This window comes from Anolis sagrei, chromosome 1, assembly GCF_037176765.1.
Source record: "Anolis sagrei isolate rAnoSag1 chromosome 1, rAnoSag1.mat, whole genome shotgun sequence".
In the NCBI taxonomy this organism is placed as follows: domain Eukaryota; kingdom Metazoa; phylum Chordata; class Lepidosauria; order Squamata; family Dactyloidae; genus Anolis; species Anolis sagrei.
Window position 1 is genome coordinate 238,088,332 of NC_090021.1, and position 269,861 is coordinate 238,358,192.

At 41.1% G+C, this 269,861-nt stretch overlaps 1 protein-coding gene across 1 annotated transcript; it reads left to right on the top strand.

Annotated features, from left to right (window-relative positions):
- The first annotated feature begins 10,537 nt into the window (after positions 1-10,537).
- B4GALNT4 (beta-1,4-N-acetyl-galactosaminyltransferase 4) lies at positions 10,538-227,432 on the top strand. The gene is made up of 20 exons (XM_060770120.2): positions 10,538-10,758; positions 123,908-124,023; positions 153,871-153,981; positions 161,436-161,531; positions 162,460-162,550; positions 164,725-164,825; positions 167,998-168,065; positions 182,325-182,403; positions 186,521-186,587; positions 201,721-201,864; positions 203,487-203,596; positions 204,178-204,278; positions 205,504-205,586; positions 207,212-208,490; positions 209,990-210,303; positions 211,125-211,278; positions 215,540-215,612; positions 215,719-215,872; positions 222,353-222,479; positions 225,564-227,432. The coding sequence occupies exons 1-20, from the start codon at positions 10,608-10,610 to the stop codon at positions 225,676-225,678; spliced, it is 3,534 nt and encodes a 1,177-aa protein (XP_060626103.2). The 5' UTR covers positions 10,538-10,607; the 3' UTR covers positions 225,679-227,432.
- The last annotated feature ends 42,429 nt before the right edge of the window (positions 227,433-269,861 follow it).

Sequence of the window (269,861 nt, forward strand, 5' to 3'; positions counted from 1 at the left end):
TCACTACTGTGGCTTTATGTATTCGTGGAAGACCTAAAGGTAATGTGAAGTTATAAGTGGGGAAAGAGTGTGGAGAAGCACCCCTGTTACATACCCTATTATATTACTCACACATCTACATCAGTGTCATAACTTCACATGAACCATCTCCCAGATATATTAAAAATGTCCCTCCCACCGACTTGAATGAAAGGGGAACTACAAAACACAGTTCTCCCTGCAGGCTGCCTGTAATTAACTCCAGATGTGGCTTTTGAGAGGATGTAAAAGGATTAATTCTACTATTAATGCAATAGGGATAGTGGTTGAAAATGTTACCATTTTCTTAACAGTTTAGCTAAAGGAATGTGTTAGTCAAACTCTTGGAAACCAGAACCAAGAGTCTTTGATATGACCTTGTTCATTTTCTGTTTTCAACTTGCCAATATGATGTCACAAACCAAATTGTAAAAACAAAGTATTTTTGATGTCAGGAAAAAATCCTAATAAGTATGATGTGAAGAAATCAGTGAAGCAGTTTTTCTCTTTGACACATTTTGATGGCATGGTATTTAATGTCCTTGTGACACTGTTAACAATAAAAGGCTTGTATACTGTTCTCTGGGAATCTAATGTAGTAGCCTGAATTTGAATTCTCGCCTAGTCATGGAAACCCACTGGGTCAGCCTTGGGCAAGTCACATTATCTCATCCTCAGAGGAAGCAAATGGCAAACTTGCTCTGAACTAATCTTCCCAAGAAAACCCTTTCATAAGGGTCTTCATATTTCAGAAACTACTTGAAAGCACACCACCACCATCACAATGGTACTTGTCTGATGGGGGTAGCAATGCTTCCTTAAGCAACTGTAGTGAGCATTCTGTGCAGAAAAAGCTGAACTAGAAGTTTTTTGTTTTGTTGTTGTTGTTTTTTAGTTAAATCCAGCATAAAGAAGAAAACACACAAATACACCCCCAATCTCAGTTCCAGTGGGAGATATCACGAAGAAGGGGTAACTGTGAAAGTCACTGTTGCAGCTTTCCGTCTAGCCTGCAGGAGTCAGAGGCTGGCACTTCTCACACCTACATTGCTAATTTTAAGACAAATATGGAAGTTATCAAAGATCAACAGATAAAGAAAAACAGAACAGGAACAATATGTTTCCTTTGAGGCATAACTGTAGAAATATCTAAGTTGGTTACAAAACGCCATAACAGCTTAGTAAGGGAAACATTCCTTCTTTCCAAAGGTGTTATATCCTACTTTGAATATGTAGCCCTAGCAGAAGAAAGCGTACTGTATTCATCACACCTTTACAGCTGAATAAACTATATGTATTTATTTGGTGTGCTATCTTTCTCCTGGAGTGGAACCCATAAGAAAAGATGAGAAATCTAGATTGGTTCCAGAACTGCACAATAATTATATAGCCATCCCTAAGATGCAATTGGGACAGAGCTTTACTGCTTCCTGGCAATGTTCTCTTATTCTGTTGAGAAGAATTGGGAAATTCTCAACAATCCTCAGATGAGATTTCCAGCTCTTGTTCTCTTATGTTCATCTAAGGATGGAGCCCCAGAGCTGTAGCATTATAACTTCCACACCCTGCACTGTAATACTTAGCTTTCGAAGGTTTGTACTTTTCCCAGAAGACATGGCAGGTTGTTGTCAATAGGAGCTTTACTCTATTGACCAAATAAATCTCCTACATCCAGACTTCCAGCTGCCATTGTGGAAAAATGTCTTTCATTTTGTGTGTGTGTGTTTGTGTGTGTGTGTGTATTCCCCTTCTCTTTGGGGACAATGCACTCAGTCTCTCGCATCTCTGACCATTAAAGGAATCAATAAATGCTATCTCACTCTGCATCAAAACTGGAACCATATAAAACAGATACGTCATAATTTACTAACATCAGGCATATGAAGTGGAACCAGGATTGGAGCTGAACTAGATGAGTTACTCACACAATTAGCATTTTTGTGAAATACTTTTCAAAAGTAGATTACAGGTCAAAAATAGAAAGTCCTAACTTCCCTCCCTACTGGGTAAGCACTGATAGGATATGCAGTCCAACAATATCTGAGGTTCATATGATTCTCACACAGGTTAGAATCATCAAGCATTGTGCCTCGCTTAGTCCAAGAGCTTTAAGATTAATTGTACAACTCAGCCAACACTTGAGTGCTTAGAATAGAGAACAATGTCAGTGTCATTAAGCTAAATAAAATTGGATCCATAAAGTATTCACACCTCACCCAACATCTTCACAAGCCACTAGATACCCAAGTTACAATTATGGTGAGTTTCCCCAAGTGCTACCTAAAAAAATGGGATAGTCTTGTGGTACGTTAAAGATTAACCATTTTTATTTGGCACAAGCTCTTATGGATACACCAGTCCATTTCATTTGATGCCATGCACTGGACTCCATGAAAGCTTATGTCCCATAAACATGCAAATCTTTAAGGGGCTACAAGACCATTCCTTAGAATAATAGAGTTGGAAGAGACCACAAGGGCCGTCCAGTTCAACCCAATGCCACGAAGAAATACACAATCAAAACACTCCTGACAGGTAGCCATCCAGTCTCTGTTTAAGAACCTCCAGAGAAGGAAACTCCACAATGTCCTGAGGCAGCATATTCTACTGTTGAATAATTCTTATGAAGAATCTCTTTTCTTGTACTTTGAAACCATGGCTTCATATCCTATTCTCTGGGATAGCAGAGAGCAACAGTGCTACACTCCCCACTTTTTAAAAATGTAACTAAAATCCAGTTCTGCAGTCTTCAGTACCCCTATATTAAAGATTAAGACACAATCACTGACAGCTAACCAGTAATAGATGACTTAGTAGAATCCTACATCATCCTTTTTGTGAGATAGAGATGATGGTTGGTTGGGAAGAGAGAGACTTTTCATACCAAGTTCTGATAGGAACCTTGCCTGAATATAACAGAGATAATTCCATCACAGAGTGAAGGGAAAGGGTGCCTTACTCCGAGTGTGCATACAATGTAATCTTGAATAAGCTAAACGGCACTTTAGAACTTTCTTTAAAATAACCTATCAGTCATGACTCAGTCAGATGAAAAGCCCAGATAAAACAGACGGTGTGCTATATCTGGAACACAGTGCTATTGTTAACATAGACTGCTTTCTTCTTCGTCTTCACATTGGCTTATTATGGTGTCATAAAGAGGTGAGGAGTCTTTCTAAACCCCATGGCTGGCTGATTTACACATAGCTTTCCCATGGGTTTTTTGTTCCAGACTGAAAGACAAGTGTCAAATTTCAGTAGACCTCCTGAATTATTGCAGCAAGAAACAATGTCAACAAAGTCCCTTTTCCTTGAGAAAAATCACGTAAGAAGGATTTGACAAATTTTTACACTTTCCCCAAATGTAACAAACAAAAGACAACCAGGAAGAAAATGCCACCTAGTATTATTGTGCATCAGTTAAGCAGTTCTCCTTCTATCCAGCATTTAATGATGTATCCAAATGGATTTCAGTTGGGCAGGGCTCTGGTGATTCAGTTGGAATTTGAATAAAGTTGGGTTGTTGTGTGTTTTCCAGGCTGTATGGCCATGTTCCAAAAGCATTCTCTCCTGACATTTCGCATGCGTCTATGGCAGGCATCCTCAGAGGTTGTGAGACCTCACAATTGTGTGAGTAACTCATCTAGTTCAGCTCCAATCCTGGTTCCACTTCATATGCCTGATGTTAGTAAATTATGACGTCTTATGAGGATGCCTGCCATAGATGCAAGTGAAACACCAGGAGAGAATGCTTCTGGAACATGGTCATACAGCCTAGAAAACATACAACAACCCAGTAATTTTGGCCATGAAAGCCTTTGACAATACAATGAATAAAGTAACTTATGCTAACATAAATCCCGATATCACTGCAAAATTTGGCCAGCCAGATCCCATTGAGATAAATTGAGCTTCCTACCTGATCAATAGCTGTAAGATTTCAGATTTAAGTAAGAGGGTGAGGGAAGATATTTTATGTAGTCAAAAATAAGGAGACTGATATAGGTTGTATCTATATTGCAGAATCATAGCAACTTGACACCATATTTATTTATTTAGTCAAAAGCAAATGGAGGGTACAGTTAAATGTATTTAAAAATACAAATAATGTTTAGAAAAAGAACTTGGCATTATGCGAAATATCCTTTGACCAGAAGCTGGTCACTTGTAGTGCTTCTGTCATTGCTCTGAGAAGGTCCATTGTGCATGTGGCAGGGATCAGGTTGCATTGTAGTGGGTAGTCTGTGGTTTGCTCTTCTCCACACTCACATGTCATGGACTCCACTTTGTAGCCCCATTTCTAGAGGTTAACTGTGTACCTTGTGGTACCAGAGCACAGTTTGTTCAGCGCCTTCCAGGTCGTCCACTCTTCTGTGTGCCCAGGACACCATATTGAATACAATACTATGGAATTCTGGGATTTGTAGTTCTGCCATCTATTGACCCTTTTCTGTCAGAGAGCCCTGGTGCCACAACAAATTGCACGTCCCAGAATTCTATAGGATGGGGTGATGGTGATTTTGTCCAACTGCTTTGATTCTGTAGTGTAGATGGTATTTCAGTTACTCGACAGAGAAGTGGAAGATTTTAAGTGTGAAGGAACAAAAATCATTCCTAGATCTTCAATACAGAAGCATGTCACACAAAGAGAGCATATTTTTTCTTACAGATCAATAAACTATAGATAAAAGAATATAAGCAGAGAAATAGCTAAACCATAGTTTAATGAGTAGAAGAAAAAGACCTCTGAAGACACAAAAATCAATGAGATCTACATTCTCCAAATGAGACCCTCTGATGGTATATGACATACTAAGTCAGGGTTCTGACAAAGAGCAGCCCTGCTTGTGCTGTTAGACTACATCCCACAGCATTTCCCATCATTAAGTAAGCCGGGCACAGCTGGTGAGAGCTGCAGTCCATCAACACACTGAAGGCTGCATAATTTCCATCCATTCTTTGAAGCAACTAAATCCTTATGCATCAGACAATGCCCTCCTCCTTGTTGGCTCACCGCAAAGTTAAAATACTGCACTCTTGCAAGAGATACAGGTTTTTGAAAAGGATTGTCTGTTTATGGGTAAAGCATTTGCTCAGACAATGTCTAATAAGCACTGAAGCTTAATGATGTCTCAGCCTTAGGACAGCATGAACATATTTGGACTAATTTCACTACTAACTATGGATATAGCCAGGGCTCCACAGCTCTCACATTCAAGGGGAGACACAAAATATTTCATACTTTATTACCTCTGGATTGCATCTATTGCCTAACTGAGGTGCTACTGAATGGTTGTTCCGCTAAGTATCCACTTGGATTTCAAAACCACAAAAATGACCTTTACAAAACCACAAAAATGACCTGCATGACTTCAAGTGCCACTTTTACTGAGATTTCTGTTGTAGTATCCTGGTTGTCTGGCATTTGAGAGGAAGAGGTAATGAACAGTCTAATTAGATAATTTAGGACTGTCTCTTGAGCAGTGAACCACCATACTTAACTCCTGAGAGAGTACACAGATTGGCCTTCTCCAGCTTGATGCCTTCCAGATGTTTTGGAATTCAGATTCCATCGGTCACTGGCAGGATGGATGATGTTCAAGTATGCTGGCAGTTGTGATCCAAAACATCTTGAAAGCATCAGATCAGGAAAAGATGACTGATCTGTTCTTGTTGTGTATGGTTATCAAACTGGATAACATCAGGAGAGAATGCTTCTGAAACATGGCCATACAGCAACCCAAACTGCCTTTCATTTATGGCAATTTTATAATGCCCTGTTATAACACTGATCTCTTGCAAGCTTAGTGTTGTGACCTCCTTGATTGAGATCTACTCCTGTTTTCCTACTGCTTTCAACTTTGCCAAACATTATTATATTTTTAATGAATCCTATCATCTTGTGATATGCCCGAAGTATGACTGTATCCATTTAGTTATTTTGGCTTCTGTGGAGAGTTCAGTCTTCATTTGTTTGCAGCACCTTTCGTTCCTTCATGACTGCCTTTTCTAGTCCTCGTTGTCCCATCTCTTGAATCAAACTGAGATGTTTTGAGTTATGACTGAACCAAGGCACAGGGACATTTTATTATCTTAATGTCCTTACCATTCACTTTAAAGTTATGCAAATCATCTGTGGTCATGATTTTTGTTTTGCTAATCTTCAGCTCTAACCTATCTGTGTACTTTGTTCCTTAACTTTCCGCAGTACTTATTCCCAGGTATTTGCACTTTCCTGCTGGCAATATGCCATTATACAGTGCAAGGGATCATCTACATATCTCAAATTGCTGGTGTTCCTCCCCTGAGTTTTCACATGTTCTCTCCTCCCAGTTTTATACTTCTTTCCATATGATATGTTTTGCTGCCCTGAAGACTAGGACACAGAACAATGGCTTCAAACTACAGAAAAGGAGATTCCACCTGAACATTAGGAAGAACTTCCTCACTGTGAGAGCTGTTCAGCAGTGGAACTCTCTGCCCAGGAGTGTGGGCAGCCTCCTTTTTCGGAGGCATTTAAATACAGGCTGGATGGCCATCTGTTGGGGGTGTTTGATTGCAATTTTCCTGCTTCTTGGCAGGGGGTTGGACTGGTTGGCCCATAAGGTCTCTTCCAACTCTAGGATTCTATGAAATGCAGTCTTGCTGGGTTCCCTTGGCCAGTGAAAACCATTCTCTTTCTTGGTGTCTTGGTTTTTAGGCCTGTTTCTAGGGTTATTTGGGGTACTGCTGACACAGAAAATCACACATCAGCTCTAATTTCTTAACTATGGTTATCATGTTTTCATCTGGATGAGGCGGCAAATGGTGAATGGTGTATGGCATCCATTCTGTATCTCAAAAACTATAGCTGACAGGGGAAAACAGGTGCCAGTTTTGGAATCAGCAGGTCAAATAAACTCGGAAACAGAGGCACCAAAGTGGAGGTTGGCTAATGTGATACATCAGGACCATCAAATGCCCCAGTGCATCTATTCCTTTTCTTGTGATCCATAGTTTCTAATAGTTATACCAGGCATGGACAAACTTGGGTCCTTCAGGTGTTTTGGACTCCAGCTCCCACCATTCCTAACAGCCACAGTCCCCTTCCTTTCCCCTTTCCCGCTTAAGCAGCTGTTAGGAATGGTGGCAGCTGGAGTCCAAAACACCTGGAGGGCCCAAGTTTGTCCATGCCTGAGACTGTGGAGCGGTAGTGTGGCAAGCTGGCACTTGATATATCGTATACTTGGTTGCTGAAGAAAGTTCTAGCAAAGCAATTTCCTCTTTTATATACAGTACAGCAGTGGTTCTTAACCTGTGGGTCCCCAGGTGTTTTGGCCTACAACTCCCAGAAATCCCAGCCATTTTACCAGCTGTTAGGATTTCTGGGAGTTGAAGGCCAAAACATCTGGGGACCCACAGGTTGAGAACCACTGCAGTACAGTCTTGCTTATCCAACCTTCGCTCATCCAACGCTCTGTATTATCCAATGCAGTCTGCCTCCCACCTGGATCCACAGCTTTTGTTTTTTTTAAATAATAATAATTTTATTAGGGTTTTTTTCTTACAGAAATGTGTAAAAAAAAAAAGAGAAGGTGGGAAGGTAAAACCAGGAACTTTAGGGAAGGAATTAGGGATAGGGTTGCGGGGGTAGGTTTGGATAGGAAAAAAGTAGGGCTGGGCGGTTTCGTTTCGTTAATTCGTAATTCGTTAAAAATTCGTTATTTTTTTATAACGAAGCGATAACGAACCATTCTGGAGCAACTTAAAAATGAAACGAATTTTTAAATTCGTTTCGTAAATGCTTCGGATTTGTTATGTATTCGTTTCGTTATGGGTTTGAGGTCGTTTCGTTATTATTTCCGCATGTCTGGGGCAAGTTTTATAGTTGTTTTTTGTTTAATTAGTGAAAAAAAATTATAATATCACACCAACAGTCAACAACAGAGGGAGAGGGAAGCTTCAGAAGTTCCCCCTGTCCCATTTGGAGGATTTTTAGCGTATTGCGTGGTCGCGTCCGCCATTAACGAATAGATTCGTTATTGTTTCGTATTTGTTTCGTTAATGTTTCGTAATTTTTTTTACATTTACGAAATTTCGTAAATATTGAACTTTTTAAAAGAAAAATTTCGGAATTCTTTTAAATATCAAAACGCAAAAAACCCCAAAAAACGAATCGATTTTAGAAACAAATTTTTCCATTGTTACCCAGGCCTAGAAAAAAGGGGTTTAGGAAAGGGGGTCAAGAATTCGGCTTCCAATCGTCTCCACATAAGTATGTCTTCTGAGTCCTCAATTCATGATCAGCTGCCTCTCTTGCACCTTTTTCCTTAAGAGCTTTTTACTCCATTTTTCATCTTGTATTGATCATCCATTTCAAATTTTCTTGAGTTTTCCTTTAGTTCTTTAGCAACATCCAATCTGTTTTTTTGTGTCTTCCTTTTTGAATCAGCACTCATCAATTGTGTTAGTCTGTCCATATTCATAATACCTATAATCTTCATTAGCCATTGATCCTGAGTAGGGATCTCCTTTGTTCTCCAACATCTTGCATAGTTTATTCTAGCTGCTGTTACTAAATAATTAAAGAGTTTGTCCTTATTTTTTTCTATATCTATTATACCCAACAGAAAATATTCTGGTTTCAGTTCTATTTTAGTTCTAATGTCTTCTCTATTTTTCCAATAAGATTTGGCCACTTTACAAGTCCACCACATGTGGAAGAAAGCCAGTTAGTTCTTCACATTTCCACTATCTGTCATTTACTTTTGGATAACATTTTGCTAATGGGGGGGGGGGGGGGTGGTGGTGGTGGTGGTGGTGTACCACCTATATATCATTTTCTGCCAATTTTCTTTCCAATCAAATACATGTGTATATTTCATTTTCTTGTTCCTAATTCTTTCCCAGTCTTCTGGTCTAATTGTATGTCCTGGATCCACAACTTTTTCAATACATTGCAATGTTTTAGTGTTAAATTTGTAAATATAGTAATTACTACATAACGTTACAGTGTATTGAAGTGCTTTTTCTGTCGATTTGTTGTAAAACATGTTTCAGTGCTTCATTTGTAAAATCATAACGTAATTTGAAGTTTAACAAATACTCCTTCCTGATTATCCAACATTTTCGCTTATCCAAAGTTGATGTTGGATAAGCGAGACTCTACTGTATATTTGGAAGCACTTTGCACATTCAGGAGCAGATCCTGTTGCATTTCCTCAAGCGTTTCCCAGTTCGTGTTCTGCTCACCATGGATCTCAAGAAAGTTTGGCCCGAGAGTGGAGCCACCGTGGGTTGAGAAGCCTCGCAAGGCAAGGTGAAGCCACAGCCACTCTTTGGGCACACCCAGAGCGAGCCATTTGCGCGCCAGGAGTCGCGCGCCCAACCTGTGGCCAATTCCGTGGCATCCCATCGTGGAGCATCTTTGCTGCCTTCCCAGCAGACGAGGATCCGCTTGCATCTGTTGGGAAGGTACCATCTGCAAGGAAGGGAGGGGAGTCCAGGACCAGGGCAACACGACTTCTCCAAGAGGAAGCCTCCGTGTGTAGACCAAAGGGAGGCCCCTGCCCTGCAGCGCCGCAAGGCGGATCCATATGCAGGGGGAGGCCCTCCGAGGCGCCGCCGCGCGTGGGATCCCGGGGCGCGCCCCTTCCCGCGCCCCCTCCGCGGAGGAATGCGCCGGCTCGGCTCCCCAGGTGGATGTTTGTACGTTGGCGTGGAGATGAGCGCGGCTCGCAGCCCAGCCTGCCTTCGGTCTCCGCCCCCAAAGCCGCGGATTGGAGGGGAGGAGGAATCCGCGGCTCGGATTGGACCCGGCGAGGCTGTCGCTCCGGCCTGCCCCGTCCAAGCTGGGTTGCGCCGCAGCGAGGAGATGCTGCGAGGCGGAGCGGCGGCGATGGTGCTGCTGCGGGCAGAGCATCGGGACGGGCAGAGGCAGCAGAGGCAGCAGCGGGGGCCGGGGCTTGGCAGCCTCCGCCTGGCAGCGCTGAGGAAGTGGAGGAGGAGGAGCGGGGCCATGTAAAGCGCAGCAGCAGCAGCCGCCTCTCCGCCCCTCCATTCATTGCCTCGCCTCTCCTCTCCTCTCTTGGCTCCGGCGGGAAAGGGGCTGCAGAAGGGGCCAAGGGGGAGGCAGAGGATTGCCCGAACCGCCTCCGCTCGCGGCCCGCGGGGAGTCTCCCCGATGCCGCCTCCGCGCCGCCGCCGCCGCCGCTGCTTCTGTTGCCCGGGTGCCTTTGTTGTCCCTTCCCGCCGGGGGCTGGTGGCGGGAGGCGGCGGCCGGGCTCCTCCTCCTCCTCCTCCTCTGCTTCTCCGGGAGCAGCGCCCTTAGGGGCCCCCCTCAAGGCGCGGGAGAGCTCCCCTGCCTCTCCCCCCTCCCCTCCTCGTCCTCTGTCCTCGCCTCCGAAGTTTGCACGCCAGGCGGAGACGCCAAAGTTGCGGCAGGTGAGGGGCGGGCGAGCGGGCCCCATGAGCCCCAGGGGCCCGGGGTAGGCGCTCCTTCGCTTGCCCCCCTCCTCCTCCCCCCCCCAGATCTGCCTCCTTGCCCCCTTCTCCCGCTCGTCTCTCACCCCCCGGGGGCAAGGCGACCCCCCGGGAATGCAGCCTGGAGGATGCTGTGGTTCCCGGTGAAGAAGATCCGGAAGCAGTTCAAGCTGCTGCTCCTCCTGGTGCTGCTCACCTTCGCCGTCTGGTTCACCTACCTGCACATCAGCCTGGTGCGCCAAGGCAAGGCGCTGCGCCTCCACTTCGCCTCCGGACGCGGTAAGGAGAGCCCCCCCCCTCGCCCCTCACCCACCCACCCCGGGACCCGGCCTGCCCCTCCCCTCCGCTCCCCTTTGGGCTCTGAAGGCAAGCCCCGGGACACACCAAGTTGGCTCCGGAGTGATTGCAAGACGCCCCTTACTCAGATAGAATCCTAGAGTTGGAAGAGACCTCGTGGGCCATCCAGCCCAAGCCCTTGCCAAGAAGCAGGAAAATTGCATTCAAAGCACCCCCAACAGATAGCCATCCAGCCTCTGTTTAAAAGCTCCCACTACACTTTTTAAAGACAGGTCCTGGCTATGGGACCAGGTTGCAATACAACAGAGTGCTTGACCTGTATGTTTAGGGAAACAAAACAAACTTGCATGTCTCCATATTTACTCCATAGAATCCTAACGGTCAAAGAGATCCCCAGGGACACCCAGTCGACCTCTCTTCCATGCACAATCAAAGCACTCTTGACAGATGGCCATCCAGCCTCTGTTTAAAAACCTCCCAAGAAAGAGACTCCATGCTCCCAAGGTGAGGTGGCATATCCCATCTAGAGCTGCTCTTGCCATTAGGAGGTTCTTTCTAATGTTTAGGTGTGCACATTATTATACTTTTCATAGCAACAGAAAGTGCACTCCTCCCAAGCAGTTTCCAGAGATGTTTCCCGCCATTTAGGATATTTGGAGCAGTGGGGTGAGTTTTCTGGGCTGTATGGCCATGTTCCAGACTGACTCTTTGGAGTTGTATTTTTGCAATGTCTCCAAAGAGTTAATGTCAAAAACTCATGGCCAGAATCACTGTGTTGTTGTAAACTTTCCAGGCTGTATGGCCATGTTCCAGAAGCATTCTCTCCTGACATTTCACCCACATTCATGGTGGGCATTCTCAGAGGTTGTGAGGTCTGTTGGAAGCTAGGCAAGAGGGGTTTATATATCTGTGGAATGCCCAGGGTGGGAGAAAGAACTCTTGTGTGTTTGAGGCAAGTGTGAATGTTGCAGTTGGTGAATGGAGCAGCCTTCAGAGTACAGAGTCACCTTCTTAAGATTGGCAGCTCAAAATATAAATTCCTGAGAGCTCATACTTCGGTGTCAACCTCATCTAGAGAGTGGAATTTCCTTCTCCAAAAACATACAGGGAAGATGGTGACTCACCTTTCCAAAGTTTAGAATAAAAGTATTTTTCTCTCTTACCACTTGGTTTACGACAGAGGAGTGTTGTGGTCCTTTTGGCAGTCCCTGGTTTTAAAAGTTGGCATTGTAATAATTGAAGACAAAGTAGGAAAAGATGAGGAAAAAGAGGGGAGGATATTCTCACATGCTTGAAAGGGGCCTTTTGTGGATTCAAAGGTGGAGCCTTTGAGCTTTGTGGAAACTATGATCTATTTAGATGCTTCCTTTTGCTCTGTCTTCATGCTTTTGAGATTCTCTGCTGTAACATACAAAGGTGTGTTTGTGCAAAACACACACAGTTACTTGCAAACATGATTTGCAGTTACTTGAATGGATCCCGTTCAAGGATGACTGCCAAATGCTCTAGCCCGTTGCCAAGCCCTTGATCTCTTAAGGGGCTCACAGTTTTCCACTTGCTCTAAATCAAACCCCATTCTCTTTAGCCAAAGAGTTCCAGTTGGTCGCTGTGTAGCCTGCCCCAGTGGAAGTTCACACTGAACTAGGCACCACTGTGTTCAGTAGGATTTACTCCCAAGTAAAGTCACCTCAAGGCAGCTTGGCAAAGCTGTGGGTCCACAGAGCCATACCCACAGAAGAGTCTCTGTGCTGTTAGCTGGCTTCCAGAGCTCAGGTCAGGCACTTGGCTGTAATTGCCAACAAACTGTCCAAACCTTCCAGGTCTTTAGTCTTCGTAGTGGAGTGTTTGTAGCAGCAGCTCAATATTTCTTTAGAGCAGGGCTGTGTAATTATTTCTGCATCTGAGTGCACAGAGCCCCCACTGTAGATGTCGGAGAAAGAATTTCAAAGCACACAGAAAACCCAGCACTTCGAGCCTGGGCAGTTGCTGAGTTATTCACAGGCTTGTTAAAAGCATCCTTCTTGCTAACACAGCAACAACTTGTTCGCTCTTTATTTCACTGGAATCTTGTGAGTGGCTCTTGTATAGATCGAGGAGGCAGGAGGGTAGAGCACTTCCTTTATGTGCTGGTTGCTGTGTAACGGTTTATATGGAGCAACGTGGAAGGAACAGCAGAAGACCAAAAAATTAAAATTATGGAATGGATAGGAGAACACATCATAAATACTTTTAAAGCATAGCATTTACATTTTGAGGAAAAGAGGCAAGCACCTGATAATTAGGTATGCACAATAAATGTGAATATAGATTTTTTCTAACAAGGATCCCTGGGGGGGGGGGTCATGAGGGGGTTTCTGAGGGGTCACCAAAGATCATCAGAAAGCATATATTTCTGATGGTCTTAGGAACCCCTTTGGCAGAGAAGGCTGAAGATCTTTCCACCTGTCCTTCTCTTCCTTTTTGGAAACAGACGACAAATCCTCCCACCAAAAGCCCTCCTCCGCTATCAGCCAAGGGGAGGGCTGTTTCTGAGACTCCAAGAGTGTAGGAGAAATCAGGTGTGCTTGGTGCATGGCGGCATGGTGCACATGTGCAGGTGAGGGAGAGCGTGCAATGCTGGAGGGAGGCTCATGCCAGTGATTCCCTTCAAGACATAGGGGAAGTTTGGTCTAATTCTAACATTGCTGGGGTTCAGAATGCTCTTTGATTGTAGGTGAACTATAAATCCCAGCAATATGGGATTCAGTATGGGGGTTCTGTGTGGGAAGTTTGCCCCAATTCTGTTGTTGGTGGGGTTCAGAATGTTATTTCATTGTAGGTGAACTATAAATCCCAGTAACTACAACTCTCAAATGTCAATGTCCCCCAAATTCAATCTGTGTCCATATTTGGGCTTATGGAACATTAGTGCCAAGTTTGGTCCAGATCCATCATTGTTTGAGTCCACAGTGCTCTCTGGATGTAAGTGAACAACAACTCCAAAACTCAAGGTCAATTCCCACCAAACCTTTCCAGTTTTTTTTCTGTTGGTCATGGGAGTTCTGTGTGCCAAGATTGGTTCAATTCCATCATTGGTAGAGTTCAGAATGCTCTTTGATTGAAGGTGAACTATAAATCTCAGCAACTACAACTTCCAAATGATGAAATCAACCCCCCCTCCCCCAACCCCACCAGTATTCAAATTTGGGCATATCAGGTATTTGTGCTGAATTTGGTCCAGTGAATAAAAATACATCCTGCATATCATACATTTACATTACAATTCATAACAGTAGCAGAATTACAGTTCGGGAGTAGCAATGAAAATAATTTTATGTTTGTGGATCCCCACAACACGAAGTACTTGTATTAAGGGGTTGTGACATTAGGAATGTTGAGAACCTTTGATTTAGAGCCACAGACAAGTGGTAAATTGGTACTGTTTTAAGTCTTATTCTGAGATTGTTGTTTTGACTGAGCTAGCCTTTTAGAGTAGGGCTTTGCATGGTTAGATATATAGAATCATCCCTTTGAAAACAAAATCTTCTGAAACAGTAGTTTCATGCTTGGATGAGAAACCAAGAGAACAAGAAACATGTTTTAATGCTGAAGAAAGAACATCCAGGTTTAAAGTGGCCTCATGGCATAAATAAAGCAAGGACAAGTGAAAGGTGGCCTAGGTTCAGGCTGTGGGAGAGGGTATAGATATTGCGATCAGGGTCTGTCCAATACAGAAATGGTTACAAATACTTCAAGCAATGACTGTGACTTGGTAACATTTAATTTGGTTTTTCTTTTCCTTCTGCTGGTGAAACGTCCAAACAATGTTTACATCACTGTGATTCAGAGGTAAATCAAGTCTATCAGATTCTGAGCTTCTGAGAATTTGGTATAAGATATTGAACTCTTTGATAATAACATCTTATCACCATCGTTTAAACATACAAATACTTGTGTAACGTAGTCAAAAGAAAAGTGAGTGTCTAAAACGGTTACTGCTAATTAGTACTCAGCTTAAGTGAGAATGTGTGAGTATATAAAAAACTGCTTTTTCTCCTAGGAGGCTTGAGTCTAAGAAGATTTTAGAAGTAGAAGGTAGTAGGTTTTAAACACTGAACCTATTCTAGAGATGAAACTGTTCTTGGGAATGGACCAAAATTCTCTACAAAATGTTTATTGAGCATGCTAGTGAATTAATGTTTGTTTGACCTTGGATTCAAGTTATAAATGTGTGGACCATTTAAAATATGTTTGGACAATTTTTAAAAAGAGCCTTTTTGAACTACTATTGCTAGATGCTTGGAAGCCCTTCTCTTTTGGGTTTGTATGGATGGCTGAAGTAGCTACAGAATTATTCTGTGTCACAGATATGAGAGCAACTCAGTTTAGTTATGGTGTTTCCTAACCCAACTAGAATGGCTCAATATTGTTAAGGTGTTGTATAGCGTTGTGTCTTCAAAAATGGTTCACTGATGGAAAGGATGCCTAATCTGGCAATAGACCTGCTCTTGGATCCTGGGTTCCTCATAGAAAAAGTGTTTTGGTACCCTTGTAGATTAATTACATTGGGAACTGGATAGAATGAGGGTGACCCAATTGGTCTTAGTAGTTTATTTTTTTCTGAATGAGCTTCCCCACATCTTAACTCTTCTAGATAACTCCTTCTCCTAGGGCCCTTCCATACAGCCATATAACCCAGAATATCAAGGCAGAAAATCCCACAATATCCACTTTTAACTGGGATATCTGAATCCACACTGCCCTAAATTCCAGTTCAAAGCAGATAATGTGGGATTTTATTCAGCTGTGTGGAAGGGGCCTTAGTCTTGTCAATATCTAATGGTATCAATCATGACTGGACCCAGTATGTTTATGGACTGAATCAAAAGTCCTGGCCTTACTTTTTTAGGGATGGACAACTTATAGGAGCAGACATGCATTAGCCCTCCTGAGTTCATGGAATTCCTGTTACTACCAAGCAAATTCATTTTGGTGAGTTGGTAACGACACCTCCTGAGTTCAGTTCTATCCCTTCAGCAATTTATATTTAACATTAGATACATGGATAATGTGTGGCTTCTTTTCAAGGTGAATTTTAATTCCAGGGACCTTCTGGGAATGCAAATCATCTTCAAATCAAGGTGTATGCTAAAAATAAATTACAATTTATTTATTTATTTATTTATTTATTGCATTTTTATTCTGCCTTTTTCAGCCCGAAGGTGACTCAGGGTGGCATACAGACTGGCAACAATTAAATGGCACAGCATACATACATACATATCAGTTAAAAAACAGTTAAAATCACATAATAAAATCCATATAAAATAACTTAAAACTATAATAATCAATGTCTTTTGCTGCATATCCAGACAATATTTTACTGTGTACCCAGACATTTCAAGGAATGGTAGAAAATTGAGGGAAGCAAAAACTTGGAATAAGGGCAGTGCTGGCCACATATCACTTACATTCTTCCAAGTTGACTTGGGACCTCATTTCTTGAAGGGCTGTCTTTACATTCCTATTGTTAAGATCTGTTTTGAAGAGCTCTATTTATTATCTTACATTGAGACCAAGGGGAATGATTTGCACTGGAAAGGGGTTTTCTTCACGGGTAGCCCCAAAGCTTTGGAATTCTCTTCCAGTTGACCTACACCGTAATGTTTCAGCTGCTGCATTTAGATTGGTCAGCATGAGCACATGTCATTTATGCCTTGATTCTCCCAGGTTCTGAAACTCTCATTTGGAGGACATAGCCATGAAAAGTGGCTTAAAATAATTGTAAGTAAAGAAACAAATCAGTGATGCCACAAAACCTGTCTGAGTTGAAGCATCAATGCATCATCTTAAGTAAACAGCAACGTGACAGCAATGCCATGAGTTACACTGGCATTTGTGCTCCTGCACATAATTTTGTAATGTTGTGAGCCACATGAAGGATTGAGTCATTAGACTACTATGTTAAGTGCTTGAGGTGGAAAAAAGTATGTCTTTCATGTATTGTTACAAGTGCAGAGAGATAAAATGAGATCTATTTAAAGAAAAATACACATTACTCCATGGAAGCATCTTAAATGTCCACTTCTTTCGTTCTTTATCAAAAGTATACAGGTTCAGGAGTTTGTCTTCAGATAGTAGGTGTGCTCACACTTGTAAGCTTGTGGAATTATGGTTGCAGTAGTGAAGAGGAAGAGGAGGTCGAACAGGATGGGGCTGGCCTTGTGTCTGCTCACTTGCAGCTGGGCTATAGGTATTTGTCAGGTGCCTAACTATTGATATGAATGATTTCTGCCTGAAGTTACCATTAAGTCACTCTGGAGGACTAGAAAATTGGTGCTGTCAGCTTTGGTGCTGTCACTGCCACTGGTTTTTCAATTGCCAGGAAGAAGTGTTTCATTCTGTTTTTCCAGCTATAGATATAAAGCAAACGAACCTGTCTTGGTGTGGTATGGGTATTGTGAGAAGGAAATAGGAACTCTTTGCATATATTATGTGCGCAAGAGCACAATGTTCTACTTTTCTAATGAACTATCATCTCAGTTTCTAGATGAAGTGTAAATTACAGACCAGAATAGCATGCAACCCAACCTAAAGTCAAAGTTATCAGCTTGATCATTTTGATGATCTTGTTACAGTTCCTTGCTGGGTCTACAAACTTTGTAACCTTCAAATCCACACAGTAAAGACATGGGTGAAAATAATCCTTTTCGGAATATGCAGAGGAGATGACCAATTGCTTGGGCACATTCAAACCTTCCCTTTCTTATCACTCATAAGAATGTTTTCATGGATTTTTTAAAATAATTTGTGACATAAAGTCTTGAACCACCTATGTTTCAGCCAAGATATGGAAGTTCATCTCCTCATACCTTCTCCCACTCTTTTTGCACATACTGGTACTGCTAGAGCTACTAAGATCTAGTTCTAATTGTGGATCATTAAATTGAAGGACCTATGTGTCTGGACAGTATGACATCAGGCTTCAGCTAAAGGTGTAGGAGACTGAATTTTTTTTTTCATACAAACAATTCCCTTTGCATAGAAATAGGAAGCATCAAGGAGATACGTGAGCCCCTGGTGGTGCAATGGGTTAAACCCTTGTGCCGTCAGGACTGCTGATCAACAGGTTAGTGGTTTGAATCCAGGGAGAGTGGGTTGAGCTCCTTCTGTCAGCTCCAGCTCCCCATGAGAGAAGCCTCCTACAAGGATGGTAAAACATCAGACATCTGGGTGTCCCCTGAGCAATGTCCTTGCAGACAGCCAATTATCTCACACTGGAAGCAACTTGCAGTTTCTCAAGTTGCTCCTAACATGAAAAAAGGAGATACGTGGAGCTGCTAAAGACTCCACATATTTCTGCATACTTCGACACAAAAACGAGCTTGTGGTTGAAGAAGTTTGATTACATTAGTTGCATTCTGGCTATGTTTTTTATTTTATGTTTTTAATGTGCTTTTGCTGCATTTGTTTTTATATTATGTTTTAAAGATTTTTTAAAACATAGCATGCTTTTTAATTAAGCTTAACAAGTTATTTTATTATTGGTAGGTTTCCTATGCATGCTGTTTAGCAAAATGGTAGGTTAAAATAGTAAAATAAATTGAGGGATGGAGGGAGAAGAGACATTCAGTCACATGAGCTCCCATTTGCCATTAGAAGTCATACAGCACTGGCACTTTGGCAGTCCTTCAGTGACAACCAAGTACAAGTCAAAAATCTAATTTACAGTCCTTTTGCTCATGGTGGGCCTTTAAATGCGAGGCAGTGTAGTCAGCATTCTCTTCCTCCTTTCCACTGAGCTAGAGGTGAGTAAGCACCATCCGCTGAACCTATTAGTCACGTCTTCATCTTGACTGATAGAGCAGACAGTGACATCTGTTTTGAAACAGCTTACTTGGTGGCGGTCAGCAAAGACTTGCCTTTTGAATCTTACTGTCAGCTCTGTGTTAGCTCTCAGACATGTCTGTAGTACCCATATGGGACCTTCTCTGTGTAGCATTTGGCTTGTTTGTTGAAAAACATTCTGCAGTGGTCTGCATCATTGATACCAGTGGGTTCAGTGGGTGTTGTGGCTTGTGCTGTGCTGATACTGAAAGTAGGATGTGGATAATGAAATGTCTGTGCGTGCAGGCAGTCCCATCACATCCTGCTCTCACGCATGCAAAAATTCAGAAGAAAGCCGCTGAGAAAAGCTTGCCATGAGAGACATGCTTAGTAAGATCTGAGGCCTGTCTTCCTAATCTGGCAGCTGATATACATTATAAAAAACCCAAAGGCAGTCCCTTTAGGGGAAAGAAAACACCAGAGTCTGATTCAGCTTCATGATAACTGCAGCTGCATGAACCACGGTTACACAGCTGCAGGTTGCTAGTGTGGGGAGCTTCCCCTTTCACATAAAAGCACTTTGGTGGTGGAGTGAAGTGACTTCATCTTATTATTTCTGTATTTGTCATTTTTATTGTGGCACTAATTATGCCTCTGACAAAAAATAATAATAAAATGGAAAGCACCATCTTTAAAATAAAAGGAAGGCACCTCTGTGTGTGTGTTTGCATAATGCCTAGCCGTTTTGAGTCTCCTGCAGGAGAGATAAAGTGGGATATTAATATTATTATTATTATTATTAATAATAATAATTAATACTCCTTACTTCACAATCATGTTAAAAAACAAAGTATGGATTGTTGATGTTGCAATCCCAGGTGATAGCAGGATTGAAGAGAAACAACTGGAAAAGTTGACACGATACGAGAACTTAAAGAGTGAACTGCAAAGACTCTGGCACAAGCCAGTAAAGGTGGTTCTAGCGGTGATCGGCACACTGGGTGCAATGCCTAAAGACCTTGGCCTGCACTTAAACACAATCGGCGCTGACAAAATTACCATCTGCCAGCTGCAAAAGGCCACTTTACTGGGATCTGCACGTATTATTCGCTGATACATCACACAGTCCTAGACACTTGGAAAGTGTCCGACGTGTGATCCAACAGCCAGCAGAGTGATCTTGTTTGCTGTGGACTCATCTTGTTGTATTTCAAATAATAATAACATGAAAGTAGGTATATAAGGAATTATGATAACAACAACAATAATAATACAATTATGTGAAAACAGTTACAGTATTGTCAGCCATATCCACTGGGGATGCATTCCTGAACTTACTGTGGAAACTGAAGACCTATTGATATGAATGATTTCTGCTTGAAGTTACCATTAAGTCAGCCCAGAGGACTAGAAAATTCCCAGAGAGTTATCCTTTTAGGAATTTGCTAGTTCCTCCAAATTGACTCTATGGTAACTTCTGGTTGATGCATACCATAGAATTACTTGGAGGACTTAGAAAATGTATAGAGAGGACATATTGTGGTGAGATGAAACTGAATACCGGTCTCACAGGTCCAGGAGTTATACTGTGTATGAAAAGACAACATTCCAACATAACATATAGTTAAAATTCTGAACTCAAAACTGGATGTTACTTTGAGCTACCACATGCAGATATATAAACAGAAAAATCTTTACATTCACTCATACTGCAATATTATTGGTGCATGTCTTGTATTGGGGGTGGGCAGGCTACTTCAGTAGTAGTGCAGGGCTCTGTGTCCAGGTGAAAACTGTGTGTATTCAAGATTATTAACCCTGGATTGCGTGACCTAAACATGGCCTGTTGCACTTGTGAGAGGTGGGGGTGATGGAATAAAGGCCTTCATACTTATGCATCTCTACCTCTACTCTGTTTGAAAATGGTGATGTAGTAGGTGGTTTCCTAATATGAAAAAGTTTTTTTTATCATGTCAGAAGCGACTTGAGAAATTGCAAGTCACTTCTGGTGTGAGAGAATCGGCTGTCTGCAAGGACGTTGCCCAGGGGATGACCGGATGTTTTACCATTCTTGTGGGAATCTTCTCTCATGTCTCCACAAGGGAACCTGGAGCTGACAGATGGGAGATCACCCCGTCTTGTGTGTTTGAACCGCCAACCTTCAGGTCAGCAATTCAGCTGGCACAAGGGCTTAACCCATTGCATCACTGTGGCTCCTTATATGAAAAGGGGGCGAGTATGGGAGGCTGATGTGTATGGGTGACATATTCCTTATAACTTCAGTGGCTGAAAATGAAATGAGGATGTTGTTCAGTTTTCTTTATCTGTTTTCAGATACTAGGATCTGAGAAGATTAAGACTACACAATATCTGTTTCTTCTTGATTTCTGTCTATAGATACTGCTTATATAGGGAAGTGATTGAGCAAATAATAGAAAAATATGGGGATCATAGTTGTGGTTATTATCTAAATATTGACTATTTTGATATATTGGCAGATGTGCCTTGGAGATCTCAGAGATTGTATTTGTGAACAGTTAGGACAATATATTTACTATGTAAAGGTCAGCATATGTGGTGAAAGTCCAAAGTAACTAATACACACACAAAGGTCACAATTCTAAGAATCTGTTTATCACCATATAAGAAAATGGAATAATTTTGTTTTCTTCACATATATGCCTTAACACTTCTAGGCCATGAAAAACACTTGCCTTTTTCTAAGATTAAGGGCTTGGAAGATGATACGGGAAAAACTTTTGCTCAGAAATGAGAAGTTAGTAGTATTTTACATAGCTTTCCAAAAGCTGTAAAAGTTGCTGCCTGTGTAGCTTTGATTCTTCAGTCTCCTAATAGAAATGTAAGGAGAAATGTCTTTCTTTCTCAGAGAGAGAGGTTTAGATGAACTCCATTACGGTGGAAGGAAAATGAGTATTAAATCTTGACAAAGACAGATTTGTCAACTGGAGTGCCCCTCTGGGAATCTGATTTATGCAAGTATAAATATCTTTGTTACAATGATGGCTGTCATGTGGATTCTTCAAGCAGGTCGGAATGGCATCTGTTGTTGCTCCCCAGGGGTGCTGGCACTGAAATAGTTTGTGCTTTCTGTTCCATCCAAATGACTGCAGGAGCTGTAGTGTACAGGCCTATTCTGGAATGGTTGACCCAAGAAGAATGAACTGTTGACATTGACAAGTGGAATGAAATGCTGTCTTCTACTATAACTGATTGAATGTTGTTTATTTTCATTTTTGTTGATTTAGACTAATTTCTGTTGTATATTCTATGTGTTTTGTTCTGCACTGCTGTTGTCTTGTAAGCCGTCCCGAGTCCCTCCAGGGAGATGGGGCAGGATATAAATAAAGTTATTCATCATCATCGTCACCATCACCACCTTTGTCATGCAGATGTGGCCCTCAGAGCCAAAGCTGTTGGCTGTAGAAATAAATTGCTGGGGTTTTTTTGAGACAATGGTCCCATAATCTTTAAAGCCAGATGTTATAACACTTAGACTTATAGTGGCAGTGTCATTTGCATTGATGAGTACAGGGGGAAACATGCTGTAAAATTGTGGATAACATGTTATTCTCCCTCTAAGAGCAGAGCAGCTAGCTACCATAGTGCTATGCTGGAGTTGTCCTGATGAAGAACATAGAGCTTGACATTTTGTGGCTTTCCATGTGTTTGTGTGCTCTTGCTCTTTCTGTTTTTCTATCTCTCTTTTACTAAAAGGAGGTTGGAGATAAAAAGCTGGTAGTTCATCCTTTCAACGACAGTGCATTATGGTGGTTTCTACCTGAAAAGAAAGAGAGAGCCGCAGCAAGAAGCAGTAGTGAGTGGTCAGGAAGAGGTTGCTGGTATGTTGGATATGATATTGTCTAGTGAGGAGTTGGATCAAGAGATATGAAGCCATTTCCTAAATAACAAAGTCAATGAATCTGTAGTCATCAAGCAGTGGTTGGATTACAAGGCCCTTATACTATAGTCAGCATGGTGGGTAATAAGGGATGATAGATGTTGTAGTTCAACAACAGATTTCCAAGTCATCCACTCCATCTACAATACCAGCAAGACTTTAAATATGACATTTGTTATGTATTTCCTCAAGTGTGGATTTCCTCCTCAGGCAACCTAGAGCCTGGTGCCCTTTAGAGTGCTGTGTGCTCAGGTGGGGAGTGCAGTTCCTGGGCTGCAGCTCTTTTTGTTTGTTGTGCATCTAACCTTGTTGTACCAGGGCCACTTGATGAAAGGCTAACCTTCCTGTGACCTCCAGTACTAGAGGAAGATGCTGAGGACCATCTGGTGCACCAACTGGGTAGCTTAGTTGTACAGTTTTGTGCCTGGCAGAGAGATCAGTTGTCAGCTGACTGGTGCAGCAGAGGAAAGATATTTAGATCTGACATCCATTTAATTTAGTGCTAATAGACTAGAAGAAGGGGTCGGCATCCACAGTGGGGGAAAATGGGATGAAGACATTTTGAAATTGAATTCAATTACAGGTTGCAACTTCCTTTCATCAGACTTCATAGTATTGCAGCATAATGACCAGTAGTTTAGAGTCTTGGATGTTTCCTAACTTGTCTCCCATAAACACTCCCCATCTCTCTCTCTCTCTCTCTCTGTGTGTGTGTGTGTGTGTGTGTGAGAGAGAGATTAATCATGCATATTGCTAATCCTTAAAAAAAACTATACTGTCTGAAATAACTTAGGCAGAACAGTGGCTTAAAGCAGGCTTCTGAATAGCCAATCACCTAAGGGGAAGACAGCTTTCGAGCTGCCAGACACCTAGGATTTTTCTTAGTGCTTAAATGCAAAACATGGAATCAGAAAGGAATACAGAAACAAGACTCTTATTTTATCTTTCTTTGAAGAAACTGTGCAATATTGTAATAGGGAATGTCTGGTGAATGGGTTAAGGAGCAGAATATGACAGGGATGAAGAAACTGGGAATAGAAAATATAATGCTGCATTTGTGTACACACACTATTCAGAAGACATAAACAGTTCATGTTGTCTTTTATTTTAAAATATTAAAAAAATAATATATCCAGAAGAGTTACTCCCAATTTCCACTAGCTCACCTGATTCACAAAAAGCATTAGTATTTTGTGCCTGCAACACAATTCTGCATATATTCTTCAAAACAGCCTTTCTCATGCAGCTGAGTAACTGGTTACAAACTTATTTTAACCCTAAGATATTTCTAGAATGTGAAATAATTTTCTTTTTTAAAAATCAATTCATCAAGACCTTTTCCCACACTCATGAGAGGTATTGATCTTTTTTAAAAAAAAGATTTTAAAATACTCAGGTGATGGACTTCACAGGGCAGTTGTTAAGCATTTCATTTTCAATATGTGTACATCAATACCATTTTTGCTTACTGTATAAGCCTTGAGACTGGATGATATACAGCAGACCGTTCACATCCATAAGTTTTGCATCCATGAATTCAACCACTCTTGGCTTGAAAATATTGGGAGCTGAGGACACCTAAAAGCAGGCCTTGATTTTGTTGCATGCTGAAGAGTATGCTGATGTGTAGTATATCCTTCTGTAGCCTCCTGCCATTTCACAGGTCCTCAAACACTCTTTGGCACTTGTTTGAGTATTAACCATTTTATAGATGGGTCATTATTTTACCATGCCATTATATATAATGGAACTTGAGGAAGATGGATTTCGATGTCTGTGGGAATCCTGGAAACAAACCTCTACATATACTAGGGACTTAGTGTATTGTTATTTCTCTAGTATAAGAAGATGCTTTCAATTAATTGAACTCCATATTGCCAGAAAAGTTGGAAGGGTGTGGGAAGAAATAGAAGTTATCCCAGTTTAAGGACTTGATAGATTCATGAGTCTAATGCCCCAAAGAAGGATTGCTTTTCAGAGAATGTTCCAAGTTCTTTCAAACTCCACTCTGATGCAAAGTGCAAGAGCTTTGTGTTAGTTTGACTTTGAGACCCAGCCAAAATGTATTCTTGCCACAACACATTCATCTTCCCATAGACAAAGAAGTCAAGGTCTTGTTTCACATTATACCATGGTCAGCTCAAGACCTATGGCACAGAGTGTCATCCTTCTTTTCTTCCCTTTTTCTTTCTTAACTCTGAGCAGGAAACAGAGGAGTCAACCCAGTTGGACTGAATCTCAGAAAGCAATAGTAAAATTTCCAGTTCTTAGCAAATGCACTATTATGCAGAATTTCCACCCTTCTTTGGACTCGGGAGAACTATGGCATTGGCACTCAGAAGGTTAAGTGGGGCACTTACCAATAGTGAGCTATTAAGTGCATTTATAGATCTTTGGCAGTAGTTTGAGTCCAGTCCCCTACAAAGATATCAGGTTTTGCAAAGAGCTTGGGTGAATGGCTGGTTGATTTGTGTCTTTTAAGTGCAAGTCTGGGAGAGCCTGAATGTATAACTGATTAAAGCAGCATCGAGTGCAGAGAGCACTTGGGATACATTTTCTCAGAGAGCAAGGAAGATCAAGGCATTTCAGGAGCTGCCCTTGGTCTGCTTTTTACCAGAAAGTGTATGAAGAGTAATGGATATATCCATGCAGGGTATAGATCACTGGCAAAACACATATTTTATATGAAAATAAGACTTGGGTTCATTGCTTGAGAGGATGTGTTTTTTAAGGCAAGAGTTGGGGAACTGTGAAGGTCCCCTGCCTGAGACCTTGGAGACCTGCTATTAGTTAAGAAGAGGTAGATAGTATCGGATATGACCCAGCACTAGCTTAAACTTATCTCCATGCTTCCGGAGTTCAGTCCTAGCTGTCTCCCTTGTGAATGCATGAATGGGCAGGAAACAAGAAACATTTTAACTGACCAGTCCTCTTTGGACCAGAAGAGAAAAAGAAGTAATGCTGGATTGTGATAATCATTCACTACACTGGTACATTTGGTTGCTGGGAAGGTGCTGACTCCGGTGACCATCTTCCCCAAATGCCCCTGTCATAGATAGGCACATAAGCATTGTGGTGGGAATGATAAGAAACAGCAGTGAGTCAGTGTTGTTGTTGGCCAGCTTAGTACTTTTCCTTTCAGGACTGGCTTCTTTGAAATGGATAAAATGGTTTTAAAAATGGAAGTAGTGGTGTTAGATGCAGTTGTGACTTATTCTCCATCCAGCAGGTGCCCCAGGAATCAGGTGGTAAGATTGTAAGAGCTCTCAAGGACATGTTAGTTAAAGGATAGTCAGCAGGATGAAAGAAGAAGCAAGAGGGTGACTGTCGTCCAGTCCAGAAGTTGTTTAGTAGTCAGTAGTCCAGATAAACAAATCAGCAAGATGCTAAACAATCCTAATTATTCAAGGTCAGGAAAACAAAAATTGAAGAGTACTACTAGCCACCAAGAGGAAGGATTGAAAGTAACCAGGCAGTGATTGTGAGATTGAGAGCCATATGACCCCAGATGCCAAGTGCCTAATTTGATCAGGGTCTCCTACTTAAGCATTGATAATGGCACAGTTTCTCCATGTCTCTTTGTAACTTGATAAATGGTCGTAATGGGTCTCTAGCATCTGCAGCCTTCTGCTGAGGTGTAGGTTCTTCCTATATCTCAACTCCAGCTCTTTAGATTCAGAAAGGTCACCATCACCAGGAATTTAGCAATCAGCTTTCCATCAGAATAATCCACCTCTGGAAGATGGGTTATAACAAATAGGTTCTGTGGGACCTTAAGCCCTGGCATTTGTCCAGATGCCACGTGATGCCGCTCCCAGTACTTTTCAACATCATAAAAATAACATTATTTTGAATGTATTCGAATTAGGCAACATGACCTGATTTCTGGACTCCAAGGAAGATTGCATGGGAATGAACTCTATGCAGGTGGTGATTCCTCCAGCTGTAATTCCTGTCCTTTGCAAACACTGAATGTTATTTTGATAGACATGGAATATAGAAAAAATCCTTCTGAGTTAATTTAGAGGTTAGAGGTAGGGACAACTGTGAGTTTCCTTTTTTTCAAGTATACTGTCAACTCCCTTAACAAAAACAAAGTTTGGCATTGTATTTAGGTTATTGTGTGCCCCTAAAATTAGTAATGATCTTCAATTGCAGTGAGGTACACTTTAATTTCTTCCCTGGTTATGGCTCATTTTGCTGATCTTGGATCAGACACAAGGAGGGTGTGAAGAAAGGTTAATTACTTGTTAAATTAGCCAGTTCTAAGCAGATGCATTGTATATAGGCTGAGGGATTGGGCATGTGTTTTATTTCCTGCTGTCATCTGAATTGTTTGGGAAAAACCATCTTGCAAAGGTTATGACAATTGGCAAATAAGATTTTATTTTAAGGGCTGGGCTGAGCAGGGCAGGGTAAAGGTTTTATAGAGTTCTTGAACTTTTTAAAAAGGTTAAGCTTCTAGCTTATGTTCTTGGTAGGAATGCTTGAGCATCAAGGTGGCTACTAGGGTCGTGTGTTTCACTACACTCAAGGGAAATGCCTGGCTCCTGTGTTCAGGATTGTACAATTTGGAGAGCTGGATCCAGACCAGAATAGCATTATGTTCCTGATAAAATAAACCTCTTTCTTATCTCCTACAAGTAGATAATTACCCTTCTCTGCCTAATTTAACAGAGATTCCTCAGTTGAAATAATGAGGCCATTACGGTACTCTTCAGGCTGCAAAGCACACCGAGTCAATGGCGTGGAAACTGTAGCACAGGCCAGGTTAAAAAAAAAATACAATTAAAAAAATAAGATGAATCTTAATGGGGGATGCTAGCACTTTGCAAGCTGGAGATTTCCCTGGCAGGCGCCTTGCTGAAGGGAGTGATTTAGTACTTTAGGTTATTGCAGGAGTCAAACAGGAGACGGGTTTTATTTGTGAGGAGCTGTAAACAGCAGCTCTAATAGGTTCACTTGCAGAATACTGATGTCCTGGCTGTCAGTAGTGAGGTGAAGGGGCATGGATTTAGGGAGGGGAGATCTGCCAAGACATGAATGAGAGGATTTTGAGAGGTACTTGTTGGAATGTAGGAGAAACAGAATGAGCTAAGAGTCTGTACATTAATAGGCGGAGCCGCCGTCTTTCTGTGATGTATTGGGCAGAGGTGGCATACTGAGAGCCAGCTCTCTTTCTTGCTACTTGGAGTTTCTGTTCACATAGGGAAGGGACTTGATCTACACAGAGTCCCATGAACCCCTGGCTTTCTCCCTATTATTTTTTCTTCTTCTACATTATGAACATATGAAGCTTCATCAGACAGAAACAAGACCATCTGCACTGTTGGTGCCTACTTTAGAAATTCTCAGGCAGAAGACTGTTAGAAAGCTGCCGTCTCACATCTTATAGCAGTTTAAGATGACAGGGAGTGAGCCTGGGACTGTGGGTGAAGAAATTACCCACAGGGTGAGGTATTATGGCTTTTCCCACTTGAACATATACGCTTCTTCCAAAGAGGAATACAATGATGTATATGTATGCTCACATTGCTGGTCAGTGACCGTAATAAAGTTTTGTACTTGTACTTGTATGCTCGCACACATCATGTTACCTCCTAGGTATTGCCCCACTAACTAGTTTAATTGTTTAACAGAGAAGGAACTTGAGAGATCTAGGTTCAAATTTGTAACTTTGTGAATTCTCATAGCCTGTCCTACCTCATAGGATTGTTATAAAATGAGAATCATGTGTGCATCCTTGAAATTATTAGAGCAAAAGTGTGGCATGTATTTAGCACATATTTAAACTTACTTTATTCCTATTATTGTTGTGTTATCATCAGCATTGTGGACATGCCTTTCCCTATAGAACAGCTGGTGAACTGGTTGGGATTTCTGGGAGTTGTAGGCCAAAACATCTGGGGACCCACAGGTTGAGAACCACTGCTGTAGAGGTTTTTGATATCACTCGTCTTCAGCTGGTCTTCCAAGGCCCCATATACACTCCCTTATCCGGATTGTCTGCTTTGAACTGGATTATAGTGCAGTGTAGTCTCATATAATCCAGCCAGAGTGGATAATCTGGATTTTATATAGCAGTGTAGATGAGGTCTAAGTTTCATATTTGATCTTCCTCCTTAATGCAATAGTTCGGATCTCAGGACAACTATTGTACAATATTGGTGAATTGCTGTGATGCAGGAATTCAGTATTTTGCATTTCATTTTTTCTCATAGGAATTATTGGCCAAAATTGAACAATAAAACAAATGTGTAATTGCCCAGAATACTATAAGGGGCCTCCATTCAGAGTCCACAGATGATGGAAGCACTTGTACACAGTGAGAGTAAGACCTCCCTGGGGCCCTTTTCTCTGTGTGTTTACTTCATAACTGCCAACAGTGCCTGCTTCCAGTAATGTTGGATGCCTTCTTCAGTAGGAAATTGGCATTATGTTTGACAGTTTCCCCCTGCCCACTGGGCACTGAACAGCAGCTGAGTGCTGATTGTCAATCTCATTAATGTGCCTCTACTCATGTTGGGTGAAAATATGAGTTGTGTCCATGGCTGAGATGGTCTGCTTTGTTGCTGAACTGAAGCAGAGGTTGCTACAGGGGTCTCTGCTGAGCAGGTGTCTTGTTATGGAAAGAGGGTAGCAATGAGTTGTCTGTAAGCCCCATATTTAAAAAACAAACAAATCAGTGTTCATAACACACTCTCCAAATCTATAGGGGTGTGTATGTAAGGAAAAGGAGGAGGAGGTGGTTGATGAGATTGATTGGTGATCCTTTCCTTAAAACTTTAGCAAACGAGCGTGGTCAGCTTGCTGATGATTAGCAGATCTATTGGTCCCTAGAAAGAAGACTCTTCCATTAGCGATCTTAAGATATGATTTTCTGTGGATAAAATTGTGATTAGGGCTAATGATGTATAGGATATGCCAAGGCTGTACTCTGGTGACTGATAATTTGTCCAATGACTAAGCCTTCTTTTCCCAGAAGGAAACCCTCCTCGTTGCCACTGTATGTCTCCAGATGATAAAGTGCTTCTTCTTTTGGACCAGCTCTTTGCCTGTTCAGGATTTTGCATAATTCAGAATCCATTGTGGCTTGTTAAGAGCAGACTGACATATTTGTCTCTCTGTGTGTCTGCTTGGGAAGGGGAGAATGCATAGCAGTAACTATCTCATCTCCTACTTTCTTTCACAGAGAAGACTTGTTTTCGAAATCTGTTGATGAACTTTTCAACATCAATCCCACTCCATTCCCAGGAATAATCTGGTGGTTTGTTTGTTTTTTTAAAAAAAACTGGCAATTTAGCTGTACACACGAGTATCAAAGGATTAAGGTTAAGATGATATAGTAGCCCTTTTCTCTTCAAGCTACAATGCTGGAAAAAACAGCAATGCTAGTTTTCCCTTAAAAAATTGCAACATTGCACCTTATGAAAATATCTGGTAGGCTTCTTTTGGACTTTTTGTAACTTGGTTCAGGAGCTAGGTGCCCCCTTATGTGTTGTTGAACTCTGACTCTCATTATCCTCAGCCATGTTGAAGGATTTTCATCCACTATTGTTCAAAGGCGCCAGAAATTGAATTTCTAATCACAAGTAAATTCTGCTCTTTTTGTGTGTATTAGTTGTTTTTTTTTTAAGTATTTGTTTACAGTATTTCTATCCCTCCTTTCTCAGCCTGAAGGTGACTCAAGGCAGCTTACAATTGCCAGCAATTTGATGCCACAACATTAAAAAATACCATTAAAAACATTTAACAGAACATAATAAAAATACATATAAAATCATTAAAACTATAATCATCAATGTCTTCCGGTTAAACTCATTTTCCATTAGCATTGTATAAGCTGTTCTGAGTTCACTCTTTCATAGTATTGTGTTTATCTATTACACTGTATTTCCAAAAGCTTGTTTTGTATTTTAACATATTTCCACCATCCAGAGAACCTTGGTAAGTGGGTGGTTTGAAAGTGGACTAAAAGAAATAAATGTGTGGATGTTTCCAAATGCCTCATTCTTTGTCTATCTCTAATTAAATATCTATCTTGACATCTCTCCATATTATTTGCATATTATTCTCAACCTCATGCAAACAAATCAAAACCTAGAAATGTTAGTGCTCTTGATTATGTGAGAGGCCACTCTGGACATCTTATCTACTAACGGCACCTCCAATACCTTGAGTAGTAGAGTGGTAGTGGCATGGAAGCAAAGTGAGTTATCCCAGTAGTTTGGAAGGTAGTTTCTTTCATATTCTTCCAGGTTCCATTTTATTTCTTGCACTTTAAAACTGTATCTTTCCCACTCCCTTCCCCTCTCTGCCTGCTTGCATTTTAATTCAGTCTGACTTAAATATCTTCTTCCTCTCTCCTGCTGTGACCCACTTAGTTCCTGGCTTTTGGACTAGTTGCCCCCTCCCCCAAATACTGCTAGATTTATGTAGCTCAGGGTTTTCAGATGATGTGCACCCCTAACTTGGCCTCTTCTAACAAAACTTTGACCAGGGTGTGGTGTGGTGTGGTCCTCCAGTTCTTATGTGTACACAACTCCCCACATTCCTGGGTATGCTGGTCAGAATGCTGGGAGTTGTAGTTCAGCAACATTTGGAATATCTTATTTTCACTAGCTTTGTGTTGTAGATAAATATAGAAGAGGCAAGGAGACAAGACTGTCCCTGTTTGAAGAATATACAGTGTGAGAACAGTTCTGGCCTATGTCATGGTACCTTCTGAGAGGAGAGAAGAAAAATGGGTTCCCCTAACACTGTGGGGACCAAAATCCACTGATTGTGGTAATATGAAAATAACTAAATTAACTAAACGTATATATTACACATACACATATCAAAAAATAGGACTGCCACATTCACATTAAGTAGAAACAACTGGTCTTCTCTTGAAATTTAAAACACAGTCTTCGTGTGAGTAAATGTCCTGTTCTTTATTCCATATGAGTAGACTCCAGCAGTCACATGAATTGACTCCAACCTACGGCCAGTTTCGACTCCCAAGAGCCTTCGTCAGGTGGTTGGGTTCAAATTATCACAAAAAGCTCAACTTTTGAGGTGAGCAGTTCACCAAGTGTCTTCTGGAGGGTCTTTGTTGAGCAATACACCCTGCAATGAGTTTTATTCTGTGGCGAATATAGGATCAAAATAACTCAACCCATTACTGATATAGCAAGTCCATTGGTCAGGTGATAGTGACATTGTTAACAGTTGCTCAACAAAGACTAGCTGTGAGTATTATATTATTTTTGTTTCATAGATATTGTATTTCTCTATAGATTATAATTCATGTTGCAATGTAATATTACCTTTAGCCACTATCTATGTCCCATTAGGACCCACCCCTCCAGAAGACACTTGGTGAATTGCTCACCTCAAAAGTTGAGCTTTTTGTGATAATTTGAGTAAGTAGAGTGTCTGTATATATTCTTACAAACTTGATATAAAAATTGTTCAATTGTATGTGTGTATTCATTATATGCGTTGTTTGTAGACCCAACCACCTGACGAAGGCTCTTGCGAGTCGAAACCGGTCGTAGGTTGGAGTCAATTCATGTGACTTCTGGAGTCTACCCATATGGAATAAAGAACAGGACATTTACTCACACGAAGACTGTGTTTTATATTTCAAGAGAAGACCAGTTGTTTCTACTTAATGTGAATGTGGCAGTCCTATTTTTTTGATATGTGTATGTGTAATATATACATTTAGTTAATTTAGTTACCTTCTGAGAGGACTCAGGTGATCTGGGGACATGGGAAGGACAGATAAAGAAGTACCTTCTTCCTGTTCCAATACACCTTTAGAGGTAGCTTTTTCAGTAATAGTGATGGAGCTACAATGAAATGGGTTTTTAATATTTTTAAGTGTGTTTAACAGGATTTTGGTATTTTTTGATGCATTTACCTGTTGTTATTTTGTTTGTTAAGTTAAATTAGGTTGTATTATATTGTCGAATATGTTTATTTTGATGTAATTGTCTATATGGTTTTCTTTCCGACAGTTGAATGTTACTTATATGTTGGAAGCCACCCTGAATCCCTTTGGAGAGTTAGGGCTGCATACAAATAAAGTACTATTATGATTATTATGATTATTGTTATTAATAGTGTAGTAAATTTCCATTATCCTTTCCTTCTTCCACATGAATAAGTCCCATTAGCTTTTTGAGAAGCACTACTTTTCCCAAAGCAATCCACAGGACAGAAAAGATCAACCAGAGCTTCAGTTTACTGAAGATTACTATCACACACAACTAAACTGATTATCAGGTTGTTTTTGTTGAGTTTTAGCAGGATATTTTTTAAAACTTAAGTGCATTACCAGGGGATCCAACTTCAGTTGGTAAAAGAAGTTAGTCCATTGACTTAGCCACTCCATCCCAAATGTTTAGGATCAGGACAGTATTGCCACAGGTGCAGAAATTCAGTGGCATGATCTTTGTAACTATGGGTTTTATCCATCTGGTACCCTTTTACTGAGCTTTTCAATTAAGCAGAGTCTTTAATTAAGCAGTAAAAGGAATAAGAAAGTAGTTTCCTACTGTTTGTTTATTTATTTATTTATTTATTTCGAGCATTTATATCCCGTCCGAAGAGGGATTTAGGGCAGCTTACAACAGGCAACCATTAGATGCCAAACAATACATTAAAACACACAGTTGCAATTAAAACAGCAGTTAAAAACAATTATATAAATTCAATTTAAAACAGTCAGAGAAAACAGTTTCTCTGACCCTTGCACTCCCATCATGCCCCCCCCCCCCCCAAAATCTGCTTCAGGGGGTTGGGTAGCCCTTTAAAGCAATGTTTAAAGTGCTTGCAGCAGTAGGAAACTGCTCGAATTTCCTTATCCCTTCCATTGAGAGAAATCTCCAGTGGACCAAAGTGCTTTCTATCAGCAGAGAGACACTAATTGGAAACAACCTACCGGAACTACATCATTTTATAAATCCTGTTCAGTCGCTGATGTGAAGTACAATGTACACATAACTTTGTACTATATTTCTCTCAAACATAAAGATGAGAAAAATGACTGAATAGATTCATGTTTCAAGTTCCAATTCTCTTCTATTGTTGGAGCATCTAAATCTAGAACCCATTTATTTTTATACCTGTCTTCCTTTAAGGTAACACTCTGAAGCTGCTTATAAATCTTAGAGAACAACCCTCTACTTAAAATGTGTCTTTAAATAATCTGGTCCATTTATGTAGTGGAGCAACTTTACTAGGCAGGAGTTTGTCAACTGCCTATAAGAGAGGCTGTGGATTCTATTTCAACCAACTCTTTAGAATTATAAATCGGAATATTACTGCACAAAGTTGGCATCTTGTGGTATTCATGCAACTAGTGATCATGGGTACTTACTGGACTGACCACCTTCCTTACTACAAGCCTGCATGATTGAGCAAATATGCCGGTTTGCCATTTTACACGTGGAATTTCTATTGGGGAGGAAACTCTGTCCTCCAACAGTTCCATCGTAAATTAGGCGTTTACATTCCCACCAAAGAACTTCATGGTTTCTTAAAGCTTAGGAGGGGGAAATGATTTTTTTTAAAAAAAAACATTTACTTTGAGTGGGAAAATGAGATAATCCCACCTACTGATGTCACTTCTGTGCTGGCATGCCAGACTTCATCACAGCAGGTATGTCCCAGGACTACGGAGCAATCAGGGACTGTTGGTGGGTTTTACTTGTTAATATTCAGGGGTGACTTCATAGTGGACCACAAGGTCATGCAAAATGGACTGTCACCAAAGGTGATGCTCCAGCTTCTGAGCCAGTTTCCACCCTAATGTCCTAAATCCACCCTAATGTTTAATGTTGTTGTGATATTGCTTATGTTGTAAATTGTACCTGTTTTTACATGTTGTACACCGCCGTGAGTCGCCCTAGGGCTGAGAACGGCAGTCTACAAGTGCAGTAAATAAATAAATAATAAATAAATAAATAAATAAAAGGTTCTTTAATTATATGCAATGTATATGTTTGTGTAGCTTCTTCCTCCTCTGTAAAATGAGTCATGTTCACATGTCTCACATTCACCTCTGGTGAACAGATTTTACAGGGTGTTGACTTTATGGAGAAAAAAATCTACAAATTCTGTCTTTCTGTGAAAACACTTCAACTTTCTTAAAAGCCATTTTCTTTCTCCGGGCTTTGGAATAATTCAGTCATTTGCTGTGCAATAGATTAGGAAACTACTGTTTTTTGTTTTGCCTTCAAGTTATTTCTTACCTATGGCAATCCTAAGACCACCTTATCATGAGGTTTTCCTGCCAAAATTGTTCAAAGGGGGGTTTCCATTTCCTTTTTCTAAGGTGGAGACAGTGTGACTTGGGTCTCCATGTCTGAGTGGGCATTATGGCCCTGGTGTCCCAGTGTTTTGTCCAACATGCCAACCACCTCACCACACTGAGTCTAATGCTGAAAATAGCTGCCTAACATTCCAGTTTCGAGGGAAAGGTCCAGTAAAAATATATTGGTATTTCAGACTACTAGTTGTTTGCAATGGTTGTTTTGATATTGTGTTATGCTCTTGTTTGTTTGTTTTTGTTTTATTTTGCTTTATGTTGTTTTTTAAAAAAATAATGTGTTATTTTAACTATGTTGATTGGGCTTGTCCCCATGTAAGCCTTCGGAGAGATGGAGGCGGAGTACAAAAATAAAGTTTTTGTTGTTGTTGTTGGTGGTGGTGGTGGTGGTAATAGTAAGCTTTTTAGTTACCTGGATGCTGACAAATAATTTTACCCATCTCTAGAGCAATGATCATAACATTTGCCCATTGCACAGGAATCATAGGCTATGAGTCAAATTATGTGTCCTCTACTAAGAATGCTATATGGCAACTTCTTACATCTAAAGTGAGCTTTAGGCCACAAAATCTGGTGCCATAATACATGTTTTTAGTCTCAAATGTGCCACAAGACTCCTTGAAATTTCTTTTGGAGAATGTGCCTTGGGCCCACATCCCATCACAGTGTCTTTCCGCCTTGGCTTTGTTTCCTCATGATGAGGAGCTGCATTCTATGGCAAGAGAAAGGGGAGAACATTGTCCTATCAGCAACCACCATATTGTTGGCTTAATCAGTGCTGGCCAACACCAACCTTTCTCTTATTATGCACATGATCAACCTTGAATCTGTGTCTGCAGGAAGAAGCTGGAGCACCACTCATATGCTGATTATATTATGTGGGCATTAGTATCGGCATGGTTCCTTGTCTTCATAAGCTTCCATCTCATGAACATATGGTAAGAGATAAGCCTCAGCAGTCTGGCCAACAGCTTTACTTGCAGACAGCACCTAGCTGTTCTCAGACCCAGTCATCCAGGTTCTTGGAGTGTGGCAAAGTCTGGAGACACTGTTATGAATATCCTAGACTGATTTTATGGTTCAACTAAATTTCCTTGCTTGGCATGAGCCCACCTTCATACCTTTTCTTCCATTTTGTCCTCTTAGGATTGCTTGCACTGTGAACTCTAGAGCTTAATTCAGCTTGTAGTGATTTGGTAATGACCATGGGATTGTTTGTCATAGTGAAGTGCTGGTACAATCTAATTTAGAGCAAGCTTGTTGAGTGGGGAAGGAAGGGCCTCCTTGAACATTCAGTAAATATACTGGATCCTATAGGTTCTATTCACAAAGACTGCTTTCCGAATAGAACCTATGGGATCTAGTGTCTGAAAAGCCCACTTAGGTGTTTTCAAGCAAATGAAAGATAGATTGAACAATATGTGGTTTACATTTGAAATTCTGTTTTTCAAATAGAGGAGTGACACCTTGTTCATATTTTTTCACATCCTACTCTCATAAAATGATAATATTAGTAATAATAGTGACCTTTGAGTTTTCTCTAGTGATGAAGGAAAATGCTTAATCTTAGTCCCTGGCCAGCTTTAAGATAAAATTCATCTTTCCCCCCAGAAGTCACTTCTGCAGACTTGTGACTTGGCTGGTGATGCACCTTTGTTGAGGTGGCACATCTTTGATGTGCTGGGAAAATTATGCTGCCCATGGACAGCGCTAATGATTTTGGGGACTCGATAAATAGATTTTGAATGTGAAGTAAGATCCAAAGTTGCCCTGGAGATTAGTTCTTGTGTCTACCTGAGAAGCATGAGAGTTACATTGTTAGTCTGTTTTTGGAGAATCTATGTGAGCTGGCTCTTCACTTTTTGTGTGTGTGTCAGGAGCAACTTGAGAAACTGCAATTCGCTTCTGGTGTGAGAGAATTGGCCGTCTGCAAGGACGTTGCCCAGGGGACACCTGGATGATTTGATGTTTTTATCATCCTTCTGGGAGGCTTCTCTCATGTCTCCGAATGAGGAGCTGGAGCTGATAGAGGGAGCTCATCCGCCTCTCCCCAGATTCGAACCTGCGACCTGTTGGTCTTCAGTCCTGCCGGCACAGGGATTTAACCCACTGTACCACCGGGGGCTCGGGCTCTTCACTATAACAGCATTACCTTCACACCAGGCATATAGCCGGGGGGGGGGGGGGGGGCTTGAGGGTTCAAGCATGGGGGTATTGGGATAACGATACAAAAATTTGCTAGGGTAGATCCTGGCCCCCCCTCCCAAATCAAACTCAGCCCCCCCCCCCCCGAATCAAAATCCTGGCTACGGGCCTGCTTCACACGCTTTCTTCTAGCAATGGGTTCAAATGACAGGAAAGGAGATTCCACCTGAACATTAGGAAGAACTGCTCTGCCTCAGAGTGTGGTGAAACCCCCTACCTTGGTGGCTTTTAAACAGAAGCTGGGTGGCCATCTGTCTTGGGTGCTTTGATTGTGCTTTTCCTGCATGGAAGGGGGTTGGACCGCATGACCTGTGTGGTCTCTTCCACCTTTGTGATTCTAGTACATACCTTCCTCACAACTGGGTACTCTCCAGGTATGTTGGGTCAGAATTCTCCATCTGAATTCCCCATCCTCACTTGTCATGTGTTGCTTTATAGTCCGACAGTTAGGTTGAACACACAGTAACACTGTGTAGCAGTGGAAAAAGAAACCAAGCAGCAGCGGCCCCTTCCCACTTGGAAAACTGCCAATTAATCTGTTGCCACTTTCCGCACAGCACACATCCTGTTGCATTCTATCCCACTGCCATTTGCATCATGAGGATAATATAAATGTATTTCTCAACTTTGGCAAAAAATATATATGCCAAAGAGCAATTTGTTATCAAGTCTGGTCAGTGCTTTATTTGATCTACATATCAACTGGCAGCTGCTCTTGCACCCAGCATACCGGCATCCTTGTTGTGGATCAGGCTTTTCATGTTGCCTCCACTGGAATGCTGGTCCTGTTAAGTTGTGTTCTGTGTCTCATGAGTTCCATATTACGTAGCGTCTCTCCCTGTGGCTTCTCATCATTCTGTCCAAGTGGGGTGGCTTTTCAGCAGCACAAGTAAAGACATTTTTCTATAATCCAAAGAAATTGTTGTGTGCTGCACTGATAGCATGCTGTGTAACAATGATAGCAATTTCAAAAATAGCAGATACAATAGCAGAAGAAAAATCTTTTTGTTAAGTTGTTTCCTTGTCCTTGCCTTTCCTGTTCCAATGCAATTAAGATTAAAAATCGCATTTAGGAAGTGTTGTCCTGCAGCTTTACTCCAGAGCTATTTTCATCCTGTAATATCAAATCTATAGTTGTGTTTGCAGGATGCTGATATGACGTGCCCCATTGCAAGTGAAGCCCATTTCACCGAAATCTCAGCACAGAGAGAAGGCTCATTCTCTTTTGGGGACTATGTAATTGCTGTTAATTTGTTTTTCTTTTTATATCAATATAGGAAAGCTGAAGTGCAAAATGAATATAATAAAATTCATTCTTTGGCTTCTGTAAACTCTGTTTTCCAGTTCTTCTGTATATGTAGTTTTATATTGAGAAAGAACAAAAATGCCGCTGATACATAGAATTAATATTATATATTATATATATTACTAGCTGTACCCACCACACATTGCTGTGGCCAACCTTCCTCTTTCTCTCCTTTCTGTCTCTTGTTCCTTCCCTCTCTCCTTCCCTCTCTCCTTCCTTCCTTCCTTCCTTCCTTCCTTCCATTTTTTCTTCTCTCCTTCCTTTCTTACTTCTCTTCCTCTTCCCGTCCTCCCCCCTCTTTTCTTTCCCTTCCCCTTTCTCCCCTTTCTTCCTTCTCTTCCTATTCTTGGACTGCAACTCCCAGCAGTCCTCCTGATCAAACTATTGATCTATCTCTATCTAATCTATCTATCTGGATGGTTGCTGGGAGTTGCAGTCCAGGAATAGGAAATTGGAAATATGCAGGGATTGGGATGTTCTCAAAGAAATCCAAGGAGAAGAAAGCTTGCGTCTTGGAAGCAGTGCATTTGGATCATCCTCCTCTCCTAAAAAACCTGGTCTTGGGGATGCTGGGAGCTGTAGTCCAAAAGAGAGTGTGGATATGCTATTGTGTGTTTTGTTTGCTGGGGGTGTGTGTCATTTTTGCACTTGCGCTGTAGCATCTTTTGCTGTTTTGGCTTTTTAAGTCCCTTCCGCTTTGTTTTGCAGTGTTTTATGAGTGATGGTCACTAGTTTCCCTGATAGGTGTATTGTGTCCTAATTTGGTGTCATTTCGTCCAGTGGTTTTTGAGTTATGTTAATCCCACAAATAAACATTACGTTTTTATTTATATAGATACATGATATTATATATATATTATATTATTACTAAACTACTGAGTTTTCTGTGTGCATGAGTAGGCAAATGATGTTTTGTGCCTTACTCTTTGGGGCAATATCCTAATATCTGCAAGGTGTTCTAAACACCTCTATGTGACTTTTAGAACATTTTTACTTACTGTTCCACATCTGAACTAGCCGCTCTTTTTTTCCATATTTGGAGATCATCATTCATTTGTCAAGTCCCTGGGTTATATGGCAGTTCCCTGTCTGAGTGAGAAAGAAAGATGTGGTTTCCCAATGTAAAAATCATGCACCCAAAATTCCAACCTTGTGAGAAATCACAAAAACAAGAAAATCCGTTGCAAGCATAGCCTTTGGTTCTGTTTGGAGCAGTCATTCTGTGGATAAACTCCCTGGATAATCTGTATGAGCAGCTTTGTAGGGATCTGTCTTGGAGAAGCTTGTCAATCTCTTTATGTCAGTTGCTGTACTTGAGGATTCTGGGTAGACCTGGAGAGTGACGTCCTGTGTGCCAATTCTGCAGCCTCTGAACTGCCATAGCTCTCTAACTCACACTCAGCATTGGTAGCAAGGACTAGGAGGCCAGATCCAAAATTTAAAGAATGAGAGATTTGAATGACAAAGGATTTTGCTTGAAACATGAATAGTATATATTATTTTTTTGGGGTTTTTTTTAAAGATGCAGCACATTCACTTTTGACTTCATCTCATCCAAATGGTGCCTATGGCAAAGAAGGCTGTGGGAACAGCTGGAGTGTGTGCATATGTATGCGAGAGAAACAATCAACAGATGCACTCTCTGTGCTTGTAGATTAGATTGAGAGACGCTGCCAAATTGTAGAAGAGGAGCCAGCAGGCATGTTAATCGTTACTGTGGTCTTTTGTAAGCAACAGCCTCCTTCATCAGGGTCCTTAAGGTTCCTTAAAATAAGACCGCTAAGTGATGTTGGACTACCATTTCTCAGTAGCCTCAACCCAGCCTGGGACCAGCAGAGAGGAATGAGTTGAACAATATCTGGAGGGACACAGCTTTTCCACCCGTAATTTGCATGCTCCATTAAGAGGGGCAGATGTTAAAGCAGGTACATTGGGACTGAAAGAATTATTACTAATTGAAGATAAATAATACAGGTTTTTAAAATGTACTGTATCTGTCCTCTTTTTAAAAAGACTTGGGGTTAATATAGTCACTCGTCACCAACATTCGGTGTGTATCTCTTGAGTAAGGGGATGTATTTTAAGAAAATTCACCAGACAACACATAGTCTCTTTGTAAATATATCAGTGGAGAGATACCGCTATCTTAATTACATATCCTCAAAATAGCACTTGCATTAAGTGAAAGTAATATTTATTTTAAGGCTAGACACCTTCAAGTGGGTTTAACTATTGAAAAGCTAATTGTGTGACTCAGTATACTATCACATTACTGCCATTTAATGCAAGATTGATAGAATAGATCAAGGCTCCCAAAAGTATAGAGCTCCACGGTGACTAACAGTCACATTTTTCAAGTTTATTGCTTTATTGAGGTCGAAATGGCAAAAATAATGTTCATGAAAAAATAAAATTGTGATTCAAGTTCCAGATTTTTAATGTGACCAAAGAACATTGTTTTAAATTTAAAACCATCAATTAATGGCTATTTTCCTCTTTTGATGTAATTGGCAGTGTTTGTCGCTTGAGCGTTATTTCCTACATGAGAGGGACACCATTGTGGAAATTCTGTCCAGTCGAGAATATACTCATGTGTTTTCACTCTAGCCTTTTTGAGGAGCACCCGGTGGCACAGTGGATTAAAGCACTGAGCTGCTGAACTAGTTGACCCAAAGGTCGTGGGTTCGAATCCAGGGAGTGGCATGAGCTCCCGCTGTCAGCCCCAGTTTCTGCCAACCTAGCAGTTCAAAAACATGCAATTGTGAATAGATCAATAGGTACCACTCTGGCAGGAAGGTAACGGCGCTCCATGCAGTCATGCTGGCCACATGACCTTGGAGGTGTCTAGCCTTAGAAATGGAGATGAGCACCAACCCCCAGAGTCGGACACGACTGGACTTAATATCAGGGGAAAACCTTTACCTTTACCTTTTTAATTGTACAGTGGCACCAGCCTCTCAGGGAAAGCAGTACTGGTATCAAATTAGAAGAAAGATAAACTAAGAACTGGTTCATACTAACCCTTGTGATACACATCACACCATAGGAATAAGAAGCAACACCAGCTGGTCCTTAACTTCATGCTATCTCTCCTCCCTTTTATGTCTTGGCTGAGATGAGGAATAGGTGGCAATATAGCAACCTAGGTGTATGAATGTGTGGGAGGCAGCAATATAGCAACCTAGGTGTATGAATGTGTGTATGCTCTGCTTCTTTCTTGCAGAACTCTGAAACAAAAGGACTCAGACCCCTTCCACACAGTTGTATAAAATCATAGAATCATAGAATCCCACATTATCTTCTTTGAACTGGATTATATGGCAGTGTGGACTCAGACAACCCAGTTCAAAGCAGATATTATGGATTATCTGCCTTGATGGATGGATGGATGGTATCCTTCAAGTGACTGGCTTGACTTTGAAGGAGCTGGGGGTGGCCATGGCTGACGGAGCTCTGGAGTAGGCTGGCCCATGAGGTCACAAAGAGTCGGAAGCAACTCAGTGAGATTTGGAAATAAGGCAATTACTCCAAAACGATATTTGAAGAAAAAAAGGAACCAGAGTATAAGGATATTGCTGATAGGTGAATTGTTGCAGAAAACGAAATACCTATGTATGCTGTCTATGCAGTTAGGTCTGCACAATTTGCTTTCTGCTTAATTATTTTTCCTACTTTGTTATTTCTACAATCAATTAATATCTCTTTATCCCAGTACATGACCAAAAGTGGCTTACAACAAATTAAAACAAAGTGCAGCTAAAATCTTATTATCCAAAAGTTAAAAAGATAAATATATTAAAAAAATAAAGTTAAAACAATTTCAAATGCATTTAAAAGATAAAACATAGCATACCATACTAACATACCATACCAAACATAGCATACTACATGGGGCTGCCCTTGAAGACGGCCCGGAAGCTCCAGCTAGTCCAGCGCGCGGCAGCCATGTTGTTAACCGGAGCGGGACGCAGGGAGCGTACAACGCCCTTGCTGTCCCAGCTCCACTGGCTGCCGATCAGCTACCGGGCCCAATTTAAGGTGCTGGTGCTAACCTACAAAGCCCTAAACGGTTCCGGCCCAAAATACCTTGAGTACCGCATCTCAGCCTACGAGCCCACGAGGACCTTAAGATCATCCGGGGAGGCCCTTCTCTCGGTCCCGCCTGCCTCACAGGCACGCCTGGCGGGGACGAGGGAGCGGGCCTTCTCGGTGGTGGCCCCCCGGCTGTGGAACTCCCTCCCTGCTGAAATCAGACAGGCGCCTTCCCTCATGGCCTTCCGCAAGGGCCTGAAAACCTGGCTCTTTGAAAAGGCCTTCAACTAGGGATATGTTTTTGGAATGACCACCGGAATGGACTATGACTATGAGACTGGCTATGACCCAAACTAGACGAAGCGGATTTTTATATGTTGTGTTACGGTCTTATGCTACTGTAAATTGTTGTCTTTTTTGTGTTATGTACACCGCCACGAGTCGCCTCCGGGCTGAGAGTGGCGGTTAACAAGTGCAAATAATAAATAATAAATAATAATAATAATACCACATTAGTATACTCATCAGCTCTATGGTTTAAGACCAAAGGCATGCTTAAAGACCTGCTTACATAAAAAGGTTCTGCCTATTGGCAGAAAGTGAAAATAGTAGAACCAACTACACTTCATGTCAGAAGCAGCCTTCTCATATCATTTTCTCAGAAGTCGGACCAAGAGAAAGCCCCCTCCTTAAAATCGTAAAACTCTGGCTGGCTCACATATAGAGAAATTGTGTTTTGGATCAATTGAATTCAACCCAAGATTATAGCCAGCACTTTGAACTCCACTTGGATCAGTAGCTGGTAAAGCTCATTCAGCATGGGCATTATATACACCCTCTAATTATCTGTGATGTAGATCAACCTTTTTATTCCAATTAAGTCATGAATGGTAATAGTGCTATTATGGACTGACCTGGCATTTGGCAACAGCATCACTGAACCAGAGAGGAGGCTGGTAGGGCCACCTAGATCTTGAAGGATAGGGAGAGAACTGAAACATAGGACAGGTTTCAAGCATCTATCCCATATTCCCCTTACCTGTCACATCCAGTCTCCAGTGCTATACTGGCTAAGATTATAGAGCTGGGACACCCCATTTTTCTTCCTCTCCCTGAATTCACCAAAGCTACTATACAAACAACACAACCACACAATATATATAAAACAGAAACACTGTCAATGCAGTAGATCACATTTATATATTAATTTATTATTTACTGTACTTATACCTCGCCCTTCTCATCCCTAGAGGGGGACTCAGGGTGGCTTACAAACTATGGCAATAATTCAATGCCAGATTCAGACAATAACAGTAAAACACAACATTATAAAACTGTAAATATATATATATATATATACATATCAATTAAAATAGTCTTTCAAATGATTAAAACATATCAAGCATATCAAAAGTCTAGCACCAACTAAGCTTTGTAAACATTAAACCAATAGCGTTCACCATTCTTCTACAGATTCTGTCATATTTATAGGTCATATTAATCCCCAAAGGCTTGCTTAAATAGCCAGGTATTAAGATTTTTCCTGAAGTTTAGAAGTGACGGAGCTGTCCTGATGACACTGGGGAGGGAGTTCCACAGCCATGGAGCCACCACCAAGTAGGCCCTGTCTCTTGTCCCCACCAACCGTGCCTGTGCCGAGGGCAGGATCGAGAGCAGGGCCTCCCCAGAAGATCTTAACAATTGCACCAGATCATAAAGGGAGATATATTCAGACAGGTAAGTTGGACTGAAACTATTTAGGGATTTATAGACTAAGGCCAGCACTTTGAATTGTGCGCAGAAGCAAATTGACAGCCAGTGGAGCTGACCTAACAGGGGTGTTGTATGTTCCCTGAATGATGCCCTCGTTAACAATCTGGCTGCCGCCTATTGGACTCCTTGAAGCTTCCGAACAACCTTCAGAGGCAACCCCATATAGAGTGTGTTGCAGTTGTCTATGTGAGATGTAACCAGAGCAGATAAGAGATGTTATTTATATGTACAGCATTTGACACAGACACATACCCAAACACACAGTACCTCTTACTTGAGCAATTATTTTTAATTCCTGTCTTTAACTCAAGGAGACTGCAGGTGATGCTTGCAGAACAGGTCCATGCTACTACTATAAGGAGTACTGTTCATTAGCCTTGTCCTTTCTAAGTCTTCTCTCTAGGCCTGTGGTTCTCAAGCTGTAAGCTGCAGCATAGCAGTGGCCTGCGAGAATGAAAATCCAGTCTGCAAAACTCCTTTCACTTTATTTCATTTCATTTCATTTCATTTCCACTCCTTTCCACATAGCGAACCAGCCCCGCCCCTTTTGGTACAAATATGGAGAGTAGTCCCTGGTCAAAGTGGTCCCTGGTCAAGTGGACCCTGGCCAAAGAGAGCCCTGGTCAAAGTGGGTCCTGGCTAAGTGAGCCCTGGCCAAAGTGGGCCCTGGTCAAATGGTCCTAGGGCAAAAAAAGGTTGGGAACCACTGCTGCAGGCATTATTTAACTTAATCAACCAAGAGGGGGAAGTGCCCTTGCACCTAGTTCTCCCCAAAGTGAGCTCAAGCCCAGCAAAGAGAGTTTAATTCTGTAAGAATATGGCCAACAGACCACTATGGCAAAATGCTAAAATTCTTCAACCATTCAGTGGAATGCTGAAGAGATATGATTTAAGTTATCAGGATGTCCTCTTGCAAAGTGATGGCATACCATCTAGCATGATTTCCTGGGCTGGGTAAGAAGTGCAGGAAGGGAGCTTTACCAGCCAAGGATGTACTCTTTCACATGTTTGCCAGAGAACGTTGTGATACCCCTAATAGCCACAGGGTTTTTGTTTACATGTCTGAGCAGATGAGATACCAGCTCTTGATCCCCCCCCCCCACACACACACCCCCTTTTGTCTTGATTGCACAGCAGTTTGTTCTGGCACACTGGTGAAATTTCTCCTGTCTATCGCTTACATTTTATGACCTCTTGGTACATTAATATTCTTGTCTTGTTTCTCTGTTGGATAGTTCAGTTTGCAGTCTCTCTCTCTATCACAGAGCAATGGATTACCAGCTTCCTCACCAGGTACTCCTCAGGGGAGTGGAATCTCTAAGCCTCTCTCCCTGTCTTTCATCTTAATATGGTATTTTGGCATCTACTGGGGAAAACAGTATGGCTATCCTCTTGCCTCTGCCTAGTGCTTTCCTTTGCATTTCCCCCTTAAATCTCCTGTTGGAGTAGATTTGCCCATCAACCAGATGGACTTTGAGTTCATAGTAGCAATTAAAGCACAAATTGATATTCCATGCTAGACACCTTGCAGCACACTTGCTCTCTCTGCTGAATCATTGAGTCATGTGCCAGAGCAGAAGACCTTTTCATTCACTCTGCTCACTCAGCCCAGCACTCCTCCTGTCCCATATCCCTCAGTCCCTTATCTTGCCTCCTCCACCCCTTCCGTGCTGACTGAGAGTATTCTTTCTCAGTAATAACCCTGGGAATGCTCCCTTGCAGTCTGGAGAAGCATTTTCAGCCCCTTATTTGAAGGGCTACATTTGGAGTAATGTATAGCTCTTGTCATCCTTTTAACTTGTCTTTTATTTTATGGCTTATTTGTTCTCACTTGCCGCAGCAGGGAGCCAAGATAGCCCTCATTTGTTGCCTCTGTTGGTTTCCAAAATGCTTGCAGCCAGACAAGTGAAATCAGTTAGCACGTGAGGTTTAAAGAGTGGTGTTTCTTGGGGCGGGTAAAGGGGAGCTGAGCTATCAGTGAAATGAGAAGCTAGTCCAAGTTTGACTTATGGCAGGTAAATGGGGGGGGGGGGGGGTAAAAAAAAGCCAGCAGGAGTAATCTGTAGGAGATGATCATGATCATGATGGCAATGATGAATTTACTAAGCCATCAGTGTGGTGATGTATCCCAAGGGGCCTATAATTTAAAATTCAATACAGGAGGAGGCAATGAAATGGCTATAACCTTTCTGAGGCACCCATTGATGTCTCACAGCACTTCACATAGAAACGTGTAGCAAGGGAAATTTCTTTTAAGACAGTGCCCTGAATCAGTTCTCAAGATTAGATCAAAAGTAAATCCATCTAGGCTATTGTTTCCTAAACCGTTGTTCTCCAGATGCTTTAGGACTGCAACCCAAACTGCTCCTTGTAGCCTGGTGATGATAGCTGTGGTCCAAGACACAGGGCACTTGAGGAAGGATTATGTAAATTAATCCCACCTCCACCTACAGTGGCCAACAAGAGGGCCTTGAGAACCATACATGCAAAGGCTGAAATTGTCCCTTTGTTGGTAGATGTGTTGACCTTGATATATTTTTGTATTGTAACTCATCAGCCATAGTCAGTATATCTAGTATGGCAGGGTCATGAAAGTTGCAATCTGCAAAATTTGGAGGGCTACTTAGTCTCCATAGGTGCTCTGGTGCTTATTCCTACCAGGAGTACTGGAAAAGCGATTGCTGGAAGGCTTAATTTAGTGGTTAAAAGCCACTAGTAAGAATTTTGCTGTAGCTATATTTCAGAGGAAGAAACTTGCAAAATCACCTTTGAGTATTCCTTGTCTATAGAAACCCTATGAAATTCATGAAGTCACCATAAGTTGACAGGAGAGTTGAAGGCACACACACACACACACACACACACACACACAATAATTTGGCCCTGGAACTTTTTTTCCTGTGTCAGGAGTGACTTGAGAAACTGCAAGTCGCTTCTGGTGTGAGAGAATTGGCTGTCTGCAAGGATGTTGCTCAGGGGACGCCGGGATGTTTTTGATGTTTTACCATCCTTTTTGGGAGGCTTCTCTCATGTCTCTGCATGGGGAGCTGGAGCTGACAGCTCACCCACACTCTCTCCAGATTTGAACCTGCAACATGTCAGTCTTCAGTCCTGCCAGCACAGGGGTTTAATCCACTGAGCCACCGGGGCTCCACGGCCCTGGAACTTAAGATTGATAGTAAATGTCATTCTCTGGTAGCCAGAGAACAAGGTCCTGGTAAACTGTGCACGTTTGGAGTTTTTGTTGTTGTAATCTGTTATTGGCCCTTTCCACACAGCTGAATAAAAAAAAAATCTGCTTTGAACTGGAATATATGGCAGTGTGGACTTTGATAATGCAGTTCAAAGTCATTATAGTGGGATTTTCCGCTTTGATATTCTGGGTTATATGGCTGTGTGAAAGGGCCCATAGCCACTTTGGGGTTAATTTGAGGGAATCATAGAAAAATAGAGTTGGAAGAGACCACATGGCCCATCTAGTCCAACCCCCTGCCATGCAGGCAAAGCACAATCAAAGTATCCCTGACAGATGGACATCCAACATCTGTTTAAAAGCTTCCAAGGAAGGAGCTTCCACCACACTCCGAGGCAGAGTTCCACTGTTGAAGAGCTCATACGGTCTGGAAGTTCTTCCTTATGTTCAGATGAAATCTCCTGTAATTTGAACCCATTGCTCCTATTCCTAGTTTCAAGGACAGCAGAAAACAAGTCTGCTCCCTCTTCCTTATGACACCCTTTCACATACGTATTTATACATGGCTATCATGTCTCCTCTCAACCTTCTTTTCTGCAGGCTAAGCATACCCAGTTCTTTAAGATACTAACAGGGCATGGTCTTCAGACGTTTGGTCATTTTAGTTGCCCTCCTCTTGACACCTTCCAGCTTGTCAATATCTCTTTTGAATATGATGCCCAGTATTGGACACAGTATTCCAGGTGAGATCTAACCAAAGGAGAATACAAAGGCACCATGACTTCCCTTGATCTGGACACTATATTCCTTTTGATGCAGCCCAAATTGCCATTGACTTTTTAAGCTGCTGCATCACACTGTTGGTTCATGCTCAACTTGTTATCCACGAAGACTCCAAGATCTTTCTCACATGGACTGTTGTCAAGCCAGGCATCACCCATCCTGTATCTCTGTGCCTTTCATTTTTTTCTGCCTAAGTGTTCACAACATAAGGAATGTTTGCAAGATTTTTCAAAATAAATAACCCTGTCACTGTTTATTGTGGAAATGTATTCCAAATGTTAAATGAATTATAGGGATCAATTGTCACCAGGGGTGAAAATGAACTGAATATATACATTTAATTCTGATGAAAATCCAGCAAAAACACTCAACTCTTCTTTTGATGCCCTGGCTCAAAGTTATCCAAGTGTCATAGAGAATTCAGAAGGAAATTAATTCTCAGGTCCTGCTTAATATGAAGTAGCTGTTACTGTCATGCTCAGGTTCCTCTAAAATACACGGAAGTAGTTCATGCACATGCAGTTGCAATCTAAATAGGCCAATAAGAACTGAGCATGTTCTTCAAGGAGTGTGGTTTATATTGCTGACTGATGTAAATCAGCAAGACTGTTAATTTACATCTGGGTAGTCTGTGTTCAGTGAGATAGCCATGTTTCACTCTAACCCAGTGGTTCTCAACCTGTAGGTCCCCAGATGTTTGGCCTTCAACTCCCAGAAATCCTAACTGGTGGTAAACTGTCTGGGAGGCCAAAACATCTGGGGACCCACAGGTTGAGACCCAACCACTGCTCTAACCCAACATGATGGCCCTTATGATGCATGGAGCCTGGTTTGCCTGTGCCCTGTACCTCCTTCCCATGTGTTACTAGATCTTCCGTCCTTCTGCTTTTTATTCCATTCACCTTCCACTGTCTCGGTATCACTCTTTTTCTTCTCTGGAGTAGAATCTCTTCAAGAACTTTTTCTTATAATTAAGTACGACTAAGAATTTTCTTTCTCCCTGCCTTTGTTCCATGTGCTACATAGTATCTTCTTCCATAATGTTTCCCTCTTCCTTTATAGCCAGGAAATGCTGCTAATTGCAGCTCTGAAGTTGCCCTGTGTGACATTTGAGTAACATATGCTGTTTAATGTTACACACAGGGGAGGAGGAATCATAAGGAGGTGAACTCTATAGCAGCAGCCAACCTGTGGTCTGACCTCTTCTACAATGAAAGAAACATGGGAATTCATGTTGAGACAATGGTTGGCTGTGATCTTTGAGAATGTGAAATAGATATTAATTGAAATGTACTTCTAAGTAAATTTTTTCCACTGAACTTATTAATTGCCTGGAATTTATTTCCAAATGCTTTTAATTACAACTTCGCTTGTGAGTTTGAGAAGTGTTGTCAGATTTCTGTGGATGGAGAAGTGAAATAGTGATCAGTTATTTGGCTAAGGATCTTTAACTTTGGTGATACAAGCAGCCTGATTAAAAGCATCTGTGTTTTCACCGGATTTTGCACTGGCATTGCTTTGGGTACAACTCTTTGGAAGTGTCTCCTGGTTTAGCAAGGCTTTAGATTGGGATATATATCAGACTCAATCAGAAGGGTGGAATTCATCTGAGTTGGGAAGAGAGGGGTAAATCAAGGGGAGAGGAGGGATTTGGAAGGCGCCATTCCTTAGCCAAGGTGGAGGGAAGTCTGCATCTCCAGCCCCTCCCTTTTTGGCCATGTGATGTAACAGAAGAAGGGGGTAGAGTCAGGCATAAACTGGGGAGATGGAATGTTGTTTTGATTAGTTTAATGTTACACTTCTAAGAAGGCATACAGGCCCCATACATCTGGAAGTGCTTGGAGGGAGGGAGGGAGGGGGTGATTTCCAGAACTGCGCTCTACATTCCAGAATTCTAGGAGTCTTTGCATTAAAGCTCAGAGTTGGGTGATGGGAGAATGGGAAATCCCCCAGTGATTGAATCTGATGCTTATCTACAAGGATGATACTGTACTTTCAGATATCGATTTATTTGATTCACAAAGCTTCAGTGAAAGCAATGGGACTTAACATTAGTTGTGGTCAGTCATGGCAGATTTTAGATTGTCTGAGGGCTCAAATATTTAATGCTCAAACATTGTCTAGTTCCATTCTCACTTAAGTGCTTATTTTTGAGTTTATACTGAGATTGGAAAAGTAGTTTGAACTCATTTTTAATTCAATTCAAGAAATAAAGATTGAGTAGTTTGCACTTCCTATCCTTGAAGCACAGTGTTAAACCTGATTCCTAACCCTCCTAGCCATAACCCATTCTCGACTGCTGCACTTCACTATTGTCCCTGCCCCGGAGTTGTACTGTATTAATCTGACTTGGCCCTTTCAACCTTAATTTATCACGTACCTCTCATACTTGACCATCACCTTGTTCGGGCAGTCGTATTGCACAAACCTTCCCTCACCCCTCAAATCTGGGAATGTCCATTATGCTTGGCTACTGGTTGTTGCATGATAAATTATGTTTCTAATTATGTGTAATGATGTTTGCATGTGTATTTTACTTTGTATATTTTAACTCTGTTTGATTGGGCTTTGACCCCATGTAAGCCGCCCCAAGTCCCTTTGGGGAGATGGTGGTGGGATACAAAAATAAAGTAGTAGTAGTAGTAGTAGTAGTTATTCAGCTTCCTTAGTTTTCCATTTTTTTACTTTCAAGCTTGTGGAAGTTGTGCAACCTGGTGACAGCCCTCATGACTTGATAGAAATCAAGCAAATATCTTCCTGTTTGCTCTTCAGATGCTTCGTTCTGAACACTCCATTACTTTTGAAATGGAAATTAGAAAACTGGTAACTAAGTAGTGAACAGTAGAACCAAAGGAAAAGCTTAATTTTAGAGGATTTGCCTCTAAAATACCTTAAGTAGTATTTATGCCAGATGTTCCTTTCATGGGCTTGCTGAATAGAAAATGAATTAGTCGCTCTTCAAAATATTTGTGTTTAATGGCACTTGCTTCTAGGTAAATGTAGTTAGCATTGGCATACTGATTACATGCCGTTTCTTCTGTATAAAAAGAAAAATGCCAGAAAAGGTTAAGAGTTGTTTGAGATGGTTCAGAACTCAGGAATATTGGGTTTGGCTATGGTAGAATGAGCTTGAAATCCTCACTCAGCCATGAAATTCATTGACTCGCCCTGGGCAAGTCATGACCTCTTAGTCTAACCTGTTTCCATAGAGTTATGAGGACAAATAACTCAGGAGTTTAAAACCCTGTAATATATTGAATTGTTTTTGTTTTTGTGGCCTTTTTTGTATCAAAACTAGAGGCATGATTTGTATTAGCGGGAAGTTTGAGGTCAAACACTTCCTTCTTGTGTTGCCTACCAACTAGCATAGAACTGCAAACCAAATTGTGGGTTCGTAGCACTGCTTGGTAGGCAACACTTAAAACACAGCTTCGTAATTCATGTGCCATGAGAAAAAAATCTATTGTTCATCAACCCAGGATTTCTGCTTTCAAGCTGTCCACATCTGAGGAACTGGGAAGAAGAGATCTTAAGCTCATGAATTCCTTCTCCAACCGCAAGAGGAGGGAACAACAACGTTATTTCTAAACTAGATCTTTTGAGTCAGTTGTCCTCTCTTGCTGCTACTGTTTTTGTTGTTGTTCTTCCTATCTATCTGATAACTGTTATTAACATGTTTAGAAACAGATAAAGAGGTTATTTGCCATATATACAAGGCTCCTGGCAATCACCTAGCCATCAGATCTGTTCTGTCTTAATCCTCTTTGGTTATTCATTCTTCAATACCATGTGTGTATGCACATCTGCCTTCAAGTTGTCTGTTGTCTTAGAATGACCTTGTGAATTTCGTAAGGTTTTCTTGGGCAATGAATACTCAGGCACTTCCAGACAGCACTAAATCGTGGATTTTAAACAGGGGCAAAAAATCCTGATATTTTAGAAGAGGTTAACATACAGACCTGTTGGTGCCGGGATTTCTGCCTCCGTTGTTCAGACTTGATGCTTTATTGTGAGATTTAGAGACTTCCAAGATGGCTGCCATGGGAGTCCCATCAGGAACTTCGGCTTAAATTAAAAAAAAAACTCAAGATGTGGATATGCGGAGAATCACTGCAGCGAATCACTGCAAAAGTTCTGTTCTTTGTCCTGGCCAGAGTTCTGCCCTACAGACGTTTCATAAAGTTTCTGGCACACAAATAAAGTTTTCGTGTTCTACTCAATGGTCACCTTCTTTTTAGAAACTGACCAATCAGGAACAAACATCTAAAACCTGGGAATAAACCTAGATAAAAAAAATTTCCAGTTGCAGGGACATACAGATATGTGAAGATGCAGATATTTGGCTTGAAACGGCAGTATTCCCGCATCTTGAAATCTCACAATTTTTGCCTTTTGTAGTGATAGCTTCTGTGTTTACAGGGAATGACATCTGGCCACCCTCCTGTTTGCTGTGGAAACTCCTGGGATAAAGGTGCTGTCTGGACAGGCCCTCAGTAGTGCTCCCCACATCCATTATTTCTAATTGGCGGGGAAACAAACTCTTCCCCTTTTTTGCTGAAAGCTAATATCAAGGAGAAGACAACAAAGGCTTGCTCTTAAGGTTCTGTAAGTGCAGCAGAATTCTCTCTGAATGCTTCAAAGGCTGTGTTACAACAGCGAACATAGCTATTTACTATTAATTTAGGATGAGGGTGTAGGTGTGTCTCCCACATTTTGACTTGGCATTCAGCTGAGAAGCAAGAAGAGCCTGACTGGCTTTCTCTGCTTTCTGCCAATTCAAAGTACAGCCACACTGTAGGTTTTATATTGGGAGTCATGGTTCTGCAGACATCCATCTGGAGACAATCAGAGGTATCCTTGCTCATGTTGAAACTGTTGCAGTGGATGGCTGACAGATCAGCCCCTCCTATTGTTTAACTTAACATATTTGTGTGTGCGCTTTCCACTTTGCACCATCTTTCCTTTTATGTTTGTTTAGCTTATTTTATTGGAAGGGTTCTATGAAGCCTGTCACTAGTTATCTGCCATGCTCAGCTGTCACCCTGAGACAGTGGGAATACGATCGACTGGAAACACCTCGTTGACATGTTTAGGCGAGAGACTCTTGTCACAGAATGAATTGCTCCAGAAAGAGCCTCCCAGCAAGTCCCAGATGGGCCCGCCACATCTACTTCAGGGAGAAAGCCTTACAGTTTTGAGCAGGCCCTGGATTTCTTGACGTTTGGAAGCTGTTTGACTGTCAATCTATTCTTGTTGCTGCTTGCTCATTAGAGAGAATTCAAAATACACATTCCTCTGGGCCACAGAAGGCAGGAGCCCCTGGGTATTTGAGGAATGACTGACTGGGAGCTTCTTACACTGTTTTATTTTCCTCTGTATTTTGGATAGCCCAGAGAGTTACTGCTGTCTGTTCTGAAAACCAGAGCAGGTGGACTCTGTTTCTAGCTGTGACTTGCCATATGCCAGAAAGTTCTCTTAGCGTGTTCCACCTTAATGCCAATATTTAGTTTACACTTGAAGTTATAGAATCATAGAGTTGGAAGAGACCACAGAAGCCATTCAGTTCAAGCACTGCCATGCAGGGATGCTCAATCAAAGCATGCCCAAAAGATGGCCATCCATCAAATTGTTGCCTATTATAAGGCTTCTCTGAGTCCCCTCAAGGGTGAGAAGAGCGGGGTATAAATGTAGTAAACAAATAAGTAAAGAAATCCACCCTCTGTTTAAAAATCTCCAAGTAAGGAGACTCCACCTCACCACAAGGCAGCATAGTCCACTGTCAAACATCTCTTGATGCCAAGAAGTTCTTCCTAATGTTTAGGTGGAACCTCTTTTTCTGTAGTTGAATCTGTTGCTTTTGGTCTTTGGAGCAACAGAAAGCTCTTTCCCTCTTCAGTATAATATCTTTTCAAATATTTAAACATAGCTGCCATGTCTATCTCTTCTCCTGGGATCAAAAAGACAAATCAGTCTCATGATGAAGGAGAAATTGTGAGCAATGGGGGACTCTGTTGCTAAGCCAAAAAGGAACCCCCTCTAGACTTAGTGACCTGACTCTGGGAAGCCAGGCCACTAAGTCTAGTGCCACTAAAAATCTTGAAGGCCACCAGGGTGGCAGATAGTGGTTGGTTATGCACACAGTCCCTCTTCCCTTCCCCATTGAAGTATGGCATACGAATGGGGGGGGGGGGGGATCTGTTTGTGTGCCAGAAAGTATGTAGTGGCAATATCAGGGATCATGCTGACTCACCAGGAATGTAGCCACTACAGCAGCTCTGTCCACCAATGTTCCACTAGCAAAAATTTGGAGGGTGGTTATAGGGGAGTTACCCTCCATATGTATTAGTCTTTATGAACTTCACAGCTTTGTCTTAGTTAAAGCTGCTTTTTGGAAAGGTCTTACATCAGGTAGTAAACATCTAAGACACTGGGACACCAGCACCACCCATCCTAATTAGGGAAGTTCTGGTAGGTCTGCAAAACTAAAGGATATTCCTCACCTATCTGCTGGGCAAAGGAACATTGGTCTTACTGTGATACACTCTTTTTCAGCAAATAAGGCAGAAAGATCTGCTGTTGGGTCCTGACATGAAAATGTGCTAAAATATACACGTTCTCCTTGATTGGGAGCAGGTGATACCACACACTGTTATTTGACTTCCTTTATATCTTATTCTGTAGGTCTTTAATACATTATTTAAGGTGTTCCTTTTTCTAGAACTTTTGTCTCTTTGGCCATCTTAGTGACTGATTTTCTAGGGGTTTCTCCCTCATATGTGGATACTGGGCTATTGTAGCAAGTGGGAGGAGCAACTTGAAACTACTGGATACTTCTCCCTTATCTGCTGAAAATGAATGTATTACAATAAGACCAATGTTCTTTCTTCATCCACACAATACAACGTGGAAGAGAAATCCACAGAAATATCTCCATATCACAGAATATGTCTTCCCAAACCCCAAAAAGGTGAAGCATGGAAAAATGACCAAAATAGTGAATGTAATGAGTCCAGAAGGGCAACAGATTGCAATATACCAGGGTTAATACACTGCAGGCTGTTTATGTACTTAATCGGCTACGATAGTTTCAGAACTGCTGCCAGACTAAATCAATGCTTACAACAGTGGGAAGTTTCATTCAAGCTGTAAAGGGCATGGTGGTTGCAGAAATGCTGGTCCACCATTCCTTCTGTGACTGATGTCATCCCTGATGGAAATAATGTGAATGAATACAGACCCCATGGAAAACACACACATGCACACATACACAAATTCTGGAAGCCTTTTAATATAATTTGAACTTGATCTTGCACCACTTATTTCTGCCTGAAATCATATCTATAGAAATGCTCAAAGAGAAAATGTAATATTATTAAAGTTGTTCATACTACTGCTTCTGGTCTTCACTGATTGATTTCTTCAGCTTGTTATGAGAAGTCCCATGAATGAGACTGTAATGAGAGGGATTCCCTTTTAATGCTAAACTCTAGATTGGACCATGGAAACTGGAGTGGCTTCTCCACGATACCCCCCCCCCCCCTCAGACGTGGTAGTTTGCTTACTACCTACGAACATCTAGATCTTCCATCTCTCTCACTCCATGCACCTCTGATCTAGTGACAGGGAAGTGTATTTTGCCTACACCTTCCTGGAACCATGACTTCTATCTGATTTGTTCCCCAACAGATTGCCTTGAAAGAGAAGCTGAGAAATGGGGTGAAAGAGAAATGGAGAAGGCCAATGAGTTGCTTACGTTTGTGTGGGAAAGTTCATCCCTAAAGCAAAGCAAACAAACAGTGATTAGCATAAACCCTGGTGCAGTGTGATATAATAATAATAATAATAATAATAATAATAATAATAATAATTCAAAAATAATAATTCAGAAATACATCATACAGTCCTAGACGCTTGGGAAGTGTTCAGCTTGTGATTTTGTGATACGAAATTCAGCATATATATCTTGTTTGCTGTGACAAACTGTGTTTTTGTGTCAGTAAACCAATAATAATAATAACTTTATTTGTATCCCAGCCCATCTCCCCTAGAGGACTCAGGGTGGCTTGTAGGCATATATTGTGCTGGTCAAAGAGCTCTTCCATTTCATCTTACTCATCTTTTTAGCTATGTACAACCAAACTGTGATCCTGATTGTTACCTAGATAGTAAGCCCTCTACTTTTGCAGAGGTTAGGAGTGCAGGAAGCTCATGAAAGTGAAAAAACTAAAATAAAAAACCACTACTTTTTCAACCTTAGTGAATGTTTCTTTTGTTGTTGTTCATTCATTCAGTCTTTTCTGACTTCATGACCTCATGGACCGTCACCACCCCCAGCTCCTTCAAGGTCAATCCAGTCACTTCAAGGATGCCATCCATCCATCTTGCCCTTGGTCAGCCCCTTTTCCTTTTTCCTTCCATTCTCCCCAGCATAATTGTCTTCTCTAAGCTTTCCTTTATTCTCATGATGTGGCCAAAGAACTTCATCTTGGCCTCTACTATCCTTCCCTCCAATTAGTAGTCAGGCTTTATTTCCTGAAGTATGGACTGGTTGGATCTTCTGGCGGTCCAAGGTACTCTCAGAACTTTCCTCCAGCACCACAGTTCAAAAGCATCTATCGTCCTTCGCTCAGCCTTCCCTATGGTCCAGCTCTCACATCCGTAGGTGACTGTGGGGAATACCATTGCTTTAACTATGCGGATCTTTGTTGCCAGTGTGATGTCTCTGCTCTTTATTATTTTATCGAGACTGGACATTGCTCTCCTCCCAAGAAGTAAGTGTCTCCTAATTTCCTGGCTACAGTCTGCGTCTGCAGTAATCTTTGCACCTAGAAATACAAAGTCTGTCACTGCCTCCACGTTTTCTCCCTCTATTTCCCAGTTGTCAATTATTCTTGTTGCCATAATCTTGGTTTTTTAAAAATGTTTAGCTACAACCCAGCTTTTGCGCTTTCTTCTTTCACCTTGATTAGAAGGCTCCTCAGCTCCTCCTCTCTTTCAGCTATCAAAGTGGTGTCATCTGCATATCTAAGGTTGTTAATGTTTCTTCCAGCAATTTTCACCCCAGCCTTGCGTTTGTCAAGCCCTGCACATCGCATGATATGTTCTTCATACAAGTTGAATAGGTTGGGTGAGATTATACAACCCTGCCGTATGCCTTTCCCAATCTTGAACCAGTCTGTTGTTCCATGGTCTGTTCTTACTCTTGCTATTTGGTCCTTATACAGATTTCTCAGGAGAGAAACAAGGTGGCTTGGTATGCCCATACCACCAAGAACTTGCCACAATTTATTATGATCTACACAGTCAAAGGCTTTAGAATAGTCAATAAAACAGAAATAGATGTTTTGCTGAAACTCCTTGCCTTTCTCCATTATCCAGCTGATACTGGCAATTTGGTCTCTCGTTCCTCTGCCTTTTCTAAACGCAGCTAGTACATCTGGCAACTCTCACTCCATGTATTGCTGGAGTCTTCCTTGCAGGATCTTGAGCATTACCTTACTGGCATGAGAAATAAGGGCCACTGTATGAAAGTTTGAGCAGTCTTTAGCATTTCCCTTTTTTGGTATGGTGATATAAGTTGATTTTTTTCCAGGCTGATGGCTATTCTTGTGTTTTCCAAATTTTCTGGCATATGGCATGCATCACCTTGACAGCATCATCTTTCAAGATTTTGAACAGTTCAGCTGGGATCCCGTCATGTCCTGCTGCCTTGTTGTTAGCAATGCTTCTTAAGGCCCATTCAACCTCACTCCTCAGGATATCTGGTTCTAATTCCCTCACCACTCCATCAAAACTATCCTCAATATTATTATCCTTCCTATACAGATCTTTTGTGTTAGTCTCACCACCTTCTCTTGATCTCTTCAGCTTCTGTTAGGTCCCTGCCATCTTTGTTTCTTATCATGCCGATTTTTGCCTGAAATTTATCTCCAATGTTTCTAATTTTCTGGAAGAGGTCTCTTGTCCTTCCTATTCTGTTGTCTTCTTCCACTTCCATGCATTGCTTGTTTAAAAATGGTTCCTTATCTCTTCTGGCTAACCACTGGAATTGCGCATTTAATTAGGCATATCTCCCCCTATTACTGTTTCCTTTTGCTTCCTCCTTTCTTGGGATACTTTCTTTATGTTTCTTTAGATATTTATTTATTTATTTATTTCACAGTTTTGTATACCGAGCTTCTCAACCTCGTCGAGGGACTCAGCCCGGTTTACAGCCATAAAAACATATACATTCATTAAAATATCATATATCACAAATTACAAAACAACTTTAAAAACACTAAATATAAAACTACAGTGGTCAGTCGTCCTAATAAGATGGATCTATATCCACTTCCACCCAGAGTCCTATGGTGTTGTCTCATTCCTTGAAGGCCTGACTCCACAGCCACGTCTTCACCCGTTTCCTAAATGTTAGGATGGATGGGGCGGTTCTGGCCTCCAGAGGGAGAGAGTTCCAGAGTCATGGGGCCACCACCGAGAAGGCCCTGTCCCTCGTCCCCACCAGCTGCGCTTGCGAGGCTGGTGGGACCGAGAGCAGGGCCTCTCCAGATGATCTTAGTAATCTTGATGGTTCGTAGGGGAGAATATGTTCGGAGAGGTAAACAGGGCCGGAGTCGTTTAGGGCTTTATAGGTCAACACCAGCACTTTGAATTGTGCTCGGAAGCTAAGTGGCAGCCAGTGGAGCTGGAATTGTTACATCCCGCTTAGATTACTGCAACGCTCTCTGCGTGGGGTTGCCTTTGAAGACTGCCCGGAAGCTGCAGCAAGTCCAACGCGCGGCAGCCAGATTACTAACGGGGGCTGGGTACAGGGAGTGGTGTGCTCCCTGTACCCAGCCCCCATTAGTAATCTGGCTGCCGCGCGTTGGACTTGCTGCAGCTTCCGGGCAGTCTTCAAAGGCAACCCCACGCAGAGAGCGTTGCAGTAATCTAAGCGGGATGTAACCAAAGCGTGTACTACCATGGCCAAGTCAGCCCTCCCAAGGTACGGACGCAGCTGGCGCACAAGTTTTAATTGTGCGAAAGCTCCCCTGACCACCGCTGAGACCTGGGGTTCCAGGCTCAGCGATGAATCCAGGAGAACTCCCAGACTGCGTACCTGAGCTTTTAGGGGGAGTGTGACCCCGTCCAGCACAGGCTGTAACCCTGTACCCTGTTCGGTCTTACAACTGACCAGGAGTACCTCTGTCTTGTCTGGATTTAGTTTCAATCTGTTGTCCCTCATCCAGTCCGAGACAGCGGCCAAGCATCGGTTCATGACCTGAACAGCCTCCTTAGTGGTAGGTGGAAAAGAGTGATAGAGTTGGACATCATCTGCGTACAGATGACATCGCACCCCAAAACTCCGGATGATCTCTCCCAGTGGCTTCATGTAAATGTTAAACAACATAGGGGACAGTATTGAGCCCTGCGGGACTCAGTGCAATGGCCGAGGAGTCGAGCAGGAGTCCCCTAGTGACACCTTCTGGGAGCGACCCTCGAGAAAGGACTAGAGCCACTGCAAGGCAGTACCCCCGAGACCCATTCCCGTGAGGCATCCCAGAAGGATACCGTGGTCGACGGTATCAAAGGCCGAAGAGAGGTCCAGTAGAACCAACAGGGACACACTCCCCCTGTCCAGTTCCCGGCGCAGATCATCAACTAAGGCGACCAAGGCTGTCTCAGTACCATGTCCCGGCCTAAAGCCCGACTGTGCCGGATCTAGATAGTCCGTGTCCACCAGGAATTCCCGGAGTTGCGAGGCCACCACACGTTCCAAGACTTTGCCCAAGTAGGGGAGATTGGAAACTGGCTGAAAGTTGACGAATTGAGTGGGGTCTAATGATGGTTTTTACAACAGCGGTTTAATTACAGCTTGTTTTAGGCTGGCTGGAATCTTGCCTTCCCGAAGGGAGGCATTAACCACCACCTTTACCCACTCTGCCAAACCCCCTCTGGCTTCTTTTACCAGCCAGGAAGGGCAGGGGTCTAGGATGCATGTGGTAGGTCTCGCCTCTCCCAGAACCCTGATGACCTCGTCGAGTTGAACAGATTGAAACGAATCCAACAAAACTGGACAAGCAGATGCTTGAGTTACATCCTCAGAGATCGCAGTTAATGTGGTGTCAAAGCCCGTGTGGATCAAAGCGACTTTGTCCGCAAAGCACTGAGCAAATGCTTCACAGCGCACTGGCGAGTCGTCAGGGGACCCACTCGAGGTGGGATTCAACAACCCTCTGACTACTCAAAACAGTTCTGCCAGACGGTTCCTTGCAGACGCAATATCGGCCGAATAGAAAGCTTTTTGCGCGGCCTCTATTGCCGCGCCATACGCCCTTAGATAAAGGCGTAGACGTGTTCGGTTTGGCTCGCTGGGCTCTTTCCTCCACACGCTCTCTAGCCATCTCTTTGTTCGCTTTAGCTCCACCAGCTCCTCGTTGAACCAAGGGGCAGGTTTCGCTCGGCGACTTAAGAGAGGGCGCTCTGGAGCAATCATGTCTATTGCCCTAGTCAGCTCCCTATTCCAGTGAGCGACCAGGGCATCGACAGAATCACCATCCAAGGCAGCGGAAACATCCCCAAGAGCCATCAGGAATCCTTCTGGATCCATAAGCCTCCTGGGGCGGACCATCTTAATGGGTCCACCACCCCTGCGGAGGTTAGATGTTGCAACGAGTCTAAACCTGATCAGATGGTGGTCGGTCCATGGCAAAGGAGAGATTGACAACTCCTCCACACCGCCACCTTCTTCCCAGCCCTGACAGAAGACCAGGTCAAGTGTGTGTCCAGCACAGTGGGTAGGGCCAGATACTAGTTGGGACAGCCCCATAGTTGCCATGGTGGCCATGAAGTCCTGAGCCGCTCCTGAAAGAGTGGACTCCGCATGTACATTGAAGTCCCCCAGCACAACAAGCCGCTGGGACTCCAATGCCAGGCCTGAGACCAACTCTGCAAGCTCAGGTAGGGCTGTTGAGGTGCAGCGGGGTGGTCGGTACACCAACAACAGCCCTATTCTGTCCCGGTCTCCTAGCCTCAGGTGGACACATTCAAACAAGGTCGACTGTAAGGCTGGGCCTCTGATCAAGGAGATGGAATCTTTATAGACTATTGCAACTCCGCCTCCCTGCCCCCCGGATCTCGGTTGGTGCTGCATAGCATAACCTGGTGGGCAAAGCTGGGTGAGATTCACCCCTCCAGCCTCGTCCAACCAGGTCTCCGTGATGCACGCCAGATCTGCCTTTTCCTCCAGTATCAAATCCTGGATGATTGATGTTTTCCCATTGACAGATCTGGCGTTCAACAGCACCACCTTCAATCCCAGAGGACCGTCTACCTTGGAACCCACGTTTACCAAGTCAGGAGCACATTTTGGAATTTTCCTCAGCATTTGTTCACGAATTGGCCGAATTATTTTTTTTATCTCTCCCTTTCCCGTATCTCCCCCACCCCATCATAACTTCTATGGCCCCCCCCCGAGAACTGGAACTCTCCCCCTCCCTACCTCCCCCTTTCTCTACATCATGACACTCTAGAATTGCACTGTTATATAGCATATCATTAACCCGGCCCGATGGCAAACTATCAATTTCATTGTTCCTATAGTTCCACTCCTCTGATTCATAGAACCATCTCCAATTTTCCCCGGTCATTTTACCATAACTGGAGAAAATTATAAAGTGCGTGATGTAAAGTGTAAATGCAAGCTTAACACGACGGTCCACATATAACATTGCAATTAGATATCTCTAAATCTTGGAAGGTAATCATGGAATCACAGTGGACAACCTAGAGATTCCTTGAGAATCTTCTCTCTAGGAACCTCTAGGTCCTTGTAACACTACTCTATGGTCAATTTCTGCAAAACGTTGATTGTAGAGTTGCCCTGGAAGCCTTAGAGATCTTTAGAGAGAATGTACGTTGTTAAAAATCCACAAATAATCAGATTTACAAAAGTTGAGTCCACACATGTGGAGTACCTTGTGCTATCTCACAAAAGAGCAAAAGACCCAATTTTTATTAACCAATAGGTAGTGACACTATAGGTCTGAATGATATTTTAAAGGAACAGTGTATCAAATGAACCATGTGTAGCAGGAAGCAAGTCAGAATTGTAGGTGAGAAATCAGTCCTATTGATTCTTTCCTTTAAGGGACTTTCTTACAAGAAGAGAAGACTTAAAACAGCAACCTGGCTTAGAAACTGGTGCCACTGGAGTCAGAAGGAGCTCTTTGAATAAGTATGCTCAACATCACACTTTTACAGGAGTTGTTATTGACTGGAGTGCTTCAGTGATACAGCTGGCAGTCTATACAACTGGAGCTGCAAAATTTCCCTATGATGTAGGTGGCATTAATTTGAAAACCATAAATACTCCCAGGCTCATGGGATTCACTACACCTCTCGGTAGCAGGTATCTTTCATTTCAACTCTTTTAACATGAGCACAAAAAGTGTGGGGTTTTGTTTGTTTTTTGCCTTTGAGGCAGCAGGACCCTATCAAAACGCTAGTGATGCTCATGTTGAATACCCACATGAAATCATACTTTATATTTAATTTTATGCAAGAAAAGATTTTTTTTTTTTGAATTAATCAGTGGAGCTGGATCATACATACACAAATGGGTTAGCCAGTCAGAGTAAAAGCATCTTCAGGGTTGAACTGTATCCGAGAGCTTTTCTCTCAAAGATCCTCTTGATATTCAAGTGTGATGTTGTCTTTGGCTGGGAGGACAAAATGAGGTAAGGCATTATTGTAATCTGTCCTTGATATGGTCTGTGAAAGAAATCAGTCCTTCCCCCACCCAAACACCCTGTGAAATGAAGTTATTCCCAGATGTGCAAACCTACAAAGAGGGAATTTTTGCAAATGTGACGGGTTTTGGAGTTCTTCAGTGACTAAGCCGGAGATCATAACTGCTGCCTGCTGTTATATTTGCATAATATGTGGAAACACAAAGGCGAGAACTGTAATGAACAGTGGCGCAACTGAAGGCAGTGAGTCTTGGAGACACATGTGCAATTAAGCAGACGTGCTTTCTGTTGTCAGCTCTGCACTTAGAGTACTGTGACCTTCTGCTTGCATTTAAATGATGCCTGTGCCTTTAATTATGCCCTGCATTCTAATCTTCTTTCTGCCTCTCCCTGATTATGACTGAGGCAGCTGCCAGGTGTCCAAATCTGTGATATATCTGCCAAACCCAGAACCTGCATCTTCTAAGGGTCGCATAGTGGACCTTTTCATCAAGTATGCTTTTAGCACCACAGCATTTTCTCTTCTATGAAGCTCTTAAATATATCAGACTAAAATGGTCAAATTCTGAAATCAGATCCTACTACCCTCACGTGCAGGAGGCGGAGGAAGAGCAACACACATTCATTATCTATGTGTGTGCACCTTCAAGTTGCCTGTTGACTTACAGTTGACCCCATGGATTTCATAGGGTTTTTCTAGGCAAGGAATACTCAAGAGATAATTTTGCCAGTAGCTTCTGCTGAAGTATAGCCTGTAGTCCCTGGTATTCCATGGTGGTCTTCCATGCAAGTACTAACCATGTTATTCTGCTTATCTTCTAAAATCAGATGGGATCTGATGCCCTCAGAGTATTTAGGTGCCTCATTAGCTACATGTCAATTGTAAAAGTGATTAGGGTGGTATAATCTACCATCCAATACCAGTGAGCCATATTGAGCTGGATGGCCAGATTTGCTTAATATGCTTAATACAAATATGACTGTCTGTAGTATAGAGTCTGTAGAAACTTCCATTCGTTGGAAGTGACGAGCTGTAAACATGTTCTGTTGGATGTATTTTTATTTTTTACTTTTTAGCAAGCTGCTCTAGGAATGTTAATTAGACCCCAATGGGCAAGGTATAAATTTCAGAAATAAAATAAAATATACATGAGTGTAATAAGGAACACGTTGTACAAAGGTAATGTGAGACTGAACCATAGCAGTTGAAATTCTGCAGCCCTATGATCAGCCATTTTAAACATCTTAAAAGTAAGCACAATGTGCAAATTGGGTTCTTTCTAATCGACTTAATGAGAAGTGGCAAGAAAGAATGTATATACTCAAAATAAATCAATAAGCGATCTCTTGTAGTATTTGGTGTCTGCAGGATGAATAAATAACAGAAATACTGCATAGATTGGAAAGAATGACCTAATTTAAAGCTGTAAAAGTACAGTTGTTAAAGGGTGAAAGGGTGTCATAAGGAAGAAGGGGCAGGTTTGTTTTCTGGAGATTGGGACTCAGAGTAATGGGTTCAAATTACAGGAGAGGAGATTACACCTGAAAATTAGGAAGGATTTCCTGACTAGAAGAGCTGTTCAGCACTGGAACTCTCTGCTTCGGAGTGTGGTGGAAACTCCTTCCTTGGAAGCTTTTAAACAGAGGCTAGATGGCCATCTGTTTGGATGCATTTTGTGCTTTTCCTGCATGACAGGGCATTGCACTACATGACCTATGTGATCTCTTCCAACTCTGTGATTCTATAATTCTGTTTTGTGAGATATGTGAATTGAAAGAGGAAGGGGGATCCGATTTAGATTCATAATTTCAAGAATTGTAACTTCATTTGAACTGTGGACAAAGTTATGTTTTTGGACTATAGCTCCTAGAATCTCTCAGATAAAATGCCCACTGGTCATAGTGGCGGAGAGATACTGGAAGCTGTAGTCCAACACTTTTTCAAAATTTATGGTGACATAACAGAGCCAAGGAAAAGCATTTCAGCAAGCAGTTGAGAGCCTCTGACTGGACTCCTGTATTACCTTGCTGGCATGGGAACTGCAGCAGAACAAGGTAAAAAGGATGATGAGAGGTACATGTGAGGAACCCATCCTGCTTTTGCTTCTCATGCCAACACAGGAATGGCTGTTCTCAGGCTTCTCACATTTCGCTTGACAGCCTGGGAAGGCAAGGTGCTATTTCTGCCATAGCAATGCGTATGATGGTGAAGTAATGTATGAACCTGGCCCTAGAAGCATCTTTATTAGTCTTGTTATGCTGAGAGAAATGAGTTCTCCTTTTTCAGGGGTGGGGGAGAGGCGAGTACTGTGCCCCCAGTACACAAGTGTCTGGTTCTGACACTCACTTCATCAAGCCTTAGTGGATGAAGCTGCCGAGGGTCTGGGGCCAGTAAGGACTCAGATTAATTGGCGGCTCTGCTAAATGTCTAGAGCATTATTTGATGTCTGCCAGCGAGCCAGCACGATGCGGGGTAATTATCCTTCCAACCCCCATGGCCTGCGTTAGCCATACATCACTTCACTGTCATAACACTCCAAGTAGTGTTTTTCATACTCTGAAAGTGTGATCCAAGAGGACAAAAGCATATTCTTGGTCCCCCCCCCCCTTTCCCCAGAAACAAAATTGGGAGAGGGGAGGAGATCTCAAATTCTTAATATATATGGATATTTATTCTTGCCAGCTGCTCAAATCTATTTTTTTTGGCTGGGGATTTGGAAAATGTGAAAGGCTTTCTTTGTATAAGTAACCTGCCAGTACACATGCATATGCCAATCTGCACAGCCATTCCTAGAATTATCATCATTTAATAAAAAGAACAGATGAAATCCTGGACTTGGATGTGGTTTCAGGTGACAACCTAGCCTTGAACATGCTGAGTGCTTTGGGGGAGGTCATGCCCTCCCATTTGGTTTTAGTTGGCAAGTAAAGGGTTAAATTGTGCAGATGGATCAGAAGAAATGTTAATCAATTCTTAGGGCAGAATTTTGATGATGTAGTCTATTTAATATGTATATTTGCCATCAGGTGATGCCCATGTATACGTTTTGGTTGCTGAAAGAATGAGTTTGCAATGTTCAAACTATTGTCTTTGCAAAATTCAGTCACTGATTCTCCTACTTCATTTCTTGATCCTAGACCTAACTTGGACTGGACGAACATTTAATTTGATTTCCATGTCAATTTAGGGATAGGGCTTTTGGAATGTTATATTGTTTAGAATCTCTGCTTTGTAGTAATATTTTAAATCGTTTTAATTCTGTTATTTAACACTGTTTTAATCTTAATTTTGTATTTTAATGACACATGCATTTACTGTATATTTTGCTTTTTTGTAAACCACCTTGAAGTTTATTTCTGAATAAAGGTGGAATATAAATAGATGGATCAAGAAGTACCACTCCAACGGGAAGGTAACGACGTTCCATGCAGTCATGCTGGCCACATGACCTTGGAGGTGTCTACAGACAATGCCAGTTCTTCGGTTTATAAATGTAGATGAGCACCAACCCCCAGAGTCAGACACAACTGGACTTAATGTCAGGGGAAAACCTCTACCTTTACTTAAATTTGATGACATACTACAGCTTTATGCTGGAGTGACTCATTTATTTATCTATCTCCTTAGAAGCTCCCACCCCATTGAATCAGGCAGGGACTATAAAAGGTGACGGGTTGATCACATCTTGGGCAGTTTTTTTCTGATCTGAATCCTCTTCACCTGTTTGTCTCATCAGAGAAAACATATCTGCCTTGAGTGTTTCTGCATGGCAAAGGGTGGGACTGGATGACCCAGGTAGTCTTTTCCTACTCTGTGACTCTAAGAAGAATTCCACCTCTGTTCCCATGAAGTCCTGATTGCATTGTTTCCCTTACTGACACAATAAAGAAATAAACAGCTCTATGCAAAGGTCATGATCAGGGACTCCGTAACAGAAAAGATGGTGTGCTCTATTCTCTGAGCTATATGGGTTTCTTCTGGTTTTCTTCTTGCTTAGCAAAGTGCTTGCTTTCTTTTTATCTGGCATTCCTTGCTTCAGAGCCTAAGCTATTGCCATATTTTTGCAGCTTTCACTTTAAGTGAATAAACATACATACATACATACATACATACACACACACACATATATTTGTTTATATATTTTAATACCTGGAGAGAGGCCTTGCATTTACAAACCAAAAAGCAGCATGAACGAACAACAATTGCTGATTTTTCCCCCCTCTTCACTGGGTGTCATCCTGCCTGCGGCTTCCTCATTGGGGTGCATGAATATTCAGCTGATCTGTGCAGACCTGTTTTTCTCATCAGAAATACCATGAGCCTCGCAGTGCAGGGAAGAAAAGGGCTGTTGGCCTTGAGACCTGGTTATTTGCTTCTCCTTCAACCCTAGATAAATGCTGCTTCTTGGTCTCGGCAAGTAGGACAAGGCGAGCATGCATAAAATACAGTTTATGTGGTGTGAAAATACTTTTTTAAGCCTGTTCTTTTGACTTCCATCACCACCAGTGCACTGTATCAAGTGAGTTTGCTAGGCATATTAACCTTCATTTATTTACTTTTCCCCAGTGGTAGATCAGCGAGGCTGTTCACTGGTCCAGAAGTAATTGGCCAAAGTTATGTGTGAGAAGAAAAGGAAGAAAGTTGTCTCCTTTTGGGCCCTAGAGCACAGTTAGCCAAGTGCCGATCATTACCTTCTGCCAGAGGGCATTGGGTTTGTTTCAGAGCAGGAGAAAGAGAGGGGCATGTGATATCTTCTGACTTTTCTTTTCCATTACTGTTACTTACATACTTTCGACTCAAAGAGGAGGTTGTGGAACAGAACAGTAAGCTTGGCAAAAGGAAGGACCTACAGTCACTAGTTTCTAAAAACAGATATGGAGGCCGCTGTCCATTTCAAATTATTTAGTTCTATCTGGGAATGGCTATAGCTGCTGTTCCTTTTGAACTAGGCACAGTTTCAGGTGAGGCCTTTATCATCCTGTCTCATTCACTTAATGTGGCTCGGGGACGGCTTAAGACAACTGCATTCTCCCCTCATCTCTGCCCCTTTGTCCTTTCAGCCACTCCTGTCTATTTTGTTTTGCTGCAGAAAACCCATTAAGCAGAACAAGACAGAATTGCTGCACCGTGCTTTCTAATTGTTAGCTTGAGGAGCTCTCTGCCTGGAAATGTCCTAGGAGAGACCTTTCTAAAACTAGATTTTCAGGCTGTGTGTGCATAAGAAAACGCACACATTCATATGCAAGCACACCAGCAAGCAGCACAACCTGCAAAGTGTTCTTGTCCTTGAGAAGTTGAGATACACCATGGATAGCATTCTGGTTTAAAACTCCTGAGAGTGTTTTGGTGGCAATGGAGCAGCATTGGTAATAATCCAAAGCAGTCTTCATGTGGGATTACTGGAACATGCTTGCTAACCAGAATTGGCCCAGCTCTGCTATTAATTACTGCCATGCGCAGAGACAGCTAGCTTATTTTTAAGTTGTCTAGAACCTTTGGGAGAGGCTGCATTTTCCTCTTCAGCTGTTATGCTTGGATCCTTCTTCATCCTATACTCTCCAATTACAACTATATAATGATTTTGCCCTTTCTGGAAATAGTTTTGCCCTTTCTCTGCATATTGTGTCCTTTCTAACACTGCCACATTTCAAGCAATTCCTCATTACTTAACATCTTTCAGATTTGGCTATAAAGGGAAAATGAACTTGGATTTTTCTTTCTCTTCCTTGTAGCCTACCATGAGTGAAATTACCTTTTCTCATTATTCATGTTGTTTGAGACTAGCCTAGGTCATGAGGTGAAATTTGGCAAAGTCTTTTTTGTCTTTTTTCCCAGAACCATGTTCTCTTGCTTCTTCTTGCTTCTGTACATACTTTTCAAGTATGAATTTCATCTTTATCTGCTTGTGCATTTTAGGTACATAGGAACAATAAGAATTGAGTATTTTTGGTAGGTTTTAGAAATTTGTGAAGGCTTCCTATCCTACACATTAGAACAGTGGTTCTCAACCTTCCTAATGCCACTACCCCTTAAAACAGTTCCTCATGTTGTAGTGACCCTCCAACTACTTCACAACTGTAATTTTGCTACTCTTATGAACTGTAGTGTAAATATCTGATATGTAGAATGTATTGTCATTCACTGGACCAAATTTGCCACAAACACCTGAAGTCACAGGTCCACAGTCTGGGTGTCCTCCTGGATTCATCACGTACGTTTGAAGCCCAGGCGTCGGCGGTGGCCGGGAGGGCTTTCGCACAACTAAGACTTGTGCACCAGCTGCGACTGTACCTCTTGAAGTCAGATCTGGCCAGGGTGGTCCATGCCTTAGTCACCTCCAGATTGGATTACTGTAATGCACTCTACGTGGGGCTGCCCTTGAAAACGGCCCGGAAATTTCAATTGGTACAACGGGCGGCAGCCAGGTTACTAACTGGTGTTTCTTACAGAGAGTGGTCAACCCTCCTGTTTAAGGAGCTCCACTGGCTGCCGTTCATTTTCCAGTCCCAGTTCAAGGTGCAGGTTCTGACCTACAAATCCCTGAACGGTTTGGGACCCACCTATCTGCGTGACCGCTTTTCTGTGTATGAACCCACACAATCTCTTCGATCATCTGGAGAGGCCCTGCTCATGCTCCCACCTCCTTCGCAGGCGCGATTGTTGGGGACAAGGGAGAAGGCCTTCTCGGTGGTGGCCCCCGACTCTGGAACTCACTTCCCAGGGACATCAGACATGCCCCAACTCTGGCAGTCTTTAAGAGGAGCCTGAAAACATGGCTGTTCCAGTGTGCTTTCCCAGAATGAGGAAAACTCTCAGCAATATGTCCTCAAAATGCACTTTACCATTGAGTTAGGACTGACTGCATTCCCTCGCTTCTCTCTGAAAATGTTTACGTCACGTCAGCATTATTTTTATTTTAATCTATTACATTTGGCCCAGCCATTGTTTTTTAAATGCTTGTATATCACTATTGATTCTTTATTGCTTATTTTTGTTTATGTGATTTATATTATTTGTATTGTATTGATTGTTTTATTTGATGTTTTGTTTATTGATGTATTGTGGGCTTGACCTCATGTAAGCCGCACCGAGTCCCTTGGGAGATGGTAGCGGGGTACAAATAAAGATTATTATTATTATTATTATTATTATTATTATTATTATTACTGGTGGGGTTGGGGGGGGGGTTGATATTATCATTTGGAAGTTGTAGTTGCTGGGATTTATAGTTCACCTACAATCAAATAGCATTTTGAACTCCACCAACAATGGAATTAAACTTGGCACACAGAACTCCCATGACCAACAGAAAATAGTGGAAGGGTTTGATGGGCATTGACTTTGAGTTTTGGAGTTGTAGTTCACTTACCTCCAGAGAGCACTGTGGACTCAAACAATGATGGATCTGGACCAAACTTGGCACGAATACTCAATATGCCCAAATACCAATACTGGTGGAGTTTGGGGAAAATAGATCTTGACATTTGGGAGTTGTAGTTGCAGGGATTTATAGCTTGCCTACAATCAAAGTGTATTCTGAACCCCACCAATCATAGAATTGGGCCAAACTTCCCACACAGAACTCCTATGACCAACAGAAAATACTGTGTTTTCTGATGGTCTTTAGCAACCTCTCTGACACCCCCTCAGGACCACCCCAGGGGTTCCAACACCCAGGTTCAAAACCACTGCATTAGAATAATGTTGTGGTGGGTAAACTTGTACAGTTTTTAGGAGGAATGCCTTGCCTTCAAGTAAGCTCTGCTGCCACCTCAAGTTGTTGCGTGTCTGCTTGCTACAGTCTGGCTGTAGTCCTAGGATAGCATGGCATCTTACACAATACTACATCATATCACTATGCAGCTCTTTCTCAAGGACATTTGCAGATGAGGGAGACCTTATTCTTCCAGATAAATTATAACCCGTGTGATAACTGGAGCAAAGCCTCTAACACCAGCTTTAATGTTTTAACTAAGCTGATTTTAGTCTCCCCTATCCACCACTAATTTGTACTATGAGGGATGTGGTTGCTGTTTGTGTTTTATGCTCACTGACTACTTCCTGATTCCATGTCAGATTTCCCCATTTCCTCCTCAGTGTGATGCATCAAAATTATCCATGTGCATACAGTAGGAGCGATCAAAGTGTAACCTTTCAGATGTTGCTGAACAGCAACTCCTAGCAGCCATAGTCAGCATAACCAATGGAGAGGGATGCAGGTATATGCAGTTCAACTGGAGAGATGCACCTTCCCTGTTGAACTGTATGTCCCAGTATCCCTCACCATGCTTGCTATGCAAGCATACTGGAGGTCTTCAACGAAAAGCTAGACAGGAGTCAGCTACAAATGCTTTAGCTTTGTGCTTCTTGAATTGAGGTGCAAATTGGACGAGATGTCCTGCAAGGTCCTATCTGACTCCGACTCATGACTGTATAATAGCACTAAACAGTCCACCAATCTAACATAGTCCTTCCACCATCAGGGAATCCAGAGGTGATTCTGTTATCTGCCTACAAAAAGGAGCATGGGAGAGTTGTTGGTCAAGCACTGTGCAGACTGGTCAAACTAAATTAATTTAGTGGTCTTTCACATACCTTACAGACTGACCCAGAAGCAAAAAGAAAAATTCAGTAATCCAACCTGACCATTCTGAGAGGTGATTTTATGTTTGTATGGGGAATACAACTAAAGAAGTACTGAGATAATGAAAGGAAAGGAACTACTTCAAGAGACTCAACTGCATACAGACAAATATGTCCTTAGGCTTTTAGCTGCTGTGTAGCTTATACCACTGCTGTAGAACTACAGCCCCAGGCTTGCTTTGAAACAAAGCTTCCATAACTCTTCATTGACTCCCCTTTGTGCCTGAAGATGGTTTCTGGTGAGTTATGCTTTTAGCCATGTCTGAGGATGCTCCGAAATAAATTTCTTGGGGACTCTTTGCAGATTTAGAGGTAATGATCAAACATGACATGGAGACCACCAGGGTATCCCATTGCTATCTTGTACTAGTGTTTCTTGTGCTGAGACTGGCTGGTTGTTGTGATTTTAATGAGGTTGCTTGGTCCATTGGCTACAAGCTTTCCTGGAAATTCTGCACAGACCAACAGCTGATGGCTTATAGATGAGTACAGTTCCACAGACAACCTCCCCTTCCCAATAGTAGTGAGAGGTGCAGTCTGGGGTAACCAGCTCTGGATTTCTGGGCCCCAGTGTCATCTCCCCACCATGTGGAGATCCTAGATTGGTGTCAGAAGACACAATTTACTGATAAAGGCTAAGAAAAGATATTTGTACAGAAGTGTTTATTATAAAGTGTTTATTATAATGTGTTAATATCTGTATTTGTGTTTTACATTGGTTGCCTATGGCCTAGCTGTGAGAGATAGGTTGCCATGGAGACAAGGCAGAAGAGGAGGTGGGAGGAGCTTAGAGAGAAAAAGGTTTTGAAAGTGCCAGTTAGTTTCAGTCAGGAGGAAGAGACCCTGAGAGAGTGCAGAGTCAGTTAGGGACTCTGAGAAAGTAGCAGAGTCAGATAGGGACTCTGAGAAGTGAAGCAGTGTAAAGTCAGTTAGGTTTTTAGTGTTCGTGAATATTTCTTCAGCTAGGAAGCTGAAGGGAAAACCTCGTTAGTTTACTTTGAGTAAAAAGAAGCTAACAGAGGCGTTTTAGGATCGCCAGTAGTGGAAGACTGGAGATCAGTGGTTTGATCCAGTATAGGTCAAACAGTGAGAATATTCACAACAGGGAACACTGAAATAATAAAGCGCTTCACTACAGAAAGATTTTATAAGTTGTAACATCAAAAGCCTGAATTGTATCTCAACCAAGCCATATTGTAACCATCAAGCATATGCCAAGCTCAACATCTTCATATTGCAACAATACGCTTTGTTTAACAATAAACTTGTTCTCTTTGTTATTTTAAAACTGCCTCATCTCCATTGATTTTACGTTCGGTGCAGTCCACTCTACCAAAATTACCTCACAACGCAAATAGGGACAAACAGAGACTATAATACCAGCGTCTCTATACTTTTGGTGGCAGGTTTAATTTAGCATTCTAGGAACTTCCTTACAGTTTTTGGTGGCATTCGGTGGCATTAATACTTCTTTACAATATTATTGAACCTTTTACAGGATCTTAAATGGGACGGATTTGCTCTGTTTTGATATTGTGTGTCTTCAGGTTGTTTCTGACTTTTGGCAATCTTAAAGGAAATATATCATGGGTTTTCCTGGTAAGATTCATTTAGAGAGGACTTGCCATACAATTCCTCTAAACTGTTTGACTTGAACAAAGTCACCAAATGGGTTTTCTTGGCTGAGTGGGGATTCAAACACTCAGACCACTATGTCACACGGACCAATTTGCCTATATACTGAAAGAAATGTGTTGATTCCCTTATGACAGCCTCCCCCAAGCTGATGCTTACCTTACTTTGGGAGGACAGGTTCTATCACCCTCAGCATAGCCAACTGTGTCCAGTGCATCTGGAGGGCACCATCTGAGAATGCCATCAGGTTTTGAAAAGTAATTGCCTCTTTAGTAAATAGTTGGTCATTGTTTTGATATTATTGGAAAAGCTGGGGCCTTCCCACCCCTGGCCAGTCCCCGGACTGCCTTGGGAATAGAGATGGGGTGAGAGTCACTCCTCTTAGTATGGCCTGATTTTTCTTTATGTTAGTTTTGAGCTTGCCGTTTGCTACTTTCTCAAGCAAAGAATCCCATAATAGAGCCACTCCGAGATCACTAATGAGTTTAATTTTATGGCCGTTCGTTGGCCTGTTGCTCACTGTTTGATTACCCTGTTTTATTGCTCTAATTATATTGTTAATCGAGTTTATTACTTGTTTCTCTCTCACTCTCCCTCCTCTTTTTGGATTAAATGCAGATTTATGTCCCCTTGTCATCCACCCTACGGTGTTTCTTTCACTCTTCTCATTGTGCTGGTTCTGAAACCAGGACTCTGTAGGTTACCAGATTAATGTTTCAAAAATAAGAGTATATTCAAAATGAGAGACATCTCACCAAACTTTGAGGGATTGGTAGAAAGGAGAATCAGAACGTTCCAAATAAATTGGAGGGAGGATTTATTGTCTGCATATTTCGAAGGACATACATACACAACAAAATCCTTTGTCTGTAGGTTCCTAAAGGTAACTTAGACTAGGAAAAATAACTGCAGTGCATCCAGGAGCCGCTCAGAACCATCCAGGAGCTACTACCCCCCCCCCCCCCACACACACACAAAACCTCTCCCCCATCACAAAAAGAATGGGTTTGAAAAACTAGATTTTAAAACTATCCTAAACAGTGGTGGCTCTCCACTCTTTTTAAATGGTGACTTGGTCCTTCTGGAAATTTCTGGGAGCAACATTCACCCCCCCCCCCTTTTTGGTGTAGAACAGTCTGGGGAGTCTGGACGTATCAAAATTACAGACTGAAACAGATTTATTGAAGCAAAACAAAGATTATAAGAGGTGTGAAAGACAATAATCTATCCAAAAAGGATGGTGAAGCTGGACATGTCCAGCTTGGTAAAGAGAAGACCTCAACTGAACTATTTGATAGAACATTAGAGGCAACGTTTTGACTGTGAGAGTGGTTCAGTAATGGAACCAATTGCCAAAAGAGGAATTGGAGTGTCTCCTTCTCTGGATTTTTTCAAAAAAAGGCTTGACAGCTACATTGTAAAGATGGTCGAAGTCAGGGGTCCTCAAACTTTTTAAGCAGAGGGCCAGGTCACAGTCCCTCAAACTGTTGGAGGGCCAGATTATAATTTGAAAAAAACACTGCACATGTCTTATTTGTAGTGCAAAAAACACTTAAAAGCAATATAATAATTAAAATGAAGAACAATTTTAACAAATATAAACTTAGTAGTGTTTCAATGGGAAGTGTGGGCCTGCTTTTGGCTGATGAGATAGTGTTGTTGTTGTGTACTTTCAAGTTGTTTCAGACTTAGGTTGACGCTGAGCAAGGGCCAGGTAAATGACCTTGGAGGGCCGTATCCGGCCCCTGAGCCTTAATTTGAGGACCCCTGGTCTAAGTGAAGATCCAGCATTGAGTGTTCAGAATTCAAAAGTTGTTAGCACTCAGTTAACTCCACAGCAAGCAGAGAAGAGGAATCTCGCCTTTCCATGTGGATAAAAGCAAACTGCTGCTGTCACTGGCAGTTTGTGTTGGGTTTCATCCCTGGACTACACAAGTTTCTTGTGTCATCAAGTCCCCAGTCCTCAATTAGTGGCTAGACTAGAGGTAGGATTAGAATGAGATATTCCCTCCCCCCCCCCCCCCCCGGCCACATTCCTATGCATGTTTATACCAGAAGGGGCCTTTGTCTTTACTCTTCTTGCCTGCCACTATCTCCTCCCTCTTTGAAGATATAGCAATGTAATCTCTGTGAGGCATGAGGTAATTTCCTTTTGAAAGGTATTTTTATTGCCCTGGCTTTGGCCATGTGGTCATCCTCCATTATTGGCTCTCTCTCTGCCTTTTCTTCCTTCTAGTGGGGCTGCATTTTGCCTCTTTCCGGGCAAAATGTAACTGCATAAATATTTTTTGACTTTTTAACCTTTTACCTTTCTTAGAATATGAGTTTTAGTAAGCTAGTTAGCTCCAAGACCTTTTTTAAAAAATCTAGAATGGGTTTCTTTTAACTTCAGTAAATATTTTAAACCTAAAGTTGTGACTCTGCAACCCTGTGACATCCTGTTGAACGGAAACTTATCCTGACTCACCCACATGCAAGTTTCTGCTGTTTATGAAGTTTGCTTCTAGCACTGCCATATTTATGGTGGAATCACCCCAACTGAGGGCTATTTTTGAGCCTAACAGCTCAGATTCTCAATAGTTTGTATGTTCCTCCTCATTAATACTTTTGCCATGTTGCTTACATTGTGATGTTGCTTGACAACGTGTGTCTTGGTTTTAATCTGTGAAGTGTTGGGGGAAGGTGTGGGACTACATTTGGCTCCAGTGCCATAATTTGCCCATATACTAAGAAGCTTCCTGTTATACTGTGTCAGCTTTCAAGTAGCCTGGCCCTGTTTTTTTCTGTGTTCATACTCGAGAACCATTTGGTAGGCAGGACTTCTGCATTAAGACTAGTGGTAGGTTTTCTTGAATTAATAATGGAAATTTGAGTTTTGGGTGTAGAAAATACCAATTTTTGAGGGCTTCAGATGAAGGAAAAGATATTCAACATTATTTCATCTATGGATAGTTATACTCTCAATTTATAGTTCTAGATAGTGATAAATAAGCAAAGAATCTGTTTCCTTTTCCTTTAATTTCTCTTTTTTCAACATTAGGTTAAATACTGTTTGGAAAAAAATTAATTCACTGTGAAAATTTACATATATTGTTATGTATATATTTCTAAAGGCACACATTTTTCCTAAATACTTCATATATATATTTCTATATATATACTTCTAGAGTTTTCTAAAACATGACTTGAGGTTTTTATGCATACTTTATGTCTTGTAATACTTTTATATTTTTGGCATACATTTTCATTTGTGAACTGCATTGCATAGTTTGGAGAAGTGTAAATATTTTCATATCACTGTATTCAAGTTGATGTATGGAATCAAAACCTGCTAACTTTGCCTGCTGCAGCTTGCCACATTCCAGCAATAAGTTCAGGCTCGAGGTTTTCTGAATGATTATGATGTCTAGCATGGTGTGGTTTCTCACTATACAATAAATTTACCACAATAGATTTTTTTCTGGTAGGGAATAATAATATATTTCCGATAAAATGTCTTAACAGTGAGAGGACAGTAACCAGGGGACCAAGTCCTCTTATATTTAAAACTGGGAGTCGACATCCAAAGATTAGAAAGAAAATGGAGATTTAACTCATTCATTACTCTAAGAGATTATGATGGACTAAGGGAAGAAATTAACCATTACTTTAGATTAAACAGAACACCGAAATTAAAGGAAAACTTAATCTGGGATGCCTTTAAAACAGTCATCAGAGGGAAATGGAAAGTGGGGTTAAGAAAAAGAAAGAAAGGTAAATTGGAGATATTAACAAAGGAGGGGGGAAATATTCCAGGAATTCCAAAATAATCAAATGGAAAAAATAAAGAAAGATGGAGAGAGATTAAAAAGCAAATAGAAGATTTGGAGAAAATTGACATTACAAATATATGTATATATGTTTGTCAAGAGTAATCTCTATATGAATTGTATTAATAATTCTAAGAAATTGGGAAGAAACCTTAAAAAAAGAAAGGGAGTAATAGAATAGTAAAACTAAAATATGAAAACATCAATTAAGATTCAAGAAGGAGGAGTTAAAAGAAATTATGGCAAGATATTATGAAAGGTTATATGCAGATAAGGATATATAGTAAGAGATGAGGGAATTATAACAAAATTTCTAGATCTTTAACCACAACTACCATTCGAGGAAAAATAACTACAGAGGAAATAAATATAGTAATCAAGAGTCTTAAACCAAATTCATCCCTGAGATCAGATGGACTCGTCACAAATTTCCATAAAACATTTAACACCAAAATTGTTCCAGATGTATTAATCCTTTTCAATGGTTTGTCTTCAGCCTCACTCTCCTCCTCCTTTGTCTCATGCAAACCTGCAGCGGCAGCGACACCAGAAGGAGGGGGCAAGAAAGGAGAGAAAGGCGTGCATCTCTCGTCCTGTGTGCACCTTCCTTGGCAGTGGCAGGAAAGGAGTGTGTTGGCCAAGGGAAAGATGCACGGCTGTCCCTTCTCCTCCCTCACTCCTTTCCTCGGTGGTGGTGGAGGTGGAGGTGGAATAGGGAGCCACCGTGGCAGGGTTTGTCTATGGCCTCACTTCCCTCTGGGCTCAGAGGAGGGAAAGGCACCTGGGGGGGGGGGGTGAAGGAGGAAGAGAGGTGAGGGTCCTGGCAGGAAGGTGTGGGAAAGGGCTCTTCTTTCAGCCCCATGCCTTCCTGCCAGGACCCTCACCTGAGTATAAGCCAAGGAGAGGTTTTTCAGCCTGAAAAAAAGGTTGAAAAACTCGGCTTATAGTCAGGTATATACGGTAATTAGAAATGAAAAAATGTGCCTATGGCATATTTAACAAACTTAGAGGTTCCCATTCATCGAAGGGCTTTCACCCTGGCTCGATGCCACGCTCTCCCATCAGCTGTACTCGAAGGCCGATACCGGAAGATCCCTTTCCCAGAGAGACTCTGCCCCTGTGACTCGGGTCATGTAGAAACAATAGAACATGTGCTCCTTCAGTGCCCGTTCTACAGGGATATCCGTGCCAGGCTTATCTTACCTCTGTTATACAAGCACCCAGGCCATTCAGGACAATTTTATACCTCCATGCTACTTGCAGATATTAATTCAGCTACAACCTACAATGTTGCAAAGTTCTGTGCAGCAGCATACAAAATCCGTCAGGGAAACACTACTCCCAAAAGTTAACTGTGTGTCCAGTAATCTTCTTCTCTGAATCTACAATTTGGTGATGGATCTGGGCATTGTATGTTTTTACCCTGTTTCCCCTTTCCTTCTGCTCCCTCACCCATATTGTGCTTCAGTTGCTATATATATATATATATATATATATATATATGTATGTATGTATGTATGTATATGTATGTACCAAACATACCAAGTTTGTATGAAAATGTGACTATTTTCTGTGCTCGTCAATGACCAAAATAAATGATTTGATTTGATGTGCAGAACAAAATAAACGGTTATGATGTCTAAGCATGGTGGTTTCTCACTATATATAGCTTCCATTTATATCTGAGGGTTTTCCTGTTGTGTTTGAAAACACATCCTTCCACTCTCCCTTTCTCAGATATGTATGCAGAGTTTGCCATTCATGATGTGTAGTCTGTCCTCCACATTCGCTAATTTGATACTTGTTCATTTGACTATTTGCAAGTTAGCTGCTCCCCTGAGTTTGCAGGTTAGTCTGCTTTGTGGGGTGGTTGGCAAGCCCCTTTCTGCATTTGCTGCTTACATTTCTTCGGGGTTATATTTCCAAGGCTGGATCTTGCAAAATGACTTCTGAGTATTCCTTGTTTAAGAAAACTATTACATTTATTTAAGTCTAGGGGCAACTTGCATCTGGCATTCATGCAATTCTAGAATTCTATTTTATATTTGGTGTGCAAAATTATACAGCAGATCCACCTGGTCAGTGTTGGAGATAAGTGTAATGGCTGATTTTTTTTTTTAAAAAAAGTTTGCTGAAAGGAATGATTTGTTAACCATTGTATGAAAATAAGCATTTGTTCAATTGCAGTAGAGTCTTGCTTGTCCAACATAAATGGGCCCATAGAACATTGGATGAGTGAAAATGTTAATAGAGAGGGATTAAGGAAAAGCCTATTAAACATCAAATTACGTTATGATTTTACAAATTAAGCACCAAACATCATGTTTTACAACAAATTGACAGAAAAAGCAGTTCAGTACATGTTATGTAGTAATTACTGTATTTACAAATTTAGCACCAAACATCACAATGTATTGGAACAGCTGTGGATCTGGGCAGGAGGCAGACTGCGTTGGATAATACAGAATGTTGGATGAGCAAAGGTTGGATAAGCCAGACTCTACTGTAGCTTCTTTTGACTGTTGCAGCAATAAAGAGGATAAGTTGCAAGGACTGAAATGTCCCGTCCCGTGTCCCCCCCCCCCCCGTTTATTTCTATTAATCTGTTGACGAAATAGAAATTGCTTAACCAACTGTTAAAGATACAGTGTTGTCCCATTTGTAGCACTTTTAATAAGAGCTGAAAAGTCTAAGGAACAGATTTTTTTAAAGGTGTGTTATAATGTATGGATGAAGATTTAAAAGGAGTAGCATCAAAAGAACATATTTCAACCTTCCTTTTCTGCACAGATTTGACCTGTATCAACTTGCATTACAGGTTGCAGTAATATAACAAGATCTTGAGAAACCTTTTTGGACTATAGCTCCTAGGAATCCAGCCAACATGACTTCTCTTGTAGTCTGGAAAGATAGCATTTTGTAGCCCAGCAATACCACCAAATGTGGTTTTAGACAAGCCTTTTGCCTCCTGAGTTACTGCTTCAATTATGGCTTTCTAGCCGCCTCCTGCATCTGTGTCTATCTGAAAGAAGGGGGAAATCAAGAGAGAGAGAGAGAGAGAGAGAGAGGAGGGAGAAAGAGAGGGGATCTTTGGCTTTCTGATGAATCAAAATCTCTGTCTGAATTTTTATTTGTGCAGAGCTCAGCTTGCAGTGACTTCCTTTCCCACTTGCAGAGAGATGACATTTGCCAATTCTGTCAAACAACCGTAATGTTTTGCTCCCTCTGTCTTTACGGACAGAGGAGGACTTGGGCTTTTTCTCCTCTCCTTCCCGAGAGCAAGGGACTGGCACAGCACAGGACAAAGGAGAGCCTTCTTTCTCAGGGGGATGAACGAGATGCCAGTATTCTTCCAAAGGTCAATTCCTGCTCCTTCCCTTTGCCTCTTTACACATCTCCCTCTTTCTCTCACGTCTGTATGCATTGCGCCAGCTGGCTCCTTGCCTCAGCTTCATTCTCCCTGGCTATTCATGACTTAAATTAACACCAAGCTTCAAAGATTTCCCTTCCTTGGGGTCAGCAGTGACTTAGGTTGAGGGCATTGCTGCCTTTAGGTAGGCCACTTCTTTTTATTCCAACAATGGAAATCATGATTTTTGGTTTGGGGAGCGGGGACACAAACCTAGGCATCACTTATTTCCCCTTTTCCAAAAGAGTTTACAGACTATTTCCTAGAGTGGGAGAAACAAGCATTTTAAAAGTCTTTTATAAGGAGATAATTCTTTTTTGAGAGAGAGAGAGAGACAGCCAGACCAGCAGGTCAGTGACTCCCAGCCATTCTCATGCTAGAGATTATGGTTAGATTTGGAAAAATGCCTCTCTGGCCATTTTCTGTAGGGTTTATATAAAAAAATACACCTTAGTAAAGTAAAGATAAAGGTTTTCCCCCGACATTAAGTCCAGACGTGTCTGATTCTGAGGGTTTGTGCTCATCTCTATTTCTAAGGTGAAGAGCCGGCGTTGTCCGTAGACACCTCCAAGGTCATTTGGCCAGCATGACTATATGGAGTGCCATTACCTTTCTGCCAAGTTGGTACCTATTGACCTCCTCACATTTGCATGTTTTTGAACTGCTAGGTTGGCAGAAGCTGGGCCTAGAAGAAGAAGAAGAACTTTATTTTTCTACCCCGCCTCCATCTCCCGAAGGGACTCGGGGCGGCTTACGTGGGACCCAAGCCCAGGCAGACTACAGTTAAAATAAAACAATAACAATTAAAACAACATAAAAACAGCATAAAACAACATAATAAAAATAGCTAGGAACAACAATAACAGCAGACTAATTTTGGAGGGGGGAGGAAAACCACTATGTGAACTAGTTAAAGGATAAAGTGATTTAGTAAGGTAGATGACAATTTATTAAGGCATAGGAAAAATCATGGAAACAGAGCAAATTAACAGGATCAGTTAATATAATATAGGACATCAGATTGAATGACAATTCAAGTCATAATACAGGACATTTGTCATAGGAGTCGTCAGTCGAAAGCACAATGAAACATCCACGTCTTTAATTCCTTACAGAATGTGGCTAGGGAGGGTGCCAGCCTAATCTCCCTGGGGAGGGAGTTCCAGAGATGGGGGGCCACCACCGAGAATGCCCTCTCTCTCGTCCCCACCAACCATGCCTGAGACGGGGACGGGAGTGAGAAAAGGGCATCCCCGGAAGATCTTAAGGATTGCGTGGGCTCATAAGGGAGGAGGCGGTCACGCAGAGAGGCAGGTCCTGAACCGTTTATTTTAGAGGTCTATTTAGCTTGGTTTCTAAAAGTTTCATACCATATACCGATCACCCCTTATCTGGAATTCCAAAATTCAGAATACTCCAAAATTGTCCACATAATTGGATCAGAGAATGACATTTTTTGCTTTCTAATTCTTCAATGTATGCATTTTTTCATGCACAAAATTATTAAAAATATGGTGCATACAATTATCAAAAGGTGATATGTATAAGTCTAAACACATACATGAATATATGACTTGGGTCCCATTCCCAGATACCTCATTGTGTACTTGCCCCCAGTGGCGCAATGGGTTAAACCCTTGTGCTGGCAGGACTGAAGATTGACAGGTTGGAGGTTCAAATGAAGGGAGAGTGAGGGTGAGCTCCCTCTGTTAGCTCCCCATGTGGGACGTGAGATAAGCCTCCCACAAGGATGGTAAAACATCGAAACATCCGGGTGTCTCTGGGCAACATCCTTGCAGACAGTCAATTCTCTCACACCAGAAGCAACTTGCAGTTTATTTATTTATTTACTACATTTATATACCGTCTTTCTCAGCGATGCAACTCAGGTGGCTCACAGTCGGCAGTCAGTGACTCGATGCCATAACAGTTTCTCAAGTCACTCCTGATACCGGGGGGGGGGGGGGGGGGGGGGGTGGGGGGGGGGGGGGGGGGGGGGGGGGGGGGGGGGGGGGAGGGGGGATATGACTTGTGAACTACTGCAGGTATTCCAATTTTTTTTAAAAAAACCCTCTGAAATACAAAATGCTTCTGCTCCAAAGCATATTGAATAAGGGATACTCAATCTGTATTATCGAGCCTAAAAATATTTTTTTAAAAACCCAAATATGCAAAAAGCATCAGAAAAGTAGGAAATAACATTACAAAAGCAACACACTGCAGCAATACCCTGCAACCTTAAGGAGTTGCTTTTTAGGGATATGCAGTAGGTTATGTAATGAATCATTTTGAAAAAGCAATTTTCCAAGATTAATATCTTGGAAAAGTATATATAATATCTTGGAAAAGAGAGTGATGCTCTCTCCCACCTAGTTCTGTTGTTGCCCTAATAACTCTATAGTATATTATCAATGTTGAGAATTGCATGCTTAGTGGCAGAGTTGTAGTCTGATCTCAGGGACTGAGGAAGAAGCAGCAGCAGCAGCCAGTGTGCTGTGTCTGATAAGCCACTCCAAGGGTGAAGTGCTCAAGCAGGCTGTGAGAAGGTGGTAATCATTTAGGCAATATATATTTCTTTCCAGGAGAAGGAGGAAGAAGCAAAGCCTCATGTCTGACCTGCGAAAGACTATAAGCTTTAATTTCCTGATGGAAAATAAGGGGAGCATTACAAAGGGATATGATAGATGTAACATACCCACAGTGCTGGGGCTGGTTTGTGGCCCTGGCAACATATCCTCTGGATGAGTATCTTTGTTACACTGGATGCAGAAGAGAAGATCAGTTTTGCAAGCTTTTTTTAGCAGAAGCATTTGATATTACATGCAATTATGATTCTGAAAAGTTACTTCTCCTCAGCCCCATGGGATGTCTGTGTTTCTTTACATTTTTAAAAGCAAAAAAGCACAGGATAACAGTCATTAGTGGAAGCATAGGGGTGTGTGAGTGGACAGTTTCCCCCAGGCATTTATGTTAGTTATAAGGCAATGAAAAATGTTTACAAAGAAAATTGAACAATATCACAAACATTAAATGCAAAATTCTCCTGAATAGTAAAAGTGTGAAATTTCCTATTTTTCTCATGATTTCAATCTCACATTTTGGCTTTAGCTTCAATCAAAGTTTAGATTTTCCACAATCAATTAACTAGTCAATGCTTTGCTCGTTGTTTCGATTTAAGACTCATTTTGAAATTGCTGCCTATACATAAAAAATAGGATATGCACTTTTATGCACTCAGTCATCTCTTGATCTCTGTTTTGATCACGCATTTATGTGTGTATATAAGTGATCATCCTATATTTATAGGAGCTCCTGGTGGCACAATGGGTTAAACCCTCCAAATCCAGGGAGAGCAGGTTGAGCTCCCTCTATCAACTCAAGCTTCCCATGTGGAGTCATGAGCAAAACCTCCCACAAGGATGTTAAAAAATCAAACATCTGGGTGTCCCCTGGGCAACATCCTTGCAGATAGCTAATTCTCTCACACCAGAAGTGAGTTGCTCCTGACACAAAAATAAATCCTGTATTTATGCAACATATTGTCAGTTTTCTCTCTTTTTTTTAAAGAAAGCAAAATACTAGCTATTTTGGGCATTAGTTTGGGCACTGTGTGGATCGCATGAGCAGATCCAATGGGGAGCATTTTAACGATCCACATGGGGTGCTTCTGCTGTCTCCTTTTTACCATACACCACCACAGGGAAAAGGGGGCTGATTTGGCCCATGTCACCACCGTTATAGTTGCCCCATCCCTCGTCCTGGTCACATGAGTACCTCTGCTGATGTCAGCATGGGAGCCTGCAACAGCCAGAAGCTTTCCTGGAGCTCTGTGGCTATCTGGCAACAAGAACAGTGATGATAAGGTAACAGTCCAGAAGGGCTGGAATGATTTTGGCCTGGCTGGACCATGTAGATTCTGCTCCACGGCCAGCTGAAAATGGACTTTGAAAATGGAGCATTATTACTCTGAACTGGCCACAGATTAAACTGGCCAGTGTAGATAAATCCACAAACAATTGAAAGTCAAAAATGTGCATATTTTATGTTTATGTAAAATTATCATATGCTCAGAAATCAAGACAAAAAGTAATGCTCTCCTTGACAGTTCTTGGTAGGAGATATACCTATTGCTAGGCTATATCTAACTTTTGGAGTCTGAGTTTTGCAGAGGCAGAATTATTTATCAGAGATGCACTGTTGACTAGATGGATAATCTTCCAAAACTGGACTTCTGAAAACACCACTCTAGTGTTAGTGCTTCGATTCAAGGCCTTATAACATTAGTTTCACATCAAACTACTGTACACGCAGCTGCAATACAAGATCAGATTTCAAACAATTTGACATGGTTTTCTTAAATGATGAGTGGAATAAAGATGTGGGTTTATAGCTATTCAAATATGCAGCAGTATCCAAAATACAATAATTTTTCTCTTTTCTTCTTCTTCCCCCTCAGTGGGGCATAACAAATACAATTGATCAATTAATGCTTTATAATTGCAAATGAGAAATTGAGACAACGTATTGTATGAGGGTGAATGGCAGTCAATTTATTTATTTTATTTTACAGCATTTTAATCCCGCTCGAAGGTGACTTAGGGCGGCGTACAGATTGGCAACAATTAGATACTTCAACATACATACAGATCAATCAAAAACATTTAATATCACATAATAAAATCCATATAAAACCACTTAAAACTATAATAATCAATGTCTTCCCGTTCAACTTCTTATCAATTTACATCGTCTAAGTTGTTCCGTGTTTGTTATTTCATCATACTGTGTTTGTCCAATTACGCCGTGTTCCCAAAGGCTTGCTCAAAGAGCCAGGTTTTTACTCTTTCCCGAAAGGTCAGGAGAGAGGGGGCCAATCTAATATCCCTGGAAAGGAATTTCCACAGCCGAGGGGCCACCACTGAGAATAATTGCATTCTGAAAACAAAATATTTTAAAAGCAATTTTGAAAGGTACACATGAATTTTAATAATGTATCACATTGTAATACCAGTATTGAAATACCTCCGAATGAAAAATAATGTTTAAAAGTAAAATAGTATAGTCCTCACTCCTTCCCCAGGTAGAAGTAGAAGAGGAAGAGAAGAAGCCTATATTCTGATGAAATAATAACAACAATAACAACAAATTTTATTTGCTACCTGTCTCTGACCACTCAAGTTGGGATACAACACAGGTAAAATACCCAGATAGAATACAATACCCTGTGTGTGTGTGTGTGTATGTCTCTGTGTGTGTATGTATAATATAATGTTCATTTGTGGGATTAACAGAACTCAAAAATCACTAGGTGAATTGACACCAAATTTGGACACAAGACACCAACCAAAGCAATCTATGTCATTTACTAAAAAAAACAAAAAAAATTAACCAGAAAGAACTTAAACCCCCCACAAAGCTAAATGACTATACAGAGCATGCGTTAAAACAACACTTTGAATACTGGACTTTCCCCTCACTCCTGCATGAGGGGAAAAAAAAAATCCAACAGCTGAGAGAGAGGCTGCTTGAGAGAGGGAGGGAAAGGTGGCTGGTATATCCCTCTTGCTACTCCCTGCCTCTCTTTTCCCAAAGGATTCAGAGAGAGGGAAGGAGGGGGAGAGAGAGGGAGGGAGGGAGGGAGAGAGAGAGGACACCCTCCTTCAGATCCACCCCTTCCTTTCCTTTCCTTTTTGGCTATCAGCAGCATGGAGGTGGCTCCGCTGGGCTGCTGGGAGCTCACACAGGAGGGATTCTGTGTGTGTGTGTGTGTGTGTGTGCGCACACACACACACCCCTATATGCACACACACATATCTCTACGTACTTCAACTCCCAGAAAGCTCACCCATACTGAGTTATGGGAAGGAATTATGTGAAATGAAGTCCAGTATTCAAAGAAAGGACTAAAACAGGAAATGCACGCTCTGTGAGTTAGGAAAGGCTGTCCAGAAAGCCACAATCAAAACAGTCCCAAAAGATGGCCATCCATTTCTACTTTATAGCAACCCTGGGCTATAATATCTACAATAATAATAATATCTATATATCTATCATAATAATATCTATAAGTCTAAAATAATAATAATATATGTCTATGATATCTATATGTCTATAACAATAATATCTATAGGTCTAAAATAATATCCATATGCCTATAATAATAATAATATCTGTCTGCCAATAATATCTATACATGTATTATAATAATACCTATATGTCTATCATATCTATGTCTATAATAACAATAATATCTATATATGTATAATATGTATACATCTCTAATAATAATAGCTATATAATATCTATAATAATAACAATAATATCTATATGCCTATAATAATATCTATAGGTCTGTAATAATATCCATACATCTGTTGCCTGTTTTTGCTTGAAAGATATTTAGCCCTGTACTCCTTCTATTTTTATCATTTTTATACTAATTTATGCAATAATTTTGATACGAAATAAATAAATAGCATCTATAATAATAATACCTACAGGCCTTTAATAATAATATTTGTGTCTATAATAATATTTATATGCCTATAATAATATCTATACATCTATAATAATAATAACAATAATAATACCTATATAATATCTTTGAACTGGGTTGTATGGCAGTGTGGACTCGCGTAACCCAGGGCCCTTCCACACATCCATATAACCCTTTGTCCTTGAGGAGACTGAAATGGGCCTGTATTAGGTTGACACTTTGCCACTTCAGTTGTGTATTGATAGCTTAGAACCCTGCTCTTCCTCTTTTCTTTCTTTCCCATTTCTCCACAATTAGCCACAGCAACACGTGGCTGGGTACAGCTAGTACACACACAACACAAAGATTTAAATACAATGCTAATAGAATGTCAATTTAAAATTCACAGTTCAAAATTGACTGGATAAGCTTGCCAGAGTTCGGGAACAGCTAAAACCTTCAAAGATGCCAGGGAATTAACCTTGTATTTTTTGCATACAGATGATATGTCTGCAATGAACAATGGATTTGGGGAATCTTTTCAGAATTAAAAATGCAGTTGGCAGTTGTATTGTGGAGAATGCATTTGTGAACTAAAAATAATATCTTTGAGAGAGATACAGCGGGCAAGCTTCCAGCAGGAATTGACAACAGATTCACTCTGGAAGGCCTAGAAAATCCTAGAGAAATGTTCTCTGTGTTAAAAAAAAAAGCATTTTTAAAATTCAGGTTTGCACTTTGATGGGCCTTCTGTGCTCTTCGCCCCAGCAAATGTGAAGGGCTGATTGCATCTCTCTCTGTGTGTATAGCAAGATCAGGAGACAAATTATTCACTTAATTAATTAATAAGAATGATTGACGCATGTTAATTTGATTTTGATCCGTTTTAGTGCTCTTTTGAAAATGCCACCGTGCTACATGCAATATAATTCAGATATCACTTCTTATTTTCCTTGAAATCTGGTTCCTCATGTAATTATTGTGTCCTTTGTCTAGTCATTTGAGAATGTTCAAACATAAGTTTCCCGTATCTAACTGTGAATAGGGAGTGCTTTATAGATCTCCATAACCAGATACATTATTTTTGTATCCTTTGCAGATGTGAGAATTTTACTGAAATGACCAGTGTGGAAATTGTTGAGGAAGCTTTGGTGGAACATCTAATTAATATGTGTGCACCAATGCATCATAAATCCTAATCTTGCTGCTCGCACTTCTCTAATCGTGCTTGGACCTAACCACAGCTGATTCTCAGTTATTACATCTCTAATTTCTGTGTCTCTTTTTGAGTCACTTCAAAAATGACTCACAAATTTTCGTATGAGTCATCATTATCTTAATCTGTACTGAGGTTGTTCCATTCATTGCTCGTGTAAAATGTCTGCTAATGTTATAAAGCAATGCTTCTGAAAGTGGTGGTTCCTGGCCTGGCGCCAGTCCTCGAGCCATTGACTGCCATGCACTGGCAAGTTTCCAAGAAAAAGTTTTCGCCAATAATCACAAATATGGTGCCTGTCCCTGGCATGTCAAAGAAAAAGCAACTGCTGGCTCCCTACATTACATAGTTTGAGAAGCATGAATAAATAATATCTTGTGTGATTTGGGCACTATCCAGTTGGGGAACTGGAGGGAGATGAAGTGGTGGCAATTGTTTGTTGGTGGAAAGCTAGAAAAGGGAAGATCCAAATATTGCAATGACCCAGCACTGTTTACGGACAACATCTATGACTGTGTGATATGTGATATTATTTTATGTGATGTGTGTGATAATGTTTAGTGTTTTATCAGGGGAGGGTCAATTTTGATGTTTATACTGTTTCTGTCAATGGCCTTGAATTGTTGTCAACACCGTGAACCACCCTGAGTCCCCTTTGGGGTTGAGAAAGGCAGTATATAAATACCGCAAATAAATAAATAATAAATAATATTTTGGAGTAGAAGTTATTTTCTTCTATTGTTATGAATGAAAGAAAAATCTGGATTTTGTTAAGGTCAGTAAAACTTAGCAATAAGCATGGTATCAATCATATTAACATCTATTTTTGGAATAACTGTGTTGATTTGTATTCTGGAAATATTCATAATAATGACAAAAGAAACATGAAAAATGTCTTCCTCATTGGTAGTAGTGGTGGAAACTTTGGATGCCTATACAGTGCCTCTTGCATTTCAATACACAGTTGTAAAACAAGATTTATAGGTACAAATAAATACATACAGTCGTCAGCAATAGCACTTGCTTCCACTGCATAAATACATTTTCCAGGAAAATAGAGATTTGCATGAATGAGAGTTACAGATCTGAATTCTGCCCCAGATTTTGCATAAAAAGGTCATTAGATCTTTATTATAGAATTATAGAATCATAGAGTTCGAAGAGACCTTGTGGGCTATCCAGTCCAAGAAGCAGCCAAGAAGCAGGAAACAAAGATAAAATAGATGTGCCTTGTGATCATGGTCCATAGAATGATGTGAATAGCTGGAAAGTGCCAGGATGCAGAAGGCTGTTGTGTTGGCATTTACCTCTATTGCCTGGTTTCAAATTTGAACAGGGCATGTGGTAAGAAAGCAGTCCTGTATTGGGAATGAGAGCAGAGCTTGGATAAATTACTTTTTTAACTACCATTTTCAAAATCGCCCTGCTGAAGGTCATTGCTAATCATGATGACTAGCAGATTCTGGGAGTGCTGGTCTAAAAACATAACATTTCCAAGCTTTGGGTGAGACCAGCACATTGACTCATTGCTTTGTGTAGATATCTTCAGTGTGAATGGAGCTATTTTCTCTTTAGACATATATCCAAAATAATTTGCCCAAAGAGGTTTAGCAACTATACAATTTTAGAACATATGAACAGACTTCCTCCACTGGGAATTCATCGAGGAACCTCTGGCTTATAAGCTCTAAAAAAAGCTCTGGGTTCGCTGGAACATACTGAAAACTATTACAGTAAAAGGAAAGCAATACCTGTGCATTAGAGAGCCAGTTTAGATGTAATGTTCCTCATTAATGAGTCATGGTTTATTAATTTGAAAACAAGCATTGAGGCAGAACACTGTCCCTCAATCTTCACATTTCATAGTGTTTTCAGCATGTTAATATGCCCTCCTTAACTCACAGTTGCAAATTGAAAGGAAAGGAAGACCTCATTTGTATCGCTCAGAATCTTAAACCGAGATCAAACTATGGTTTGTAAAAGGGAACGGTCGCTTCGGTTTCTTAACTGTGCTAGTATGATTGCTGGAATGGAGATATCTGGTGAAGGCAGCTTCAAACTCATCTATAAAATATTATGGATAATGAGGTTAGTGAGGGTGTTCAAATCGGATTGTTCCTTCAGCGTCTTTGTAGATCCTGGATCTAAATGTCATTTGGTGTTGTCCCAAAAGATAGAAGTTAACAAGAGACGCAGACAGATTTGTCACCTCTTTTGTAAATCTCTAAAAGAGTCCAGTGAAAGGGCAGCTATTCTGTCAGACAAAGAGTTCTTCATTCTGCCCCTTTCTTCTTCTTATGCCAGGAGTTGACAGCTTAATGGCTTGCTTCCTGAGGCCCATCCTGGTTGAGCTTGGATAATTACGGTCTAATGACAGCACCGATTGCGACTGTGAAGGGAAACAGTCTTTAAATACACCATAGGTATTCTGCCCTCTCCAATTGATTGTTTAGGGGTGGATTTCAGGTTATCAATTGATATGACATCCAGCAGCAACAAAGCATATGGCAACTGGGATCCTGAAGTTCATGTCCCATTTCCTGGTTGTCCTGACATCTTGCAGTCAGAGTAGGACTAAATCACACACACACACACTTGTGTTTGTTAGACTTCCCAGACTAGTTGTGGTTACATGAGGGTGGGGAGAGTATAGATGGTGACCAATTCACCATGATCAACAAATTCTGTCTGAAAAATGTATCATTTGTCCAGTGACAATCTGGGTCTAAAAATAATAGTTGGCAGGAGATTAAGAGGGCCCACCCACAACTATAAGCCTATCATTTAATTTATTTAAGAAATACATGACATTAAAAAAAAACATATGTGAACAATGATACATGCAGTTCTTAGGTTACGAACAAGATATATTTGTATGTAAGTTGGAACAGGAACATTTTTAAGTGTTACCCCATCCAAAAATATTTTTAAAGTTTTGGATAGCATGGGGAAGGGCTAACACTGTAATATTTGTTTTGCTGTCTGTGCCCCTATTCAGAAGATTGCCCCCTCACTTTCTGTGACAATTGGATTTTGAAAATTTTGAGTGGTTATGGAAATTTGGGTAAGTAATAAAGCTTCAAAGTGACTGGCTTTGTAATAAAGCTTTGTAAATAATAAAGCTTTGAAGTGACTGGCTTTAAGAAGCCTTGGTTGGGGACTGGCCGACAGGGAGCTCTGGTGTGGACTGGTCCGTGAGGTCACAAAGAGTCGAAAGAGACTGAACAAATAAATAATAACAACAGTAAAGCTTTAGCAGAGACACCTTTTCCCTATGATAACTCTTCCCGGACTGAATTCCCCTTCCTAGGGGTAGATTTTCTCCCACTTCCTGTTGTCTCACCTCATTTGTTACTAGGAAATATATGTAAGTCAGATGTTTCTAACTTGGAGACTGCCCATACAATTAAAATTATTATTAAAATAGTAATACAAGATACGTTTTAGTAGTGTACAGCAATAATATTGGAACTTCAGTTGTATTTTCAAGCTACAAAAAGATTATTAGCATTTTAAATATATTGTCTAATATTTCAGTGGGAGCAGGGCACTTGCCATTAGGCAAGCTGACACCCTAGCCAGTCTGCAGTTTGTCCATAGTTTGGGTAATACAAGGTCAAATAAGCCGTGTTTGACTCAAGCTGTGGCTCAAGTGTGCATTTGTCAAATGGAATATCTGGAGGCAAAATGCCCATTTATTTTTCCCATTTCAACAAGCATTTATTTGGGCAGCATTACTGTCTTATGTCCTGAATGATAGTGATGGTACTAGAAACAATGTAAATATTGCCTGGTTTCTCATTGAATTGAATATTAAAACTCATCTGACTGTAGGGACTACAAAACCAGTGGTTCTCAACCCGGGGTCCCCAGATGTTTTTGGCCTTCAACTCCCAGAAATCCTAAGAGCTGGTAAACTGGCTGGGATTTCTGGGAGTTGTAGGCCAAAAACATCTGATTTAAACAGTGCTCTGCATGGGAAAAAGAAGCATGATCTGAGCATTCAGTACTATCTGCCATTCTCATGATGTCTTAGTCTTCCCCCCCCCCCCTCTTTTATTTTAGACTGATTTGATGCTTTCTTCTGAAGAGCTTAGCTTGTTCTGTTGTTCTAATCACCCTAAAACAAACCTTCAATTTAGGTTGCTTGACATTTTTTTTCAGAAGAAGAATAGGCTTGAAGTACATATGTGCGACCCTAAAAGCATCAGATCTCAGAAGCTAATCAAGGTCAGACTTGGTTAGTACTACTAGGATGGGAGACCACCAACAAACACTAGGTGCTGTAGACTATATTTCAGAGGAAGGAACAAGCAAAACCAACTTTGAGTATTCCTTTACTCAGAAAGGTAAAAGGTAAAGGTTTCCCCTTGACATTAAGTCTAGTTGTGTCCGGCTCTGAGGCTGGTACTCATCTCCATTTCTGAGCTGCCATTGTCCGTAGATTCCTCCAAGGTCATGTGGCCAGCATGACTGCATGGATTGCTGTTGCCTTCCCACTGAAGCGGTACCTATTGATCTTACATTGGAATGTTTTCAAACTGCTAGGTCAGCAGAAGCTGGGGCTAACAGCAGGAACTCACTCCGCTCCACGGATTTGAACCACCAACCTTTCAGTCATCAGGTTCAGCAGCTCAGTGGTTTAACCTGCTGTGATTCATGGGATCGCCATAGGTTGACAGGTGACTTGAAAGCAGATATACACATTTGCAGCCAGAATGTATTTGAATGTTAAAATTCTCTTTGCGATCAAGAGCTGATTTGATGTCTGATATTGTGTCTTTCAAATGCAAATCCCTTGTACTGGCTATTTCCGGAAGCTTATCTTCTAGATATCAATAGGCCAACTGCTGACAGATTTTATCTAGATCTTTGTTGCTAATTGTGGTTTCTTGTCTGTAATATTTTCATATTAACATTGATATTTGCTCAGGTGTCTCTTTAGTTAAATACGTTAAGGGAGTCAGGAAGGCTGGTTTAGATCCCTACTGTGCAACAAATCTCATATCCATTCACTCACACCCCACACACATTCCCTGCCTTCAGAGAGAGTTAGCTCATTGCTATTTGTCACAGGCTGGCTTGACAAAAAGCTTTGACGTGAATAAAAGTATTGGTTGGTGAAGTAGGGATGGGAGCCCTTGCTCTCCCACTGAAAGTGTGGGTGAGGAGAAGCCACAGCTTTTAGAATGATATTGTGGATTTGCATTCCCTCTGGATTAAAGTGCTGCCTCCTTAATGCAAAGGACACTATTTGTTTTGATGCTTTCTTTGATTTTTGGTGATTTAAATATTTCTGCCTGGCAATGGTTCTTTTTAAGAGCTGCTGTTACCCAAAGGCATGGGAGCTGTGTACATACACATATACCTGCATATAGTGAAGGAGTTTTAAGCCCCTCAGAGGTCATGTATGAGACAAAACATAATATTGTTTGTATGTTTAGGTGTGTTCTTACAGCATTTCAGCGAATGATTCAATTCACCAAGTGTTTTGGCTGAGATTCCTTGGAAGGCACAAAAAGAATTCCAGGTTGTGAGACATGGCAGTCCATTTTGTAAAACAAAAACAAAAACTGGGAATTGTGCATGAGTGGAAGTCTTAGAAATGTGGATCTCTTCTACTTTGTAAAACTTAAGTCAGTTATTTACTTCTCTCTGGTCTTTGTGAAAATTTAAGTACTACTTTTCTAGTCCATGACCTCTCCTGCACTTTGGGGAGCTGTGGGAAGCTTTCATGCCACACTGAATGCAGACTTAATGTGATCAGTGTCACTGCCTTGGCATTACTTAATCATCTCTGCTGGTGTGTCTTAATTGGGATGCAAAATTGTGCAATTAACGCTCCCCTAGCGGATCTGCTGAATCTTCCTAGCTATGGTAAGGGCGAGGGGGGGGGGAGATGTTAGGGCACAGCAGATGTCCCACAACTCACATGGTCAGAGGGGTGACCAATTGTTGAAACTCCTGGTAGGTTAGGCCCTTGGATGAGAAGTGACATTAGTGTGCCTGTCTGTCAGTGCTAATCTTCCCTGCCCCTTCCTCCAACTCTTTAGCTAAAAGGCTCTCCTTCAGCACATTTTGTGACCTGCTTCAGCAGTGCCAGTTCAGTAGCTTGACGGCTGTCCTGCTGGGTTAACAACAAGTTTCATTAGTGCCCTGCCAGTCTGTAGAATGACTTGGCCTTGTGCCCTCCCAAATTGTTCCCTTCTTTGCCTGTCCCCCTCCATTAGGTCAGTCTTGCAAATAACCATTCAGGATATGATGGCCTACCTCATGTTTCAGTCATCCATACCACTTGCCTTCTTGCCTGCTGGATGTTGCTTGAAGCAACAATCTCTTTCTCTAGCCATGGGGAAGCTGTTACAGTTCCTGATGGAACTGCACACCACCCTAGATTAATTTAGTAATGAGACAGTGTTGTGTGAAGCTCCATCCTTAGCCCCTTCTTTTTCCACCATTGTTTATGGACAAACACCTTTAAAGGGAGGACTTAAAAGGCCATGCATGCAGCCACCATAAAGCAGCCCTTTTGCCTAGACCAGGCCTGCACAGTGTGCTGCCCTCCAGGTGTTTGGGACTCCCAACTTCCAGAAGCCCTAGCCAACTTATCCGATGGGCAGGAATTCTAGGAGCTGAAGTCCAAACCATCTGGAGGGCCACAGATTGTGAAGGCCTGTCATGAAGCCAAGCCATTTCCAAACAGGAGGTTTGTCAAAGCAGCAAGCAGGCCAAGTTCAAACTGAAAACTCCAGCTGAAGTGACACAAATTGAAGGGAATAACATAAAGTGAACTGATAATCCATTCCAATATCCAAAAGTGGATTTCTGCAGATAATAAACTCCAAGTCCAATCCAAAATCACAATGCCAAAGTTCCAAAGATAGGTCGAAGTTCATAAATTCCAAGATCAACAACAGTCCGAGGCCACAGCTCCAAACACCAATGCTGCCAGCAATAAGTGAAACTCCCAACAACCTTTTATGCTAGGTTCTCAGGTGTTGCCTCTTGATAGTTCATTTTTCACTTAATCAGGTGGATCTGTGAACGCCAGCCTTTTCCATCACAAGTCTAAAAGAGTCAGAACACTGACTCTTCCTCTGCCTGCCCAGGTGTACTTACTTGTTTTTGCTCTGCAGGCTGAGAAGTGTTAAGCTTTCTCCAAAGGATCTTTTTGGCTGAGGAAGCTGCTGGGCACTGCTGGACTCCAACTCGCATGCTGGCTCTTCCAACAATTCCTTCTCACCCTTGCTATCAGAGCTGGCTACAACAAGGTCTAGACCACTCACCACTTTTGGTAGCATTCCACTGTTTTCAGAATGTGGATAGACTTGCAATAACTACACAGTAGAGCCAAAATACCAAAGGCATCATATCCTGTCCAATTTAGGAAGCTAAGTAGGGTCTGCTCAGGTTAGTACTTGGATGGAAGATCACTAAGGAATACATATGTTATATTTCAAGGGAAGGAACTGGAAAAACAGGTTCTGAGAATTACTTGCATAAGAAAACCTTATAAAATGTATGGGATCACCATAAGCTGACAAGTGACTTATGCACACAGTTAAACAGTGCAACTCCGTAGTCCTGATTTTGTCTTTTTTGGCTTCCATGTCAGTGGAACAATGAAATTTCTCTAGATTTTAGTCTGAATTTAACTAGAGAAAGAGTCAAGTCGTACCCTTCTTCAATTAGCTTCAGCACTTTGGATAGTTCCTTTCATACCCAACAGATTTACCCACTGACATCAGAGACACCAGCCCTTCCTTCTAGCCTTAAAGATTCAATACTCTTGTCCAGATGTGTGGTGTGGAAGGGAATTTGAGAAAAATACACATTTAGTTGTCTTAGAACAACATGTATTAACATCAGGCAACATAATAGTGACAACCAATGTGGCTTTACAATCCATGGTGGGTAATAGGTGTGGGTATACTTTATCATCTGGAAAATACTGTGATCAGGCAAGAGAAATATTCTTATTCTCAGCATCAGATTTTTAAAATGTAGGTTTCCCCTGTATAATCTGAAGCTTGTAATATTTAAACAAAAAGAAATAAACATGGCTGTACTGACATAAGTGCTTTTTATTTTTCTGTTCCAGAAAGCATGGTTGGAGAATTTAACATCTCCTGCACAATACTAGTGTCCATTATTTTGATTAAGAAGTATATTAAAAAAATATAGTTGATGGTTAAACATGTAGGTGTGTGTAGAAAAATGATGCAATACCTTTTCAGTTAAATATCAGGTTTGACTCACACTTGAGTGAGTTCACAGAAGTCTTTGTGTTCCTTCTTACTTTCCAGAAGGCTGAAGCAAGCAGCCAGTTCTTTAAAATTATCTCTGGTACTTTTACCTTCTTGTTGTTATTCACATTTAAGAATTTGCTGCAGCAGCATACAGTGCTAGGATCTAAATAAATTGTGGGCCCCTCAACTTCCCACTGTTTTTTTCTTTTCTGGCAGCAGCTGGGATCCAAACAAAGCACGATGGAGCCAAGGCCACAACTTTAGAACAGTTTCTTTTGAGCCCAGTACTGTCCAGCTATAAGGGACTACTATATAAGTGAATATGGGATGGAATGTTGTCCGGAAGTTCTTTGTATGCAAAAAGTGATGCTGGATATGACAGCCATGAAAAGCAAAAACATTTAAGGTGACATCCAACTTCTGTTAGGGTGAACATGCAAAAAAATAATAAATTGGTTTTTTTAGAACAAAAGGTGGGACTGTGTTGCCCTTGTTGTCTTCCAACTCAATATTTCTATTATTCTAACATGTGTACATGTGTATGTACTTTTAATATGCCTATTTACTGCGACCTTGTGAATTTCATGATGGCTGACAGGGAACTCTGGCATGGGCTGGTCCATGAGGTCACAAAGAGTCAGAAACGACTGAACGAATGAACAACAACACTATAAGAAATACTCAAAGGTGGTTTTCCTATTGCCTTCTTCCTACAGCACCTGGTATTCCCTGGTGGTCTCGCACCCAAATACTAATCAAGACTGACTTTAATTAGCTTCCAAGATCAGATTAGATCTGGTACATTTAGAGGCACCACGTGTGCAGGTACTGCAAGCCTGCACTCATTCTGAAAAAGGCTCACAGGGGATCTGCTGACTTCATTTAGGCCTGTTACCAATGCATGCACATAGTTAGTGTGGTGATAACATGGCCTTGACTTTTTTTTCCTCCTGATGCTAATCCATTCGTTTTGCTAAACATCCACGCATGTCACCCTGTTCTTTAGGGTATGCCTTTCTTATCAGGTCATATAATGAAGACTTCAGTACAGTATGGCATCTAATCACTTACAGCCATTTTGGGAGCATTATTTGTACCTCCAACATGATTGACAAAAAGATATCACATGAGCACCTTCATGTAGAATATTTAAGTTGAAATGACAGAGTTTACAACTGTATCTAAATAACTGAGGAAAAGTTATTGCCGCCAACAAAGCAGGAGGGCTCCGATGGCTGTTTTTTTTTGTTTTTTAAGTCTTTTGACACCTTATAGACTATCAGGAGTTTTTTTTCTGGGGGAATGGGGATGACAAATGCTTTTGTGGACTAACATTCACTTCCAAAACAAAAGCAAACAATGGGGTCAAAACTCCATGAAAAGGTCTGTAATATCTTTATGCAAAACTCTCCATATGGCGCACATATACAAAGATTTCAAGGGGAAAATTCTAATTTAATTCTAATATAGTTGGAATTTCATTCCTTTGGTCCCTGGTTATCAATTGCAAAGAAGAGGACAGATTTTTGGCTGCACTTAAATCTCACCAGACCATCCTAGTTGACTACAGAAGTATCATTTGAGAGAAAATATAAGTCTTTGATTATAATATCATAACCTTTCTTCTGTATAATTTTAAATCATCTTTGGCCTGATGAAGAAGCCAGTGGAGCTTCAAAAGCTTGCATGATGCATTTTGTGCATTTAAGTTGGCTGAGAAGGCCCTTTGTTTGTTTTGGATTTTGTTGTATTTACAAAGTAAGTAACCCTTTACTATAACCTTTTACAACAATTGACAATACCAGAATTTCCCTAGGTCTCCTTTTCTGTTTTGCCATTTATAGTGAGAATGCAACTCCTAGGTTCAATTGAAGCCACTTTAAATAAAATAAATTTTGCTGTTGACATCTAGTTAGAATTTTTGCCCTGAAACTTCCCTTATACCTCCTTGAAAAGTGATTTCTAGCTGATTGCCTTGGAAGGAACAAATCTTTTCCCACTTGATTCTGAATGTTGTTATTGTTGGTGTCTGATTTCCTTTTGCATGAATATTGGTTTGTTTATATTGAGCAGACAGCAGAAAGATGTTATTGGCAGGTGATGACATATATTATGTTAGAAGCAAGGAACTGAATGAACCCCATATGGCTGATGTTATTAAATCTTGTAATAGTGTTGCTTGAGTAACTGTAAGGATGGAGCTGGCATCTGGGTTTACTATAGGCTTAGTTCCTGCTTTTGTGACTACCAGATGGTACTGGCAAATCCTGGATAGTTTCTAAATGTGGATGGAAAAGTTGCTTTTTATATAATAACTTCAGAATTACCCAGTGGCCATGGTAGCTGGGGCCCCTTCCACACAGCTGAATAAAATCCCACATTATCTGCTTTGAACTGGGATATATGGAAGTGTGGACTCAGATAACCCAGTTCAAGCAGATATTGTCAGATTTTCTGCCTTGATATGCTGGGTTATATGGCTGTGTAGAAGGGCCCTGGGAGATTAAACAAATAAATTTTATCTTGCTGTGGAATAGGATTACTACCCCAGACTATGAGACAATAAGTACTGTTGTTTTGGGGAGGTAGGCTGCTATAATTGATAAAATTGCTTGTTTTAAACAGCAACAACAACATGGATCTGTATTGCTTGAGTTCAGGCAGCCTTAAACATTTTAAGCAGAGAGTTGGTTCATGGTAGTCCAGACTGTTGGGAGGCCGGACTATAGTTTGGAAAAAAATGAACAAATTCGTATATACACAACCTGTCGGTAGACCTCCTACAGCTGGATCAGCTGTTGGAATTTAAGACACAAGTGAAGACCTATCTCTTCCAGGAGTCCTATGCGGATAGTTTTAATGATGAATTTCAAATTTCCACTCTATGTCGAACTTTTGATTTGTGTATTTTAATATGTATTTTATGGAAATATGTTTAATATGCATTTTATGGAGTGTTTTTAAATTATTATGTGTTTTGATTATGTGTTTTAGCAGTATTATAACTCGCCTTGAGCCCTCTGGAGAGGTGGGTAAGAAATAATAATAATAATAATAATAATAATAACAACAACAACAACAACAACAACAATAAGAACAACAACAAGGTCTGAAACAGAGAAGGATTGTAAATGCCTGCTCCAAACCATTGGGTTCATACATTGCTGGAGAAGTGTTAAATCCTACTGAATAAATCTTGATCCAAACCAAATTACTAAATGAGTGACTATGGAGAAAGCAGCATATGTGATGCACTTGGTTGCTTGAACTGGGTGGTGTGCCTCACTGAACAATGCAAGTGCATAAATCTTCATAGTAGCAATGCTTATGATGCCAGCAAAGAATGGAATAATGACAGGCTTTAAAAACAAGACAAAGAGGCCAACATCATAAGAAGGCTGTGTGCCGTGAACACAGAAATCTAAGTTATGCCACAAGCAAATACAAGAAAATCAACAATTGGGTCACACCGTTTACAGGAAACCCACACACACGGATAGATATCTACATAAAAACTCCAACCATCACCCAAGTAAAAAAGGAAGCACAATTAAAGCCTTGGCAGACCGTGCAAAAAGAATCTGCAAACCCCACCTTTTCCAAGATGAACTGAACCACCTCAACTGGGCTCTACAGGCCAATGGATACTCCACCTCAGACATCAGAAGAGCTGCAAAACCGAGAACAAGCCACGAGAGTAAAGATGAAGATCCACCCAGAGGAAAAGTGTTCTTGCCATACATCAAGGGAACCACTGACCGCATAGGGAAGCTGATGAGGAAACACAACATACAAACCACTTACAGACCCACCAAGAAAATCCAACAAATGTTACGTTCAGCAAAGGACAAGAGGGATCCTCTCACCTCTGCAGGAGTCTACCGTGTACCATGCAGCTGTGGACAAGTCTACATAGGGACCACCAAACGCAGCGCCCAGACACGCATCAAGGAACATGAAAGGCACTGCAAACTACTCCAACCAGAGAAATCAGCCAAAGCAGAGCACCTGATGAACCAACCTGGACACAGCATATTATTTGAGAACACAGAAGTGCTGGACCACTCTCACAACCACCATGTCAGACTACACAGAGAAGCCATTGAAATCCACAAGCATGTGGACAATTTCAACAGAAAGGAAGAAACCATGAAGATGAACAAAATCTGGCTACCAGTATTTAAAAACTCAAAAATTACAACAGCAAAACAACAGAGGGGAAACAAACAGGAACATAAAATCACTCTCAACAAAAGATTCCCCTCAGGCACTTCCAAGCCATTGAATGCTAATCAAGGTGATCAGCTGAAACATTCACATCTAGCCCCAGCAGACAAAAGTCCTTTGTCTCACCCTGGTCATTCCACAGATATATAAACCCATTTTTCCTACTTCCAACAGACCTCACTACCTCTGAGGATGCTTGCCATAGATGCAGGCGAAATGTCAGGAGAAAAATTGCCTCCAGAACATGGCCATATAGCCCGGAAAAACCTACAACAACACAAGAAAATTTTGTGCACTTATTCTGCATCCAAGATCGGAAGGCATAATTTCTGTTTTTACTGTCGGTCAAGGATTATAGTACTGGAAAAGTGGAAATAGTGAGAATGGTCGCAACAATTGGGGTTAGGAGGCCAGCAGAAAACAAGAATGAAAACTGTGGAAAAACATGACATGGAAGCAGCAGGGCCAGCTGTTTGGTTTTCAACAACCTTGCAAATAGTAGATGTGACATATGGTCTTGCTAACAGGGATGCGACAACTTCGTACCTGGAGTGAGAATGACAGCTGAGTTTATGACAAATTAACACAGCAAGTCATGGTCTTAGGGGTCTGAGGGCCAAAATGTAATATATTATATTTGCTCCATTCCCCACAAATCAAAATTCTGAGCGAAACAAATTTTAAATATATTTGAAAAATCAGCTATGTCCTGTAAAGTCCAATACATGTAGTATAGGGCTTCAAGGATTGGATACTTGATTTTGAACTTGATGGGTTTTAAAAATATAATAATGGGGAATAATGGTAGGTGGTGTTTAGCGTGTACTATATTTCCATCCTGGGGGCAGCATCACTAGTTAGATTTCTGCAAAAGTAGGATTGAAAAAACCTTTCCTTTAATCAAGAGGTAATTTTATTGGTATAGGCATTGGAGAGCTGGTGGTGGACCAGGTCAAATTCAACAGTAGCTGTGGTCAGGTTCAAAATGTATGGACCATCTGCTTTGTTGCTCTTTTACCCCTTCCCTTCTCTCCACCTCCCTTTCTCTCTCGCCCCGTCTACACTGCCATATAAAATCCATATTATCTGCTTTGAAGTTGATTATATGGCAGTGTAGACTTATATAATTCAGTTCAAAGCAGATAATGTGGATTATCTGCTTTAACAATCCAGATTATATGGCAGTGTAGAAGGGACCTCAGTCTTTCCCTTTTTCTGCAGGTTCATTTGGAAAGAGAGCTTGGTTCTCTTACTAGAGGTATTCTGAAATAAAGCTGAATGTTGCCCACTTTCACAGTGTGACAATGTGGAAATCATGTAGTCCTCCAGATATGAGACTTCAACTCCCAGCATCCCTCAACATTGGCTGCACTGGCTAGGTCTGCTGGGAGATGTTGTCCAATGGCAGCTAATGAACTATTCAGTTTCTCCCCCTCTGGGGTGCCAAATCTGCCACTGATGTTTTAGGCAGTGTCTGAGCAGAAAATCCAGGAGGAATTGTGGGTCGAAGATATATATATTCCTCCATCAGGCATGCTCTGTTTTCTTCATTACTGATAGGCAAAGGGGAGCCTGGGGAAAAGAAACAGCAAAGCGGTCAATCACAGACACGTGGTGGCAAGGCAGTCCTCCTGTGCGCATAATTGGCGCTGCACATCCACGGGTGCAAAAAGTCAGGTGGCCTCAGCTGGAACCTCAGTTGCATTTCCCTTACAAATCAGGCAGCATTCATGATGGAAGAGCAGTTTGCTCTTTTCTGCCTTTTGTGGCACACACAATAGGTGTAGGGAATATTATGCTTACTAAAAGGCAGGGGCTCAGTGTCAAGGAAATGGGAGGGGGAGTTATTTTGAGAGTCAGGAGTTAAGCCAGTGCTTGGTCATTTGTTTTATGTAAGATTTAGCAGTGCTGGAGTATAAATCAAAATGAAAATTTGACACAAAAGGTTGGGCATTAGCAAGGAAAATAGCAAAGGTTCCAATATAACTTCTCAGAGAACATCTCTTAAAGCATAAATAGCACCAGATTATCAAAAAGTAAATTGATTCCACCGCTATTTCCTTTCTCTCACTTGGGGGAAAATAAGTGTTTGCTGGGTAGCAAAAGAGAGTAGGTAAGGTAGGCTTTTTTGCCCTTCTTTGCTATTATTTTATTTTTAAAATGTTCAGTTGGGGATTGCTTCTACTTGTTTTAATGGGATTGCATTTTAATTTAATCTGCTGTGTGGAAATGGTTTTACGTTTCTAGTGCAAGAGAAAAAAACTACAGGTTTTCAGTGTCAATTAAATTTGGCAGCTGTCAACAGTCTCCTGTCTTTATATTTTAAGGCACAATTCAGGGTGTGCTTCTTAATGTGATAGAAGGAACAAGAAAGTCACTTCCTTCAAATGTCCATGACTAATCCATGAAGGGAATCAGGTTTTCTTTCCTAATCTGCAAAAGAGTGGGATTTCTACCCATCTCCCTGGCCATGTGCCAGAACAGCAAGATGTAAAGCCAGGGGAGAGGAGATGTGTGCGTGTTTAGTTTCTTTTCTTATTGTTTTCCTGTACTCTGCAAAATGAGTTTTAAAAACAAGGAAGCAATAATATAGCACAAAAGAAAGTGTGGTGGTGGGAGAAATCCTCAGGGACACTGTCTCTTTAAGTAAATGTAAAAAGAAGTAGCAGCTGATACCCTTCACAAAGGGAACCTAGTCAGTGGAGAAAAGACTGAAAGCAGTATGTGGGCATTGTCTAAATGCCCATATGCTGAATCTCGAAGGAGATGAAGGGTGAAGAACTGGACAGGCAGGGCTTCAGAGAGTAGAGTCTAAGGCTTCAGTGATGTGTTGTTGTTTTTGACTTCAGGGAGTAGTAGAGTATGGGGCTTCTGTGTTGCTGTTGCTTCTATTGTAATTGATTGTCTTCAAGCCATTTCCAACTCATGGTGACCATGAAGTGACCCTATCAGTTGATTTTCTTGACAAGTTTTGTTCAGAAGCATTTGTGCCTTTCCTTTCCTCAGAGGCTGAAAGCACGTGACTTGACCAATGTCATTCAGTAGATTTCCATAACCAAGCAGGGATTCAAACCCTATTCTCCACAATCCTAGTCAAATGCTGAAACCACTATACCATACCAGTGTTTGTGTGGTGATTCGCTCAAGGCCACCCAGCCTCAAATAAGACATACCAAGAGTGCCCCAAAAACAAAAAGATCAGGCTCAAGTTTCTAGCTCATGGGTTTAGAAAGGATAAATAGGAGGAGATGACATTAACTGAATGTATTCATTAGTTACATTTATATCCTGCCTCTTTCTGGATTCAAGACCTGGCTCCCATTCTCTTTACTTCATTCTCACAATGCAACTGAGAGGTAGGTAAGCTGTGAAAGAGTAACATCAGTGTTCTGTGAATTTCAATGAAATTACTATTCAAAGGTCCAGAAGTGAATCTCATTATTCAATTCTGGATCTTCCAATTCCCAGCTCAAGTCTCTAACCGCCACACCTCTGAAGAATTTCTAACGCAGTCCTAATTCAGTATTAATTGACAGTAATGAAAAAAGTTAGTCATGGTTCAGGTAACATTCATTTCAATGAGGGCTAAATGTAGCTAAGTTTGACTACAGTGCCAGACACATCTTCCTCTGAACAAGTTTCATGGCCAAGTGGGAAATCGAACCCTGGTCTCCAGAGCTGTACTCCAATGATGAAACTAGGATGAAAATCATGTGATCCTCCAGATGTTGAACTACATATTACAGCAGCAGCTCTAGCCAGTAGGGCTCATTGTGAAGAGTGCTAGGAATTGTAAGCCAGTGACCTCTAGAAGGTCATGCAGCTCCCATCCCTTTTCTATAGGCTTTTTGTCCTCATTCTGATGGATTTTACTTCCTACTATTAGGAGCCCCCGGTGGTGCAGTGGGTTAAAGCACTGAGCTGCTGAGCTTGTTGATCGAAAGGTTGCAGGTTTGATTCCGGGGAGTGGCGTGAGCTTCTGCTGTCAGCCCTAGCTTCTGCCAACCTAGCAGTTTGAAAACATGCAAATGTGAGAAGATCAATAGGTACCGCTCCGGCGGGAAGGTAACGGCGCTCCATGCAGTCATGCCGGCCAAATGACCTTGGAGGTGTCTATGAACAACGCTGGCTCTTCGGCTTAGAAATGGAGATGAGCACCACACCCCAGAGTCATACATGACCAGACTTAATGTCAGGGGACTACCTTTACCTTTACCTATTTCACCAAGTGCTTGCAGTATCAATGAAGATAATGTCAGTTTTTATTGTTGTTTCTAAAGTCTTCAAAAACTACTTTAAAAATCAAGTTAAATTAAATCAAAACATGAATATAAACTTATTGAAATTATTTGAACTTACAGCATAAGCCACTTTGTGAAAAACAGGCTATAGATCACCTAAATAAATAAATGTCAAATAATTTGGCTTAATTGGCTTGTATTTAGAGGGATAACTTTGGAAGGGGAGTTTTGTGTTGTCAAATGTTAAGCAGTCCCAAAAGGTTTGCCTTTTTAATGCATATTAGTACTGTTTCAGCGGGTCTGTTTCAGCGGTTTTTCCGGTTTAGGCAAAAGGCATGGGAATTTTCCAATAATATTTGTTATTTATTTTTGAAACTACTTTGCAATTCTTATTTTATTCATTTTTACGACATCCTTTTGAAGTAAGCCACTACTGCTCTTTTATAAATGTAAATTGGTATGGGGAAATGTAGGCCACGCAAAGCCTGCAAGGTCATTGTTGAATCCTACACACACACACACACACACACACACACACCATAATCCCCATCCTTTTTTTGTCACTGATCTCATATTTTTAAAATGCCCTTCCTAGGCTTAAAGCAGTCTGTCAGGACACCAAAATTTAGCAAAAATGCCCCCTATTTTGAACCATTTTTAGCCAAGACTTTAACATTTCAGGAGTATACAGTATTTTTAAGGGGGAGTGGAGGATTTGCATCTAAATCCCTGACTGCTCCCTACCCTGCTGTAGCAACTGAAGCTAAAAGGATGTCCTGGTAAAAGCACAAGCAGTGTGCTGAACTGATGTAACTCAAACCTCGCAGCTCCAAGTTGCCTCCCCCCAGAAGCCTAAATCCAATTGTCAGTCCCTATTAGAGCAGACCAGCTGCATCAGTGGAATTGATATAAGCATTGGCTTACTAAATTCCCACTGTTTCAGCAGGTCTGCTCTTGTAGGATAGGCCTTTGATTGACTGGATGGAGTTTGTATAAACACACACACCTGCACATTGAAGTCTAGAGAGGATAGAAGGAATACGGCTGTCAGTGATGGATAGCTTATCACATTCTTTCAGGCTGTTGGAAAAAGCAGCCCTTCTTGTCTACCACTGTTAGTGTGAAAACTACTGGTGGCACTGGTGCGCTTTTCTAAAATCCTTTTAAAAGATATGTGGATTTAAGTGGTCCCCCTGAGTAATGATAGGGATTGCTGGTTGTTTTGCGTCTGTCTTTGAGTGGGAGGCCAAAGTAGCTTGAACGCATGCTTTCAAGAATAGCACAAATCAGAAAATGTATATCTAGACATTGCTTCATGCTTCTCTTACCTTTAGACCCAATCACTGTCTAGCCCTTGAGATTTACCACTTCACTTAGGTGAATTGAAGCAGTTGCTAGGCTGCTGAAGACTACAGTTCTATGTCTGAGGGGTTTCTGAAATGTGAGGAATTGAAAGCTATTTCTGACTCACCCCCACAAAGTGCCTGTCCTCCTTTTCTAGACTTGGATTCCATAGTAGGATGCCTGCAAAAGCCACCAAGGTTGTAGCTCCAGTTGACAATTGTGCATGAAATGAAACTGCACCTTATTTTTATATGGCAGTGAGAACAAAAGGGTAAAATGACATCTTCATACCCTATAGTAAAATGGGTTAATTGAAGGGTAAGATGAGGATGGATGATGTTTTCTTTGTATGGAACAGCAATGCATTTCAGGAACACACTCCAAAACATTAATCAAAGTGCCAGGATTCTAGGATAGATGTATGAAAGGTTCCTGCTCATAATTTGAGGACTTGAAATGTATTATTCTGGGGTAGGCAAGTTAGTGCTCATTGCAAACTACCACTGGATAGAACAAATGCAGATGGGTATAAATCCATACATAGCTTAGGATCTGACAGCATGTAGAATATTGCCTTATAGCCATGTCCAATTGTTCAGGTCCTTGGAAATTTTAATACTAGCTATTATCTGAAAGACAACCACTGATGGAGTATTATTTGGTTAAAAAAAGTACAGCCTGCTGCTTCTGAACTGAAGACAGCAGGCCCTGGTATAGCCCCAACCTTTGAGTTTTCTTGCAGAAGACCATGTTACATTTCTTCACCCCAAGTCATGAGTTGCATTATAATTAACAAAATCAACACAGTGATCACAGTAGTTCAGACCTGGGGCTCGGCAAAGTTTGTAAACCTTTAACATCTCAATGGTGGACCAGAGAGAGGAATACATTCCTTAGTATTTATGTGTTCAAATTGTTGTCCAAAATATGTGCTTATATGTTTTTTCACTGGAAATGATAATCACTCCAGACAACATCGTTTTGTACTTCATTGATTTTGCAGAAATCAGGAAGCATACAGGGTGAATTGCCTCTCCAGAAGTGTCTAAGAACAGCAGTCCAACAGTTAACCTTTTAAATAGGCTATAGGTGCTTCACGTACGCATTAACATCAAAATACATTTTCCTCCAAATCAAAGGTGGGCTGGATTTTGTTTTTAGCATCAACATTAACTAGAAAGCCTTTTATTTCTCCTGTGTAAATGAATAGTTACCATTATTTTGTATCCTATTACCCTTAGATGTGGAGCAAAACAAAATGCTGCAGTCAGAGACACTGCTGCGATGTTTCCACTGTCAGGAATTTCACTAGCCGGCAGCATAGGATAGATGGGATCGGAGTGTATTATTCAGATTCTGCAGTGATCCCTGCTGCAATAAATGGGGTTATTGTCTGCATTTATCCCCTTGCCAGATAAAGCATACCACCACCCAGGAAAAAATGGGATTATAGAGATTCATGAGTGAAAAAGCCAAATTTCCAGTCCCACTCCACTTTTGGAAAGCAAGTCCTGTACCGTCCTTATGAAAGCTCTTAGTAGTTGAGGAAGCATGAAGATATTTGCGCTGGGCTTGTGCCAGTGAGAGCCCTTGCTGTCTTTTCTTTTCTCTGCACTGCTGAAGTTTTCTCCCACGTGGGCAATCACTTTCCAAGTGGCTAACCATTTTTTCCATTTAAACTACTTTTGCCTTTGGGATTATTAATCATTGTTGAGGAAGTGAAGACAGAAAGAGAGGGAAATGAAAAAGAAAGGCAAAGGGGCTGTTGATCTTGGACAGTCCTGGACAATGTCAGTAGTTTCTGAAGAATGTGTTATTCTTGCTTCTGTGGGGGAAGGATATGCTGTGCTTCAGGTTTTCCTCTGCCACACACTAGAATTGCATTTCTGTCCAGGCCAGACCTATTAATAGAGAAAGTGGTCATCTTGATTGTCAATAAAAGGCAGAACATTTATAATTCTTGTATTTTCCCTTATGTGGGAAATTATATTAAAACAATTACACGAACTGTGGGTATTATGCACAAGATCTGTTGGAAGAGAATATCTTATGTAACTCAGCATAACCTTAAACTTTTTTTCATGTCAAGAGCGACTTGAGAAACTGCAAGTTGCTTCTGGTGTGAGAGAATTGGACGTCTGCAAAGATGTTGCTCAGGGGACACCTGAATGTTTTGATGTTTTACCATCCTTGTGGGAGGCTTCTCTCATGTCCCCTCATGGGGAGCTGGAGCTGACAGAGGGAGCTCATCATACTCTCCCCAGATCCGAACCTCTGATCTGTCGGTCTTCAGTCTTGCCAGCACAAGGATTTAATCCATTGCACCACCAGGGGCTCCACGTGTCTTAAACTGACTGACTATGACCCTGCAGAGAGGGCAGGTTTGGGTTCGTCCTAGTAGGCATACTTGTGAATCGTACGAGGGACTTTCTGCCTATGGAGTTCAATGAATAGGCAATGTCTTATTTTTATTACACCTCTCCCTATGTCCTCTTCTATTGTGATCCATTTCAATCATGAAGATTTCCTGTGAGTTTTGGACTTTCTCTCTAAAAGCAAGCACTTATGATGATGTTAAAGTGTCTGGATCATAATTATTCTATCCTCCCCTGTGATTAAAATTTTCAAACAATTCATGGTGTCCCACTTCTTAAAGTTCTGCAACTCTTTCTACCTATGCCACGTAGAAGGGATTCATAGCTTAATTTGGAAGGAGAGGAATGAGATGAGTTAGTAGAGGGCTGAGTGATACACAGAATCACCAAAAGTAAGAAAGTAAGAAGAAATTCAATTGTTAAATCTCAGCGATGGCTGGGAACAGGATAAAAGACTTTAACACTTAATTTCCTGTTCCTGTTATGCAGGTCTTGTTTGGATGGTATTTCAGCTTCTGTCTCCTAGGAGATGGGGAGGGAGGAGGCGAAAGACTGGGTTGCTTCAGGAATACCAATGACATCAGAGCCACATACTGTGGCTTGGTGTCAAAGTGAAACAGGGGCTTGGTTGTGTGATGAGCATTCACCTTATTGTTATTTACTGTATCACAGGGAAAATAATCAGAGTGACCCAAGGCTGAAATATAAGTGCTGATTTCCCTATTCTCATAGATATTTCTCCTTTACTAATTGCACTTACATGATTCGAGTTGATCCAGCCAAAGTAAAATGGAGCGTTAACTCTCTGAGTGTGGGTGAACTATAACTCTCAACATCCAAGGTCAATTCCCTTCAAACCCCACCAGTATTTAAAATTGGTTATGTTGGGTGTGTGTGCCAAAGTAGTCCAGATCTAATGTTGGTGGGATTCACAGTGCTCTTTGATTATGGGTAAACTACAACTTCTAATGTCCAGGATTAATCCCCCCCCCCCCGCAAAAAAAACCCCACCAGAGTGTTAAGTTGGTCATGGTGGGTATGTGTGCCAGATCTGGTCCAGATCCATCGTTGATTGAGTTCACAGTGTTCTGTGGGTGTGGGCAAACTATAACTCCCATTGTACACAGTAAGTGCCTTCCAAACCCCTCTAATATTTTCTATTTGTGTGCCAGGTTTGTTCCATATCCATCATCAATGGGGATCACAGGACTCTCTGGATGTTGGTGGACTGCAACTTCCACCATCCTCTTTGACCCCCAAGCACTTCCAGTAATTTAAAATTGGTTATAATTGATATGTGTGTCAAGATCAGTCAGGATCCATTTTGTGTTAGGTTCAGAGTTCTCTTTGTGCTTATCATAGTAAGTTTGTGTGCCAAGTTTTGTCCGGATCCATCTGTGAATCTTGGTGGGGTTCACAGTGCTCTCTGAAAGTGGGGGTCATCTTGGAAGATACATACATACATACAAACATATTTTTGCTTTTAGAGAGAGGGAGAGAGCTTTGGTTGTGTGTTGGTGATGTTTCTACTGAAGAGCATAATAATTCACCATGCCTATACCATTTGTTGATTCTTATTATCATTCTTATTATCATTCTTATTCTTATTATTCCAAATTAGAAATTGTCACACAGAATGTTTGAGCTACTGTGGCCTCAGTATAATAATAGTTTATAGATAAAAGGATGGAGGTAGATATGTTTCACAAAATTTTAAATGTCATGGCACCATGTCTCCTCTCACAGAAACTCTAAAAAATCAAGAGTGAAAAGCAGTTAACATTAGCGAAGCTCCTCTGTCGTTACTCATGTATTAATGTGCAATCATGTTTGCTGCTATTTTTTTAAAATGTTTTTAAAGGACAAATAAAGCTCTGGCATACTTTGAGGTGCCTCTTTCATTGCCTGTGATCAAATCCTGATTTTCCTAGTGCTGAAATGGATCTTGCCTCATGCTTCTCCTTGCATGCTTCTCAGTCCTTTTGGTTCTGTACTACAACATTAGCTAGTACTCTTTAAAACTCTGTTCCACACATTTAAACATTAACAAATTCTTATTGAATTGAGCAATTATCATCATTCTGTGCCTAATAGCATATCGGTGCCTAATGCAATTCAGGATGAAATCGTGAATAGAGTAGTGAAAGATACATCAGATAATGCCCTTTCTTTCTCACTTGGAGGCACCTAGTTAAGAGAAAGAGAATGTTCCCCTCCCTGCACCTCTTAGCTGTTCATTTCGATGAAGAATGAATGTTAGCTGCTAAATCCAAAACATTGTGGAAAGAGATGTTTTTAGTAACTGTGAATAGATGGGAATAGAGTCCAAAATGATAGGATGGAGTGTTTCTAGGTGCAGAAGAAAGATGATCTCAAGGCATGGGATGCATTTATTGAGGTTGCACTGGATGGGAATGTGGCATCCAGAATGGCCCCATTGCTGTGGGAAATAATCCTATATTACATTGATAAGATATATTGTTGTGTCAGAATGTATCTTTTACTGTCCTCCTCCTGGAGAATGAATAATCATAAACATACATTCGTCTTTCCTATTTTGCTTCCTCCTAGCTCTGTCTATAGTGATATTTGAGGAATATTTGGCAAATGACTTGAAAGCAAACTGAAGAATTTTTGCCCCTGCTAGAAAAGAACTAGAGACATGTAATGGTGGGAAGAAGTTCTTTCTTTCCAAGGAAAACAAGCCATAAAAAAATCCCAGATGCCTAGGCAACTGATTTTTTTCATGCTTCTCTTCAATTCTGCACAAGACAAGTGCTACTTGGGAATAATTCTGGCACTTAGGAATTCCATATTCCCAATAGCTAAGCAGGGTCAGCTCTGGTTAATATTTGGATGGGAGACCACTAAGTAATACCAGATGCTATAGGTTATATTTCAGAGAAAATAACTAGTAAACCACCTCTAAGTATCCTTCACCTAAGAAAACCTTACAAATGCTATGGCGTTTACATAAGTTAGGAAGTGATTGTAAGGACCATCCACAGTAGACGGTTATTAGAAGAACTGCGTGCACTAGAAAAGGTAGTTTAAACGACATACATTATTTACTGAGTAACCTTTTTGCCTTGATGTCCTTGCTTTAATTATTAATTTTGGTGGGCCCTTGAAGTCTTCTTTTAACGCTTAGCATACTTGCTGTTATTGCTGACTTTTACATTCACACAACACCGTGCCTTGCTCAATTCTACTTTGGCAATGGGCCATTTTACATGCCTTTGCTGCTGTGCATTCACTCCACAAAATGTTGGTCATGTTCTTGGCCTCTCTTTCTCGCTCTTCACAGGACAAACCCAGCTTCTGTCTTTTCTCCTTCGTTCTGATCAAGTCAAGATAGGGAGAGCATATGATTAATGGGAGCAGAATTTCTTGCAGTTTCCCCCTGACATTCTGCTCAGGTTTGTTTCATAACCTTAGTGCTCATCTGAAATTATTTTAGGTGTATATTTCATAAAAGAGGCAGACTATGCATCAATCAGCAGTGAATATATTTTAAATATATTGCTTCCTTATTGCAAAAGGTGATTTTCTGTGTGTGTGTTGTGGTGGATTTGGCTTTTATTGAGTGATATAAATCCATAGTTCCAGTCTTCATAAGTAAAACAAAATAATAAGAAATAAATCATAATTATCTGTCAGTTAACTACATATAGCTGTTTTATGCATTTCAAATAAAGCACACACCTTTACTTGTTTTCGTGTAGATCCAATTTTGGTTGTTTACTCAGAAGAACTAATAACAGAAAAACCTCTTGATACATTTATAATATTATTGAGGTATAAAATACCAAAGTATTACAGCAAACTATAACAGGCTCATAACAAAACCTTTCTTGTTATTATAAAAGAGCACATAACTAAAGATTTTGGTAGGAAATGGGATTTCCTAAACATTCCTTGACATCAAAGACCTTCTCTGTTGTCATGCCAGCCATGTGGAAGGGCCTCCCCATTGAGATCAGGCGGGATCCCAGTGTGGCATGTTTTTGCTATCAATTAAAGATTTATCTCTTTACATACACATTTTCCTGATTATTTTCACAATTCTTAATCTCACAGGTTACTCCTGGAGTTTTGTTTTTCCTGTCTATATTTTTGTTTGTTAGCCTGTTTGTTTTATCATATGTCTTGTAAATCAGTTGGAGATTTTTTTAAAAAAATACTGTAAACAATAAATACCCTAGTGCTAGTAAGCCTTAAGGTCTCCTCTAAATGCCACATTTCCTATTGAGCTGTTCTTCTCAGAGGGATGCAGGATTGGTGAGCTTCTAAATCAGGGGTAGACAATTTCTAGGTTCCATGGTACCCATTGCCTGCCCCAGAACCCAATGAGATGACATCCACTTCTGCCACTGATCGTTCTTGGAGTTGTGTTGTCAAAGGCTTTCAAGCCAGAATCACTGGGTTGCTGTGTGCTTCCCAGGCTGTATGGCCATGTTCCAGGAGCATTTTCCCCTGATATTTTGCCTACATCTATGGCAGGCCCCTTCAGTGGTTGTGAGGTCTGGGTTGTTGTAGGTTTTTTGGGCTGTATGGCCATGTTCTAGAAGCATTCTAGAACATGGCCATACAGCCCGAAAAACCTACAACCCAGTGGTTCTAGCCATGAAAGCCTTCGACAATACATTGTGAGGTCTGTTGGAAACTAGGCAAGTGGGGTTTATATGTCTGTGGAATGTTCAGGGTGGGAGAAAGAACTCTTGTCTGTTGGAGGCAAGTGTGGATGTTGCAATTGGCCGCCTTGATTAGCATTGAATAGCCTTGCAGCTTCAAAGCCTTGGAGTTGTTTCCCCAGAGCTGGCAACAAAAATCACTACTTTCTTTTATCACGTAAATGGGACACATGCCTTGTTTTAAGAGTGAGTCATATTCTATGGAGTTTCTATGAAGTATTATTAGCCTTTAAGACAATGTGCATTCTTTTCCTCAAAGCTTATTTACATATCAAAATAGGGCTTATTTTTGCCATAGGATGAGATTTGATTATGGAGATGCTAGGGGACTGGGGAGACAGCATAAATATTCTGGGTGTGGGATATTTTGAGCCGCACCTTGTGAGTTGCCCACTCTTGTCCAGGACAGTAGGCCGCAACATCATTCAAAACTAGACTATATTTTTTATAATTTTTGTGCTGAGATTTCCTCACAGCTAATATTATCCACTGGTCCATAAATTAGGCTCAAAAGTCTTAATTATGTCATTGTTACTGAACATTTTAGCAATTAAAATGTATCAGAAAGAGCTTAAAACATACATTTGAGGCTAGCTAAGATTAATTGTGAAACCTTACCATGGAGAAGAAAGTTAATTACTTAAAATGTGCTAATTAAACTTACCTTCTATTGCCATATGATATCAAATATTGTGAGGTATGTTTCTTATCCAACATTTTTCCTATTAATTGATAAGCAAAAAATATTAAATAGAACTCTGACACAGAATATTATAGTTGCTCATTTATTCATGACTCCAAAAACAATTGGAGTCCAACAGAAAGGACCTCACCATCCACATTCTTTAAGTCCTTTATGGACATCATGACAATTGGTTATTGATGCCAGTTCACCAGAATTTATTGTAATCTCAATGCAATCCTTTGTATGTTCACCTTCCAATATAATTGCTGCTTTTCTCGTATGTACATTTTCCAGTTGTTAATTCTTAATCCTCAATGTCTTCCACTCACTCTTTCCTTAGCATTTCATAACAAGAAACCATACATAGTTCCAAGAAAGGCAAGTTATGATTTCTCTGTAGCTTTCCCAAAAAGTTCAGTGGACCTTACATTTCTGATGTACTCTTCCTTTCCTCACATAATTTTTCTGGTGAATCCCAGTTGTAGCAGTTTGAGAGTCCCAGTGTAAGAACAGCAGTAGTTAGATACCTAAAATTACATGTTTTAATAGGCACTTATCTTTTTTTTTGCTTCCCCCATTCCCATTTTTCCTTCTCCAATTACTGTTCCTTTACACTTTGATCTATAGCCTGGAGTCAATGGGAGTTCACCTACTGACTTAACTGGAGTTAAGATAAGCTACAAATCATCTTGAATTGAGCCACTAAAATTCATAATTCCTCACTAGGAGTTTTAGAGATCTGCATAATGGATCAGCCAGTTTGTCTCAGCTTCTGCCTTTAAACAAAAACAAGTCACTAATTATACTGAGTTGTGGCTGATAAACCTCAAGAATTGACCTCAAGAATTGTACAACCAACATTGGATAAAACTCTTAACTCCTGACACATCTATTAATTGGCAAGATCCTTTCTAGTGTTGCAAAAATGGTCTCAGACATGAAACACCGCTGCTCTGAGTCGCCTTCGGGCTGATATGAGCTGGGTAGAAATAATGCAAATAAATAAATAAACACATGAAACATGTAAATGACTTATATCTATGCTGTAACCTAGGGTGGTTTTACACCAACAAGTGAAGCCTGGTTAATCTGGGTTTCAGATGTTGGATCAAGCCTACTTGATGGCCCAATAAGAATTCCTTAAGCCACCTCAGAGGTGGCAGGAAGTTGCCACTGAGCAGGAACCTTAGAGAGGATCGCTCTCCTCATGTGTCGTGGCTGGTCTCTTCAAGGTGTTCATAGTGAAGTCAGCTGGAGTGCTGGTCATTAAGGTGGCTGAGAGAGGTAGGAAACTGGGATCTGTGCAGATATTATTTATATGTCTGCCTATGTAATGTCTATCATTATTGATTTATGTTTTTTTAATTATATTTATAATGCTGTTGTTCGGAGGGCTTTCTGGAACCATATTTGATGTAGTACATATTATAACATATAATGGAGCTGCATGCTAAACAGAATATAGTCCCTCTTTCCTAAACCTGGAAGAATCTTGTTTGCATTAAAATGTTATAGATTTCAGACTTGCTTTTCTTCCATTCTATGTGACTGAAAGAAAGTTAACTCCGATGGGAGCTGCCACCTAAAACTTGTATGGGTCAGCAGTGTCAGGCTGCAATTCTGTTCAGTCTCTTCAAGGCTAGAACTGCCTTGTTTGTGCCAAATCGTAGTCCAGGATCAATACATGGAGTGGATAGGTCTTTTCAATCCACTTAGTGTGAGTGAGGGCTCTGTTGCAGTGTCTTCCCCCCAGAAGCAATTTATTGAGTCCTTCCTTCCCTTCAAGTCTGGTAAATGTGAGTTTGAGTGATGGCAGCTCTCTGGCTAAGAGATTCGTATTACATGGGAGAGCGGTCTTGCTGCCAATATGCAGTTAAGATCTATCTGTGATGGCTGTTGCCCAGCCAAGACGAGGTACCCTAAGAAACCTTTTTATTGTGTCCATGCCGGTTTAGTTTAATGGGGCTGACATTACGTACTTATGCTGAAAATTCCCTAACAGTTATCTCAAGCCTGGTCAAAACTATTTTTTCCAAAAAAGTTTATGCTATTCTTGAATTCAGCAGAAGATAAAAGTGAGCAGGGACTACATGCTTTTGTGTTCAGCCAAACTGGCTCTCGTAGACAGAAGTCTGCCCCAGGAACATTTCACTTGGATATCAGAGCTAAAGAGTTGTATGAGTAACATTATCTCCTGAGTAGTTCCGTCTCTGGAGTTGGAGTCTGTGTGTCCAGGCAGCATATTTCCACACAACTAAATGTGTGATTCAGTAGCAAGCCAAAAATAGGACCCAGGAAAAGGTGTAAAATTGTCTGTTATTTTGCACAGTACTCTTTGCGGAATTTTTTGTTAGGAGTAAGAGAATCATACTGATCAATCATTATAGTTAAGTTTTATAACAAGCATGGAAGTCAGTATGGGACTTGGCACAGTCATTGCATAGCTTGCAGTTGTTGAGTGACTATACACCAGCTTCAGAAAAATATTTGGGAGAACTGCTTCTGCAGCCTGATCCTGAGCATGCTTACTAAGAGGTACACTCTATTACGTCCAGTTGATGTGCTTATAACTGCAGCCTTGGACATCTCAATGTCATCCGTTGATACATTCCTGATTGTGTCTTCAGTTAATATGGACAAATCTAGTTTTAGGTTTAAGCTTGAGCTATAGAGATCTTTGATTTGTAAAATTCTCATAAACCTAAGCTTGGCTTGACAGAAAATAACAAAAATACCCCATCACGGATGGGGTACTAGTCATTCCATTTTATCTGTTATTTACTAAGCTACTTGTCCTGAAATGTTTTGGGACCTTTACTTTTATTTATTGGTTTTAATATGTGTATGATTTATGTTTAACTCCATCATCCTTGTGAAGTAGGTAACACAGGAAGAGAATGTGACTCGTTCAAGGTCTCCCAATGAATTTCTTGGCTCAATGGACATGTGAACCTGGACCTTCAGCTCAGACACTCTAACCACTATAGCAGGCATGGGCAAACTTCAGTCCTCCAGTCCTCCAACTCCCACAATTCCTAACAGCCGGTAGTTTGAAGTCCAAAACACCCGGAGGGCCCAAGTTTGCCCATGTCTGTACTATAGTGATCAGCTGGTAGGCAAATAAATTGGGCCAAGGAGCAAGTCACAGGTTATATGTGTCTCTTTGCATTGAAATAGCATGATGAAGCATCACTTCTGCCTCAGTAGGAAGGTGGGCTGCACTGCACTGCCCTGCCCCGAAACCCTATTATTGATAGCGTTGCAAAAGTCTTGAGAGTAAACACTGGGAGAATACAGTGGTTCCTTAGTGTCTGCTGGGCGTTGGTTCCAAAACTCCCTATGGATACCAAAAAAACCCACATAAATGCTCATCTTCTTTTCCTTTGATTGGGTGCAGAATCCATGGATACAGAATATCAACTGTGTTCTCCAACCAGAACTTTTGAGAATTTCCTTTCTAGTGCTTGTTAATATGATTTAAATATTTACTATTTATTAGTAGTGTTCAGTGTTTAAAAGTAATATGAGAGAAAGCGAAGAAGGAGGAATATCACTGTTCTGCACAGGCAGTTTCCCAAACCAGCCCTGCCTGAACTTCATGAAGATGTGCAGGGAGGAGGTGGTCCATTGAATGAAGAGGGAACAAGGGCATTTTAATCTCCCCTACTTTGTCTTTCATGGCATTCCTGAACATTGTATAAAGTTCTTGAACCATCTGGAATGCTCACGAAAGCTGTGTAATATTTGGACATGATCTAAAATTGAATACAGTATATTATTTAGAGAGGTGATAAATATCAGTGAATTCATAAAAATTCTTCGAGAATCATTTTTGAAGAAGATTCTTGTCCTCTGAGAAAATTCTCTTGAAAATCCTCTCCCCTTGCATCACTAGCCACTGTGCCTGAAGCCAAATGTTAGAAAGGAATGTTTAATAGTCCCTCCTAGGTTGGGGTTTATCCTTGCAGTTATGTAACAGTTGCATTAGATGTAATTAAACATGACACTGATGAGCCAAGGCAAGCTGCTTAGCGCAAGTGTAATGAGGGAAGCTTTGACAAATGCAGTGCCTGTCTGTTACCCAAAGCTGGGGCAAGCTCCACAGGTTGACTGTGTAGGGAGGGGCTCAGTGCCAGAGCATCCCCTTCCTGCTGGCTCACTCCCAAGCTGTGGAAGTGACGTTCTTTCTTCCCATCCCGTAATCCTTTCCTAGGGTGGCTTCTAGCAAAAGAGAGCACAGAGGTTGGCAGCATGCCGGGACTCCCTTCTGTCCAGGGAATTCTGAGAGTTGCAGATCATGAAAGTAACTTTTCCTAGCTATGCACCAAATCTTGGGCCTAGTCACAATACAGTTGTAGCACCATAATTCCACATTTACTGTCATACCTGCATCCTATAGAGTCCTGGGATTTGTAGTTTGGATAGATGTGTACACGTGCTGATAATTCCTCCCTAAACTGCAGCAGAATTGCATAGGATGTTCCTGTGTCAGTTAAAGTGGACTCATAGTGCTATAATTATTGTGTGTAGTGTGAAAAGATCCTCTGTGCTACCAAAGAGGCGATATAAGTTCTGAGTATGGGATAGCCTAGGAGGAACTGTTAAGTATTTTTTTAATAAATTTTATTTGATACATCCCAACAATTAACACATTTTTGCCACATAGGACTTATTTTAGTATACATTATTCCAAAAGTAAATATTCCTTAAATGACACTTTATACATTCCTTAATTATGTATCACACAACACCCTGGCCCTCCCCCCCCCCCCCCCCCCCGTTCCTCCCACTCCCCTGGAACAGCAATTCTAAATGATGTCATTGCATCAGTTTAACCGTGTGGAAAGCCTGGTTCAAAATGCTATATTTGTCGTCTCCGTGTATTTTGGCAATTAGCACAGACCATTTCCTGAACCAGTCTTGTTCTTTATGACAATTTATATACTTGTTTTTCCTTTGATTGATGTATTCCGATAGATAAGCCCACCAATTTTCTAAATCTCATCTTGTGTTGTCTCTCCATCCTTAGGCTATCGTGGCCTGTATTGAGGTTGTCATATATTTTAGGATTTCTGTCCAGTTATTGTTACCTTCCTTTGTCTTTATTGTGAGAGACATGAATCTGGCTTTATCCCACATTAATTCTTCCCCTATTATTTCTTCAATTACATTTCTTATTTTACTATAATAGTTCTGGATTTTTCTAGAATCCCACCACATGTGGGAGAATGAACCTATCCCCCCAAGTTTTTTTTCTTGTTTCCAGTTTTCTATAAGGGTTGTTTTTGTGTTGTAAGTTGAGGTGATTAGTTCCTCATACAGTAGCCCAATAATTCCTTTTGTATTGTCGAAGGCTTTCATGGCTGGAATCACTAGGTTCTTGTGGATTTTTTCGGGCTGTAGAGCCATGTTCTAGAGGCATTTCTCCTGACGTTTCGCCTGCATCTATGGCAAGCATCCTCAGAGGCTAAACGTCAGGAGAAATGCCTCTAGAACATGGCTCTATAGCCCGAAAAAATCCACAAGAACCTAATTCCTTTTGTCTTTTTCTACTTTCCATTTAATTATTCTGTCTAGTGGGGTTTCTGCTACTTCTCTTCTTTTCATGGCCTGAGCTTTACTGGACAGGCCTAACCATGCTATCCAGTTCCCTTGACCACCTTTGTCTTTTATCTTATCCTACCGTATTATTTCACCATTGGAACTGTTAAGTATTTAATTGTAATTGCAATACTTTCTCCCTTTTTCATTCCCTTCTCCCTTCCCACACTTACCCCTCCTCCTTCCCTGTTAACAACTTAATCCCCCCCCCCCCCGCCCTTACATGAGCCCTCTTTCCATTCTATCCAATGTTTTCTTTCAGCTTTCATCATCTGGTTTTACAGCCTGAACATCTGTTAATTTTCTTCTGTTTGTCTGACCATGTTCTATTGCTTCTTATAATGTCCATGATATCCAGTTGTATTTGGTCCCACACACATTCATACCATTTTTCAAGTGTCCATTTCTTTTTATCTTTCTACCCCCAAGCTATTACTGCATGTGCTGCTCTAAACATCATCATCATTAATTCTTGGTCTTGGTCCTTAATTGTGAGCATTCAAGGGCAAGATTTACTGCTGCATGAAGCTAGCATTTCTTTCTGCCCATTGGTATATTGTTAAACAATCCTGATGAAGAATAGGGATGATTCTACATTGCCTTCATAACAATCCTGATGAAGATAGGAATGACTCTACGTTGCCTGCATAAGTACTGGGAAAATGAATTCTTCCCATCTGCAAATATTTGAAAGTTTTTATTTGTCAGTGAATAGCTGTATATCCTACTCCTACAGATATAGAATGGTGGATATCTGGCTTAAAAAGAACACATGTAAAAGGGACCTAGGAGTCTTAGTAGACTACAAGCTGAACATGAATCAGCAATAGGATGCTGCTGCAGCAGCAGCAGCAGCAGCAAAAAAAAAAAAAGCCAATGCAATCAATAGTATAGTAACTAGATTGAAGTAATAGTATCGCTCTATTCTGTGCTGGTCAGACCTCACCAGGAATAATGTAGTGTCCAGTTTTGGGAACCACAATTCAAGAAAGCTATTGACAAACTGGAATGTGTCCAGAGGAGGGCAACCAAAATGGTCAAAGATCTGGAAGACAAGCCCTATGAGGAGCGGCTTAGGGAGCTGATATGTTTTGCTTGGAGAAGAGAAGGTTGAGAGAGGACATTCGCCATGTTTAAATATTTCTAAGGATGCTATATTGAAGGGGAGACAAGCTTGTTTTCTTCTGCTGTAGAGACTATGATATGGGATAATGGATCAGAATTACAGGAAAAGATATTCCACCTAAACATTAGAAAGAACTTCCTGATTGTATAGAGCTGTTTGTCAGTGGCCTTGCAGTCTGATAGAGTCTCCTACTCGAGATTTTTAAACAGGATGGATGGTTATCTGTGTGTGCTGGCATGACAGAGGTTGGAGTAGATGACCTCATGGTCCCTTCCAACTCTATAATTTTATTATTCTATAATGGGCACTACTTTTTTGTGAAACTTGGCACAAAAGATGGAGTATCCTGATTTGAGCAGGTGCTGTTATAAAATGCTAAGGTAGACTAGGAAATCGTGGTAGAGTAGAGGGGGGAGCAAGGGGGGCAGTTTACCTAGCGAAGGAAGAAGCTCTTTTGCACACATGGTGCTTCGTTGGCATTTTCTGGTACGGGAGACTGGACTAAGCAGTGGATGTTTACATGAAGTTGATGGTATCATGATTTTTCATTAATAATTGCAGTGTCTGTAATCCCTCCAGCCAGGCTAGTTTATCTGCTAGGATTCAAGGCTTCATGTGCCAGCACCAGAGATGCAAGGAAGCTTATGAGAAAATAAAGCCAGGAGTCTTAATTGGGTTGATACAATCTCCTAACTAGGGAGAGAGTTCAAGTGAAGCCCTCCCTGCACCCCTCCCCCCTTAGGATATGAACAGTCTTATTCCTTAGCTTTCATATTTATCTTACTCATAATTTTCCAAAGTTAGCACCTTTCAGGGCCTTTGGTTGATTTAGTGCTATATCCATCCTTGTGCCTGTGAAGTACCTGTAGCCTAATCGTCAGGCTTTCATCTCATCAGTGTAAGGGTGAAGGATTGAGGCTTTCCTGCAGGAAGACTCTGATTATCCCTTCTCTTTCCCTCTTCCCCAACACATACACTTTGTCCTTCCCAGTGAAGAGAGATATACATACATCCTGGGACTGAGAAAAACAGGGCGCAACCTTCAAGTAATTTGTTCGAAAATAAAATGAAAAGCTAATTAATGTGGTGGTGATGCATTGATGCATTGCTGAGGAGAAAGAGAGTAGCCTTGTTTCCACTCTTGCTTTTAAAAAGGGATCTGTTTCTTCAAAGGCAGACCCTAGGGAGCACTCGGCCTTTAAGAAATCTTTGGGGTGAGGAGGAGGGAATTAACCTTTTACCTTTTCGTTCTTGTTTTTAAAAAGGTCACAAAATGCTGAAAGCATGAGGAGTGTGGGGTAGGTGCTGCCACCTGTCACTTCTGACAGGCTGCATGCAAATGACATTTGTGCAACATTTCCTACAGAGCTCACAATATCAACTTGCAGTAAGAAGAATACAGCAAAATACATACAAATAAAATGTACACACAGTTTCCCAGTGACAAAATTATAATAGCTCTAATGCTACAGGGAGCTCATAAAATGTATTCATAACATGTATTAACAGGAAGACATTGGTTACTGTATGGTTTTAATGGTTTTTATATTGTTTTATAATGTTGTTTTAAATGTTTTAACTGTATATTGTGGACTGTTATGGCATCGAATGGCTGCCAATTTGTAAGCCACTTTGAGTCGCCTTCGGGCTTCAGAAGGGTGAGATAAAAATATCGTAAATAAATAAATAAAATAAAATAAATATACTTTGCAGAGCCGATATTTCAACTCTAAATATTTATTTTATTTTTACTTTATTTAAAGCATTTATATTCCACTCTTCTGACCCCAAAGGTGACTCAGGGCAGAGCACAGCATATATATGGCAAACATTCAATGCCGAAACATAAAATAAACTATAAATATACATAAACACTAAAATCAATTATCTCCACTTTAAAATCAGCCATACCGGATCCGGTTAACAGGGTAAAGTCTCCTAACATTGCCTTATTGCACTGTCCCAAAAACCTGGTTCCACTGCCAAGTTTTTACCATCTTTCTGAAGGACAGGAGGACAGGGGCTGATCTAATCTCGCCAGGGAGGGGAATTCCATTGGGGGGGGGGGGATAGCTGAGAAAGCCCTCTCTCTTTGTCCCCGCCAATTACGCCTATGACAATGGCGGGACCAAGAGCAGGGCCACCCTGGAAGGTCTTATTTCTATGATGATTCATAGAGGGAGATGCATTTGGTCTGGTAAACTGGGCCAGGGCTGTTTAGGGCTTTGAGTTGCTGTTGCTGTTGTTTTTATGTGTCTTGGAAGTCATTTTCAACTTATAGCAATCCTAAGGCTATCCTATTATTGGAGTTTCTTGACAAGATTTGTTCAGAAGGGTTTTGTTTTTCTCTCTCTTAAATTTGAGATAATATGACTTGCCAAAGGATATCTAGGGAGAGTTCTGAATTCAAATCCTATCTACAGTGTAATAGTGAACCTCTCAGGCCACTGTACTTCTCTCTGGATATTTTTTGTTGTTGTTTATTCGTTCAGTTGCTTCTGACTCCTTGTGACCTCATGGACCAGCCCATGCCAGAGCTCCGTCAACCATCACCACCCCCAGCTCCTTCAAAGTCATGCCAGTCACTTCAAGGATACCATCCATCCATCTTGCCCTTGGTTGGACCCTCTTCCCTTTTCCTTCCATTTTCCCCAGCATCATTGTCCTCTCTAAGCTGTCCTGTCTTCTCATGATGTGTCAAAAGTACTTCATCTTTGCCTCTAATATCCTTCCTTCCAATGAGCAATCAGGCTTTTATTTCCTGAAGTATGGACTGGTTGGATCTTCTTGAGGTCCAGGGCACTCTCAGAACTTTTCTCCAGCACCACAGTTCAAAAGCATCTATCTTTCTTTGCTCAGCCTTCCTTATGATCCAGCTCTCACATCCATAGGTTATTACGGGAATACCATTGCTTTTACTATGTGGATCTTTGTTGCCAGTGTGATGTCTCTACTCTTCACTACTCTGGATATTTATTGCTCTACAAACTGACGACCCAGGAAGATTATTAAGATAGTGAAAGACTATGCTAGACATAGGCACTGAAATATTTCCAAAAATTCTTTAGTTTATTTTTGTTTGTTTGTTTATTAATTGCTATGGCACCTTCTTTTAGGACTCAGTTTGAAAAAGTAGAGAGATAAAATGGGCTATGATTTCAGCAATCAGTCACTGCCAGTCTCCTCCCAAAGGCTAGAGTGGTTTGAGCTGCTTCCTGTATCTGAAATAGCGCTCCTAACTTTGATTGCTATGGGGTAATGGCAAGCCCCACGGCCTTTTGTAAGGGTTTCTCATGTCCTAACAACTGCATCTGCCTTTTCTTTTTGCAGATGGTGAGCGGCTGGGTGAGGTGACAGACCCTGGCAGGCGAGCGGCTGTGGCCCATGCATCCTCTCCACAGAGGAAGGCAGAGGACTCCAGCGAAAGCCAGGAGGATGAGCAGATGGTAAATCTCACTTGTTCCTGGTTTCTTTCTTCCTCTCCACCTTCCCCAGTGTCTGTGCTTGTTGGAAAAAATATTTATATTACATTACTCCTATATCTGTCATAAGTTGGGTATCCCTTTTCCAAAATGCTCACACCAGAATCATTCCATATTTTGGATTTTGTAAGGTTTTGAAATACATACACATAATGAGTCATCTTAGAAATGGGACCCATGTCTAAACATGAAAACCATTTATGATGGATATTCACCATGTACAAATAGCCTGAAGATAATTTTATATAAAATATTTTAGTACTTCTGTGCATGGAAGAAAGTTTTTACACATTGAACCACCAGAAAGCATTATCGAAGCCACTCATCTAGACAGTTTTGGAATATTTTAGATTTTTGAATAAGTGATATTCAACTCGAATATGCATGCTACGAAAATGGAGATGTGATTCTTATTCATCCCAGTATGTTTAGGGGATTGGGAATATTGCAGAAACACTAATATTGCGTATGCTAACATGTTAATGTGAATTTTCAGGATATGTTTGCCCCCCTCCTTACATTTCTTTGCTTTTTGAGCTATGATTCATTGGTGTTGACTTATCTCTGGCAAAAAGAGAATTTCCAATAGCTTCTACCTCTTGAAGCTACAGATCTCTCCTCTTAGCACCTGTGTAATGATGGTTAGTAAAACAGTCAAAGAAATGATGGTTTGTAAGACATCATTGGCTTTACGCCTGAAAACACATAATATTATACCCAGGGCTTGGTTACTGCCTCCTCAAACAGACTGAGAATGGCAAGTGGGTTGGCAGACATACTGGAAGGGAAAACTAATATGTCACCACCTGCCAATGATGCTTCCCTCATGATAATTGCGGTGATTATGTGAGGTATTAGCCTGGAGAAAGAGATATTGGCTAGGTTGGAACAGAAAAAAATGCAGAACAATTAGCAGAGACATGGCATGTTACACTCCCCCGCCCCCAGTATATCTACAAATGCTAATTGAGTCCTGTGCAGCAGCAGCAGCAATAACTCTTAACATTTAACAGTACGTTGATTATATGTCCTTAGAGACTAGGGAAGAGCAGGACTCAAAGGGAAAATACATGTTTGCACAGAAGGAAAGCCATTTAATTTTTCCAGCCTTCCTCTTAGAGAGACCTGCATTCAGACAAAGACACAGCTGCTATTGTCTCACTATAGGAGTACAGCCATCTTTACGGTCCCTAGTTTTTGGCTGATGCATCTCAAGCATAGGAATTCTGTCAAGCACTCAGAGTTTCTACTTTGGAAATGTATTGTGCAGGTGGCATTACTTTTTTAATTCATCAGCTGTGGAAAGATTGGTGCTTCTAAGATGCTTTTTATCAGGGAATTGTCCTTCCTCAAAGCATAATTTTAAAAGCAACCTAGATGTCATTCTCTTTCTTTTGTAACCCTCCTGTGTTTTCCCTTCTTGCTTGCTATCTTTTCTCTTACAATAAAAACCTGTTTGGGAGGAGGAAGGGGTTAACTAAAAGCTATCCCTCTAGAAGCCCCCTTGGCTAAATTGTCTGCAGAGCTGGAATTAGAAGCAGAAAAGACAGAAAACCAATTCTTAATTTGTCGCTAGTTAATAATTTGTCCTTTGTGTAATTCTGGTTCCGAGGATATCAGTAATAGTTTTCTCCAGTGGATTCCGCTAATTCCTTATTGGTATTATCAAACATTTGTACAGCAGAATATATCTCCAATTGTTTATAGTGAGAGGAAGGAAATCTATAGCAGGAAATTCAGTGTTTTTCCTCATTCCAAATTAATTATGTGCATTTAAGTCAATTTGCTAACGTGTACATTTATATAATTGACTTCACACTGACCCTAGAACATTCATTTCATTTGTTTTCATCTCATTTTGTTTGTTTGTTTAAGAATTAGGAGAATATTAATGAGGAAACAGTAATGGGCACATTAAGGGCAGAAGCAAATATTCAGAGAATTGGAGCACTCACTCTCCTCCGTCTCTAGAGTTCACGCTAAGTTCTTTAAGCTCTTGTATATTTTGACCTGTATGTGAGCTTAGCCGATGGGAATAACAGTTGGGATCCAAAAAGAAGTATTGAACAAAGTGGTATGCTGTTTTGATTTATGTTGAGATGCCCTTCCCTCAAAAGAGAAGTGTTATATGTACTGGAATCACTACTCATTAATTTTAAGTGTATGAGGCTGTGATGAAGGGAAGGGACTTTGCACATGCATGGCCATTATTCTTAATTATTACTTCCCATATTCATACACTCAATTTGACTATAAATTTCAAGTCTGACTTTTTGAGAGTAGAGCTATTTTTAAGTCATAAAAATGAATGAAATCTTAGTAGAAAAAGTTGAACACTTTCTTAGTCTACATGTAGAAGCGGAAGCATGAATAGAAACTTGTCAGCAAATGGCAAAAAGGGATTCAGTCTCCCACTATTGTTACACATAATTTATTTTCCTGGAAACTATGTTTCTTCCTTGTGTCCTCTGTGAATACACACAAATGGGTTTAACAGTGCCTGGGCAGGTTCTAACAGAAAGCACTTCCAAGCTCTAATTTTATGTTTTGGCAGTAACCTTGCCCACTCCTCCACAGGGCATAAAAGGCACCCTGGCCGGTGTCTCCCCAATTCCTTTTTTTCCACCGCCACAGCTACTTTGGAAGCTATGTTTTTCACCAGAGATGTCTACCATGCGCTTCAAACATTGTATAAGCTGTTCCTTTAAGATCCTTGACTTGGACAGCCTTTTGCTGTTCCTCCTCTGCCTTGGAGAAAGCCATGTTGTCAGAGAATGCCTGCACTGCCAGGCCTTCACTGAACAGGCCAGAAAAAATAGGGAGGTGAGGCTTTTCCAATAGGCCCTCGCACTATTGGCATCTGACAGGCCTTTTCTCACTCTCTCCCAGGCATTGAGATCATTAAAAACATTGATGACATCAACAGCAAGGATGGTATCTAAATGACCCACAAAAACATTGACCACTTTAGTAGCGGAGTCAATGGCAGGCTCGATCTCCTTGATATGGTCAACACACTCTATAACTGCCACTACTTCATCCTCATCCTCAATGCGGATTGCGTTCAAAAGGTCTCGCAAAGAAACTAGGAGGGCAGACCTAGGAAGCCGCTGGCCAGGGTGCCTTTTATGCCCTGGGGAGGAGTGGGCAGAGTTACCACCAAAACTAAAGTTAGAGCTTGGAAAAGCTTTCCATTGAAACCAGCAAAGATGTTGTTAAACCCATTTGTGTGAATTTGCAGAGGACCACACAAAGAAACATAGCCACAGTAAGCAACTTGCCCTTCCTCTGTGTCAAGGATAGACAGCGTAAAACTCATGAGCTACATTCGGCTCTTGTGTGGGCCTCACAGCCACTGACATTACTTCTGTATTTCTAAAGTGAGAGATGACATTGCGGCAAACTGCCAGCAATTTTTGAGGTCAAGATGTATGGGGAGTATATGTATTCATTTAGAGTGGAGGGCTTGAAATATTAAGTTTGAAAATTAATTTGATGATAGATGTTAGAGATTGGGAAATTGGAGGTGAAAGAATTCATAATCAGTTATGTTTTGACTACCTCTAATCATATGCAGAACATTTTTTTTCTGTACAGCTGAATCACTTCATGTTCTCTGCTTCCTCATTTCCTATAAAGAAATATGATGTCCAAAGACATATAGAGAACATATTTATTATAGTATAACAACATGAAATACAACATTCATACAGCCTTTCCATCAAAGAGTGGAACATTAAATGTATAAAATAAAAAACAAAAACAATAAAAAGAGGAAATATAATTGGGGTGGGAGGAGGTTCCAAAACTGGTCCTTGTGACACCCCTAGAATTACAGGAAAAGCTTTTGATATTGATACCCAAAAATCAAATGAAGTGAGAACAAACAAAAAAAGATTTGAAGCAGGACCAAAGGTTCCCCATTATTCTCAATGATGGCAACTGTAATTATAGGAGCTGAGGTCCAAAGACTACAGGAAGATCAATCAGGATGAACAAATCTGAGCTTTAGGCACTAAAATATCATTTACTGCATGAGTCAAGGCCATGTCAGTGGAGTGATCGGTAGGAATCCCTGATGGAAATGGGTCAAGAAGATAATTTGTAGTCAAATAAGGCAGAGTTTGACAATGTGAGGTTCTTGCCAAAATTTTAGAAAGAATCTTTCTACACTCACTTATTTTGATTAGATTATTTAAAAGAAAAATGCTGGTGTAATTTAACTAGCTTCAAGCTCCCCAAATCCCTCAACATTTGTGATTCACTGAAGATAGCGGTGGGTGAAAATGCAGAATGGAAGAGGAAGGGAAAGAGAGTAAAACTAAGAAAGAATGACATGAAGAGGGACAGAGAAAAACATTCAGCATTAACAACCCATCACTTTGTAAGCAATGTTAAACATTGTGAGGATTACAAAGTGGTTCAATGGACTTTACTTCTGAGTAGAGATGGGAAGGACATGAGTTTAATCAAATGACTCTTTTGTTTCCAAATTAATAGCTCTGTCTCACCAAACCTCTGCAAGCGTATGACTCATTGAGCCATGGACTGGGTAGAAAACAAAATAGGAGGGAAGAGAGAGAAGGGAAACAACAAAGAGGGGGTAATATGATGAGGTGCCATTGGCAACCTTCCCCCTCCCCCCCCCAACTTTCACTTATTTACACAAGTGCCTCATACTTGTCAGCTGCAGCAAACACATAAAATGATCACAGTATGGTAGTATTGCCAAATGAAATAAGGGCAGGTTCCTATACTTTTAACAGTTTTCAGCAGGTGAAATTTGTGTGACAAATAGGGGCAGGGTTCCTGTACCTTTAATGGCTGTATAGCAGAGGAATTTCTGCACAGATATTAAAGGCACATAGGCATTATTTAAACTGACTTTAAATAATGATATATAATATTGTGTATTATATAATAATATGCAATAGAAACCAAAATAAAATGAACGGGAGAATTGAAGAGAATCACAATGCACTACATATCTGCCAGAATGACATACAAGCCCATGACAACAGGAGGCATACGATCTTTACAGGCCTAAAGGGATTGGTATTCTGTAAGGGCTGAGCAAACAAAACAGCCCCTTTTCCCATTCTTTCTGATTTCACTCCACCTCATGATTCCTCCGTCCCTCTGTGCCATGATTTCTTCAGCATCTCCCAAATCTCAGTTCTTTGTTGCCCAGTTCTTCTGATGTATTTCAAACTCTAATTCTCTCTCTGTGTGCCTCCTGTTTTCCTAAATCTTCCGACCTGTGGATCCCCAGATGCAGGCCCGTAGCCAGGATTTCATTTCGGGGGGGGGGGGGGCTAAAAAAATTTCAGGGGGGGTTTCGGGGGGGGCTGAGTTTCGGGGGGGGGGCTGAGTCTGAGTGAAAGAGGTTCTAGCCTAGCAAACCTTTTGTATCATTACCCCAATACCCCCATACATATGGGATATATTGAGAATGGTGATCAAATCATGATATTAATAAACATAACAGTTTAAATAATGCACCAGTAAGGCCTTTTCGCAAACCACCATGAAAATTTCGGGGGGGGGGGCTGAAGCCCCCCGATCCCCCCCCGGCTACATGCCTGCCCAGATGTTTTGGCCTTCAACTCCTAACAGCTGGTAAACTGGCTGGGATATCTGTGAGTTGTAGATCAAAACACCTGGGAACCCACAGGTTGAGATCTACTGTAAGAGCAGCCCATTCTAATGAATTCTGTTCATCTAAAAACAAACTACCTTGTTAAAACATGAATTAACTTTCATAATTAGGAAATCTAACTAGGCATGGCGTATCACTAGAAAAATCTAACAGGGTAACAGTTTAATAAAATAATTAATGTTGTTTTATATTATGGTTGAATTTACTCCTGGGAGAGTTGTCAAAGCATAATTATACTGTAAAACAGGGCACATACTCCCCACACACTTTCTTTTCAAAGGAAATTGCACAGAGATTGCTGCTGTCCCATCACCAAAATTTGATACTGTTGCAGCAAAAGAGTCTGGGGTCCAATGTAACTCTCCCATTCTATGTTTTTCAATATGTAATTCAGACATGGGAAGCAAATGGCCCTCCATATGATACTGGGTTAGCACAAACTGGTATGAAGAATGCTGTGTTTAGAAGTCCATCAGTATCGGAAGCATTTCCTACCTCTGATTGCAGTTCTTAGACCAATTCTGAGATATTGAGAGTTGTAAGGAGAGTCTTCATTCTAGTTACAGGTGTGTAATTGTTTAAGAATATTTCGTATGGAATAAAACCAAAGTAACCAATCATCCAAAGGAGTCCTTGCTGACCGAAATGACAAAGACTTCTAGTCTAGATTTCATTCCTGTGTAGTGAAGAGGCTCCATGTAGGGCTTGGGTGTTTCCGTTGTTTTTAAGGAAGACTGTATTCCAACACAGTTTTCCCTACATGCACTCTGAAATTTCAGAAGGCTGTACTATATGATGTATCTGATGTGTCACCTTTAGTACTTGGACTCTGTTTAAAGGTAAAAAAACCTCCCTCCCCTTTCCATGTTGACTTCTATTTTCCAATTAGTTTCCCTATTGCTGTGCAAGGGAAAGTAATTGTTATAGGGAATAGCTGCCATATGGAGCATTTGAGGCCCATTTTAAAGCAATTGTGCTGAATAAAAATCAAAGATATAATTCAATGTTAATTTGTTTTGGTCTGTCCTTCTAGGGGTAAGTAAAACATTTTGCAACAGAGCATCCTTCTGCTGTCATTTGGCTTGTCTGCTTGTTCTCCACAGCTCATGTTTATTACAAAATTGAAGCCTGGTAATTTTCATTCTCCTGGTGCCAGTATCCACCAAACCTCTTGGCATTAACTCCTGTTTCCCCCTGCATCAATATGAGAACTGGCCCATTGTCCAAAGGCAAGGTCTTTGCCAGCAGATAAGCAGAAGCCATAGTATTGCGGCTGCCAGAGGTGGAGATTAGAAAGGCAAGAGTTAGCTACGTTTTAGAAGTCCATAAAGGGTCAGATGGTAGATTATAATGTTCCTTGGCCCTAGATTTGGTATAAACCCGCAAACCATTATGCTGTTGCTTAGCTGCACCATTAAAATGAAACGGGAATACACATGCCTTGTACATTGTATTCTCTGTTTTCACTAAAAGCTTGGGAACAGTATAGCGAGTAGCTAGTAAAAGAGGAGAAAGAAAGCCTGAATTGTTCTCCTCAGCCTTCAGTAACAATTGTTTATGCTTTCAGGCGCTCTCTCTATGCTTAGGAGTTAAGAGCCTCTTATCCTGCCCTGCCAACTGGAAGATTTTCAAAATTACTATCAGAATTTGGGGGTTTTATTGTTTTTATTTTACTGGAACCAGTCTTTCTGTGGCATATAAAACAAATAAGGTAGCTAAGCATTGATAGTCCGCTGCCCATGGATTTAGGGATATGAGTAATGTTTGATTTTCTGGCAGTCCTGCCTCTTGGCATCGGCTGTTGTCATTGTATCCATTGTCGCTTCCTCATACACTCTTATTACCATCACTTTATTTATTATGCTTTCAGCCTTTGCAAATGGAAGGTATGTCATTTTAAATCCATTATCATAGAAAGATGTGCTACTTGAGCTGATTTCATTATTATGGGAGAGATATTCTTCTCCTGTGATATTGTTTATCAATAGAATTCCAAAATAAAATGCTAAAAACTATGTTAACTCTTGTGCACCATTTTCACAAGTGGATTAAGTGAGGTGTGGGGTATTTTTTGTTATTATTCTACTGTGTTAGAAAGAGGGATGCCACTGTGGCTAGAATTGTAGTAGTAACCAATGTAAATATCTTGTATTTCCTGATCCTGTTATACATTCTGATGTTTATTCTCCCCTGGATGAGTCAATTTACTGGTAACCAGATCAAGTTACTTCTTGGCAAGATAGGAAGCTAAGCATTTTTAAATTAGGGCATGTGGCAGATTTTAAACTATGTAGACTGTGCCTTATATGCATATTAAATTGAAAAAGGAGAAAAGTGGACACAATCAAATTGCACTGTGTTAGGAGCTGAAATGATAATAGAGATCCTGAGACCTATCCATGGGTGATAGAAAGTAAGCAAGAAAGAAAATGTATAGACCTCTACTTTGGGGGGGGGGGGGAGAGCAACAAAATGAATGTGAAGGTAACTCACATTTACCAAGAGAAAATTTTTGATAGTTTTGAACATTCAGGGAAAATGCAGTTTCTTCACTCTAGAATGGATCTTCAGGTTTACTAGTGTGAGCCAAGTCACTATCTTTTAATCTCAGTGCACTATCTCAACACAGACAGAAGTTTAAAATAGGGGTGCTGTTAGTAAGGGCAGTTAACATTCAGATTGTCTTATGCAGCCAGCAGCAACACTGGGAATGGTTGGTATGCCAAGGGTATACCAGAGGCATCCCATTCAGTGTGAAAGACAGAGGTTTCAAGGAGTGTGTATTTGTATGTGAGTGGCAGGGGATGAGAGAGAAAGAATTGGTATTGTGAGTAGAACTGAAAGAGTTCAGAATCTCCTGCCCATCTCCAAAAGTCCTCAGGCTACTTGGGCTTGTTGCTATTTTCAGAGCAAAGCAAAAACAAACAAATGTTGCACTTGATTGCAACCACCTCTCATTTGGCCCTGAGTGGTGGCATGCCCAATGGCAATTTTTGCTTTTGCAAAGCAGTCTTGAATTCTTCAACAGCAGGGCAGAGAACTGAGATAACAAAACCAATCATATTTCACTAAGCTAAGCTTCAAACACTATAGTTTTTCCTCTTTTCTTCTAGAAACAAAGCTCAAAGCCACAACTCATTTTAGTTCTGCACCTTTTCCAGCACTTTTTTTTAAAGATGGAGAACCTAGAAGGTGGGGGGATGTACATGGGGATGTGAAAGAAACCCCGCTGCTCTAGAGATTTGAGATGTTTCTAGTGGTCAGCATGACATGATAAGATTACATTGCAAGCATTCAATAACTTCTTTGAGAGAACACATTTCCAGCATGATTGAAACACCAGTCTTTTGCGCCTACAATTTTTTTTGCAATTTCCACATTATATAATTTGAATAAACTTGCACAAAATATACCTGTGTGCAAAATTAGTGGGTTTTTTGTTGTTTTTTTTTTTTGCTATGACTGAAGTGTACACATGATTCAAGTCAGGGTTAGCACATTTTCCAATGCTGCACATTTTCCAGAAATGCACAAAAGCACTAAATGGCAATGCACACATTTTCTCTAAGACCAGCCACACAAAATCACTCACATTGGATTTAATTTATGATCAGGAAAAAAAGAAGGAAGTTTTCTTGCTTACCATGGGAGGATAAACCAAGTCAGACTTCACCTTCCAGCTATGTACAATTTTCCACATATGGCTGCTCTTAAATTTATGTATAGGCAGTATTATACTGGCCAATTTATTTTCAGTCCCTTTCTTAATAACAGTCAACATAGAATTTGCTTCTTTCATTGTCTTATGCACTCAGAATTGAGTTTTCCATTAAGCTTGCCACATTGTTTCCAAGAACTCTTTTTTTGTTATTAATTATTTAATTTCCCGTATAACAATTTGTTTAGTTTTTCATATATTTTGTATAATACATTATTAATTCCATATCTGTTTTTATGCAAATATACATGTATACAGTCCAAAATATTATTCCAGCCATTTATGTTTGGTTTTTTCTTTACTTAATCATTGCTGTTGGTGTTGTTGTGTGCCTGCAAGGTACTGCAAATGTCTCATAGCAAGATTTGTTCAGAATGAGTTTGCCTTTGTTTTTACATCATTCTTGAAGCATTCTCCTGGAACACCTGGGGGGGGGGGCAGGGCTGGGAATTGGAGGCACTGTGCTGCAGTGGTTCCAGATTTACCTCTTAGGCAGGTTCCAGATGGTGGCGCTTGGGGATAGCTGCTTCTCAAAAAAGGAGGTACTATGTGATATCCCACAAGGTGCCATTCTATCCCCAATACTTTTTAATGTTTACATGGAACTGTTGGGAGAGATCATTCGTAGGCATGGGGTGCGATGTTATCAGTATGCTGATGACAACTAAATACGCACATTTCTCCATGCCTTCAAAAACAGCTCCAGCTAAGGAGGGGGTAATGGGCTGGATGAGGGAAAACAAACAAACAATCTGAATCCAGACAAATGAGAGGTGTTTGCCATCAAGGGTCCTAATCTGGGGATGGTGATGTGTCAACCGGTCCTGGGTGGGGCTACACTCCCCCTGAAAGACTGTGTTGGGAATGCTCCTGGATCTGTCTCTCCAATGTCAGCCCAGGGAGATGGCTCAACCAATGGCTGATACCAAATGAGAGACTCCCCCCCCCCCCCTGGGCACACAGAGGACTGGGCGACTTGGAAGGCGCTGAATAGACTGCACTCTGGCACCACAAGATGCAGAGCCAACCTTCAGAAATGGGGCTACAAAGTGGAATCCATGACATGCGAGTGTGGAGAAGAGCAAACCACTGACCACCTGCTGCAATGCAACCTGAGCCCTGCCACATGCACAATGGAGGACCTTCTTGCAGCAGCACCAGAAGCAGTCCAAGTGGCCAGATACTGGTCAAAGGACATTTAATCAACTACCAAACTTGCAAACTTTGTATTTTGTATTTTGTCTGTTTGTTTGCTTTGTTCTGTTAGAAATGTAATATAATTGACTGGTTGCTGATGACTCGATAAATAAATAAAGCCCAGGGAGATGTGAGGTTCAGGAGTGCTACAGTCAGCTTCGGCTGATCCTCCAGCTGTACCCCTTCCTGGATTTGGAGGTCCTTAAGATGGCAGTGCACGCACTGGTAACCTCAAGGCTGGACTTCTGCAACATGCTCTACATTGGGTTACCCTTGGACCAAATTCAGAAACTCCAGCTGGTTCAAAATACGGCAGCCAGTGAGTGAGCATATTACACCTATCCTAAGAGTGAGCGTATTACACCTATCCTAGAGTCACTCCACTGGCTGCCAGTTTTCAAAGTACAAGGTGTTGGTTTTGACCTTTTGTCCTACATGGTTTGGGTTCAGGTTACCTACAGGATCGCCTTCTCCCATACCATCTGCCCCACACATGTAGGTCCTCTGGGGCGCAATTACTCCAACTAGACAAACCTCGACTGGCAACTACCACCCAGAGGACCTTTACATCAGCCACTCCATGACTGTGAAATGACCTGCCAGTAGAGCTCTGACAGCTGGATCAGCTGTTGGAATTTAAGATACAAGTGAAGACTTATCTCTTCCGACAGGCCTACCCAGGCAGTTTTAATGGTGAATTTTAAACTCCATTGTTTGCCTTGTTTTTGCTTTGTGTGTTTTGATATGTATTTATGGAGGTGTGTTTTAATATGTGTAATTTCTGGAATATTTTTAAATGATTATGTGTTGATGTTTTAGTAATGCTGTAACCTGCCTCCAGCCATAAGGAGAGGTGGGCAAGAAATATTATTATTACTATTATTATTATTTGAAACACAACAAGATGAGTCCACAGCAGACACTCTGCTGGCTGTTGAATTGGATCACACGTCAGACACTTGTCTATGACTGTGTGATGTATCGGCAAATAATGCGTGCAGATCGCAGTAAGGTGGCCTTCTACAGCTGGCAGATGGTCATTTTGTCAGCGCCGATTGTGTTTAAGTGCAGGCCAAGGTCTTTAGGCACTATTATTATTATTATTATTATTATTATTATTATTATTACCCTCCATGTACATATAGGCAAACCTCAATCTTTTGGATGCTAAATCCCATATAAAATATATTTATGAAGACTTTACTTTTAAAGACTCCCACCCACCCCCCAAGATCCATTTCCGAGAGTCTTTTGAGACCTAAGTCTCTTTCCTATAGGTCTTGTTAGATCTTGCCATTGAGTGCAGAGGGGAGAATGATAGTGAGAAATGAAGTGCCGCAGGCAGAACAGCACCACTGAGAATAGCCACATCATGAACAGATAGTCAGAGTGGTGACTGCTTCTCTGAAAGTCGCTTGGTACTGAGAAACTGAGCACTTTGCAGTCTGGATAGGGCCACTATAATTTTGTCTCATCCAGAATGCCTCTCACCCTGACATAGCATTGCTGAGATTCCATATTAGGCCCCTGAAACATTTTGAGAAAAGTGAGGTGGTGATGGTTCCAGTTCACTCACAGTTCCTTTTGTCAAGTCCAGACACTAAACACATTGAACACACACACACACACACACACACACACTTAAGACATTCTGAATTCACCCACTGAATATCTTATGGTTGCCTCCCTCCCAAAAATTGCCTGATGTTTATTATTGATTCTGAGCCTGCTCTGCAATATAAAACAATTGTTAATATAGCAATACCTGAAAGCATGGGGGAAATTTGGAAAACCCACTTAAAATTAAAAATGCCAGAATATATCAATTGAGCAGAAGCTTGCCAGGAAAGAAAAGTCTTCATGGGGGGCCATGGAGGGAATAAGGGGAGTACCAATGGGAAGGGATATCCCTAAGATCCATCTGCAGAGAAGGCCCACTACCTTCTCTAGCAATTAGTTCCTAGCACTTCAGACCCCATTATGATATATATGAACCTTGTTTGCCATTCTGTTGCCTTTGGCCACCTTTGGAGGGACCTCGTTGTGGAGTCTTCACAGTGCACTCATGTTTCCACTGTCCTGGATAATGCTATCTCAGTTCCAGCCTGGTTGCCTGGTTGTGTTCACTGCTGCAGACTCCATTTCATCTGTGGACAAGCACTGCTCTCAGAAAAAAGGTCACAGCACTCTATTGCAGGGGGTTGGACTGGATGGCCCATGAAGTCTCGTTCAACTGTATGATTCTATTATTGTGAGAATGAAATCATTTTACCACTTCCAAATCTGGGTTTGTTATGACATGGAGAAGGACAGTTTGGAAAATACAACACCCAGGTTTCATCATCAGTGGATCTCACCAAATTATACACATTCACATACATTGCCCCAAATTGTACTACAGTGAGCTAGATTTTCATTCAGGAATTCGTGGTAATGAATCTACTCACATCCTAGTGCGAGATTGTTGGGGCTGGTGATAAAGAAGCTGCTCTGAGGCAAAGCTGCATAGGGAAATGATGTGGGGAAGGACAGAGGCAATGGCAGATAGTACATGCTGTAAAAAGGGAGCCCATTAGGATGCACAGTGCTAAAGAAATAATTAGCCAACTTTGTTGAAGTGAGCTAATTAAAGCCCCAGAGGAAAAGAGCACAATGCCCGCTGAAGGCATTATCACGGAGACAGCATAATGGCATTCTTGATTATTTCCCTTCCATTGCCTTTGACTCGTAGTTTCTGTGACTATAAAACAAATGTCTAAAGGTTTGGATGGTGAAGGAAAGAAGATAGTCCTTGAGGGGTGGTGTATGTATGCCTTTTTGTCTGTTTATCTCTGCCTCTGTTTCTGTTCTAGAATATGTATATCTCACCCCCCCCCCCCACAGCATACATGTGCAGCTCCTTATGGTATGATCCCTAATTTCTTACTCTAACCCCCACTGAAATACCAAACAAAGGGCAGTCAAGAACCATGTATCTGAAGAATCCTGATGGGCATGTATTTGACAGCTGCCTCTCAGAAAGTGATGTAAAGCACAGGCTTGGTGGAAATGGACTAAACTGACCTTTTCCATCCCTCCGTCCTTTCTTCCCCCTTTCCTTCCTGCTGCCACCAACTTTCCAATGGTGCCTGAAGCATTGGTAGATTAAAAATCCCTTCTGTTCTTCGGCAGGAAAGACCAAAGGCTGCCTTTCCACAGCAGCCAGCAGAAACTAGAATTCTGCACAAGGAGTCATAGCCAGCGCAGGCAATCTGCTTATGGCATTGCTCTTACAATTTTGTTCCTTTCAGAGGGCCCCCTGCAAATTAATATAGGTCTAGTGGGGTAAAAAATCTCTACTTCTCCTCCCTGTCCCTGTTTAAAAGGTATATTTGTTTTGGATTTGAAAATGATCTACAGAGTTTGCTTCTAAAACAGAGTGCGCTTTTTGTACTTCCTGAACGTATAGGAAACTATTGAGAGTTAGGCTAATTGGATCCAACCACATTCTCACACTCTATTTCTTTTTTATTATTATTATTTTAAAGAAGGGAGGGAAAGGGGACAGAGCAGCTCTTTGATGTGATGTCTGGGCAAATTCAGCCAACTTTTGCAGAGCTCACTCATTCTGGCTGTGAATTTCTAGATATTGGGTAATTAATACACAATTACTGTCTTTCATATTGTTGTAGGAGTTTCAAAGTTTTTCTCTTCTAATTACGAGACTCAAAACACAAGTAAAAACTACTCCTTCATTTACTACTATTCCTTAATGGGTTTTTAAAAAATCTTTTTTAAAAGCCAAATCAAACCTACCAGTTCTGTCTTGAGTATTTTCTTCTCCCGAGCATTAGACTAGATAGGCTATCTATCTATTTTAAACTTCTCATGAAGAGGCAACCCTCATTGCACTATATATCTTTATCTGTCTATCTATCCATCCATCCATCCATCCATCCATCTATCTATCCATCTTTTGGGGTGAACATGTTGAAATATTTTATTTATATGAAAACCAGTATGAAAATATTCATCTGCCATATATCATGCTTCTTACTGGAAAGTAGATAGTACATATGTAGCCATGATAGTTTTGTATACTACATAAAGACATTGATATCACTCTTGTCCAGGGTAAGCCCCGTCATGCTGAAAGATGAACCAGCCGGATTAAAGCAGTGCAGTGTTTGTGTGAGACTAGAGTCAGAACACTTGGTGGGACGACTCACATAGCATCCTCAATGAGTTATGATGTCTTCACATTTGGTCCAACACTTCGTTTGAGTATACAGTGTGATCAGACCTGCTAGCTACTACTTCCTGCCAATAATAACCAATATATAAACAACCAGATACAATGTAGTATAATGTTTGAGTGCTCAATTAAGTCTCTGGAACACCAGGGTTTGAATCCCCTCTCGGCTATGGAAACCCATTGGGCAACCTTGGGATACGTCACACACTCTTGGCCCTTCCACACAGCCATATAACCCAGAATATCAAGGCATAAAATCCCACAATATCGTCTTTGAACTGGGGGCCCTCCACACAGCCCTATATCCCAGAATATCAAGGCAGATAATCCACAGTATCTGCTTTGAACTGGGTTATCTCAGTTCACACTTCCATATAATCCAGTTCAATGTGGATTTTATATAGCTGTGGGGAAGGGGCCTTGGATCAGAACCTGGGATATAGGGCTGTGTAGAGTCAGCCTGAGGCCTCCCCTCCTACACAACCCAATCATCCAGATTACCAAAGCAGATAATCCACATTGTCTGCTTTGAACTGAATTCTATGAGTCTATACTACCAGATAATCCAGTTCAAAGCAGATAACCTGGATTTTATATGGCAGTGTAAAGGGGACTTGAGAATGTGCTTAGCCTACTAACCTTCAATTATAATAAGAACTGTGATATTTGCTTGGAAAAAACGAGCTAATTTACACTGACAGATTCAAACTTAAAATTTGTTGGAAATCAAGCACTATGTTCTGAGAATAGTAAATGTCTAACTGATGAAGGGCTGGCTGATTATTGTGACACCTAATTTGTAGATGAGTATGTAAGACCAGATGTGCAGAGTACAAAGTAGTTAAACATCCCTTTGAGAAATTTAGAGGTTTATTCTAAATACTGTGGAACCTAGTATAGTATAGATGCAGTTAATTGCATGAGGTGTTGACTGTGATGTTTATGTCAGGTCTGTTAAAGTATCCAGAAGACATTCCATTAGTGGCTTAATTAATGTCTGACATATAGAGCCATCTCTAAGAACTGTGTCTATCAAAGTTTGCAGGGGGGAAAAACAAGAGGGCAAGTAGGAAGACTGCTGAAAATTATTATATAGTTCTTATTTACAGAAATAAGGAAATGTAGGAGGAAAACTTCAGGGGATATAAGGGGCTTTAGCTGTTTTTGAACTGGCCTGTCCATTAGCCCTAGGCATCAATGGCAATGATGAGGTCTAGTGGGAACTTTCTCCATCCCTACTTGAACCCTTGTAAAATGTAAGAAATTATCTCCTCCTGCGCAGACTCAGGTATGCATATCTTATCGGTTTTGGCAAAAAAAAGTTCCTAAGCTTGGATAAGTGTTTACTCAAGATTTCACCCACAATCATCTTGACAAAACAAAATGAATGGATACATAATTAGCAATGAGATTAGAGGTCTGATGCAGCTCTGTCATCAGTTTTCCAGATCTATATTCTAGATAGGTCTTTTCAATCATCATGTTTAGCATAATGGAATACATATGATAGGAATTCACAATTTTTAATGGTGTGGCTCAATACTTTAAGAACTGAGTATAGGATGATATTATTTCCCTTCACTTTCCACAGCCTAGCACTACTTCCATGCCTGCTGTCTTGAAAAGACTCATTGATGAATTACTTTTTCTCATGACAATATAAGATGGGTATCATGGGTTTTATGAAGTCGGAAGGAGCAGGAGATTCATAGGTTGCCTGTTGGATATTTTCTTGCCTGTTGGATGTATATTGCAATTCAGCCAAGTCATATTATGATGTTGGAATAGCTTCTCACAATACACTGTTGTCCTGTTAATCCAACACTGGGCTTGTCTTCCTGAACTGCAATGGAACACATTTTGGCCCTTATAAGGGAGACCGGAGAGTCATTCTAATTTATGGAAGCACCTGACTTGTTGCTTTCTTCACATAAGTAAAGCTACTTCTATTTGTAGCAAGAGCAGAGCTTGGAATAACTATTTATAGCAGGGGGAGGTGTTAGTAATTGCCCAAAAAATTACATTTTCAGATTCTGAAGAATGACTGACCTTGCAGACCACAAGGGATATACAACATAGCTGTTCTTATTAAGTGATGAAGAGCTATAGTAATGGAAGGGGTAGATGAAAGTGTGTGTGTGTGTGTATGTGTGTTGGTGGGGGGTTATAATGTCTTTTTCTTCCCTTCTCCCTATTGTTAATCTTTTTGCATGGAAAGAAACTTTCCCCTAGGTCTCCAGGCATCACTGGCATCAGTGGTGCAAAACATCCTGGCAATTGTCAGATGAAAGTCAGAGTAGGAGTCCATAAAGCTTTTGTCCACCGCTTGTGGGACTGTACAATTCTGTTCCTTCCACTCCACAGCATTTCTAAAGTCATCTAATGTACATCATATCTCTCTGAAATAAAAATCAATAGAAACTTTTGCATCCAAAAATGGAGCTACTTTGTCCCCTGGAGGCCGGATTGTTGTACACTGCTCACAAAATGTCATGGCTTCAACAAAAGAACCATTTCTGCTTCTCTTAACATTTCTGATGATCACATGACATGCTTTTAAACTGAGCCAATTCCCACCTTGATTCTTTGGCAAAGAAACCTATTTGGGTCTGCCAATTCCCTCGGCCAAAAAAAAAGAGGTCACAGGTCAACCCAAAGGCCCAACCTATAATCTTGCACATCAGTGGCTTCTTGCTGAGAGTTCAAGAAGTTCAACATCAAGGACCAAAAACATTGCTAATTTTAGTTATAAGGTACTGGGGGTTTTCTGTTAGCAGAAAATAGTTATTGGTATTCATCTGTGTTGTAAAGAATAAGGACAGCATGGATAAGAAACCCATATCTCAAAAGACACTTTCTAGTCATGAGACATACTCATGACTAGTAAAAAGCCCCCCTATAGCAACGTGACTGCTTCCTGCTGGAGTTGCTGCAGGCCACTAAGGCTTGCATGCAATATTTATTTGCAAAAGACAAATATTGATAGGAGTATGTGGGAATTCCATGACCTGTGACTTCATTGCATTCTGGTTTGTGTGAATTTAAGTTCTATTTTTACTTGAGAGGACTCAAATTATTCAGTCTTTTTATGCAGGAGTTTTTAGAGATTTTTGCAGCTGTTCTTAAACTTTAAGGTGAAGTCACCATGTGTACTTTTGAGGCAGATTTGTTCCATGCTTATATTTATTTGTGTATTTGAAGTATTGATAGATTTTGTTGACTGTTTGTCAATTATTCTCAACCTTTGGCCCTCTAGATCTTTTTATTTCAGTATCCAGGATCTCTAGCTTTTGGGAGCTGAAATTGAAAACACCTGGAAGGCGAAAGATTGCCATAGGTTGAGAACCACTGATCTAGAGTTTTAAAATCAATTTAAAAATAAATTGTGTCTAGCCAGTTCTATTTTTCAGTGAGATTAATCTTATAAAGAAATTTTAAAGGTTGCTGTTAGGAATACACCTCCTGATGAATAAGTCCCATTGAACACAGTGGATTTACTATTGAAGCAATATGCATCAGATTGCTCACACACAACCTGCAATCTATATGAGTAAAATAAATTATATCCTAGTTATAATCTCACTCTGTTCAAAATATCAAAATCCCCTAGATAACACACATATAGAAAATGCCCCACTGATGAAAATGCACATTATGGTTTTGTTCATGTGTGTTTATCAGAGATACATGAGAAAATAAAAGAATCATACTGTCACAATTAACACATTCAGTTAATAGAAGACAAGTTGACTCCCAAAGCAAGTGATCATGTGTTCTAATTTCACCCAAGTTGGTATAAGTCCTAAGTACACTAAAGGCACCAAATCCCATCTGATCTTGGAAGCTAAATACAGTCTGCCATCGTTAATACTTGGTTGGGATACTATGAATACTGTGTGCTTTAGTCTATATGCCAGAAACAGGAACTGAGAAAACAATTTCTGATTATTCCTTGCTTAAGAAACCCCTATGATATTTATTGGCTGTCATTCATTGGTTTAACAGGAATCGATGGCTGTGTCTAGAAAAACTGATTACATACCTTGAATCTGCTGTAATCAGGCCAGATTAAGTATGTGCAGTTCTGCTACTTTTTGCCTTTAATATGAGTTAAGAATACTCATGGGTTACTCCATAACATCCACCAAATGTCTATGTTAACCCAGTATTTCTGAAGCATGAACAGCAAGATCGAATTGGATCCAGGGTGATCCAATTGTCCTCACATCAGAAATACCCATCTGGGCAGATTGGTGAGGGACTCACCCCTGAACTATGTATGCAACATCACTTGCAATGCTCTGCCAGTGACAGTGACGTAGCAATGGCAGCCCCAAGGAGAACAGGGCAGTGCTGCCTGGTTGACCATCTGAAAAGCAAGATGGCTTCAGTTTGCTTCACTCCAGGTACATTTAATAATAATAATAATAATAATAATAATAATAATAATAAACTTTATTTTTATTCCCCACCCCCATCTCCCCAAAGGGGACAAGCCCAAAAATACAGATTAAAACATACACAATAAAACAACAAAATCAAGAACAACATCAGAGAAACAATTAACAATCACAATGCACATTTTAAAAACAGTATAATGGCTGAAAGATTTGGTGCTGAGTGCAGAGGGATCACGAAATGTGCAATCGTTCCTAGATAGAGTCCAGGGAAAGTGCAAAATACAATTGTGGTGAATCTGGGGCAGCTCCATAGCATAATCTGGATTATTTTGATGTGGACACATCCTTGAATGCACACAGGTACAATCAGGCATATTTACATACATCCCCCCTTTAATATGTGGTTTCCTCTTTAAAACTGACTCTGATATTTGCCAGTAGTTTTGAGATAATTGCAAAGGATATTCTCTCTTCTAACATGGCATCTGATAGGGGCAACATTTTTGCTCAGTACAGGTATTCTGTACAGGTATTCTGTAGCATGTTATCATGGAATTGGGAGAGTACATGGACGATTTGCCCAGCAGTTTTTATGTGCAACCAGAGAAACCTTTGGTTGGGGTGGCTCAACCCATTACGCAAAGTAAGCATTTGCAGTGTAGTTGATTTTGCCCAGGGGCGCTCTTGAGGTGCTCTTGGGGGAAAATAGACCTTGACATATGCGAGTTGTAGTTACTGGGATGTATAGTTCACCTACAATCAAAGAGCATTCTGAACTCCATCAATGATGAAATTGAACCAAAATGGCACACAGAACTCCCACGACAAACAGAAAATACGTATCAGTGATTGGTTTGGGGGGGGGGGGCACCAAAATACTGTTTGCTTACCGTTGAAAATTACCTAGGGCCGCCTCTGGGTATGGCCCATGCTAATTCTAAGAAGTAGGGAGATTTTAGATCTCCTAACAACATTGGAAAATACCTACTTCTTTGACCTTCCTAGAAGTGTCTCGCAAAATAAGGTTATAAGGCAGCAAAAGCTAGCTATTAAGAATTTCTTTCTGTTAAGGGGAATTCTGCTTTGCATTCTCATCTGATGCAGAAAGAGCTAGTAGCACCCTGGAAACTAAATCGTAGGGAGCTCCTCGCTCTAAAGCCTCCTGAAGAATTAGTGCTGTTTCTGCCACAAGAAGCCCTACAGACATGCATGCTAATCTGGGTTGTTAATAAGCTTTCAATGTTTAATTTTTATTGTTTCCAAGTGAGAGGCTTAGAAATTATTTCCACATGCCCTACAAGTAGCACGATGAAATAATGTGTATATTTGCGTCTCCTTATTTATTACATAAAGGTGAGCCACAGACTAATCCATCTCCATTAAGAGATACAAAACCAGAATCGGATTAATATAATCCTTTTTGAAAAGAAGGGGAACTTAAAAAGACATGTTGTGCGTGCATGTGCACACACACACATGCATTGCACATTAGAGTCTGTTTGTGGAACCATTTGCCCAAGAAAATGTAAACTAAGTAGGCCAAACATTAGATCAGTAGTTCTCAACTTGTGGGTCCCCAGATGTTTTGGTCTTCAACTTCCAGAAATCCTAACAGCTGGTAAACTGGCTGGGATTTCTGGGAGCTGTAGGCCAAAACACCTGGGGACCCACAAGTTGAGAACCACTGCATTAAATGATCCTTCAAATTTTGACTACTTTCCACAAATGGTGGCTTCCGTGTCAGTGCAGTGTATGTGAATCTGATCCAGGTTTTAGGCCAAACTTTAAAAGAGCCATCCGAATTGTAAACTTGCTTTGGTAACAGTGTTCAATATTGTGAATAGCTCCCTTTATTTATTTTATTTATTTACAGTATTTATATTCCGCCCTTCTCACCCTGCAGGGGACTCAGGGCGGATTACAATGTACACATATGTGGCAAACATTCAATGCCAGTTTGACATACAATGTATACAGACATACACAGAGGCTATTTAACTTTTTCTGGCCGCCAGGGGAGCTGTCGCTTTCATTGTCCATCTGCAACACTGATGAAGTACTTCCGCATTCCCGGCATGCTTTTGCTGGAGTGCTCCGCTGGAGTCTTTTTTAATGGCCTCATAAATTAGTTAATTTAGCCTCCGCACACAAGGTGGTACCTAATTTTCCTACTTGACAGATGCAACTGTCTTTCGGGTTGCAAAGGTCAACAACAGGCAACACAATTAGTTGGAAGCCCACTCCAACCCGGGCTGGCTTCGAACTCATGACCTTTTGGTCAGAGTGATCTTAATCCAGCTGACACTCAGCCAGCTGCGCCACAATCCCCTTAAAGTTTGGAGTAAAATCTGTAATGTATTCATTGCCTTACTGACATTAAAGCTGTCAGCCATCATTATATTCCACTAGCTTTGGCTATCAGAGAGTTATCTTCTTCACAGTTCCATTTCTTTGGCTTCTTAGAACTGATTGCAGGATTCAAGGATAAATTTCAGATATCGCTTTTGTATTGCAGTAACATTTATGGAGCCCCTGGTGGTGCAGTGGATTGAACCGCTGAGCTGCTGAACTTGCTGACTGAAAGGTCGCAGGTTCTTATCCAGGGAGTGGGGTGAGCTCCCGTTGTCAGTCCCATCTTCTGCCAACCAAGCAGTTCGAAAACATGCAAATGTGAGTAGATCACTAGGTACCGCTCCGGCATGAAGGTAATGGTGCTCCATGCTGGCCACATGACCTTGGAGCCATCTACAGACAACACTGGCTCTTCAGCTTAGAAATGGAGATCAGCACCAACCCCCAGAGCCGGACATGACCACACTTAATATCAGGGGAAAACCTTTACCTTTACCTAACATTTATGTTACTGCCCTGTTGCATTTTCCTTGTAAATTTTATAATGTTAGTGACCAACACCATTTTGTTTAGTGAGTTAGACTATTTGTCCCTCAGATGTCAAGAACATGTGAGGTGAGCCAATATTCCAATTTAAAGTTAAGTGAGTTATTAATACAATTCAGATTTAGCAGGGTTACAACAAGTTGCACTAAGTATGTTTGCAGGGAAAAATCCATATAGTAAATCCTCTAAAAACTGAGTAGCCTAAAGCGGCTGACAAAAGATTAGGGATGTGTGTTCAAAAAAGCAATATGCAGCTCAGGACAGTTACATGCGAGAAGGTGCAATTTAACAAAGGACTCTTCTGTGATGAGGCAGCTGCATTGTAAATTAGTAGAAACTCAAAATGGATGGATTATCAATGCCCTGTACTAGGTCCTATCAATTATAAACCTGACAATCAATATGCCACTCCTCAGTAACCAGTGGTTACTGAGCAAATCAACTTTACATTTGTAGCTGAAGAGGGAGGTAATAGAAGAAGACTGGGGCTGTGAGAGTGGACAAAATATTGATGGTTCTGCTCTCTCGTTTGTTTTTTAAAACTAAGTGACTGTATGCAATGCAGTTGGTGTCCGTATGGCACACTTCCAGATGGCACAGTCGGCCTTGCTGTGTTGTAGCTCAGTCTAAGCAGAGGGAATCCATATTTTATTCTATAGTTCCTTAGGTGCTTTTGCATATGCTGCCTTTTTCTTAGTAGCCAGTCTCCTTTTCTTCACCCCTGATAACAACATAAGAAAACAAGGAACCAAATAGCCAAGGCCTACTCCAAATTTAAATGGAGCTTTTGGGCAATTTATCTGAATGTCATTAGCAGGAATAGCAGCAGTAGCAATACTTAAATTCACCATTTTAATTTACCACAACAGACCAGAGTGTCCACATAGTGCCCTTCCAAAGCATTGGAGGAACCTCTCTCACAGCCCCAGTCTTCTTATATTACCAGGGCAGTGCAGAAACAGCCCTTCCATTAGAACACCCTTAATCCTTGTATATTTAATGAAAGACTGCAATATATTGCAAGAGATAAACAAAAGCACTCTTGTAGAACCATTTTTGGTGAAAGCTAAGAAAATGGGCTGTAGGTGTGTGTGTGTGTATAGAGAGAGAGGGGGGAGGAGAGATTTTCAAGCAAGAAGTCATATGTGTTCTGCCAGGGTACAGGTAAGCTCTTATACATACTACAGCCCATATTAGCCTGAGATAGTGTCACTAGAGTTATTACGTTTTTATGTTGCTATTCTAGCAGGAATTGCCTCTTATAGCAAAGGTTGGGAATTAAATTGCAGCGTACACAGTGGTGCTGGATGGGTGGAGGATGTTCTGCACGTAAACAAAGATAAGATTTATGCCGTCTTCTCAGCTTCTAGGTAGAACTAGAAGATAAAAGATTAAACTTACAAGAGAAGGGCATGGAGACTGGAAGTATAAAGGCATGGAGAAGAAATCTGTTTCCAGAAGAAAGTGGTGGCTTGTTCACATACATGCAGCTGGGCCAAGCGGATTTTTCCTCCTTATGGATCTTTTCTTTTGAGGCTTGCAGGGTATTCTAATCTCCATGTGGATCTCTCTTCTCTAGCTCATGATTCAGATTGGAGGGTTTTTGTTTTCCCTGTTGCACCTGAAGAGCAATGAGCAGTTGGAATGGGCAATAAAGGGGATTCAAAATCCTTGGAAATCTATTCCCTCTCCAGTAGAGCCAAGCTGTATTCACTGCTGTTAGAATCCAACAAAATAAGGTCCACCCACAGCTGGAGAAACACCTTGTCACATGGCTACTGGAATCACCGCAAGCTTTTTTTTGGGGGGGGGGGGGGTATGGGGAACCTGGCATGCCCCTCATTGCCTAGCTCCAGTTTTTGGCAATCCCATGAGGGAAAGTGTGGGCCACTTGCCTCTCCCCCCATTGCTTCTAATGGCAACACCGGAAGCCTCCCATGTTGCTGTGGTGGAAGCATGTGCTGTCCCCACCCCACATCACCCACGGAACTCTACTGGTGTTGTTTGATGGGAGCCGGCAGGCTCCGTGGGTGTAATAGGGTGGAGCCAACATATGCCTCTGAAATCTTCCCTTTGTGATGAAGTCCTTATACTTCTTGTCTTTGTTGTTGACATTGTTGTTGTTTTTTTTAAAAAAATCCATGTTAAGGGAGCCGATGAAAAAATCACAGAGGAAACACAAGATTACAAATGTATGATGATTCCATATAAACACATCATAATATATGTAAAGAAAGTACTTGTCATACAGTTTCCGGATCTCAACAAATAAGTTAGTAAATTTTCTTGAACCTAGCTTGTTTACTAAGATTGTATGGCATGTTCTCTACAAATACAAGCTGAAATAATCATGTATCCCATCGTTTATATTAGGGCTGCGAAACATATGGTCCTTCTGATATTGTTAATTGTAACATCCATCAGCCTTAGCTACCACAGTCAATGGAGGGGAGTGGAAGTTGCCATCTAACAATATATTGAGGTCAAACATGTCCTAGATTTGTTCTGTAGATTTCAACCTTAACAGGAAGCGGGCCTTAGTTCAACCAGACCACCTATTCTGAGTCCTTTTCCATGTCGGTTCCCAGGCAGTGTGTCTAGGGCATAAGTGACAGTCAGACCCTTGCTTGCTTCTGAGGAGAATATATAAACTAAATGGAAGTCCGCTCTGAGATAATGCCATTAGATGCGGCTGCCATCAAATACTTTTTGTTCTGTGTCCTGACTGGATGAGGCTGCAATAATCTCTGCTATCTGCGTGTGTGAAGATTTTTCTCCTAGAGACTTGATCGCACACTTGAGACCGAGAGGGACGACAGAGAGTAATATTTTGGGAAAAGCTCCTAGTGTGTTGCTAAGAGCTATGCTAAGAAGCAGAGGCTATGCAGGAGCCATCTTGCTGCCAGATAAACTGCAGGGATGTGTCTTCTTCAGGGGGACCTTGAGGTTGAGACAAAAAGCACAGCCTATCAGTATTTTGCCAATAAATGACAATCTTCTCAGGATGGGAAAGTAGAACAGCGACGGCACATGTTACCCCCTACTCTTTGAGAAAGAGAAAAACAGACAAAAGGACTATCGGGTTTATTTTGCATGTTAACAGAAATTGGATGGTGATCATTGAGATACGTGATTATCATAAGAATCTTTTTGTTCCACACCCATGCTCTTTCTAAGCCAGTAACATCCATGTGTTTCTGTAATCTTTATGTCTGTAAGCTCACAAGTTCTTTCTTCTTTGAGGCCTGAGTGACAAGGACAACATTTTGTCAAACAATAACTGTAATATCTATTTATCTTTTCAGTCACAAAGTCTTTTACATTATATGCTCAAGGTTAACCTGAAGTTATTGTTCTGTTTTCATGGGTTCTGAGCTTTGTTCTCAGGGCTACCAAAATACAGCAGTTGGGATTTATCTCTGTCCCTTGTGACTTTTGCAGATTTGATTAAAATGTTATCTCTAGGAAACTATTGGCTCAGTTGTCAACTTCCTCTTGATATCCTTGAGGACCTAAAGGTTTCTGGAGAGAATATCTCTCTAGGGCAGTGGTTCTCAACGTGTGGGTCCCCAGAAATCCCAACTGCTGGTAAATTGCCTGAGATTTTTAGGAGTTGTAAGCCAAAACACCTGGAGACCCACAAGCTGAGAACCACTGCTCTAGGGACTCCTTAGGACCTCCAGTGTGATTCTGTGGTCAGTTTCTAGTAGAAGTTAACCGCAGAGTTGTTCTGGAAGACCTAGAATAGCAGTGTCTTTATTCATAATTTTAACTTGTGTTCTGAGCAAATGTGGAAGGCTGACAAAAGCGTGGCCATATCAGTTTGGGGCTGGGACAATATATTTATTGGACATATTCTATGACTGCCATTTTGGGCAACTGGAATTTATGTCACTGTCAGCTGCCTTCTGGAGCCATTGAACACTTAGTGTTTCAGGATAAGGGGCAAGACAGGTTTTTGAAAAGTTCTGGAGCTATTTTGACTTGTGGTTTTGTCTGAAAAATGGGAAGGATTGGCTGAAGACATTCAGGAGCTTGGGGATGCCAGTGGGATTTGCAAGGGTTGCACTGAATCTGCCCCTTCCAAGTATTACCTGTAGCCTATGAGCTGTATAATTCCCCACCTCAAAGCCCTCTTGACTAGTCAGAATGCAGTATAAAATTGTAAAGCAGGCTCATTGTTGTGCTCATGTGATTTGTAAGTCAACTCATTGTCAAGATGGTCACTAAGTCTGATGAAGACTACGGTAGGATCTCTATAGCCACGAGGGGTACATTCACAAATTTAACACAATGAGAAAAAATAAAGATAATCGTGAACACTTTTGAGTGAATGACTTCTGGTGGAAGCAGATCATATAGTGAAGCCTGAGGACCTAGGAAAAGCTTAGAGAGGTGGTATTGTCATATGTAGGTAAATAAAACAGCCAGTACTGGCCATATTACACTTGGCTTGCAATATGGATGGATAGGAATGGATGACTAGTAAGCAGCCAGTTGTAAGTCAGCTAATGAGGACAGGGGCAGGCAGGGAGGCCTGAACTGGCATAATTTGTGTTGCCAGCAATTGGTGAGAAGTCCATGTGTCACCCTGTGTGCTGATCTTGAAACTCCAGAGGCGGTTTGTGCATCCTCTTTCTTCAATAGTTGCAGCTGTCTGGGAATTAATTCTGCCAGAAGAGGAATTTGACAAGGAGTCATTTGTCACAGGCTAAGGCTTTTGTTTCCTTCCTTGAGTACCTAATTGCTTGGGTAATTTGTCTCTGTGTAATGAGGAATGGATGGCACAACCTGATGCAGGCAGGCCTGACTCATTTTCTACCCTCCTCCAGAGATCTCTGGAGAAGCAGTTGTGTGCCTACAAATAAGCATCAGGATCAGAGAGGAATCTGCCCACCCTGTGCCACCCTCTCCTTTAGAAAGTTTTCCACAAAAGACTGGGAGCTATTTTGTGAATCGTCTATGTTTTATTCTGTTGTCTTTGTGTAGAAGGACCAAATGTATATGTCTTTTGGCTCTCCTCTGGCATCCCAATGGCTGATGTTTGTTTTCTTTGATGAACCACATTCTGCCAAGTCAAATTGTCTTTGGTCTTGCCCTGAAGACATCCTGAGATGTCTGTCTGTAGCTTTGTAACTTTCCATATAACTCTATTCTCTGTGTCCTTGAATATGAGAAATGAACGTATATATGTATGGAAATTATATCATGTCATTCTCACTTGCCTTCTGGGGCCATGGAGGAGTTAGTGTTTCAGGGTGAGGAGGGGCAAGACAGAAGTTTAAAAGATGCAAAAGATGAGAAAATGGGGAAAAGGTTAGGTATTTCTAAATCTGTTGATATATTGGAGTACAATACCAGTCATTTTTTTGACATGGTGAATACTATAGAAGCTGTAATCCATCTCATCAGAAGGACACTAGATTAGGAAAAGCTTTTATAACTTGTTGTTTTTGAGTGACAATATTTCCTGGCTAACTGGAAAAGATCAACTGTATATCCTAGCCAATAATTGCCTGGTATTGGCTTTTACAGGATGTCATTGTTTTATTAATTCCTCATACCAAATGAAAACAATTGAAAGTCAAATTAAACCCAAACCTCCATCCCTATTTAGAAATGAAAAAAATATTGTAATTATAGCTATCCATCCTTGATTAATCATTTTAATTTTGTTTCGTTTAACACAAAACCAGCAACAATGATGGAATATCTCCAGAGGCAATTCATACAAACATATGGTTTTATATTTATTTGTATAGTCACAGTTCACAAGATCAGTTTGCAAATATGCTAACTGGTGATCACAATTCTTACATAAAATGCACAGTTTTTGTTTTTCCATTTGAATCTTAATTTTCTGTGTTAATATAGCCCTACTTAATGGCCCAATTTTAGAAAAATAAAACCAGAACCCTTCTGTATATTTTCTTGATAAGAGTTGTGCTTTTCCATTATTACTAACTGGATAGCCATTGACAATTTATCAACTCATTTTAAATAGAAGAATTGTAAACCTTCATTAATAGAATCCAAAAGGTATGGAAACATAAATAATAATATGTGAGGCATTGAATTTGCCATTTATTATGTTGTAAACTGTTTTGAGTCCCCCAGAGGTGAGAAAAGCGATATAGAAATGCAGTTAGGTAAAGGTAAAGGTTGTCCCCTGACATTAAGTCCAGTTGTGTCCGACTCTGGGGTGTGGTGCTCTTCTCCATTTCTAAGCCGAACAGCCGGCGTTGTCCGTAGACATCGCCAAGGTCATGTGGCCAGCATGACTGCATGGAACGCCGTTACCTTCCCACCTGAGCAATACCTATTCATCTACTCACATTTGCATGTTTTCGAACTGCTAGGTTGGCAGAAGCTGGGGCTGACAGCGGAAGCTTACGCCGCTCCCTGGATTCGAACCTGCGACTTTTCGGTCAACAAGCTTAGCAGCTCAGTGGTTTAACCCACTGCGCCACTGGGGACTCCCAGAAATGCAGTTAATAAATAATAATAATAATAATAACAACAACATATTATGCATGTTTACTCAGAAACGCTCATGTATAGGTCTAGGAATTGTAGTCAAAAGATCAATTTAAAAACCTGGCTCAGCTGATCCACTGGTCAATGTGAATACCTTATTTTAAAAGGAACAATCCCCTTCTCTGAATGACAAAAGACAAAAAATTGGTCCATTCAGTGAGATGAGAACCTTCGCTGGTGGAAAACAGATGTCAGCAAACAGAAGCAGCTGGGCTCCCTGAGGCGCCATTGGTGTTTTCCCTTCTATTCATTGGCCACATCAAAATCCATAATTTTGGCCCTGATCCTGTCCTAGACATATGTATGAGGTTGACCGTATTATATATGTGTGTAATTCAGATATAAGAGACACATATATAATACGGTATATGCTCAGGTATATACAGGTCAAAGACAGTTTTGTCATATTCATGAAGATATCAAAGAAAGATTTGTCATATTCAGTAACTACGTTGTGATCTGTTTTGTTGATATGACTTACATAATCTCTTTGTAATAAGTGATACTTGATCGTTAAACATTCTCTGAATAAAATAAAAAATCAACTTAATGGACAGTCCACCCCCATATACAGTTTGTAAATTACTCTCTTAATTAGTTCTTGGCTGCAAATTATATAATAATTTATTATTTTATGTTATAGGAGGGTAAGAAAGAAGTTTCAGACACTCCTTATCACACTGATTTGTATAATCTCCCATTTGTCTTATTGCATTTATCATCTTATCTCATACTTGGCAAAGGAACTCCTTAGTGTAGCAGAATCAGTGGTAGTATTAATACTTTTCTGATTATAGATATTTGGTAATGGCATTCTCCTCTTCTTTTTTCCAGGATATAAACGTCCACTGATCTTCTTGTCCTAACATTCTGAATTTGAATGGTTTTAATTAGTTGCTGTGTTCTGCTTTGATAGGGGTGGAGTTCTGCTTGGCATTCATACATAATACAGTACATTTTATATTAAGTGTACAGATGACTTCAGCAAACACCCAGCAGTGTAGTGCAGAAGGTAATTGATTTTCTCAAGGAGAGAGCATGTTGTTCTGGCAAAAGCTAATAACAGAAAGGGAGTTAATACTTTTTGTATTGTTCTCTCACCTTGGCTTTTTAGTTGTTCTCTCACTAAGCCTTTTATTTGTTGTTGTTTCTTCTTTTCTTCTGATAGATAGAAGAACAAGGAGTTGATGGGTGGTTTTCCAAAAGGCGTGGCTTTGACAGAGCTGGAAGGCCTCCAAAGCCAAATGTAACCAGACATGTTCTGCCATGGAATGAGCAGGTAAGCTGGACAAGGCATATATTGAGAGAAGAAAAATAATTTGTAGGAAAGCAATGTTAGCTGTGCAATTAGTGAGTGTGCAGGAAGCTGAGATTGTTAGATGTTGCAGACCTAATCTACCTAGCAGTCCTTTAAACATAATCCACTCAGTCTCAATGAAATGAGGGAAAACTGTGTGAGAATTATGTAGACTTCTTGCACAGTTCATATTTGTTCAGTTCTGCTTTCAAAGAGAAAGGAAATTGTGGAGCCCATGGACAACAGAGGTTTACCAGAACCATTTTATAACCTACAGAATCCCTGCCTTCATTGCTGGAGTGAGGGGATTCTAATGGAGAATTGAGCCACTGGAACCCCCTGCCTGAAACTTTTGGCTGAAATAAGATTCACAGAATAATTCTACTGAAACCACAAGAGATTCCCTGCTATTTTAGTCAGACATGGCTGACACAGCATGCAACACAAGTGGGGGGATTGTTCTCAGACCTTTTGGGTGGCCCACTTTTGCTCTGAAGGAACAGTTTCAAAATGAATATTGGTTTTTGAATTCCATCCTAGATTGTCCCTTAAAAGAACACACCTATCAAGATTAGATGGCCAGTCCCAGGACAAAAAACTTGACTGGATACCTTATTGAGTCCACTCAAGTCTTATCATTTAAGATACAATACCTAAATGGAGGAGTCCTACATGGAAATTCAGCACATAAAACCCAACCTTGACACCTTGACGATGTTAAAATTTATAATCAATATATGACTTCATGGAATTTGGATAAACTTGTTACACCATAAAATAGTTCTCCTAATTAAAAAACAACAACCTTTATTCTTATATACCACCATCTCCCCGGGAAAAACTTGGGTCATTTTACACATGGCACAAGATGCCTAAAAACAGAACATAAAATAAACACAGTATAAAATACAATAAGTAAAACACATAATTATTATATTTTATACTGTGCTTATTTTATATTATTCTTATGTTCTCTTATAAGCAGTATTTTACACATTTTTGACACCCATACTTGTAACATCTAGATGGAGTTTTTGGATAATATAATCTGCCCCATATATTTGCACCCTCTGGGGGAACGCTTACCCCAACCACCAAGAACCCAACTGGTAACCTTCACTCAGAAAACCTTTTCATCAACTGCCCCAAGACTCTGGAATGACCTGCCAGAAGAGCTTCGACAGCTAAATGAACTGTCAGCATTCAAGACAGAACTGAAGACCTGTCTCTTCAGGCAGACCTGTCCATTCAATTTGAACCTGTGAATTTTAAATGTACATTCTATTTTTCTTTTAATATGTATTTATATAGTATTTTAATCCTTTCTCTATGCATTATAATATATGTTTTTGGTGGTGGTGTGTTTAAACGTATGTATTTTATGGTGTTTTTCTTTTAACTGTATTTTCCCACACTTCAAAAAAAAAAAGGAATACCAAGGAGCATTTCATCCATCTTCTTCTATCATCTTTCTCCAATTCACATCCCAATGATGCTAAATCAGAATTGTAAGCATGGAATTGCAAATAAGATGTCCAGACACCTGTGCTGAGGCATATGCCTGTTTAATACACTTATGCATCATTCAACCAGAATTTTGGGTGCCCCTCTAACAGACAGAGGGACGTCCTTGGAGAATTGAGACTGAGGCAGGAAAGTGGTTGTTAGCAAAATGCATTCAGTTGGGTGAGAGAGTGAGCAGGTTGGCATTGCATGATACTCAAGGGTGATGTGGTTTGATCACAGAGCCAGAACCAGAGCCAGGAGCTGCATCACAAATCGGCAAAACCTACAGATCAGAAAGCACCATCAGTACCCAGATAGAAGTCTATGGCATGCTGTGTGATGCAGAATAGGCTGTGTTCATAGATTTGTCAAATGTCAAGTGTCATAATCCCTAAGGTTTCAGAGGAGGTTGCTCAAAAGTAGATTTGTGCAGAGTTACAATTCTGATGTCCAAGACTCTTCTAGAAAAAATAGTTCTACAATTTTTATGCTCTCTTTCCATAGAAAGCAGGACTATCCGGTGGCTATGAGAGATATCCTCTACAACAAAATGGAATACTACATACCAGCTGGGTTATATGACAGCATTACTTTTGCTGCTACTGTTGTTGTTTTCCTTCTTTGATATACTTTCCAACAGTTCCTTTTGTCCCTTAGTTCCTCTGGATTAGTATTGCACTACTGGCTTCAGCGAGACAACACATCTGCTGCAGCAGACTGATCCAGCTCTCCATCTTGAGTGTCACACTAATCCCTAGGGAGCAGCAGCTAAGACATGCCAGGCTATAGTCTACAGACTTGAATCCAGGAAGAAGGGCAGGTCATTAATCATGGTTTGAATGGAGACATTGTTGTGATAACTAGAGGAAGATTGGGAGAGAAGTATTAAGAGGAAGGTCTCTTGTCAGCATTCTGGAGGGTGTAGATTTGAAAGTCACTGTAGGGACATTCATATCTTCTTCTCTTAATGATGTACGGATTACTGAAACCCTCAATCTACAGTATCGGGAAGTGTCAGAGTTTCTGGATTCAGATATGCTATGTGAGTGAAAGAGAGGTGTTGGCTACAATTATTTCTGTACCACAAGTACAGACCATGGGACTCCCTGACCAGAGCTGTCTCTGAGCTAAAGAAACACTTCTCTTACGTGATTGTCACGCACACACAAACCCTGCTGTTATCTTGAGATGGCTAGTAATTCACTATGATTTTTAAGAAGACATTGAAAGCCTTTCAATTTCATTTGAAGGCAGCAGAATATCATAATTTGATTGTCTTTATAAATAATATTTTCATGACCATATCTTTCTTTATTTGTATTTATAGGTGTCATCACTGTTAAACCATTGTCAGTGAAAGTTATGAACATTTTGTTTTATGGGATTTTTTATTTGTGTCAAAAAGCATTGTATAAATAAATATAAATCTGATAAAATAGAGGGAGCACAAGCGGCTAAATAATTTTAGACTAAAATTATTTATAATCAGTGAGTTGATTAAGGGTGTGATAAAATGGATAGAACCAGGAACCACTACAGGAGTAGGGAAACTTTTGTTCACTTAGTCCCATATTATGTAGATACAGTACATATGTATGTATCTAGCTCATAAGTGAAAATTGTGAATCCCCATCAGATGGTATTGAAACTGCAACTTCCATTATCCCTAGCCAGCATAACCAGTGAATACAAATTCTGATAATTGTAGTACAATATCTCAAAATTTGGTGAATTGCCCCATGTAGTCTTCTGGGATGCCTACCTTCACTCTACCAGGGTTTTTAAAATATTTTTTTATTGTTGTATATGAAGAAAAAACATACAATCTTCAAAATTCAACAATCGAGATACACATGTTATTTCCTCAATCCCACCACCTCTCCATTCCCACCCATGAACCACCACCCATGACTTCCAACACCATGCCATGCGGAACTAGTGTCTTAAAAAACCTCTATCCTTATCGTTACATTAATACATTCCTCATGCGGCTATTTCAAAACTTATTTTTATCTTCTTTTTTAAATATCCAAAGACAAGTCCCCATTTTCTAACAGATTCTTAATGTATTCTTCTCCTTCAGCCATTGGAGAGCTTGGCCATTTGGATTTTTTTTTCAACCCTTAATGAGTACCCCCCCCCCCCCCCGCTTTTCCGGGACTTTGCTATTGTAATTCTCACAGCCACAAAACTATATGGGCAAATTTCTACATCATCTTTACTAATTTTCTCTTGAAACAAGCCCAATAGACATCATTCTGGGTTTTTCTTGATCTTTTTAGAAATTAATTTATTAGTTTCTTTCATCACCTTTTCCCATAATTTATTTACCTCCATGTCCATCAAACATGGAAGAAGGTGCCTTTCTGCATTTTACATCTCCAGCATTTCCCCCATTGCGTTTTGTCAATTTTGGCCATTAATTCAAGCATTATGTAACATCTATAAAACATTGTATACATGTTTTATCTAATTGACCCCTGCTACTGAAAATTTAAATCCTTTATTTTGGTTTCTCTTCAAATTGTATAAATCTTTCACCTTTTCCTCCACCAGCTTTTAACATAAACTTAAATAAGAAGTGGTTGGATATTATGCCAACAGATGGCGCTGAACCATAGTTCATTACAAAAGTATGGTTTGTCTGTTCCTCCAATAGGATTAGATGATTTGGAATATGGTCTGAATAAGAAAATACTATTTTTAATGTCAACAGTATGGCCCATAAGAGGCTGGATAGTTTCATAGATAGTCATTTTTTTCACTGATTCTGTATCAATGGATTCAGCCATTTGTCTCTTGAAAATATATTTTTAAAAATTTTAAAAAGCGAACTTTGATTTCACCATTTTATAAAAGGGACACCATTTTACTGCCCCATATATAATTGGACTTGAGCATCCATGAATTTTGGTATCCATCGGCGGTTATCAGACCAAACCCCAGTGGATATCAAGGGCCCATATATGTTGTTGTCCCTGATGACCTTACTTCATATTGTCATAGCACCTTAGAAGATATGTATGTGATCATATAACTAAAGGGGCTTCCATATCCTGGGTAAATGTTCTTTTATTTATGCATGGAGCTACTATGCTACAGGGGTTTCTAGTTGTACCCTGGAATCACAAGGGGCAGATGAACTCACACATATGAACTAGACTTCTGTTTCCATAGGCAAACACTTATGTAATTGTAAATAAGTGTTTCTGCCTACAGCTTTAGTAGCACTTGAGCAACTACAACTGTAAACGTGGAAAGACCAGCACAGTATATGACAGTTTAATCAGCCATGAAGCAAGTCTAGAATGTGCAAACTTTTGACCTGATGCAAATTTGACACTGAAAGTAAGATCTTTCTTCAGAAATGACAACAATCTTGCTAATTCAATGCAAATCCATTTCTTTATTTTTGTTCATGTTATGTGACTCAGTCCTGTGTTTTTATTTAGTATGCTGAAAGTGTGGTCAGTAGTAGTAATAACAGAATAAGTATATTGAATATATAAAGTCAATTAATTAGGTGTTTGTGCTTAACCAATGGAATAAACCTCAGAGGGCTGAAAAAATAATGAGAACAAAATTAAGAAATAATGAGAGGAAAGTTTAAAGCAGCCTGCCAGAACTGGGACATATTTTCACTATAAACTTAAACCAATTAAATTGCTACGGCTTTCACCAAAGGAACCTGGGGAATTATAGAACTGTGCGTGGGCTAGGAATTAAGAGTGAACTTTCAACATCCAAACAAAACTATAATTCCCCTAGGATTTTGAGAATGCCATCGGAATTAAGCAGGATGGACGCTAACATAGTTTTGTAGTGTAGTTGTGCCTAGATTGATCATGGCAATATGTTGAGCCTGCCATTTCAAATGGAATGACAGTGTTGATTAGGACAGTTTTGTGGCTTGGAAAGCTGTATTCATTGGATCGTTTGTGGCTTGGACAGAACTGAAATTGGGCAGGCTTATTTTCTCAGTAAGGTGGCATGGATTAGTTACTGTTCATCGTTAGGAACCGTGATGGGCACAGATGGTATGGAATGGACTTCAGCTGATATCTACATCAGCATTGGCACAAATGTTATTTCTAAAAGAGGATCTTTACCTCTCTTTTTTTCATATTAGGAACGACTTGAGAAACTGCAAGTCGCTTCTGGTGTGAAAGAATTGGCTGTCTGCAAGGACGTTGCCCAGGGGATGCCCGGAAATTTTGATGTGTTTTACCATCCTTGTGGGAGGCTTCTCTCATGTCCCCGCATGGGGAGCTGGAGCTGACAGAGGGAGCTCAACCACTCTCCTTGGATTTAAACCGCTGACCTGTTGGTCAGCAATCCTGCTGGCATAAGGGTTTAATCCACTGCGCCACCGGGGGCTCCTATCTCTAGCTGAGGTGAGAGCCATTAAGAACCAGATGGCTTGAAGTAGGGGCAATATAATGCCATGAAGGATTTGTTTCTTCTCTTTAAGTTATATCTAGCCAGGAAACATCTACCTAATGTTTGGCTACATGGGCTTTGGCATTGATGATGTGACCACTGTGGTTTTTTTTACTCTTCTTTCATTGTGCTGATAATGTCAGAAGTTTGAATATAATTGCAGTATGTCTTTATAAAGTTATCAAGAAAGATATACCTCAGTTAACAAAGTAGATGTGTGTGGGTGTTACTTTTTGGGTAAAAGAGGCAGAAGTAACATAGAAGGAAGAGGGATGGGTTTAGAGTGATTAATATTTTATGTACGGTTTCTTGGGGGAGGAGGTCAGTCTACACAGACTCTTTCCATTTGAAATCTCTTTCGCCCTGCCCCTTTAAGAATCCCCTCAGGGGCAGAATCTCAGGCAAGGCACTTCTGGTTCTTGGAAGTGTTAGCCTTTTTCGTGACTGGAAGGTGAAGAGAGAGGAAGGCTGGAAGGTCTACAAAATCTCATGTCCAGTCAGAGCTGTAGTTCCATCTAGTCAGAGCTCTATTCACATCCAGTCAGAGTTAAATATTGAGACCATCTTAGAGAAAGTTGAACACTATACAAGAAAAAGACAATAAGAAGAAATGAAGATTCAAGAGCCTCAGTTTGGCCAGAACTATGTCTACCTCTCAGATTTTGCCTCTCCTCATAAAGACTTCGTAGTGAGAGAGAAAGTCTAAAATTCTTGTCAGTTAATACATTCTTGTTTGATTCAACTGATCTGTTCCCTGCGCAGCCAGTTCACCTTCCAAGTAGTTAAGATAGTGTGGGGGCAGATCACTATCTGTGCACATGTGAAGTGAAACAACTAGGTCAAGTAATCCTGTGTAAGCAAACAAAATCTTTCAAACTTTCTAGAGAACATTGTAGGCTTCTCCCAAAATGCATTCAAGGATGGCATTCTTTTTTCCACTTTTTTGTGAGCTCTATTTTGATTGCCAAACTTTGAGAGCAGTGCTATTTTTAAAATATGCTGTGGGTAGCTGTTGAGGAAGCCTGTGCTCCTGTCCTCGTTTCTTTCTGTTTTGCTGTGCCTACATGCTCAGTAAGGGATGCTAGAGGCAGCTGCCGTTTACCTTGCCAGTTGCAGGCAAGTCCACACAGCTTCAATGAGATCGATGAAATACCATCTCACTTTCCTAGCTCAATCTATATTGCAGTGTTTACTGCAATCCAACATCAATGTGTTTCTGCAACCATTCCAGAGAATAGCTGTATTTCAGAGGAAGGAATTAGCAAAATCAACTTTGTGTATTCCTTGCCAAAGAAAACCTTATGAAATTCATGGGGTCAAAAGGCATCTTGTAGGCACATAAGCAATCACATGGAAAAATTTATTTATTTGTTTGAGTTTTCAAAATTAACATGTAAACACTCTTATACATAAACGTATTTATGTCTACGTTCAAGATATTACCTCCAAGAACCTACATATTGACATTGTGGTGCCATTTTGTTCTGCAGTACAAAGGAAAAGCAAACCTGCATGTTTTTGAAGACTGGTGTGGAGGAGCTGTGGGACATCTAAGGAAGAATCTACATTTCCCCCTCTATCCTCATGTGAGTGAAAGCTGTTCCACAAGTCAGAGATGCCAATTTCTGCACTACAGGCAGTTCCCAAGTTATGAACAGATTATACTGTTTTAAGTGTAACTCCAACCAAAGATAGATAAATAGATAGATAGGTTGTGGATAGCATAGACAAAGGTTAACACTCCTGTGGTGTTTATTTTGTTGTCCATGCCCCTGTTCAGAAGATTTCCCTTCACTTTCTGTTCCTGTGATCATTGGATTTTGAAAAAATTGGCTTGGTGTGAAATAAGAAGCATTGGCAATCTGATCATATCATTTCAGCTTCTCTGCATCATGGTTTACCAAAAATATGGGACAGTGTGTTACATTGGTTGGAACAATATACAGATAAATGTACCTCAACTGGATTCGGTGGAAACAAGATCTAGGGTCTCTCATAAAACCTGATGTTTATATTGAAATATATTCATATGAAATGGCAGTTGATGGCTTCCGAGGTAGTGGATAGCCCAAACTTTAAAGAAACTATCAAAGAAGCCTGTCCCTAAACAGATCCAGCACCTTGCATATCTCCTTTAAAATTAAAACAAACAAAAAACCCCAGAATGCATTCACTGCCTCACTGATATGGAAGCCACTAGTGACTGATCACTTCTCTTGTGCAAGCAGGAGATCAGATGTATGGAAAGAACATGTGGTTTCAATGCACAACCTTGAAGGTGCCTTACTCCTCCAGTGACCCATTTGCTGGAGACTCTAACTAGGAATTGAACATTTAAATGACAATGTGTGGAAGTAAGCTATCAAAGTGAAGGAAGAATTTGAAATTAGGTGTAGATAAATTAATTCTGTTTTCCAATATGAAAGCATGAGCAGAAGTTATTTTGCTTAAGATTTGCTTAAAGTCTGTGCTCTGAAATGTTAGTTGTAAAACTCCCTCCTTTCTGATTCGTAGACACGTACAACAGTGAAGAAGTTGGCAGTGTCACCGAAATGGAAGAATTATGGACTACGGATATTTGGGTACATTCATCCTTTCAAGGATGGTGAGTAGAAACACCACCCTTTTACTCTTTTCCCAAGAGCTGGGGTTCAAAGAGTAGGCATCACGACTGAGGACCTTCTTACTCACTTTAGGCAAGGATGCCTCTGCTCTGCTATAAGCACCTCGCCATTGTTTTCCCCATATTTTGAGACACTGGGAAAACATACTGAACAGCCACCAAAGAAGCCACAGTACTGGATGTAAAGCAGTGGTTCTCAACCTGTGGGTCCCCAGATGTTTTTACCTTCAACCAGAAATCCTAACAGCTGGTAAACTGGCTGGGATTTCTGGGAGTTGTAGGTCAAAACGCCTGGGGACCCACAGGTTGAGAACCACTGATGTAAAGTGTGACCAGCAAAAGCCAACATACTCCTTAACTGCCCTTTTCCCTTTCCCTTTTTTGTTTGTTTATTTGTTTGTTGTTCAGTAATTAGTTTCTTGTGGAAAGAAAAAAGTTGTAAGAGAGTTACAGTATTAGGAAGAATTTCCTGACATTCAAAAGGGGCACCGCCTTTATTTTGTGAGTGTCCTTCTTGTGAGATTGTTCATCAGAGGCTGGGTGTTCATCTATCAGGAATGCTTTGAATCTATATTCTTGCATGATGGTGAACTTGATAATCCTTGTGATCACTCCAAACTGTAATTCTAAGATAATATAATACATTCGCCAGGGCGTTGTGTGGTTTCCAGGCTGTATGGCCATGTTCTGGCAGCATTTTCTCCTGAAGTTTTGCCTGCATCTGTGACTGGCATCTTCAGAGGATACAGATGCAGGTAAAATGTCAGGGGAAAATGCTGCTGGAACATTGCCATATTGCCCAGAAACCACACAACACCCCAGTGATTCTGATCATGAAAGCCTTAGACAATATATTCTTTATTCCACCCCTACCCCTTTTAAATGTCTTGCCATTTGAGATAGTGAGATTGAAAAAAATTAAAAGCTCTCCTGAAAGCACCTCCAGGGTTTGGGCTCTTCGGGGTCTAAATCAGTAGTTATCAACCTGTGGGTCCCCAGGTGTTTTGGCCTACAACTCCCAGAAATCCCAGTCAGTTTACCAGCTTTTAGGATTTCTGGGAGTTGAAGGCCAAAATATCTGGGGACCCACAGGTTGAGAATCACTGGTCTAAATGCTCCCCCAAAGAAGTTCCAGTATTGTTACTTAGATGGCTGGGGAGTGCAGTTGCTCCTCCTTACTGCTGTTCCTAACTAGTTACAGAGCTCCTCATAGTCAGGAGTGCCTTTGCTGATTACAAGGGAAGCCTGTTCTGACAACTGTAGAGGAAGTTGACTAACCAGGAGTTTTTCCCTGTTTCCTGATCACATGGGCACCTCTGCCAAAGTCAGAAGAGGGCACCAGTGTGATCTGGAAGGAGTGAGGAATCACCCCCCACCCCAATCCCCATGCTGGTCATGTGGGTGCCCTGGTATGATGTTAACAGAAACACCCACAATGGCAATGAGCTCTCCTGGAGTTCCATGGCTGGCTAGGAGCAATAACAGTGGCAGCGACATGAAAGAAATTAAGTGTGCATTGTCCCAGAGGAGCTGTGGTGTTGATGCAGTCCTAATCTAGTCCCATTTCCTGCACTGATGAGCACAGGAAAGCAGTGATGGCACTGGTGTCCCATCTGGACAGAAGATGTGGCTAAATCAAACCTGATCCAGCTGCCCAGATTGCCTTAAAGCCATGGGATACCACGGATTTTCCACAAACCTCAGAGGTACCAACTTTGTGGAAGAAAGGCAAAGCAGGTTCAGAGTTTGAAACCCTTGGATACTCACCAGAATTAGTTGTTCATTATGAAAACAGCCAGCATTCCATTTGCAGTGAGCCCCGGTCAGGAAGGGTTAACTCATGTAGACACACCTTTTGCTACTTTTAGCCCTCTGCATGTCAAGAGGTTTAAAACCTGCAAAGACTGACAATAGATTCTTGGTGTCTAGGGTAGCAGTGAGGGACTCCCTAAACACATCCAGTTTTCCCAGATGTTCTGAGTCCTAAAATGCTGCACTTAAGAAGCCATCACGCTTTGACTTGGAAAGATACCATGAAAATAACCATGCCTACATGTCCTTCTCACTCATACAAGAAGCAATTTTCATCTCATTTCCTGTTCTTCACTGTTCCTACTGCCCAACCTCATAGTTCATTTCTCTTCTTTGTCTCGTAGGGGATTTTCAGTTTTCTGTAGCTTCTGATGATAACTCTGAATTTTGGCTCAGCTCTGATGAGACTCCAGCCAATGCACGACTGGTGGCCTTTGTGGGCAAGGTGAGCATAATCTTTCACATTCTCTTCATTCCTAGCACTGTAAAAGAGTGACCCATAGACTCACAATAATGGTGTTGTAGCTTCTTTCTGTGGATAGAAGTGTTTTTTCTAGTTTTCTCATAGGCAACACCATCTGGCATCATCTTTCTAGTTCCTTGCTGGGATAGTTAAATGTAAACGGAACCAGTGGTATTGCCATTGGGAGCCATATAAACCTCAAGCCAACTCAGCTGTGATTCTTACAACTGGAGGCTGCAAAATTGAAACCTGGATCTATTACACAAAATACAGATATGTGTGTATATGTGAGCCTGTTCTAAGTTCTGGTATGTTGTGCTTGTAATGTTGCAGGATGCACCCCCGCCCCCTTTGCAGCTGTGGTTTGCAACCTGAACCAAATTGTTTTGCTTGCTAACATTGATTTAGAGGTTACTCTTAGGTCTGTGTACAGATCTGGTGGATATTTTTCCAGTTTGCTCTGAACCGAAGAGAAAGCTCTTATTTCCATATTGGGTGCAGAGAGAGCTGTTGAGCTGTTCTACAGAATAAAGAAATTATGAAAACAAAGAGCCCTTTTCTCCATATAAGGGAGGCACTGCCATTTCAGTTTGATGGCTGGAAAACAGGTTTGGGTTTAGGATATTAAAACACAGCTCATACCATGAACGCTTTACTACACTGAGGGGGAAGAGACAGGCCAAGAAGCACAGCTAGGATCTAAAAAGCATCAGGTAAAGAGATCATCAGTTCTGCAAAATTTTCTTTAAATCTTCCCTCCAGTATGGTGCCTTAAAAATGCTTGAAAGCCAGTTCAGCAAATGTTGTGGGCAATCTCCCCTCTCTCTCATTCAATACTGCTGATACACTTGTATGTGATACTAATATTACCCTGCAGGTGATGAGGAATCAGCAAAAGATGTCAGACTGCTGATTATTGACAACATTTTGTAGGCTAGTGGAGGTAGCATTTATGTAGTATATACTCGTGTACCATGCCGGTAATGAATATGGCAGTCTAAAGAGTTCATCAGGCCATGATGCTGGGTTGTTGGACTCTGACCTTCACTCCAGCACTTATGAAGAAGAGTAATATCATCTGTGATGTGTTGAATCTTATGTTTTTAAGATTAAAGTCACTTAAGATATTATCTTCCATATTATGTGTAAAAGTTTCAAAGCCCTTACAAATGAGAATCCTAATAAAGTAGGGTTCCCATATGTGAGAGTTTTCTGTTGAGCATATTACAGGCTTCTTTTCAGACCTTTGCATTAAACTACCATGTACGTGCCTGGGGACATTCAGGAATGGAGGTTATGTTCCCATCCATGTCTCATTCTGACTGAGTTCTGTTTGTATCACAGAAAAATGGCCCATATAATTTTAGTTCAGACTTTTGTTTCTCCAGATGTCTTTGGACTTCCATTTCAACTACTCCAACCACTGTCCATGCTGACTGGGGCTTCTGGGAGCTGTAGTCCAAAATAACTGGGAGAGAAAATGTTCCAAACCAATGTTCTAAACTACATACATTTTAAAGTAAAAATACACCCCAAAGTTTTCAAGAAAATGGCTCTGAGATATTGTTTTTGGAGTGACACATCTGGGATCCCTTTGCACAACCAAGAGTAGAAGATCAATTGAGAGAGGGAGGAGGAGAGGCTGCTTAACCTTTTCCTGCCATATGCTCATAATCTTGGTTGCTTTCCCATCAGGAGGCAAAAAGATATGGGGATACATCTGTTTCAGTGCAAAGAGGAAAAACAACCCCAGGCAGATTATTCTTGAGTTAGAAAGTTGTAGGGAAGGAAAAGGTTAAGTCACACTTCTGTTCTATTGAAATGAGAGGCTTTGAATATGCTGCTTGGTTAAAAAAAAAGATCTGCAGGGGAAAACCATTAGGGGGAAAAGGCATACAATTGTATGTAATGCCTGGTTTCTCACTAGGAAAATGGGTAGGGTCCTACAAGGAGATGTGCACCCAGTCAATGAAAAGTTGCATAGATTACAATGTCTTTCTGACCAAAAGCAATCTCTGTTATTAAAAAGCTCTGGTGCCCTCAAGCTAACATTAAATATGTTTATACTTATACTATGATTTGGAAGGCCCTGGTGGATAACACTCTATTCATTCCAAGACTGGAAATTTCACATATGCGTTTGATTCTTAGGCAACAAGTAACAAAAATCATCTTCCTTTGTGTGTTGAAATACATAGACAAGGAATCCAGTGGTTGCAAGTCCCAGGACAGTTATAGATAATTTCTTGTGTGTACTTGCAAGGAAGTCCAGTGTCGATCTTGTACTTTTGCAATGGGAAGAAATTGGAGCACCTGCAAGACTGTGGTGGTTCTCTTTAACCCATCCATTGCAGAACTGTCTAGTCACAGAGAGCCAATATGAAGTGAAAATATCTTTTTATCTTAATTAAGTCTGAGGAAACCTCTCTCAAAAAGCTCTCCTTTGATCTAGCAGCTCAGTTCTTGCACAGCTGATAATGAGATTGCAATGCTAGAAAAGACTGGCTTTTCTTTAAAAAGAAACAAAATAATTTACAGTACTAGGTATAATACAGGACCAGTCACAAGCAAAAGAAGGTAGGAAAAATTATAAAACAATAAACGAGAAGCTATATTTACCTTCTGTTTGTCAGAAGATCAGCAGATATAGGCTAAGGACATTTTTTCATATAAGCTTTGGGAAAGGATGAGCCAAGTGCAGTATATAGGCCACACAATGCACACACCCCTCCCAATTTGGCTTTTGAAACCTTCAGATCCTTTTTGGGCCGGTTTTGAGACAAATTTTACCCAAAGTGGTTAAACTGATCACAAACTGGTTTCAAATATGGTAATTTATTTCCTCCCCCTGAACAAACCAAAACAGAAAAAGAGGCTGAAAAACAGTTCAAGTTTTAGGCACACCAAAATGCCATGATGCAGTTGGCTAGAGCAGGCACAGGAAAGAAATGGCTTATTCCTGGTTAGGGCTGGATGGTTATGCATCAAATCATTCATCTGCAGAAAGACCTGCCCTCAAAGCCATCTAGACTATGATTTCCCAAGGAAAATCCACTGACATTCCTTTGGATCGTCTTTCCTTTTTTTGTATTTGATTTTCCCTCATCAGATCTTCAGTTTGTTTTCTATCTTGAAATCTTTTTTTCTTCTTTAGCTGGGCTCTGAATGGACTGCTCCAGGAGAGTTCACAAAATTCAGTTCTCAGGTCTCCAAGCCAATCCGGTAAGTATGACCGCTATGTTACAGAGATACAAAGGAAGAAAAACAGTGACTTCTATTAGTGTCAGGTTGTCTTGATATACAGAACACTATGTCAGATTTTTGCATGTGCTTACAGCAAAAGAGACCGATATAACAACATTTTCCTGGTTTGATATCACTCGTTCCCTGAGATCTTATGCTCATCATTAACATGCTTCTCAAATGGTACATAAACAGAGCGTGTTGAAAGGCACAAAACAGCAGGATCGCAAGATGACTTTCATCCTTTAAATAGCACTTACGGTTGGCAGAGTGTGCTATGGCCTTTATTGTGAAGTAGATTACAATTCCCCCAGGATGCAGATGGAAAACAGACGCTGAGAGATGTCTTGCTGTTAGCAATACAGTGAGTTCGCCCCAGAGGGTGAGCTTTGAACCCAGGCCTCTCATATCCAAAGTGGCTTCAGCCACTTAATAACTAGTTCTGCAAGCTTGTTAAGAATTACTTTTTAAATTTTATTTCCCTCATTAGAATAAAACCACAGTGGAGGAGACTGCAAGGGCCATCCTGTCCGATCCACTCTGCCATGCAGGACTACACAACCAAAGCACTGTTCACTCAGCATCTGTTTAAAATGCTCCAGGAAAGGAAACTCCATGAGCCTCCAAGGCAGTGAGTTCCACTATCAGACAGCTTTGATAGGCAGGAGGTTCTTCCTACTGTTTTGGTGGAATCTCTTTTTCTGCAGTTCAAATTCATTGCTCCGTGACCTAGTCTCTGAAGCAGCAGAAAACAAACATGCTCCATCTTCAAATTTATTTGTGTTCCACTTTCTGATTTCCTTCTTGAATCTTCCTCCCCTCACTCCATCACTCTTTTTTGTCCTCCTTCTCTTTGTCCTTTTTCCAGGCCTGTCAGATTGAAGCTTCTTTCTGTGTACATGCAAAGTCTGTCAGCTCCCCTCACTGTTGCTTTGCTTCCTTGTTTGACACAGCTCTGGCTGGAGCTGGCAGCTCTCTTCCGGGCCTGTCTTTGCTTGCTCCATCAATTCACTGTCAAGCACGACTGTCCTTGACACACCAGAGCTGTGGTCTTCTTTTCCCCACTCCTCATCCGTGTGATGCTTTCATGTTTTATATTACACTTAGGTTATATTACACAGGAGGGCTCACATGGCTCCTACGTCAGTGGAATAGTCAACCCATTCCAGATATTAATCTAAGTTATGAAGGAGCTCTCCAAAGTGATGAAGGGTTATTTCTAAATAAATTCAACACCTTGGGTTGTTGTTGTATGACAATGTAATTTCTGAGATATGACAATTCCTAAGCAAAACTATCAGTGGGGTTTTCTTGGCAAAATTTGTTTAGTGAGGTTTTGCTTTGCCTTCCTCTGAGGCTGACATAATGTGTCTTGCCCAAGATTACCGAGTGGATTTCTATGGCTAAGTTGAGATTCAAACCCTGGTTTTCTGAATTTTCATCCAAAACACTGCTCTTTACTGGCTCTCCAAATTTTGTGTACCTCTTTTCAAAATTAGACAAAACCTGGTCAGAGTTACCATGCCACTGGGCATGGGAACTACTACTCAGAGGCTGTATTTGTGGAATTTTAGAATTGGAGGAGACTTTGGAGGGCACTCTAGAGTTTCCTCTAGGCCAGAACAATGAAAAGTTAACTTTTTTGACTACAATTCCCAGGTTCTGCTTACCAACAGGACCAATGGCCATAGTTTGTGGGGGATCCTAGAAGTTGTCTAAAAAAGTAACTTTTCCAGGCTCTGGTTGTCATATCCTTCCTGGAGGAGGCCTGTTTGTAAGCAGATAAGTAAGAGGTGTGCCAAGATAATGATTTGATAATTTGAGCTAGAGGAGGTTGCAGTCATGCCACGGCACCAGCAGAGGTACAACCTGATCCATCCCAGGCATCCAGTGCAGCTCAAAGAAGGAGGCAAAGGCACTTCTTTCCATTAAAGCAAGAGGAGCAAAGGGCCAGGCAACACCCTGCTCCACTTTAAATGTAGGATTCTGAGCTAATGAGGCCAACTAGGCTGAGTAACAGCTGGCTATACATTTGCCCAGACATTGCTGCAGAAAACAGTTCCAACACTTTCAGTCAACTCTAATTAATGTATCTGGCTTTGTAGAGTTCCGGCCTTCAATTTCTACCTTAGTTTTATTTTCCTTCTCAGTTTTTATCTCTACTGTTTTTCCCTTTTGTACTTCCTTGGACCCATGCTTCCACTTACAAGACCATGTAAGCCCTGGGACTGGACTGGACTTCTGTGGACTGGGGTGTTAAATAGGCTGATCTAGGGCAAGCCCTGATCTAGTCTCAGTGCAATGTGTGCTGCAAATACAGCATTTTTTCACAGATGGCTATCCAGCTTCTGCTTAAGTAGCTCAAGTAAAGAAAAGCCAAACACTTCCAATGACATCTGTTTGTTTTTTTCTTGGGCATCTGTTTTCATTAGGAAATGTCTCCTCAGATTTCTCCTCAAAATCTGTTACTTCAGAATTTCTATCCATTAGTTTTAGTCCTGGCCAGTGGACAAGACTGAGCACAATAGCTCTATAATGTCTCCCTATATATGGTGTATGTTCTTTGTATGATTAGCCAATGACTATAGTTAGCTTGTGCCCCTTTTCCTATGTTATATATACTCCTTTGTCCCTCACACAACCTCAAAACTGGTCTTCAGGTGGGCTATTGGGAAAGACTGGTCAGGGTTATGAACTGTTCATTTCCTGGTGGTAGTTTGTGGGGTGTTGTCATGTGCCCTGTATAAATATATCTCTGTACCTTTTGGCATAGACTCTTGTTTCTCTGTGATATATCCTGTGCCCTGACCTCAGAATGGCAGAGGGACAAATGTTAAGAACAGGACATGCAGAGTTTTCTTGCTAGGGTCAAGACACAAAAGAACTCTGAAATATCGGGAAGATGTGCACTGAATGCTTATTGCTTCTCCCAGCTGCTGGGGAAAAGAAATAAGGGAAACTGTCCAAATGAAAAGAGAGGAGGAGGAGGAGGAGGAGGAGGAGGAGGAGGAGGAGGAGGAGGAGGAGGAGGAGGAGGAGGAGGGAGAAAGGAGGAGGAGGGAGAAAGGAGGAGGATCAAGCACCTGCCCAGAAAATAGAGGAAAGCAATAACTGGGCATTAAACTGGCAGATTTCCAGAGTGTGTCATCATGCCAGTGCATCAGCAGAGCTAACAAATGTGTTTTTCTGTCTTTCTATCACCAATATAGCGCTTTTCTAAGTAGTGAAGAATACTACTAAAAGCCAGCGCATGCTAGGAAATGCTGTGCCTTCTTAATTGAGGCGCTCAGCAGTTTAATAAATGGATTGGAAATGGGGGCAGGGGGTGAGCCTCTCTGTCCCCTCTACCTCCGTTGGCAAATAATACAAGGTAGTTTGAATTCCCATCTCAGTTTCAAAAGGCAGTGGATCTAACTGTTTTTGCTTGCTAATTTCATGGCCATGGAAAGCATAAGCACCTAATGTAGAGCATTAGACTTTAGCACAATGAAATCCCATCTGGGTTTTGTTATTTGTTTTTCCCTTTCTTCAGCACCACTGTGCCCATTTTGCTGAGGAGCCATAATACATGTTGTAGGTTCACAAAGCACGTTAGAAACAGGAGTGAATTGAGTCTAACTACCCATAATAAAGCACATATTGGGGAGCTATTAATCTAATTTAATTTTGGCAGGCATTGAGATGCAAAGGAAAGTAAACTGAAGTGCTTTGCCCAGGTTATCTCAGAAATACCAAAGCAGAGTCAGGAAGAGACTCTGCCAAAGTGTGCTCTCATGATTTCATTTGAGAAATGGGGATTTCCATGACACACAATCCTTTTTCTTATTTTATTGCACTCTTCTGTGCCTTTTTAGTTACATTCTGCAAGATAAAAATATAAAGACTACATCTTATCAATGATTCAGTTTATGTTTACACTTTGTAACAAAATTTGAAAACTTTTCTGTTCCTGGTTTGAAAGTGTTATTCCTGTTTAATTGTGTGATACTTACTTTGAAAGTAGCTGTTATACTCCAGAAACTTCGTTTTTGTGGCTACCACAAACTGTGTTGAATTGTTTGAGACGCTGTCAGATATTCACTGAAAAACTATAGCAAAATGTGTTGCAGGTTGTCCCGCAAAAATAAAGGTTTTACAGTACAATTTTTTATTTTTTATTTTCATGTCAGGAGCAACTGCTCCTGTTGTGAGAGAATTGGCCGTCTGCGAGGACGTTGCCCAGGGGATGCCCAGATGATTTGATGTTTTATCATCCTTGTGGGAGGCTTCTCTCATGTCCCCGCATGAGGAGCTGGAGCTGATAGAGAGCTGATAGAAGGAGCTCATCCGCCTCTCCCCGGATTCGAACCTGTCAGTCTATTTATTTATTTATTTACTTTACTTTACTTCTATACCGCTGTTCTCAGCCCAGAGGCGACTCACAGCGGTTCACAACACACAAGAAACAGCAAAATTCAATGCACCAATATAAAAACAGTTAACAACCTAATCTAATACACAATTAGTAAACAATTACTATAATAACCATTCACTAGCGTCTCACCACTAAAAAACATGATCCAGATTCGTCATCCATTGTTCCATTCCTATGTCATTACCATTCATTGCACTAATTACTACAGTAATAATGAACTTTTTCCATATTTTTTTAATGATTGAACCAATCAGGAAATGACATTTATAACCCAGAAACAAAAATCGTGTTACACAGTGTTATATGTTGGCCAGTTCAGATAGCATGTGAATAATTTCACACATTGTACACCTTTGGGTATCACTCAGTTGGCCAAAGTTTCATAATTTATTTACTTTGTGTTTCTAAGAGAAGAGTGGGCACAGAAGTTTATGGGGGGCATGCAGAAAGAGCTAACAGAAGGAAGTACAGCTTGAGGCCAGGGACCATGAGGGGGTGTTTTTCTCTCCACTTACCGCATTTTCTTCATGATGGTATTTTTCCATCTTGTGAGAAGCAGCAGCAACAGCAATATTGCAAATGAGCTGTGATAAGTAGAAATGGCCAGCTGGAAATGTGTAAGCCACATGCGGTCCTCCAGCTGGTTTCTACCCAGTGCTGGGAATGCTGAGGAGCAACCCAGACCAGAAACAACATATTGAACTTGGCCTTCCTCAGCACAGGATTATTTTTCTTTTTTATCAAGTTAAAAAATATGGGAATGTGAGCTGCCACTCCACCCACGACATCTCCACTTTGAAGATCTACAAATAAGGTGTGACAATGTTCGGTTGCATGTAGGTAGAAGGTCTCATAAGATCAGGAACTTTAGCAGAGCAAACTCCTTATGGCATGGGACTTCGTTAGCACTTTCTCCCAGAATTGTTAAGCCATCATAGATACTTTTCTCAAATAGCATGGCTAAAATCCAGTTAGTTCAAGAATCTGCAACTATGGTTGGTCCAGTGTCCCATTTTTTTCTCAGATATGCTGTGAGGGCCATGTAACTTGTCCAAATTGCAAAAGATAAGAAACAACTTTCTGTTCTAATTCTGGTTTTGGGGGAAAAAAGAGATTTTACAATGTTACATAGTTTTATGTTAAATGGGGATTGGAGGGCTGTCGTATTTAAAATTTGAGTTCTGGAGATTACACTCTTTTCTGTCACCAAAAAGGACTCTGTGGAGAATTTGGAGCACTGGATAAGCAAAAAAAAAAAAAAATTGCAGCCTTGGCACATGTTGGCTAGGGTTCTAGCATTGTAATGTGTCCATCCTGGAATAAGTCAAAGCAATTTGGTGTTTCAAAAGTTAACAAAAAGGGGAAAGGGCAGAGAGAGCTAGAAATCATGTGGCTCTTTATCAACCCAAGTCAAACTAGTCAGTGGTGCAGAATGCTGGGTTTTGTAGTCCAGGAGCTTCTGTAAGTCTATGATTCTCAGCCCAGCTGTACATGCATAGAGAGAGTAATACCTAAATTGGATTTAAGAGTTACACTCTCCTTCATAGTTCTGATGGGAAAAATCCCACCATTCTTCCCAGTTGTGGATCCCAACCCTGCTATATGCCTGCGAAACGTGGACTGTCTACAGACGTCACATGCAACTCCTTGAACGATTCCATTAGCGCTGCCTCCAGAAAATCCTGCAAATCTCTTGGGAAGACAAGCGGACAAATGTCAGTGTGCTGGAAGAAGCAAAGACCACCAGCATTGGAGCGATGGTCCTCCGTCATCAACTCCGCTGGACTGGCCACATTGTCCAGATGCCCAACCACCGTCTCCCAAAGCAGTTGCTCTATTCCGAACTCAAGAGCGGAAAATGGAATGTTGGAGGACAGAAAAAGAGATTTAAAGATGGTCTCAAAGCCAACCTTAAAAACTTTGGCATAGACACTGAGAACTGGGAAGCCTAGGACCTTGAGCACTCCAGCTGGAGGTCAGCTGTGACCAGCAGTGCTGCAGAATTTGAAGAGGCACAAATGGAGGGTGAAAGAGAGAAATGTGCCAAGAGGAAGGTGCATCAAGCCAACCCCGATCGGGACTGCCTTCCACCTGGAAACCGATGCCCTCTCTGCAGAAGAAGATGCAGATCAAGAATAGGGCTCCACAGCCACCTACAGACTCACAAGAATTCTGATCCTGGAAGACTATCTTACTCAGCCAACGAGGGATCGCCTAAGTAAGTAAGTAAGCAAAGGATAGGGGGAGGGACAACCTGTGCACTTTAGAAACAGTGTAGTCTAGAGGTGGAAAGAATAGTTGTTTGCCATTCATTTATTGACTGACAAAGGGATTTCCTATCAGGAACAACATAGGCAGCTGTGAGCCTACTGCAAGATTCTTTGTACTTCGCAAAGTATTTTTTGGTGGAAAAAAATGTGTCTCCTGCGCAGAAACATGTATTTTTGCACAGAATGTACTACTCTCTCTGTTAGCTTTCTTCACCTTGAAGAAAGGAATACTTGACAGGCTCTGCGATGACTTTGGAGCTTTCCTGTATAATAGTACTCAGTGAACCTGATATCTTTCAGACGATGTTGTTTTCTTTCTTATCCTCCCTAATCAATGATCAAGAATGTTAAGAGTAGGTTGAGAAAAAAAATTCAGTTCATGATTTCTCTGAAACTGAATTTAGTTTCAAAGAAATCATCAAAGGCCACATCCTAGTGGTGACTAGGGCCCAGATAGAAGCAAAAATGTTAGAAGTAATTGAGGCTTAGATGAGACATTTCCACTTGTTTTTAAAATGGATTTTTACATAGAGAAAAAGAGAAAAGAGATACATTGGATATGAACAAGGGCTGGTCATATACCTTAATATAAGGCTGACTTTATATTATAGAAATAATGCAGTTTGACACCACTTCAACTATTGTGGCTGAATGCTATGCAATCCTGTGATTTGTAGATTGCTGAGGCAACAGCACTCTTTGGCAGAGGCCAAAGACTTTGTACGAGAAATTGCAACTCCTGTGATTCCATAACATTGAGCCATGGCACTTCAGGTGTGGTCAACTGCATTAATTTCGCAACATAGATACATCTTAGGCTGTCCATATTTCCCCAAAGTATATTTTCTTGAAACCAAAATCTATAGAATATATTGTTATATTTAGCTAAAGCAGTAAGGCAAAACTAGAGCAGTAAAGCAGGCTTTAGACTGGGAAGAAGGAAACTATACAACAGCCGAGAAACCATGAAAGCATTGCCTCTGGGAGAGCATATGCCCCTCTAGGGACCCAGCCCCACAGCCTGAGTTTCCTCCCTCCTGCTCTGGAGGAGAAGATAAGGGAAGAAAGCTTCTGTGGACTCCTGTGGAGAAGTGGGTGCTTAATTAAAGGGGACATTAATTTTCCACACCATGAGGTGGGCACTTTGTGTTCTGAGATGGCATTTAACCAAGAGTTTCTCCTCTTTGAGGTTAAATTATTTGCAGTGCATGTTTTCATCTACCATGGAGTGCTCAAAACATCCTCCCCCCTCTTCACAAAAGAGCTTTGTGGTACCTTCATTACGAATGCATTTGCTATGGCAAAACTGTTTTCGTAAGTGGATGGAACCTTCCCCGGGGTTGCCTTAATACAGTCAGCCCTTTCAATAAGAGAGCTTAGTTTGGGAAGGAACTTTGTGGCAATATGGACTTTTAGTCCAGTGAAAGCATAGCGAACAAGCAAAGAATTCTGTTTTGGGGGGAAAAAACTATCACCCAACCAGCCAACCTCTGAAATTATGCCGTTTATTTTTGTAATGTGATGGCAAATGGTGCATCAAGGACCAAATATTTTAGATTTCCAAAAATTCTTTCCCATATCCCTCATTCTTGTCAGGTATCAGGTGAGACAGTTTGTACCTGTGGGCTGACTGTATTCCAGCCCTAGGTTTGTCTTAAAACAGTTGTTATAACTGGGAGGAACTAATTTGTGACACCTTACGATGGGTTCACAAAGGAAGCATGCACAGACTTTACACAATTTCTGGAACCCTGGGGACTCTTCTTTGGAAGCACTCAGTGTGGGGTGTTAATACAGTGCAGATTCCCTTGCAGATGATTAACCGGGGACAATTCAGTACCCTAATCTAATTAGGGAGCCAGTGAAAGAAAGTGGGAGGTGAGGGCGGGGATTGTTGGTGGTGGCAAAAATAGTTTGGGCAAATTTGCCACGCACTATTCAATGAAGCAGCTGATTGGAGCCTAGCCAGTTTCAATAGCAAGAGCCTGGTGTATGTCCTGGAGTTTCCCAAGGGAAATTAGAGGAGCTTTTTTTAATCGCTGTCATCTTCTTCAACTAAGCCACAGCTGTGGTGAGGAGGCTTTGATGTTCTTGGTTTACATGCCCTGGTTGCACATAGCATTGTGCATACACACTACACACACGGAGAGAAAGAGATTGAGAGCGGAGGAAGAGGAAAAGAGAGGAACAAATCCAATTTTCTTTTGTGTTTCCCACAAAGAATAGGAAGTAATGTCATAATAAAGAGTTTTACATGCTGCTTGTTAGTTTGTTTTGCTGTTCTTTTTCTAACTGCAGCTGTTGCATCCCATACTTTATTGCGCACTCTCCTCTGTTTTGTTTCCAAAACCTGTCTTAGCTCTTCAATGAACCCGGTCTCTGTGATCTATTGGCCAGAGCTAGGCTGCTCCTTTATAGTCAGTCTAGCCTGGACTTCCCCAAGCTGGCCAGATATTGTGGGCTACAACTTCTGAAAAAGAAACTTTGGTTGCAGTGATGGGCTGTTGAACGCCAGATCTGTCAATGGAAAAACAACTTTCATCCAAGACTTAATCCTGGATGAGCGGGCAGATCTGGCGTGCATTACGGAGACCTGGTTGGACGAAGCGGGAGGCGTGAATTTGACCCAGCTTTGCCCACCAGGTTTTTCCGTGCAGCACCAGCCGAGATCTGGAGGGCGGGGAGGCGGGGTCGCAGTGGTCTATAGAGATTCCATCCCTCTGACCAGGGGCCCCATCCCGCAGTCAACAAATTTTGAATGCGTCCACTTGAGGTTGGGTGACCGGGACAGAATAGGGATTCTGTTAGTGTACCGCCCACCTTGCTGCACTACAGTCTCCTTACCTGAGCTAGTGGGGGTGGTCTCAAGCCTGGCATTGGAATCCCAGAGGCTCCTTGTGCTGGGGGACTTCAATGTCCATGCCGAGGCAGCCCTTTCAGGAGCGGCTCAGGACTTCATGTCTGCCATGGCAACCATGGGGCTGTCCCAGCAAGTATCTGGCCCCACTCATAGTGCAGGACATACATTGGACTTGGTTTTCTGCCAGGGATGGGAGGAAGGTGGCGGGGACGAGGAGCTGACCATCTCTCCGTTGCCATGGACCGACTACTTCCTGGTCAGTTTTAGGCTCACTGCGCCCCCTAACCTCTGCAGAGGTGGAGGACCCATTAAGTTGGTCCACCCCAGGAGGCTTATGGATCCGGATGGATTCCTGATGGCTCTCGGGGAGTTTCCCGCCGCCTCGGTAGGTGATCCTGTCAAGGCCCTGGTCACTCTCTGGAATGGGGAGATGACTAGGGCAATTGACACGATCGCTCCGGAACGTCCCCTCTCAAGTAGCCGAGCTAAACCAGCTCCCTGGTTCACCGAGGAGCTGGCAGCGATGAAGCGAAGGAAGAGGGAACTAGAGAGTGTATGGCGTTTGGATCCGAGTGAGCCAAATCGAACACGGTTTGTGTCCTTTTTAAGGGCATATGCCGCGGCAATAAAAGCCGCAAAGAAGGCCTTCTTTACGGCCACTATTGCGTCTGCAAAGAACCGTCAGGCTGAGCTGTTCCGAATTGTCAGAGGCCTTTTAAATCCCACCGCTCAAGGTGGGAACCCTGACGATTCGACTTCTCGCTGTGAAGCTTTTGCTCAGTTCTTTGCAGACAAAGTCGCTTTGATCCGTTCTGGTCTGGATACCATGTTAATGGCAGTCTCTGAGGATGTAACACGAGCACCTGCTTGTCCAGTTTTGATGGATTCATTTCAATTGGTGAAACCCGAGGATGTGGACAAGATACTTGGAGGAATGAGGCCAACCACATGCATCCTGGACCCCTGCCCATCCTGGCTTCTAAAGGAGGCCAGAGGGGGGTTGGCTGAGTGGGTTAAGGTGGTGGTTAATGCTTCCCTTTGGGAAGGCAAGATTCCAGCGAGCTTAAAACAAGCTATAATAAAACCGCTGTTGAAGAAACCATCACTGGACCCCACTAAATTCGACAACTATCGGCCAGTTTCCAATCTCCCCTTCTTGGGCAAAGTCTTGGAACGTGTGGTGGCCTCACAACTCCAGGTATTCTTGGTAGATACGGATTATCTAGACCCGGCACAGTCTGGCTTTAGGCCGGGACATGGTACCGAGACAGCCTTGGTCGCCTTAGTGGATGATCTGCGCCAGGAGCTCGACAGGGGTAGTGTGTCCCTGTTGGTGCTGCTGGACCTCTCAGCGGCCTTCGATACCGTCGACCACGGTATCCTTCTGGGACGCCTCGCAGGGATGGGTCTTGGAGGTACTGTTTTGCAGTGGCTCCAGTCATTCCTAGAGGGTCGATCTCAGAAGGTGTTGTTGGGGGACACCTGTTCAACCCCGCAACCATTGTCTTGTGGGGTTCCTCAGGGCTCAATATTGTCTCCCATGTTGTTTAACATCTACATGAAGCCGCTGGGGGAGATCATCCGGAGTTTCGGGGTACGGTGTCATCTGTACGCGGATGATGTCCAACTCTGTCACTCCTTTCCACCTGCTACTAAGGAGGCTGTCCAGGTCCTGAACCGGTGCTTGGCCACTGTGACGGTCTGGATGAGGGCGAACAAATTAAAATTGAATCCAGACAAGACAGAGGTACTCCTGGTCAGTCGCAAGGCCGAACAGGGCATAGGGTTACAGCCTGTGTTGGATGGGGCCGCACTCCCCCTGAAGACGCAGGTTCGCAGCTTGGGTGTGACCCTGGACTCATCGCTGAGCCTGGAACCCCAGGTTTCGGAGGTGACCAGGGGAGCATTTGCACAGCTAAAGCTTGTGTGCCAGCTGCGCCCATACCTTGGGAAGTCTGACTTGGCCACGGTAGTCCACGCTCTGGTTACATCCCGTTTAGACTATTGCAACGCTCTCTACGTGGGGTTGCCTTTGAAGACAGCTCGGAAGCTCCAACTAGTCCAACGCTCGGCAGCCATGATTTTAACAGGAGCGGAGCACAGGGAGCATACAACCCCCCTGTTGCGCCAACTCCACTGGCTACCGATCTGCTACTGGGCTGAATTCAAAGTGCTGGTGTTGGCCTTTAAAGCCCTAAACGGTTCGGGCCCAAGCTACCTATCCGACCGCATCTCTGCCTATGAACCCACCAGGACTTTGAGATCTTCTGGGGAGACCCTGCTCTCGATCCCGCCTGCTTCTCAAGCTCGGCTGGCGGGGACGAGAGATAGGGCCTTCTCGGTGGTGGCTCCTCGGCTGTGGAACACCCTTCCTACGGACATTAGACTAGCACCATCTCTAATGGTATTCCACAAAAAAGTGAAGACCTGGCTGTTTGAGCAGGCGTTCGAATAATTAGTGCAATGATTGGTTAATGAACACTGGAATGGAACAATGGATGACGAATCTGGAACATGTTTTTGATGACGAGACGACAGTGAATGGGTATTGTAGTAATTGTTTATTAATTGTGTAATGTGTTAGGTTGTTAACTGTTTCTATACTGTAGCACTGAATTTTTGCTGTTCGTATTTGTTGTGAACCGCTGTGAGTCACCTTCGGGCTGAGAACAGCGGTATATAAGTAAGGTAAAATAAATAAATTGTAGCACAGTGCTTCTGGAGGGTACCATGTTGAACAAGACTTTAGTACATTGAAACTTTACTCTCCAAAGCAAGAGAAATCACGTTGTCAAAGGCTTTCATGGCCGGAATCACGGGGTTGCTATGAGTTTTCCAGGCTATATGGCCTGAGGTTTCACCCACATCTATGGCAGGCACCCTCAGAGGTTGTGAGGTCTGTTGGAAAATAGACAAGTGGGGTATATATATTTGTGGAATGTCCAGGGTGGGAGAAAGAACTCTTGTTTGTTGGAGGCAAATGTGAATGTTGAAATTGTCCACCTTGATTAGCATTGAATAGCCTTGCAGCTTCAAAGCCGGGCTGTTTCTTGCCTGGGGGAATCCTTTGTTGAGAAATTGTTTTGGTAAGTTCATCTCTGATTCCACCATGTTGATGTTGTGTAGAACACCCTCCGTAATAACTACATAATGGGTTCATAAATGGAATGGTGCATTTGCCATTGTTTCATTTTAGCAAAATTTCTGTGATCCAAATCCCAGAAATGCTTGCTATAACTGGTGTTGAATACATGTAGTTACACTCTCTTTATTAGATTTAAAAAATATATTTTTTAAAGCTGTAGATACAATAATGTCTGTGCTTGAGTTTCCCAAGGCGTGAAGGTTGTTTCAGAATCTCCCCATACTAAAAGGTTTGAGAAGCACATTTGTACTGTATTTCCTGTCCCTTCTGATTTTTTTAATGCCTGTACCTTTAGACTGGAAGGGTAATTTGCTGCAAAGTGATGAACACCATCTATTTTTCCCTACTTTAGCAATTGCTGGGGCTGAGCTGAGCCAGTGTGGTATAGTCATTTAAGTGTTAGTCTAGGACCAGGGTTCAAACCCCATATCAGCCTTGGAAACACATTGGGTGACCTTGGGTCAATCACACTCTCTCGCCTTTACCAGAAGACAATGCCAAGCCTCTGAAGAACTCTTGCCTAGAAAGCCCCGTGCTAAGACTGCTGGTATTTAGGCATATAACAATAATAGAATTTGCTAGTTGATAACCAACCACCATTTTCAAGTCTGAATACTGGCCCTTTGTCCCTTCTCCACACTCAAGAAGCCCTTGCACCCAAAGCACCAAAGTTCAATCAGCCTTGTGGGATTGGGAGATGCGCTCAGCATCTCAAGTGTTTGCTATCTTGTTCAGATTAATACAGAGAGGCGTCTGTCTCTCCGTATGTGAGAGATGGATATGGTTTCCATGACAGCAGTGACCAAGCCAGCAAGTGTGCCTGGGAAAGATTTGAGGAGCCCTCTGCTCTCACTGATCAGGAGTGACAGGCAGCAGCGACAGAACAGCAGGATCCTGGCAGTGAGCGGAGTGTGTACGTCTTGCCTCTGTCAGCTGGGTGTGGGCATCTTTCATTTCTGGATCTGCTGACAGCATTCTCTTCATATTTGTGTTCCACTTCTCCTTTTAACCTTTAAAAGGCTTGCCATCTTTTACATCAGAATGCACACATTTCTCCTTTTCAACATGTAGAATTGTTTTCTGAGTCTCTGCCTCTGGAGTTCGTATTCATTGCTGGACACTCAGCTAGAGACAGAGTTGGAGGCAACCTGGCATTCTCCAAATATTTTGGATACAATATTCAGAATCTCTTACCAATGGCCATACTAGATGAAGTTTTTGAGAGTTGTAGTGCCAAACTTCTGGAAGATACCAGCTTACCCTACTTTGATTTATGAGATCTGCACATCTACTGCATCTGAGGGCCCTTCCACACAGCTCTTTATCCCAGAATATCAAGGCAGAAAATGCCACATTATCTGAGTGTGGACTCAGATAACCCAGTTCAAAGCAGGTATTATGGAATTTTCTGTCTCAATATTCTAGGATATATAGGGCCTTGTAGAAGGGCCCTGAGACTCCCCCAGGAACAAAAAAAAAAGCCCCATAAAGATACTGCATCCCAGTAAATAAACTTCTTGTTTTCTAATGCTCTTTCTTTCCCCCACAGTGTCCTTTCCTCCAGGCGCTATTACTTTGAACTCCTTCACAAGCAGGATGACCGTGGGTCAGATCACGTGGAAGTTGGTGTAAGTATAAACCCCCATTACACTTTTTCCCATTTCAGGTACAGTCACCTAACAGAAAAATTAAAAGCAGGGGAGTGAGAGGGCTGGAAAAGAGAAAGCACCCCTGGACATTTGTTTCTTGGTCTCTTGACTATAAATCATGATAGCAAATAGCATCTTGCTGTCCATTGATGAGACTTTCACAGCCCAAACAGCAGAATTTCTGCTTCGATCCCCATTAACTTGTGCCTCAACTGCAGGCTACCATTCGAATCGAAGAAAGGTACCTGCCTGTGGGTGAGGAGAAGGAGCTGGTTAAAGGTCTGTGTTTGTCAGATTAAGGCAGCAGAAGGATACATGCTTTTTTCTAACCTCCTTAATCAGTTTTACAATAAAGTTGAGGTCAAGGGAGGAAGGTGGAGTGGGGGGGGGGGGTGTGGAGAGACAGGCAGAGATTGCTCCCCAGGCCCTTTCTCTTCTGCTGCAGAGATGGAGAATGTCTTTTCTCCTCAAAATTAATTGTGTCCTTCTCTGGGGAAAGAGTACGAGAGCGTTTGAGAGGGATTTCCTAGCTGGTAATTTCTTAAACTCTTTTATTCTCAAGATGAAAAGTCTCCAATCTCCTAGAAACTTTAAAATAGCTTCATTTTCATGCCTCTCTGAGGAGCTGTGTTCCCTTTACAGAAGCCTTCGGTGCACTGCAGGCTGCTGGAGGTGAAATATTAGTCTTTTAAAAGAGGCTCTATTCATCCCACTTTTAAATTAAAAGGAAGAAGCACCACTCAGTGTAAATGTTCTCCCCTCCCAAAGGCTGGCTGTCCCTGCTGTGAAGTATCTGCCAAAGGATTCTAGGTCATTCCAGCAGGTGTAACACCCAGAGTGAATGCGGGAAGTACAAAAAGTGCCGCATGGGATTATCTTTGCTTTGAAATCGTATGCACCAATGGCCTGGCAGCTCAGGGTGAGGGGCAGGAAATGCATATGCAGGCAAGGTTGTTCTCTCTGATCAGCAGCTACTTTAGTATGCCTGTGGAAATACTAAATTTGCAGAATGAACAGCATGTATAGGCCTGTTTAAAAGCAAGCATATAAAACAGAGAGACAGACGTTGGCACATAATTGCTTTTGTCACTTTGCATACTGTCCAAAAGCTCCTCGGTCATTACATCCATCTTCCAAGCATCAGGATTAACAGTACTAAATCTATAGAGTGAGACAAGGGAACAGCCTGTATTATGTGACTAGTGCTGTTTTGGATCCAGACATTACAAATGGTTATAGAGTAGCGCAGTTGCCCAACTCAGCTCCACAAATAGTATTAATGGGATCTTTTGCCTTTTGCTAAAACCCTCCTCATAAAATTGGCTTTCTTTCTTATGGTACAGGTAGACATAATAAATATAAATGTGAAGTGGTCTGCTTGGGATTGCTGCCCTGTAGCACGTCATTTTAAATCAAAGCTTTTCCTTTGCTGAGTTGGGAGAGGCAGGAAGCTGAATCAATCAGCAGCTGTCTCTGGAGGCTCATAAGCACAGAGGAGATCTAGAGTTGTGAAAAGGCTTCACCTTCCCTTCCTTATTTTCTACATTGGTTGTATTCACCTTCAGAAACAGAGTGGCTCCTTAGAACTGCAGCTATCCCTGGTTGTGATTGGCTGGAGCCATTGATGTTATAGAACCATATTCTAAGAGCAGGGTTTTTCCCCCCAACTATTTTATACCCACCTCTGAAAATAGTAGGTGTGCTTGCACTGAATTCAAGAAACATGCATGGGAAGAAGGGAAGCAAATGGCACAAGTATTAAGGCAAGGGTGGTACAGTTGGTTGAAGTTCTGTTTGGTCTTATGATTTTAATATGTGGTATCTCCATTTTAGAATTGGGAAGAAACTAGGTTCGGTCTCTCAGCAGAAAGGATGCTGTAGCTCCTGTTCTTTTTATTACATCTCTCAGCATCTTAAGCTTATGTGTATGTCTTCAAATTACCTGTTGACTTATGATGACCCCATTAATTTAATGGGATTTTCTTAGGCTAGCAATACTCAGAGGCAATTTGGCACATTCCTTACTTTGAAATATAGCCAACAGCACCCGATATTCTGTGTTGGTCTCCAATCTAATTATTAGCCATTTTAAATAGGGGGCATGCCATAGTTTCTTGCTCAACAGGAAAAAAAAAAAACAAGGGTTCTTCTGAAAGTTAGAGAGTATTACCAGAACTCCCCTTTCCTACAAAGTATGTGCACGTGGCACAGTGATTTCCGTGCAACTGGCGGCGGTGGTCTAAGGTCCTTCTTGGACTCACTTCTTCTTGGCCGCCACCTTGGTCGTCTTGGCCTTGGGGCTCTTGGCCAGCTTGGGCTTGGCTTTGGGGCTCTTGGCCTTCTGGGGGGACTTGGCCTTCTTGGGGCTCTTAGAGGGCTTCAACACATGTTGATAAAAACTTGCAAGCATTCTTCCCAGATTTTCCATTCTGTAGATCTCATGAATCCAGTACATTTGAAATAAAATCCTACACCAGTATAGTGTATGAGGTATAAATCTTATTCACAGCAAAGTGGATTTAGGTGTATTCCTGGTGTATGAAATTATCTAACCTGCAAAGAACTTATAAACATGCTAAAAACTTGCTTGTAAAAGAAATGGGTATGCAGACTTTACTAGGGCTTTGCTGGGGAAAGGATCTCATTTGATGTTGCCATATTGTTTGAAAAACTACAGGTGTCACGATGCCAGGGCTCTGCCGAGACGCAGGCAGAGATGAATCAAAACAACACTTAGTTTATATCAAACTGTTTAATTAAAGTAGCACTTACTTTCTGGCTGTTTTCATAGTCCAAAATATAAAACATAAAAATAGCACTCAGCCACAGAATCACAAAACAAAGCCTGCTAGCAAACGCTGATGCAAATTCAAGAGAACTCCATAACCAAAATGTCCAGTCCAGCAGTCAAAATGCTGAGAGTTCAGTGAGTAAAGTCCAGGGATCAAGAGTCTATACCATAGTCAAAAGCCAGTCCAGAGATTCAAGGCTCCAGGGTTCAGGAAACAAAAATCCACAAACCTGGGGGAAAACCAGCAGCATCTAATACCAAAATAAGACAAATTCTTTTATCCCAAAGATCAGTCCCAAGGCTAGTTCCTTATATCCAGTAACACCCAGCTGCAACTTATCTCTTGCATCCCACCACCCTTAATTGCTTTCACCCATAAACTACTCAACCTTTTAGAACTAAGACTTACATTAACCCTTCCATCACCAATTGCTAAGCCTGCCACCACCAACCACCATCAACTGTAGAACATGGTACATGACATCAGATGTGGTTCATGTCAGGAAAAGTTTGATATAAATCACCGTTCTTATCTCAGCTGCTTCGACCTTGAAAGTTCTTCTTGAAGGCACAAAGTTGTAAAAACATCAGACTCATCAATTCAGCTTTCAACTAAAACGGCCCTTTATCTTTTATTTACAAAATATACACTACAATCTCAGATCACATCCATTCACATCTTGGCACAATGCACAAAGTGCATTGCAAGCTTCTTTTCTGGTTTGCTTAGGAAACTTCAAAAGTGAAACTCTACCAATTCTGCCCATCTCTATTAACCCATGCATTTCTGAAACCATACAGTATAAACTATAAGCAATTTTCATACTAGAAAAACATTACATACTGACAGTTCAGTGGGGAGCACTGTTAAAGAAGAAAAGCAATTGGGGATGGAAGTGCAGTAACATGCCAGGAACTTGGTGGTGTTTGGATAGCTTATATTGTGTAACCCTGATTATATCAATCTAAATACTTTCTTTAATGTTGTGGAAGGAGGTATCTAGTATCTTCTTGTGTATCACTTTTTTGTCAGTGTACACAAACAAATCATGAGCTTCTGGGTACAATTCCCAGCCATGGATTATCCTCAGGGATGTGTCGAGGAGCAGCAAGTTTTTGCTTGAAACTCGGAGAGACATTTGACATGCAAAAAATTATTAGGAATATTAGTACATGACTTTTGGTACCATATTTGTGTTGCTCCCCATTCACATTTCTACCACCAGTTTCTCCTTAAATTTCATAAACCCACATGATTAAGTACTCAAGAACTTGATTGACTTGTCACTTTCCTGTCTCTTTCAGTGGCGAGTTTTCCTTCCCAGCTTCAAGTTTGAGGTGGTTGATTCTCCCTACATCTCACTTTATACAGGTAAAGCCTTCCTTGAAAATCTGTGTTGTCTTAGTTTCATGCACAATATCCTTGCATCAAAAATGGTTGCCCAGAAATGTATGTACTTAATGTGTCTGTAAAGGAGTGAACATTCATACATGAGAAACCATTTGTGCACATTACCTGCATTATTTTGTGTGGTTCAGTTCCCTTATCTGTACCAAGCTGTTTTGGTTTCATACCTGAAATTGTGCCAAGTGTGTTTCAAGAAATGTACTTGAACCTCAAATGCAAAGGACCTTTGTTACCCGCACATACCTATCCCCCACCCCACCCCCAATTATCCCCTGCTTCAGAAACAGGAAAATTGAATACACCCATCACCTTCATTCTGTATTGTTTCTCCAATTAAGGAACGTCTTTCTTATTATGTTGATATTTTTTTAGAAGCCAAGCAAAATCTGAACTTTTCACAATTAGTAGTTTCAAGAATTGTTGTTTTTAATGTGATGGATAAATCAGTTTTCTCTTTTACTGTTCTTCAGCTTGATTGACCTTGCCATTTGCTGATTTTAAACTACTGTTTTATTTGATAGATTACATTTTGCTATTTTCATCATTAATTCGGTTTTAGACTCTCTTGCCTCTTATTTTATTAATTGTATAGCTACTTTGATAAAATTATTATTTCATAACATAGTTCTCTGTGGAGTGTTTAGACTTCATTGAAGGCCATTTTTGAAAAAAAAATGGGGCTAATTCCTTTGGAGAAGTTGCTAGAACTGAATAAACTGCTCCTTGGCCTTCCTCCCTCAGAGAGACCTTTTTCAGAGCACTGCTGTCTGCTTTTATTAACCCTAAAGTGTTACCCTCTGACATCTTCACCAGCTGGATGGTAGCTTTTCTTCCTGAGCAGATCTCCAGCTGACCTCCCCAAGGCCCTGCTGGCTGCCACAGCTCACATGAGAGATGGGCAGCCAATCTGACAGTTGCCCTTCCTGGGCATTTCTGGGGGTGCCAGAGTTTGAATTTTAGACTGCAAGCCTCTCACAAAAAGATATCACCAGCTGTTTGAGAAATTGATACTACACTTAGGCATTACTAGCCTTACAGGCACAGAGTCAGTTGTTGCAATCCGGAATGAAGTCTTGTTTTTGCAACTGAAATGTGAGGATGCAATAACACCAAGAGGCAGAGCGGAACTGATAAACCAAGGGATCTATTTACCTTTTTATAAACAGAATGACTAAGGCTGCTGTTCTGGGCATGCACATACCTAGGGCCCCACTAAGGAAAGGGGAAATGTCTTTGGAGTACGGGCAGTCCCCAAGTTACGAACAAGATAGGTTCTGTAGGTTTGTTCTTAAGTTGGTGCTCATCTCCATGTCTAAGCCGAAGACTCAGTGTTTTCTGTAGACACCTTCAAGGTCAAGTGGCCAGCATGACTGCATGGAGTGTTGTTACCTTCCTATTGCATGGAGTGTTGTTACCTATTGATCTACTCACATTTGCATGTTTTTGAACTGCTAGGTTGGCAGAAGCTGGACCTAGCAGCTGGAGCGCACTCTGATCTCCAGATTTGAACCACCAACCTTTCAGTCAACAAGTTCAGCAGCTCATCAGTTTAACCCGCTGCACCACCAAGAGCACATTTTTTTTAGTGTAACTCCAGCCAAAAATACATATTTTTAGCTTTGGAAAGCATAGGGAAGGGTTAACACCCTGTGGTGTTTGCTTTGCTGTCCGTGCCCCATTCAGAAGATTTTGAAAAATATGGCTTGTTGTAGAAACAAGGCTTGGCGCTAAAGCTTTCCCTAATGATAACTCGTTCAGGAGTGAATTTCTCTTCTGAAGGGTAAATTTTTCTCATTTCCTGTTGTCTCACCCCTGTTCTTAACTCTGAGTCATGTGTAAGTCAGATGTTTGTAACTTGGGGACTGCCCATAAACATGTTTAGAGCTGAGGTGTGAACGTGCTCTTCTTTGGTTCTATAAAAGGCAAACTAATAATTTGTCTATCAGGATTGTCTTCGGGACCCTGTGAATCTCCCAAAGCCTGTCTTACCCAGCATTATTCCTTCACATTGGACAACCAAATGCCAATGGGAAGTACACAAGTAGAACATGGGCACCCCCTTTGCTTCTCTTCCCCAACAATTGGCATTGGGAGTAATACTGCCTTCAAAATTTGGAAATATTAGTGCTATTGTTGAAGCACTAACCTTCAATTGTTTAAAGACAGGATTATTTGTTGATGTTAAACCATTGAGAAAATCTTATAAGATTGATTCATTGATTAGTTCAGTAATAACATTTTAAATTACTAAAAAGGGCTGGTAACAAACTAAAATGTCACGTTACATTAATTGTTACTCAGGAGTAATGTTGCTGCTATTTAGCACAAAATAACAAAAAGTATTGTTGAAATATGTTATGAATTGGGAATAGCAAATTAATTTTAAAGAGTATTTCTTACTTTGTAGCTATCAAAACTAGTAGACATCAGTGAACCTTATTCTCCCTGAATTTTCCTAATCCTCTTTTAAAGGAATCCAAGTGCCCTTCCACCCAACCTTATATCCCAGAACATTAAGGCAGAAAATCCCACAACATCTTCTTTGAACTCATAGGTTATCTAAGTCCAAACTCAGATAATGTGGGATTTTCTGCCCTGATATTCTGGGATACAGGGCTGTGCGGAAGGGCCCCCAGTTGGTAGCCATCATTCAGTGACTAAATTTTACCTGACATCCCTTTTGCACGCAGCATCTCTAGTTTTCTCCACGCCTGTAGGGTGGGAGATATACTGAGTGAAATAATCTCAGATGGACCAGACACCTAAACCATGAAAGGGATGTAGTCCTGACCTCTGGGACCCCTTCCACACAGCTGAATAAAATCCCACATTTTCTGCTTGGAACTGGAACATATGGCAGTGTGGACGCAGATAACCCAGTTCAAAGGAGATATTCTGGGATTTTCTGCCTTGATAGTCTGGGTTATATGGCTGTGTGGAAAGGCCCTGGGCAAACACATACAAGAAGCTAAAAATAAAAGAGCAGGTTGTCATGTCCACAAAAAAGGCAAATTGACTTTATAAATACGCATCTGCAGATTTTTGCTGATACTCTGTATAAGTGTCCGGCCTCTTTTTTCCCCAATAAGTCCTGCTGCCCTTTCAGCTTGTGGCCTCCTTGATTTTGGAGCAAAAAAGAAGAGACCAGCCCAAAAGCACCACAGGCAAAGGCCCGTCAGCTAATGTTCTTAAAGCTGAGTTATGAACACCTGTCTTGTAAGCAGGGATGGATAGTGTCGAATTTAATTAAATCCATAGATCTTCTGCTTCCTTCCTCATAACCTGGCCTGGCAGCAGGAGGTGCTTGATGAATAGATATCTGCCTGGTGCTCAATACACAAGGTGCCCATAATTAAGTATCTTGTGGAAGGTGGAGATAAGGTGGAGGGGCTGGGTGAGGCAGCCTCTCCCATGCACAAGCACAGGGCTCAAATGGCACAAGAGGGATAGTAGCAATTGGGATATTGACAGAAGTGCCTGCAAGATAGATGAGCTGTGAGGGGATATTTCCTTCTGGATACATCAGTCACTCTCAGTTTTCTCTTCTGGCCTCTGAGCAGCGGCTTGCACAGCACAAGGGGCAATTTCTTATTACTCCACTCTCTACCAGCATTCTTCTTTGTGCTGAGAGATAGTTATTCAACATGACCAATAGTACAAGATGCTCTGTCATCTTTTGGAGTTTTTCAAGTTCTGTTCTCTGTCTTCAAAACTTGGAAAAGTTTCTCATTGGGCTATAACTCCCAGATTTCTCCTAGCCATCATGAGCATATTGACAATGAGTTTTTAGGAGTTTCTCTAAAAGAAGCGCCGGGGCCCTTATATATTTAGCTGTTGTACAGATTGGAATAAATACAATTGTTAATCACCATCAGAGGAGATTCGTTGAATTAATGGGTCCTATTAAATTATCATTTATTCAATGGAGCAGTTTTAGCTTAGATCAACAATTGGATTTAGCCCATAATTATTAGCATGTTTAATCTTTACATTGTCATCATAATTCATTATCAAAGGATGCTCTTTAGCTGTATTCACCAATGTAGAAGATGTGACCACTAAGGCCTGGGTGACATTCATGTTGATGCAAGTAGTAATCTAAGATGTATCTTGTTTGTCAATGTTTTGTTTTATTGCGGGAGTCATATTTTCATTTTTCTACAGTAATTTATAATGCGGTTTTAAATATAAAAATGTAATGGCACAACTGACAGCGATTTTCAAGCAGAATGATCTAAAATTAGAAATGGTTCAGGAGCAATTTGGCACCTAGTGACCCCAAAGTGTAAATGAAATAAATGAGTTTTTGTTAGCTTTCAAAAACATGTGATGAGGTTAAGTGAGGGCATTCAATATTGTTGAGGCAGCTACTGAGAAAGGGTGCGGTGCTAACAGATGTGAGTTTGCATTACTAAAATATGTAATAATGGGTAAGGTCCCCCCAATCAGCCAGCTGATCATAAAACTTGATTATCACATGGGAAACGGTGTTCCTTGAGATAGTCTAGGGCAGGCCTGGACAACATGTGGCCGTTCAAGTGTTTTGGACCTCAGCTCACAGCATTCCTGATCATTGGATAAGTTGGCAAGGGCTTCTGAGAGTTGGAGTCCCAAATACTTGGAGGGCCACAGGTATTGCAGGCCTGGAATAGACCTAGACTGTTTCAAGAATAGTGCACCCTGTAGACCATATGTGCCCTCAAGGTCATTGTGAAGTGTTTTTGCTGAGCCTACTGTCACTTTCAGTTTTGGAAAGAAGACCTACACCAGTTGGCCAATTCGGGTCAGTGTTTTTTCTTCAGGGAGAATGGACATGGAGTGGTTGAAATTAAGGATATGGTACAGATGCTGTGTTCTGAGGTCCAGGATGAAATTATTCTCTTATATGTTGTCCACTACAAAGCTAGACAGTTTAGGGCTTTGTCGTCCAAAACCAGGGCCAGGAATTGAGTCTGGAAACATATTAATTGCATGTATGTGTCTTGAAGAGCAAGTATAATGTTAGTAACGTTTGCAGTCAAAGACAAGCAGTGATGATTGAAACTAATTAAAGTGACTAATTAAGTTTTGGAGGACACCCCTCTATTTCCATTTTCTATGTATGATTGCAAAATCTGGACAGTGAAGAAAGCTGATAAGAAAATCAGTAAGTATATAAGTAAGGTAAATAAATAAATAAATAAATATATAAAATCAGCTTGTTTGAAATGTAGTGCTGGAGAAGAGTTCTACAGATACCATTGACTGCTAAAAAGACAAACAAATTTAGCCAAGACGACTGAATTGAGACTGTTGTACTTTGATCATATCATGAGAAGATATGACTCACCAGAAAAGACAGTTATTCTTGGTAAGGTAGAAGACAATAGGAAAAGTAAAAGACCACATTATAGATGAATGGACTCAATCACTGTGTTAGCAAGAGACCAAAAATTGTTGACTGCATTGTTTCACAATGGTTTGGGGAGTGTATTCTGAAAAGTGGCCCATTTTTGCTCATGCAGGAGACTGCATGAAAGAGTATGGGGTACTGTTCTATTATCCAGGCAGAAGCCACAAGGGGGCGCTAGACAGAGAAGGATAGGCCATTTTATGGAGGGAAAGGAGGTTGAAGGAGTTAAATTTATTTATTTATTTATTTATTTAAAAGTTTTGTATACCGACCTTCTCACCTCTCTTGAGGGACTCAGACCGGTTTCCAAACATAATATCACATACATTTCCCCTGTTTTCCTGTTATTCCCACCACCACCACCGCTACCACCCCCCATGTCGCAGTCATTGAAACAACCATCCTTTATAATATAGGAAAGGGGGGGGGGATAACCAGTAAAAATGGGGAAGATGATTTTCCTCCTTCAACTCCCCCCCCCCCCTAAAATGAACTATCCTTCTCTGTCTTGGCCCCTTTTGGCATCCGCCCAGATAATGGAACAGTACCGAATACGTTGAGCAGCTGCAGTCAACCCTTTTTTCTTTTCTTTTTTTTCTCTCCCTCCCTCCCTCCCTCTCTTTTGGGGGGGGGGGGGGATAGAGGTAGCTAAACGTGAAATCGGCTGCTCTTGTGTGGTTCAGACTCCTCTTCAAATTAATTTACATAACCCAGAAATATAATTAGTGCTCTTTTTTACATCTTGTATCATTGCTGGTGTTTTATCTTCTTAACATTGTAATTCCTGAAAACTTGTACCAGATCACAAACAGTCCCATACAAATATATCAATATTTGGAGGGGGAAATTATAAAAATATCAAATGGTTATATTTCTTGCCCAAACTTTCCCTGGGATCTGTAATCTAATAAACGGGCTGACATTTTTCTTGTAAAGAGTTAACTCTGCAAGTTCTACCATCTCAGATCTATGGTGGAAAGTAAGTTAATTTGTTCATTATTAACCTTTGCTGAGTCCTTTGCCTAACCCTTGTACGAAGACACAAGGACGTTATTTTGATTGCAAGCCATTTTGCGAGATGTGTTTTGAATTTCTATCTGCTCAAGTCCCATTCTGTATTTCAGTTGTTTTGGGACTTGCCTCCGGTTAGCTTGGAATTAAAATTGAGTGGGGCAAGTTGTTGACACGGGAGACTGGCTGGCAAAGCTTTCTTTTGCTTTCCTGCAGCTGTATCAACTCTATGGTGTTGACATGGGGGGAAACCTGTTCTGTCAGTGAGCTAAACAGATGTGACGAGAAAATCCATGAGGCACATTTTATAAATAAGAGTGAGGTGACCTTTATGGTTGTCTTTTCAGTGCTGCATGGCAGGGAGGGTTTGCTCTCATTTTAGAACATCAGTTGTTTATTTTTGAGACATTAAGTGGCTCAGTGATATTGTCTATCAGATTTTAGGACAAATGCCCCAAAGGGGAAAATATGTGTCTTGTCTACAGTATTTACATCCTGTTTACTCCAGGCCACCTTGGGAAAGGGCTTGAATCCAAAGAGAGATATCAAGCATCACTGAAAGCTTCAGTTTCAGTGTTAAACTTGGGGAATTAGAGATCGGTACAACTTTCATTATGTCAATAGATTTTTTTTCTCTCCCCGGGGCTAGAAAAGCTTTCAAAGGTTCCAAGTTGTTATTTAATTCCTTTTATTTGGAATTATATTACCACAGCTAAAATGTCTCGCAGGAAAATTGTTATTAGTTATTCGGAACAATGTTTAAGCAGAAAGAGGCAACATTTGGAGAAACAAAAAAATAAACCTGCTTGGCGGTCCCACCACAGGTTCCTAGAGGTGACCATCCATTGACTGTTATATCTCCATTATCCAGTCTCAGTAACCTCTGATCCAGTTGTTGTGTTGATCCAAGGATGGACATATCAGTTCCATTCTACTCTGAGACATTTACATATGTTCATCTATAGCTCCACTGCTCCCTTTCACGTTCATCTTTTGGTTTGTTTTTAATCCTCAACAGATTTCATATGTAGTCCAAGTATTTAAATGTATTTAATTCAAGTATATATTTTACAGGTTTTTTTTTCAAATAAAATATTTTTGAGTTGAGAACTGCATTGTGGAACAGTCAGGAAATGCAAAAATCCCAATTGTTCCAATAAATCTTTCCAAGAAATTTGGATCAGATCAGTTGATACCACAATTCACAAAGAACCCATCCTCAAACGGCCATATTATAGCCCCATCATTTTGAATCTCTGGCCAACATCATAAACCAGTTTATCTCAGCAAGCCTCTTATGACTTCAGTAAGCCAGATACCTTATTTATGGTGATAATCACCTATGGAATTCCTTCTTCCACAAGTGGGATTGGCGCCAGCCTTTCTTTTCAGCATTAAAGCAAAATGTTTCTTTTGCACAGGCATTTTAAATGCTCACAATTTGTATGTTTGCTTACTTCCTTGATTGTGTATTTCTTTTCAAATAGCTGTAATGCCTTTTATCTGGAATCTTGTGTGTGTGTGTGTGTGTGTGTGTGTGTGGATTAAGAGTAGCTTATAAAAAAATCATAAATAATACCAGGTGTTACTTTTTGAGGACACATTGAAATGCCCTATTCTGCCATATCTGCAAAAACAGAATGAGAGAACTCTGCACCAGGTGGAGAGGATTAAGCTCCTCTTTCCCTTTTTATCTTGTCCTTGAGTAACTGCAGAACCCAAGAGTTTTATTCCAAGAAAACCATTCATCTGCTGCTTTTAATAAACAGTGATCTAATATGCTCTAGAAGAGAGAGTCCTGAAGGTGGCCTCATGGAAAATGGCATCATTGGAGATGGTAAATGACCTTAGTCAAGTCATCTTCACTCACAGTGCTTTCAGCTTAATGTTTCACGCATACAAGTGGTTGGATTTTGGGCATTAAAGCTTTAGTTTTCTGTATTGTTTTTCTACATGGAGTTCTCTCCTGAATAGCTTTGTCTGTGAGCCCAGAACTCTATACACGAAGAGAGTTTGCTCTTTGTTCTCCACCTGTAAAATCAGAAGTAGTGTAGCCAGTAGTAGATGGCAAAGATGTAATATGTACCATTTGGCATTCAAGGGATGTGTAGTTAATAGTAACAATCATGATAAACGTGTTAAAATTCATCATGTTTCTCACCTTCCTCAGTGGACAATCAAAATGCTTTTGTCAGCTGTCCGTCAATATTTTTTAGTAAAATCAACTTTTAGAAATGAGCTTTTCTACCAAAGATGTTCTTTTGAGGCATGCACTATGCTTTTTGTTGCAGCTACATTTGCCTCTCTTCTTGGAGAGACGGACTGAGCTGGTGTGTGGAACATGAGTGCCTTGGCAACACCAGAGAATCACCAAGCATCATTTCTCCTTTGTGGTGGTTGCATCTGACTGGCTGGCAACACATCATGTACATGTTTTTGCTGATACAAGAAAAAAGAGTTAATATTGCCAACCCTCTCCTTTGCTCTAGACAGCCAAGCCATGTGAACAAACCATTGCTCTTCCAGAAAAATATCAAGATCCATAATATAAACTGTATCCTTTCTCTCCCCCTCCCCCTGCTTATTCTGTCTTATTTATTGGATATATAGAAAACTAAGCCAAAATCCATAAAATTGAGTGTGACTAAGTTACTTCTTGCTGCTTCAGGTTTGCAGTTTGCTTTTAGGCTTGTCTGCCCTCTTTCCCTCCTCCAGTTGTTCAACTCTCCGCCTTTCGGCTTTATCACATGAGGCTGGTGATTTGCAATTACAGCAGGAAAATAGCATGTTTGGCTGGTACTTATCAGACAGCATCATGCCTCGCCTGTTGCTGATTTGCATTTTATTCATTAGTGGAACTCCTCTTTTAATGGATAGGGAAAACACATCAGTGGCTCTCACTGCTGTTCCAATATTGCCTCTTGTGCAGTGAGTTCCTTCTGCTCCAGTTGTGATATTCCAGCAGTCACATGGCATGAGTGACTATATTTCTCCTCCTCTCCCCATTGCTATTCCCAAACAATGAGTTTGCTTTTACTCAAATATTCTTTTATGTTGTTGTTTATTCGTTCAGTCGCTTCTGACTCTTCGTGACCTCATGGACCAGCCCACGCCAAAGCTCCCTGTCAGTCATCACCACCCCCAGCTCCTTCAGAGGGAAGCCAGTCACTTCAAAGATACCATCCATCCATCTTGCCCTTGGTCCCCCGCCTTTCTTTTCTCTTCCATTTTCCCCAGCATCATTGTCTTCTCCAAGCTTTCCTGTCTTCTTACGATGTGGCCAAAGTACTTCATCTTTGCCTCTAATATCCTTCCCTCCAATGAGCAGTTGGGTTTTATTTCCTGAAGTATGGACTGGTTGCTTCTTTTATATTTCTTTTTTATTTTTGTTTTATCATTTTGCTGTAATTATGCAATTATGGAAAAATATTAATTAAAGTGGATAAACATGCATGGTCTAGATAAGGCATACAGAGGCAGGAAGGTGGGGTTAGCAAGGCAGTAATAAGGCTTTTTATGTTTTTGTTTTTTATATACCAAAGGCTGCCCCTTATCAAAGAGGCTTAATTTCTCCCACAATCAATCTTAACAGAAATCCTATGCTCTCCATCTTCCCCATAACTAATTCCTTTTTCATATTTTTAAAGGTAAAAAACATCCAGAAGAAAAGAATCCAAGAAAATGTAAGGGAGTTAACTGAAACAAAGCTTCCTTTTATCTTATTTTAGGGTTCAATCCATATTTTAGACAATCTGTAAGTTTCCATCACCTTTTCCTCTTACCACACACCATATTCCATATTATTCATTTCTAGCCCAGCTTACCTGTTTGAACGTATTTCCCTCTATGAACCATCACAGAGGTTAAGATCATCTGGGAAGGCCCTATCTTGGTCCTGCCTCTGTTGCAAGTGTGGTTGGCAGGAATGAGAGGGCCTTCTCAGTGGTGGCTCCTTGGCTCTGGAACTCCCTCCCCAGTGAAATTAGATCAGTGCCCTTGCTCCTGACCTTTAGAAAGAGAACGCAATGTGGTTGTGGGATCAAGCCTTTGGCTAGTAAATAATGCAATACAAAGAATAATTAAGGAACATATGTAATGACAATTCGGAATGGCTATAGTATACGATTTCTGGATCATGGGATTTTAACACTTATACTTGAATGATGTTATGCTTGTCTGAATGTTTAAATTGTATATATGTCTACTGTGCAATGGTTTTAATTGATTTTAAGTTCATAGTTATATGTAGTAAGTAGTTATTATGATTTCTTTGTGTACTGTATGTTGGCACTGAATTTTTACTATTAGTATGTTGTAAACTGCCATAAGCCCCCCCCCCCCCAGGAGTGAGAAAGGCAGTATATAAAGACAGTAAATATATAAATAAATATTCAAGAGTGTCCACTGATACCCCATAGATCTGTGGATCTGGGTCTATCTGATGCGAGGGATTGACATTTTTTTCAGTGAGTCAGGGATCAGCACCATTTATGTGTCAATTAGCTTTCTTTCTTTCCTAGGACCTTGCCAGGGACAGCTAGTGCACAAATGAGGTGGTGTCTCTGTGTTAAAAAACTGAAGTGCCACAAGAATTATAATCTAGATGTGTATTAAGAGCTGCATTTTTAAAATTAACTAAACTCCTTGTTAATTAGCTTAATATCCCTCTTAGGGAAATTCTGGTTCTCTTAATTCACAGCATGTGTTCTGTCGTTATTACCATCTCAGTATAGCAAGATTTTCTATTTATTTAAGCAATCATTTCATAGAATCATAGAATCATAGAATCAAAGAGTTGGAAGAGACCTCATGGGCCATCCAGTCCAACCCCCTGCCAAGAAGCAGGAATATTGCATTCAAATCACCCCTGACAGATGGCCATCCAGCCTCTGTTTAAAAGCTTCCAAAGAAGGAGCCTCCACCACGCTCCGGGGCAGAGAGTTCCACTGCTGAACGGCTCTCACAGTCAGGAAGTTCTTCCTAATGTTCAGATGGAATCTCCTTTCTTGTAGTTTGAAGCCATTGTTCCGTGTCCTAGTCTCCAAGGAAGCAGAAAACAAGCTAGCTCCCTCCTCCCTGTGGCTTCCTCTCACATATTTATACATGGCTATCATATCTCCTCTCAGCCTTCTCTTCTTCAGGCTAAACATGCCCAGTTCCCTAAGCCGCTCCTCATAGGGCTTGTTCTCCAGACCCTTGATCATTTTAGTCGCCCTCCTCTGGACACTTTCCAGCTTGTCAATATCTCTCTTGAATTGTGGTGCCCAGAATTGGACACAATTGATCTGTGCTAGTACTCTGGTGGCTCTGTAGACCTCTTATTTTACTAATTTTAAGCCTAGTCCCTCTAAAATAACTTGGATGGGTTAGGATTAGATACCTCCTTCCCATAGTACAACTGCAAGCTGTATGTAGTTACAAAACTGTGCCCATGTAATTGTAGGACTCATTAGGAGGTTCCTCTTGAGTGCTGTATCTCAGCCATTCATTATCATTAAAATTGTGGAGATTTTGGTCAGGTCGATTTTCTGTGCTCTGGCTGTGCCATCTCAAATGCTCTGTTCTCCCTCCCCTTTATTAGGACTGATTGGGAAACCAAATGAGCAGATAGTAATGGACAGCAGCCCTTCTAATTTTGTGCACTTCTCTATTTGCCTTGCTTCAGTTACCTTGCACTGATCTGTGAAAACAGACAGCCTCATCTAATAAACATGACATTAGAGGCAGCCAGCACTTAATTGATATGGCATTTTGTTCCTCCCAGACACCGATGATGTCGTTTCTGGCAGCGCTGCAGGATTTGGAGGGGAGGCAGCAGAGTTGCGCTTTGTCTTTGTGAGCACTTTCATCCCAGGAGAAATTATTTCTTGCTTTGTTTTCTGTTTGTTCAGTGGATCAAATATTTTCAGAGTAACCCTAGTGGAGTTTTTCTAAGTGGGTGAATCAGCCCAAGCGAGAGCCAGCATGTGAGGCATCTGGTGGAGATCTGTGATCTGCCAAGCCTTTTAGCTGCTTTGATTGTTGCTTGCAATAAAGATCATGTGGTAGCATAAGAGCCACAGCTGGGAGCTGTATTCTCTTAGGGAGTGGAGGCTGCAGGATGAAGCATAAGAAAGCCTGGGAGGTTAAGTAAAGCTTCTGCACTATTTCTGGAATCCGTGCTTGAAGGGTATCTGTGGCACCTCTGATGGGGCTACAAAACTCATCTGATGTTCACAATAAAAAATATCTGCCAGAGTAAGATATTAATAAGGAATCTGGGCAGTGGAGAACCTGTTGAGATTCCTCTTGTGAACATCTCAAGGCCTATTGGGTCCAGCCTAATAGGAGATCACATACAACCTTCAGGATAGTGGTACAAATTGTCACTAAATGTATTGAGGACAAAGTGGTTTCTGACTGTCATGTTATAGGCTTTACAATTCGTGCAGTTCAGCCCAGGAAGGTTTCCAGGACATCTTTCAGTTGAATATTGTGGGATGGCCTCCTGCTTTTAAATCCCAAGATAATGGACAAGTAGATGTCCAGGTTTACTCAACCACTTACTTGCTCAACTTTTGTGTCTCCTATGACTTCACTACATCTATCAGAGAAGGGATAATCAGTTGGTCCCTAAATCCTATTAACACCTCTTAGAGAAAGAGAGAGTAATTTCAGTCCCTTAGAAGATCCAGTAGTATGGGCCACCCCTGGGGACAGGATTATTATCATTGGACCTGAATCATTTTGACAGATACAGACAAGTGTGTAAGATGTGTTCAGGCAAGGTAACCAACTATATGGTGGTCAGTCAGGTCTAAGCATTCTTGAATGTCACTTATTTTCTGAGTCCATTTCAGTCACATGTGAAATCATAGCCTAACTCAGATGAGAATCATAAAATCATAGAAGAGATCTCAACGGCCACCCAGCCCTACCCTCTACCATGGAGGAAAATATAACTAAAGTACTATTGACAGATGGCAATCCAAACCCTGCTTTAAAAACCTCCAAAGAAGGAGACTCTACTGTCAAATGGATCTTTGGGAAGTTCTTCCTAGTTTTTAGGTGGAATCTCTTTTCCTGCAGGACAATTTTACAATAATTCCACTCTGAACTAGACAACCATTTTCAGAAGGTGGTGTTGAAGGATTTGTTTTTCTTCAGTCTCTTGGACTTATGATTTGGGGTACTACAAGATGTTGCCTTATTAACCATCCTATCCATCATCTAGATCAGTTAACCTTTCACATTTGTGGATGTGATTTTTCGTGAGTTTGATTAAAATCTAGGAATCTCTAGATCAGTGGTTCCCAACCTTGGGCCTCCAGGTGTTTTGTACTTCAACTCCCAGAAATCCCAGCCAGATTGCTAAAGAGGTGTTAGGAACTGTAGGAGATGAAGTCCAAAACACCCAGAGGCCCAAAGGTTGGGACCCACTGCTCTTGATCCTCCAGTGCAATTCCCTGGTCAACAGCAGACAGAAATTGACCATACTGCTTTGCTGGAGAATCTAGAGATTCCTAGAGAGGTGTTATCACAGATAATCAATTTTTTAAAATACATGTTTTTTTTTCACTTTTTGCTGGAGTCGTGGTGCTTTTAGTCCTTGCTATATCTTCCACTACACATATTTGTTTTAGAGATGTGACACAGGGCTATGTTTTATTACCATGGATTAGTTTTACTCTTTTTAGTATGATGTTTGATCATTTAGTCTCTTTTATTTTATACTGTATATTGATGTGCTTAGTTTTTATTCACGTCTTTTTACTAATTTTATTGTGTTTTGTCTATGTTTAAATTCATTGCTTTGAAAACTTTGACTATAATTCTTTTTTTGTAATTCAATTTTTATTTAGACAGATTAAAATGAAACCTACATACAAAAAACAGAACAACATCATCAACAAGAAAAGATTTTAAAATACTTTTTCTAGAATTGTACTACTATATCCTACACCTCAAAAAACAAATAACTACAAATTACAAACAATCCACATTAGCTAATCTAAGGGCTTTACATTATCTGTGTAGTAGTTATATTCTCTCAGTTTTTTACAACCATTTAGTGAAAAGGAACCATTGGTACATTCTTTTCCCCCATAATAAAACACTTCTAGTCCAAAAAAAACAGTGATGGCGATTTGGCCCCATCTTTGTTGGGGGAACACAACAAATGAGACCCAGTTTTCTTAACGAATGTTGTAAGTTTATCCATTTCAGCAAGTTCACTTATTTTCATAAGCCAATTGTCTTATGACAGAACCATTGAGTCATTTCATTTATTTATTTATTTGTTTGTTTGTTTATTTGCAGTATTTATATTCCGCCATTCTCACCACGCAGGGGACTCATCTTTGACTATAAGTAATTTTTGCTGCCATTATCATGTATAGCAATAACCTTCCATGTTTTCTGTCATATTGGGCTATGATTCAACTTACAAGTTGAATGTATGAATACATGAATAAGTGGAGATGTGAAAACCACCAGTGACTGTTGAATGGAGAAGAAGTGAGGTCCACAACAGCAACAAGGATGTCCCAGAGATGCTAAGGGGTTGCTCAAGAAGCACATCCTTTGCTTAACCAAACATTTTCAGAACATGCTGCCTCACCGTCCTCCTCAAAGATTCAAGGCTATTTGAAATGGGCAGTCAAAATTTTTAAACTATCTAAATATGTCACAATTTCTTTTTTCCCACCCCTTCAGATGAGTCCAGCCTGAAAATGAATGAGGTGGACCATGTGCCTCAGTCGCTTGGCAGCTATACCAGCAGCTACCTCTGGAGTGAACGGAGGAATGAGCATGGAGCAGATATGCTGAAGTCTGACCCTCGTGATATTTTCTTCCTTAGTAAGTAGAAATTACTTAGAGTGAGAAAAGCTGGAGAAGTGGAAATGTCCATATTTGATAGCAGACATAGGGGAACAGATCTATCAGCATCAGCACCCTGCCATGATCCTCCCTCTTCCTCAAAGCCTGCTCCCCTCAGAAGACAGACTATAGAATTATAGTGGTATGATTCCACTTTAACTGTGATGGTGACATCCTTTGGAATCCGGGGGCTTATAGTTTAAGGAAGTATCAGATTTCTCTGGCTGAGAATTCTAAATTCTTCTCCTTTCACTGCCAATCACAGGCTTCCATGGGTTGTTGCCATGACAGTTGAAGTGGAATACTTCACTATAAATAGGTAGTGTGGATGGACCCATTGTGCAAGTGCAAATGAGCTTTAGGCTTGAAACTGCAGTTCAGTTGTGGTGCTCCTCTGTAATTTTCCCCAACCAGGGAAAGCGAAGGAGGAGCAGAGACAGGGGAATGCTTTCCAGGTTTTAATACTTCAAGGAAAGTACTTAGTCGGCTTCTAAGCCACCAGCTTATCAGTCCCTCAATTAGAGATGGAATAGGAGGAGATCAAATCCACTTGGCTGGCATATTGAGGTTGGGAAGGTGGATTGCTTCACCATCCAAAAAAGTTCTTCTCTCTGCTCTGAGAAGAGATATGCAAAAATCAGAATGGAGAACAGTTTTCAGAAAGTAGCCTGGCAGTTGACCGGAGAGGTTATGGGCTAGACAGAAAATTTTGTGTATATTTTGAAATACTAAGACCATGAAGCCTATATATTGTGAGAAAAAATGACAACAAGAATAACAATGAATTTACTCTGTAAACCAGCGATCCCCAAACAAAAGCCCATGGGCTGAATCTGGCCCTCCAGGATCTTCTTCCTGCCATCCACTACTACGACCATGCACACACGCATGTCACACAGCTGGCACGCCAACGTATGGCACATGCAATGGCGGCAGTAAATGCTTATGTGTGGCGAGTGATTGCGAGCAGCTGTGGCAGTGAAGTGGGTGTGTGGTGGCAGCAAATGCATGTATGCGATGGCAACGGGTGTGTGGTGAGGGCGAGCGAGTGGCAGTTGCAGGTGTGGTGATGAATGTCTGTGTGCGGCCGGGTGTGCGACACATACACGCACATGGCCAACGTATGCACACCTGACGCATGCACCTGCACAAAATTAAAGTCTGGTCCCCCACAGTCTGAGGGACCGTGAACTGGTCATTTGATTAAAAAGTTTGGGGAACCCTGCTGTAAACAGTAACTCCTCATAGATTTAGCAACATATAATGAAGACACTTCTGGGTGTGAATCTGCCTTATTATCAAAAATAAGGTAAATAAAAGCATACTTTATTGGTACATATTTAATAATGCTGAATCATGCATGATGTTATCCTTTTGATGACAGGCAGCTAGAATGAGGAGTTCATTTCCATGCAAATAGAAATCCATGTTCATATAATGTTAGGTGACAGGAGAAAGGATCTGGCATTTACTTGGGGTGCAGAAGTGAAGATAGTGATAATTTAGACAGGGGCCAGTGAAGTGGACCCAAGTACGTGTGTCCTGGATGGTGGTTTCGTTTGATCCTGTGTCTTCCTGTTACAAAACTGATTTTATTTCAGCTCCCCAGATTGAACCATCCCATGTGGAGAATGTATTGGTGCCCTGTGCTTACAGCCCTACTTATGTGGTGAAGGATTTCCCTATTGCCCGCTATCAGGGCCTGCAATTTGTAAGTGTCCAATTAGCTCAAGATCCACCTTTTCTGTGCATTGAGAGGTATCACACTCTATTTGACATCATCATTCATCCATGTTTATCTGAATTTCAATGCAGAGAAGTATTATGTAAATAGACAGGGCCACCCTTGTTATTAACTGAAATTAGGATATTTTAGCTGACATTGGAGCAAAGATGGTGGGAAGAAGTTGGTTCATGTTGGAAGAAAAGTACAGGGGTTAAGAAGGGATAGCTAGGGAACTGTGTTGATTGACACAGCTGAATATTGAAACCCTGTTTAACCCTCCTTTGCTTGGTTCATGGGCTTTGACAGGCCAAACATACTGAAATGGATGCTTGCTTCCAAATATGCACAGACAGGCATAATTGTTATTGCATTTGGCATGTTGAGAGAGCTTGAAGCTCTATCCCAATGTAGCATCATTTATCATAGGATGTGCCCCAGGAGCACGTACTCCTATAAAATATAATTCATCCCCTTCCTCTTCCTTCTCCTCCTCCACCTTCTCTGTAGAAACTGGGAACATACATATCCTTGCTGTGACTCTTCTCACCAGGTTGCCCCTCCCACAGGTCTACCTCTCATTTGTTTACCCCAACGACTTCACCCGGCTTACACACATGGAGACAGAGAACAAGTGCTTCTACAGAGAGTCACCGCTCTACCTGGAAAAGTAAGTGTGAAAGAGGAGGGCTATCTATCTAGTTATTGCAGGAACCATAGATTTGAGAGTAAAAGTCTTAGTATCTTGCATTGAAGGTGAATGGAGAAAACGTCCTTTCCTTGCAAATTCAGTGCATAGATGCTGCAAGCATGTACGTGGCCTAAGGTCCCCTGCTATTTATGACAGCAGCCAAGTTGATGGCATCACACAAATCTTGTTATTTGAGGATGAGATGCCGAAGCCCATTTTGGAAACACTACTAAGGAGCTACCCCTGAGCAAAATAATTAGATCACTCGGGGATGTCTTAGATTAGATTAAACATAAGCAAAACTCCATTTGTAATTCTAAGACCCTTTTCTGGACATTCATTCTTTCTTAGCCATGTTTGCCCATCTACCCTTGATACTGATGCTCTTCAGAATGCAACAAAGCCCAGTGGAAATTTCAGCTTGGCACTCTGCCATTATAGCATCATTGCAGGGTTGAGTTATTGCTTTACCTCCTTTGCCCTGCTCTACATTATGGTGTCACATATTTCATTCACATGCATCCAGAGCCTAGTATGGCTGAGGCAGAATTTGTGGCTTCTGCTCTGGAAGATCATTTTCAACAACGCTCTCAATCCATCAATATGTCTGCATGTGAACAGACAGGATACCATTTTGTGCATTTAACAAAGCAAGCTCTGGCCCACAAAAGCTGATGCTTCCAGGTTTTCACTAATTTCTTAAGTTGCTATTGGACTTTGCTGTTTTGAGTATTACTTGCTACCTCTTCTGAAATACAGTAGTCTGGATGCCTCATATGTTCAGGACTACAGGCAGCATTGTCAAGCATCCCAGATTTTAAAGAACAGTCTCATATTTAGATATGATTGCCCATATTTCCACCAATTGCATGCACCGATCAGAGCATGCGCTTCTTTCCTGCAGAAAATAGGTCCAGGCGAAGTCAGCCTTACCCTCTTCCCCTCCTTCCAGTGTCTGTGTCCTTCCTTCTGGACACCCAGGTGAAGCGGGCTCTCTCTCCTGTGGCCCCATCTGACCCCCTCCACCCTTCTCAGGAGGCTGGGCATGGGTGATGCCTGGACTTGTCCATCCGTGGTAGCACTATTGCAGTGTCTTCGCTCCTTTGCCAGAGTGTTCCTTATTTTCACCTGGCAACCCTGACTATAGGCAGCCAGTTCTGTTTATGTGCAACAGCATCTGATGTGTCATCACTTGCCCCTTCAGATTTGGCTTTTACAAATATATGAAGATGGATGAAGAGGAAGAAGATCCACACCAGCGAGCCTTTCTCTTCCTTAATCCTGAGAGTAAGTGGCTTTCGGAAGATCTGAATTCCTCTGCTTGGGGATGAGGGGGCCCACTTGGATCTCTCCATTTTGTGAGCACCCTGTCAGCCCTGGTGGTTTTGATAAACTGCTCTGTTGCACCTTCCATTTGCATGAATTGCATTCCCAATCCTGTGGGGTCATGTCTCTTTTGTAGATCTCTGCAACAGATTACTTGGTACAAAATGGAGAATAATTGCAAGCAATAGGAACATAGGAAGAATTAAAACACACACACTGAGTACCTAAAGTTTGCAGAACATCCAATGATGCTCTGGCTCTGAATCTGTTCCACACAGAGTGATGTCCTGCTCTTTTCTTAAGTGCTCTTTCTTTTAGCACTGGCAATTTGGATTAACAAATTATCTATTGTTCCCTGTGACTGAGAGTTATTTACCTATTCAGAGCACAGACTCTGATTTCTAAACCCACCTCCCCACCACTACCATCCACTCTTGTTGAAAACAGTTTCTCAGTATACCTAGTGAAATACATGCAACTTAGTGGGGGAAAGGGTTGCTTGCAGTGATAGATATGAATGAACCCCATGCCTCTTTAGTCTACTTTTTGCAGCCCGTTCTCTGGGGCAATTCTTATATCTTCAGCAAAGTATTGATCTCTGCTCCTACCTACAGCTCTGCCCCTAGGTTTCCAAATGCTCACTGAAATGCTTCTTCAGTGCCAGAAGACATTGCCCAGAGCCATTTTAATTTTTTTATCTAGGAAACAACCTTGTGATTACTTCAAAAAGCAATCAATACCTTTCCCATTTAAATCTTGTGTGCAGTACAGTCCTTCACCATTCCTTTGGCTTGTAGCCTGAGCTCTCCTTAGTAAATTTATGTGGCTCAGATAATTAGTATAGGAAGAATATCCTATTTCTCTTGATTTCTTTAGTGGAAATTTATGAAGATCTAGGGTGAGCTGTGCTACCGCAACTCCTAGTTTGGTCCCTAAGACACTCACATGGAGCATGTTAAAATTAATTAAGTAAATCAGTACTGGTTGTAGCACACACGTTCCCATTTAACATTAACTCATTTTGTTAATATATTCAATTGTGTTTCTTCAAAATGTACTGGACAGGGCAGAGTGGAGGCACTGCAAGAACTGTAGGCTTGTGGAGGGCATTGGGAATTTGTAGATAAGGACATGACTAAGATGCTCTGCAGAAAGGAGAAGTGTCTATGTTCCCCACCCCCAAGTACCAAAGGAAGTAATGTATTCTGTCTGTGCATTTTCAGATTTGTTTGTGGAATCATAAGGTCTTGAATCTTTCTTTTTCTTTAAGACCAAATTCCTCAAAAATCCAGATTGCATAGAGAATTCTAGAAGGGAAATAGCCTTGGCTTAATGGCCCAGGTTTTTTTAGTCACAGCAGTGGCAATTATTAATTCTAGTAACAGTCTGTTTACTGCAGAGTGCCTTTGCCTACCAGTGTTTTATGCTCACCCTGCATCCCTTTCTGCTTTGAGGCCTCTTCAGGGTTTTCTTTCAGCCCCTCCTGCATCAATGCTTCCTTCCTTGCACCTAAAGTGTCTCTAGAAAGTAGACACACATGGTGAATGACTGAGATGTCATCTGCTTTGTTAATTATTGCTTTCTAGATTTTTTGGAAGAAGAGGAGGAAGGAGCCGACAGCCCGGAACCTACCGACCCACCTTCTGATAGCAAGGGAAAACGCCCAATCGTGTTGGATCCCCATGTTTTTCCTGGGATGAAACAGAAAGAGAAGCCCCTAACTACAAAGGATTATGGCACTGACATGGATTATTATCCCTTCCATCAAAAGCAAAAGAGCATTAATGAAGAGAAAGCCCTGAAGGGACAGCCTGTTCCCACAGGTACAAACAGTGGGCCCAGCATAAGCTCTGTAACTCCTTCTAAGGTGTTCCAGACATTTGAGAATAGAGCACCTCTTGGAGAACAAGTGATTATCCACAGTCGATCTCTCAGATGGGCACAGGAGAACGAGGAGGATGAGAGACAAAAGGAGGGCCAGATGGAGCTGCTGTCACCATCAAAGCAGGACAGCTCTCTTGGCTTCCAACCACACTTGTCTGTGCCTTTCTTTGCTGGAAAGGCCAAGCAGAGCCTTAAGGAGGAGAAGCAGATCAAGAAGGAGACAAAGGTACCCCAAGACAAAGTGTATGTGACCAGGCTGCAGCCCAGCAAAAAAAAGGCCCCCTCACAAAAGGATGTTTTCCGTGGAGTCTTCCTCTACCCTAGGCTACCAAGGAAGACACACTCTAGGGCCCCTCAGTGGCACCCCTCTCCCTTCAACAAACTCAGTGCGATCCCTGCTCGCAGGACTCCATGGCTCACAGGCAATGCCTCCAGGGAAACAGAGCCTTCTAAGCGAAAGGGTCAGCGGGCCAACCGGAAATGGGAACAGCTGTACAGTCGAGAGGCCCACAAGGCTAGGAGTAGGCAGAGGATGCGCCCCAGTGTCTCAACCTTGCCTGAAGAAGGGGTGCTCAGCAAAGAAACCTTTGAGGTCACCACCCCAGCAAGGACCACACTAGATTACAATTCCTCAGAGGTGGTAGTATCTGAAGGTGTACGGGTTACGTCCTTTCTGCAGATGTCAGAGATGACAGAATCTCAGCAGGAGGAGGGTGAAGGCCTGGAGAAGGCCCAAGAGGAGGAGATGGAGGAGGAACTATCTGACTATAGTTATGAGAACTCAGAGCTTCAGCAGAGCTGGCTAGAGGATTCCATCAATTGGCAAAGGACGTTCAGTGTCGGCCCTGTGGACTTTGAGTTGCTGCGCTCCGACTGGAATGACCTGCGATGCAATGTCTCAGGAAACTTGCAGCTGAGCGAGAGTGAGGTGGTGGATGTGGTGGCCCAGTATATGGAGAAACTCAATGAGAAGAATGGCGGGTAGGAAGAGGGAGTTGAAGGGGTGGTATTATGTACACTGGTGTAGGCATTTTAGTTATCCCCAGCTGTTGTGGAATACAGCACCTAACCCCTTTGACCAAGCATTGTGAAATGTGTTATCTGTCACTTCTAAGGGAATCAGGTTGCAAATTCCAATTTACACATCAAACAGAAGATGGAGTGAGATACTCCACAGTAAGAGAGAGAGGGGAGATGTGGGTATTGGTGAAAGCCTGCATTTGCTTTTGGATAGCAGGGCACAGTTCACTAACCATGGTGAATAATATGTCAACAAATTTAACTGAATTGAATCTTCCAGAGTAATGCAACCTATCACTTTTAGAACAGGGATAGGAATCATGTTTCATGGATCATGTGCAACTCCAAGGGCATTTTTAGTGGCTCTCAAAGTCCCCAATACATGTTTTATTATACAAAAAAGTATGTAGAGGAAGAAAAATGTGCTTCCAGAAGAGGGAATTGACCTTATCTGAAAAAAGAGCATATGGTTTTTATTGTTCTTGTTTGGAGGGGATGGGGACTTTTTTTTTTTTTTTGAAAAAGTGAAGTTGATCTTTTGGTCACCTTGCAATGGGTCTTGGGACTGGAGAATATCCTCTTGAGCCTCCAAAATTGTCCTCTCCTGTTTTGGAATTCAGATGGTAACTATCTTGGGACAAATTATCACAAAAAGGTAATATTTACAGTAGGTTTTGCAGAAGGGCTCAAGAGTAATAATTGAAAATCACTGTAAGGAAACATTTTAAAAAACCAAATACTTACATACAGCAAGTGTTTTGCTGTAAGGACAGTGATAAATCCTTGGGTCTTATCCATCCAAACTAGGACCTTCCAGTCTACCACCAAATCTTTGTCAGTCCCACTTTTGATGAGCTTAATGCCTTAGATCTCTAATAAGTGGTCCAGCAAACCAAACCCAGTTAGTTTGAAGAATCTTCTGCCTTTCTCTGTTTATGGGACTGCTTAAGGATACTCCCTGGTGTGAAAACTATAGTTCAAACTGTTTTTATAGCCCACCTGACTGCCCCACTCTTGAAATTTAGATATCTTGGACCAAGCACTGCCTAGGAAAGTCACTCTTGGTATGCGTTCAAGTTGCTAGGGTACATTCCATGTACATCTCTTAATCTATTTCCAGAGTATCTAAACAAAAATAGGGTTTCTGGAGTAGGGAGAGCTATAGTTTAGGGGTTGGGCACACAACTTTCATACAGAAGGTCCCAGGTTCAATACTGTTGTTGTGTTGAGTTAAAGATATCAGGAAACAGGTGATGTGAAAGATTTTTCTCTTCAAGATGCTATGGAGCCGCATTCAGGACAACACTAATACCCTGACCAAAAAGAAAAAATGGTTGTGAGGGGAGAAGAGTTGCACTTAAACTCCCAGAATTCCCCAGCCAGCATGGGTATTCAGAGTTACAGTTCTCCAAAATTAACTTTTCCCAGCTCTGTATAGTTTTATCTTATCCTACCCATAGAATTTATACCCTCTTGCGGATCATCAATGTGGAGAAGCGGAGAGATACAGCCCGAGGCAACCGTTACCTGATGGAGCTGGAGCTGATGGAGAGAGGTCAACGGACCGTGAGACTATCAGAGTACATCTATGTCCTCCTCCATCAGGGCAAGTCAGAGGACAGCACTGAAGTCAACCCCAAGGGGGCTGCCACTGCCTCCACTGAATCTCAGCCACCACCTAGTGCCTGGAGCCTGCTGTATGGGAAGCCCATCCTATGCCGACCTCTGAAGCTCAGCTGGAGGCCTGATGTTATGGTGCATTTTGTGGTGCCAGGTGAGAGCTGGTCCTCTGTGTGCCAAGAGTGAATTACTCTTTTCCTGAAAAAGAATGGTGGATTTCCAACCGAAGACAGGGGAATTAAATCATACCAAAGCTGGAGGGCCAACAGGTGTGAGTGTTATTAAGAGAACAGGAGTCCTCTACAATTATAGTGCTATGATTCCACTTCAGCTGCCCCAGCTATATTCTGTTGAATCCTGAGATGCACAATCTAGGAGAAGCCATTTAGAATTATTTCTCAGTTTGTGAGGTTTTCATAGGGTGCATCTATGGAATTTTTTCGGGAACCTAAAGTGAGACAAAACTTCTTAATTTCATACATTTTTAGAGTATGATGGAACGTGTGTCTCTTGACATGACTTGTAATGACTATTGCTTGTAAATTTCACAATGCATAGTTTTAAGCTATATAGAGATTTGGGGGGTGGGGGGAGGGACAGAAGCAAAAAGCCACATTGTGTGTATGTGTTTTCGATGACCTAAATTGCCATACTTATAAAAATCTGCATCTTTCTGCATATACAAAAACCACTTTCTGTGTTGAAACTTGTGGAAGAGCCAATAGTAGCTAAGGAAATGAAACTGGTGCTTAACCGTGGATTTGTATCCTCTTCACTATATAATCATTTCCTCCTTCCGCTAGTTGAATGCTAAACTGCTGCTGTCTGAATACCACTGAATGCTGGGCTCTATCTGGAACACATGCTGAGAATAGTACTTTATTGCCATTGCTTATTTGTGGCCTTTTTATAATAGAGATACTCCTCTATGAATGATGTACTGAGTGCATGTGTTGAAATGCTAATTTCTTGTAGTGAAAAACCAAGCCCGCTGGGTACAGCAGTTCATCTCAGACATGTCCAACCTATACTTGAACACCAAGGATGCCAACTTCAACATTATCCTGGTGGATTTTGACAGTGATGACATGGATGTAGAGAAGGCTCTTCGGGAGACACCGCTGCCCAGGTAACATCAAGCAACACTGGAAGCCCTAGAATCGTTTTCACTGGCTCCTCTTCTTCAACTTCAAAGCTACCCAGCTGTCTGCTTTCTGATTGCTAGAGCTGTCTAAACACACTTCTTTGCATTTTACAGTGGATACTGCTGGCCGCTGGGGAGATGAGTAAGCCTGTTTAAATAAAATCTAATTTCCTCTCCAGATTTTATAGCATCATGCATGGTGAGCTTGTTTTTTTTTTTCCAGCAGTATGTGAGAAATATGTCATGGATAGAAAAAGGCAAACAGAAATGGTAGAGGAGTTGAGAGTAGGGCAGTTCCTGCTGAAATCAGATTCCCTGTTCAACATGAGAAGAGAGAAAGAGAGGCATTGTGTGTAATTAGAGCCACTTTTCTGCGTGGTCTATGTTTGGATGATATTGTTGCTTTATGAGCTGTTGCCAGATATCAAGCTGATTTCATCTGCAAATAAAGGCTGTGTGTTTTAATCAGTTTAATGGGTAGATTAAGGATGCAACCTAAATACATTCACTAGACCCACTGAAAACAGTAGATCATACTTCTCAGGCTACTAAGGATTGTGCTTCATTCGTTTATAGCAACCTCCCACTCCTCACCCATGTTTATAAGGGGATTGCTTGTTTTTGAGGTTCTGCTGGACTGCCCTCAACCTATCCCCAAATAACATAATCCTCCAAAATAATCCTCCAGCTCCCCAGGGGACATGGGGACATTTTTCCATGCTTTGTCTGTCACACACTGTTTGGAGCCTAAGGGAAAGTTTTCTTGGACAAGTAATTCACTTTTTAAAGGCCTCTCCTGGACCTAAAACTGTTTTTTAAAGTTTATTTTTAAAAAATTAAACATCATGTGAGGCATTGTAAGGGGTTGCTACAGCCCCCAAGGCCCATGGGAGATCAGTATCACTTGCTTCTTCAGAGCTAAGCCTAGAGTAGACCATATCCTTGATATAAGCAGCAAGGGGCAGCGCACCATCGCCCCATATTTTATCAAAGTACGCATTCATTTACATCTCGGTTCCAGCAGCCAGCAAAGCCATGAGAATAATATACATGGCCTATTTGATAAAGCTATAATATGAGAGCCCAACTCAGATCAAACATGTCCTCTTCTTACCTCAAGTTAATACAGAGTGGAAAAAAGGAGATTATACTTATTAGCGTAATGGTACAAGGGCAATGCCTTCAGCAGTCGCTGTAATTTTATATTCCAGTCTGAAATTTGCACAGAAGGGGGCAGTGACAGGCTTGCCATTCACTATGCTTGATGTTCCAGGCAGGTCTACGCAGGAGTCAGCTCATCTCCTAAGGAGTGGGGAAACAAACAAACCATTAGGAATTAGACTTTCCCTTTTTGGGAAGCCCTAAGAAAATGAAACTGGTTAAGAATCAATGTTTCTTTTAGCAGAGCCTCAACCTCAAGCTGCTTCTCAAAAACAAACAAAGCAGGCAGTTTCAAGTTACAAACTTGGCAAGGTTTACTGGTGGCTTTTATATCCGCATACACATGGAAAGCCTACATCCTAACTAGCTAATGAAAAGATTAGGAAAAAGGTAGTAGCTTCTCTCTAAACTCACCATTTTTTGATGTTGAATTGAAGCATGACTGAGGACAGGAAAAAGAAGAGAACTGAAAATTAAAGACAGAAAATCCCTTCACAATGCAGAGAGAGAGAGACGCAGGATCTTTATATATCTGATAATCCTAGGAACATTCTTGGATCACATGATCTAGTTACTTGCAGACACAAAAGAGGTGTTTCTTAGCATGTATTTCAAAGGATAGGAAGAACACACTGGGAGGCTTTAGGTGAGAAATAAAGAAGAGTCACATGCAGGAAATCCTGTCCTATCCAATAATAATAATAATAAAACACTTGGGAAGTGTTCGACTTGTGATTTTGTGATATGAAATCCTGCATATATATATATATCATTTGCTGTGACATACTGTGTTTTTGTGTCAGTAAAACAACAATAAATTTTATTTATGCCCCGCCCCCTCTCCCCGAAGGGACTCAGGGTGGCTTACAACAAACACATGATAAACAACAATAACAAAAACAGTGATCATTTAGTACAATTAAAAACACCATAACCATTAATAAACAACAATTTAAAAGCTATTTGTCTTATAAAAACAATCTAAATATATATCAGTGTTTAACCAGCCATTCCTATTATAAAGCTGTCCGGCAGTTATAAATAATGATCTCATGGTCATTCCAATCCTGTCTAATAGTTTCCAGTAAAATCTAGCCATTCTCAAGGGCTTGCTTAAATAGTCATGTTTTTAGCTCCTTCTTAAGGATTAACAAGGCGGGTGCTTGTCTTATTTCCTTGGGGAGAGCATTCCAGAGTTGGGGGCTACTACCCCTCCCTCATTCCCAACAATCTCATTTGTGAGGGAGGTGGGATCGAGAGGAGGGCCTCCCCAGCTGAAATCTGGACAAGTTCATAGGGAGAGATATGGTCACATAAATAGGCAGGATCTGAGCCATATAGGGCTTTATAGTTAATAAACTGCACTTAAAATTATTTTATTAATTATTTGACACAAACAATCTAATAAAGAATCTGTATACATTCGGAAATAATGAAACATGTCTAGATCTGTATTCAAATGGCAACTTTTGCAAAATAAGTATAACATACTTTACCGTTCGCTCAGATTTAAGACATTTTCAAAGCAAATTCCATGCAAACTATTCCTAACTAGAATTATTGGTTATTATGTTTTAGGAAAAACTGTTTCCATATGGATAATAGCAATAGTACCACCAGCTACTTCTCTCCCCTCCACCCTCCATATCATATGCAAAAAACCCTAATGTATTTTTAAGAAACTCTTTGCAAGGCAGGAAATATAGCTTCATGATCAAGAGAATTTCAGAATATGTCTAAACATATTATGTTGCCATATTAATATAAAAAAAAACAACCGCATAAGAATGGGAGCAGGCAATTAAGTATTTTCTTGTAACTTGATCTTTCTGACTGTTTTACACACACAAGTATGGATAACTATAAAAACCCAATAAACTGCACTTTGAATTGGGCCCAGAAGCAAATTGGTAGGCACTGGAGCTGCTTTAAGAGGGTTGTCGTATGTTCCCTACAACCCACCTTAAATTGCTCTAAAAGGCAAGTGGGGGGGGGGGGGGCAATGATGGGATTTTCCAACAGGGAAGATGGCACTGTCCCTTTCTCCTGCTTCTTGATCAACATACTACCAGAGGAAAGTCTTATGATCTGAAAGAGATGACATGAAAGGAAAAAGGCATGAGGAGCTGAAAGACAAATGGTTAACAACTAGCTGGGAGAAAATGGTTTAACCCAAACAGAGGTAGTCTTCCACAGAGCTTATGCCCTAGCCTGTCAGAAATTTAAAACATGGCAAAAAGATTTCACACATTTACTTAGAAGTGATCCAGTGAGTTCAGTGGGATTTATTCCCAATTAAATATGCATCCTCAGTTGATTAATCAGCAAGAGACCATTTGAATTAGTGAGGTTCAGAGACGAGGCCCAGTTGTTTTCTCAGTCTCTCTCGTTTGGGAATGTTGCTGAAATAGAGAATGAATACGCATTCTTAATGAACTCAGTAAGGAAGAAGTAAACATTGATGACATGTTGTAAAACAAGAAACACTTTCCATTTCCTCATTTCAAGTTACCTCAGCGTCGAACAAAGGATTTGTAGAGTGGTTTAGGTAGTATATTAATTTATGTTAATGAATTTACTTGTATGAAGAGGCAGATAGTTAATCAACTAAGTAGTCTTCATTTTGAGCTCTGTACCCTACTTTAATCATGAAATCCAGGCCATAGAACATTGGAAAACAACTTTATAATTGAATCAAATAATTGCTCCCTGAATTGTTAATAATGGCTGGCAGCACCTCTCCGAATTTTCAGGCAGGATTCTTTCCTGGCCTTTCCTGGAGATGCCAGGCATGGATTTCCAACATGCAAATGAATGTTTTCCCTTAACAAATCTTCATCTTTCTGGAACAAACCTTCATCTTTCTGGTCATCTGCCGGGGGTGCTTTCAATGCGATTTTCCTGCTTCTTGGCAGGGAGTTGGACTGGATGGCCCATGATGTCTCTCCCAACTCTATGATTCTATGAAGTGTTGGGGACTATTGCATCCACATACTGCTTAGTTATCGATAAGGTCTTCCCTCCCGATTATATCTTTGCATGCTTTATTTTCATCAGGTGTAAATAATGTGCATCTTCTTTCCAGGTATCAATACTTGAAGCGCACTGGGAACTTTGAGCGTTCTGCTGGACTGCAGGCTGGGGTGGACTCCATAGAGGTGAGGACTGAGGGCAAGGGGAATGACACTCTTCCTAGAACAAATAAGCATTTGGTTTGCCACACAGCCAATGGCCTGTCTCTCTTGTTGCTCTTCAATCCTTCAGGACAGCAGCAGCATTGTGTTCCTGTGTGATCTGCACATCCACTTTCCCCTCAACATTCTCGATAACATCCGGAAGCACTGCGTGGAGGGGAAGCTGGCCTATGCGCCCATCGTCATGAGGCTGGGCTGTGGGAGCTCTCCTCAAGAACCCAATGGTGAGATTCATGTGCAGCTGGAGGAAGCCGGGCTGAATGAATGAGGCAGCACGAATGCCTCTTATTGTCAGCAAGCATTATGCAGCTGAAACAGCAAGCCTCCCTGGCCCAGCCATTGTGCCTTGACTCCCATATTGCTCTCTTAGTGAATACCTCCAGTCATCATACTTATAGGCATGGATTCCTTGAAGGGGAAGCTTCAAACTTCACATTTTCTCTCTTGGAAAGCAGCACAACTCACTGCACTTATGTGAAAGCAGAACCAATACACGGGGTGTCTTCCTGATCTTTTCACGAGGCTGCTGTATAAACTAAACTTCAGCACAAGTCTGACATGGCCCCTGTCACACAGGTATTGTGCCCCACAATCCAAAAGAGAAAGGCCAAACCATTTGCTGGAGGGCTGACACAAGTTCAGAATAGAACCCAGGAGGCTTGACTTTGACTTCTCTGCTGGGAAACCTGACTTTGCTGCTTTTATTGAAACGATTTTGACTTTAAAAGGCCCAAACAGTAAGGCTGCTGACAGTAAAAGGGGGATAATTCAAAAAGTGTGTGAATGTTTTAGTAGAAAAGTATAGGAAAAGTAAGGGAGCAAGAGAGCGAGAGGGAGACCTGCATTTTTATTTATTTTTATTATTTATTATTTATTTATTTGGTATGCTTGTATACCGCTAATATCTCAGCCTGTGCGGCGACTCATTGCGGTTTACAACATGTTAAAATATACAATGTTAAAAAATACAATTCACTTGAGCATATAAAAATTAAAATTAAGAATACATACCAAAAACATACGCAGTATTGGGCCACCAATACAGATCGGGACATCTCATAGTTAAAATCGTCATCCAATTCGTTGTCTTGATTGCTAATCCATGGTCAGATAGAACATCACGACGAAGGTCAATTGAAGACTTGCTCAAACATCCAGGTTTTTAGTTTTTTCCTAAATGCCATTAGCGAGGTCGCTGATCTTAATTCAGTAGGGAGGGCATTCCAAAGCCGGGGGGCCACCGCAGAAAAGGCCCTATCTCTCGTTCCCACGAGCCGCACCTGTGAAGCAGGTGGGATAGAGAGAAGGGCTTCTCCTGAAGATCTAAGGGTCCTGGTGGGCTGATAGGCCGAGATACGTTCGGATAGGTATGTAGGGCCAGAACCGTTTAGGGCTTTAAAGGTCAAAACCAGCACTTTGAATTGGGCTCGGTAGCTAATCGGTAGCCAGTGAAGCTGGTACAGCAGAGGAGTTGTGTGCTCCCTGCGCCCAGCCCCTGTTAATACCATGGCTGCCGCCCGTTGGACTAGTTGGAGCTTCCGGGCCGTCTTCAAAGGCAACCCCACGTAGAGAGCGTTGCAGTAATCAAGACGGGATGTAACCAGAGCGTGGACTACCGTGGCCAAGTCAGACTTCCCAAGGTACGGTCGCAGTTGGCGCACGAGTCTTAACTGTGCGAATGCTCCCCTGGTCACCGCCGAAACCTGGGGCTCCAGGCTCAGCGATGAGTCCAGGATCACACCCAAACTGCGAACCTGTGTCTTCAGGGGGAGTGCGACCCCGTCTAACACAGGCTGTAACCCTATACCCTGTTCGGCCTTGCGACTGACCAGGAGCACCTCTGTCTTGTCTGGATTCAATTTCAATTTGTTCGCCCCCATCCAGACCGTCACAGCGGCCAAGCACCGGTTCAGGACCTCGACAGCCTCCTTAGTAACGGGTGGGAAGGAGTGACAGAGCTGGACATCATCTGCGTACAGATGACACCGTACCCCGAAACTCCGGATGATCTCGCCCAGCGGCTTCATGTAGATGTTAAACAACATGGGGGACAGTATTGAACCCTGAGGAACCCCACAAAACAAAGGTTGTGGGGTAGAACAGGAGTCCCCCAGTGACACCTTCTGAGACCGACCCACGAGGAATGACCGGAGCCACTGCAGAGCAGTACCTCCGAGACCCATTCCCGCGAGGCGTCCCAGAAGGATACCGTGGTCGACGGTATCGAAGGCCGCTGAGAGGTCGAGTAGCACCAACAGGGACACACTCCCCCTGTCGAGCTCCCGACGGAGATCATCCACTAAGGCGACCAAGGCTGTCTCGGTACCATGTCCCGGCCTAAAGCCAGACTGTGCCGGATCTAGATAATCCGTGTCTACCAAGAATGCCTGGAGTTGTGAGGCCACCACACGTTCCATGACTTTGCCCAAAAAGGGAAGATTGGAAACAGGCCGATAGTTTACCAATTGAGTGGGGTCCAGTGATGGCTTCTTCAACAGCGGTTTTATTACAGCTTGCTTTAAGCTGGCTGGAAAAATGCCTTCCCGAAGGGAGGCATTAACCACCACCTTAACCCACTCGGCCAATCCCCCTCTGGCCTCCTTTAGAAGCCAGGATGGGCAGGGGTCTAGGATGCATGTGGTAGCTCTCATTCCTCCAAGCACCTTGTCCACATCCTCGGATTGAACCAATTGAAATGAATCCATCAAAATCGGACAAGCAGATGCTCGTGTTACATCCTCAGAGACTGCCGTTAATGCGGCGTCCAGTCCAGAGCGGATCAAGGCGACTTTGTCTGCAAAGAACCGAGCAAAAGCTTCACAGCGAGCAGCCGAGTCATCAGGGCACCCATCCTGAGTGGTGGGTTTTAAAAGGCCTCTGACAACTCGGAACAGTTCAGCCGGACGGTTCTTTGCAGACGCAATAGTGGCCGCGAAGAAAGTTTTCTTAGCGGCTCTTATTGCCGCGGCATATGACCTTAAAAAGGCCACAAACCGTGTTCGGTTTGACTCGCTCGGATCCGAACGCCACACGCTCTCTAGTTCCCTCTTCTTTCGCTTCAACACCGCCAGCTCCTCAGTAAACCAAGGGGCCGGTTTAGATCGGCTACTTGAGAGGGGACGTTCTGGAGCGATCGTGTCTATTGCCCTAGTCATCTCCCCATTCCAGAGAGCGACCAGGGCATCAACAGGATCACCAACCGCGGTGGCGGGAAAATCCCCAAGAGCCGTCAGGAATCCTTCCGGATCCATAAGCCTCCTGGGGCGGACCAATTTAATAGGTCCTCCACCTCTGCGGAGGTTAGGGGGCGCAGTAAGTCTAAAGCTGACCAGGAAGTGGTCGGTCCATGGCAACGGAGAGATGGATAACTCCTCAACACCGCCACCTTCCTCCCATCCCTGACAGAAAACCAAGTCCAATGTATGTCCAGCACTGTGGGTGGGGCCAGATACTTGTTGGGACAGACCCATGGTCGCCATGGTAGACATGAAGTCCTGAGCCGCTCCCGTTAGGGCAGCCTCAGCATGGACATTGAAGTCCCCCAGCACAAGCAGCCGCTGGGACTCCAATGCCAGGTCCGAGACTACCCCCGCTAGCTCAGGTAGGGAGACTGTAGTGCAGCGAGGTGGACGGTACACTAACAGAATCCCTAATCTGTCCCGGTCACCCACCCTCAGGTGGACGCATTCAAAATTTGTTGACTGCGGGATGGGGGTCCTGGTCAGAGGAATAGAATCTCTATAGACTACTGCAACCCCGCCTCCCCGCCCTCCGGATCTCGGTTGATGCTGCACAGAGAACCCGGGTGGACAAAGCTGGGTCAGATTTACACCTCCAGCTTCGTCCAGCCAGGTCTCCGTGATGCACGCCAGATCTGCCCGCTCATCCAAGATTAAATCCTGGATGACAGTTGTTTTGCCGTTGACAGATCTGGCGTTCAACAGCACCACTTTCAATCCCGAGGGACCGCCATCCTGGTTACACCTACTTACCGTATCAGGAGACCGATTTGGGATTACTAAAGTTGTTCCGCGTTCCCTAGGCCGAATTAAAGGTCTCCTTTTCCCGTATCTCCCCTTCCCCACCACGACTTCTATGGGGGCTCCTCGGTTAACGGAAGTCTTCCTATTAATTGCTATTTGTGGCATCAGTGAAACTATATGTTTTTTCTCTTTAGTCTTTGAGGTATTAGACTTCTTATGGTAGCTATTCTTTTTCTGAAATTTGCTTGACAGAAAAAAATATTTCACAAAATGTGAGGTGGAGTCACACTGAGAACTGATTGTGGTAGGTGGACAGTGAAATGAATACCGCCTTTTCCTTTTGATGCTCAGAGGCATGGAAATAATGTAAACTGCCCAAGTTAGCACCACTTAGTAATGTAAATGGGATCTTACTTTTTAAAATGACTTGGATCCAAATGTGGATTTATATTCCATTCTGGAGTTTTAAAGCATGCAGGGTGTGTGTGGTGGTATAGCTGTTAGCTATGTTTTTAAAGCAATGTATCTATTTAAGTATTTGAGTATCAAAAAAGAATTTCCTTGAGGTGAGTTCCCTCCAGATTCTCCTCCTTTCCTTCAAGGGAAAGAAGTACCGTACCATATTTGCTTGAGTCTAATGCGCCATTGAATCTCATGCTCATTTTCAAAACCCTGAAACCAAAAAAAGTATTTGCTGCCGAATGTCATGTGCAGGGTCAAAAAGTGCACTTGGCCAAAAAGGTGCACATTACAGTGGTTGTCCACTTAAAAATCCTTCTTTAAAAACAAAGTGTTTGAGCACCAAAGCCTTCAGCAATGGAAAGGAAAACCTTGGGGTGCATCCATGCTGTAGAATGAATCCACTTTAATTGCCTTGGTTCAATGCTATGGAGTCATGGGGGCTGTAGTTTTACAAGGTTTTGAACTTTCTATAACAAAGAAGGCTCATGCCTCATCAAGCTACAAATCCCAGGATCTCATAGCATTGAGCCATGGCCATTAAATTAGACATCCCTCAAATAGGAGGAACTCCGGGTGCCATTCTTGAAGTAGCTTCCCCCTTTGCTTTGGCTCAGCACTAAGATGCAAATCTAGTTTGCATCCTAATTTTGGCCAGGTCATTTACCCCAAAAAGGTAGCATTAGATTCGAGTAAATAGGCGAAAGAGAATTCTCCTGCCAAGGGAAAGAAGCCTTTCTAGTCACAAGGTTCATTATTGAAGGTAGGGAGTTCATCTCTGTTTCACACACACACACACACACACACACACACAGACACCTCCAGACTGTTCTGCTAAGTCTATTTGGGTTGTGGTTTATTAAAGGCATTCCATCTCCTTCCAGTGTATCTGGTAAAGTGGACCTAATCCACTTACATGCTGTTGGCTTGTGATATGTAATATGGGTAACATAGGTTTAATGGGATTTGAGAATAGAAAATCATTTCTTTTTCACTCATGGGAGTTGGCTTGCCTTAGAGATATTGCTATTTTATCATTTAAGAAAAAAGTATGTGCTATAAAAGCTTTGGTGTAGTGTTTAGTTTGATATTTAATCTTAGTTTAGCTTCTATCTTGGTTTTATATACCGTCATCCTTCCAAATTGGCAGTTTTCACTTTTGCATATTTAATTATTTACAGATTTAATTTAAAATGTTCTCTCTAGGAATCTCTAGGTTTTTCACTATGACCTAGGAATTCCTAAAGAGCTATTCTTTCTGGTAAAAAATAGCCATTTCTTTATTGTTTAGGTTCTATGCCCCTAAATCAAGCAAATGTGAAGGTCTGACTGCATATATCTGTGTATTTTAAAATATTTTTGTTAACACATAATTTTAACTACCTAAGTAAGTAAAACTTTATTTCTATCCTGCCCTATCTCCCCATGGGGACTCAGGGTGGTTCACAACCTAAAAGGCAAACAGTCAACAATAAAGGAAAACAATTCAAAATAAACAAAACGGAGCATTCAACAATAAAGCAGATCACATGAAAACAATTATATTAAATTACACAATGCTAATATAAAACAATCAATGCAAAATTACATACAAGTTGAGCATCCCTTATCTGGAATTCCAAAATCCTAAATGCTCCGAAATTGTCCACATTAGGGGTGCCTGTCCAAAAAATTAACATCTGCTAGAACAGCGGTTCTCAATCTGGGCTTTCAATTCCCAGAAATCCTAACATCTGGTAAACTGGCTGGGATTTCTGGGAGTTGTAGGCCAAAAACATCTGGGAACTCCAGGTTGAGAACCACTGTGCTAGAGGGAGTCCTCCTCTATATCCCACCATTGAGATCAATACAATGTATTGAGAGATGGGAGAGAGCCTTCTCAGCCACCCTAAGTGTGGAATGCCTTCCCTCTGGAGGCCCCACTGGCTCCAGTACTCATGTCACTTAGGCGACAAATTACAACTCAACTTTTCATCAAAACATTTCAGCCTCATTAACCCATTCCAAATACAGTGCACATACTTTTAGAAACTGCTTAAATATGTTTTTTAACTTATTACAGCATAGCAGGGAATTTTACTAGATGCTCTTTTTGGTCCCTTTCCGCTATGATTCTATTGCAGTTTAATATGTTTTTGGTTCAATTATTTTATTGCTTTAAATTGTGTAACTTGCTTATTGCTTTTTGTAAACCACTCAGATCTTTGATAAGGCCAGGTATACATATTTTAATTGACAAATAGGGGTTTTTTTCTCCCTTAGGATACTGGGAAGTGAATGGCTTTGGCCTCTTTGGAATCTATAAGTCGGATTTTGATCGCATTGGGGGGATGAACACGGAAGAGTTTCGGGACCGATGGGGTGGAGAGGACTGGGAGCTCTTGGACAGGTAAGACTACAGTCTATGAGAGAGAGGGCAGATCAAATATATGGGGGCCAGAGGCCTGTTCACTTCCCAGGGACCTCCTCTCAGAGCAAGATGAAATGCTTCCATTTGCCTCATAGTCTCTCTCAAATAGGAAAAATAAGTTCTTCTCTTCATTTTGAGAGGAACTACATCAGAAAATGCAGATATTGGGGTTAGTACAGTGTTCTAGGCCACTTTTTAAACATGTTTTTACACATTTAGTGAAGTTTTGCATGGAACAAAAAGTGCCTGAAAATTGTGTCAATTTTTGCAATAAAATGGGTGGGGCTTTGAGAGAGTCATAAGGGGTTTGGTCTGTCATAAAATGGGGTCTGTGGCTTCCTATAGGCCACATTTGCCTACTCCTATCTATGATGATGACCTAGACTTCCCAAAAGCTTTCCTGATTAGATATAGGAATTATACCTCATAAAAAACATGATAGACTTTTAACTCAAATAGACAGCTGAATGTTTTGAAAGGAAAAGATGTTTTGACCTCTTCATCTCAGGAGGGTATTCACTAGAACCAGATTTGAACAGACAGATACAATTGTTAAACATGGAAGGTTTAACCAGGTTCCATATAACAAATGTTTCTGTATCTGTGGGGTGACAGAGGTAGAGGATATTACACATGTACTGTTTAGTTTTATTTTGGTCAAGAAAGAGAGAAATCAATACCTTGGAGCATTCATTACACAGAAGACTCAATGAGATCCCCATATTAAAACTACATTTTTAATGGCTGGCCAGAATGCTAACACACCAAACGGCCCTTTTTCTACATAAATTAACGCAGCTGAGAACTGCGTATTTGGAGGCGATTGGAGTAAACTGTAGGGGTGAGGCGGATATCTGAACTGGATTGGGATTGTGTAACAGCTGGTCTATTTTAACCTTTGTTTTAACCTTCATCCTTAACTTCAGTGGTATGAAGTTTTTCCTTGGCACTTTAATGATGATATTTTTAATTATCTTTTAACTTTTAAATAAATCAAGTTTTTATTGTGTTTTAAAGTATGTTCACTATTACAGGAGTTTTAGGACAGTGATTAGTGTCTATTTATGTATTTTCTTGTTTTTGTCTTTTACTGCTGATATGGTCAGTGGACTAATCAATAAACTTTACTACATATGTTTTGACCTCTCTCTATTTATATTTTTTATTTACCATATTTATACCCCGCCCTTCACAACCCCAAAGGTGACTCAAGGCACTTTTACACATAGGAACTATTCAACGCCTTAAAAGCATCATTGCTGTCCCTGCAGAGTGAATCAAAAGGGTGGGAGCAGGAACGGACAATTAAAGCATGTTAATAAATTTCGTTCACATATCTTAAAGACATGTTATTTTAATTCACACTGTTCAAGAAAACATGTTGAATTTTCCAACTACTTTTGGCTCCTTCTTTAAAAAGAAAGTGTGGCAAACAAACTCTGTTAACCCCTTCTTTCTCCAACAGTAATGCACTGCCATTTTGTAATTGCATTCTTCATAGGTTTTGTACTCTTTTTCTGCTGTACTAGAGCATGGATCTAGTTACGTTATATTAGTAAAGAATGCAAACTCTAGTACAGCTGTCCCTACTCTCCTAAGCAAGGCTACACTGCCATCCACGATTATATCTGGGCAGGATGTTGTGCCATTGACTTTGAAAAGGCCTGAGGCTTTCATGCAAAATGTGAAATGTGATTGCTGCCTGCTGAGACTGTGCGGAAATGTCCTGAGGCTGTAAGTTTACTTGAAGATTTTCTTTGCAAGAGGCATTCTCCATTTTCCAGCTCTTCCTTGTAGGTCGCATTGCTTCATTCACCTTTGATTTTAACCTCTGCTTTAAAAAGTGGAGTTAAACACTCCCAGGTCTTGCAGTTGGGATCTCCATTCTCTCTTTCCTTGATCTGAATAGAAGGGGCAAAGTTTTCACATCACTGGATATGTCAGGAATGTAGCTACTAGGCAGGTAAATGGAAGGGAGAGTGTGCAGAATTATAGCAGTAGTTGTTTGACGAATACAATCAAGAGAATGTTTTAGACAGTGATTCTCAACCTGTGGGTCCTCAGGTGTTTTGGCCTTCAACTCCCAGAAATCCTAAGAGCTGGTAAATTGGCTGGGATTTTGGGGAATTGTAGGCCAAAATACCTGGGGATTCACAGGTTGAGAACCATTGTTCTTAGAGATGTATAGAGGCACAATTTAAGACAAGTAAAGTTCACATGCTGTACAATGCAAATTTCAAACCCATTGTTGTAAGAAGGTACACACAATCTCCCTTCCACATTATACATGGCCTTCAACACATGTTTTAGTGTCATGTGTTCCTAACACAGGTTGAATTGAAGAACCCATAGAATCATAGAATCAAAGAGTTGGAAGAGACCTCATGGGCCATCCAGTCCAACCCCCTGCCAAGAAGCAGGAATATTGCATTCAAATCACCCCTGACAGATGGCCATCCAGCCTCTGCTTAAAAGCTTCCAAAGAAGGAGCCTCCACCACACTCCGGGGCAGAGAGTTCCACTGCTGAACGGCTCTCACAGTCAGGAAGTTCTTCCTCATGTTCAGATGGAATCTCCTCTCTTGTAGTTTGAAGCCATTGTTCAGCGTCCTAGTCTCCAAGGAAGCAGAAAACAAGCTTGCTCCCTCCTCCCTGTGGCTTCCTCTCACATATTTATACATGGCTATCATATCTCCTCTCAGCCTTCTCTTCTTCAGGCTAAACATGCCCAGTTCCCTAAGCCGCTCCTCATAGGGCTTGTTCTCCAGACCCTTGATCATTTTAGTCGCCCTCCTCTGGACACATTCCAGCTTGTCAATATCTCTCTTGAATTGTGGTGCCCAGAATTGGACACAATATTCCAGATGTGGTCTAACCAAAGCAGAATAGAGGGGTAGCATTACTTCCTTAGATCTAGACACTATGCTCCTATTGATGCAGGCCAAAATCCCATTGGCTTTTTTTGCCGCCACATCACATTGTTGGCTCATGTTTAACTTGTTGTCCACCCAGTTGGTGTCCTTCTCCTCTTGCACACATACATAATTTCCTTCTCTTGTTCTAGGGTGCTTCAGAGTGGATTGGAGGTGGAACGTTTGCGACTCAGGAACTTTTACCATTACTACCATTCCAAACGTGGCATGTGGAATTCACGCAGCAAGAAGACATCCAAAGACTAAACTATGGCCCTGCCATCAATGGGACCTCACTCTTGGTCCCCTTCAAGAGGTGAAAAGGGAGCAAGAGCCACCTTGCCACAGCTGCCGTATCTCCACATGTTTTCCTCAGTGCTACAGGTGCAGTTATGGACACAGCATTGGTTGGAAGCCTTCACAAAGGGCATGTGGGGCAGAGGGTTTCTATGGAACTATTTAAAGCAAACTATGTTTACTTTGGGGGTTTTTGTGACTTTTCTTAAGGGATCTAATTTCTTAGTCAGAAATTACATTTATTAACTCAGTAGTGCTGACAAGTCAGGATTCCTGCTAAAGAGAGAATGAGATGAGCCCTCCAGTGTTACTGCCAGCTAAGAAGGTAACTGGAGCAGCTACGCAAAATTCAGACAACTTTCAGGGAACAATCATGGTGATTCTGAGGTTCACTTGCTCTGGTTTACTTAGTTCCTTGAAATAAGATAGAGATGGACAGACCATGAAGCTATTGTGACATCTGCTATCCATTCTTGCTATGCCTGAGCTGCCTGTTGTACCTATTCATGGTTTAGTGGCTCAGGAGAATGCAGAGTCTTCAAAGGATTTAAAGGAAAGGGAAGATACTTGTATTGAGGGAGGAAGGTATTTCCATGACTCCAGTCTTTGAGATTTATGATCCAGGCTAACTTTGCAGATCTCTTTACTCCAGCCCTCAGCAATGTCTTGCCCTATGGTCACAGATTCAGAGATTTGTGATTTTCTCATATAAGTTTCTTCTGTGGGTGATCTCCTATGCTGAGATGGTGGTAGAATATAGTTTTTCTCCTGAAAACTGAGTTTCATGAGCTTGTAGCTTGGACATGAAAAGGTCCTTCGCCACTCTCAACACTCCTCCATCCTAGCCAGCCTTTGAATGCAGATCTCTTGATAAGAGAGCAGGAAGTGTCTTGCACTTTCTGTTCTCACATAATCATATTCATCCCATCCAAAACAAAGAAATACACCAGCTCTCAATGGGGGAGACATCTTTCAGGTGAGAAGATTTAGATGTTTTCTTGCAGACACAATGGGACTGATGGAGGGACATGAAGCACAGGGCACTTCCTTTCCCTTTTCTTTCCACACCACCATACCTTTTGAATCCATTGTACCCTCCTCATTCTCTTCCTCCCCCTGCTCTTTCGATTGTGCTTATTTGTTTGTAGAAGTGTGATCCAAGAATGGTTACATATGGCATCTGAAACAGCTGCAATCGATGTGGTCAAGAAAAGGAGAAGCAGGAATTCAGAAGAAATGTTGGGGACCCCTGAAATGCTGAATTCCTAAGTTAGTGTAAGCTAGTTGTTATTGCCCAGTTATCACCAGACACCCAACCAAGCCAGTGGATGATAATTCACATCGGTTTATGCTGAGAGCACACACATTTCACACATATCCTTCTCACAAAGGTAAAGGACATCTAAGAAGTTCAGGGCATGGATTCAATGGAAGTGTTCTCCCCAGCCATGGCTATTTGTGAATCAATCTCCATACACAATATCCCAAGCCTGATGAGTCGGTGATATGTCTTGATCGACCCATTTTACCTTCAGTGTGCCGTAGTTGGCCTGTGAGAAAGGGATGGTGCAGGAATCCAAGGTGGGGAGGGCAAAACAATATTTCCAAGCTAATTTCTGTGAAATTATGAGGTAGAAAGCTGTTTTCAGAAAGTTATGCCTGGTTTTGCTTTTTATTTTTATTGATATTGTTATTAAAAAATAAAATAAATGTCTCGACTCTGATTTTCTCAAGTTTTAATTTTGGAGTTTTACAGATGCATTTCAAGTCATGGTAATGGCAGCTTGTAACATTTCCTCACTTGAAAATGTCCTTTACCAACCAGGCAGGTGGCTATATGATTATGAGCTGTCATATCTAGCTGTAAACAAGCACAACACCTTGCCAGATCCCTTTCCCCTGCATTAAAAAAAACAAATCCTGTAGGTCCAGTTACAGCAAGATGAGAACCATGAGATGGATGAGGATGAGATCGTAGGACTACTGCCCCCTTTCATCTGGACACTGCTGCCATTGATGAATTCTAGCATTGTACTGGCTTTTTTTCCCTATCGCACTGCTGATTCGTGTTTGATTCTTTTCAGGTGCCCAAACCAGGTGCTATCCATTTTATATTTCTGTATTACATTTTTCATTACTAGACGTAGTACATGCCCTTGTTGACATTACTTTGTTCCTTTTGGCATTGCTCTCCAATCTGTCAAAGTCATTTTGAAATTTAACCCTGTCCTCTGAGGTATTCACTACCCCTCTTTCCCCATTTGGTGTCCTTTGATAAGCATGTCATCTATGCCGTTATCTAAGTCATTTATAGGGGTTTTGAACCACAACCGTTCTGGGATTGGACTTTGTGGTACCCAAATAGTCCAACCCAGATCTATTGCTGTATAAGAGATACCATCACACTCAAAATCAGAAATAACTAGTTTAGTAACTAGTTAATTAACTTGCTGTTTTACTAATTTGCAAGATTTTCTAACTATTTCACCTAACTTACTACATTAATGAACACTGTAGCTAAAGGCTTTTATTGCCCAGAGGAGTTCTTTTGAAGGAACTAATAGCAAAATGTCTCAAACAGTGATTTTACTAATGACATCTAAGCTAATTAAATGATTTTAGACATTACTGTTGAGACTAATGAATTTTCCTCATTAAATTTTTAAAATTAATTTTCAATCCTAATATGTCAAGCTTTGTTCAAAAAGGCATGAACTTTAGAAAGGTTCCTGGCAGAAAATAGGTCCCCTCTAATATAATACCGTGTATTGGAGGCTTTCTTTCTAGTGGATATGAGAGCTTCGTCAATCTCTTCAGTAACTTCTTGTCCTATACTGATTATATTCTGAGCAATGGCTGAGTTAGCCCATCTCATTCCTTCTTATATCCAGTGGGATTATTGGTTATCTTAGTTGCCGGTGCAAGATGCCAATAAGGTAAAGATAAAAGTTTCCCCATGCATTAAGTCTAGTCACGTCCAATTCTTGGCTGGGGGGGGGGGGGAGGATGCTCATCCCCGTTCCTAAGCTGAAGAGCCAATTTTGTCCATAGACACCTTCAAGGTCATGTGGCCAGCATGACTGCATGGAGTGCTGTTACCTTCCCACAGAAGTGGTGCCTATTAATCTACTCACACATGTTTTTGAACTGCTAGGTTGGCAGAAGATGGATCTAACAGCGGAAGGTCACCCCATTCCCTGGATTCGAACCACCAGCCTTTCGGTCAGCAAGTTTAGCAGCTCAGTGGTTTAATCCGCTGCACCACCAGAGAGCCCGATAATGCCAATGTGGTAGAAACAAAAATATGATTCCACGCATGTGTCGCTAAATGATGTACCATTGTGTGCAAATTATAAGGGAGAAGGATTCTGTGTGTGCACCTCCCAAATTGGTGGCTTAACTAACATCATCTAGCTCACATTCTGGGACATGCATTCACTTTGATGCAATCTAAACCTCTTTGTTCAAAGGAAAGAAAAACATTCTAAGCATCTCAAAATTACTACCACCAAATACTACCATCAACACCACCCAGTACAACATTAATTGGAAACTAAAGGTATTATACATTTGATGAGTTAATTAGGCAGTTACTAAATGAGCTATTTCCAAGCTCTCCATATGGAAGTATCCGACATGCAGCAAAAGCTTTGGGTTGACCCAAAAGTACTTCTATTGCAGAGAGTATAGTGTCACAGAAATGAATGATGTGAGATAACCCACTGCTTGTTTAAAGTGAAGGGATTTTTAAAAACTAAATCTTGTGCTAATAGTCACAAGTTTGCACCTCTGAATGTGATGTGTGTATAGAAACTGGTTTCAGCTTGATGTGTTGTGCATTATCTCAGGAGTGTGAAAACGAGGTGATTTTAGCTGAACTGCTACTTTCAGGTGTACAAGATCAGTTTCTTTTTCTATTAGTTTGGTTGGTGTTAACAAATAATAATTGGCACGTTTGAATGTGAGATACACATATAAACATAATTTAGTGGAAAGAAATGAATACTTTATGAAAGAAGCCACTGTTCTGGATGCTAGGGTTCACGAAGGGAGGTGGCACATTATCTGTTTTGGGCAGCAAAGTATGAATTATTTTGAGGTTAAGATTGATACAAGTTTGCACATTAGAATATGAACAGAAAATAAGAGAGATCAAAGACATGGATAAACTAACCTTTTAGTAAAGGAAAATTCGGAATTAGATATACAGATTAGATATACAGATTGGTCCTAATTAGAGAAATATGAAAAAATAAGAAAATAAAAGAAATAGTAAAAGATATTATTTCTTAAGGAAGAAACAAGAAGATCAGATTTATTTTATTTTGTAATTAAGATTTTTTTTCTACCCTGAATAGAGAACACTTTTGCATAGACATATACAAAACCACAAAGACTAGACAGAAGTCACAATGACTATATATTCATTTTTTTCCTACAAGACATCTAACGAGAGAAGAAAACAATGGTCCCCTGCCCAGGCTGGTGAACCACATTAAACTGGGGCAAATCACAGTATTCTCTTTGTGTGCGATTTTTCAGTTTCATAAGAGAATAGACTTGCTGAAAATAATACCACTAATAAAGAGACAGTCGGAAACATGTCTTCAGATTCACAGTTGCTTCCAGATTCCATTAACGTCAATGTTGCTATACCTGGTCACACAGGTTTCTGCCTGCTCTGTGTGAGCTGGGTGTGGTCGTACTGAAATGCTGGTGTGCTTTTGGGGCTATATTTAGAGCTGAAAAGGAGGAGGAGGAGAAAAATGATGGCAGGCAGCTCACCGAGAGAAGAAACAAGGGAGAGGGGGCAAATCTCTACAGGTACAAGGAAGACAATTGGTTGGAAAAGAATGTGGCCAAATACATTTTGGGTACAAACACTAAGCATAATTCAATTTATTTTGTCCGACGCAGAGCTAAGAAGTAACTATTTTCTAGTGACAAGCTTTAGCAACTTGTTACCTTGAACAGTTACAAGGTCAAATACAATCGTCGGTGTTTTCAGTGTAACATAATGGGATTGTTACTTGTGATTTGGTTGTTTCCTATTATTCAGGACTTTATCGCACAATGATGGCAAACCCAAATTGAAGCAGAACCACCACCTATCACAAGATGCTGTACAAAACTCACCACCAGTCTGCCATCTCCTCATAAAGATAACTGTCCCCTATGCCATGATCCTGTTACTTACCTTGTGCAATGAGCCAGGATCCACTACTGTGCTGGCACACTACCACAGATGTGACATTTAAAGGGTTTATTTCTACCTAAAGCTAACTGGAATTGCAAATGCACAATGGAACCGCAGATCACCAAAGTATAACCCCTTTGGTGCAATAACAAAGGTCACTCTCTTGGAAAAGGATCACAAAAATGCCATGGGATAATTGCTTCATGAGATAACGTCCTTATTCTGGGCAATGGGAGACAGAGAAGGGATGGTCAAATGGGTTGTTCTTTCCTGTCTCTTTGTGGGATGTTGCAGTTAGAAGGGAGCAGAGGTGGACAACCAGAAACACGGAGGGAAGAAAGGAGAAATACAGGTGGCAAAGGAGGGAATTTGCTGAAAATGTGGAAATATACTGCCATCACGTTGCTTTGGAAAACAGAAACATACCGCTAATGGAATTAGTTATCTGCCTTGCTTTGTACCTTCCAGCACATTTGTGCTGTTTTGATTATTTTTGTACTTCTTGCAAGATCTTCCTCTGCTTTGTAATAACAGGACAACAGTGGAAAGAAACTGTAGCACAAGAAATGTGGCAGAACAGCAATATTAAATCCATTTGACAATTTTTCCCATCAATGAAAAGAGACTGTTCATTCTGAATTTCTGTACAATGCAACTCTATTGAGAGACACAATATTTTGAAATAAGTACCAGCCAAATGTGCTTTTATCTGGTTGTAATTGCCCTTTATCAGTCTCATGTGATAAAGTCCAACGAATCTGTTGGGTTTCATCCCTGACTGCACAAGTCTCCAGCTCTCAGTGAGCAGTTAGCCTAGAGAGATTAGAGTGAGGGATTCCTTCCCCAATTTCCTCTAGCAAGCTTATCTTAAGAAGGGGCTTAGAAGGGGGGTTGTCTTACTTATCTTTGCATGCCACTATCTCCTCCCCCTTTGAATACTCAGCAATGTGATTTCTTCGGGGGAAACGTAACTTCCCTTTTAAAGGTATTTTTATCACCGTGGCGAGCCCATGTGGTCAGAGTTGTCCGTATTGGCCTGCTTTTTTCTTCCTTTGTCTTCTCTAGAGTGAGGAGGCATCTTACCATTCTCCAGATAAGATGTAGTAGATATAGCTATTTTTATTATTTTTCCTTCTTTCTTTTCCTTAGAAGATAACTCAGTGAAGCTACTTAGCTCCAAGAACCTTTCCTATCTAGAATGGATTTCTTTTGTCTTTAATAAACATATTATTTTTGATCCTATGAAGTTATGTATCTGCAAACCTGTTCCATCCTGTTGAATGGAAGCCAATCCTTGCTCACATGTAAGTTTCTGCTGCTTATGAACTATGCATCTAGCACTCTGCTTTATTTTGTGGAATCACCTCCAGAGAGGGCTATTTTAGAGCCTAACAGCTCCTGATTCCCAACAGAATCAAGAGCAGCAACAAAATGACTCGTCCTATGAAGTTATGTTGCCAGAATAGAAAAGGCTTGAGAACAGCTAAATGTGGAAGAACTGTGATCTTCATTGAGTTGTGGAACTCAAAACTAATTCATGTATTTGAAAAGTCAAAGATTATGTCTCTTATTGCAACCAAAGATTCTAGAGCCATGATGCATTGTTATATTCCCTTCAAGTTAGAAAAAGGCCTCCTTTGACATTATGTCTCAGGGCCCTTCCAGACAGCTTTCTTGGAGATCAGCTCATAATCTTTCCCTCTTCCTTTTCCTTCAACCAAGCAATAATCCAGGCAGCCACAATGTGTCAAATGCATCTCCATTTCCAAACCCCTCTACAATGTATCTTGCTATATTTTCTTTTTCTTTTTTCCCTATGTGAATATGCGCATGAGCGAAGGGTATAAAATCCAAACAGATAAGGCAAATAACATTTCCCACCTTATGCTCAGCAATGGCGAGATTCCCTCTTTTTACTCCCTCATCCCCCCACCCCACCCCAGGCACCCTTTTTAAAAATCTGTGAAGGTGTCTGGAAAGCAGACCTTTAAAAATGTTTATAAGATCACGAACACCAGCATATAATACATGTTCGCACCAAATATGTGTTTGACAATATCTGGCACCCATAACTTAAGTGAGAAATAAACTGCTAATGTAAAAGTATGGCACTACAACCTCAACATGCCAAACTCTGAAAGATCAGGCAGATGTCTTTAATGTTTCATTGCTCTAGATTGGGGAAATGGCATTTTTCCTCCCCTGGGATGTTCACTTCTCACTCTTCAAAAGTGAATTCTCTGACAAAGGAGCACATTGACAGCACACCTGTTCTGAAGCTTCTCCTGCTGAGATGCCATAACATCAAGCATGGAGAGATTGAGTAGGGAAAGTGGTCACAAAACAAGGAACAATCTGTAATTGGGGAATTCCATCACAACATCACACCTTGGACAATTTGGACAGGGCAATTACCAAGGGGTGGGGGTGGATGCAGACAGATAGGTGTCATCCTTTCTATAATGAACTATTACTACTGTTGGTCCTTCATTTTCACAGCTTTCACACACACACAGTTTTGATTACTCCTGACTTTGAAATACTGCTGCCTCCCAAAGTTGGGGCTACCAGGTATCAGGAGATATGTTCTTTCAGACAGTCTGGACCCAAACTGTATAGGGCTTTGTAGTTCATCACCAGCACTTTGAATTGTGCCTGAAAACAAACAGGCATCCAGTGAAACTGTTTTAACAAGCAAATTATATACTGGTTCTGGTTAGCATTCTTGCTGCTGCATTTTGAACTCTCTGTAGTTTCTGACACTTTCCAAAGACAGCTCCATGTGGAGTCCAAATGGGATGTAGCACTAGCCAAGGCATGTGTCACATTAATCAGATATGGTATCCCAAGGAATAGATTCCTGGTCACTGCACATCCAAGCTCAGAGCTGAATTCAGAAGAACACACAAGCTGTGGACTTAAGATTTCAGGGAGAGTGAAACAACATCCAGCACAGGCAGAATCCCTACTCCTCAATCTGTATTTCAAGTGAGCAGGAGCATCTCTGTTTTGTCTGTATTAAGCTTCAATTTATTGGCCTTCATGTAATCAATTACTGACAGCAGACATTGTTTTAATATGGAGACAGCTTCCATGGAATTAGATGAAAAGTAGAGATACTGTTGGGTGTTATCAATATACTGTTGACACTGCAAAACCCCGAATGACCCCCTTACATCACATAAAGGAGGACAAAACAGAACCCTGAAAGAACCCACAGGCCAATGCGGGTCATCCAGCACTACTTTCCGAGTTTGCCCCTTCAAGAAAGATGGGGATAATTTCATAAGAGTGCCTTAAGTTTCATCCCAGAGCAGCCCCGCTTATGCCATGAGCCTTTCTAGTAAAATCTCCAGTCCTGTCCATTATTCATTAACTGGTCATAATTCTGCCATGGGCATCTTCACAGACTGTGTGTGCACTTAGGACATTCCTCTTCAAAGCCAAGGAAATTTCTAGGTAAGAACTGGGCCTCTTACCTAGGTGAGACAAGGGGGTCTTGTAGGCCTCCACATGATGCTGGCCTCCAATTCCCATCTGCCCCAATTGGCATGGTCTATTGATGGAAGCCAGAGTTGATGGAAGTTGGAGTCCAACATCTCTCAAAAGGCTACATGTTCTCTGGTCCTGATGTAGGCCCATGCAATTTCTGGTCATCTGTAGTGGGCCATTTTTGTCTTCTGTACTGGCATGTGAGTGTACCTGAATCCTTTTAAGAGTACCACAAGGCAAGCATAAAACCATAGTTGCTCTGACAGTTGTCCTCTGCTGCTTTGTGGCTATGGTGGTTCCCCGCGCATAAAGTGTGATTGCAGTTCTGTAACAGGATGTTGCACAGGCAGAATAAGGAAGAGAACCAGACAACCAGTCTGAGGGGAGAGATAAGATAGCAACTGCAGATATGTCAAATTATAAGTTCTGTGTGGGCAGGGAAGGCAGATGTCTGTCAGAACAAGTGGAATTAAAGCATTGACAGGGCATGAGAGAAGAGGAGCCTGGTGCTTTGTAAAAAAAGTAAATTGTCACTAGAGGAAGGTTACTGGGGTTTAAGTAAAGTGTTATTACATCTCTGCCTCCACTTGAGTGAAGAAATAAAAGTTTTCCATTTGTCTGCTGAGACACACTGATGTGCCATAGCTTGATAACAGGCCTGATAGCATCCTCTTGGAGCCAAGAGCACCACCTGGCTTGCCACACCCAGCCCACCTGCACACAAAGCCAATGGTTTTGTCATTTCCTCTGGCCGTCAGGGCTTCCTGTCAGCACAGCCATACCCCACCCCACTTCAAGAGCCATGCAAAGCTGTCAGTGGCACCTCTGATAAAGAACCATGAGTCAGAGCCTGTCCTACGCAAGGGGGCAGGCTCCTCTCAGCCTGTCTGCCAGGAGGAGAAGGAGGACAGGCATTTCTCCGTGATGATCTCTATCTCTGACGCACTGTCTGAAAAAGACTTTTAATGGGGTCAATGGCAGCCCTTTTCACTCAGCTGCCCACTCATTGTTTTTTTTCCCAAAAATGTATTGTTTGTGTACCTGATGTTCGTTGCCAAGTGCCTTGACAATAAAGGGACACACAAACCTAACATGTCACTGTCAAAGCCAGCAAACCGAGGAATTTATAGGAAGACACCAAACAAACACCAGCTAACATTAGCCCCCAAACCATTTAAAAACTTATTCCATTTGATGGATTTGTTCATTTAGTTTTTTTTAAATAAAGTCTAACCTCATTTGAGCTCTTGGAGACAAAAACAGATCATAAACACAGTGATGAAACTAAGATGTCAGCTTAAGAATGCTGGGAGGAGTGTCACCCTTCTAGACTCTATAGATAGATTTTAGCACTTGAGAAAAGAAAGGAAGACAGATTGTGACAACCCATCACCTCAAAAGGAAAGACTTTTCATATCTGGAAAGGCCCTTTCAAACACATTGAGGACAGGACATGTGGTGATGGGCAACATTACACCTCTAGATGCTTTTGGCCTAAAGCTCTCAATGGCCCTAGCCAACTTATTCAATAGTAAAGCCATCTGGGATCTGTAATTTTAAAAAATAGTCTACAAGGCTAGCATAGACTAGCATTCAACCCTAGTCTATACAAAAACCTTTTTGAATCTCACCAGGAAAGAGACTGGGAACTAACGTAGTTAGCCAAGAGAAAAGACTGTGAGTATGTGAGTTCATATACATATGGTATATGCATACATTTATATAATCTCTACCCAACTACCTCAGAAAGGATAGTAGTGCATGTACACAGGCCCGTAGCCAGGATTTTGTTTCGGGGGGGGGGGGATTTTTTCAGGGGAGGTTTTGGGGGGGCTGAGTTTCGGGGGGGGGGGCTGAGTCTGAGTGAAAGAGGGTCTAGCCTAGCAAACCTTTTGTATCATTACCCCAATACCCCCATGCATATAGGATATATTGAGTATGGTGATCAGATCATGATATGAATAAACATAACAGTTTAAATAATGCACCAGTAAGGCCTTTTTGCGAACTACCATGAGAATTTGGGGGGGGGGGGGGCTGAAGTGTGCTATTTGCTAAGGACCAAAATTGACCCACAAAACCATTTCTGCAACATGACAACTCTTTCAACCAAAAGGATTTTTGAGGTGGTGCAGATCAGGTACTGGTAAATGATGTCTACAGTACTTTCCTGTTCACTGGGTGCATTAAAACAAGCAGTTGAGGAAGAACCCCAACAAGTCTCTCCAGCTGCCAGTTCCCAATGCACTCCACAATGGGGAGAGCACTTCCAAATGTTCTGATCTACAACACTTCAGTTTAATTGCTGCCTGCTGAAAAGGTAAAATTTGGGGAAGTGGCATCATCAGAACATAGCTAAGATAATGATGCAACATCTTGACCTATATTAAACTGCTCAGTTGAGGCTTTCAGTAACTTACAGTGCTTCAATCTAAAATGAAGATGAAACTTATCTCAAACCTGCTCACAAATCACCATCTCTGCCCTGGAAAATCTTTCCCCCAAACTCGAATATATAAGGAAAATCTTCAGAAAAGGAAAGGCCAACCTGTATATTGTCAAAGTCGTGATATTTCATAAGTTGCATGCCTGAGTTCTACAATGTCAAAAGTTTCTTGAGGCTAAACACTGTGAAGCCCTTTATTTCCAGTAAATAAACAAAAGTACTGAAAACTGTAATTCCTCTGGGCTGTGGAGAAAACAATCCCAGAAAACAAATCCATGCTTTCCCCATCCTCTCCCCCTGTCACCTTGCAGGTTTATTCCTGCCTTCAGCCCTGCTCTATGCATTTTACTACCAGGCTAATCTCTTCTTGACAAATTGCTGTAAACCTGATTTATGGCAATTTGACCAGCTTTTCCTCCTCTGTCCTCTGCCAGATACACACATACCTTCTGACTTGACTTCAAGAGTTCCATTCATGACTTACTACCTGGCCTCTCTCAGAGCCTCCATAGAAAGGAAGAATACTTGGATGTGTGTCTGCCTTATCCTCCACCCCAGGCAATGGCCATGTTGGGGGGGGGCTGGGACAAAGAAAAGGTGAGATCTATTGTAGCTACATATTGTAACTCCCAATATTTCTTCTGATCCAGGGTTTCAGACGGTATGTTTAAATAGCACAAAACTTAATGTAGAACTGAAATCATTTAAAACATATCAATTTAAAAACAAAAGGTAAAAATAGTGATGCTCATAAAAAAAGCTCTTCTTTTGCAAAAAGAGCCATTTTTTAAAAAAAGCTTTGAATAATCTTTAGATCTGGTGATAAAGGGACAGCAAACAAAGAGCAAGTCCAGCCTACTTAAAAGGGTTCCAGAGTCTTGGAGCAACCACCTAAAAGGCCATGCCCCATGCCTAAAAGGAATACAGGGCCAAGAGACACTCCTCTGCTGATGATCTCAGAATTTGGACAGTTCACACAGGAAGGCTGTGATAGCCTGAACTCAGGCAGTATATCGCATGTAGATATATGGCCTCACCACAAGGAATTCTGGCTTTGTCCTAAGATGCTTCCAGGACAGAGTCAGGATGGAATTCACCAGTGTCCTTTACACAAAGAAGGGCTACTTCCAGAGGGGCTCCATCCTGGCTGCATCCTGGAAGCATCCTAGAACAGAGCCCTGAAAACATTGATAGCTACCCATGTTCTCACAGCGTACAACAGAGCCAGTGTGGGGGAAAGCTGACAGGACATTCTTTCCCCTGTGTGATGGGGAAGGTGACGATGGGAGTGATGCAAGGGCATAGGGTGATGGTTTTCCCTGCTGCCCCATAGATTTGCCACACTGCCTGGCAATTTGCCCCGCTGTGTGGCAAATCTATGGGGCAGCAGGGAAAACTATAGTTAACCATAGTTAATGAACTGGACAAAGATTGTCCAAAGTCTGTCAATGAAATATGCCCTGGGCATTGCAATTCTATGAAAAAGAAATAGGGCTCTACTGGAAAGTTACTGGGTCATCTTCACCAACCTACAGCGTCCAGGACTTTTTCAAGAAAGCCACAAGAAGCTGCATGATGAAACTGACTTAAATGTGCAGTGTGAGCTGGGCTTGTGATGACAGCCATTGTGTGGGAGGCTTTAGAGATTAGCATCGGGAGATGTAGCTAGGAAGACAAAACTATATGGGACACAGATGTATCTTAATGAAAGCTCTCAGCCATTGTTTTCTGACAAGAGAAAAAATGGCATGGTTAAAACAGGACAAGAAGAAAGGATTGAAGGTCAAAGAGATGCAGCCATAGAAACATTTTTTTTTACTTTATAAGTAGTTCAGCATGGGAACAAACTCCCAGGACAGTAAGCAATATTTCCTCCCTTCTTTTGCTTGATGCCTGCCTGCCTGCCTTCCTTCCTTCCCTTGTGAGGCACTGTTCTTTGGGGGGAAAGGAAGTCCACAGGTCCCCTGATTATTTTCTTTGCCCATAACAGCCAGTGAAAAGGAGAAATGGGATCTGAACAGGCCAGTCCTACAATGTACTGTTGAAGGCCAGAATGACTGGGTCATTGTAGGTTTTTTGGGCTATATGACCATCTTCTAGCAGCATTCTCCTGACGTTTTGCCTGCATCTATGGCAGGCATCCTCAGAGGATGTGAGGTCTGGAAACAACCTCTAAGGATGCTTGCTATAGATGCTGGCAAAACGTCAGGAGAGAATGCTTCTAGAACATAGCCATATAGCCCAAAAAGCCTGCAACAACCCAGTCCTACAATGTTTGGTTCTGACCCTGCTCTCTTGATAGTTTGAGTTTTGAAAGGTAATTCTTTCAAGCAGATGAGTACAATGTACAGGCACTCCCCAATTTACAGACATCCAACTTATTTATTTATTTACTTACCATATTTGTATCCCATCCTTCTCACCCAGAGGGGACTCAAGGCAGCCTTACAACAGGCAGCAGTTCAATGCCACACACACACATATCACATCAACAATTACAATTAAAACCAAACAATTAAAACATGAATTATCAAAACATCAATTAAAAATTACCAATTACTTACAGACAACTCAAAGTTAATAATGGATGTGAGACAATGGAAGTGAGAAAAATCTACCCCTCAGATGGGAAATTCACTCCTGAAAGAATTATCATGAGAGAAAAAATGTCACCACTGAAGCTTTCTCACCAACCTTTTTTCCACAATGAGCCATTTTTTTTCAAAATCCTATTATCATTCACAGAGACAGAAAGTGAGCTGAAATCTTCTGAACAGGGGCACAGATAGCAACACAAACACCATGGGGGTGTTAACCCTTCCAGATGGTATCCAAAGCTATATATACTTTTAGCTGGAGTTACACTAAATGTATCTGTTCTGACAAATTCAGCCTACAGAACCTATCTTGTTTGTAACTTGGGGACTGCCTGTACAGTATATGATATCAAGGCTAATGAAGTTGGACATTCCTGGACTTATATGACCCACCTACATCCTATGATTTTAGCAAATGTGATAAGGCAATCAGAGATGTTTGTAATTCCTTATGTGACCTCTCATCTTTAATCATAGCACTGTCCCAGCAGTCATGCTTCTGGAGCTGGTGGAAATAGTTTGTCATTAAAGTAAATCAGATCTGAAAACAGCACAGTCCTTTTCTGTATCAGATAAGAAGAAGCGTGATGAAACAAGAGTCAGTCATGTTCAGAAGCAGGTTTTTCACACTTAAAACTTAAGAACATAAAAAGAGTGCTACTAGTAGAAACCAAAGACTATCTGATCTATCATTCGTTCCTCCTGTGGCCAACCAGATTGCAATGGGAAGCTCCCTCTGTCTCTCTCACATACACACACTCACCTTCCCCACCCAATAATCCCATAATTTCCAGAAGTAGATTGCCTTTGATCTTAAATATATACTGTTGCACTAGTAACCACCAGTTCACTGATTCTGCGTTAATTTACTTAATCCCCTTTTAAAGCCTTCCAAATACGTGTTCATCTTGTTCAGACAAATTCTCACATTTACATATCGATAAATGCTTTCTTTTAATGTGCTCTGACTTTCCATTTGTAGTATTATGCATGATTTTAAAAAAAATTGATACTTGTACCCACAATGTAAACATTAGAATTCACCTCTGTTCTGGGCCCTGCCCCTTGTCTTTCCTCTAAGATTAACCCCATGCCTCCCAAGTATAACCTCTCCATATAAGGGAGTTGTTTCCACCCCTTTTAATTTTGGAATTTCAAGAAAAAAAAGCTGTATTGATCTGTTGGGGGCAGGGAGATTTAAAAGTTTTTCCACCTTAAATCTTGGAGCTTTTAACACTACATTTTATTTTTGTTTCAAGAGTGACTTGAGAAACTGCAAGTCGCTTCTGGTGTGAGAGAATTGGTCGTCTGCAAGGACATTGCCCAGGGAATGCCTGGATGTTTGATGTTTTACCATCCTCGTGGGATTTCCAGGTCCATCCTGAGGGTGCCATGCAGGCAGTTTGCAGGCACTGTGGGGAGGGGGGGACATCAGCAAGCAAAAAGACTTGAGGCATCTGATTACCTCGGGGTTGAGAATGCACGTGAAGAGACATATGGAACCCCTGGTGGTGCAATGGGTTAAACCCTTGTGCCAGCAGGACTGAAGACCGACAGGTCAGAGATTCTAATCTGGGGAGAGTGTGGATGAGCTCCCTCTGTCAGCTCCAGCTCCCCATGTGGGGACTTCCACAAGGATGATAAAACATCAAAACATCTGGGCATCCCCTGGGCAGCATCCATGCAGATGGCCAATTCTCTCACACCAGAAGTGACTTGCAGTTTCTCAAGTTGCTCCTGACATGAAAAAAAAATCCTTGGGGGAGGCTTCTCTCATATCCCTGCATGGGGAGCTGGAGCTGACAGAGGGAGCTCAACCCACTTTCCCACAATCAATGCACTATGATTCCACTTTCATTGCCATCGCTGCATCCTGTAAGATCTGCATCATAATAGTTTGGAAAGAGGCACTAGAGGAGAACTCTGGTGGATATATCCAGCCCTCCATATGCATAAGTTTTTCATTCATGGATGCAACTGTTCACAGTTTGAAAGTAGTTATCAAGTGTTCATTGGCAGTGCTCATGTGCCATGCTTCCTGTTCTACATGTTCAGCAATTCATTTCATAAATTCCACTTAACATAAACAGCCATACATCAATGCAACTAGTGAGAATTTCAAAAGCAATTTAGGCTGTATATTTTAAAAGGAGAAGAAAGTGTTTTTCTTTAACATGCCATAATAACCTCTACACAGGGGCACCACTTGTGTTACAATGAGACAAGTGTTTCTTAATATGAAGTGGGTACCTGGCCTTCTCTTAACACAGAGATATCTTGAAAGTACTACAACGCAGAACCAAATAATATAGAGCAAAGCCATGTTTGTGGAAGGATTTGGAATATCAAGAAACCCAGGAACTAGTCACCTGAAGTCAACAGTGAGCAAGAATCAAGAGGAGACTGGTCATTTACTGCCTTTCTACATTTCTTTTTAAAAAATAATGAGAAAGGTGGATAGCAAAGTGGACTGAGTCCTGCTATTTTCTTGATCTAAAATGTATTCCTAACCAAGCCTGTAGCCCCGGGGGCGGGGAGGGGGGGTGCTTAGGTGGTCAAACTGCCCCCCCCCCCATTTTTCAAGTTTTTTTTAAACCTGCTTTACTCATGAATTTTAACTGGTTAACCAAATCCCCATGCTAAGTCTATGAGAAGCAAAAATTAAGAGTCCCTCCAGAACTGCAAGCACTTTGTTGTTTATTTATTCAGTCGCTTCCAACTCTTCGTGACCTCATGAACCAGCCCAGGCCAGGGTTCCCTGTCGGACGTCACCACTCCCAGCTCTTTTAGAGTCAAGCCAGTCACTTCAATCCATCCATCTTGCCCTTGGTTGGCCCCTCTTCCTTTTTCCTTCCATTTTCCCCAACATCATTGTTTTCTCTAAGCTTTCCTGTCTTCTCATGACGTGGCCAAAGTACTTCATCTTTGCCTCTAATATCCTTCCTTCCAATGAGCAGTCGGCCTTTATTTCCTATGTAAGGACTGATTGGATCTTCTCACAGTCCAAGGCACTCTCAGAACTTTCCTCCAGCCCCACAGTTCAAAAGCATCTCTCTTCCTTCGCTCAGCCTTCCTTATGGTTCAGCTCTCACATGCGTAGGTTACTACGGGGAATACCATTGCTTTAACTATGCGGATCTTTGTTGCCAGCGTGATGTCTCTGCTCTTCACTATTTTATCGAGATTGGTCATTGCTCTCCTCTCAAGAAGTAAACACCTTCTGATTTCCTGGCTGCAGTCTGCATCTGCAGTAATCTTTGCACCTAAAAATACAAAGTCTGTCACTGCCTCCACGTTTTCTCCCTCTATTTCCCAGTTCTCAATCATTCTTGTTGCCATAATCTTGGGGTTTTTTTATGTTTAACTGAAACTCAGCTTTTGCACTTTCTTCTTTCACCTTGATTAGAAGGCTCCTCAGCTCCTCCTCGCTTTCGGCCATCAAAGTGGTATCATCTGCATATCTAAGGTTGTTAATGTTTCTTCCAGCAATTTTAATCCCAGCCTTGCTCTATCTCAACCAAATTTTGACAATTTATTCACTCTGTCATTGCCTACTTTCACACCAATTTATATAGCAATATCAGCAATAGCCAACATAGTGGAAGCAACCAAGTTGGCCTGTTCACGAATGAGAGGCAAAGCCTAAGGTGCAGGGAGGAATTTGAAGGCCCTCATGAAGGGGACCAGAATCAATGGGAGCAGTTAACAAGGGCAGAGCTGCAGACTTTGAATGGCTGCCCTCCCCCCCCCCCCCCCCCCCAATGCTCTTTGCTTCAGCTTGAGGTAGGAGGCAGGTTCCTAATGGGTTCCTAATTAGGCTTTTCCTCCTTGTTCCCTCCCCTCCTCTTTTCCAGAGGATAGTACAAAGGTGGTCAGCAGCAGCTTGGTGCATTGGTTGCTAAAAATATGTTTCAACCCCCAGCTCACATTATTTTCGAGCTACAGGCCTGTTCCTAACCCCCCGTGGATGTTTCTAGAGAAATGTTCAGCAAATTAATGACGATAAGAGGAATGATACAAATGGAGTACTATCTAAATAGTATGTGCATACCATCTGTTGTAGTAACCATCTGGGTTGGGTATTGACTTCTTTTACTGCTGGGAATTCTTATTTTTGTTTATGTTTATCATAGTTTTATTTCCCACCATCTGCCTCCAGAGACTCCTCAGAACAGATTCTTACATATTGTAACATATCAATGTATAACATAATAATAAAGCCATGATAAAATTAATAATTCTTAGGACTTCATCACATTGAACTGGAGGAAACACGGTATAGCAGGGGAAAAGGTCGAGTTTCAGGGGTTCTGTCTTTAAATTGGACAAAGAATTTACTCGTTCCCATCACACTAAGATTGCTTCCTCCAGCTTCTAACTCAACTATCCATTTAAATTCCATCACATGGGCAGGCAATGACTCCTCCCATTTCAAGGATATCTGCACATTTTTAAAAACAGGTACGGTACTCTTTAAGGCAACCTTGCCTTCAAATCCCTTCAACTGAAACAGAAGCACCTTTCTTAAGGTGGCACTGGGTTCATTTGCACTCAAGCCTCTTCCACTGAAACAGGAGCACCTTTCTTAAGGTGGCACTGGGTTCATTTGCACTCAAGACCCTTGCTAAAACAAAAGTACCTTTCCCTGGGGTCATTTGCACTGAGATTTCCTCCTATTGTTCCTCCAGGATTTTGATTATTTATCTTTTTAAAAATCACCCCAGATCATAGGAAGTGGTTTTAGATTAGTCCTCATCTTTCCCAGAGCCTTTGCATTGGCAATCGTAGAAAGCAGTTTTAATTTTTTTTAAAATCGTAACCACAGGTAGAATATCAGATTAATTTATCATTTCGTAATACAAACAGATTGCTAGTCTCTTAATTTTCTTAACATTGCCGATTCCACATTTATCTCCCACTGGTACCTATTGATATTTCTCCCCTCCCTCCCTCCTCCCCCCACCCTGAGGGAACAGTAGTATCCTTCATTCATATATTATTTTAGTCGATCCATCGAGGCGAGAGTTTGGTTCAGTTCTTTGTATTTTCCTTGTCCTTTTACTCTATCAGTCTTCCCTATTTCAGATCCCAGTTCTTCTTGATTTGGCCTGATGTGTATTTGGTTCTCTTTTCAAGAATGTAATCCTAGAGCATGAAATCCACTAAATATTCAAACCATTTTTGACTTCCCACTTTTTATGTCCTTTCCAGCCCAAGGCCACCATTGCTTGGATGGCAACTGTCATATATTTTATTATTTCCACCCAATCTTTAATATTTTCATTCCTATCTACTTTCTGGGTGAATAATTCTTTTTTATTCAACTCCAGTTTATGTGCTATTCTTCCATTTCCTTCTTTACCTTGTTATAGAATTTTTGTACTTTGGCACAACATAATTTTGTGCTTCATTTAGTTATGTGAGCTAATTTAATCGGGGTTCTATACCATTTGTTCAGTATTTCCCTTTGTGTTTCTCTAGTCCTTATCTGCTTGATTTTTTAATTGAACTGATCCAGTGTTCAGTGTCTGACTCATTACTATTCAGGTCCTCTTTCCATATCTCAGACAATGTTTATTTCAATATATATTGTTTTCCAACTGATTTCTTGTATATGAAACCCACCAGGCCTTTCTCCTTTCCTAATTTTCACTTTAAAATTTGACTAGAGTCTGTTTTCAGAACTTCCTTTTTCCTCCAGTCAATAATCTTTTGTTTCAATCCATTCCATAAAAGCCAGTTACATTGATCACAATTATCCTTTATCTTCTCCCAATCTTCGATTTTCCCATCTGTGTTTAGGAGGCCTCTTATTAGTTTGATTCCATTTTGTTTGAATATTTGTTCCTTTTTATTGTCTAGAAACCTTATTGGGAGTATATCTACTGTATTTACTGGAAATTTGCCTTGCCATTTTTTTCAGCACTCCATAGGGGAGATCATTGGGCCGCTTTTAATTTCTTTTCATGCTTTATTGTCCAGCCATCATTTTAAATATAGGCAATGATCCCATCCATTTATTGTTTTTCCATTTCGGCTTCTTCAACACAGAGAATCAATCTTTTATTTACAAGTGGGCAATAAAAGCGGGCAACAGTGATTAACATCACACTGGGAAATTGGCCATTTGGCCCATCTCTATGGGGGGAGGATTTAAAAATAAGTCATTTGCCAATCTACTCGGTAATCATTGGAAAAACCAACACTTTAGAAACAGCAAAATACTTCACACCCACAGTTGAAGTTTGTGTCGTGTGAAGGGCCCAGTGGGTTGCTATTTCTTAAATGTGTAGAAACTCTAATTTTATTTTGTGTGATGAAGTCATAAAATGCAAGAATGAGATTTGCACCAGAGGCTATGATTCATAACTTTTCCATGATGTGGCTACATTTCTGACATCATATGACACTTGCAGTGAATTGTGGTGTGGAGCCCTCAGTGGCGCAATGTGTTAAATATTTTGCACTCAAGTTAGAATCCAGGGAGAGCATGTTGAGACATGAGAGAAGCCTCCCACAAGGATGATAAAACAGCAAAACATCCGGGTGCCCCCTGGGCAACATCCGGTTGTCCCCTGGGCAAACGCCCACTCTTTCACACTAGAAGTGACTTGCAGTTTCTCAAGTCCCTCCTAACATGGAAAAAAGTGAATTGTGGTGTTAAACAATGTGATGTCCTGTGCAAAGTCCCACTGCACAAGATATCCTGATACAAAAAGGGGACCCATTACACTTGAAACTTTCTGCACCATGGGTCTGCACTTGAGCAATGAGCCCAAAACTTAACAACATCTGCTCCACTCCTGAGAATATGAACACTGTGCCATAGCACAATTCAACTTTGCATAATAATAAATTGGTTTCTTCAACAGGACACTAGCCAAGTAGTTCAATCCTAAAATAACTTCTAAAACAGTTAATGAACAGGACCATAAGTGGCAATTAGATCCTATGGGACTCACTACCTCTTTCCATAATTTCAATAGGATCTAGTATTCTCTGTGCATTTATTTTAAAGCATTCTCCTTGTAAACTAAATTATTTTTGTTCCTTTATTTTTTTCTTAAAATGTGCACTCAAAATTTTCTGTCTGAAATGTTTTATGATATCTCTTACTGTGTTTTTCCTCTCTGTATAAATAAAATTCTGTCTATATATTGTTTCAGTTCAGTGGCCCTGATCCTCTGAAGACACATCTATACTCAACCAGGTTTCTAGAAATGTCTGCTTTAAATCTAATCTAGCACTGATATTAATCTGAGCTGTGTTTCTTTAAATGTAAAGGCCATCAGCAGAAGACCATTTTGTAACTTTTTCAACTCTTGCTATAATGTGCCAATTTTCTTATTATTGTCTGAAATTTCCTTTTCCTTTTTATGCGTCAAGACTGATACATTTTGAACAGATTCTGTAACTTCACTGTGCTGCTTTTCAAAACACTCTTTGATGTGATTTATTCATTGTGTAATCCCTAATTTAATTTGTTGGGCAATATCTGTTTTGAAAGGCTTCAGTCTCTCATCAAAGAGCCCTTTTACATTCTATTTAATATCCTGTTTAGTATCTGCAACAGACTTGTGCAGGTCTCCAATCTGTTCAGCTAAAATAGCAACTGAAGCCTATAATTTCATAACTATGGAGTCAGCATGATTTGGGCCAGATTTTGCAGGTCTCCTCATTTTCATGTTTACTTTAACCAATTAATCCTCCACAATGTGGCAATTATTCAATGTGCAGTATAAATTCCTGAATCAGTGACTCAATCAGATTATCTCCTAAAACTCAAAAAAGTTACCTGTAAATGCCCAGGAGTCATCAATAAGGGTCCCATGGAGCCATCCATACTTAAAGACAGGAGTTTTCTGCTAAATTGGAGCCCCACAAAAGTGCTGCTAATGTTGTCCATCTCTGGACAGAGTTCCCCACCTCCATTGATTTCAAGGCTGCAAATTGTCTCAATTTTCTATAAGATCAGCTAGATGAGTCTTTTACATCAATACTCATAAGATGTTTGTTAATTAAAGAAATGTCTAAAATAGTACTTATTTTAAAGGCTATGTAAAATTAGGTGTATCTTGTAATAATAATAATAATAATAATAATAATAATCCCAAGACACTTGGGAGGTGTCCAGTGTGTGATCCAATACAACAATCAGCATAGTGATCTTGTTTGCTGTGTACTAATCTTGTTGTGTTTCAAATAATAATAATAATAATAATAATAATAATAATAATAAAGGTGGTCCCAGTGGTCATCAGCACACTGGGTGCAGTGCCAAAAGACCTCAGATGTCATTTGGAAACAATAAACATTGACAAAATCACAATCTGTCAACTGTAAAAGGCCACCTTACTTGGATCTGCGCGCATTATTCGAAAATACATCACACAGTCCTAGCCGCTTGGGAAGTGTTCGACTTGTGATTTTGTGATATGAAATCCAGCATATAGATCTTGTTTGCTGTGATATTGTGTTTTTGGGTCAATAATAATAATAATAATAATAATAACAATAACAATAAAGAAAATCAATATAGTATCTATTTCATATCCTCCCTCAAATTTTTCATTACCACCACATTGGGAATCACCAACCCTTAACTGACAACTGGTGAAGTGGTATACTTGGATGTTTGAGATAAGCACTGTAACTGGGTATACTTGAGATGAGCAGTAACTGGGTATGCTGGGATAGGGAGGTGAATATCATTTTGACTCTATATAGAGAACATAAATATATGAGGAGTAGGAGGTTATAACCAACAGGGTTGAGGTGGCAATGGATGAAGGAGGAGAGCTGCTCTGTTAGTATCATGGAAGCAAATCAACATCATGGTCCAAGTGCTCGTGTTTGGCAGTGCTACTTAATCAACAGCCAAGAATCCATACATGTTTCTTGGGCCTTTACCTTAAAATGTCCTCTGGTAAGGTTGCTGATGGCTCTCAGATCACTGTAACAGTAGGATTTCAGCACACTTACCAATTTAAGCGTCCTAGGACACTTGCCAGTCAGTTGGGGAACAAATGGGCACACAGTCCATCACATGACACCTCGCAGATTCCGTTGGAGGCTCCGCCCCCAACCAGCATAGAAATGTCCTATGATGCTTCCACGTCAGCACAGGTAGGCTGCCGTGTTGTGCTGGCTCCAATGGATGGGGGAAGTCACCCCACATGCCTGCTGTTTCACCATGCTTGCTGGCAAAATGACACCGCTGGGGGGGGGGGGGGCATTTGCAATAAGGTCATAAAGTCTGTTCCAGGTTTTATTTTGAACTGGAAAGGAGCAATCCAAGGTACTTGAACCCTAGCTCCAAAATAGGTGTAGCACCTTGGATAGCTATTTCAAAGTCCAGCATAAAGATTGCCACTGTTCTACTGAAATGGGAATGGGATCAATCAGTCTCCCAACTTATGTTGGATTTCCCCTGCTTTGTTTGATGTCCAGTAAAATGGTCTCCTAATTCTTACCATACTTGCCCTCACCCTGCCAAGGTTACATTTGTGCATTTGTTGGACCTGTTCTAGATGTACTTCAGCATCTAGTAATGCGTTATTTACATAGGAAATGAAGTAGTGCGGTTTTTAAAACTGTGCATGGGAACTACCTGTGGTGCCTTTTCTCTCTCTCTCTCTCTCATTTCACTAACTGGAGCAGGAGCCAAATTGGCAATCCTAAGGTACATGGCTTCTTGGTATGGTTGCAAAACATAACACGGGAAGGAAAGAGGGAATAAATTGGCAGGGCTCTTTCCTTTTACCTACAATGCTTTGCTTGGAGGACTCCACCCAGCCAGTGTGATATGGATCTGCCAGAGAGAGAAAATGGGTATAAAGTATGTACTTGCCCTGTTGTGGGGATTTTGTGTTGTAAATGTCACAGCCAAAGAGATGATTCTGTCCTGCTTTCATAGGAGCTTGAAAAAAATATTTCAAATGATTTTAATATTTATCAAGTTCAAGTTAGTTCAGATAGGAGCTTCTACTTGTGCTCTGAAGGAAAATAAGAGCCAAAAGCTTTCTTCCAGTGTATAAACTGGAGGTTGTTTGCTTGCTTCCTTAGAAAAATTTTTACCAAAATAAAGTGGTTCAGTGGGCTCGGTATCTGATGAGCTTTGGTTCCAGGACACCTGTGGATATCGAAATACATGGAAGCTCAAGTCCCTTTATATACTATGATGCAGTAAAATGGTATCCCTAATCCATGCTGTCCTCCTTCAGAAAGGACCTGAAAACCTAGCTGTTCCAGCAGGTTTTCGAGAATGATTAGTCCCTGGGTCCTTTCCCATGGCCATTAGATAGTACTCTGTTCTGCACTTTATCCACTTCCCTGGCCATGTGATACTCTGTTGCACCACCCCTTGCCCAGCCCTTTTTATAGTTGACCACATCTATTTTCTAATCTTGGCCACTGGTATTTTGAACCCATCTGATGGAGTTATAATGAAATTGGTTTTATTTATTTTTTGTATGTTTTAGCAGGTTTTTATGTTTTATGATGATTATTTTAATTTGTCTGTATGATTTTCTTTTCTGGCAATTGAATGTTTTGACTTATATGTTGGAAACTCCTCTGAGTCCCCTTGGGAAGATAGGGTGATATACAAATAAAGTATTATTATTATTATTATCCCTTATATAAAATGGTAAAATCTATGTTTGCTTTCTGTGTGTGGGAAAGCCACATATGCAGAATCCATTGATATGGAGGGCTGATTATACTTTCACAGCACAGTTTCATCAAATAAGTCTGATGGTGTTTGGTGGGGCTTAGAGATAAGTATGCATGAAACCACAGCTTTAGAGTTCAAAGTGGATTATAATCTATGATTAAAATCCACTAAACACGAATTGGACCAAACAACGGCTGTCCAAAAGAATAAGTCCCACTGAACTTTGTGAGTTTCATAGTAGTGGCTACTGATCTCCAGGTCAGTGGGGTAGTAAAGGCACTCCCAGTCTAGTTCCTATTTTAAACGAGCCCTTCAAAGTTCTGAATTCTGTCGCCTTCCAAAAGTTGAGCACATTGGATCCACATTTTAAAATTCAGACTAAAAACTGGGGAGGATTCATTGCACTACTGATAAGGATGGCACTACAAAATGCTGAAGTGATTCCTTATTAAACATGCATTATTATGCATAATCACCTGTCTTTAAGTGTTTCTGAAATGCAACAGTCTTTTCCATGCTCCGTGTATAGTTGTGGACATTTACCCATTGAATTAAATGGGTTTTATCTCTAAGTCACTATATATAACATTAAGCTGAAAGGACCATTGTACTTTTGAAAAAATGGTCTTATTTGTAAGATCCGCCATGATGTATTGGTTAGAGCTTTGGTCAAGGACTCTGCAAGGCTAGTTGAAAATCTCCACTGTCAGCCATGGAAACCCACTGGGTGACCTTCAGCAAGACACATTCTCCCTGTATTGTCAAGAAAACTAAGATAGAGTCAGACATGAAGGCAATTTTAAAGTGACACTAATAGATGTAGCTAAAGCCAAAGCCAATGGAATCCATGAACGAGTTATTACTTGTCCCATAATATAGATGAAAGCATTGAACTATATGAGAGGAATTGGACCAAAAGTCTTCATAGATTAGGTCTCCATGCCAGCTGTCTTTGATTCCCATTTTCCAGTCTAGCTACTGAATCACACTGCACTATTTTAAAATTTTATTTCAATTTATGGCAACCTTGAGAATGAGAGGACTCTAATTCACCCTTTCACCAACAACTCTGCTCAGCTCTCACAGACTCAGGGCTTCTTTGATTTAGTCTATCTATCTTGAATGCAGCCTTCCTCTTTTCCTACGGCCTTGTCCTTAACCAGTGGTTCCCAAAGCTTTGGTCATCCAGTTGTTTTGGACTTAAACACCAAGAAATCCCAGATGACTTACCAGCTGTTAGGAATTGTGGGAGCTGAAGTCCAAAACAACTGGAGGACCACCAGAGGTTTGGAACCACCTCATTATTGTATTTTCTAGTGAGACATATATGTCTACCAGCAGCACTGTCAGCATGACCTTTTGCCTCATAGGAGCATATAGTACCACCACCATGGAAATATAGTGTCATTGGTAGGTCCAGTACTTATATACTTAATGTAATAAAAATGCTAAAACTTTTACATTGTAATACATATAATTACAATTGAAAATAATTCAAACATGAACAGAATCTGTTTACATCAAACCAGAACGGCTTTGAGGCCATTAAAAGTCAGGGGAAGTATAAGAGAAAAGGGAGTGAAAGGTTGGTTTAGATCAAAAATTAACAGCAGAAGGACCTCTCTCAAAGACTGTTGTGCAAACACCGAGTTGTCCCTTCTGGCTCCTTTAATAGTTCATTGAGAAGGGGAAAAGTTCAGGCCCTTCCTTGCCTCCTGCTTTGCTGGAGCCATTCCTCTCAGTCATTCATGCTCAGCCTTCATCCTACCATGCAACACATTAAAGGTACCTGGACCCCCTTCAAGGCCATAGGTTGACAAGCCCAAATGAAAGAGACAAAGGCTGTTTCAGGAGGCACCTTTTTGCACAGCAGGGCTGTATATGTTATAAATAGCACCAGAGAAATAAAGCCAGGCCTCAAGCTGGAACCAATAAGATTTATTTCTGAAGTAGAAATGATATAAGAAGCCGAGTGCATTTTGTGAAGAGTCATTCACCAGGGTGAAAAAGGAAAAAGAAATCTCAAATCCAGTCTCTTTCTCTTATAAAACAAAGACAGCTATCTGGAGAGTGGGTTTTAAGAAACAGATTTTTCTTTCTTCTGTTCTGGAATAAATCTCTTCATGTGATAGATGCTTGATAAGGCTTAATATTCTATTTTCGATTTCTGGTGATGTACAGCTCTTCTCACCCCACTCCTATCCCTTTACTATGGCTATGAATACAATACAGTTTTTTTTCAGCTGCCACACAACCTGTGGGCCTTGGAGACTTGTTACATTTGCCGCTATGGTCAAATTCTTCACCATACCAGGTAGAAAACAATTTGAAGTATGGCCATTGAAAAGGGGTCTTTGTCTTACAATCCTTAGCTATTAGTTTGTCTCATATTTTTCTCTGGTTTTTGACTATATCTGCACTAGAAGAACATTTAATGGATTATTGCCTCAGCTGAAAGGCCACAACAGTGACAAAATTACTATGGACAGCTACATAATAGCAATAACACAATATGATATGAGGCCAATAATGGAAACAAGGACCATTGTGTGTTGTGTCTGAAAGAAAATTGCCTGTAGCTGTCCAGGGATTCATCACCAATTGAGCTATAGAGTGAGGCTTAGCTGTAAACAGCTGCTGTGCATTGCACATAGGATTTTCTTGATTCACAAACTGCTGTTAATCCAGAGCATTAAAGGAGGCTGGGGCATCTTGACCAGGTTACACTTTGTTAGCTGCATTGGTCTCTCGCCAGTCTGCAGAACCAGTTTAAAGTGATGATTCTACCCCTTAAAGCAGTGGTTCTCAACCTGTGGGTCCCCAGATGTTTTGGCCTTCAACACCCAAAAATCCTAACAGCTAGTAAACTGGCTGGTATTTCTGGAGTTGTAGGCCAAAACATATGGAGACCCACAGGTTGAGAACCACTGCTTTAATACCTTAGATCCAGGTGAACCAAAATTCTGCTTCTTCCTATATTCATATTTAAGATTTTTCTTGGCTCTGCTCCAAAACACTTTGCTAAATGAAGTCAGGTAGGTGATCATCAGGGAGTGTGATTTTTTGGGAAGGGGCTCGTGAATTAGAGTTGTGAGTAACAAAAAAAAAAACCCTATCTAGATAGTTTTACATAATATCATCATGATCTTTCATGAACTAGAAAAAGACTTTTAAAATAATTCACCCATAATCTGGATCTCTCATAGTGTGCATTTTAACTGTGCTTTTAGTGATTTTTAAACTGTTTTCTATTGGATGGTGTTATCAATTTAAAGAACCCTCCCAGGCCCTTCCACACAGTCATATAACCCAAAATATCGAGGTAGAAAATCCCACAATATCTGCTTTGAACCGGGTTAGCTTAGTCCACACTGCCATATGTTCCAGTACAAAGCAGAAATTGTGGAATTTTATTCAGCTGTGTGGAAGATGCCCCAGATATCTTTTGCTAAAAATTAATAAATAAAAATATCAGAGCAGGCTATATGGTTGAAGTGATAGTAGAGACATAGTCCTTAAGAACTGTACCAATAATAGAGAAATAGTCAACAGCGCACTTGAACCACTGGATATGACAGATTTCTTCTTTCACTGCCAAGCTAAGTGAATGCAAGTGCTGAACTGATGCTGACCCTAAATAGTCAATCACTGGTAATTATTCTGATGTGGGGCAGATCTCAGTGGTGTGCCACATTAGCATTTGATTATTCTCTCCCCTGTCCCGCATGCAATTTCTCTCTTGTCATTCTGCCTTTCCACCTGCCTGTGTATGACAAACAGCTCTGGAATGGTTTACAGAGTTTACATTTTTTTTTCTTGACCTGCATTTTACACTGATTTACTGTTTTGTAAAATGGAACACTTCATGAATATTTCCTCACAGTGCAGGGATAACATACAGGTTTCCCAAATATTCCAGAGAAAGGGGTGGGAAAAGTCTGGAAGGGGAGGAATCCTGTTCTATCTCCATTTGTTTATACAAAATAAATGAATACGAATTTAAGCTGCAAATTGGTCAACAGTGCTATTAAATTTAATATAAAAACAAACCAAAAGTAGGTGCGAGTCATGATCATTTCTGAAAATTAAATCATACCTAAACTGGTAACAATGATAGGTAAGTCAAGGAGATAAAGAAAACCTGGACACAGAGCGGTTCAGCAGTGGAACTCTCTGCCCCCAGAATGTGGTGGAGGCTCCTTCCTTGGTGGCCTTTAAACAGAGGCTGGATGACCATCTGTTGGGGGCACTTTGAATGCAATTTTCCTGCTTCTTGGCAGGGGGTTGGACTGGATGGCCCATGAGGTTTCTTCCAACTCTATGATTCATAGCCCCCCTCCCAGTTGTGATAGTATGGAGAAAATAGTTCTCTAGTCTGTTTTTCTAATCTTTCCTCCCCACCCCTGCTATCCTATCCCATATTTTATGTTCCTTCCAAGTTTGTAAACAACTGTTCAATCTTACATTTCTCATCTTAAAGCATCTCCAGCCCTGGAAAAGAACCCAAGAATGAAATAATAAATCTCGTACAGGACAGAATACTCTAGTTGACATCTTTGCCTGTGGTGCTCTGGATACAAATCAAGCACAGAAAAGGCCTACACCTCCATGAGAGAAGGCAACACCTGGCACAAAATGCTTACAATGCTTCTGACAGACCTTCCCCAGAATCCACTGAAGGATTATCTCCTGGAGCAGTGACCTCTGTCCCCTTCAGCTGCCTTGATGTGCAGCTGGCATGTATGAATGTAAATATGTTTGTCCTTATTGTGATTTATTATTATGCATCATCCTAAAACAACTCGATCAGGTCCCATCCAATGAAACTGCTGGTTCTGGTACTTATTAGGGATTATTTAATTTTGATTCCACGGCTATTCAGATTCTTACTGTGGTAGAAGATAACCTTCAATGTGCAATCAAAGCAAAGTTGTTGACGGTTCAGTGCAGGCAATTTGGATTACTCTCTCATTTAGTGTTTCAGATGGGTTTGGCATGTTTAAACATCATCCAGTTTAGTGCTCTCTGCACTGTTCTTAATTAATCCCAACAATACAAATACATAATACTGGATGACGTAAACTACACAAAGTTAAACTCACAAGAAGTGAAAGAAGATTATTCTTAATAAAGCCTTCCCTAAGCCACCTTTGTACTTTAAGAAACCTGTTTTAACTATTGGGGAGTTGCTGCATCTTACTAGGAGAGACAGGGACTTTTTAAAGCAATCGGATAGTTACAATTTACACCTACATACACTGTAAGGATTCCATGGCTGGAAGAGGATATATTGAGAGGGTGAGAAGCTGCTGGTTAAGAATAAGTCCTGGGGTCTCTGAACCTTGGGGCTGTGAAGTTACGATAGACCAGATGGGAGGTACATTTTTACTGTAGAATTAATGTAGTTTGACACTACCTTAACTGCTATGGGTTAATCATGCTATGGAACAATAGGAACTGTAATTTTTCAAGGTCTTTAGCCTTCTTTGCCAAAGGGTGCTGATGACTCACCAACCTACAAATCCTAGGATTCTATATCATTGAGCCATGGCAATTAAAGCTTTGTCAAGCTTCATCCAGGGTGAGGCTGCTTCTCAGACCTGCAACAAATGCTTCTGCAGGAAGATAGTTTCAGTTTCAAGTCCAGACCTCTCAATGTAGAAGAACCTATCCATATAAAACAGTGTTTCTCAACCTTCCTAGTGCCATGACCCCTTAATACAGTTCCTCATGTTGTGGTGACCCCCAACCATAAAATTATTTTTGTTGCTACTTCATAACTGTCATTTTGCTACTGTTATGAATTGTCATGTAAATATGTGATGTGCAGGATGTATTTTCATTCACTGGAACAAATTTGGCACAAATACCCAATAACATCCAAATCTGAATACTGGGGGGGGGGGGGGGGAGAGTTAATTTTATCATTTGGGAGTTGTAGTTCACCTACAATCAAAGAATATTCTGAACTTCACCAATGATGGAGTTGAATCAAACTTGTTACAAAGACCTCACATGAAAATACTGGAAGGGCTTGGTGGGCATTGATCTTGAGTTTTGGAGTTGTCGTTCACCTACATCCAAACAGCACTGTGGACTCAAACAATGATGAATGTGGACCAAATTTGGCACGAATACTCAGTATGCTCAAATATGAACACTGGTGGAGTTTGGGGGAAATAGACCTTGACATTTAGGAATTGCAGTTGCTGGGATTTATAGTACAATCAATGAGCATTCTGAACTCCACTAATGATAGAATTGGACCAAACTTCCCACACAGAACCCCCATGACCAACAGAAAATACTGTGTTTTCTTCTGGTCTTCGGTGACACCTCTGACACCCCCCTGCGACTCCCCCAGGGGTCCTGACACCCAGGTTGAGAAACACTGATATAAAAGAACCTCAGCTACCTGGCAATGGGAAAGAACTTTTTCTATCAAAGATCTTGGACAGTTGCTCTTAGCTGCTTACAGGATCATGGAATAATAGAGTCGGAACAGATCATGTGGGCCTTCTAGTCCAACCCCCTGGCATGCAGGAAAAGCACAATCAAAGTACCCTTGCTGGCTGTTCTACACTAATGTGGCAGAGAGTTCCACTGCTGGACATCTCTCACAGTCAGGAAATTCTTCCTGAAGTCATACTTAGATGATGCAGCATTAGAGCAACAGACATCCTCAAACTTTGGCCCTCCAACTGTTTGGGTCTCCTATTCCCAGAAGCCCTAGCCAGGTTGTTCAATGGTCAGGAATTCTGGGAGTTGGAGGGCCAAACAGCTGCAGTTGGAGTTTGGGGATGCCTGAGTTAGAGAGTCAAATACAGTGTTCCCTCACCTATCACAGAGGTTCCATTCCCGGAACCCCCCACAATGTGAAAAACCACGATGTAGGGATGCTATACTGTATATGTACAGTATAGCTCTGCCCACTCATCTCTCTCTCTTTCTCTCCTCTTTCCCTCTCCCTCCCCCCACCCACCACTTGCTGGAGCCACCCTCCTCCCTCCCTCCCTCCCTGCTTCCCCACTGGCATGGGGCTCTCAAGACTTTATATACAGTGTTCCCTTGCTACTTGTACTTTAAATTATTTTTTTTGAAAAGCCATGAAACAGCAAGTCCGCAGTTAGCAAACTGCAAAGTGGTGAGGGAACACTGTAGTTGGACCAGGGGCAGGGCATATACCTTACACAGATACCAACTCCTGTCAGGTTATTCCTGATCTTGAGCCATCCTCCCTTAAAATCATAAACTTTCTGGAAGATCTGAAAGCAACATTATTGCAACTGCTGTAGCACAAAGGCTCTTGTAGCTTTTACCACATGATATTGCAGTGGTTGCCAATTTAGACAGTTTAAAGGGGTATTAGAAAATTTTGTGGAGGGTAAGATTATAATGGCTATTAGACAAAATGGCTATGTATTATCTTCATTGATGGATGCTTTACATTAGTCACTGCTGGTTACTAAATCACGTAGTCAGGCAGTGGAATTAATTGCACTCCATGACTTCTTTGGACTTTCCATCGACATCTAGTTGGTCACTGTAGCAACAGAATGCTGAACTAGATGGACCTTTGATCTGATAGAAGAGGGTTTCTCATATGTATGTTTCTTATGCTGCTTCTGGCACTTTGAGGCTGCAATGCACCTATAAACAACTCTCAGAACTGTCTTAATTGCTTACATACACCCAAGAATTTTCATTCCCAAATGACTGAATTCCAATGGTTTCATCTCCATTCTGTATGTTAGCAGCAACATCCCACAGGAACAAGAGAAAGCTATGTTCCTATTGTGTCCAGTCCTTCCTTCCTCATCATCTATAGAAAAAAAGTGGGAATGAGCGGAGCAGGGCAAACCTTGGGTAACCACAATATACATGCCAAAAACATGCACACCTAATCATTAAATCAGGATAGCTGCAAAAAAGATCTTTCACACCAGCAAAAATTCAGAAGAATACAGTTTTCTAGGCTGACAAAAGTTATGATTACATAAGAAGGAGTGGGGCAGTAAGAGTGGCATGTGAAAAGGCTCTCTACTTAATGTTGAACCATCTCCATTATAAAAGCCTGATATAAAGATGACCTTACATATTCATCTCCTTCCTATCATTTCATCTTTTTATGTTTCCTTCACTGTATTTTCTTGTCTGTCATTTTAGTATATTTTCCATTATAAATGTGTGTTTCTCAGACAGATGACCAACAGAATAGTATGTAACACTCAACAAGGTGGTGCACATACTGTGATTCTTCAGGAGTCCCAACACAAAGTATGCTATTTGGAGAAGAATGGCTTCTCCTCGTATCCTTATCATGCTACAAATTATGCAAAATATTTAAAAATGCAAGATAAATAAATAACGAAAAATGAAATGAATTATGGGAATTGTGTTAAGTTCGCATAATTTTTGCAGACTGCAGATTTCTTTATTTTGTTCAAGCTAAGAATTCTGCAACAAAATTAATTCTAGTGTATATTAGATAGTAGTCTAAAAGTGGAGAACTGAGCCAACAACAGAAAATACTTTGTATTGCAAGAATGTATATTTCTCTACATGTAATAATACTCAGAAATGGGTAAAACATAATGTGCGAAGTAATCATCAATCTATTCGACAGACCAGTAAGTGCTTTGACTTTCCAGAGAATATAACATCTTATTAGGAAATAATTCTGCAAGAGCTGTCCTTGGAAGCAAAGAAATTGGCCTAAAGCACTTTTGAATATCTTGCTTCATAGATTTGATGCAATTTTCAATAAGCTTGTGGCTTAAAAACATGAAATGAGAAGCAATTATTCCTAAGGTTAGGTAAACCCCTGGCTCCAACTTGTTGTCAAAGCACCTTTAGGATATAACACAGCATAGCATATTCTCATTTGTGGAAAGTTCTGATTTCTATGCTTAACAAAATCTTGTCATCATTTCTTCAAAGTGACAGCATAACCTAAAAACATTATTAGGGAAACAGGTGGTTTGTATTTGCACACCCGTAGTAGCTCATTTGCCTTCGTGATTTGAACTTGAGTTTGGGATGAGAAAAACCCAATGTCTAATCTCTCCTCAGTCACAAAGCTAGTATTGTAATTAAGAGATAGTGATCCAAAAAAGGCCGACCACATTCCCAGCTCGTATGCATGCCTCGCAGCCTCTCTTAATCAACAGATTACATTCAAGCAGTTCTGCCTGCTAAGTACAGCCTCACCCCTCACTCCACCTCCCCACCAGAATGCCAATGATAATGAAGGCGCATCTGCATGGCTCCAGTTGGTTGGCCCAAGGTTGAGTTGCCTCACCTTTGGGGTCCTCCTTGGCAAAAAAAGCCCTGACTGCTTGTCCTACGGGACCCTCTTGGCAGAGGATCTGGTAGGCAAAATGGCTAATGGAACAGAGCTTCTCCAGTGTTGATATACTGCTGCATGTGATATAATCCTGTGGATAATTCAACTAGTCTACGGAATTACCTTATGCCTCTGAAGTGAGGTAGAAGGGAACACTTGTCAAAATAACCTATTCATCATAGGTTATTATAGGCTGTTGACAAAATACAGAAAAATAACATGAATCACAGGTGTTGACAGATAGTGTTTGGGAAAGAAACCGTTTCACAGTTTCTCTTTAGGCAAGCCCATTTTCACTCAGGCTCTGGAAACAAGTCAAGAGATAGGAAGATTCTCAAATATAGATGGCAGTTTTATGCCAGGCCAAATACTATTTGTCCATTATGACCCATATTTTCTACTCTGACTGGCAGTAGTTCTCCGGAGTCTCAAAGCAGCAAAGCCTCCTTCTAGTTTGTCTGCTACAGATTGAGTGTACCTTATCAGAAATGCTTGAGAAGAAGTGTTTTGGATTGTGGAATTTTTTTTAGATTTTGGAATACTTGTACATGCATATTCATACATAATGAGAGATTTCAGAGAAGGAATCCAAGTCTAAACATGAAATGCATTTATGTTTCATATACACCATATATACATTGCATGGAAATAATCTTGTACACAATACCTTAATTTTTTTTTTGCACAAAATAAAATTTGTATATATTAAACCACCAAAAAGCAAAAGTGCCATTAAGTCAGCCATCCAGATAGACAGATTCAGATTTTGAAGCACTTTGGATTTTGGAATTCCCAATAAAAGATACATAGGACCTCATCCCACAGTGTTAAAATGTGCAGTTAATCTCTACCTTTTTTTCAGAACTTTGAAAAGTTTAATTTTAAACTACAACTCTTAGTATCCCTTGGCCAGCATGGTCTTAAAAGAATGCTTTACCAATATCTGAATTTTAAACTGGAAATGCCAGGTCTTGAATCTAAGTACAAGACATGTGGGTATTTAATAATAATAATAATAAATAACAACAATAATAACTTTTTTTATTATTTATTTATTTATTTATTTTACAATTTTAAAAAAGACACACAAAACGCTCACAGAAACAAACAGCTGATTACATATATGACAAAGTACACAACAATAATAACTTTATTTATATTCTGCCCTATTTCTCCAGAGGGACTCGGGGCAGATTCCAAACATAAAAGGCAAACATTCAATGGCCGAATACAAACAACAATACATCTAGAATAATGAAATTTAGCAACCCAAAATATAACACAAATTATGACTTAACAACTAAAATTAAATAAAAAAATACAGCTGTTATATCAGACATATGACAAAACATCAAACATCGAAGAGAAGCAACAATTTCCCAGTTCTTTGGGGACACATAGATTGATCATTGCTCAAGACATCTATTGAACTGGTGAGGTGAACAGGTCACTGATACGGATGGTAGCTATTAATCAGAGGTATAATGATAGTATTACCAACTCCTCCTCCTTGTATTTATTTATTTATTTATTTATTTAGGAAATTTCTATCTCACCTTTCCCCACAACATGAGCCCAAGGTGGCTTACAAATAGAATACAAACATTAAAATCCTTCAATCAAGAGAACAAAATAGATAAAGCCATGATAAAACAACAATCAATAAAATCCCTTTCTTGTACAACAGCCTCTCTTTAATTATGTGAATTGTTAATATTTTTGCATTTTATGTTTGTTTTTTACCTTCCAGTTTGCCCTCCTGATAGTTTGTGAATTTTGCCCAAAACTGAGCTTCAGATATCAAAGAGCAATGAAAATCCATGGAAGGATCAGCCACTCTATGTGGAGGACAGCCAGATAGATATCACTGCAACCCACACATCACTTGGAAGGTGGGACTATAAGCCAATAGGAAGAGCAATGAAGTGCAAAGGGATTGTTGAGTAGCATTCCTTACAGTGTGTTAGCAAGGTGCAAAAAAACCTGCATGTTGAATAAAAGTCATTTATAATTGTTGTATGCTGCAATCAAAGATACCCAGCTGCTACCAAGGGCCATTTCTTTCGTATCCTGTCCATTACCACAACTAATTCACCCATTGCATACAATCATTCAATCTATCTGCACTGTTGTTGCATATCTTCAAGCTGTTTCTGATTTATGCAGTCCTAAGGTATATGGGGGCAGGCGGGTGGCAAAATCTGTACCAAGGAGGGTTGTCATTGTCTTCCTCTGAGACTGAGAGAGTATGACCTGCCAAGGATCACTAGGTGACTTCCCATGATTGATTTGAACCCTGGACTTCAGAATCATGGTCCTACACTTAGACCATTACATCATGCTGGTTCTAACATCCCTTTAAAAATCTCCTATGAAGAGGAATCTATCATCTTCCAAGACAGTATATTTCCTAGGACAAAAGCTCTTACCATTAGGAAGTTCTTTCTTGTGTTTAGTTATAATTTCCATCCTTGGAAATTGAAAACATTTGTTAGGATCCTACCCTATGGAATAACTGAAATAAGTTCATCTTCCATGTGACAGATGCTTACTGTTAAAGCACTCTCAGACTTCTCTTCTCTGGGTGAAACACATCTAGCTTTATCAACCATTTCTCATTGGGATTGGCTTTCAAATCTTTGCTTATTTGGGTTGCTTTCCTTTGACATGTTCTAAGTTGTCAATGCTCTCCATGAACTATGGTTCCCAGAACTAGATACAGTACACCAGGTGATATCTACCCAAGCAGAATATTGGAACATTATTGCTTTTCTTAAGAGATCCAGTATGGTGTATGACTTGTATGTTAGGGCATAATTCTGGAGGCTATGCTTTGAACCCATTTACCCATGGAAACCCACTGGTTGATCTTGAAATTACATCAGCTTTTTTTTTTTTTTTTTTTGCTTCTACAGTAATTGACTCATGTTTGTTTTGTGGTTTACTAAGACATCTATGTCCTTTTCACATGTTGTGCTGTCAAAGCAGATGTCACCCAACCTATTTTGTACATATGGGTTGAAATGTCTTTCTTCCTTCCTTCCTTTCTTTTTCTTCTTCTTGCATATCCAGACAGATCTCTCCAGCACCCCACCTTCTCAGGATGATAAGGTACCATCAGTGATCACTCTTTGGGCTTGATCCATCAAGCAACAACCCATCTAACTGTAGAATCATCTAGTCATATTTTCCAGTATATTCCAGTCTGCAAAAATATTACGCAGAATCTTCTCAAGAGACTTATTTCCACAGGATCCCTTTCTCCAGTCTACCAAGCTTGTCATTCTGTCAAAAAAAAAAATAGATAAATTGCTCAGGGCATTAGCTATACTCTTCCACACTATTTAATCATCTGTTCTAAGACCTTTCTCTATATCACTGTCAAACTGAGCAGACAGTATCTGTCTGAATCCTTTCCTATCCTACACATTTTGAAGATAGGGGCATTTACATACCTCCTCTGCTAGGACTTCTCTGGTTCTCCAAGAATTCTAAAAGATTCTTGACAGAAACTCTGAGATTATATCGACAAATTCTTTTAGCACTCTTGGATGCAGTTCATCTGGCCCTAGAAACTTTAATTCATCTACAGTATCTTGGTATTCATGTACACATTTTTAGGTCCACACTGTAAAACCATGATCAAACAACAATCAATAAAATCCCTTTCTTGTAGAACAGAGTCTCTTTAATTCTTGGTAATATTTTTCTTTCTTTCTAGTTTGATCAGACATTTCCTTATTGCATTACCACTTCCAAATTAGGTACTTAATTTTTGTTACTGTTATCCCAAAGACCATGTATCACATATCTTAATTTTATGTACTTACGTACACAAGTGCCAAACAAAGCCTTGATCCTTTATCAAGAGATAAGGTGTAAAGTTCTACACAAAATACACTTCTTCTGTTCTCACAATACAACCAGTAGGACAGAGACGGCCAAGAGGTATCTGGCAATGTCTCTGTAGCCAGATACGCAATGGTGATGACCTCCAGAGTATCCTGAGGGGTTTTGGAGGGTGCCTTCATTCTGCCAGAGAATGGCAACTAGAGGTAGGTGGTTTATAAAGTTAAGGGATAGTCATTTCAAAAATGAGTTATTGAATTCTTTCTTCTGCGGTTACCAAAAAAGAGATGCATATCAGTTGTATACTGTTTGAGATAAATGACCTCATCACATTGAGTTCTTTAAGCCGGGGGACATCAGGGGCATCTATGGGGCAGCATGATGAATCTGTAGGGCAGTGGGGTAAATCATTGGGCAGTGCCCTGCATCTCACACTGGAATCCTTCTGGCCCTGTCTTGATCCCATGCTGTCCCCAGCTTCTTGAATGCGAAGACAGAACATGCACAGAGCCAGCAAAGAACCCTGCAAGAAGTAGCTCTACACATGGGATGGGCTCTGACTTGCTCCGTCCTGGCTGCTTCTCGGCAGCATGCTAGGACAGCACTGAAAGCCTGTGTGGCGAGGTCCTAAGAACATGGCAATATAATATGGCTTGGAGAACTTGCCATCTTCCATTTCTAGCCATCAGGGTGTCCATTTTTAATTGCAATAAAAACAGGGTAACAGATTATTCAGATTTGCATTTGTGTTATGAATAAATATTGTTCCAATACAGTGCTATAATTGTAATAATCAAAGAGGTCTGAATATAGTGAGAAAAAATGTGACCAGGTGAACCATGTGTTTGTTTCACTCTGCTCCCCAGATGTTAACTCCTTATGTTAGCTTCTTATGGGTAAAAGCAAGAATCTGCCTTATCCCTTACATTTCCTAAAAGTTACAAAAAGAATGAAACTGGGCCTGCCAATATTGAACTATCCATGACACAAGCATAACTAGAATGCTAAATCTCATTCTGGTCATCAAACTTTGACAAGGTTAAAAGTGCAAAAAGAGAAATCAAAATGGATCACAGAGCTGGAGCAGCTCCCAGATGAAGAAAGAAAACATCATGAGGGATGGGAGTTAGTTAGCCTTTGAAAAAAAAGCATACAGAGAGACTTGATGTAGAGACAGAGAAGATATACATATGACTCTATAAAGATAGAGGGAGAGCTTACTGAAACCCAGCATCAATCTGTGTAACTGTATGCTAGTAGGCATGTGTGAATCAGTAAAACAATGTTTCAAAGGTCATTACAAAATGGTAGGCGCTAGTGCTTTGTTTCTAAAGTGTTTCTAAAGTATCATTAGTGAAAAATTGGTTATTATAACGAAAGTAATGACATTTTGTTACCTTTTTGCTATAGTAATTGCGTATAATTATTATAATTAGGGAAACTTCAGGGGCTTCTTTCTCCCTCATTTTTACAGCTATTGGAATGAAACTCGCTACAATGGCAGAACACATTTACCATGACTAGCTAACCAAATTTCAGAATGTTTCACATATCCACGGATTTTTTTTTGGGGGGGGGGGGTTGAAGTTTTTATCATTTCTTAATAATAAAGAAAATATGTTCCTAATTTGAAAGTATTATTTCCTGTTTAATAATGTAGTCCTTACTTTGAAAGTAGTTGTTCTACTCCAGAAACTTTGTTTGTGTGGCACAAACTATGTTGAATTGGTTGAGATTTGATGATGAAAATTTCATTGAAAAACTATAGTGCTATAGCATGATGCCCCTCCCACAAAGACAAAGTTTTTACAATATAATAAACTTTCCCCATGTTTTTATGATAGAACCAATTAGGACATGGCAAGAACAAAAAACACAGTGTAGGATATTAACCACCAATTTATTGGAACTCTAGCTATGGAGGGGCAAATCTCTCTTCCCCCCTATCCTGATTGGGGCTTTCTGATGCTGATGCATTCTGGGATATGTAGTTTAGGACAGGGCCTTCTGAATTCTCTGGCATAGGGCTTCTTGCCTTCCCAAACTACATTTCCCAGAGTTCTATAATTCTTCCCAGGGAACTCTGCTTTCTCCCTCCTTTTCCTAATGGTAAGAGGCCATTAATTTACAGCAGGGGTCTGCAAACTAAGGCCCGGGGGCCGGATACGGCCCTCCAAGGTCATTTACCCGGCCCTCACTCAGGGTCAACCTAAGTCTGAAATGACTTGATAGCACGCAACAACAACAACAACAGTCCTATCTCATCAGCCAAAAGCAGGCCTACACTTCCTATTGAAATACGAATAAGTTGAAATTTGAAATTGTTCGTCAATTTAATTATTGTATTGTTTTAAAGTGTTTTTGCACTACAAATAAGATATGTGCAGTGTGCATAGGAATTAATTCATGTTTTTTCAAATTATAATCCAGCCCTCCAACAGTTTGAGGAACTGTGACCTGGCCCTCTGTTTAAAAAGTTTGAGGACTCCTGATTTACAGAGGAATGTGAGCCTTTTTGGCTTTGCTTTGCTTCCTTGCACTGAATATGAAACTGACTTTGGGAACCTTCCAAGATTTACAAAACTAAAATGAAAAAAGTCTGGGGTAAGTTTCAGTTCTTAAGGTTGAGGGGGGGGGGGTTCCCATGCTTCATAAATAGCATCATAAGTACAAATAATATGAAACTGATCCAACTTATGGTGCTTTACGATTATTATTTTTTTGCACGAGCCTACTGTATGGTGGGAGATTCCAGACAGGTAAAAGGAAGTAATGTTTCATATAGCACCAGGTTAAACTTTGGAATTTATTACTTTAGGATGTAGAAGGGCCAAAACAATTAACACAGGTTTAAAACGTTTAGATCAATTCATGGATATAATGACTATGGTGAAATATATTCATCACGAGGGCCTATTCTATGTACTTCTGAATACTAATTAGTGAGGGACATGAAAAGGAGGATACTACTGTACTGAACATTTATCCTGCTTAGGGACATCTGGATTGACGGCAGTCCATGTAAAAGGGATCTAGGAGTCTTGCTAGACCACAAGTTGAACATGACCCAACAGTGTGATGCAGCAGCTTAAAAAGACAATGTCAATATAGCCTGCACCAATTAGAGTATAGTATCGAGATCAGGGGAAGTCATAATTCCATTCTATTCTACTTTGGTCAAATCTCACCTGGGGAATCACAATTCAAGAAGGGTATTAACAAGCTTGAATGTGTCCAGAGGAGTGTGACTAAAATGGTAAAAGGTCTGGAAACCATGTCCTATGAGGAATGGCTTAAGGTTTAGCTTGGAGAAGAGGAGGTTAAGAGGTGACACCATAGCCATCTTTAAATATTTGAAATGTTGTTACATTGAGGAGGGAACAAGGTTGTTTTCTGCTGCTCTAGAGACTAGGAAACAGAGCTATTAATTATAAGAAATTCCACTTGAACATTAAGAAGAACTTTCTGGTAACAAGAGCTGTTTGACAGCAGAATATGCTGTCTTGGGAGTATGGTGGAGTCTTCTTCTCTGGAGATTTCTAAAGAAAGGCTGGATAGCCATCTGTAGGGTGTGCCTTGATTGTGTATTTCTGCATGGCAGGGGATTGGTCAGAAGCATATTCCAGCTCTATGATTCTATGAACCCCAAGATTTTTGGTGTGATCCAGCAGAGTTTGTCTCTAGTTCTTCACCAACCTGGGACTACAAATCCCTTTAAATATGAAATGTCTTTAAATGAGAGGACTGTTCTTCTTGACCACCATACTCTCAAATGGCAGGTCACTTTTCTATCTCTTATATCAGAGCACTCAATCTGTTACAGAGACCAACAATACAAAGTTTCTATTTAGATCCTCTAACCTGACAAACTCCAGCAAAGGATCACCGCCTTGTCGGGGCGCTGGAGCTTGAGCACCTCAATGATGTCATGAGCGAAACCGTGAAGGGCCACCCAAGACGGGACGGTCGTGGCAGAGAGGTCAGACCAAGCGTGATCCCTGGGGAAGGCAACGGCAAACCACCCCAGTATCCTTGCCAAGAAAACTAAATGGACCAGTACAACCAGAGATATGTCGGTATGCCATTGGAAGATGGGACTCCCAGGTCGGAAGATGGCCAAAATGCTACTGGGGAGGAGCAGAGGATAAGTTCAACTAGCCCCAGATGTGATGACGCAGCTAGCTCAAAGCCGAAAGGAAGGCTAGCGGCCGACGGTACTGGAGGTGAACGACGAATCCGATGCTCTAAAGATCAACACACCATAGGAACCTGGAATGTAAGATCTATGAGCCAGGGCAAGTTGGATGTTGTTATCGGTGAGATGTCAAGACTAAAGATAGACATTCTGGGGATCAGCGAACTGAAATGGACTGGAATGGGCCACTTCACATCAGATGACCACCAGATCTACTACTGCGGACAAGAGGAACATCGAAGAAATGGAGTAGCCTTCATAATTAATAAGAAATTCGCTAAAGCGGTGCTTGGATACAACCCAAAAAATGACAGAATGATCTCAATTCGAGTGCAAGGAAAGCCTTTCAACATCACAGTGATCCAAATATACGCCCCAACCACAGCTGCTGAAGAAGCAGAAGTAGATCAGTTCTATGAGGATCTGCAGGAACTACTGGATAATACACCAAAAAGAGACATTATTTTCATTACAGGAGACTGGAATGCCAAGGTGGGAAGTCAAATGACAACAGGGATCACAGGCAAGCATGGTCTGGGAGAACAAAATGAAGCGGGACGCAGGTTGATAGAATTTTGCCAGGAAAACTCGCTGTGTATAACGAATACTCTCTTCCAACAACCTAAAAGACGGCTTTACACATGGACCTCTCCAGACGGTCAACACCGAAATCAGATTGACTACATCCTTTGCAGCCAAAGGTGGCGGACATCCATCCAGTCGGTGAAAACAAGACCTGGGGCTGACTGTAGCTCAGATCACGAACTTCTTATTGCCCAATTTAGAATAAAACTAAAGAGTTCAGGGAAAATACACAGACCAGTTAGATATGATCTCACTAACATTCCTAGCGAATATACAGTGGAAGTGAAGAACAGATTTGAAGGACTAGATTTAGTAAACAGAGTCCCAGAAGAACTATGGACAGAAGTCCGCAACATTGTTCAGGAGGCGGCAACAAAGTACGTTCCAAAGAAAAAGAAAACCAAGAAGGCAAAATGGTTGTCTGCTGAGGCACTGGAAGTAGCCCAAGAAAGGAGGAAAGCAAAAGGAAACAGTGAAAAAGGGAGATATGCCCAGTTAAATGCGCAATTCCAGAGGTTAGCCAGAAGAGATAAGGAACTATTTTTAAATAAGCAATGCATGGAAGTGGAAGAAGACAACAGAATAGGAAGGACAAGAGACCTCTTCCAGAAAATTAGAAACATTGGAGGTAAATTTCAGGCAAAAATTGGTATGATAAGAAACAAAGATGGCAGGGACCTAACAGAAGCTGAAGAGATCAAGAGAAGGTGGCGAGACTATACAGAAGATCTGTATAGGAAGGATAACAATATCGAGGATAGCTTTGACGGTATGGTGAATGAATTAGAACCAGACATCCTGAGGAGTGAGGTTGAATGGGCCTTAAGAAGCATTGCTAACAACAAGGCAGCAGGAGATGATGGGATCCCAGCTGAACTGTTTAAAATCTTAAAAGATGATGCTGTCAAGGTGATGCATGCCATTTGCCAGCAAATATGGAAAACACAAGAATGGCCATCAGACTGGAAAAAATCAACTTATATCCCCATACCAAAAAAGGGAAATGCGAAAGACTGCTCAAACTTCCGTACAGTGGCCCTTATTTCTCATGCCAGTAAGGTAATGCTCAAGATCCTGCAAGGAAGACTCCAGCAATACATGGAGCGAGAGTTGCCAGATGTTCAAGCTGGGTTTAGAAAAGGCAGAGGAACCAGAGACCAGATTGCCAATATCCGCTGGATAATGGAGAAAGGCAGGGAGTTTCAGAAAAACATCTACTTCTGCTTCATTGACTATTCTAAAGCCTTTGACTGTGTGGATCATAATAAATTGTGGCAAGTTCTTAGTGGGATGGGCATACCAAGCCACCTTGTCTCTCTCCTGAGGAATCTGTACAAGGACCAAGTAGCAACAGTCAGAACTGACCACGGAACAACAGACTGGTTCAAGATTGGGAAAGGCGTACGGCAAGGCTGCATACTCTCACCCAACCTTTTTAACTTGTATGCAGAACACATCATGCGATGTGCGGGGCTGGATGAATGCAAAGCTGGGGTGAAAATTGCTGGAAGAAACATTAACAACCTCAGATATGCAGATGACACCACTCTGATGGCCGAAAGCGAGGAGGAGCTGAGGAGCCTTCTAATCAAGGTGAAAGAAGAAAGCGCAAAAGCTGGGTTGCAGCTAAACATCAAAAAAACCAAGATTATGGCAACAAGAATGATTGACAACTGGAAAATAGAGGGAGAAACCGTGGAGGCCGTGACAGACTTTGTATTTCTAGGTGCAAAGATTACTGCAGATGCAGACTGTAGCCAGGAAATCAGAA

Coding starts and splice junctions, on each gene's coding strand:
- B4GALNT4 (XM_060770120.2), top strand. CDS start 10,608: ATGCTGTGGTTCCCGGTGAAGAAGATCCGGAAGCAGTTCAAGCTGCTG. Junction 124,024..153,870: donor GCCAGGAGGATGAGCAGATG/GTAAATCTCACT, acceptor TTCTTCTGATAG/ATAGAAGAACAAGGAGTTGA. Junction 164,826..167,997: donor TGGTGGCCTTTGTGGGCAAG/GTGAGCATAATC, acceptor TTTCTTCTTTAG/CTGGGCTCTGAATGGACTGC.